Genomic DNA, 288,358 nt, shown 5'->3' with positions numbered 1-288,358 from the left:
ACGCGGCAGTTTGCCTTTTTTATTTCATTCCGATGCGATTTCTGTGTATCATCGTCAATGTGTATGTCCAAGGAATACATTGAACCTGCAGTGGTGTATCGGAAACTAATACTGGTCTCACAGGGAATGCTCAAAGCACCGACTGTAAGAAGAGTCTCTATTCTTGTACTTAAGGCGACATTGTGCCTTTTGTATTTAATTCCGATGCGATTTCTGTGTTTCATCGTCAATGTGAACGTCCTAGGAATACATTGAACCTGCTGAGGTGTATCGGAAACTAATACTGGTCTCACAGGGAATGCTGAATGCACCGACTGTAAGAAGAGTCTCTATTCTTGTACTTACGCGGCAGTTTGCTTTTGTATTTCATTCTGATGCGATTTCTGTGTTTCATCGTCAATGTGAAAGTCCAAGGAATACATTGAACCTGGAGTGGTGTATCGGAAACTAATTCTAGTCTCACAGGGAATACTCAAAGCACCGACTGTAAGAAGAGTCTCTATTCTTGTACTTAAGGCGACATTGTGCCTTTTGTATTTAATTCCGATGCGATTTCTGTGTTTCTTCGTCAATGTGAAGGTCCTAGGAATACATTGAACCTGCTGAGGTGTATCGGAAACTAATACTGGTCTCACAGGGAATGCTGAAAGCACCGACGGTAAGAAGAGTCTCTATTCTTGTACTTACACGCCAGTTCGCCTTTTGTATTTCATTCCGAAGCGATTTCTGTGTTTCATCGTCAATGTGAATGTCCAAGGATTACATTGAACCTGGAGTGGTGTATCGGAAACTAATACAGGTCTCACAGGGAATGCTCAAAGCACCGACAGTAAGAAGAGTCTCAGTTCTTGTACTTAAGGCGTCATTGTGCCTTTTGTATTTAATTCCAATGCGATTTCTGTGTTTCATCCTCAATGTGAAGGTCCTAGGAATACATTGAACCTGCTGAGGTGTATCGGAAACTAATACTGGTCTCACAGGGAATGCTGAAAGCACCGACTGTAAGAAGAGTCTCTATTCTTGTACTTACGCGGCAGTTTGCCTTTTGTTTTTCATTCCGATGCGATTTCTGTGTTTCATCGTCAATGTGAATGTGCAAGGAATACATTGAACCTGGAGTGGTGTATCGGAAACTAATACTGGTCTCACAGGGAATGCTCAAAGCACCGACTGTAAGAAGAGTCTCTATTCTTGTACTTAAGGCGACATTGTGCCTTTTGTATTTAATTCCGATGCGACTTCTGTGTTTCATCATCAATGTGAAGGTCCTAGGAATACATTGAACCTGCAGTGGTGTATCGGAAACTAATACTGGTCTCACAGGGAATGGTCAAAGCACCGAACGTAAGAAGAGTCTCTATTCTTGTACTTAAGGCGACATTGTGCCTTTTGTATTTAATTCCCATGCGATTTCTGTGTTACATCGTCAATGTGAAGGTCCTAGGATTACATTGAACCTGCTGAGGTGTATCGGAAACTAATACTGGTCTCACAGGGAATGCTGAAAACACCGACTGTAAGAGGAAACCCTATTCTTGTACTTACGCGGCAGTTTGCCTTTTGTATTTCATTCCGATGCGATTTCTGTATTTCATCGTCAATGTGAATGTCCAAGGAATACATTGAACCTGGACTGGTGTATCGGAAACTAATTCTGGTCTCACAGGGAATGCTCAAAGCACCGACTGTAAGAAGAGTCTCTATTCTTGTACTTAAGGCGGCGTTGCGCCTTTTGTATTTAATTCCGATGCGATTTCTGTGTTTCATCGTCAATGTGAAGGTACTACAAATACATTCAACCTGCTGAGGTGTATCGGAAACTAATACTGGGCTCACAGGGAATGCTGAAAGTACCGACTGTAAGAAGAGTCTTTATTCTTGTACTTAAGATGGCATAGTGCCTTTCGAATTTAATTCCGATGCGAATTCTGTGTTTCATCGGCAATGTGAAGGTCCAAGGAGTACATTGAAGCTGGAGTGGTGTATCGGAAACTAACACTGGTCTCACAGGGAATGCTCAAATCACCGACTGTAAGAAGAGTCTCTATGCTTGTACTTAAGGCGGCATTGGGCGTTTTGTATTTAATTCCGATGCGTTTTCTGTGTTTCATCGTCAATGTGAAGGTCCAAGGAATACATTGAACCTGCACTGGTGTATCGGAAACTAATACTGGTCTCAAAGGGAATGCTCATCGCACCGACTGTAAGAAGAGTCTCTGTTCTTGTACTTAAGACGGCATTATGCCTTTTGTATTTAACTCCGATGCGATTTCTGTGATTCTTCGTCAATGTGAAGGTCCTAGGAATACATTGAACCTGCAGTGGTGTATCGGAAACTAATACTGGTCTCACAGGGAATGCTCAAAGCACCGACTGTAAGAAGAGTTTCTATTCTTGTACTTAAGGTGGCATTGTGCCTTTTGTATTTAATTCAGATGCGATTTCTGTGTTTCATCGTCAATGTGAAGGTCGAAGGAATACATTGAACCTGCAGTGGTGTATCGGAAAGTAATACTGGCCTCACAGGGAATGCTCAAAGTACCTACTGTAAGAAGAGTCACAATTCTTTTACTTAAGGCGTCATTGTGCGATTTGTATTTAATTCCGATGCGATTTCTGTGTTTCGTCGTCAATGTGAAGGTCCAAGGAATACATTGAACCTGGGGTGGTGTATCGGAAACTAATTCTGGTCTCACAGGGAATGCTCAAAGCACCGACTGCAAGAAGAGTCTCTATTGTTGTACTTAATGCTGCATTGTGCCTTTTGTATTTAATTCCGATGCGATTTCTGTGTTTCATCGTCAATGTGAAGGTCCAAGGAATACATTGAACCTGCAGTGGTGTATCGGAAACTAACACTGGTCTCACAGGGAATGCTCAAAGCACCGACTGTAAGAAGAGTGTCTATTCTTGTACTTAAGGCGACATTGTGCCTTTTGTATTTAATTCCGATGGGATTTCTGTGTTTCAACGTCAATGTAAAGGTCCTAGGATTACATTGAACCTGGAGTGGTGTATCGGAAACTAATACTGGTCTCACAGGGAATGCTCAAAGCACCGACAGTAAGAAGAGTCTCAGTTCTTGTACTTAAGGCGTCATTGTGCCTTTTGTATTTAATTCCAATGCGATTTCTGTGTTTCATCCTCAATGTGAAGGTCCTAGGAATACATTGAACCTGCTGAGGTGTATCGGAAACTAATACTGGTCTCACAGGGAATGCTGGAAGCACCGACTGTAAGAAGAGTCTCTATTCTTGTACTTACGCGGCAGTTTGGCTTTTGTTTTTCATTCCGATGCGATTTCTGTGTTTCATCGTCAATGTGAATGTGCAAGGAATACATTGAACCTGGAGTGGTGTATCGGAAACTAATACTGGTCTCACAGGGAATGCTCAAAGCACCGACTGTAAGAAGAGTCTCTATTCTTGTACTTAAGGCGACATTGTGCCTTTTGTATTTAATTCCGATGCGACTTCTGTGTTTCATCATCAATGTGAAGGTCCTAGGAATACATTGAACCTGCAGTGGTGTATCGGAAACTAATACTGGTCTCACAGGGAATGCTCAAAGCACCGACAATAAGAAGAGTCTCTATTCTTGTACTTAAGGCGACATTGTGCCTTTTGTATTTAATTCCGATGCGATTTCTGTGTTTCATCGTCAATGTGAAGGTCCTAGTAATACATTGAACCTGCTGAGGTGTATCGGAAACTAATACTGGTCTCACAGGGAATGCTGAAAGCACCGACAGCAAGAAGAGTCTCTATTCTTGTACTTACGCGGCAGTTTGCCTTTTGTATTTCATTCCGATGCGATTTCTGTGTTACATCGTCAATGTGAATGTCCAAGGAATACATTGAACCTGGACTGGTGTATCGGAAACTAATTCTGGTCTCACAGGGAATGCTCAAAGCACCGACTGTAAGAAGAGTCTCTATTCTTGTACTTAAGGCGGCGTTGCGCCTTTTGTATTTAATTCCGATGCGATTTCTGTGTTTCATCGTCAATGTGAAGGTACTACGAATACATTCAACCTGCTGAGGTGTATCGGAAACTAATACTGGGCTCACAGGGAATGCTGAAAGTACCGACTGTAAGAAGAGTCTTTATTCTTGTACTTAAGATGGCATAGTGCCTTTCGAATTTAATTCCGATGCGAATTCTGTGTTTCATCGGCAATGTGAAGGTCCAAGGAGTACATTGAACCTGGAGTGGTGTATCGGAAACTAACACTGGTCTCACAGGGAATGCTCAAATCACCGACTGTAAGAAGAGTCTCTATGCTTGTACTTAAGGCGGCATTGGGCGTTTTGTATTTAATTCCGATGCGTTTTCTGTGTTTCATCGTCAATGTGAAGGTCCAAGGAATACATTGAACCTGCACTGGTGTATCGGAAACTAATACTGGTCTCAAAGGGAATGCTCATCGCACCGACTGTAAGAAGAGTCTCTGTTCTTGTACTTAAGACGGCATTGTGCCTTTTGTATTTAACTCCGATGCGATTTCTGTGTTTCTTCGTCAATGTGAAGGTCCTAGGAATACATTGAACCTGCAGTGGTGTATCGGAAACTAATACTGGTCTCACAGGGAATGCTCAAAGCACCGACTGTAAGAAGAGTTTCTATTCTTGTACTTAAGGTGGCATTGTGCCTTTTGTATTTAATTCAGATGCGATTTCTGTGTTTCATCGTCAAAGTGAAGGTCGAAGGAATTCATTGAACCTGCAGTGGTGTATCGGAAAGTAATACTGGCCTCACAGGGAATGCTCAAAGTACCTACTGTAAGAAGAGTCACAATTCTTTTACTTAAGGCGACATTGTGCCTTTTGTATTTAATTCCGATGCGATTTCTGTGTTTCATCGTCAATGTGAAGGTCCTAGTAATACATTGAACCTGCTGAGGTGTATCGGAAACTAATACTGGTCTCACAGGGAATGCTGAAAGCACCGACAGCAAGAAGAGTCTCTATTCTTGTACTTACGCGGCAGTTTGCCTTTTGTATTTCATTCCGATGCGATTTCTGTGTATCATCGTCAATGTGTATGTCCAAGGAATACATTGAACCTGCAGTGGTGTATCGGAAACTAATACTGGTCTCACAGGGAATGCTCAAAGCACCGACTGTAAGAAGAGTCTCTATTCTTGTACTTAAGGCGACATTGTGCCTTTTGTATTTAATTCCGATGCGATTTCAGTGTTTCATCGTCAATGTAAACGTCCTAGGAATACATTGAACCTGCTGAGGTGTATCAGAAACTAATACTGGTCTCACAGGGAATGCTGAATGCAGCGACTGTAAGAAGAGTCTCTATTCTTGTACTTACGCGGCAGTTTGCTTTTGTATTTCATTCTGATGCGATTTCTGCGTTTCATCGTCAATGTGAAGGTCCAAGGAATACATTGAACCTGGAGTGGTGTATCGGAAACTAATTCTAGTCTCACAGGGAATGCTCAAAGCACCGACTGTAAGAAGAGTCACTATTCTTGTACTTAAGGCGACATTGTGCCTTTTGTATTTAATTCCGATGCGATTTCTGTGTTTCATCGTCAATGTGAAGGTCCTAGGAATACATTGAACCTGCTGAGGTGTATCGGAAACTAATTCTGGTCTCACAGGGACTGCTCAAAGCACCGACAGTAACAAGAGTCTCAACTCTTGTATTTAAGGCGGCATTGCGCTTTTTGTATTTAATTCCGATACGATTTCTGTGTTTCATCGTCAATGTGAAGGTCCTAGGAATACATTGAAGCTGCTGAGGTGTATCGGAATCTAATACTGGACTCACAGGGAATGCTGAAAGCACCGACTGTAATAAGAGTCTCTATTCTTGTACTTACGCGGCAGTTTGCCTTTTTTATTTCATTCCGATGCGATTTCTGTGTATCATCGTCAATGTGTATGTCCAAGGAATACATTGAACCTGCAGTGGTGTATCGGAAACTAATACTGGTCTCACAGGGAATGCTCAAAGCACCGACTGTAAGAAGAGTCTCTATTCTTGTACTTAAGGCGACATTGTGCCTTTTGTATTTAATTCCGATGCGATTTCTGTGTTTCATCGTCAATGTGAACGTCCTAGGAATACATTGAACCTGCTGAGGTGTATCGGAAACTAATACTGGTCTCACAGGGAATGCTGAATGCACCGACTGTAAGAAGAGTCTCTATTCTTGTACTTACGCGGCAGTTTGCTTTTGTATTTCATTCTGATGCGATTTCTGTGTTTCATCGTCAATGTGAAAGTCCAAGGAATACATTGAACCTGGAGTGGTGTATCGGAAACTAATTCTAGTCTCACAGGGAATACTCAAAGCACCGACTGTAAGAAGAGTCTCTATTCTTGTACTTAAGGCGACATTGTGCCTTTTGTATTTAATTCCGATGCGATTTCTGTGTTTCTTCGTCAATGTGAAGGTCCTAGGAATACATTGAACCTGCTGAGGTGTATCGGAAACTAATACTGGTCTCACAGGGAATGCTGAAAGCACCGACGGTAAGAAGAGTCTCTATTCTTGTACTTACACGCCAGTTCGCCTTTTGTATTTCATTCCGAAGCGATTTCTGTGTTTCATCGTCAATGTGAATGTCCAAGGATTACATTGAACCTGGAGTGGTGTATCGGAAACTAATACAGGTCTCACAGGGAATGCTCAAAGCACCGACAGTAAGAAGAGTCTCAGTTCTTGTACTTAAGGCGTCATTGTGCCTTTTGTATTTAATTCCAATGCGATTTCTGTGTTTCATCCTCAATGTGAAGGTCCTAGGAATACATTGAACCTGCTGAGGTGTATCGGAAACTAATACTGGTCTCACAGGGAATGCTGAAAGCACCGACTGTAAGAAGAGTCTCTATTCTTGTACTTACGCGGCAGTTTGCCTTTTGTTTTTCATTCCGATGCGATTTCTGTGTTTCATCGTCAATGTGAATGTGCAAGGAATACATTGAACCTGGAGTGGTGTATCGGAAACTAATACTGGTCTCACAGGGAATGCTCAAAGCACCGACTGTAAGAAGAGTCTCTATTCTTGTACTTAAGGCGACATTGTGCCTTTTGTATTTAATTCCGATGCGACTTCTGTGTTTCATCATCAATGTGAAGGTCCTAGGAATACATTGAACCTGCAGTGGTGTATCGGAAACTAATACTGGTCTCACAGGGAATGGTCAAAGCACCGAACGTAAGAAGAGTCTCTATTCTTGTACTTAAGGCGACATTGTGCCTTTTGTATTTAATTCCGATGCGATTTCTGTGTTACATCGTCAATGTGAAGGTCCTAGGATTACATTGAACCTGCTGAGGTGTATCGGAAACTAATACTGGTCTCACAGGGAATGCTGAAAACACCGACTGTAAGAGGAAACCCTATTCTTGACTTACGCGGCAGTTTGCCTTTTGTATTTCATTCCGATGCGATTTCTGTATTTCATCGTCAATGTGAATGTCCAAGGAATACATTGAACCTGGACTGGTGTATCGGAAACTAATTCTGGTCTCACAGGGAATGCTCAAAGCACCGACTGTAAGAAGAGTCTCTATTCTTGTACTTAAGGCGGCGTTGCGCCTTTTGTATTTAATTCCGATGCGATTTCTGTGTTTCATCGTCAATGTGAAGGTACTACAAATACATTCAACCTGCTGAGGTGTATCGGAAACTAATACTGGGCTCACAGGGAATGCTGAAAGTACCGACTGTAAGAAGAGTCTTTATTCTTGTACTTAAGATGGCATAGTGCCTTTCGAATTTAATTCCGATGCGAATTCTGTGTTTCATCGGCAATGTGAAGGTCCAAGGAGTACATTGAAGCTGGAGTGGTGTATCGGAAACTAACACTGGTCTCACAGGGAATGCTCAAATCACCGACTGTAAGAAGAGTCTCTATGCTTGTACTTAAGGCGGCATTGGGCGTTTTGTATTTAATTCCGATGCGTTTTCTGTGTTTCATCGTCAATGTGAAGGTCCAAGGAATACATTGAACCTGCACTGGTGTATCGGAAACTAATACTGGTCTCAAAGGGAATGCTCATCGCACCGACTGTAAGAAGAGTCTCTGTTCTTGTACTTAAGACGGCATTATGCCTTTTGTATTTAACTCCGATGCGATTTCTGTGATTCTTCGTCAATGTGAAGGTCCTAGGAATACATTGAACCTGCAGTGGTGTATCGGAAACTAATACTGGTCTCACAGGGAATGCTCAAAGCACCGACTGTAAGAAGAGTTTCTATTCTTGTACTTAAGGTGGCATTGTGCCTTTTGTATTTAATTCAGATGCGATTTCTGTGTTTCATCGTCAATGTGAAGGTCGAAGGAATACATTGAACCTGCAGTGGTGTATCGGAAAGTAATACTGGCCTCACAGGGAATGCTCAAAGTACCTACTGTAAGAAGAGTCACAATTCTTTTACTTAAGGCGTCATTGTGCGATTTGTATTTAATTCCGATGCGATTTCTGTGTTTCGTCGTCAATGTGAAGGTCCAAGGAATACATTGAACCTGGGGTGGTGTATCGGAAACTAATTCTGGTCTCACAGGGAATGCTCAAAGCACCGACTGCCTGAAGAGTCTCTATTGTTGTACTTAATGCTGCATTGTGCCTTTTGTATTTAATTCCGATGCGATTTCTGTGTTTCATCGTCAATGTGAAGGTCCAAGGAATACATTGAACCTGCAGTGGTGTATCGGAAACTAACACTGGTCTCACAGGGAATGCTCAAAGCACCGACTGTAAGAAGAGTGTCTATTCTTGTACTTAAGGCGACATTGTGCCTTTTGTATTTAATTCCGATGGGATTTCTGTGTTTCAACGTCAATGTAAAGGTCCTAGGATTACATTGAACCTGGAGTGGTGTATCGGAAACTAATACTGGTCTCACAGGGAATGCTCAAAGCACCGACAGTAAGAAGAGTCTCAGTTCTTGTACTTAAGGCGTCATTGTGCCTTTTGTATTTAATTCCAATGCGATTTCTGTGTTTCATCCTCAATGTGAAGGTCCTAGGAATACATTGAACCTGCTGAGGTGTATCGGAAACTAATACTGGTCTCACAGGGAATGCTGGAAGCACCGACTGTAAGAAGAGTCTCTATTCTTGTACTTACGCGGCAGTTTGGCTTTTGTTTTTCATTCCGATGCGATTTCTGTGTTTCATCGTCAATGTGAATGTGCAAGGAATACATTGAACCTGGAGTGGTGTATCGGAAACTAATACTGGTCTCACAGGGAATGCTCAAAGCACCGACTGTAAGAAGAGTCTCTATTCTTGTACTTAAGGCGACATTGTGCCTTTTGTATTTAATTCCGATGCGACTTCTGTGTTTCATCATCAATGTGAAGGTCCTAGGAATACATTGAACCTGCAGTGGTGTATCGGAAACTAATACTGGTCTCACAGGGAATGCTCAAAGCACCGACAATAAGAAGAGTCTCTATTCTTGTACTTAAGGCGACATTGTGCCTTTTGTATTTAATTCCGATGCGATTTCTGTGTTTCATCGTCAATGTGAAGGTCCTAGTAATACATTGAACCTGCTGAGGTGTATCGGAAACTAATACTGGTCTCACAGGGAATGCTGAAAGCACCGACAGCAAGAAGAGTCTCTATTCTTGTACTTACGCGGCAGTTTGCCTTTTGTATTTCATTCCGATGCGATTTCTGTGTTACATCGTCAATGTGAATGTCCAAGGAATACATTGAACCTGGACTGGTGTATCGGAAACTAATTCTGGTCTCACAGGGAATGCTCAAAGCACCGACTGTAAGAAGAGTCTCTATTCTTGTACTTAAGGCGGCGTTGCGCCTTTTGTATTTAATTCCGATGCGATTTCTGTGTTTCATCGTCAATGTGAAGGTACTACGAATACATTCAACCTGCTGAGGTGTATCGGAAACTAATACTGGGCTCACAGGGAATGCTGAAAGTACCGACTGTAAGAAGAGTCTTTATTCTTGTACTTAAGATGGCATAGTGCCTTTCGAATTTAATTCCGATGCGAATTCTGTGTTTCATCGGCAATGTGAAGGTCCAAGGAGTACATTGAACCTGGAGTGGTGTATCGGAAACTAACACTGGTCTCACAGGGAATGCTCAAATCACCGACTGTAAGAAGAGTCTCTATGCTTGTACTTAAGGCGGCATTGGGCGTTTTGTATTTAATTCCGATGCGTTTTCTGTGTTTCATCGTCAATGTGAAGGTCCAAGGAATACATTGAACCTGCACTGGTGTATCGGAAACTAATACTGGTCTCAAAGGGAATGCTCATCGCACCGACTGTAAGAAGAGTCTCTGTTCTTGTACTTAAGACGGCATTGTGCCTTTTGTATTTAACTCCGATGCGATTTCTGTGTTTCTTCGTCAATGTGAAGGTCCTAGGAATACATTGAACCTGCAGTGGTGTATCGGAAACTAATACTGGTCTCACAGGGAATGCTCAAAGCACCGACTGTAAGAAGAGTTTCTATTCTTGTACTTAAGGTGGCATTGTGCCTTTTGTATTTAATTCAGATGCGATTTCTGTGTTTCATCGTCAAAGTGAAGGTCGAAGGAATTCATTGAACCTGCAGTGGTGTATCGGAAAGTAATACTGGCCTCACAGGGAATGCTCAAAGTACCTACTGTAAGAAGAGTCACAATTCTTTTACTTAAGGCGTCATTGTGCGATTTGTATTTAATTCCGATGCGATTTCTGTGTTTCGTCGTCAATGTGAAGGTCCAAGGAATACATTGAACCTGGGGTGGTGTATCGGAAACTAATTCTGGTCTCACAGGGAATGCTCAAAGCACCGACTGCAAGAAGAGTCTCTATTGTTGTACTTAATGCTGCATTGTGCCTTTTGTATTTAATTCCGATGCGATTTCTGTGTTTCATCGTCAATGTGAAGGTCCAAGGAATACATTGAACCTGCAGTGGTGTATCGGAAACTAATACTGGTCTCACAGGGAATGCTCAAAGCACCGACTGTAAGAAGAGTGTCTATTCTTGTACTTAAGGCGACATTGTGCCTTTTGTATTTAATTCCGATGCGATTTCTGTGTTTCATCGTCAATGTGAAGGTCCTAGGAATACATTGAACCTGCTGAGGTGTATCGGAAACTAATACTGGTCTCACAGGGAATGCTGAGAGCACCGACTGTAAGAAGAGTCTCGATTCTTGTACTTAAGACGGCGTTGTGCCTTTTGTATTTAATTCCGATGCGATTTCTGTGTTTCATCGTCAATGTGAAGGTCCAAGGAATACATTGAACCTGCAGTGGTGTATCGGAATCTAATACTGGTCTCACAGATAATGCTCAAAGCACCGACTGTAAGAAGAGTCTCTATTGTTGTACTTAAGGCGGCATTGCGCCTTTTGTATTTAATTCCGATGCGATTTCTGTGTTTCATCGTCAATGTGAAGGTCCAAGGAATACATTGAACCTGCAGTGGTGTATCGGAAACTAATACTGGTCTCACAGGGAATGCTCATAGCACCGACTGTAAGAAGAGTCTCTATTCTTGTACTTAAGACGGCATTGTGCCTTTTGTATTTAATTCCGATTCGATATCTGTGTTTCATCGTCAATGTGAAGGTCCAAGGAATACATTGAACCTGCAGTGGTGTATCAGAATCAAATACTGGTCTCACAGGGAATGCTCAAAGCACCGAGTGTAAGAAGAGTCTCTATTCTTGTACTTAAGGCGACATTGTGCCTTTTGTATTTAATTCCGATGCGATTTATGTGTTTCATCGTCAATGTGAAGGTCCTAGGAATACATTGAACCTGCTGAGGTGTATCGGAAACTAATACTGGTCTCACAGGGAATACTGAAAGCACCGACTGTAAGAAGAGTCTCTATTCTTGTACTTACGCGGCAGTTTGTCTTTTGTATTTCATTCCGATGCGATTTCTGTGTTTCATCGTCAATGTGAAGGTCCAAGGAATACATTGAACCTGGAGTGGTGTATCGGAAACTAATTCTGGTCTCACAGGGAATGCTGAAAGCACCGACTGTAAGAAGAGTCTCTATTCTTGTACTTAAGACGGCATTGTGCCATTTGTATTTAATTCCGATGCGAGTTCTGTGTTTCATCGTCAATGTGAAGGTCCTAGGAATACATTGAACCTGCTGAGGTGTATCGGAAACTAATTCTGGTCTCACAGGGAATGCTCAAAGCACCGACAGTAACAAGAGTCTCTACTCTTGTATTTAAGGCGGCATTGCGCTTTTTGTATTTAATTCCGATGCGATTTCTGTGTTTCATCGTCAATGTGAAGGTCCTAGGAATACATTGAAGCTGCTGAGGTGTATCGGAATCTAATACTGGACTCACAGGGAATGCTGAAAACACCGACTGTAATAAGAGTCTCTATTCTTGTACTTACGCGGCAGTTTGCCTTTTTTATTTCATTCCGATGCGATTTCTGTGTATCATCGTCAATGTGTATGTCCAAGGAATACATTAAACCTGCAGTGGTGTATCGGAAACTAATACTGGTCTCACAGGGAATGCTCAAAGCACCGACTGTAAGAAGAGTCTCTATTCTTGTACTTAAGGCGACATTGTGCCTTTTGTATTTAATTCCGATGCGATTTCTGTGTTTCATCGTCAGTGTGAACGTCCTAGGAATACATTGAACCTGCTGAGGTGTATCAGAAACTAATACTGGTCTCACAGGAAATGCTGAATGCAGCGACTGTAAGAAGAGTCTCTATTCTTGTACTTACGCGGCAGTTTGCTTTTGTATTTCATTCTGATGCGATTTCTGCGTTTCATCGTCAATGTGAAGGTCCAAGGAATACATTGAACCTGGAGTGGTGTATCGGAAACTAATTCTAGTCTCACAGGGAATGCTCAAAGCACCGACTGTAAGAAGAGTCACTATTCTTGTACTTAAGGCGACATTGTGCCTTTTGTATTTAATTCCGATGCGATTTCTGTGTTTCATCGTCAATGTGAAGGTCCTAGGAATACATTGAACCTGCTGAGGTGTATCGGAAACTAATTCTGGTCTCACAGGGAATGCTCAAAGCACCGACAGTAACAAGAGTCTCTACTCTTGTATTTAAGGCGGCATTGCGCTTTTTGTATTTAATTCCGATGCGATTTCTGTGTTTCATCGTCAATGTGAAGGTCCTAGGAATACATTGAAGCTGCTGAGGTGTATCGGACTCTAATACTGGACTCACAGGGAATGCTGAAAGCACCGACTGTAATAAGAGTCTCTATACTTGTACTTACGCGGCAGTTTGCCTTTTTTATTTCATTCCGATGCGATTTCTGTGTATCATCGTCAATGTGTATGTCCAAGGAATACATTGAACCTGCAGTGGTGTATCGGAAACTAATACTGGTCTCACAGGGAATGCTCAAAGCACCGACCGTAAGAAGAGTCTCTATTCTTGTACTTAAGGCGACATTGTGCCTTTTGTATTTAATTCCGATGCGATTTCTGTGTTTCATCGTCAATGTGGACGTCCTAGGAATACATTGAACCTGCTGAGGTGTATCGGAAACTAATACTGGTCTCACAGGGAATGCTGAGTGCACCGACTGTAAGAAGAGTTTCTATTCTTGTACTTACGCGGCAGTTTGCTTTTGTATTGCATTCTGATGCGATTTCTGTGTTTCATCGTCAATGTGAAGGTCCAAGGAATACATTGAACCTGGAGTGGTGTAACGGAAACTAATTCTAGTCTCACAGGGAATGCTCAAAGCACCGACTGTAAGAAGTGTCTCTATTCTTGTACTTAAGGCGACATTGTGCCTCTTGTATTTAATTCCGATGCGATTTCTGTGTATCATCGTCAATGTGAAGGTCCTAGGAATACATTGAACCTGCTGAGGTGTATCGGAAACTAATACTGGTCTCACAGGGAATGCTGAAAGCACCGACGGTAAGAAGAGTCTCTATTCTTGTAATTACACGCCAGTTCGCCTTTTGTATTTCATTCCGAAGCGATTTCTGTGTTTCATCGTCAATGTGAAGGTCCAAGGAATACATTGAACCTGCAGTGGTGTATCGGAAACTAATACTGGTCTCACAGGGAATGCTCATAGCACCGACTATAAGAAGAGTCTCTATTCTTGTACTTAAGACGGCATTGTGCCTTTTGTATTTAATTCCGATTCGATATCTGTGTTTCATCGTCAATGTGAAGGTCCAAGGAATACATTGAACCTGCAGTGGTGTATCAGAATCAAATACTGGTCTCACAGGGAATGCTCAAAGCACCGAGTGTAAGAAGAGTCTCTATTCTTGTACTTAAGGCGACATTGTGCCTTTTGTATTTAATTCCGATGCGATTTCTGTGTTTCATCGTCAATGTGAAGGTCCTAGGAATACATTGAACCTGCTGAGGTGTATCGGAAACTAATACTGGTCTCACAGGGAATACTGAAAGCACCGACTGTAAGAAGAGTCTCTATTCTTGTACTTACGCGGCAGTTTGCCTTTTGTATTTCATTCCGATGCGATTTCTGTGTTTCATCGTCAATGTGAAGGTCCAAGGAATACATTGAACCTGGAGTGGTGTATCGGAAACTAATTCTGGTCTCACAGGGAATGCTGAAAGCACCGACTGTAAGAAGAGTCTCTATTCTTGTACTTAAGACGGCATTGTGCCTTTTGTATTTAATTCCGATGCGAGTTCTGTGTTTCATCGTCAATGTGAAGGTCCTAGGAATACATTGAACCTGCTGAGGTGTATCGGAAACTAATTCTGGTCTCACAGGGAATGCTCAAAGCACCGACAGTAACAAGAGTCTCTACTCTTGTATTTAAGGCGGCATTGCGCTTTTTGTATTTAATTCCGATGCGATTTCTGTGTTTCATCGTCAATGTGAAGGTCCAAGGAATACATTGAACCTGGAGTGGTGTATCGGAAACTAATTCTAGTCTCACAGGGAATGCTCAAAGCACCGACTGTAAGAAGTGTCTCTATTCTTGTACTTAAGGCGACATTGTGCCTTTTGTATTTAATTCCGATGCGATTTCTGTGTTTCATCGTCAATGTGAAGGTCCTAGGAATACATTGAACCTGGAGTGGTGTATCGGAAACTAATACTGGGCTCACAGGGAATGCTGAAAGTACCGACTGTAAGAAGAGTCTTTATTCATGTACTTATAATGGCATAGTGCCTTTCGAATTTAATTCCGATGCGAATTCTGTGTTTCGTCGTCAATGTGAAGGTCCAAGGAATACATTGAACCTGGGGTGGTGTATCGGAAACTAATTCTGGTCTCACAGGGAATGCTCAAAGCACCGACTGCAAGAAGAGTCTCTATTGTTGTACTTAATGCTGCATTGTGCCTTTTGTATTTAATTCCGATGCGATTTCTGTGTTTCATCGTCAATGTGAAGGTCCAAGGAATACATTGAACCTGCAGTGGTGTATCGGAAACTAATACTGGTCTCACAGGGAATGCTCAAAGCACCGACTGTAAGAAGAGTGTCTATTCTTGTACTTAAGGCGACATTGTGCCTTTTGTATTTAATTCCGATGCGATTTCTGTGTTTCATCGTCAATGTGAAGGTCCTAGGAATACATTGAACCTGCTGAGGTGTATCGGAAACTAATACTGGTCTCACAGGGAATGCTGAGAGCACCGACTGTAAGAAGAGTCTCGATTCTTGTACTTAAGACGGCGTTGTGCCTTTTGTATTTAATTCCGATGCGATTTCTGTGTTTCATCGTCAATGTGAAGGTCCAAGGAATACATTGAACCTGCAGTGGTGTATCGGAATCTAATACTGGTCTCACAGATAATGCTCAAAGCACCGACTGTAAGAAGAGTCTCTATTGTTGTACTTAAGGCGGCATTGCGCCTTTTGTATTTAATTCCGATGCGATTTCTGTGTTTCATCGTCAATGTGAAGGTCCAAGGAATACATTGAACCTGCAGTGGTGTATCGGAAACTAATACTGGTCTCACAGGGAATGCTCATAGCACCGACTGTAAGAAGAGTCTCTATTCTTGTACTTAAGACGGCATTGTGCCTTTTGTATTTAATTCCGATTCGATATCTGTGTTTCATCGCCAATGTGAAGGTCCAAGGAATACATTGAACCTGCAGTGGTGTATCAGAATCAAATACTGGTCTCACAGGGAATGCTCAAAGCACCGAGTGTAAGAAGAGTCTCTATTCTTGTACTTAAGGCGACATTGTGCCTTTTGTATTTAATTCCGATGCGATTTCTGTGTTTCATCGTCAATGTGAAGGTCCTAGGAATACATTGAACCTGCTGAGGTGTATCGGAAACTAATACTGGTCTCACAGGGAATACTGAAAGCACCGACTGTAAGAAGAGTCTCTATTCTTGTACTTACGCGGCAGTTTGTCTTTTGTATTTCATTCCGATGCGATTTCTGTGTTTCATCGTCAATGTGAAGGTCCAAGGAATACATTGAACCTGGAGTGGTGTATCGGAAACTAATTCTGGTCTCACAGGGAATGCTGAAAGCACCGACTGTAAGAAGAGTCTCTATTCTTGTACTTAAGACGGCATTGTGCCATTTGTATTTAATTCCGATGCGAGTTCTGTGTTTCATCGTCAATGTGAAGGTCCTAGGAATACATTGAACCTGCTGAGGTGTATCGGAAACTAATTCTGGTCTCACAGGGAATGCTCAAAGCACCGACAGTAACAAGAGTCTCTACTCTTGTATTTAAGGCGGCATTGCGCTTTTTGTATTTAATTCCGATGCGATTTCTGTGTTTCATCGTCAATGTGAAGGTCCTAGGAATACATTGAAGCTGCTGAGGTGTATCGGAATCTAATACTGGACTCACAGGGAATGCTGAAAGCACCGACTGTAATAAGAGTCTCTATTCTTGTACTTACGCGGCAGTTTGCCTTTTTTATTTCATTCCGATGCGATTTCTGTGTATCATCGTCAATGTGTATGTCCAAGGAATACATAGAACCTGCAGTGGTGTATCGGAAACTAATACTGGTCTCACAGGGAATGCTCAAAGCACCGACTGTAAGAAGAGTCTCTATTCTTGTACTTAAGGCGACATTGTGCCTTTTTATTTAATTCCGATGCGATTTCTGTGTTTCATCGTCAATGTGAACGTCCTAGGAATACATTGAACCTGCTGAGGTGTATCAGAAACTAATACTGGTCTCACAGGGAATGCTGAATGCAGCGACTGTAAGAAGAGTCTCTATTCTTGTACTTACGCGGCAGTTTGCTTTTGTATTTCATTCTGATGCGATTTCTGCGTTTCATCGTCAATATGAAGGTCCAAGGAATACATTGAACCTGGAGTGGTGTATCGGAAACTAATTCTAGTCTCACAGGGAATGCTCAAAGCACCGACTGTAAGAAGTGTCTCTATTCTTGTACTTAAGGCGACATTGTGCCTTTTGTATTTAATTCCGATGCGATTTCTGTGTTTCATCGTCAATGTGAAGGTCCTAGGAATACATTGAACCTGGAGTGGTGTATCGGAAACTAATACTGGGCTCACAGGGAATGCTGAAAGTACCGACTGTAAGAAGAGTCTTTATTCTTGTACTTAAGATGGCATAGTGCCTTTCGAATTTGATTCCGATGCGAATTCTGTGTTTCGTCGTCAATGTGAAGGTCCAAGGAATACATTGAACCTGGGGTGGTGTATCGGAAACTAATTCTGGTCTCACAGGGAATGCTCAAAGCACCGACTGCAAGAAGAGTCTCTATTGTTGTACTTAATGCTGCATTGTGCCTTTTGTATTTAATTCCGATGCGATTTCTGTGTTTCATCGTCAATGTGAAGGTCCAAGGAATACATTGAACCTGCAGTGGTGTATCGGAAACTAATACTGGTCTCACAGGGAATGCTCAAAGCACCGACTGTAAGAAGAGTGTCTATTCTTGTACTTAAGGCGACATTGTGCCTTTTGTATTTAATTCCGATGCGATTTCTGTGTTTCATCGTCAATGTGAAGGTCCTAGGAATACATTGAACCTGCTGAGGTGTATCGGAAACTAATACTGGTCTCACAGGGAATGCTGAGAGCACCGACTGTAAGAAGAGTCTCGATTCTTGTACTTAAGACGGCGTTGTGCCTTTTGTATTTAATTCCGATGCGATTTCTGTGTTTCATCGTCAATGTGAAGGTCCAAGGAATACATTGAACCTGCAGTGGTGTATCGGAATGTAATACTGGTCTCACAGATAATGCTCAAAGCACCGACTGTAAGAAGAGTCTCTATTGTTGTACTTAAGGCGGCATTGCGCCTTTTGTATTTAATTCCGATGCGATTTCTGTGTTTCATCGTCAATGTGAAGGTCCAAGGAATACATTGAACCTGCAGTGGAGTATCGGAAACTAATACTGGTCTCACAGGGAATGCTCATAGCACCGACTGTAAGAAGAGTCTCTATTCTTGTACTTAAGACGGCATTGTGCCTTTTGTATTTAATTCCGATTCGATATCTGTGTTTCATCGCCAATGTGAAGGTCCAAGGAATACATTGAACCTGCAGTGGTGTATCAGAATCAAATACTGGTCTCACAGGGAATGCTCAAAGCACCGAGTGTAAGAAGAGTCTCTATTCTTGTACTTAAGGCGACATTGTGCCTTTTGTATTTAATTCCGATGCGATTTCTGTGTTTCATCGTCAATGTGAAGGTCCTAGGAATACATTGAACCTGCTGAGGTGTATCGGAAACTAATACTGGTCTCACAGGGAATACTGAAAGCACCGACTGTAAGAAGAGTCTCTATTCTTGTACTTACGCGGCAGTTTGTCTTTTGTATTTCATTCCGATGCGATTTCTGTGTTTCATCGTCAATGTGAAGGTCCAAGGAATACATTGAACCTGGAGTGGTGTATCGGAAACTAATTCTGGTCTCACAGGGAATGCTGAAAGCACCGACTGTAAGAAGAGTCTCTATTCTTGTACTTAAGACGGCATTGTGCCATTTGTATTTAATTCCGATGCGAGTTCTGTGTTTCATCGTCAATGTGAAGGTCCTAGGAATACATTGAACCTGCTGAGGTGTATCGGAAACTAATTCTGGTCTCACAGGGAATGCTCAAAGCACCGACAGTTACAAGAGTCTCTACTCTTGTATTTAAGGCGGCATTGCGCTTTTTGTATTTAATTCCGATGCGATTTCTGTGTTTCATCGTCAATGTGAAGGTCCTAGGAATACATTGAAGCTGCTGAGGTGTATCGGAATCTAATACTGGACTCACAGGGAATGCTGAAAGCACCGACTGTAATAAGAGTCTCTATTCTTGTACTTACGCGGCAGTTTGCCTTTTTTATTTCATTCCGATGCGATTTCTGTGTATCATCGTCAATGTGTATGTCCAAGGAATACATAGAACCTGCAGTGGTGTATCGGAAACTAATACTGGTCTCACAGGGAATGCTCAAAGCACCGACTGTAAGAAGAGTCTCTATTCTTGTACTTAAGGCGACATTGTGCCTTTTGTATTTAATTCCGATGCGATTTCTGTGTTTCATCGTCAATGTGAACGTCCTAGGAATACATTGAACCTGCTGAGGTGTATCAGAAACTAATACTGGTCTCACAGGGAATGCTGAATGCAGCGACTGTAAGAAGAGTCTCTATTCTTGTACTTACGCGGCAGTTTGCTTTTGTATTTCATTCTGATGCGATTTCTGCGTTTCATCGTCAATGTGAAGGTCCAAGGAATACATTGAACCTGGAGTGGTGTATCGGAAACTAATTCTAGTCTCACAGGGAATGCTCAAAGCACTGACTGTAAGAAGAATCACTATTCTTGTACTTAAGGCGACATTGTGCCTTTTGTATTTAATTCCGATGCGATTTCTGTGTTTCATCGTCAATGTGAAGGTCCTAGGAATACATTGAACCTGCTGAGGTGTATCGGAAACTAATTCTGGTCTCACAGGGAATGCTCAAAGCACCGACAGTAACAAGAGTCTCTACTCTTGTATTTAAGGCGGCATTGCGCTTTTTGTATTTAATTCCGATGCGATTTCTGTGTTTCATCGTCAATGTGAAGGTCCTAGGAATACATTGAAGCTGCTGAGGTGTATCGGACTCTAATACTGGACTCACAGGGAATGCTGAAAGCACCGACTGTAATAAGAGTCTCTATACTTGTACTTACGCGGCAGTTTGCCTTTTTTATTTCATTCCGATGCGATTTCTGTGTATCATCGTCTTTGTGTATGTCCAAGGAATACATTGAACCTGCAGTGGTGTATCGGAAACTAATACTGGTCTCACAGGGAATGCTCAAAGCACCGACCGTAAGAAGAGTCTCTATTCTTGTACTTAAGGCGACATTGTGCCTTTTGTATTTAATTCCGATGCGATTTCTGTGTTTCATCGTCAATGTGGACGTCCTAGGAATACATTGAACCTGCTGAGGTGTATCGGAAACTAATACTGGTCTCACAGGGAATGCTGAGTGCACCGACTGTAAGAAGAGTCTCTATTCTTGTACTTACGCGGCAGTTTGCTTTTGTATTTCATTCTGATGCGATTTCTGTGTTTCATCGTCAATGTGAAGGTCCAAGGAATACATTGAACCTGGAGTGGTGTATCGGAAACTAATTCTAGTCTCACAGGGAATGCTCAAAGCACCGACTGTAAGAAGTGTCTCTATTCTTGTACTTAAGGCGACATTGTGCCTTTTGTATTTAATTCCGATGCGATTTCTGTGTTTCATCGTCAATGTGAAGGTCCTAGGAATACATTGAACCTGCTGAGGTGTATCGGAAACTAATACTGGTCTCACAGGGAATGCTGAAAGCACCGACGGTAAGAAGAGTCTCTATTCTTGTACTTACACGCCAGTTCGCCTTTTGTATTTCATTCCGAAGCGATTTCTGTGTTTCATCGTCAATGTGAAGGTCCAAGGAATACATTGAACCTGCAGTGGTGTATCGGAAACTAATACTGGTCTCACAGGGAATGCTCATAGCACCGACTGTAAGAAGAGTCTCTATTCTTGTACTTAAGACGGCATTGTGCCTTATGTATTTAATTCCGATTCGATATCTGTGTTTCATCGTCAATGTGAAGGTCCAAGGAATACATTGAACCTGCAGTGGTGTATCAGAATCAAATACTGGTCTCACAGGGAATGCTCAAAGCACCGAGTGTAAGAAGAGTCTCTATTCTTGTACTTAAGGCGACATTGTGCCTTTTGTATTTAATTCCGATGCGATTTCTGTGTTTCATCGTCAATGTGAAGGTCCTAGGAATACATTGAACCTGCTGAGGTGTATCGGAAACTAATACTGGTCTCACAGGGAATACTGAAAGCACCGACTGCAAGAAGAGTCTCTATTCTTGTACTTACGCGGCAGTTTGCCTTTTGTATTTCATTCCGATGCGATTTCTGTGTTTCATCGTCAATGTGAAGGTCCAAGGAATACATTGAACCTGGAGTGGTGTATCGGAAACTAATTCTGGTCTCACAGGGAATGCTGAAAGCACCGACTGTAAGAAGAGTCTCTATTCTTGTACTTAAGACGGCATTGTGCCATTTGTATTTAATTCCGATGCGAGTTCTGTGTTTCATCGTCAATGTGAAGGTCCTAGGAATACATTGAACCTGCTGAGGTGTATCGGAAACTAATTCTGGTCTCACAGGGAATGCTCAAAGCACCGACAGTAACAAGAGTCTCTTCTCTTGTATTTAAGGCGGCATTGCGCTTTTTGTCTTTAATTCCGATGCGATTTCTGTGTTTCATCGTCAATGTGAAGGTCCAAGGAATACATTGAACCTGGAGTGGTGTATCGGAAACTAATTCTAGTCTCACAGGGAATGCTCAAAGCACCGACTGTAAGAAGTGTCTCTATTCTTGTACTTAAGGCGACATTGTGCCTTTTGTATTTAATTCCGATGCGATTTCTGTGTTTCATCGTCAATGTGAAGGTCCTAGGAATACATTGAACCTGGAGTGGTGTATCGGAAACTAATACTGGGCTCACAGGGAATGCTGAAAGTACCGACTGTAAGAAGAGTCTTTATTCTTGTACTTAAGATGGCATAGTGCCTTTCGAATTTAATTCCGATGCGAATTCTGTGTTTCATCGGCAATGTGAAGGTCCAAGGAGTACATTGAACCTGGAGTGGTGTATCGGAAACTAACACTGGTCTCACAGGGAATGCTCAAATCACCGACTGTAAGAAGAGTCTCTATGCTTGTACTTAAGGCGGCATTGGGCGTTTTGTATTTAATTCCGATGCGTTTTCTGTGTTTCATCGTCAATGTGAAGGTCCAAGGAATACATTGAACCTGCAGTGGTGTATCGGAAACTAATACTGGTCTCAAAGGGAATGCTCATCGCACCGACTGTAAGAAGAGTCTCTGTTCTTGTACTTAAGACGGCATTGTACCTTTTGTATTTAACTCCGATGCGATTTCTGTGTTTCTTCGTCAATGTGAAGGTCCTAGGAATACATTGAACCTGCAGTGGTGTATCGGAAACTAATACTGGTCTCACAGGGAATGCTCAAAGCACCGACTGTAAGAAGAGTTTCTATTCTTGTACTTATGGTGGCATTTTGCCTTTTGTATTTAATTCAGATGCGATTTCTGTGTTTCATCGTCAATGTGAAGGTCGAAGGAATACATTGAACCTGCAGTGGTGTATCGGAAAGTAATACTGGCCTCACAGGGAATGCTCAAAGTACCTACTGTAAGAAGAGTCACAATTCTTTTACTTAAGGCGTCATTGTGCGATTTGTATTTAATTCCGATGCGATTTCTGTGTTTCGTCGTCAATGTGAAGGTCCAAGGAATACATTGAACCTGGGGTGGTGTATCGGAAACTAATTCTGGTCTCACAGGGAATGCTCAAAGCACCGACTGCAAGAAGAGTCTCTATTGTTGTACTTAATGCTGCATTGTGCCTTTTGTATTTAATTCCGATGCGATTTCTGTGTTTCATCGTCAATGTGAAGGTCCAAGGAATACATTGAACCTGCAGTGGTGTATCGGAAACTAATACTGGTCTCACAGGGAATGCTCGAAGCACCGACTGTAAGAAGAGTGTCTATTCTTGTACTTAAGGCGACATTGTGCCTTTTGTATTTAATTCCGATGCGATTTCTGTGTTTCATCGTCAATGTGAAGGTCCTAGGAATACATTGAACCTGCTGAGGTGTATCGGAAACTAATACTGGTCTCACAGGGAATGCTGAGAGCACCGACTGTAAGAAGAGTCTCGATTCTTGTACTTAAGACGGCGTTGTGCCTTTTGTATTTAATTCCGATGCGATTTCTGTGTTTCATCGTCAATGTGAAGGTCCAAGGAATACATTGAACCTGCAGTGGTGTATCGGAATCTAATACTGGTCTCACAGATAATGCTCAAAGCACCGACTGTAAGAAGAGTCTCTATTGTTGTACTTAAGGCGGCATTGCGCCTTTTGTATTTAATTCCGATGCGATTTCTGTGTTTCATCGTCAATGTGAAGGTCCAAGGAATACATTGAACCTGCAGTGGTGTATCGGAAACTAATACTGGTCTCACAGGGAATGCTCATAGCACCGACTGTAAGAAGAGTCTCTATTCTTGTACTTAAGACGGCATTGTGCATTTTGTATTTAATTCCGATTCGATATCTGTGTTTCATCGTCAATGTGAAGGTCCAAGGAATACATTGAACCTGCAGTGGTGTATCAGAATCAAATACTTGTCTCACAGGGAATGCTCAAAGCACCGAGTGTAAGAAGAGTCTCTATTCTTGTACTTAAGGCGACATTGTGCCTTTTGTATTTAATTCCGATGCGATTTCTGTGTTTCATCGTCAATGTGAAGGTCCTAGGAATACATTGAACCTGCTGAGGTGTATCGGAAACTAATACTGGTCTCACAGGGAATACTGAAAGCACCGACTGTAAGAAGAGTCTCTATTCTTGTACTTACGCGACAGTTTGCCTTTTGTATTTCATTCCGATGCGATTTCTGTGTTTCATCGTCAATGTGAAGGTCCAAGGAATACATTGAACCTGGAGTGGTGTATCGGAAACTAATTCTGGTCTCACAGGGAATGCTGAAAGCACCGACTGTAAGAAGAGTCTCTATTCTTGTACTTAAGACGGCATTGTGCCATTTGTATTTAATTCCGATGCGAGTTCTGTGTTTCATCGTCAATGTGAAGGTCCTAGGAATACATTGAACCTGCTGAGGTGTATCGGAAACTAATTCTGGTCTCACAGGGAATGCTCAAAGCACCGACAGTAACAAGAGTCTCTACTCTTGTATTTAAGGCGGCATTGCGCTTTTTGTATTTAATTCCGATGCGATTTCTGTGTTTCATCGTCAATGTGAAGGTCCTAGGAATACATTGAAGCTGCTGAGGTGTATCGGAATCTAATACTGGACTCACAGGGAATGCTGAAAGCACCGACTGTAATAAGAGTCTCTATTCTTGTACTTACGCGGCAGTTTGCCTTTTTTATTTCATTCCGATGTGATTTCTGTGTATCATCGTCAATGTGTATGTCCAAGGAATACATTGAACCTGCAGTGGTGTATCGGAAACTAATACTGGTCTCACAGGGAATGCTCAAAGCACCGACTGTAAGAAGAGTCTCTATTCTTGTACTTAAGGCGACATTGTGCCTTTTGTATTTAATTCCGATGCGATTTCTGTGTTTCATCGTCAATGTGAACGTCCTAGGAATACATTGAACCTGCTGAGGTGTATCAGAAACTAATACTGGTCTCACAGGGAATGCTGAATGCAGCGACTGTAAGAAGAGTCTCTATACTTGTACTTACGCGGCAGTTTGCTTTTGTATTTCATTCTGATGCGATTTCTGCGTTTCATCGTCAATGTGAAGGTCCAAGGAATACATTGAACCTGGAGTGGTGTATCGGAAACTAATTCTAGTCTCACAGGGAATGCTCAAAGCACCGACTGTAAGAAGAGTCACTATTCTTGTACTTAAGGCGACATTGTGCCTTTTGTATTTAATTCCGATGCGATTTCTGTGTTTCATCGTCAATGTGAAGGTCCTAGGAATACATTGAACCTGCTGAGGTGTATCGGAAACTAATTCTGGTCTCACAGGGAATGCTCAAAGCACCGACAGTAACAAGAGTCTCTACTCTTGTATTTAAGGCGGCATTGCGCTTTTTGTATTTAATTCCGATGCGATTTCTGTGTTTCATCGTCAATGTGAAGGTCCTAGGAATACATTGAAGCTGCTGAGGTATATCGGACTCTAATACTGGACTCACAGGGAATGCTGAAAGCACCGACTGTAATAAGAGTCTCTATTCTTGTACTTACGCGGCAGTTTGCCTTTTTTATTTCATTCCGATGTGATTTCTGTGTATCATCGTCAATGTGTATGTCCAAGGAATACATTGAACCTGCAGTGGTGTATCGGAAACTAATACTGGTCTCACAGGGAATGCTCAAAGCACCGACTGTAAGAAGAGTCTCTATTCTTGTACTTAAGGCGACATTGTGCCTTTTGTATTTAATTCCGATGTGATTTCTGTGTTTCATCGTCAATGTGAACGTCCTAGGAATACATTGAACCTGCTGAGGTGTATCGGAAACTAATACTGGTCTCACAGGGAATGCTGAGTGCACCGACTGTAAGAAGAGTCTCTATTCTTGTACTTACGCGGCAGTTTGCTTTTGTATTTCATTCTGATGCGATTTCTGTGTTTCATCGTCAATGTGAAGGTCCAAGGAATACATTGAACCTGGAGTGGTGTATCGGAAACTAATTCTAGTCTCACAGGGAATGCTCGAAGCACCGACTGTAAGAAGTGTCTCTATTCTTGTACTTAAGGCGACATTGTGCCTTTTGTATTTAATTCCGATGCGATTTCTGTGTTTCATCGTCAATGTGAAGGTCCTAGGAATACATTGAACCTGCTGAGGTGTATCGGAAACTAATACTGGTCTCACAGGGAATGCTGAAGGCACCGACGGTAAGAAGAGTCTCTATTCTTGTACTTACACGCCAGTTCGCCTTTTGTATTTCATTCCGAAGCGATTTCTGTGTTTCATCGTCAATGGGAATGTCCAAGGATTACATTGAACCTGGAGTGGTGTATCTGAAACTAATACTGGTCTCACAGGGAATGCTCAAAGCACCGACAGTAAGAAGAGTCTCAGTTCTTGTACTTAAGGCGTCATTGTGCCTTTTGTATTTAATTCCAATGCGATTTCTGTGTTTCATCCTCAATGTGAAGGTCCTAGGAATACATTGAACCTGCTGAGGTGTATCGGAAACTAATACTGGTCTCACAGGGAATGCTGAAAGCACCGACTGTAAGAAGAGTCTCTATTCTTGTACTTACGCGGCAGTTTGCCTTTTGTTTTTCATTCCGATGCGATTTCTGTGTTTCATCGTCAATGTGAATGTCCAAGGAATACATTGAACCTGGAGTGGTGTATCGGAAACTAATACTGGTCTCACAGGGAATGCTCAAAGCACCGACTGTAAGAAGAGTCTCTATTCTTGTACTTAAGGCGACATTGTGCCTTTTGTATTTAATTCCGATGCGACTTCTGTGTTTCATCATCAATGTGAAGGTCCTAGGAATACATTGAACCTGCAGTGGTGTATCGGAAACTAATACTGGTCTCACAGGGAATGCTCAAAGCACCGACAATAAGAAGAGTCTCTATTCTTGTACTTAAGGCGACATTGTGCCTTTTGTATTTAATTCCGATGCGATTTCTGTGTTTCATCGTCAATGTGAAGGTCCTAGTAATACATTGAACCTGCTGAGGTGTATCGGAAACTAATACTGGTCTCACAGGGAATGCTGAAAGCACCGACAGCAAGAAGAGTCTCTATTCTTGTACTTACGCGGCAGTTTGCCTTTTGTATTTCATTCCGATGCGATTTCTGTGTTACATCGTCAATGTGAATGTCCAAGGAATACATTGAACCTGGACTGGTGTATCGGAAACTAATTCTGGTCTCACAGGGAATGCTCAAAGCACCGACTGTAAGAAGAGTCTCTATTCTTGTACTTAAGGCGGCGTTGCGCCTTTTGTATTTAATTCCGATGCGATTTCTGTGTTTCATCGTCAATGTGAAGGTACTACGAATACATTCAACCTGCTGAGGTGTATCGGAAACTAATACTGGGCTCACAGGGAATGCTGAAAGTACCGACTGTAAGAAGAGTCTTTATTCTTGTACTTCAGATGGCATAGTGCCTTTCGAATTTAATTCCCATGCGAATTCTGTGTTTCATCGGCAATGTGAAGGTCCAAGGAATACATTGAACCTGGAGTGGTGTATCGGAAACTAATTCTGGTCTCACAGGGAATGCTCAAATCACCGACTGTAAGAAGAGTCTCTATGCTTGTACTTAAGGCGGCATTGGGCGTTTTGTATTTAATTCCGATGCGTTTTCTGTGTTTCATCGTCAATGTGAAGGTCCAAGGAATACATTGAACCTGCACTGGTGTATCGGAAACTAATACTGGTCTCAAAGGGAATGCTCATCGCACCGACTGTAAGAAGAGTCTCTGTTCTTGTACTTAAGACGGCATTGTGCCTTTTGTATTTAACTCCGATGCGATTTCTGTGTTTCTTCGCCAATGTGAAGGTCCTAGGAATACATTGAACCTGCAGTGGTGTATCGGAAACTAATACTGGTCTCACAGGGAATGCTCAAAGCACCGACTGTAAGAAGAGCTTCTATTCTTGAACTTAAGGTGGCATTGTGCGTTTTGTATTTAATTCAGATGCGATTTCTGTGTTTCATCGTCAATGTGAAGGTCGAAGGAATACATTGAACCTGCAGTGGTGTATCGGAAAGTAATACTGGCCTCACAGGGAATGCTCAAAGTACCTACTGTAAGAAGAGTCACAATTCTTTTACTTAAGGCGTCATTGTGCGATTTGTATTTAATTCCGATGCGATTTCTGTGTTTCGTCGTCAATGTGAAGGTCCAAGGAATACATTGAACCTGGGGTGGTGTATCGGAAACTAATTCTGGTCTCACAGGGAATGCTCAAAGCACCGACTGTAAGAAGAGTCTCTATTGTTGTACTTAATGCTGCATTGTGCCTTTTGTATTTAATTCCGATGCGATTTCTGTGTTTCATCGTCAATGTGAAGGTCCAAGGAATACATTGAACCTGCAGTGGTGTATCGGAAACTAATACTGGTCTCACAGGGAATGCTCAAAGCACCGACTGTAGGAAGAGTGTCTATTCTTGTACTTAAGGCGACATTGTACCTTTTGTATTTAATTCCGATGCGATTTCTGTGTTTCATCGTCAATGTGAAGGTCCTAGGAATACATTGAACCTGCTGAGGTGTATCGGAAACTAATACTGGTCTCACAGGGAATGCTGAGAGCACCGACTGTAAGAAGAGTCTCGATTCTTGTACTTAAGACGGCGTTGTGCCTTTTGTATTTAATTCCGATGCGATTTCTGTGTTTCATCGTCAATGTGAAGGTCCAAGGAATACATTGAACCTGCAGTGGTGTATCGGAATCTAATACTGGTCTCACAGATAATGCTCAAAGCACAGACTGTAAGAAGAGTCTCTATTGTTGTACTTAAGGCGGCATTGCGCCCTTTGTATTTAATTCCGATGCGATTTCTGTGTTTCATCGTCAATGTGAAGGCCCAAGGAATACATTGAACCTGCAGTGGTGTATCGGAAGCTAATACTGGTCTCACAGGGAATGCTCATAGCACCGACTGTAAGAAGAGTCTCTATTCTTGTACTTAAGACGGCATTGTGCCTTTTGTATTTAATTCCGATTCGATATCTGTGTTTCATCGTCAATGTGAAGGTCCAAGGAATACATTGAACCTGCAGTGGTGTATCAGAATCAAATACTGGTCTCACAGGGAATGCTCAAAGCACCGAGTGTAAGAAGAGTCTCTATTCTTGTACTTAAGGCGACATTGTGCCTTTTGTATTTAATTCCGATGCGATTTCTGTGTTTCATCGTCAATGTGAAGGTCCTAGGAATACATTGAACCTGCTGAGGTGTATCGGAAACTAATACTGGTCTCACAGGGAATACTGAAAGCACCGACTGTAAGAAGAGTCTCTATTCTTGTACTTACGCGGCAGTTTGCCTTTTGTATTTCATTCCGATGCGATTTCTGTGTTTCATCGTCAATGTGAAGGTCCAAGGAATACATTGAACCTGGAGTGGTGTATCGGAAACTAATTCTGGTCTCACAGGGAATGCTCAAAGCACCGACTGTAAGAAGAGTTTCTATTCTTGTACTTAAGGCGACATTGGGCCTTTTGTATTTAATTCCGATGCGATTTCTGTGTTTCATCGTCAATGTGAAGGTCCTAGGAATACATTGAACCTGCAGTGGTGTATCGGAAACTAATACTGGTCTCACAGGGAATGCTGAAAGCACCGACTGTAAGAAGAGTCTCTATTCTTGTACTTAAGACGGCATTGTGCCATTTGTATTTAATTCCGATGCGAGTTCTGTGTTTCATCGTCAATGTGAAGGTCCAAGGAATACATTGAACCTGCAGTGGTGTATCGGAAACTAATACTGGTATCACAGGGAATGCTCAAAGCACCGACTGTAAGAAGAGTGTCTATTCTTGTATTTAAGGCGACATTGTGATTTTTGTATTTAATTCCGATGCGATTTCTGTGATTCATCGTCAATGTGCAGGTCCTAGGAATACATTGATCCTCCTGAGGTGTATCGGAAACTAATACTGGTCTCACAGGGAATGCTGAAAGCACCGACTCTAAGAAGAGTCTCTATTCTTGTACTTACGCGGCAGTTTGCCTTTTGTATTTAATTCCGATGCGATTTCTGTGTTTCACCGTCAATGTGAAGGTCCAAGGAATACATTCAACCTGCAGTGGTGTATCAGAAACTAAAACTGGTCTCAAAGGGAATGCTGCAAGCACCGACTGTTCGAAGAGTCTCTATTCTTGTACTTAAGGGGGCATTGCGCCTTTTGCATTTAATTCCGATGCGATTTCTGAGTTTTATCGTCAATGTGAAGGTCCAAGGAATGCATTGAACCTGCAGTGGTGTATCGGAAACTAATACTGGTCTCACAGGGAATGCTCAAAGCACCGACTGTAAGAAGAGTCTCTATTCTTGTACTTAAGGCGGCATTGCACCTTTTGTATTTAATTCCGATGCGATTTCTGTGTTTCATCGTCAATGTGATGGTCCAAGGAATACATTGAACCTGCAGTGGTGTATCGGAAACTAATACTGGTCTCACAGGGAATGCTCAAAGCACCGACTGTAAGAAGAGTCTCTATTCTTGTACTTATGACGGCATTGTGCCTTTTGTAATTAATTCCGATGCGATTTCTGTGTTTCATCGTCAATGTGAAGGTCCAAGGAATACATTGAACATGCAGTGGTGTATCAGAAACTAATACTGGTCTCACAGGGAATGCTCAAAGCACCGACTGTATGAAGAGTCTCTATTCTTGTACTTAAGGCGGCATTGCGTCTTTTGTATTTAATTCCGATGCGATTTCTGTGTTTCATCGTCAATGTGAAGGTCCAAGGAATACATTGAACCGTCAGTGGTGTATCGGAAACTAATACTGGTCTCACAGGGAATTCTCAAAACATCGACTGTAAGAAGAGTCTCTATTCTTGTACTTAAGGTGGCACTGCGACTTTTGTATTTAATTCCGATGCGATTTCTGGGTTTCATCGTCAATGTGAATGTCCAAGGAATACATTGAACGTGCAGTGGTGTATCGGAAACTAATACTGGTCTCACAGGGAATGCTCAGAGCACCGACTGTAAGAAGAGTCTTTATTCTTGTACTGATGACGGCATTGTGCCTTTTGTACTTAATTCCGATGCGATTTCTGTGTTTCATCTTCAATGTGAAGGTCCAAGGAATACATTGAGCCTGCAGTGGTGTATCAGAAAGTAATACTGGTCTCACAGGGAATGCTCAAAGCACCGACTGTAAGAAGAGTCTCTATTCATGTGCTTAAGGTGGCATTGCGCCTTTTCAATTTAATTCCGATGCGATTTCTGTGTTTCATCGTCATTATGAAGGTCCAAGGAATACATTGAACCTGCAGTGGTGTATCGGAAACTAATACTTGTCTCACAGGGAATGCTCAAAACACCGACTGTAAGAAGAGTCTCTATTCTTGTACTTAAGGCGGCATTGCGCCTTTTGTATTTAATTCCGATGTGATTTCTGTGTTTCATCGTCAATTTGAAGGTCCAAGGAATACATTGAACCTGCAGTGGTGTATCGGAAACTAATACTGGTCTCATACGGAATGCTCAAGGCACCGACAGTAAGAAGAGTCTCTGTTCTTGTACTTAAGGCGACATTGTGCCATCTGTATTTAACTCCGATGCCAATTCTGTGTTTCATCGTCAATGTAATGGTGCAAGGAATAAATTGAACCTGCAGTGGTGTATCACAAACTAATACTGGTCTCACAGGGAATGTCCAATGCACCGACTGTAAGAAGAGTCTCTATTCTTGTACTTAAGGCGGCATTGCGCCTTTTGTAATTAATTCCAATGCGATTTCTGCGTTTCATCGTCAATGTGAAGGTCCAAGGAATACATTGAACCTGCAGTGGTGTATCGGAAACTAATACTGGTCTCACAGGGAATGCTCAAATCACCGACAGTAAGAAGAGTCTCTATTCTTGTACTTAAGGCGGCATTGTGCCTTTTGTATTTAACTCCGATGCGATTTCTGTGTTTCATCGTCAATGTGAATGTCCAAGCAATACATTTAACCTGCAGTGGTGAATCAGAAACTAATTCTGGTCTCACAGGGAATGCTCAAATCACCGACTGTAAGAAGAGTCTCTATACTTGTACTTAACGCGGCATTGCGCATTTTGTATTTAATTCCGATGCGATATCTGTGATTCATCGTCAATGTGAAGGTCCAAGGAATACATTGAACATGCAGTGGTGTATCGGAAACTAATACAGGTCTCACAGGGAATGCTCATAGCACAGACTGTAAGAAGAGTCTCTATTCTTGTACTTAAGTCGGCATTGTGCCAATTGTATTTAATTCGGATGCGATTTCTGTGTTTCATAGTCAATGTGAGGGTCCAAGGAATACATTGAACCTGCAGTGGTGTATCGGAAACTAATACTGGTCTCACAGGGAATGCTCAAAGCACCGACTGTAAGAAGAGTCTCTATTCTTGTACTTAAGGCGGCATTGCGCCTTTTGTAATTAATTCCAATGCGATTTCTGCGTTTCATCGTCAATGTGAAGGTCCAAGGAATACATTGAACCTGCAGTGGTGTATCGGAAACTAATACTGGCCTCACAGGGAATGCTCAAAGTACCTACTGTAAGAAGAGTCACAATTCTTTTACTTAAGGCGTCATTGTGCGATTTGTATTTAATTCCGTTGCGATTTCTGTGTTTCGTCGTCAATGTGAAGGTCCAAGGAATACATTGAACCTGGGGTGGTGTATCGGAAACTAATTCTGGTCTCACAGGGAATGCTCAAAGCACCGACTGTAAGAAGAGTCTCTATTGTTGTACTTAATGCTGCATTGTGCCTTTTGTATTTAATTCCGATGCGATTTCTGTGTTTCATCGTCAATGTGAAGGTCCTAGGAATACATTGAACCTGCTGAGGTGTATCGGAAACTAATACTGGTCTCACAGGGAATACTGAAAGCACCGACTGTAAGAAGAGTCTCTATTCTTGTACTTACGCGGCAGTTTGCCTTTTGTATTTCATTCCGATGCGATTTCTGTGTTTCATCGTCAATGTGAAGGTCCAAGGAATACATTGAACCTGGAGTGGTGTATCGGAAACTAATTCTGGTCTCACAGGGAATGCTGAAAGCACCGACTGTAAGAAGAGTCTCTATTCTTGTACTTAAGACGGCATTGTGCCATTTGTATTTAATTCCGATGCGAGTTCTGTGTTTCATCGTCAATGTGAAGGTCCTAGGAATACATTGAACCTGCTGAGGTGTATCGGAAACTAATTCTGGTCTCACAGGGAATGCTCAAAGCACCGACAGTAACAAGAGTCTCTTCTCTTGTATTTAAGGCGGCATTGCGCTTTTTGTCTTTAATTCCGATGCGATTTCTGTGTTTCATCGTCAATGTGAAGGTCCAAGGAATACATTGAACCTGGAGTGGTGTATCGGAAACTAATTCTAGTCTCACAGGGAATGCTCAAAGCACCGACTGTAAGAAGTGTCTCTATTCTTGTACTTAAGGCGACATTGTGCCTTTTGTATTTAATTCCGATGCGATTTCTGTGTTTCATCGTCAATGTGAAGGTCCTAGGAATACATTGAACCTGGAGTGGTGTATCGGAAACTAATACTGGGCTCACAGGGAATGCTGAAAGTACCGACTGTAAGAAGAGTCTTTATTCTTGTACTTAAGATGGCATAGTGCCTTTCGAATTTAATTCCGATGCGAATTCTGTGTTTCATCGGCAATGTGAAGGTCCAAGGAGTACATTGAACCTGGAGTGGTGTATCGGAAACTAACACTGGTCTCACAGGGAATGCTCAAATCACCGACTGTAAGAAGAGTCTCTATGCTTGTACTTAAGGTGGCATTGGGCGTTTTGTATTTAATTCCGATGCGTTTTCTGTGTTTCATCGTCAATGTGAAGGTCCAAGGAATACATTGAACCTGCAGTGGTGTATCGGAAACTAATACTGGTCTCAAAGGGAATGCTCATCGCACCGACTGTAAGAAGAGTCTCTGTTCTTGTACTTAAGACGGCATTGTACCTTTTGTATTTAACTCCGATGCGATTTCTGTGTTTCTTCGTCAATGTGAAGGTCCTAGGAATACATTGAACCTGCAGTGGTGTATCGGAAACTAATACTGGTCTCACAGGGAATGCTCAAAGCACCGACTGTAAGAAGAGTTTCTATTCTTGTACTTATGGTGGCATTTTGCCTTTTGTATTTAATTCAGATGCGATTTCTGTGTTTCATCGTCAATGTGAAGGTCGAAGGAATACATTGAACCTGCAGTGGTGTATCGGAAAGTAATACTGGCCTCACAGGGAATGCTCAAAGTACCTACTGTAAGAAGAGTCACAATTCTTTTACTTAAGGCGTCATTGTGCGATTTGTATTTAATTCCGATGCGATTTCTGTGTTTCGTCGTCAATGTGAAGGTCCAAGGAATACATTGAACCTGGGGTGGTGTATCGGAAACTAATTCTGGTCTCACAGGGAATGCTCAAAGCACCGACTGCAAGAAGAGTCTCTATTGTTGTACTTAATGCTGCATTGTGCCTTTTGTATTTAATTCCGATGCGATTTCTGTGTTTCATCGTCAATGTGAAGGTCCAAGGAATACATTGAACCTGCAGTGGTGTATCGGAAACTAATACTGGTCTCACAGGGAATGCTCGAAGCACCGACTGTAAGAAGAGTGTCTATTCTTGTACTTAAGGCGACATTGTGCCTTTTGTATTTAATTCCGATGCGATTTCTGTGTTTCATCGTCAATGTGAAGGTCCTAGGAATACATTGAACCTGCTGAGGTGTATCGGAAACTAATACTGGTCTCACAGGGAATGCTGAGAGCACCGACTGTAAGAAGAGTCTCGATTCTTGTACTTAAGACGGCGTTGTGCCTTTTGTATTTAATTCCGATGCGATTTCTGTGTTTCATCGTCAATGTGAAGGTCCAAGGAATACATTGAACCTGCAGTGGTGTATCGGAATCTAATACTGGTCTCACAGATAATGCTCAAAGCACCGACTGTAAGAAGAGTCTCTATTGTTGTACTTAAGGCGGCATTGCGCCTTTTGTATTTAATTCCGATGCGATTTCTGTGTTTCATCGTCAATGTGAAGGTCCAAGGAATACATTGAACCTGCAGTGGTGTATCGGAAACTAATACTGGTCTCACAGGGAATGCTCATAGCACCGACTGTAAGAAGAGTCTCTATTCTTGTACTTAAGACGGCATTGTGCATTTTGTATTTAATTCCGATTCGATATCTGTGTTTCATCGTCAATGTGAAGGTCCAAGGAATACATTGAACCTGCAGTGGTGTATCAGAATCAAATACTTGTCTCACAGGGAATGCTCAAAGCACCGAGTGTAAGAAGAGTCTCTATTCTTGTACTTAAGGCGACATTGTGCCTTTTGTATTTAATTCCGATGCGATTTCTGTGTTTCATCGTCAATGTGAAGGTCCTAGGAATACATTGAACCTGCTGAGGTGTATCGGAAACTAATACTGGTCTCACAGGGAATACTGAAAGCACCGACTGTAAGAAGAGTCTCTATTCTTGTACTTACGCGACAGTTTGCCTTTTGTATTTCATTCCGATGCGATTTCTGTGTTTCATCGTCAATGTGAAGGTCCAAGGAATACATTGAACCTGGAGTGGTGTATCGGAAACTAATTCTGGTCTCACAGGGAATGCTGAAAGCACCGACTGTAAGAAGAGTCTCTATTCTTGTACTTAAGACGGCATTGTGCCATTTGTATTTAATTCCGATGCGAGTTCTGTGTTTCATCGTCAATGTGAAGGTCCTAGGAATACATTGAATCTGCTGAGGTGTATCGGAAACTAATTCTGGTCTCACAGGGAATGCTCAAAGCACCGACAGTAACAAGAGTCTCTACTCTTGTATTTAAGGCGGCATTGCGCTTTTTGTATTTAATTCCGATGCGATTTCTGTGTTTCATCGTCAATGTGAAGGTCCTAGGAATACATTGAAGCTGCTGAGGTGTATCGGAATCTAATACTGGACTCACAGGGAATGCTGAAAGCACCGACTGTAATAAGAGTCTCTATTCTTGTACTTACGCGGCAGTTTGCCTTTTTTATTTCATTCCGATGTGATTTCTGTGTATCATCGTCAATGTGTATGTCCAAGGAATACATTGAACCTGCAGTGGTGTATCGGAAACTAATACTGGTCTCACAGGGAATGCTCAAAGCACCGACTGTAAGAAGAGTCTCTATTCTTGTACTTAAGGCGACATTGTGCCTTTTGTATTTAATTCCGATGCGATTTCTGTGTTTCATCGTCAATGTGAACGTCCTAGGAATACATTGAACCTGCTGAGGTGTATCAGAAACTAATACTGGTCTCACAGGGAATGCTGAATGCAGCGACTGTAAGAAGAGTCTCTATACTTGTACTTACGCGGCAGTTTGCTTTTGTATTTCATTCTGATGCGATTTCTGCGTTTCATCGTCAATGTGAAGGTCCAAGGAATACATTGAACCTGGAGTGGTGTATCGGAAACTAATTCTAGTCTCACAGGGAATGCTCAAAGCACCGACTGTAAGAAGAGTCACTATTCTTGTACTTAAGGCGACATTGTGCCTTTTGTATTTAATTCCGATGCGATTTCTGTGTTTCATCGTCAATGTGAAGGTCCTAGGAATACATTGAACCTGCTGAGGTGTATCGGAAACTAATTCTGGTCTCACAGGGAATGCTCAAAGCACCGACAGTAACAAGAGTCTCTACTCTTGTATTTAAGGCGGCATTGCGCTTTTTGTATTTAATTCCGATGCGATTTCTGTGTTTCATCGTCAATGTGAAGGTCCTAGGAATACATTGAAGCTGCTGAGGTATATCGGACTCTAATACTGGACTCACAGGGAATGCTGAAAGCACCGACTGTAATAAGAGTCTCTATTCTTGTACTTACGCGGCAGTTTGCCTTTTTTATTTCATTCCGATGTGATTTCTGTGTATCATCGTCAATGTGTATGTCCAAGGAATACATTGAACCTGCAGTGGTGTATCGGAAACTAATACTGGTCTCACAGGGAATGCTCAAAGCACCGACTGTAAGAAGAGTCTCTATTCTTGTACTTAAGGCGACATTGTGCCTTTTGTATTTAATTCCGATGTGATTTCTGTGTTTCATCGTCAATGTGAACGTCCTAGGAATACATTGAACCTGCTGAGGTGTATCGGAAACTAATACTGGTCTCACAGGGAATGCTGAGTGCACCGACTGTAAGAAGAGTCTCTATTCTTGTACTTACGCGGCAGTTTGCTTTTGTATTTCATTCTGATGCGATTTCTGTGTTTCATCGTCAATGTGAAGGTCCAAGGAATACATTGAACCTGGAGTGGTGTATCGGAAACTAATTCTAGTCTCACAGGGAATGCTCAAAGCACCGACTGTAAGAAGTGTCTCTATTCTTGTACTTAAGGCGACATTGTGCCTTTTGTATTTAATTCCGATGCGATTTCTGTGTTTCATCGTCAATGTGAAGGTCCTAGGAATACATTGAACCTGCTGAGGTGTATCGGAAACTAATACTGGTCTCACAGGGAATGCTGAAGGCACCGACGGTAAGAAGAGTCTCTATTCTTGTACTTACACGCCAGTTCGCCTTTTGTATTTCATTCCGAAGCGATTTCTGTGTTTCATCGTCAATGGGAATGTCCAAGGATTACATTGAACCTGGAGTGGTGTATCTGAAACTAATACTGGTCTCACAGGGAATGCTCAAAGCACCGACAGTAAGAAGAGTCTCAGTTCTTGTACTTAAGGCGTCATTGTGCCTTTTGTATTTAATTCCAATGCGATTTCTGTGTTTCATCCTCAATGTGAAGGTCCTAGGAATACATTGAACCTGCTGAGGTGTATCGGAAACTAATACTGGTCTCACAGGGAATGCTGAAAGCACCGACTGTAAGAAGAGTCTCTATTCTTGTACTTACGCGGCAGTTTGCCTTTTGTTTTTCATTCCGATGCGATTTCTGTGTTTCATCGTCAATGTGAATGTCCAAGGAATACATTGAACCTGGAGTGGTGTATCGGAAACTAATACTGGTCTCACAGGGAATGCTCAAAGCACCGACTGTAAGAAGAGTCTCTATTCTTGTACTTAAGGCGACATTGTGCCTTTTGTATTTAATTCCGATGCGACTTCTGTGTTTCATCATCAATGTGAAGGTCCTAGGAATACATTGAACCTGCAGTGGTGTATCGGAAACTAATACTGGTCTCACAGGGAATGCTCAAAGCACCGACAATAAGAAGAGTCTCTATTCTTGTACTTAAGGCGACATTGTGCCTTTTGTATTTAATTCCGATGCGATTTCTGTGTTTCATCGTCAATGTGAAGGTCCTAGTAATACATTGAACCTGCTGAGGTGTATCGGAAACTAATACTGGTCTCACAGGGAATGCTGAAAGCACCGACAGCAAGAAGAGTCTCTATTCTTGTACTTACGCGGCAGTTTGCCTTTTGTATTTCATTCCGATGCGATTTCTGTGTTACATCGTCAATGTGAATGTCCAAGGAATACATTGAACCTGGACTGGTGTATCGGAAACTAATTCTGGTCTCACAGGGAATGCTCAAAGCACCGACTGTAAGAAGAGTCTCTATTCTTGTACTTAAGGCGGCGTTGCGCCTTTTGTATTTAATTCCGATGCGATTTCTGTGTTTCATCGTCAATGTGAAGGTACTACGAATACATTCAACCTGCTGAGGTGTATCGGAAACTAATACTGGGCTCACAGGGAATGCTGAAAGTACCGACTGTAAGAAGAGTCTTTATTCTTGTACTTCAGATGGCATAGTGCCTTTCGAATTTAATTCCCATGCGAATTCTGTGTTTCATCGGCAATGTGAAGGTCCAAGGAATACATTGAACCTGGAGTGGTGTATCGGAGACTAATTCTGGTCTCACAGGGAATGCTCAAATCACCGACTGTAAGAAGAGTCTCTATGCTTGTACTTAAGGCGGCATTGGGCGTTTTGTATTTAATTCCGATGCGTTTTCTGTGTTTCATCGTCAATGTGAAGGTCCAAGGAATACATTGAACCTGCACTGGTGTATCGGAAACTAATACTGGTCTCAAAGGGAATGCTCATCGCACCGACTGTAAGAAGAGTCTCTGTTCTTGTACTTAAGACGGCATTGTGCCTTTTGTATTTAACTCCGATGCGATTTCTGTGTTTCTTCGCCAATGTGAAGGTCCTAGGAATACATTGAACCTGCAGTGGTGTATCGGAAACTAATACTGGTCTCACAGGGAATGCTCAAAGCACCGACTGTAAGAAGAGCTTCTATTCTTGAACTTAAGGTGGCATTGTGCGTTTTGTATTTAATTCAGATGCGATTTCTGTGTTTCATCGTCAATGTGAAGGTCGAAGGAATACATTGAACCTGCAGTGGTGTATCGGAAAGTAATACTGGCCTCACAGGGAATGCTCAAAGTACCTACTGTAAGAAGAGTCACAATTCTTTTACTTAAGGCGTCATTGTGCGATTTGTATTTAATTCCGATGCGATTTCTGTGTTTCGTCGTCAATGTGAAGGTCCAAGGAATACATTGAACCTGGGGTGGTGTATCGGAAACTAATTCTGGTCTCACAGGGAATGCTCAAAGCACCGACTGTAAGAAGAGTCTCTATTGTTGTACTTAATGCTGCATTGTGCCTTTTGTATTTAATTCCGATGCGATTTCTGTGTTTCATCGTCAATGTGAAGGTCCAAGGAATACATTGAACCTGCAGTGGTGTATCGGAAACTAATACTGGTCTCACAGGGAATGCTCAAAGCACCGACTGTAGGAAGAGTGTCTATTCTTGTACTTAAGGCGACATTGTACCTTTTGTATTTAATTCCGATGCGATTTCTGTGTTTCATCGTCAATGTGAAGGTCCTAGGAATACATTGAACCTGCTGAGGTGTATCGGAAACTAATACTGGTCTCACAGGGAATGCTGAGAGCACCGACTGTAAGAAGAGTCTCGATTCTTGTACTTAAGACGGCGTTGTGCCTTTTGTATTTAATTCCGATGCGATTTCTGTGTTTCATCGTCAATGTGAAGGTCCAAGGAATACATTGAACCTGCAGTGGTGTATCGGAATCTAATACTGATCTCACAGATAATGCTCAAAGCACAGACTGTAAGAAGAGTCTCTATTGTTGTACTTAAGGCGGCATTGCGCCCTTTGTATTTAATTCCGATGCGATTTCTGTGTTTCATCGTCAATGTGAAGGCCCAAGGAATACATTGAACCTGCAGTGGTGTATCGGAAGCTAATACTGGTCTCACAGGGAATGCTCATAGCACCGACTGTAAGAAGAGTCTCTATTCTTGTACTTAAGACGGCATTGTGCCTTTTGTATTTAATTCCGATTCGATATCTGTGTTTCATCGTCAATGTGAAGGTCCAAGGAATACATTGAACCTGCAGTGGTGTATCAGAATCAAATACTGGTCTCACAGGGAATGCTCAAAGCACCGAGTGTAAGAAGAGTCTCTATTCTTGTACTTAAGGCGACATTGTGCCTTTTGTATTTAATTCCGATGCGATTTCTGTGTTTCATCGTCAATGTGAAGGTCCTAGGAATACATTGAACCTGCTGAGGTGTATCGGAAACTAATACTGGTCTCACAGGGAATACTGAAAGCACCGACTGTAAGAAGAGTCTCTATTCTTGTACTTACGCGGCAGTTTGCCTTTTGTATTTCATTCCGATGCGATTTCTGTGTTTCATCGTCAATGTGAAGGTCCAAGGAATACATTGAACCTGGAGTGGTGTATCGGAAACTAATTCTGGTCTCACAGGGAATGCTCAAAGCACCGACTGTAAGAAGAGTTTCTATTCTTGTACTTAAGGCGACATTGGGCCTTTTGTATTTAATTCCGATGCGATTTCTGTGTTTCATCGTCAATGTGAAGGTCCTAGGAATACATTGAACCTGCAGTGGTGTATCGGAAACTAATACTGGTCTCACAGGGAATGCTGAAAGCACCGACTGTAAGAAGAGTCTCTATTCTTGTACTTAAGACGGCATTGTGCCATTTGTATTTAATTCCGATGCGAGTTCTGTGTTTCATCGTCAATGTGAAGGTCCAAGGAATACATTGAACCTGCAGTGGTGTATCGGAAACTAATACTGGTATCACAGGGAATGCTCAAAGCACCGACTGTAAGAAGAGTGTCTATTCTTGTATTTAAGGCGACATTGTGATTTTTGTATTTAATTCCGATGCGATTTCTGTGATTCATCGTCAATGTGCAGGTCCTAGGAATACATTGATCCTCCTGAGGTGTATCGGAAACTAATACTGGTCTCACAGGGAATGCTGAAAGCACCGACTCTAAGAAGAGTCTCTATTCTTGTACTTACGCGGCAGTTTGCCTTTTGTATTTAATTCCGATGCGATTTCTGTGTTTCACCGTCAATGTGAAGGTCCAAGGAATACATTCAACCTGCAGTGGTGTATCAGAAACTAAAACTGGTCTCAAAGGGAATGCTGCAAGCACCGACTGTTCGAAGAGTCTCTATTCTTGTACTTAAGGGGGCATTGCGCCTTTTGCATTTAATTCCGATGCGATTTCTGAGTTTTATCGTCAATGTGAAGGTCCAAGGAATGCATTGAACCTGCAGTGGTGTATCGGAAACTAATACTGGTCTCACAGGGAATGCTCAAAGCACCGACTGTAAGAAGAGTCTCTATTCTTGTACTTAAGGCGGCATTGCACCTTTTGTATTTAATTCCGATGCGATTTCTGTGTTTCATCGTCAATGTGATGGTCCAAGGAATACATTGAACCTGCAGTGGTGTATCGGAAACTAATACTGGTCTCACAGGGAATGCTCAAAGCACCGACTGTAAGAAGAGTCTCTATTCTTGTACTTATGACGGCATTGTGCCTTTTGTAATTAATTCCGATGCGATTTCTGTGTTTCATCGTCAATGTGAAGGTCCAAGGAATACATTGAACATGCAGTGGTGTATCAGAAACTAATACTGGTCTCACAGGGAATGCTCAAAGCACCGACTGTATGAAGAGTCTCTATTCTTGTACTTAAGGCGGCATTGCGTCTTTTGTATTTAATTCCGATGCGATTTCTGTGTTTCATCGTCAATGTGAAGGTCCAAGGAATACATTGAACCGTCAGTGGTGTATCGGAAACTAATACTGGTCTCACAGGGAATTCTCAAAACATCGACTGTAAGAAGAGTCTCTATTCTTGTACTTAAGGTGGCACTGCGACTTTTGTATTTAATTCCGATGCGATTTCTGGGTTTCATCGTCAATGTGAATGTCCAAGGAATACATTGAACGTGCAGTGGTGTATCGGAAACTAATACTGGTCTCACAGTGAATGCTCAGAGCACCGACTGTAAGAAGAGTCTTTATTCTTGTACTGATGACGGCATTGTGCCTTTTGTACTTAATTCCGATGCGATTTCTGTGTTTCATCTTCAATGTGAAGGTCCAAGGAATACATTGAGCCTGCAGTGGTGTATCAGAAAGTAATACTGGTCTCACAGGGAATGCTCAAAGCACCGACTGTAAGAAGAGTCTCTATTCATGTGCTTAAGGTGGCATTGCGCCTTTTCAATTTAATTCCGATGCGATTTCTGTGTTTCATCGTCATTATGAAGGTCCAAGGAATACATTGAACCTGCAGTGGTGTATCGGAAACTAATACTTGTCTCACAGGGAATGCTCAAAACACCGACTGTAAGAAGAGTCTCTATTCTTGTACTTAAGGCGGCATTGCGCCTTTTGTATTTAATTCCGATGTGATTTCTGTGTTTCATCGTCAATTTGAAGGTCCAAGGAATACATTGAACCTGCAGTGGTGTATCGGAAACTAATACTGGTCTCATACGGAATGCTCAAGGCACCGACAGTAAGAAGAGTCTCTGTTCTTGTACTTAAGGCGACATTGTGCCATCTGTATTTAACTCCGATGCCAATTCTGTGTTTCATCGTCAATGTAATGGTGCAAGGAATAAATTGAACCTGCAGTGGTGTATCACAAACTAATACTGGTCTCACAGGGAATGTCCAATGCACCGACTGTAAGAAGAGTCTCTATTCTTGTACTTAAGGCGGCATTGCGCCTTTTGTAATTAATTCCAATGCGATTTCTGCGTTTCATCGTCAATGTGAAGGTCCAAGGAATACATTGAACCTGCAGTGGTGTATCGGAAACTAATACTGGTCTCACAGGGAATGCTCAAATCACCGACAGTAAGAAGAGTCTCTATTCTTGTACTTAAGTCGGCATTGTGCCAATTGTATTTAATTCGGATGCGATTTCTGTGTTTCATAGTCAATGTGAGGGTCCAAGGAATACATTGAACCTGCAGTGGTGTATCGGAAACTAATACTGGTCTCACAGGGAATGCTCAAAGCACCGACTGTAAGAAGAGTCTCTATTCTTGTACTTAAGGCGGCATTGCGCCTTTTGTAATTAATTCCAATGCGATTTCTGCGTTTCATCGTCAATGTGAAGGTCCAAGGAATACATTGAACCTGCAGTGGTGTATCGGAAACTAATACTGGCCTCACAGGGAATGCTCAAAGTACCTACTGTAAGAAGAGTCACAATTCTTTTACTTAAGGCGTCATTGTGCGATTTGTATTTAATTCCGATGCGATTTCTGTGTTTCGTCGTCAATGTGAAGGTCCAAGGAATACATTGAACCTGGGGTGGTGTATCGGAAACTAATTCTGGTCTCACAGGGAATGCTCAAAGCACCGACTGTAAGAAGAGTCTCTATTGTTGTACTTAATGCTGCATTGTGCCTTTTGTATTTAATTCCGATGCGATTTCTGTGTTTCATCGTCAATGTGAAGGTCCAAGGAATACATTGAACCTGCAGTGGTGTATCGGAAACTAATACTGGTCTCACAGGGAATGCTCAAAGCACCGACTGTAGGAAGAGTGTCTATTCTTGTACTTAAGGCGACATTGTACCTTTTGTATTTAATTCCGATGCGATTTCTGTGTTTCATCGTCAATGTGAAGGTCCTAGGAATACATTGAACCTGCTGAGGTGTATCGGAAACTAATACTGGTCTCACAGGGAATGCTGAGAGCACCGACTGTAAGAAGAGTCTCGATTCTTGTACTTAAGACGGCGTTGTGCCTTTTGTATTTAATTCCGATGCGATTTCTGTGTTTCATCGTCAATGTGAAGGTCCAAGGAATACATTGAACCTGCAGTGGTGTATCGGAATCTAATACTGGTCTCACAGATAATGCTCAAAGCACAGACTGTAAGAAGAGTCTCTATTGTTGTACTTAAGGCGGCATTGCGCCCTTTGTATTTAATTCCGATGCGATTTCTGTGTTTCATCGTCAATGTGAAGGCCCAAGGAATACATTGAACCTGCAGTGGTGTATCGGAAGCTAATACTGGTCTCACAGGGAATGCTCATAGCACCGACTGTAAGAAGAGTCTCTATTCTTGTACTTAAGACGGCATTGTGCCTTTTGTATTTAATTCCGATTCGATATCTGTGTTTCATCGTCAATGTGAAGGTCCAAGGAATACATTGAACCTGCAGTGGTGTATCAGAATCAAATACTGGTCTCACAGGGAATGCTCAAAGCACCGAGTGTAAGAAGAGTCTCTATTCTTGTACTTAAGGCGACATTGTGCCTTTTGTATTTAATTCCGATGCGATTTCTGTGTTTCATCGTCAATGTGAAGGTCCTAGGAATACATTGAACCTGCTGAGGTGTATCGGAAACTAATACTGGTCTCACAGGGAATACTGAAAGCACCGACTGTAAGAAGAGTCTCTATTCTTGTACTTACGCGGCAGTTTGCCTTTTGTATTTCATTCCGATGCGATTTCTGTGTTTCATCGTCAATGTGAAGGTCCAAGGAATACATTGAACCTGGAGTGGTGTATCGGAAACTAATTCTGGTCTCACAGGGAATGCTCAAAGCACCGACTGTAAGAAGAGTTTCTATTCTTGTACTTAAGGCGACATTGGGCCTTTTGTATTTAATTCCGATGCGATTTCTGTGTTTCATCGTCAATGTGAAGGTCCTAGGAATACATTGAACCTGCAGTGGTGTATCGGAAACTAATACTGGTCTCACAGGGAATGCTGAAAGCACCGACTGTAAGAAGAGTCTCTATTCTTGTACTTAAGACGGCATTGTGCCATTTGTATTTAATTCCGATGCGAGTTCTGTGTTTCATCGTCAATGTGAAGGTCCAAGGAATACATTGAACCTGCAGTGGTGTATCGGAAACTAATACTGGTATCACAGGGAATGCTCAAAGCACCGACTGTAAGAAGAGTGTCTATTCTTGTATTTAAGGCGACATTGTGATTTTTGTATTTAATTCCGATGCGATTTCTGTGATTCATCGTCAATGTGCAGGTCCTAGGAATACATTGATCCTCCTGAGGTGTATCGGAAACTAATACTGGTCTCACAGGGAATGCTGAAAGCACCGACTCTAAGAAGAGTCTCTATTCTTGTACTTACGCGGCAGTTTGCCTTTTGTATTTAATTCCGATGCGATTTCTGTGTTTCACCGTCAATGTGAAGGTCCAAGGAATACATTCAACCTGCAGTGGTGTATCAGAAACTAAAACTGGTCTCAAAGGGAATGCTGCAAGCACCGACTGTTCGAAGAGTCTCTATTCTTGTACTTAAGGGGGCATTGCGCCTTTTGCATTTAATTCCGATGCGATTTCTGAGTTTTATCGTCAATGTGAAGGTCCAAGGAATGCATTGAACCTGCAGTGGTGTATCGGAAACTAATACTGGTCTCACAGGGAATGCTCAAAGCACCGACTGTAAGAAGAGTCTCTATTCTTGTACTTAAGGCGGCATTGCACCTTTTGTATTTAATTCCGATGCGATTTCTGTGTTTCATCGTCAATGTGATGGTCCAAGGAATACATTGAACCTGCAGTGGTGTATCGGAAACTAATACTGGTCTCACAGGGAATGCTCAAAGCACCGACTGTAAGAAGAGTCTCTATTCTTGTACTTATGACGGCATTGTGCCTTTTGTAATTAATTCCGATGCGATTTCTGTGTTTCATCGTCAATGTGAAGGTCCAAGGAATACATTGAACATGCAGTGGTGTATCAGAAACTAATACTGGTCTCACAGGGAATGCTCAAAGCACCGACTGTATGAAGAGTCTCTATTCTTGTACTTAAGGCGGCATTGCGTCTTTTGTATTTAATTCCGATGCGATTTCTGTGTTTCATCGTCAATGTGAAGGTCCAAGGAATACATTGAACCGTCAGTGGTGTATCGGAAACTAATACTGGTCTCACAGGGAATTCTCAAAACATCGACTGTAAGAAGAGTCTCTATTCTTGTACTTAAGGTGGCACTGCGACTTTTGTATTTAATTCCGATGCGATTTCTGGGTTTCATCGTCAATGTGAATGTCCAAGGAATACATTGAACGTGCAGTGGTGTATCGGAAACTAATACTGGTCTCACAGGGAATGCTCAGAGCACCGACTGTAAGAAGAGTCTTTATTCTTGTACTGATGACGGCATTGTGCCTTTTGTACTTAATTCCGATGCGATTTCTGTGTTTCATCTTCAATGTGAAGGTCCAAGGAATACATTGAGCCTGCAGTGGTGTATCAGAAAGTAATACTGGTCTCACAGGGAATGCTCAAAGCACCGACTGTAAGAAGAGTCTCTATTCATGTGCTTAAGGTGGCATTGCGCCTTTTCAATTTAATTCCGATGCGATTTCTGTGTTTCATCGTCATTATGAAGGTCCAAGGAATACATTGAACCTGCAGTGGTGTATCGGAAACTAATACTTGTCTCACAGGGAATGCTCAAAACACCGACTGTAAGAAGAGTCTCTATTCTTGTACTTAAGGCGGCATTGCTCCTTTTGTATTTAATTCCGATGTGATTTCTGTGTTTCATCGTCAATTTGAAGGTCCAAGGAATACATTGAACCTGCAGTGGTGTATCGGAAACTAATACTGGTCTCATACGGAATGCTCAAGGCACCGACAGTAAGAAGAGTCTCTGTTCTTGTACTTAAGGCGACATTGTGCCATCTGTATTTAACTCCGATGCCAATTCTGTGTTTCATCGTCAATGTAATGGTGCAAGGAATAAATTGAACCTGCAGTGGTGTATCACAAACTAATACTGGTCTCACAGGGAATGTCCAATGCACCGACTGTAAGAAGAGTCTCTATTCTTGTACTTAAGGCGGCATTGCGCCTTTTGTAATTAATTCCAATGCGATTTCTGCGTTTCATCGTCAATGTGAAGGTCCAAGGAATACATTGAACCTGCAGTGGTGTATCGGAAACTAATACTGGTCTCACAGGGAATGCTCAAATCACCGACAGTAAGAAGAGTCTCTATTCTTGTACTTAAGGCGGCATTGTGCCTTTTGTATTTAACTCCGATGCGATTTCTGTGTTTCATCGTCAATGTGAATGTCCAAGCAATACATTTAACCTGCAGTGGTGAATCAGAAACTAATTCTGGTCTCACAGGGAATGCTCAAATCACCGACTGTAAGAAGAGTCTCTATACTTGTACTTAACGCGGCATTGCGCATTTTGTATTTAATTCCGATGCGATATCTGTGATTCATCGTCAATGTGAAGGTCCAAGGAATACATTGAACATGCAGTGGTGTATCGGAAACTAATACAGGTCTCACAGGGAATGCTCATAGCACAGACTGTAAGAAGAGTCTCTATTCTTGTACTTAAGTCGGCATTGTGCCAATTGTATTTAATTCGGATGCGATTTCTGTGTTTCATAGTCAATGTGAGGGTCCAAGGAATACATTGAACCTGCAGTGGTGTATCGGAAACTAATACTGGTCTCACAGGGAATGCTCAAAGCACCGACTGTAAGAAGAGTCTCTATTCTTGTACTTAAGGCGGCATTGCGCCTTTTTTATTTAATTCCGATGCGATTTCGGTGTTTCATCGTCAATGTGAAGGTCCAAGGAAGACATTGAACCTACAGTGGTGTATCGGAAATTAATACTGGTCTCACAGGGAATGCTCAAGTCACCGACAGTAAGAAGAGTCTCTGTTCTTGTACTTAAGGCGGCATTGTGCCTCCTGTATTTAACTCCGATGCCATTTCTGTGTTTCATCGTCAATGTAAAGGTGCAAGGAATACATTGAACCTGCAGTGGTGTATCACAAACTAATACTGGTCTCACAGGGAATGTTCAAAGCACCGACTGTAGGAAGAGTCTCTATTCTTGTACTTAAGGCGGCATTGCGCCTTTTGTAATTAATTCCAATGCGATTTCTGCGTTTCATCGTCAATGTGAAGGTCCAAGGAATACATTGAACCTTCAGTGGTGTATCGGAAACTAATACTGGCCTCACAGGGATTGCTCAAAGCACCGACTGTAAGAAGAGTCACTACTCTTGTACTTAAGGCGGCATTGCGAGTTTTGTATTTAAGTCCGATGCGATATCTGTGTTTCATCGTCAATGAGAAGGTCCAAGGAATACATTGAACCTGCAGTGGTGTATCGGAACCTAATACTGGTCTCACAGGGAATGCTCATAGCATCGACTGTAAGAAGAGTCTCTATTCTTGTACTTAAGGCGTCATTGTGCCATTTGTTTTTAATTCCGATGCGATTTCTGTGTTTCATCGTCAATGTGAAGGTCCAAGGAATACATTGATCCTGCAGTGGAGTATCAGAAACTAATACTGGTCTCACAGGGAATGCTCAAAACACCGACTGTAAGAAGAGTCTCTATTCTTGTACTTAAGGCGGCATTGCGTCTCTTGTATTTAATTCCGATGCGATTTCTGTGTTTCATCGTCAATGTGAAGGTCCAAGGAATACATTGAACCTGCAGTGGTGTATCGGAAACTAATGCTGGTCTCACAGGGAATGCTCAAAGCAAGGACTGTAAGAAGAGTCTCTATTCATGTACTTAAGACGGCATTGTGCCATTTGTATTTAACTCCGATGCGATTTCTGTGTCTCTTCGTCAATGTGAAGGTCCTAGGAATACATTGAACCTGCAGTGGTGTATCGGAAACTAATACTGGTCTCACAGGGAATGCTCAAAGCACCGACTGTAAGAAGAGTTTCTATTCTTGTACTAAAGGCGGCATTGTGCCTTTTGTATTTTATTGAGATGCGATTTCTGTGTTTCATCGTCAATGTGAAGGTCGAAGGAATACATTGAACCCGCAGCGGTGTATCGGAAACTAATACTGGTCTCACAGGGAATGCTCAAAGCACCGACTGTAAGAAGAGTCACAATTCTTGTACTTAAAGCGGCATTGTGCGATTTGTATTTAATTCCGATGCGATTTCTGTGTTTCATCGTCAATGTGAAGGTCGAAGGAATACATTGAACCTGGAGTGGTGTATCGGAAACTAATTCTAGTCTCACAGGGAATGCTCAAAGCACCGACTGTAAGAAGAGTCACTATTCTTGTACTTAAGGCGACATTGTGCCTTTTGTATTTAATTCCGATGCGATTTCTGTGTTTCATCGTCAATGTGAAGGTCCTAGGAATACATTGAACCTGCTGAGGTGTGTCGGAAACTAATTCTGGTCTCACAGGGCATGCTCAAAGCACCGACAGTAACAAGAGTCTCTACTCTTGTATTTAAGGCGGCATTGCGCTTTTTGTATTTAATTCCGATGCGATTTCTGTGTTTCATCGTCAATGTGAAGGTCCTAGGAATACATTGAACCTGCTGAGGTGTATCGGAAACTAATACTGGACTCACAGGGAATGCTGAATGCACCGACTGTAAGAAGAGTCTCTATTCTTGTACTTACGCGGCAGGTTGCTTTTGTATTTCATTCTGATGCGATATCTGTGTTTCATCGTCAATGTGAAGGTCGAAGGAATACATTGAACCTGGAGTGGTGTATCGGAAACTAATTCTAGTCTCACAGGGAATGCTCAAAGCACCGACTGTAAGAAGAGTCTCTATTCTTGTACTTCAGGCGACATTGTGCCTTTTGTATTTAATTCCGATGCGATTTCTGTGTTTCATCATCAATGTGAAGGTCCTAGGAATACATTGAACCTGCTGAGGTGTATCGGAAACTAATACTGATTTCACAGGGAATGCTGAAAGCACCGACGGTAAGAAGAGTCTCTATTCTTGTACCTACACGCCAGTTCGCCTTTTGTATTTCATTCCGAAGCGACTTCTGTGTTTCATCGTCAATGTGAATGTCCAAGGATTACATTGAACCTGGAGTGGTGTATCGGAAACTAATACTGGTCTCACAGGGAATGCTCAAAGCACCGACAGTAAGAAGAGTCTCAATTCTTGTACTTAAGGCGTCATTGTGCCTTTTGTATTAAATTCCGATGCGATTTCTGTGTTTCATCCTCAATGTGAAGGTCCTAGGAATACATTGAACCTGCTGAGGTGTATCGGAAACTAATACTGGTCTCACAGGGAATGCTGAAAGCACCGACTGTAAGAAGAGTCTCTATTCTTGTACTTACGCGGCAGTTTGCCTTTTGTTTTTCATTCCGATGCGATTTCTGTGTTTCATCGTCAATGTGAATGTCCAAGGAATACATTGAACCTGGAGTGGTGTATCGGAAACTAATACTGGTCTCACAGGGAATGCTCAAAGCACCGACTGTAAGAAGAGTCTCTATTCTTGTACTTAAGGCGACATTGTGCCTTTTGTATTTAATTCCGTTGCGACTTCTGTGTTTCATCGTCAATGTGAAGGTCCTAGGAATACATTGAACCTGCAGAGGTGTATCGGAAACTAATACTGGTCTCACAGGGAATGCTCAAAGCACCGACAATAAGAAGAGTCTCTATTCTTGTACTTAAGGCGACATTGTGCCTTTTATATTTAATTCCGATGCGATTTCTGTGTTTCATCGTCAATGTGAAGGTCCTAGGAATACATTGAACCTGCTGAGGTGTATCGAAACTAATACTGGTCTCACAGGGAATGCTGAAAGCACCGACAGCAAGAAGAGTCTCTATTCTTGTACTTACGCGGCAGTTTGCCTTTTGTATTTCATTCCGATGCGATTTCTGTGTTACATCGTCAATGTGAATGTCCAAGGAATACATTGAACCTGGACTGGTGTATCGGAAACTAATTCTGGTCTCACAGGGAATGCTCAAAGCACCGACTGTAAGAAGAGTCTCTATTCTTGTACTTAAGGCGGCGTTGCGCCTTTTGTATTTCATTCCGATGCGATTTCTGTGTTTCATCGTCAATGTGAAGGTACTACGAAAACATTCAACCTGCTGAGGTGTATCGGAAACTAATACTGGGCTCACAGGGAATGCTGAAAGTACCGACTGTAAGAAGAGTCTTTATTCTTGTACTTAAGATGGCATAGTGCCTTTCGAATTTAATTCCGATGCGAATTCTGTGTTTCATCGTCAATGTGAAGGTCCAAGGAATACATTGAACCTGCAGTGGTGTATCGGAAACTAACACTGGTCTCACAGGGAATGCTTAAATCACCGACTGTAAGAAGAGTCTCTATGCTTGTACTTAAGGCGGCATTGGGCGTTTTGTATTTAATTCCGATGCGTTTTCTGTGTTTCATCGTCAATGTGAAGGTCCAAGGAATACATTGAACCTGCACTGGTGTATCGGAAACTAATACTGGTCTCACAGGGAATGCTCATCGCACCGACTGTAACATGAGTCTCTGTTCTTGTACTTAAGACGGCATTGTGCCTTTTGTATTTAACTCCGATGCGATTTCTGTGTTTCTTCGTCAATGTGAAGGTCCTAGGAATACATTGAACCTGCAGTGATGTATCGGAAACTAATACTGGTCTCACAGGGAATGCTCAAAGCACCGACTGTAAGAAGAGTTTCTATTCTTGTACTTAAGGTGGCATTGTGCCTTTTGTATTTAATTCAGATGCGATTTCTGTGTTTCATCGTCAATGTGAAGGTCGAAGGAATACATTGAACCTGCAGTGGTGTATCGGAAAGTAATACTGGCCTCACAGGGAATGCTCAAAGTACCTACTGTAAGAAGAGTCACAATTCTTTTAATTAAGGCGTCATTGTGCGATTTGTATTTAATTCCGATGCGATTTCTGTGTTTCGTCGTCAATGAGAAGGTCCAAGGAATACAGTGAACCCTGGGGTGGTGTATCGGAAACTAATTCTGGTCTCACAGAGAATGCTCAAAGCACCGACTGTAAGAAGAGTCTCTATTCTAGTACTTAATGCTGCATTGTGCCTTTTGTATTTAATTCCGATGCGATTTCTGTGTTTCATCGTCAATGTGAAGGTCCTAGGAATACATTGATCCTGCTGAGGTGTATCGGAAACTAATACTGGTCTCACAGGTAATGCTGAGAGCACCGACTGTAAGAAGAGTCTCGATTCTTGTACTTAAGACGGCGTTGTGCCTTTTGTATTTAATTCCGATGCGATTTCTGTGTTTCATCGTCAATGTGAAGGTCCAAGGAATACATTGAACCTGCAGTGGTGTATCGGAATCTAATACTGGTCTCACAGATAATGCTCAAAGCACCGAGTGTAAGAAGAGTCTCTATTCTTGTACTTAAGGCGACATTGTGCCTTTTGTATTTAATTCCGATGCGATATCTGTGTTTCATCGTCAATGTGAAGGTCCTAGGAATACATTGAACCTGCTGAGGTGTATCGGAAACTAATACTGGTCTCACAGGGAATGCTGAAAGCACCGACTGTAAGAAGGGTCTCTATTCTTGTACTTACGCGGCAGTTTGCCTTTTGTATTTCATTCCGATGCGATTTCTGTGTTTCATCGTCAATGTGAAGGTCCTAGGAATACATTGAACCGGCTGAGGAGTTTCGGATACTAATACTGGTCTCACAGGGAATGCTGAAAGCACCGACTGTAAGAAGAGTCTCTATTCTTGTACTTAAGACGGCATTGTGCCATTTGTATTTAATTCCGATGCGATTTCTGTGTTTCATCGTCAATGTGAAGGTCCAAGAAATACATTGAACCTGCAGTGGTGTATCAGAATCAAATACTGGTCTCACAGGGAATGCTCAAAGCACCGAGTGTAAGAAGAGTCTCTATTCTTGTACTTAAGGCGACATTGTGCCTTTTGTATTTAATTCCGATGCGATTTCTGTGTTTCATCGTCAATGTGAAGGTCCTAGGAATACATTGAACCTGCTGAGGTGTATCGGAAACTAATACTGGTCTCACAGGGAATGCTGAAAGCACCGACTGTAAGAAGAGTCTCTATTCTTGTACTTACGCGGCAGTTTGCCTTTTGTATTTCATTCCGATGCGATTTCTGTGTTTCATCGTCAATGTGAATGTCCTAGGAATACATTGAACCGACTGAGGAGTTTCGGATACTAATACTGGTCTCACAGGGAATGCTGAAAGCACCGACTGTAAGAAGAGTCCCTATTCTTGTACTTAAGACGGCATTGTGCCATTTGTATTTAATTCCGATGCGATTTCTGTGTTTCATCGTCAATGTGAAGGTCCAAGAAATACATTGAACCTGCAGTGGTGTATCGGAAACTAATACTGGTATCACAGGGAATGCTCAAAGCACCAACTGTAAGAAGAGTGTCTATTCTTGTATTTAAGGCGACATTGTCATTTTTGTATTTAATTCCGATGCGATTTCTGTGATTCATCGTCAATGTGCAGGTCCTAGGAATACATTGAACCTCCTGAGGTGTATCGGAAACTGATACTGGTCTCACAGGGAATGCTGAAAGCACCGACTGTAAGAAGAGTCTCTATTCTTGTACTTAAGACGGCATTGTGCCTTTTGTATTTAATTCCGATGCGATTTCTGTGTTTCACCGTCAATGTGAAGGTCCAAGGAATACATTGAACCTGCAGTGGTGCATCGGAAACTAATACTGGTCTCACAGGGAATGCTCAAAGCACCGACAGTAAGATGAGTCTCTATTCTTGTACTTAAGGCGGCATTGTGCCTTTTGTATTTAACTCCGATGCGATTTCTGTGTTTCTTCGTCAATGTGAAGGTCCAAGCAATACATTGAACCTGCAGTGGTGTATCAGAAACAAATACTGGTCTCACAGGGAATGCTCAAATCACCGACTGTAAGAAGAGTCTCTATACTTGTACTTAAGGCGGCATTGCGCATTTAGTATTTAATTCCGATGCGATATCTGTGTTTCATCGTCAATGTGAAGGTCCAAAGAATACATTGAACCTGCAGTGGTGTATCAGAAACTAATGCTGGCCTTACAGGGAATGCTCAAAGCACCGACTGTAAGAAGAGTCTCTATTCTTGTACTTAAGGCGGCATTGTGCCATTTGTTTTTAATTCCGATTCGATTTCTGTGTTTCATCGTCAATGTGAAGGTCCAAGGAATACATTGAACCTGCAGTGGTGTATCAGAAACTAATACTGGTCTCACAGGGAATGCTCAAATCACCGACTGTAAGAAGAGTCTCTATTCTTGTACTTAAGGCGGCATTGCGTCTTTTGTATTTAATTCCGATGCGATTTCTGTGTTTCATCGTCAATGTGAAGGTCCAAGGAATACATTGAACCGTCAGTGGTGTATCGGAAACTAATACTGGTGTCACAGGGAATTCTCAAAACATCGACTGTAAGAAGAGTCTCTATTCTTGTACTTAAGGTGGCATTGCGCCTTTTGTATTTAATTCCGATGCGATTTCTGGGTTTCGTCGTCAATGTGAATGTCCAAGGAATACATTGAACCTGAAGTGGTGTATCGGAAACTAATACTGGTCTCACAGGGAATGCTCAGAGCACCGACTGTAAGAAGAGTCTTTATTCTTGTACTGATGACGGCATTGTGCCTTTTGTACTTAATTCCGATGCGATTTCTGTGTTTCATCGTCAATGTGAAGGTCCAAGGAATACATTGAACCTGCAGTGGTGTATCAGAACGTAATACTGGTCTCACAGGGAATGCTCAAAGCACCGACTGTGAGAAGAGTCACTATTCTTGTGCTTAAGGTGGCATTGCGCCTTTTCAATATAATTCCGATGCGATTTCTGTGTTTCATCGTCATTATCAAGGTCCAAGGAATACATTGAACCTGCAGTGGTGTATCGGAAACTAATACTGGTCTCACAGGGAATGCTCAAAGCACCGACTGTAAGAAGAGTCTCTATTCTTGTACTTAAGGCGGCATTGCGCCTTTTGTATTTAATTCCGATGCGATTTCTGTGTTTCATCGTCAATGTGAAGGTCCAAGGAATACATTGAACCTACAGTGGTGTATCGGAAACTAATACTGGTCTCATAGGGAATGCTCAAGGCACCGACAGTAAGAAGAGTCTCAGTTCTTGTACTTAAGGCGACATTGTGCCTTCTGTATTTAACTCCGATGCCATTTCTGTGTTTCATTGTCAATGTAAAGGTGCAAGGAATACATTGAACCTGCAGTGGTGTATCACAAACTAATACTGGTCTCACAGGGAATGTTCAAAGCACCGACTGTAAGAAGAGTCTCTATTCTTGTACTTAAGGCGGCATTGCGCCTTTTGTAATTAATTCCAATGCGATTTCTGCGTTTCATCGTCAATGTGAAGGTCCAAGGAATACATTGAACCTGCAGTGGTGTATCGGAAACGAATACTGGTCTCACAGGGAATGCTCAAAGCACCGACTGTAAGAAGAGTCTCAATTCTCGTACTTAAGGCGAGATTGCGCCTTTTGTATTTAATTCCGATGCGATTTCTGTGTTTCAACGTCAATGTGAAAGTCCAAGGAATACATTGAACCTGCAGTGGTGTATCGGAAACTAATACTGGTCTCACAGGGAATGCTCAAATCACCGACAGTAAGAAGAGTCTCTATTCTTGTACTTAAGGCGGCATTGTGCATTATGTATTTAACTCCGATGCGATTTCTGTGTTTCATCGTCAATGTGAATGTCCAAGCAATACATTGAACATGCAGTGGTGAATCAGAAACTAATTCTGGTCTCACAGGGAATGCTCAAATCACCGACTGAAAGAAGAGTCTCTATACTTGTACTTAAGGCGGCATTGCGCATTTTGTATTTAATTCCGATGCGATATCTGTGATTCATCGTCAATGTGAAGGTCCAAGGAATACATTGAACATGCAGTGGTGTATCGGAAACTAATACAGGTCTCACAGGGAATGCTCATAGCACCGACTGTAAGAAGAGTCTCTATTCTTGTACTTAAGTCGGCATTGTGCCAATTGTATTTAATTCGGATGCGATTTCTGTGTTTCATAGTCAATGTGAGGGTCCAAGGAATACATTGAACCTGCAGTGGTGTATCGGAAACTAATACTGGTCTCACAGGGAATGCTCAAAGCACCGACTGTAAGGAGAGTCTCTATTCTTGTACTTAAAGCGGCATTGCGCCTTTTTTATTTAATTCCGATGCGATTTCTGTGTTTCATCGTCAATGTGAAGGTCCAAGGAAGACATTGAACCTACAGTGGTGTTTCGGAAATTAATACTGGTCTCACAGGGAATGCTCAAGTCACCGACAGTAAGAAGAGTCTCTGTTCTTGTACTTAAGGCGGCATTGTGCCTTCTGTATTTAACTCCGATGCCATTTCTGTGTTTCATCGTAAATGTAAAGGTGCAAGGAATACATTGAACCTGCAGTGGTGTATCACAAACTAATACTGGTCTCACAGGGAATGTTCAAAGCACCGACTGTAAGAAGAGTCTCTATTCTTGTACTTAAGGCGGCATTGCGCCTTTTGTAATTAATTCCAATGCGATTTCTGCGTTTCATCGTCAATGTGAAGGTCCAAGGATTACATTGAACCTGCAGTGGTGTATCGGAAACTAATACTGGCCTCACAGGGATTGCTGAAAGCACCGACTGTGAGAAGAGTCTCTACTCTTGTACTTAAGGCGGCATTGCGAGTTTTGTATTTAATTCCGATGCGGTATCTGTGTTTCATCGTCAATGAGAAGGTCCAAGGAATACATTGAACCTGCAGTGGTGTATCGGAACCTAATACTGGTCTCACAGGGAATGCTCATAGCACCGACTGTAAGAAGAGTCTCTATTCTTGTACTTAAGGCGTCATTGTGCCATTTGTTTTTAATTCCGATGCGATTTCTGTGTTTCATCGTCAATGTGAAGGTCCAAGGAATACATTGAACCTGCAGTGGAGTATCAGAAACTAATACTGGTCTCACAGGGAATGCTCAAAACACCGACTGTAAGAAGAGTCTCTATTCTTGTACTTAAGGCGGCATTGCGTCTCTTGTATTTAATTCCGATGCGATTTCTGTGTTTCATCGTCAATGTGAAGGTCCAAGGAATACATTGAACCTGCAGTGGTGTATCGGAATCTAATACTGGTCTCACAGGGAATGCTCAAAGCTTCGACTGTAAGAAGAGTCTCTATTCTTGTACTTATGGTGGCATTGCGCCATTTGTATTTAATTCCGATGCGATTTCTGGGTTTCATCGTCAATGTGAATGTCCAAGGAATACATTGAACCTGCAGTGGTGTATCGGAAACTAATTCTGGTCTCACAGGGAATGCTCAAAGCACCGACTGTAAGAAGAGTCTCTATTCTTGTACTTAAGACGGCATTGTGCCTTTTGTATTTAATTCCGATGCGATTTCTGTGTTTCACCGTCAATGTGAAGGTCCAAGGAATACATTGAACCTGCAGTGGTGCATCGGAAACTAATACTGGTCTCACAGGGAATGCTCAAAGCACCGACAGTAAGATGAGTCTCTAATCTTGTACTTAAGGCGGCATTGTGCCTTTTGTATTCAACTCCGATGCGATTCCTGTGTTTCTTCGTCAATGTGAAGGTCCAAGCAATACATTGAACCTGCAGTGGTGTATCGGAAACAAATACTGGTCTCACAGGGAATGCTCAAATCACCGACTGTAAGAAGAGTCTCTATACTTGTACTTAAGGCGGCATTGCGCATTTAGTATTTAATTCCGATGCGATATCTGTGTTTCATCGTCAATGTGAAGGTCCAAAGAATACATTGAACCTGCAGTGGTGTATCAGAAACTAATGCTGGCCTTACAGGGAATGCTCATAGCACCGACTGTAAGAAGAGTCTCTATTCTTGTACTTAAGGCGGCATTGTGCCATTTGTTTTTAATTCCGATTCGATTTCTGTGTTTCATCGTCAATGTGAAGGTCCAAGGAATACATTGAACCTGCAGTGGTGTATCAGAAACTAATACTGGTCTCACAGGGAATGCTCAAGGCACCGACTGTAAGAAGAGTCTCTATTCTTGTACTTAAGGCGGCATTGCGTCTTTTGTATTTAATTCCGATGCGATTTCTGTGTTTCATCGTCAATGTGAAGGTCCAAGGAATACATTGAACTTGCAGTGGTGTATCGGAAACTAATACTGGTCTCACAGGGAATTCTCAAAACATCGACTGTAAGAAGAGTCTCTATTCTTGTACTTAAGGTGGCATTGCGCCATTTGTATTTAATTCCGATGCGATTTCTGGGTTTCGTCGTCAATGTGAATGTCCAAGGAATACATTGAACCAGCAGTGGTGTATCGGAAACTAATACTGGTCTCACAGGGAATGCTCAGAGCACCGACTGTAAGAAGAGTCTTTATTCTTGTACTGATGACGGCATTGTGCCTTTTGTACTTAATTCCGATGCGATTTCTGTGTTTCATCGTCAATGTGAAGGTCCAAGGAATACATTGAACCTGCAGTGGTGTATCAGAAAGTAATACTGGTCTCACAGGGAATGCTCAAAGCACCGACTGTAAGAAGAGTCTCTATTCTTGTGCTTAAGGTGGCATTGCGCCTTTTCAATTTAATTCCGATGCGATTTCTGTGTTTCATCGTCATTATCAAGGTCCAAGGAATACATTGAACCTGCAGTGGTGTATCGGAAACTAATACTGGTCTCACAGGGAATGCTCAAAGCACCGACTGTAAGAAGAGTCTCTATTCTTGTACTTAAGGCGGCATTGCGCCTTTTGTAATTAATTCCAATGCGATTTCTGCGTTTCATCGTCAATGTGTAGGTCCAAGGAATACATTGAACCTGCAGTGGTGTATCGGAAACGAATACTGGTCTCATAGGGAATGCTCAAGGCACCGACAGTAAGAAGAGTCTCTGTTCTTGTACTTAAGGCGACATTGTGCCTTCTGTATTTAACTCCGATGCTATTTCTGTGTTTCATTGTCAATGTAAAGGTGCAAGGAATACATTGAACCTGCAGTGGTGTATCACAAACTAATACTGGTCTCACAGGGAATGTTCAAAGCACCGACTGTAAGAAGAGTCTCTATTCTAGTACTTAAGGCGGCATTGCGCCTTTTGTAATTAATTCCAATGCGATTTCTGCGTTTCATCGTCAATGTGTAGGTCCAAGGAATACATTGAACCTGCAGTGGTGTATCGGAAACGAATACTGGTCTCACAGGGAATGCTCAAAGCACCGACTGTAAGAAGAGTCTCAATTCTCGTACTTAAGGCGAGATTGCGCCTTTTGTATTTAATTCCGATGCGATTTCTGTGTTTCAACGTCAATGTGAAGGTCGAAGGAATACATTGAACCTGCAGTGGTGTATCGGAAACTAATACTGGTCTCACAGGGAATGCTCAAATCACCGACAGTAAGAAGAGTCTCTATTCTTGTACTTAAGGCGGCATTGTGCATTATGTATTTAACTCCGATGCGATTTCTGTGTTTCATCGTCAATGTGAATGTCCAAGCAATACATTGAACCTGCAGTGGTGAATCAGAGACTAATTCTGGTCTCACAGGGAATGCTCAAATCACCGACTGAAAGAAGAGTCTCTATACTTGTACTTAAGGCGGCATTGCGCATTTTGTATTTAATTCCGATGCGATATCTGTGATTCATCGTCAATGTGAAGGTCCAAGGAATACATTGAACATGCAGTGGTGTATCGGAAACTAATACAGGTCTCACAGGGAATGCTCATAGCACCGACTGTAAGAAGAGTCTCTATTCTTGTACTTAAGTCGGCATTGTGCCAATTGTATTTAATTCGGATGCGATTTCTGTGTTTCATAGTCAATGTGAGGGTCCAAGGAATACATTGAACCTGCAGTGGTGTATCACAAACTAATACTGGTCTCACAGGGAATGTTCAAAGCACCGACTGTAAGAAGAGTCTCTATTCTTGTACTTAAGGCGGCATTGCGCCTTTTGTAATTAATTCCAATGCGATTTCTGCGTTTCATCGTCAATGTGAAGGTCCAAGGATTACATTGAACCTGCAGAGGTGTATCGGAAACTAATACTGGCCTCACAGGGATTGCTCAAAGCACCGACTGTGAGAAGAGTCTCTACTCTTGTACTTAAGGCGGCATTGCGAGTTTTGTATTTAATTCCGATGCGATATCTGTGTTTCATCGTCAATGAGAAGGTCCAAGGAATACATTGAACCTGCAGTGGTGTATCGGAACCTAATACTGGTCTCACAGGGAATGCTCATAGCACCGACTGTAAGAAGAGTCTCTATTCTTGTACTTAAGGCGTCATTGTGCCATTTGTTTTTAATTCCGATGCGATTTCTGTGTTTCATCGTCAATGTGAAGGTCCAAGGAATACATTGAACCTGCAGTGGAGTATCAGAAACTAATACTGGTCTCACAGGGAATGCTCAAAACACCGACTGTAAGAAGAGTCTCTATTCTTGTACTTAAGGCGGCATTGCGTCTCTTGTATTTAATTCCGATGCGATTTCTGTGTTTCATCGTCAATGTGAAGGTCCAAGGAATACATTGAACCTGCAGTGGTGTATCGGAAACTAATACTGGTCTCACAGGGAATGCTCAAAGCTTCGACTGTAAGAAGAGTCTCTATTCTTGTACTTATGGTGGCATTGCGCCTTTTGTATTTAATTCCGATGCGATTTCTGGGTTTCATCGTCAATGTGAATGTCCAAGGAATACATTGAACCTGCAGTGGTGTATCGGAAACTAATTCTGGTCTCACAGGGAATGCTCAAAGCACCGACTGTAAGAAGAGTCTCTATTCTTGTGCTTAAGGCGGCATTGCGCCTTTTCAATTTAATTCCGATGCGATTTCTGTGTTTCATCGTCAATATGAAGGTCCATGGAATACATTGAACCTGCAGTGGTGTATCGGATACTAATACTGGTCTCACAGGGAATGCTCAAAGCACCGACTGTAAGAAGAGTATCTATTCTTGTACTTAAGGCGGCATTGCGCCTTTTGTATTAAATTCCTATGCGATTTCTGTGTTTCATCGTCAATGTGAAGGTCCAAGGAACACAATAAACCTGTAGTGGTGTATCGGAAACTAATACTGGTCTCATATGGAATGCTCAAGGCACCGAATGTAAGAAGAGTCTCTGTTCTTGTACTTAAGGCGGCATTGTGCCTTTTGTATTTAATTCAGATGCGATTTCTGTGTTACATCGTAAATGTAAAGGTGCAAGGAATACATTGAACCTGCAGTGGTGTATCACAAACTAATACTGGTCTCACAGGGAATGTTCAAAGCACCGACTGTAAGAAGAGTCTCTATTCTTGTACTTAAGGCGGCATTGCGCCTTTTGTAATTAATTCCAATGCGATTTCTGCGTTTCATCGTCAATGTGAAGGTCCAAGGATTACATTGAACCTGCAGTGGTGTATCGGAAACTAATACTGGCCTCACAGGGATTGCCCAAAGCACCGACTGTGAGAAGAGTCTCTACTCTTGTACTTAAGGCGGCATTGCGAGTTTTGTATTTAATTCCGATGCGGTATCTGTGTTTCATCGTCAATGAGAAGGTCCAAGGAATACATTGAACCTGCAGTGGTGTATCGGAACCTAATACTGGTCTCACAGGGAATGCTCATAGCACCGACTGTAAGAAGAGTCTCTATTCTTGTACTTAAGGCGTCATTGTGCCATTTGTTTTTAATTCCGATGCGATTTCTGTGTTTCATCGTCAATGTGAAGGTCCAAGGAATACATTGAACCTGCAGTGGAGTATCAGAAACTAATACTGGTCTCACAGGGAATGCTCAAAACACCGACTGTAAGAAGAGTCTCTATTCTTGTACTTAAGGCGGCATTGCGTCTCTTGTATTTAATTCCGATGCGATTTCTGTGTTTCATCGTCAATGTGAAGGTCCAAGGAATACATTGAACCTGCAGTGGTGTATCGGAATCTAATACTGGTCTCACAGGGAATGCTCAAAGCTTCGACTGTAAGAAGAGTCTCTATTCTTGTACTTATGGTGGCATTGCGCCATTTGTATTTAATTCCGATGCGATTTCTGGGTTTCATCGTCAATGTGAATGTCCAAGGAATACATTGAACCTGCAGTGGTGTATCGGAAACTAATTCTGGTCTCACAGGGAATGCTCAAAGCACCGACTGTAAGAAGAGTCTCTATTCTTGTACTTAAGACGGCATTGTGCCTTTTGTATTTAATTCCGATGCGATTTCTGTGTTTCACCGTCAATGTGAAGGTCCAAGGAATACATTGAACCTGCAGTGGTGCATCGGAAACTAATACAGGTCTCACAGGGAATGCTCAAAGCACCGACAGTAAGATGAGTCTCTAATCTTGTGCTTAAGGCGGCATTGTGCCTTTTGTATTCAACTCCGATGCGATTCCTGTGTTTCTTCGTCAATGTGAAGGTCCAAGCAATACATTGAACCTGCAGTGGTGTATCGGAAACAAATACTGGTCTCACAGGGAATGCTCAAATCACCGACTGTAAGAAGAGTCTCTATACTTGTACTTAAGGCGGCATTGCGCATTTAGTATTTAATTCCGATGCGATATCTGTGTTTCATCGTCAATGTGAAGGTCCAAAGAATACATTGAACCTGCAGTGGTGTATCAGAAACTAATGCTGGCCTTACAGGGAATGCTCAAAGCACCGACTGTAAGAAGAGTCTCTATTCTTGTACTTAAGGCGGCATTGTGCCATTTGTTTTTAATTCCGATTCGATTTCTGTGTTTCATCGTCAATGTGAAGGTCCAAGGAATACATTGAACCTGCAGTGGTGTATCAGAAACTAATACTGGTCTCACAGGGAATGCTCAAGGCACCGACTGTAAGAAGAGTCTCTATTCTTGTACTTAAGGCGGCATTGCGTCTTTTGTATTTAATTCCGATGCGATTTCTGTGTTTCATCGTCAATGTGAAGGTCCAAGGAATACATTGAACCGTCAGTGGTGTATCGGAAACTAATACTGGTCTCACAGGGAATTCTCAAAACATCGACTGTAAGAAGAGTCTCTATTCTTGTACTTAAGGTGGCATTGCGCCTTTTGTATTTAATTCCGATGCGATTTCTGGGTTTCGTCGTCAATGTGAATGTCCAAGGAATACATTGAACCAGCAGTGGTGTATCGGAAACTAATACTGGTCTCACAGGGAATGCTCAGAGCACCGACTGTAAGAAGAGTCTTTATTCTTGTACTGATGACGGCATTGTGCCTTTTGTACTTAATTCCGATGCGATTTCTGTGTTTCATCGTCAATGTGAAGGTCCAAGGAATACATTGAACCTGCAGTGGTGTATCAGAAAGTAATACTGGTCTCACAGGGAATGCTCAAAGCACCGACTGTAAGAAGAGTCTCTATTCTTGTGCTTAAGGTGGCATTGCGCCTTTTCAATTTAATTCCGATGCGATTTCTGTGTTTCATCGTCATTATCAAGGTCCAAGGAATACATTGAACCTGCAGTGGTGTATCGGAAACTAATACTGGTCTCACAGGGAATGCTCAAAGCACCGACTGTAAGAAGAGTCTCTATTCTTGTACTTAAGGCGGCATTGCGCCTTTTGTAATTAATTCCAATGCGATTTCTGCGTTTCATCGTCAATGTGTAGGTCCAAGGAATACATTGAACCTGCAGTGGTGTATCGGAAACGAATACTGGTCTCACAGGGAATGCTCAAGGCACCGACAGTAAGAAGAGTCTCTGTTCTTGTACTTAAGGCGACATTGTGCCTTCTGTATTTAACTCCGATGCCATTTCTGTGTTTCATTGTCAATGTAAAGGTGCAAGGAATACATTGAACCTGCAGTGGTGTATCACAAACTAATACTGGTCTCACAGGGAATGTTCAAAGCACCGACTGTAAGAAGAGTCTCTATTCTTGTACTTAAGGCGGCATTGCGCCTTTTGTAATTAATTCCAATGCGATTTCTGCGTTTCATCGTCAATGTGTAGGTCCAAGGAATACATTGAACCTGCAGTGGTGTATCGGAAACGAATACTGGTCTCACAGGGAATGCTCAAAGCACCGACTGTAAGAAGAGTCTCAATTCTCGTACTTAAGGCGAGATTGCGCCTTTTGTATTTAATTCCGATGCGATTTCTGTGTTTCAACGTCACTGTGAAGGTCGAAGGAATACATTGAACCTGCAGTGGTGTATCGGAAACTAATACTGGTCTCACAGGGAATGCTCAAATCACCGACAGTAAGAAGAGTCTCTATTCTTGTACTTAAGGCGGCATTGTGCATTATGTATTTAACTCCGATGCGATTTCTGTGTTTCATCGTCAATGTGAATGTCCAAGCAATACATTGAACCTGCAGTGGTGAATCAGAGACTAATTCTGGTCTCACAGGGAATGCTCAAATCACCGACTGAAAGAAGAGTCTCTATACTTGTACTTAAGGCGGCATTGCGCATTTTGTATTTAATTCCGATGCGATATCTGTGGTTCATCGTCAATGTGAAGGTCCAAGGAATACATTGAACATGCAGTGGTGTATCGGAAACTAATACAGGTCTCACAGGGAATGCTCATAGCACCGACTGTAAGAAGAGTCTCTATTCTTGTACTTAAGTCGGCATTGTGCCAATTGTATTTAATTCGGATGCGATTTCTGTGTTTCATAGTCAATGTGAGGGTCCAAGGAATACATTGAACCTGCAGTGGTGTATCACAAACTAATACTGGTCTCACAGGGAATGTTCAAAACACCGACTGTAAGAAGAGTCTCTATTCTTGTACTTAAGGCGGCATTGCGCCTTTTGTAATTAATTCCAATGCGATTTCTGCGTTTCATCGTCAATGTGAAGGTCCAAGGATTACATTGAACCTGCAGAGGTGTATCGGAAACTAATACTGGCCTCACAGGGATTGCTCAAAGCACCGACTGTGAGAAGAGTCTCTACTCTTGTACTTAAGGCGGCATTGCGAGTTTTGTATTTAATTCCGATGCGATATCTGTGTTTCATCGTCAATGAGAAGGTCCAAGGAATACATTGAACTTGCAGTGGTGTATCGGAACCTAATACTGGTCTCACAGGGAATGCTCATAGCACCGACTGTAAGAAGAGTCTCTATTCTTGTACTTAAGGCGTCATTGTGCCATTTGTTTTTAATTCCGATGCGATTTCTGTGTTTCATCGTCAATGTGAAGGTCCAAGGAATACATTGAACCTGCAGTGGAGTATCAGAAACTAATACTGGTCTCACAGGGAATGCTCAAAACACCGACTGTAAGAAGAGTCTCTATTCTTGTACATAAGGCGGCATTGCGTCTCTTGTATTTAATTCCGATGCGATTTCTGTGTTTCATCGTCAATGTGAAGGTCCAAGGAATACATTGAACCTGCAGTGGTGTATCGGAAACTAATACTGGTCTCACAGGGAATGCTCAAAGCTTCGACTGTAAGAAGAGTCTCTATTCTTGTACTTATGGTGGCATTGCGCCTTTTGTATTTAATTCCGATGCGATTTCTGGGTTTCATCGTCAATGTGAATGTCCAAGGAATACATTGAACCTGCAGTGGTGTATCGGAAACTAATTCTGGTCTCACAGGGAATGCTCAAAGCACCGACTGTAAGAAGAGTCTCTATTCTTGTGCTTAAGGCGGCATTGCGCCTTTTCAATTTAATTCCGATGCGATTTCTGTGTTTCATCGTCAATATGAAGGTCCATGGAATACATTGAACCTGCAGTGGTGTATCGGATACTGATACTGGTCTCACAGGGAATGCTCAAAGCACCGACTGTAAGAAGAGTATCTATTCTTGTACTTAAGGCGGCATTGCGCCTTTTGTATTAAATTCCTATGCGATTTCTGTGTTTCATCGTCAATGTGAAGGTCCAAGGAACACATTAAACCTGTAGTGGTGTATCGGAAACTAATACTGGTCTCATATGGAATGCTCAAGGCACCGACTGTAAGAAGAGTCTCTGTTCTTGTACTTAAGGCGGCATTGTGCCTTTTGTATTTAATTCAGATGCGATTTCTGTGTTACATCGTCAATGTGAAGGTCGAAGGAATACATTGAACCTGCAGTGGTGTATCGGAAACCAATACTGGTCTCACAGGGAATGCTCAAAGCACCGACTGTAAGAAGAGTCACAATTCATGTACTTAAGGCGGCATTGTGCGATTTGTATTTAATTCCTATGCGATTTCTGTGTTTCATCGTCAATGTGAAGTTCCAAGGAATACATTGAACCTGCAGTTGTGTATCAGAATGTAATACTGGTCTCACAGGGAATGCTCAAAGCACCGACTGTAAGAAGAGTCTCTATTCTTGTGCTTAAGGCGGCATTGCGCCTTTTGTAATTAATTCCAATGCGATTTCTGCGTTTCATCGTCAATGTGAAGGTCCAAGGAATACATTGAACCTGCAGTGGTGTATTGGAAACTGATACTGGTCATACAGGGAATGCTCAAAGCACCGACTGTAAGAAGAGTCTCTATTCTTGTACTTAAGGCGGCATTGTGCCTTTTGCATTTCATTCCGATGCGATTTCCGTGTTTCATCGTCAATGTCAAGGTCCAAGGAATACATTGAACCTTCAGTGGTGTATCGGAAACTAATACTGGTCTCACAGGGAATGCTCAAAGCACCGACTGTAAGAAGAGTCTCTATTCTTGTACTAAAGATGGCATAGTGCCTTTTGAATTTAATTCCGATGCGAATTCTGTGTTTCATCGTCAATGTGAAGGTCCAAGGAATACTTTGAACCTGCAGTGGTGTATCGGAAACTAACACTGGTCTCACAGGGAATGCTCAAAACACAGACTGTAAGAAGAGTCTCTATTCTTGTACTTAAGGCGGCATTGGGCCTTTTGTATTTAATTCCGATGCGTTTTCTGTGTTTCATCGTCAATGTGAAGGTCCAAGGTATACATTGAACCTGCAGTGGTGTATCGGAAACTAATACTGGTCTCACAGGGAATGCTCATAGCACCGACTGTAAGAAGAGCCTCTATTCTTGTACTTAAGACGGCATTGTGCCTTTTGTATTTAACTCCGATGCGATTTCTGTGTTTCTTCGTCAATGTGAAGGTCATAGGAATACATTGAACCTGCAGTGGTGTATCGGTAACTAATCCTGGTCTCACAGGGAATGCTCAAATCACCGACTGTAAGAAGAGTTTCTATTCTTGTACTTAAGGCGGCATTGTGCCTTTTGTATTAAATTCCGATGCGATTTCTGTGTTTCATCGTCAATGTGAAGGTCCAAGGAACACATTGAACCTGCAGTGGTGTATCGGAAACTAATACTGGTCTCATAGGGAATGCTCAGAGCACCGACTGTAAGAAGAGTCTTTATTCTGGTACTGATGACGGCATTGTGCCTTTTGTACTTAATTCCGATGCGATTTCTGTGTTTCATCGTCAATGTGAAGGTCCAAGGAATACATTGAACCTGCAGTGGTGTATCAGAAAGTAATACTGGTCTCACAGGGAATGCTCAAAGCACCGACTGTAAGAAGAGTCTCTATTCTTGTACTTAAGGCGGCATTGCGCCTTTTCAATTTAATTCCGATGCGATTTCTGTGTTTCATCGTCATTATGAAGGTCCAAGGAATACATTGAACCAGCAGTAGTGTATCGGAAACTAATACTGGTCTCACAGGGAATGCCAAAGCACCGACTGTAAGAAGATTCTCTATTCTTGTACTTAAGGCGGCTTTGCGCCTTTTGTATTTAATTCCGATGCGATTTCTGTGTTTCATCGTCAATGTGAAGGTCCAAGGAATACATTGAACCTGCAGTGGTGTATCGGAAACTAATACTGGTCTCATAGGGAATGCTCAAGGCACCGACAGTAAGAAGAGCCTCTATTCTTGTACTTAAGACGGCATTGTGCCTTTTGTATTTAACTCCGATGCGATTTCTGTGTTTCTTCGTCAATGTGAAGGTCACAGGAATACATTGAACCTGCAGAGGTGTATCGGTAACTAATCCTGGTCTCACAGGGAATGCTCAAAGCACCGACTGTAAGAAGAGTTTCTATTCTTGTACCTAAGGCGGCATTGTGCCTTTTGTATTTAATTCAGATGCGATTTCTGTGTTACATCGTCAATGTGAAGGTCGAAGGGATACATTGAACCTGCAGTGGTGTATCGGAAACTAATACTGGTCTCACAGGGAATGCTCAAAACACCGACTGTAAGAAGAGTCACAATTCTTGTACTTAAGGCGGCATTGTGCGATTTGTATTTAATTTCTATGCGATTTCTGTGTTTCATCGTCAATGTGAAGGTCCAAGGAATACATTGAACCTGCAGAGGTGTATCGGAACCTAATACAGGTCTCACAGGGAATGCTCATAGCACCGACTGTAAGAAGAGTCTCTATTCTTGTACTGAAGACGGCATTGTGCCAATTGTATTTAATTCGGATGCGATTTCTGTGTTTCATCGTCAATGTGAAGGTCCAAGGAATACATTGAACCTGCAGTGGTGTATCTGCAACTAATACTGGCCTCACAGGGAATGCTCAAAGCACCGACTGTAAGAAGAGTCTCTATTCTTGTGCTTAAGGCGGCATTGCGCCTTTTGTATTAAATTCCGATGCGATTCTTTGGTGTGACGTCATAAGCGCGTGACTGCGTGTGAGATCGCTCTCTAAGTTTTCATCTATTTTTAGGTTTCAGATATATATTTTAACTGTTTTTGTGATAATATTTACTATATAAGTGACTTATTAGTGGTTTCTTCATTCACCTCTGCATTTCTTGTGTTGTGGCCTGATATTTGTGAGTGTTTCATATCGAGCAACTTAACCCTTACCCGTGTTTACATTCCGCGCTGACCAGTTGCAGCTGTAGCGGCGCATCGAAAGCTAAGTACTAATTAATTGTTTGTGTATAGTAGTTTATTTAGGAACTTTAGTAGTCTTCAACCGGTGTTCTTGGTGTTTTCCGGTGAAATAACTTCAGAAGAAATTTTTGCGAACTGCTTTCAGTTTCGTTACTGCCATTAGACGTTTGATTTTCTTTCTGTGTTAGTATTTTGTTATATTCTCATTTGTTGTTGATTAATACTGTCAATAATAGTAGTTACTTCCCTTGTAGAGCAAGTTTGTCATTATTGTAGTCAGTTTTTAACATCTTCTTATTGTAGTAGCGGAACTTAGATAAAGTTGTTTTCTTGTTTCAATAATTGTAAAATTTTACCATGAGTGAGAAGTGTGGGCTTTGCCGTAGGTTCGTGAGTAGTGGATTGCGGTGTGAGACTTGTTCGAAGTATTTTCACTGGGGGGAATGCAGTGGGGAAGCCAGTGGGCATTCTGGTGAGATCCTCTCCTGGAACTGTAGGTTATGTAGCAAGAGTAAGTTGATAGAGGAGCAGGAGCGTAAGATCTGTGCCCTTCAGGTGCAGTTGAAAAACGCACAGGAGGAGCTAGATAGGATGAGGAGGGAGAGGGGGGTTGGGGAATGGGAGCTGGCTGTTGGCAAGAGATATGCTAGGAGAAGGAGATTTTCAGATAGTTTTACTATTGGTGTTTGTAATAGATATGACCAACTGTCAGAGTCTAGTGGAGAGGAATCTCTAGTAGCTGTAGATGTAGGAAGTATGCAGCAGACCTCAGCAGTTACGGTGGCTAGGACAGTTGCAAAGTCTAAGAGAAAGAAGAAGGTTCTGCTGTTAGGTAGTTCTCATGGTAGAGGTGTAGGTCAGCAGTTGCAGGAAGTTTTGGGGAGTGAGTACCAGGTCACCAGCATTGTGAAGCCTAATGCAGGATTGGCTCAGGTGACTTTTAACATAGGGGGGTTATGTAGGGATTTTACTAAAGAGGATCAGGTAGTGATTGTGGGTGGGGCTGGTAATAGTATTGATAGGGATGGGGAGTATGACATAGATGGTGACCTGGAAAAGATAGCCACTCAGACTGGCAACACGAATGTGCATTTCGTGGAACTGTTTCAGCGTCACGATCGGCCTCATCTTAATACAGCCGTCAGGCGTAATAACATGAGACTTGAGGGTGCGCTGATGACAGAAGGCATGAGTCACATTTCAGTGGTGTCGGTGGAGTCTATCAGTAGGACGGGTTTCACTAGACATGGCCTGCACCTCAACAGGTATGGGAAGGGGAGGTTGGCAAAACTTATAGGTGACAGCATAGGTGGGGGTGGTGGGATCACTCATGGGAAAATTCCGGTAGTTGTGGGTGTTAGAGCTGTACCTTTTTTAGATTGAAGTCAGCTGATAGGTATTCCTGCTTAAGGGAAGTCTCTCTAACAAAGAAACCACTCTCTACAAAGCTTGGGTATCCGATTAATGAGGGAATTAGTATATTTCATCAAAATATACAAGGTATTAGAGATAAAGTTAGTGAACTGCTTATAGATGTTGACTCTGAAATTATTGGTATATCTGAACACTTCTTAAATAAGGAGATAATTCAGAGGCTTCCTTTACCAGGATACAGGTTGGCTGGCAGCTTTTCTAGGAGCTCTTTGCGGTGTGGGGGAGTGGCCATGTATGTGAAAAACGGTATCCCATTTGAGTCAATTGATGTTTCAAAGTACTGCACCGAAAAGGTGTTTGAATGTTGTGCAGGTGTGGTTAAATTTAGTGGAGCTAAACTTCTTACTGTTGTTATTTATAGATCCCCAGACTCCGATTTCACAACATTTTTGCTAAAGCTAGAGGAGGTTCTTGGTTCACTTTATAGGAAATACAAAAAGTTAGTTATATGTGGTGACTTCAATATTAATTGTATAAGTGATTGTGCAAGGAAAAGGATGCTGGTAGACCTCCTTAATTCATATAATCTTATGCAAACCGTATTCTTTCCAACGAGAGTGCAAGGGAACAGTAGAACAACCATAGACAATATTTTTGTTCATTCGTCATTATTAGAAGGGCATTCTGTTAGCAAAAAGGTGAATGGCCTTTCAGATCATGATGCACAAATTTTAAGTCTAAAAGTTTTTTGTGCTGCAACACATGTTAAATATAGTTACCAACGTTTTAGGAAAGCTGATCCAGTTGCTGTACAGACTTTTGTAAACCTTATCAAGGAACAAGAGTGGCAAGATGTTTATAGTGCTGATACAGTAGACGATAAATATAATGCTTTCCTCAAGACTTTTCTCGTGCTCTTTGAAAGTTGCTTTCCGTTAGAACGTTCAAAACAGGGTACTAGCACAAACAGGCAGCCTGGGTGGCTGACTAAAGGGATAAGAATATCTTGTAGAACAAAGTGGCAATTATATCAAAACGTTAGAATCAGTCAAAATCTAAATGCAGCAGCCCATTACAAACAGTATTGTAAGGTGCTTAAAAAAGTTATTAGGAAGGCAAAAAGTATGTGGTATGCAGATAGAATAGCTAAGTCTCAGGATAAAATTAAAACCATATGGTCAGTCGTAAAGGAAGTGGCTGGTCTGCAGAGACAGGTCGAGAATATAGAATCAGTGCGTAGTGGGGATGTCCGTGTTACTGATAAGTCGCATATATGTACAGTACTTAATAATCACTTTCTGAATATAGCAGGTGAACTAAATAGAAACCTAGTCCCAACAGGGAATCATATAGCGCTCTTAGAAAAAAGTGTTCCGAGACTGTTACCTGAAATGCTCCTCCATGATACTGACAAGAGGGAGATTGAGTTAATAATTAAATCACTAAAGACCAAGAACTCTCATGGATATGACGGGGTATCTAGCAGAATACTGAAGTATTGTTCCACGTATGTTAGCTCAGTACTTAGCCATATCTGTAACTTTTCCTTTAGGAGTGGTCGGTTTCCTGACCGATTAAAGTACTCGGTAGTGAAGCCACTTTATAAAAAGGGAGACGGGGATAATGTTGACAATTATAGACCTATTTCTATGCCATCAGTGTTTGCTAAAGTTATTGAGAGGGTTGTATATACAAGGTTACTGCAGCATTTAAATTCACATAATTTGCTGTCAAATGTACAGTTTGGTTTTAGAAACGGTTTAACAACTGAAAATGCTATAGTCTCTTTTCTCTGTGAGGTTTTGGACGGATTAAATAAAAGGTTGCGAACGTTAGGTGTTTTCTTTGATTTAACGAAGGCTTTTGACTGTGTTGACCACAAAATATTACTGCAGAAGTTGGAACATTATGGAGTAAGGGGAGTAGCTTACAACTGGTTCGCCTCCTACTTTAAGAACAGAAAGCAGAAGGTAATCCTCCGCAATATTGAGAGTGGTAATGATGTTCAGTCCCAATGGGGCACTGTTAAATGGGGCGTTCCCCAAGGGTCGGTGCTGGGGCCACTGCTGTTCCTTATTTATGTAAATGATATGCCTTCTAGTATTACAGGTGATTCAAAAATATTTCTGTTTGCTGATGACACCACCTTGGTAGTGAAGGATCTTGTGTGTAATATTGAAACATTATCAAATAATGTAGTTCATGATATAAGTTCGTGGCTTGTGGAAAATAATTTGATGCTAAATCACAGTAAGACTCAGTTTTTACAGTTTCTAACCCACAATTCAACAAGAACTGACATTTTAATCAGACAGGATGGGCATGTTATAAGCGAGACGGAACAGTTCAAGTTCCTAGGCGTACAGATAGATAGTAAGCTGTTGTGGAAAGCCCATGTTCAGGATCTTGTTCAGAAACTAAATGCCGCTTTATTTACCATTAGAACAGTATCTGAAATAAGTGACATTTCAACACGAAAAGTAGTATACTTCGCATATTTTCATACGCTTATGTCATATGGTATTATTTTTTGGGGTAATTCTTCTGATTCAAAAAGGGTATTTTTGGCTCAAAAACGGGCTGTTCGAGCTATGTATGGTGTAAGTTCGAAAACCTCTTGTCGACCCCTATTCAATAGTCTGGGAATTTTGACATTGCCCTCACAGTATGTATTTTCTTTAATGTCGTTTGTTGTTAGCAATATTAGCTTATTCCCAAGAGTTAGCAGCTTTCACTCAGTTAATACTCGGCAGAAATCAAATCTGCATGTGGAATGCACTTCCTTGACTCTTGTGCAGAAAGGAGTGCAGTATTCTGCTGCATCCATTTTCAATAAGCTACCACAAGAACTCAAAAATCTTAGCAGTAGCCCAAACACTTTTAAGTCTAAACTGAAGAGTTTCCTCATGGTTCACTCCTTCTATTCTGTCGAGGAGCTCCTGGAAGAGATACAAAATTAAGCAAATTCCAGTGTACATTTTTGATTTCTTTATTTAAACTAACGACTTGTCGCCTGAATATGTTTCTTATATTTCATTTTATCTGTTTCTACAATCGTGTTATAATTTCATGTATTGACTCGTTCCATGACCATGGAGACTTCTCCTAAATGTGGTCCCACGGAACAATAAATAAATAAATAAATAAATAAAATTTCTGTGTTTCATCGTCAATGTGAAGGTCCAAGGAACACATGGAACCTGCAGTGGTGTATCGGAAACTAATACTGGTCTCATAGGGAATGCTCAAGGCAACGACTGTAAGAAGAGTGTCTGTTCTTGTACTTAAGGCGGCATTGCGCCTTTTGTATTTAATTCCGATGCAATTTCTGTGTTTCATCGTCAATGTGAAGTTCCAAGGAATACATTGAACCTGCAGTGGTGTATCGGTAACTAATACTGGTCTCACAGGGAATGCTCAAAGCACAGACTGTAAGAAGAGACTCTATTCTTGTAGTTATGATGGCATTGTGCCTTTTGTAATTAATTCCGATGCGATTTCTGTGTTTCATCGTCAATGTGAAGTTCCAAGGAATACATCGAACCTGCAGTGGTGTATCAGAAACTAATACTGGTCTCACAGGGAATGCTCAAAGCACCGACCGTAAGAAGAGTCTCTATCCTTTTACTTAAGGCTGCATTGCGCATTTTGTATTTAATTCCGATGCGATTTACGTGTTTCAACGTCAATGTGAAGGTCCAAGGAATACATTGAACCTGCAGTGGTGTATCGGAAGCTAATACTGGTCTCACAGGGAATTCTTGAAGCACCGACAGTAAGAAGAGTCTCTATTCTTGTACTTAAGGTGGCATTGTGCCTTTTGTATTTAACTCCGATGCGATTACTGTGTTTCATCGTCAATGTGAAGGTCCAACCAATACATTGAACCTGAAGTGGTGTATCGGAAACTGATACTGGTCCCACAGGGAATGCTCATAGCACCGACTGTAAGAAGAGTCTCTATTCTTGTACTTAAGACGGCATTGTGCCTTTTGTATTTAACTCCGATGCGATTTCTGTGTTTCATCGTCAATGTGAAGGTCCAAGGAATGCATTGAACCTGCAGTGGTGTATCGGAAACTAATACTGGTCTCACAGGGAATGCTCAAAGCACCGACTGTAAGAAGAGTCTCTATTCTTGCACTTATGACGGCATTTTGCTTTTGTAATTAATTCCGATGCGATTTCTGTGTTTCATCGTCAATGTGAAGGTCCAAGGAATACATTGAACCTGCAGTGGTGTATCAGAAACTAATACTGGTCTAACAGGGAATGCTCAAAGCACCGACTGTATGAAGAGTCTCTATTCTTGTACTTAAGGCGGCATTGCACTTTTTGTATTTAATTCCGATGCGATTTCTGTGTTTCAACGTCAATGTGAAGGTCCAAGGAATACATTGAACTTGCAGTGGTGTGTCGGAAACTAATACTGGTCTCACAGGGAATTCTCAAAGCACCGACAGTAAGAAGAGTCTCTATTCTTGTACTTAAGGCGGCATTGTGCATTTTGTATATAACTCCCGTGCGATTTCTGTGTTTCATCGTCAATGTGAAGGTCCAAGGAATACATTGAACGTGCAGTGGTGTATCAGAAACTAATACTGGTCTCACAGGGAATGCTCAAAGCACTGAGTGTAAGAAGAGTCTCAATTCTTGTACTTAAGGCGACATTGTGCCTTTTGTATTTAATTCCGATGCGATCTCTGTGTTTCATCGTCAATGGTAAGGTCCTAGGAATACATTGAACCTGCTGAGGTGTATCGGAAACTAATACTGGTCTCACAGGGAATGCTGAAAGCACCGACTATAAGAAGAGTCTCTATTCTTCTACTTACGCGGCAGTTTGCCTTTTGTATTTCATTCCGATGCGATTTCTGTGTTTCATCGTCAATGTGAAGGTCCAAGGAATACATTGAACCTGGAGTGGTGTATCGGAAACTAATTCTGGTCTCACAGGGAATGCTCAAAGCACCGACTGTTAGAAGAGTCTCTATTCTTGTACTTAAGGCGGCATTGTGCCTTTTGTATTTAATTCCGATGCGATTTCTGTGTTCATCGTCAATGTGAAGGTCCTAGGAATACATTGAACCTGCTGAGGTGTATCGGAAACTAATACTGGTCTCACAGGGAATGCTCAAAGCACCGACTGTAAGAAGAGTCTCTATTCTTGTACTTACGCGGCAGTTTGCCTTTTGTATTTTATTCCGATGCGATTTCTGTGTTTCATCGTCAATGTGAAGGTCCAAGGAATACATTGAACCTGCAGTGGTGTAACGGAAACTAATTCTGGTCTCACAGGGAATCCTCAAAGCACCGACTGTAAGAAGAGTCTCAATTCTTGTACTTAATGCGGCATTGTGCCTTTTGTATTTAATTCCGATGCGATTTATGTGTTTCATCGTCAATGTGAAGGGCCAAGAAATATATTGAACCTGCAGTGTTGTATCGGAAACTAATACTGGTCTCACAGGGAATGCTCAAAGCACCGACTGTAAGAAGAGTCTCTATTCTTGTACTTAAGGCCACATTGTGCCTTTTGTATTTAATTCCGATGCGATTTCTGTGTTTCATCGTCAATGTGAAGGTCCAAAGAATACATTGAACCTGCAGTGGTGTGTCGGAATCTAATACTGGTCTCACTGGGAATACTCAACGCACCGACTGTAAGAAGAGTCTCTATTCTTGTACTTAAGGCGGCATTGTGCCTTTTGTAATTAATTCCAATGCGATTTCAGCGTTTTATCGTCAATGTGAAGGTCCAAGGAATACATTGAACCTACAGTGGTGTATCGGAAACTAATACTGGTCTCACAGGGAATGCTCAAAGCACCGACTGTAAGAAGAGTCTCTATTCTTGTACTTAAGGCGGCATTGTGCCTTTTGTATTTAATTCCGATGCGATTTCTGTGTTTCATCGTCAATGTCAAGGTCCAAGGAATACATTGAACCTTCAGTGGTGTATCGGAAACTAATACTCGTCTCACAGGGAATGCTCAAAGCACCGACTGTAAGAAGAGTGTCTATTCTTGTACTTAAGGCGACATTGGGCCTTTTGTATTTAATTCCGATGCGATTTCTGTGTTTCATCGTCAATGTGAAGGTCCTAGGAATACATTGAACCTGCTGAGGTCTATCGGAAACTAATACTGGTCTCACAGGGAATGCTGAAAGCACCGACTGTAAGAAGAGTCTCTATTCTTGTACTTAAGACGGCATTGTGCCTTTTGTATTTAATTTCGATGCGATTTCTGTGTTTCATCGTCAATGTGAAGGTCCAAGGAATACAATGAACGTGCAGTGGTGTATCGGAAACTAATACTGGTCTCACAGGGAATGCTCAAATCACCGACTGTAAGAAGAGTGTCTAGTGTTGTACTTAAGGCGACATTGTGCCTTTTGTATTGAATTCCGATGCGATTTCTGTGTTTCATCGTCAATGTGAAGGTCCTTGGAATACATTGAACCTGCTGAGGTGTGTCGAAATCTAATACTGGTCTCACAGGGAATGCTGAAAACACCGACTGTAAGAAGAGCCTCTATTCTTGTACTTAAGACAGCATTGTGCCTTTTGTATTTAATTCCGATGCGATTTCTGTGTTTCATCGTTAATGTGATGGTCCAAGGAATACATTGAACGTGCAGTGGTGTATCGGAAACTAATACTGGTCTCACAGGGAATGGTGAAAGCACCGACTGTAAGAAGTGTCTTTATTTTTGTACTTAAGACGGTATTGTGCCTTTTGTATTTCATTCCGATGCGATTTCTGTGTTTCATCGTCAATGTGTAGGTCGAAGGAATACATTGTACCTGCAGTGGTGTGTCGAAATCTAATACTGGTCTCACAGGGAATGCTGAAAGCACCGACTGTAAGAAGAGTCTCTATTCTTGTACTTGCGCGGCAGTTTGATTTTTGTATTTCATTCCGATGCGATTTCTGTGTTTCATCGTCAATGTGAAGGTCCTAGGAATACACTGAACCTGCTGAAGTGTATCGGAAACTAATACTGGTCTCACAGGGAATGCTCAAATCACCGACTGTAAGAAGAGTCTCTATTCTTGTGCTTAAGGCGGCATTGCGCCTTTTCAATTTAATTCCGATGCGATTTCTGTGTTTCATCGTCAATATGAATGTCCATGGAATACATTGAACCTGCAGTGGTGTATCGGAAACTAATACTGGTCTCATAGGGAATGCTCAAAGCACCGACTGTAAGAAGAGTCTCTATTCTTGTACTTAAGGTGCCATTGCGCCTTTTGTATTAAATTCCGATGCGATTTCTGTGTTTCATCGTCAATGTGAAGGTCCAAGGAACACATTGAAACTGCAGTGGTGTATCGGAAACTAATACTGGTCTCATAGGGAATGCTCAAGGCACCGATTGTAAGAGGAGTCTCTGTTCTTGTAATTAAGGCGGCATTGTGCCTTCTGTATTTAACTCCGATGCGATTTCTGTGTTTCATCGTCAATGTAAAGGTGCAAGGAATACATTGAACCTGCAGTGGTGTATAAGAAACTAATACTGGTCTCACAGGGAATGTTCAAAGCACCGACTGTAAGAAGAGTCTCTATTCTTGTAATTAAGGCGGCATTGCGCCTTTTGTAATTAATTCCGATGCGATTTCTGCGTTTCATCGTCAATGTGAAGTTCCAAGGAATACATTGAACCTGCAGTGGTGTATCGGAACTGATACTGGTCTCACAGGGAATGCTCCAAGCACCGACTGTAAGATGAGTCTCAATTCTTGTACTTATGGCGACATTGTGCCTTTTGTATTTAATTCCGATGCGATTTCTGTGTTTCGTCGTCAATGTGATGGTCCTAGGAATACATTGAACCTGCTGAGGTGTATCGGAAACTAATACTGGTCTCACAGGGAATGCTGAAAGCACCGACTGTAAGAGGAGTCTCTATTCTTGTACTTACGCGGCAGTTTGCCTTTTGGATTTCATTCCGATGCGATTTCTGTGTTTCTTTGTCAATGTGAAGGTCCAAGGAATACTTTGAACCTGGAGTGGTGTATCGGAAACTAATTCTGGTCTCACAGGGAATGCTCAAAGCACCGACTGTTAGAAGAGTCTCTATTCTTGTACTTAAGGCGGCATTGTGCCTTTTGTATTTAATTCCGATGCGATTTCTGTGTTCATCGTCAATGTGAAGGTCCTAGGAATACATTGAACCTGCTGAGGTGCATCGGAAACTAATACTGGTCTCACAGGGAATGCTCAAAGCACCGACTGTAAGAAGAGTCTCTATTCTTGTACTTACGTGGCAGTTTGCCTTTTGTATTTTATTCCGATGCGATTTCTGTGTTTCATCGTCAATGTGAAGGTCCGAGGAATACATTGACCCGGCAGTGGTGTATCGGAAACTAATTCTGGTCTCACAGGGAATGCTCAAAGCACCGACTGTAAGAAGAGTCTCTATTCTTGTACTTAATGCGGCATTGTGCCTTTTGTATTTAATTCCGATGCGATTTATGTGTTTCATCGTCAATGTGAAGGTCCAAGGAATATATTGAACCTGCAGTGGTGTATCGGAAACTAATACTGGTTTCACAGGGAATGCTCAAAGCACCGACTGTAAGAAGAGTGTCTATTCTTGTACTTATGCCACATTGTGCCTTTTGTATTTAATTCCGATGCGATTTCTGTGTTTCATCGTCAATGTGAAGGTCGAAGGAATACATTGAACCTGCAGTGGTGTGTCGAAATCTAATACTGGTCTCACAGGGAATGCTGAAAGCACCGACTGTAAGAAGAGTCTCTATTCTTGTACTTGCGCGGCAGTTTGATTTTTGTATTTCATTCCGATGCGATTTCTGTGTTTCATCGTCAATGTAAAGGTGCAAGGAATACATTGAACCTGCAGTGGTGTATCGGAAACTAATACTGGTCTCACAGGGAATGCTCAATGCACTGTCTGTAAGGAGGGTCTCTATTCTTGTACTTATGACGGCATTGTGCCTTTTGTAATTAATTCCGATGCGATTTCTGTGTTTCATCGTCAATGTGAAGGTCCTAGGAATACACTGAACCTGCTGAAGTGTATCGGAAACTAATACTGGTCTCACAGGGAATGCTCAAATCACCGACTGTAAGAAGAGTCTCTATTCTTGTGCTTAAGGCGGCATTGCGCCTTTTCAATTTAATTCTGATGCGATTTCTGTGTTTCATCGTCAATATGAATGTCCATGGAATACATTGAACCTGCAGTGGTGTATCGGAAACTAATACTGGTCTCACAGGGAATGCTCAAAGCACCGACTGTAAGAAGAGTCTCTATTCTTGTACTTAAGGCGCCATTGCGCCTTTTGTATTAAATTCCGATGCGATTTCTGTGTTTCATCGTCAATGTGAAGGTCCAAGGAACACATTGAACCTGCAGTGGTGTATCGGAAACTAATACTGGTCTCATAGGGAATGCTCAAGGCACCGATTGTAAGAGGAGTCTCTGTTCTTGTAATTAAGGCGGCATTGTGCCTTCTGTATTTAACTCCGATGCGATTTCTGTGTTTCATCGTCAATGTAAAGGTGCAAGGAATACATTGAACCTGCAGTGGTGTATAAGAAACTAATACTGGTCTCACAGGGAATGTTCAAAGCACCGACTGTAAGAAGAGTCTCTATTCTTGTAATTAAGGCGGCATTGCGCCTTTTGTAATTAATTCCGATGCGATTTCTGCGTTTCATCGTCAATGTGAAGTTCCAAGGAATACATTGAACCTGCAGTGGTGTATCGGAACTGATACTGGTCTCACAGGGAATGCTCAAAGCACCGACTGTAAGATGAGTCTCATTTCTTGTACTTATGGCGACATTGTGCCTTTTGTATTTAATTCCGATGCGATTTCTGTGTTTCGTCGTCAATGTGATGGTCCTAGGAATACATTGAACCTGCTGAGGTGTATCGGAAACTAATACTGGTCTCACAGGGAATGCTGAAAGCACCGACTGTAAGAGGAGTCTCTATTCTTGTACTTACGCGGCAGTTTGCCTTTTGGATTTCATTCCGATGCGATTTCTGTGTTTCTTTGTCAATGTGAAGGTCCAAGGAATACTTTGATCCTGGAGTGGTGTATCGGAAACTAATTCTGGTCTCATAGGGAATGCTCAAAGCACCGACTGTTAGAAGAGTCTCTATTCTTGTACTTAAGGCGGCATTGTGCCTTTTGTATTTAATTCCGATGCGATTTCTGTGTTCATCGTCAATGTGAAGGTCCTAGGAATACATTGAACCTGCTGAGGTGCATCGGAAACTAATACTGGTCTCACAGGGAATGCTCAAAGCACCGACTGTAAGAAGAGTCTCTATTCTTGTACTTACGCGGCAGTTTGCCTTTTGTATTTTATTCCGATGCGATTTCTGTGTTTCATCGTCAATGTGAAGGTCCAAGGAATACATTGACCCGGCAGTGGTGTATCGGAAACTAATACTCGTCTCACAGGGAATGCTCAAAGCACCGACTGTAAGAAGATTGTCTATTCTTGTACTTAGGGCGACATTGTGGCTTTTGTATTTAATTCCGATGCGATTTCTGTGTTTCATCGTCAATGTGAAGGTCCTAGGAGTACATTGAACCTGCTGAGGTCTATCGGAAACTAATACTGGTCTCACAGGGAATGCTGAAAGCACCGACTGTAAGATGAGTCTCTATTCTTCTACTTAAGACGGCATTGTGCCTTTTGTATTTAATTCCGATGCGATTTCTGTGTTTCATCGTCAATGTGAAGGTCCAAGGAATACATTGAACGTCCAGTTTTATATCGGAAACTAATACTGGTCTCACAGGGAATGCTCAAAGCACCGACTGTAAGAAGAGTGTCTAGTCTTGTACTTAAGGCGACATTGTGCTTTTTGTATTTAATTGCGATGCGATTTCTGTGTTTCATCGTCAATGTGTAGGTCCTAGGAATACATTGAACCTGCTGAGGTGTGTCGAAATCTAATACTGGTCTCACAGGGAATGCTGAAAGCACCGACTGTAAGAAGAGTCTCTATTCTTGTACTTAAGACGGCATTGTGCCTTTTGTATTTAATTCCGATGCGATTTCTGTGTTTCATCGTCAATGTGATGGTCCAAGGAATACATTGAACGTGCAGTGGTGTATCGGAAACTAATACTGGTCTCACAGGGAATGGTGAAAGCACCGACTGTAAGAAGTGTCTCTATTCTTGTACTTAAGACGGCATTGTGCCTTTTGTATTTAATTCCGATGCGATTTCTGTGTTTCATCGTCAATGTGAAGGTCGAAGGAATACATTGAACCAGCAGTGGTGTGTCGAAATCTAATACTGGTCTCACAGGGAATGCTGAAAGCACCGACTGGAAGAAGTGTCTCTATTCTTGTACTTAAGAAGGCATTGTGCCTTTTGTATTTAATTCCGATGCGATTTCTGTGTTTCATCGTCAATGTGAAGGTCAAAGGAGTACATTGAACCTGCAGTGGTGTATCGGAAACTAATACTGGTCTCACAGGGAATGCTCAATGCACCGTCTGTAAGGAGAGTCTCTATTCTTGTACTTATGACGTCATTGTGCCTTTTGTAATTAATTCCGATGCGATTTCTGTGTTTCATCGTCAATGTGTAGGTCCTAGGAATACATTGAACCTGCTGAGGTGTATCGGAAACTAATACTGGTCTCACAGGGAATGCTGAAAGCACCGACTGTAAGAAGAGTCTCTATTCTTGTACTTAAGACGGCATTGTGCCTTTTGTATTTAATTCCGATGCGATTTCTGTGTTTCATCGTCAATGTGAAGGTCCAAGGAATACATTGAACCTGCAGTGGTGTGTCAGAATCTAATACTGGTCTCACTGGGAATACTCAACGCACCGACTGTAAGAAGAGACTCTATTCTTGTACTTAAGGCGGCATTGTGCCTTTTGTAATTAATTCCAATGCGATTTCTGCGTTTCATTGTCAATGTGAAGGTCCAAGGAATACATTGAACCTGCAGTGGTGTATCGGAAACTAATACTCGTCTCACAGGGAATGCTCAAAGCACCGACTGTAAGAAGATTGTCTATTCTTGTACTTAGGGCGACATTGTGGCTTTTGTATTTAATTCCGATGCGATTTCTGTGTTTCATCGTCAATGTGAAGGTCCTAGGAGTACATTGAACCTGCTGAGGTCTATCAGAAACTAATACTGGTCTCACAGGGAATGCTGAAAGCACCGACTGTAAGATGAGTCTCTATTCTTCTACTTAAGACGGCATTGTGCCTTTTGTATTTAATTCCGATGCGATTTCTGTGTTTCATCGTCAATGTGAAGGTCCAAGGAATACATTGAACGTCCAGTTTTATATCGGAAACTAATACTGGTCTCACAGGGAATGCTCAAAGCACCGACTGTAAGAAGAGTGTCTAGTCTTGTACTTAAGGCGACATTGTGCTTTTTGTATTTAATTGCGATGCGATTTCTGTGTTTCATCGTCAATGTGTAGGTCCTAGGAATACATTGAACCTGCTGAGGTGTGTCGAAATCTAATACTGGTCTCACAGGGAATGCTGAAAGCACCGACTGTAAGAAGAGTCTCTATTCTTGTACTTAAGACGGCATTGTGCCTTTTGTATTTAATTCCGATGCGATTTCTGTGTTTCATCGTCAATGTGATGGTCCAAGGAATACATTGAACGTGCAGCGGTGTATCGGAAACTAATACTGGTCTCACAGGGAATGGTGAAAGCACCGACTGTAAGAAGTGTCTCTATTCTTGTACTTAAGACGGCATTGTGCCTTTTGTATTTAATTCCGATGCGATTTCTGTGTTTCATCGTCAATGTGAAGGTCGAAGGAATACATTGAACCAGCAGTGGTGTGTCGAAATCTAATACTGGTCTCACAGGGAATGCTGAAAGCACCGACTGGAAGAAGTGTCTCTATTCTTGTACTTAAGAAGGCATTGTGCCTTTTGTATTTAATTCCGATGCGATTTCTGTGTTTCATCGTCAATGTGAAGGTCAAAGGAGTACATTGAACCTGCAGTGGTGTATCGGAAACTAATACTGGTCTCACAGGGAATGCTCAATGCACCGTCTGTAAGGAGAGTCTCTATTCTTGTACTTATGACGTCATTGTGCCTTTTGTAATTAATTCCGATGCGATTTCTGAGTTTCATCGTCAATGTGAAGGTCCTAGGAATACACTGAACCGGCTGAGGTGTATCGGAAACTAATACTGGTCTCACAGGGAATGCTCAAAGCACCGACTGTAAGAAGAGTCTCTATTCTTGTGCTTAAGGCGGCATTGCGCCTTTTCAATTTAATTCCGATGCGATTTCTGTGTTTCATCGTCAATATGAATGTCCATGGAATACATTGAACCTGCAGTGGTGTATCGGAAACTAATACTGGTCTCACAGGGAATGCTCAAAGCACCGACTGTAAGAAGAGTCTCTATTCTTGTACTTAAGGCGGCATTGCGCTTTTTGTATTAAATTCCGATGCGATTTCTGTGTTTCATCGTCAATGTGATGGGCCAAGGAATACGTTGAACCTGCAGTGGTGTATCGGAAACTAATACTGGTCTCACAGGGAATGCTCAAAGCACAGACTGTAAGAAGAGTCTCTATTCTTGTACTTATGATGGCATTGTGCCTTTTGTAATTAATTCCGATGCGATTTCTGTGTTTCATCGTCAATGTGAAGGTCCAAGGAATACATCGAACCTGCAGTGGTGTATCAGAAACTAATACTGGTCTCACAGGGAATGCTCAAAGCACCGACCGTAAGAAGAGTCTCTATTCTTTTACCTATGGCTGATGCGCCTTTTGTATTTAATTCCGATGCGATTTCTGTGTTTCAACGTCAATGTGAAGGTCCAAGGAATACATTGAACCTGCAGTAGTGTATCGGAAACTAATACTGGTCTCACAGGGAATTCTTAAAGCACCGACAGTAAGAAGAGTCTCTATTCTTGTACTTAAGGTGCCATTGTGCCTTTTGTATTTAACTCCGATGCGATTTCTGTGTTTCATCGTCAATGTGAAGGTCCAAGCAATACATTGAACCTGCAGTGGTGTATCAGAAACTAATACTGGTCTCACAGGGAATGCTCAAATCACCGACTGTAAGAAGAGTCTCTATACTTGTACTTAAGGCGGCATTGCGCCTTTTGTATTTAATTCCGATGCGATATCTGTGTTTCATCGTCAATGTGAAGGTCCAAGGAATACATTGAACCTGCAGTGGTGTATCAGAAACTAATACTGGTCTCACAGGGAATGCTCAAAGCACCGAGTGTAAGAAGAGTCTCTATTCTTGTACTTAAGGCGACATTGTGCCTATTGTATTTAATTCCGATGCGATTGCTGTGTTTCATCGTCAATGTGAAGGTCCTAGGAATACATTGAACCTGCTGAGGTGTATTGGAAACTAATACTGGTCTCACAGGGAATGCTGAAAGCACCGACTGTAAGAAGAGACTCTTTTCTTGTACGTACGTGGCAGTTTGCCTTTTGTATTTCATTCCGATGCGATTTCTGTGTTTCATCGTCAATGTGAAGGTCCAAGGAATACATTGAACCTGCAGTGGTGTATCGGAAACTAATTCTGGTCTCACAGGAAATGCTCAAAGCACCGACTGTAAGAAGAGTGTGTATTCTTGTACTTAAGGCAACATTGTACCTTTTGTATTTAATTCCGATGCGATTTCTGTGTTTCATCGTCAATGTGAATGTCCTAGGAATACATTGAACCTGCTGAGGTGTATCGGAATCTAATACTGGTCTCACAGGGAATACTCAAAGCACCGACTATAAGAAGAGTCTCTATTCTTGTACTTAAGGCGGCATTGCGCCTTTTGTATTTAATTCCGATGCGATTTCTGTGTGTCATCGTCAATGTGAAGGTCCAAGGAATACATTGAACCTGCAGTGGTGTATCGGAAACTAATACTGGTCTCACAGGGAAGGCTCATAGCACCGACTGTAAGAAGAGTCTCTATTCTTGTACTTAAGACGGCATTGTGCCTTTTGTATTTAATTCCGATGCGATTTCTGTGTTTCATCGTCAATGTGAAGGTCCAAGGAATGCATTTAACCTACAGTGGTGTTTCGGAAACTAATACTGGTCTCACAGGGAATGCTCAAAGCACCGACTGTAAGAATAGTCTCTATTCTTGTACTTAATGCGGCATTGTGCCTTTTGTATTTAATTCCGATGCGATTTATGTGTTTCATCGTCAATGTGAAGGTCCAAGGAATATATTGAACCTGCAGTGGTGTATCGGAAACTAATACTGGTCTCACAGGGAATGCTCAATGCACCGACTGTAAGAAGAGTGTCTATTCTTGTACTGAAGGACACATTGTGCCTTTTGTATTTAATTCCGATGCGATTTCTGTGTTTCATCGTCAATGTGTATGTCCAAGGAATACATTGAACCTGCAGTGGTGTATCAGAAACTAGTACTGGTCTCACAGGGAATGCTCAAAGCACCGAGTGTAAGAAGAGTCTCTATTCTTGTACTTAAGGCGACATTGTGACTTTTGTATTTAATTCCGATGCGATTTCTGTGTTTCATCGTCAATGTGAAGGTCGTAGGAATACATTGAACCTGCTGAGGTGTATCGGAAACTAATACTGGTCTCACAGGGAATGCTGAAAGCACCGACTGTAAGAGAGTCTCTATTCTTGTACGTACGGGGCAGTTTGCCTTTTGTATTTCATTCCGATGCGATTACTGTGTTTCGTCGTCAATGTGAAGGTCCAAGGAATACATTGAACCTGCAGTGGTGTATCGGAAACTAATTCAGGTCTCACAGGAAATGCTCAAAGCACCAACTGTAAGAAGAGTCTCTATTCTTGTACTTAATGCGGCATTGTGCCTTTTGTATTTAATTCCGATGCGATTTCTGTGTTTCATCGTCAATGTGAAGGTCCAAGGAATACACTGCTCCTGCAGTGGTGTATCGGAAACTAATACTGGTCTCACAGGGAATGCTCAAAGCACCGACTGTAAGAAGAGTGTGTATTCTTGTACTTAAGGCAACATTGTGCCTTTTGTATTTAATTCCGATGCGATTTCTGTGTTTCATCGTCAATGTGAAGGTCCTAGGAATACATTGAACCTGCTGAGGTGTACCGGAATCTAATACTGGTCTCACAGGGAATACTCAAAGCACCGACTAAAAGAAGAGTCTCTATTCTTGTACTTAAGTCGTCATTGCGCCTTTTGTATTTAATTCCGATGCGATTTCTGTGCTTCATCGTCTATGTGAAGGTCCAAGGAATACATTGAACCTGCAGTGGTGTATCGGAACCTAATACTGGTCTCACAGGGAATGCTCATAGCACCGACTGTAAGAAGAGTCTCTATTCTTGTACTTAAGACGGCATTGTGCCTTTTGTATTTAATTCCGATGCGATTTCTGTGTTTCATCGTCAATGTGAAGGTCCAAGGAATGCATTGAACCTGCAGTGGTGTATCGGAAACTAATACTGGTCTCACAGGGAATGCCCAAATCACCGACTGTAAGAAGAGTCTCTATTCTTGTACTTATGACGGCATTGTGCCTTTTGTAATTAATTCCGATGCGATTTCTGTGTTTCATCGTCAATGTGAAGGTCCAAGGAATACATTGAACCTGCAGTGGAGTATCAGAACCTAATACTGGTCTCACAGGGAATGCTCAAAGCACCGACTGAATGAAGAGTCTCTATTCTTGTACTTAAGACGGCATTGTGCCTTTTGTATTTAATTCCGATGCGATTTCTGTGTTTCATCGTCAATGTGAAGGTCCAAGGAATACATTGAACGTGCAGTGGTGTATCGGAAACTAATACTGGTCTCACAGGGAATGCTCAAAGCACCGACTGTAAGAAGAGTCTCTATTCTTGTACTTACGCGGCAGTTTGCCTTTTGTATTTTATTCCGATGCGATTTCTGTGTTTCATCGGCAATGTGAAGCTCCAAGGAATACATTGAACCTGCAGTGGTGTTTCAGAAACTAATACTGGTCTCAAAGGGAATGCTCAAAGCACCGACTGTATGAAGAGTCTCTATTATTGTACTTAAGGTGGCATTGCGCCTTTTGTAATTAATTCCGATGCGATTTCTACGTTTCATCGTCAATGTGAAGGTCCAAGGAATACATTGAACCTGCAGTGGTGTATCGGAAACTAATTCTGGTCTCACAGGGAATGCTCAAAGCACCGACTGTAAGAAGAGTCACTATTCTTGTACTTAATGCGACATTGTGCCTTTTGTATTTAATTCCGATGCGATTTATGTGTTTCATCGTCAATGTGAAGGTCCAAGGAATGCATTGAACCTGCAATGGTGTATCGGAAACTAATACTGGTCTCACAGGGAATGCTCAAATCACCGACTGTAAGAAGAGTCTCTATTCTTGTACTTATGACGGCATTGTGCCTTTTGTAATTAATTCCGATGCGATTTCTGTGTTTCATCGTCAATGTGAAGGTCCAAGGAATACATTGAACCTGCAGTGGTGTATCAGAAACTAATACTGGTCTCACAGGGAATGCTCAAAGCACCGACTGTATGAAGAGTCTCTATTCTTGTACTTAAGGCGGCATTGCGCTTTTTGTATTTAATTCCGATGCGATTTCTGTGTTTCAACGTCAGTGTGAAGGTCCAAGGAATACATTGAACCTGCAGTGGTGTGTCGGAAACTAATACTGGTCTCACAGTGAATTCTCAAATCACCGACAGTAAGAAGTGTCTCTATTCATGTACTTAATGCGGCACTGTGCCTTTTTTATATAACTCCGATGCGATTTCTGTGTTTCATCGTCAATGTCAAGGTCCAAGGAATACATTGAACCTTCAGTGGTGTATCGGAAACTAATACTGGTCTCACAGGGAATGCTCAAAGCACCGACTGTAAGAAGAGTCTCTATTCTTGTACTTAAGACGGCATTGTGCCTTTTGTATTTAATTCCGATGCGATTTCTATGTTTCATCGTCAATGTGAAGGTCCAAGGAATACATTGAACGTGCAGTGGTGTATCGGAAACTAATACTGGTCTCACAGGGAATGCTCAAAGCACCGACTGTAAGAAGAGTGTCTAGTCCCTTACTTAAGGCGACATTGTGCCTTTTGTATTTAATTCCGATGCGATTTCTGTGTTTCATCGTCAATGTGAAGGTCCTAGGAATACATTGAACCTGCTGAGGTGTGTCGAAATCTAATACTGGTCTCACAGGGAATGCTGAAAGCACCGACTGTAAGAAGAGTCTCTATTCTTGTACTTAAGACGGCATTGTGCCTTTTGTATTTAATTCCGATGCGATTTCTGTGTTTCATCGTCAATGTGATGGTCCAAGGAATACATTGAACGTGCAGTGGTGTATCGCAAACTAATACTGGTCTCACAGGGAATGGTGAAAACACCGACTGTAAAAAGTGTCTCTATTCTTGTACTTAAGACGGCATTGTGCCTTTTGTATTTAATTCCGATGTGATTTCTGTGTTTCATCGTCAATGTGAAGGTCGAAGGAATACATTGAACCTGCAGTGGTGTGTCGAAATCTAATACTGGTCTCATAGGGAATGCTGAAAGCACCGACTGTAAGAGGAGTCTCTATTCTTGTACTTAAGACGGCATTGTGCCTTTTGTATTTAATTCCTATGCGATATCTGTGTTTCATCGTCAATGTGAAGGTCCAAGGAATACATAGAACGTGCAGTGATGTATCGGAAACTAATACTGGTCTCACAGGGAATGCTCAATGCACCGTTTGTAAGGAGAGTCTCTATTCTTGTACTTATGACGGCATTGTGCCTTTTGTAATTAATTCCGATGCGATATCTGTGTTTCATCGTCAATGTGAAGGTCCAAGGAACACACTGAACCTGCTGAGGTGTATCGGAAACTAATACTGGTCTCATAGGGAATGCTCAAGGCACCGATTGTAAGAAGAGTCTCTGTTCTTGTAATTAAGGCGGAATTGTGCCTTCTGTATTTAACTCCGATGCGATTTCTGTGTTTCATCGTCAATGTAAAGGTGCAAGGAATACATTGAAACTGCAGTGGTGTATAAGAAATTAATACTGGTCTCACAGGGAATGTTCAAAGCACCGACTGTAAGAAGACTCTCTATTCTTGTACTTAAGGCGGCATTGCGCCTTTTGTAATTAATTCCGATGCGATTTCTACGTTTCATCGTCAATGTGAAGGTCCAAGGAATACATTGAACCTGCAGTGGTGTATCGGAAACTGATACTGGTCTCACAGGGAATGCTCAAAGCACCGACTGTAAGATGAGTCTCAATTCTTGTACTTATGGCGACATTGTGCCTTTTGTATTTAATTCCGATGCGATTTCTGTGTTTCATCGTCAATGTGAAGGTCCTAGGAATACATTGAACCTGCTGAGGTGTATCGGAAACTAATACAGGTCTCACAGGGAATGCTGAAAGCAGCGACTGTAAGAAGAGTCTCTATTCTTGTACTTAAGACGGCATTGTGCCTTTTGTATTTAATTCCGATGCGATTTCTGCGTTTCATCGTCAATGTGAAGGTCCAAGGAATACATTGAACCTGCAGTGGTGTGTCGGAATCTAATACTGGTCTCACTGGGAATACTCAACGCACCGACTGTAAGAAGAGTCTCTATTCTTGAACTTAAGGCGGCATTGTGCCTTTTGTAATTAATTCCAATGCGATTTCTGCGTTTCATCGTCAATGTGAAGGTCCAAGGAATACATTGAACCTGCAGTGGTGTATCGGAAACTTATACTGGTCTCACAGGGAATGCTCAAAGCACCGACTGTAAGAAGAGTCTCTATTCTTGTACTTAAGACGGCATTGTGCCTTTTGTATTTAATTCCGATGCGATTTCTGTGTCTCATCGTCAATGTGAAGGTCCAAGGAATACATTGAACGTGCAGTGGTGTATCGGAAACTAATACTGGTCTCACAGGAAATGCTCAAAGCACCGACTGTAAGAAGAGTGTCTAGTCTTGTACTTAAGGCGACATTGTGCCTTTTGTATTTAATTCCGATGCGATTTCTGTGTTTCATCGTCAATGTGAAGGTCCTAGGAATACATTGAACCTGCTGAGGTGTGTCGAAATCTAATACTGGTCTCACAGGGAATGCTGAAAGCACCGACTTTAAGAAGAGTCTCTATTCTTGTACTTAAGACGGCATTGTGCCTTTTGTATTTAATTCCGATGCGATTTCTGTGTCTCATCGTCAATGTGAAGGTCCAAGGAATACATTGAACGTGCAGTGGTGTATCGGAAACTAATACTGGTCTCACAGGAAATGCTCAAAGCACCGACTGTAAGAAGAGTGTCTAGTCTTGTACTTAAGGCGACATTGTGCCTTTTGTATTTAATTCCGATGCGATTTCTGTGTTTCATCGTCAATGTGATGGTCCAAGGAATACATTGAACGTGCAGTGGTGTATAGGAAACTAAAACTGGTCTCACAGGGTATGGTGAAAGCACCGACTGTAAGAAGTGTCTCTATTCTTGAACTTAAGACGGCATTGTGCCTTTTGTATTTAATTCCGATGCGATTTCTGTGTTTCATCGTCAATGTGAAGGTCGAAGGAATACATTGAACCTGCAGTGGTGTGTCGAAATCTAATACTGGTCTCACAGGGAATGCTCAAAGCACCGACTGTAAGAAGAGTCTCTATTCTTGTGCTTAAGGCGGCATTGCGCCTTTTCAATTTAATTCCGATGCGATTTCTGTGTTTCATCGTCAATATGAATGTCCATGGACTACATTGAACCTGCAGTGGTGTATCGGAAACTAATACTGGTCTCACAGGGAATGCTCAAACCACCGACTGTAAGAAGAGTCTCTATTCTTGTACTTCAGGCGGCATTGCGCCTTTTGTATTAAATTCCGATGCGATTTCTGTGTTTCATCGTCAATGTGAAGGTCCAAGGAACGCATTGAACCTGCAGTGGTGTATCGGAAACTAATACTGGTCTCATAGGGAATGCTCAAGGCACCGATTGTAAGAAGAGTATCTGTTCTTGTAATTATAGCGGCATTGTGCCTTCTGTATTTAACTCCGATTCGATTTCTGTGTTTCATCGGCAATGTGAAGCTCCAAGGAATACATTGAACCTGCAGTGGTGTTTCAGAAACTAATACTGGTCTCAAAGGGAATGCTCAAAGCACCGACTGTATGAAGAGTCTCTATTATTGTACTTAAGGTGGCATTGCGCCTTTTGGATTTAATTCCGATGCGATTTCTGTGTTTCATCGTCAATGTGAAGGTCCAAGGAATACATTGAACCTGCAGTGGTGTATCGGAAACTAATACTGGTCTCACAGGGAATGTTCAAAGCATCGACTGAAAGAAGAGTCTCTATTCTTGTACTTAAGGCGACATTGCACCTTTCGTACTTAATTCCGATGCGATTTCTGTGTTTCATCGTCAATGTGATGGGCCAAGGAATACATTGAACCTGCAGTGGTGTATCGGAAACTAATACTGGTCTCACAGGGAATGCTCAAAGCACAGACTGTAAGAAGAGTCTCTATTCTTGTACTTATGATGGCATTGTGCCTTTTGTAATTAATTCCGATGCGATTTCTGTATTTCATCGTCAATGTGAAGGTCCAAGGAATACATCGAACCTGCAGTGGTGCATCAGAAACTCATACTGGTCTCACAGGGAATGCTCAAAGCACCGACCGTAAGAAGAGTCTCTATTCTTTTACGTAAGGCTGATGCGCCTTTTGTATTTAATTCCGATGCGATTTCTGTGTTTCAACGTCAATGTGAAGGTCCAAGGAATACATTGAACCTGCAGTAGTGTATCGGAAACTAATACTGGTCTCACAGGGAATTCTTAAAGCACCGACAGTAAGAAGAGTCTCTATTCTTGCACTTAAGGTGCCATTGTGCCTTTTGTATTTAACTCCGATGCGATTTCTGTGTTTCATCGTCAATGTGAAGGTCCAAGCAATACATTGAACCTGCAATGGTGTATCAGAAACTAATACTGGTCTCACAGGGCATGCTCAAATCACAGACTGTAAGAAGAGTTTCTCTACTTGTACTTAAGGCGGCATTGCGCCTTTTGTATTAAATTCCGATGCGATATCTGTGTTTCATCGTCAATGTGAAGGTCCAAGGAATACATTGAACCTGCAGTGGTGTATCAGAAACTAATACTGGTCTCACAAGGAATGCTCGAAGCACCGAATGTAAAAAGAGTCTCTATTCTTGTAATTAAGGCGACATTGTGCCTTTTGTATTTAATTCCGATGCGATTGCTGTGTTTCATCGTCAATGTGAAGGTCCTAGGAATACATTGAACTTGCTGAGATGTATCGGAAACTAATACTGGTCTCACAGGGAATGCTGAAAGCACCGACTGTAAGAAGAGACTCTATTCTTGTACGTACGCGGCAGTTTGCCTTTTGTATTTCATTCCGATGCGATTTTTGTGTTTCATCGTCAATGTGAAGGTCCAAGGAATACATTGAACCTGCAGTGGTGTATCGGTAACTAATTCTGGTCTCACAGGAAATGCACAAAGCACCGACTGTAAGAAGAGTCTCTATTCTTGTACTTAATGCGGCATTGTGCCTTTTGTATCTAATTCCGATGCGATTTCTGTGTTTCATCGTCAATGTGAAGGTCCAAGGAATACATTGATCCTGCAGTGGTGTATCGGAAACTAATACTGGTCTCACAGGGAATGCTCAAAGCTCCGACTGTAAGAAGAGTGTGTATTCTTGTACTTAAGGCAACATTGTGCCTTTTGTATTTAATTCCGATGTGATTTCTGTGTTTCATCGTCAATGTGAAGGTCCTAGGAATACATTGAACCTGCTGAGGTGTATCGGAATCTAATACTGGTCTCACAGGGAATACTCAAAGCACCGACTATAAGAAGAGTCTCTATTCTTGTACTTAAGGCGGCATTGCGCCTTTTGTATTTAATTCCGATGCTATTTCTGTGTTTCATCGTCAATGTGAAGGTCCAAGGAATACACTGAACCTGCAGTGGTGTATCGGAAACTAATACTGGTCTCACAGGGAAGGCTCATAGCACCGAGTGTAAGAAGAGTCTCTATTCTTGTACTTAAGACGGCATTGTGCCTTTTGTATTTAATTCCGATGCGATTTCCGTGTTTCATCGTCAATATGAAGGTCCAAGGAATGCATTGAACCTGCAGTGGTGTATCGGAAACTAATACTGGTCTCACAGGGAATGCTCAAAGCACCGACTGTAAGAAGAGTCTCTATTCTTGTACTTATGACGGCATTGTGCCTTTTGTAATTAATTCCGATGCGATTTTTGTGTTTCATCGTCAATGTGAATGTCCAAGGAATACATTGAACCTGCAGTGGTGTATCAGAAACTAATACTGGTCTCACAGGGAATGCTCAAAGCACCGACTGTATAAAGAGTCTCTATTCTTGTACTTAAGGCGGCATTGCGCTTTTTGTATTTAATTCCGATGCGATTTCTGTATTTCATCGTCAATGTGAAGGTCCAAGGCATACATCGAACCTGCAGTGGTGCATCAGAAACTAATACTGGTCTCACAGGGAATGCTCAAAGCACCGACCGTAAGAAGAGTCTCTATTCTTTTACGTAAGGCTGATGCGCCTTTTGTATTTAATTCCGATGCGATTTCTGTGTTTCAACGTCAATGTGAAGGTCCAAGGAATACATTGAACCTGCAGTAGTGAATCGGAAACTAATACTGGTCTCACAGGGAATTCTTAAAGCACCGACAGTAAGAAGAGTCTCTATTCTTGCACTTAAGGTGCCATTGTGCCTTTTGTATTTAACTCCGATGCGATTTCTGTGTTTCATCGTCAATGTGAAGGTCCAAGCAATACATTGAACCTGCAATGGTGTATCAGAAACTAATACTGGTCTCACAGGGCATGCTCAAATCACAGACTGTAAGAAGAGTCTCTCTACTTGTACTTAAGGCGGCATTGCGCCTTTTGTATTAAATTCCGATGCGATATCTGTGTTTCATCGTCAATGTGAAGGTCCAAGGAATACATTGAACCTGCAGTGGTGTATCAGAAACTAATACTGGTCTCACAAGGAATGCTCGAAGCACCGAATGTAAAATGAGTCTCTATTCTTGTAATTAAGGCGACATTGTGCCTTTTGTATTTAATTCCGATGCGATTGCTGTGTTTCATCGTCAATGTGAAGGTCCTAGGAATACATTGAACTTGCTGAGGTGTATCGGAAACTAATACTGGTCTCACAGGGAATGCTGAAAGCACCGACTGTAAGAAGAGACTCTATTCTTGTACGTACGCGGCAGTTTGCCTTTTGTATTTCATTCCGATGCGATTTTTGTGTTTCATCGTCAATGTGAAGGTCCAAGGAATACATTGAACCTGCAGTGGTGTATCGGAAACTAATTCTGGTCTCACAGGAAATGCTCAAAGCACCGACTGTAAGAAGAGTCTCTATTCTTGTACTTAAAGCGGCATTGTGCCTTTTGTATCTAATTCCGATGCGATTTCTGTGTTTCATCGTCAATGTGAAGGTCCAAGGAATACATTGATCCTGCAGTGGTGTATCGGAAACTAATACTGGTCTCACAGGGAATGCTCAAAGCTCCGACTGTAAGAAGAGTGTGTATTCTTGTACTTAAGGCAACATTGTGCCTTTTGTATTTAATTCCGATGTGATTTCTGTGTTTCATCGTCAATGTGAAGGTCCTAGGAATACATTGAACCTGCTGAGGTGTATCGGAATCTAATACTGGTCCCACAGGGAATACTCAAAGCACCGACTATAAGAAGAGTCTCTATTCTTGTACTTAAGGCGGCATTGCGCCTTTTGTATTTAATTCCGATGCTATTTCTGTGTTTCATCGTCAATGTGAAGGTCCAAGGAATACACTGAACCTGCAGTGGTGTATCGGAAACTAATACTGGTCTCACAGGGAAGGCTCATAGCACCGAGTGTAAGAAGAGTCTCTATTCTTGTACTTAAGACGGCATTGTGCCTTTTGTATTTAATTCCGATGCGATTTCCGTGTTTCATCGTCAATGTGAAGGTCCAAGGAATGCATTGAACCTGCAGTGGTGTATCGGAAACTAATACTGGTCTCACAGGGAATGCTCAAAGCACCGACTGTAAGAAGAGTCTCTATTCTTGTACTTATGACGGCATTGTGCCTTTTGTAATTAATTCCGATGCGATTTCTGTGTTTCATCGTCAATGTGAATGTCCAAGGAATACATTGAACCTGCAGTGGTGTATCAGAAACTAATACTGGTCTCACAGGGAATGCTCAAAGCACCGACTGTATAAAGAGTCTCTATTCTTGTACTTAAGGCGGCATTGCGCTTTTTGTATTTAATTCCGATGCGATTTCTGTGTTTCAACGTCAATGTGAAGGTCCAAGGAATACATTGAACCTGCAGTGGTGTGTCGGAAACTAATACTGGTCTCACAGTGAATTCTCAAAGCACCGACAGTAAGAAGAGTCTATATTCTTGTACTTAAGGCGGCATTGTGCCTTTTTTATATAACTCCGATGCGATTTCTGTGTTTCATCGTCAATGTGAAGGTCCAAGCAATACATTGAACCTGCAGTGGTGTATCAGAAACTAATACTGGTCTCACAGGGAATGCTCAAATCACCGACTGTAAGAAGAGTCTCTATACTTGTACTTAAGTCGGCATTGCGCCTTTTGTATTTAATTCCGATGCGATATCTGTGTTTCATCGTCAATGTGAAGGTCCAAGGAATACATTGAACCTGCTGTTGTGTCTCAGAAACTAATACTGGTCTCACAGGGAATGCTCAAAGCACCGAGTGTAAGAAGAGTCTCTATTCTTGTACTTACGCGGCAGTTTGCCTTTTGTATTTTATACCGATGCGATTTCTGTGTTTCATCGTCAAAGTGATGGTCCAAGGAATACATTGAACCTGGAGTGGTGTATCGCAAACTAATTCTGGTCTCACAGGGAATGCTCAAAGCACCGACTGTTAGAAGAGTCTCTATTCTTGCACTTAAGGCGACATTGTGCCTTTTGTAATTAATTCCGATGCGATTTCTGTGTTTCATCGTCAATGTGAAGGTCCTAGGAATACATTGAACCTGCTGAGGTGTATCGGAAACTAATACTGGTCTCACAGGGAATTATTAAAGCACCGACTGTAAGAAGAGTCTCTATTCTTGTACTTACGCGGCAGTTTGCCTTTTGTATTTTATACCGATGCGATTTCTGTGTTTCATCGTCAAAGTGATGGTCCAAGGAATACATTGAACCTGGAGTGGTGTATCGGAAACTAATTCTGGTCTCACAGGAAATGCTCAAAGCACCGACTGTAAGAAGAGTCTCTATTCTTGTACTTAATGCGGCATTGTGCCTTTTGTATTTAATTCCGATGCGATTTCTGTGTTTCATCGTCAATGTGAAGGTCCAAGGAATACACTGAACCAGCAGTGGTGTATCGGAAACTAATACTGGTCTCACAGGGAATACTCAAAGCACCGACTAAAAGAAGAGTCTCTATTCTTGTTCTTAAGGCGGCATTGCGCCTTTTGTATTTAATTCCAATGCGATTTCTGTGCTTCATCGTCTATGTGAAGGTCCAAGGAATACATTGAACCTGCAGTGGTGTATCGGAAACTAATACTGGTCTCACAGGGAATGTTCATAGCACCGACTGTAAGAAGAGTCTCTATTCTTGTAGTTAAGTCGGCATTGTGCCTTTTGTATTTAATTCCGATGCGATTTCTGTGTTTCATCGTCAATGTGAAGATCCAAGGAATGCATTGAACCTGTAGTGGTGTATCGGAAACTAATACTGGTCTCACAGGGAATGCTCAAAGCACCGACTGTAAGAAGAGTCTCTATTCTTGTACTTATGACGGCATTGTGCCTTTTGTAATTAATTCCGATGCGTTTTCTGTGTTTCATCGTCAATGTGAAGGTCCAAGGAATACATTGAACCTACAGTGGTGTATCAGAATCTAATACTGGTCTCACAGGGAATGCTCAAAGCACCGACTGAATGAAGGGTCTCTATTCTTGTACTTAAGGCGGCATTGCGCTTTTTATATTTAATTCCGATGCGATTTCTGTGTTTCAACGTCATTGTGAAGGTCCAAGAAATACATTGAAACTGCAGTGGTGTGTCGGAAACTAATACTGGTCTCACATTGAATTCTCAAAGCACCGACAGTAAGAAGAGTCCCTATTCTTGTACTTAAGGCGGCATTGTGCCTTTTTTATATAACTCCGATGCGATTTCTGTGTTTCATCGTCAATGTGAAGTCCAAGCAATACATTGAACCTGCAGTGGTGTATCGGAAACTAATACTGGTCTCACAGGGAATGCTGAAAGCACCGACTGTAAGAAGAGTCTCTATTCTTGTACTTACGCGGCAGTTTGCCTTTTGTATTTTATACCGATGCGATTTCTGTGTTTCATCGTCAAAGTGAAGGTCCAAGGAATACATTGAACCTGGAGTGGTGTATCGGAAACTAATTCTGGTCTCACAGGGAATGCTCAAAGCACCGACTGTAAGAAGAGTCTCTATTCTTGTACTTAATGCGGCATTGTGCCTTTTGTATTTAATTCCGATGCGATTTATGTGTTTCATCGTCAATGTGAAGGTCCAAGGAATATATTGAACCTGCAGTGGTGTATCGGAAACTAATACTGGTCTCACAGGGAATGCTCAATGCACCGACTGTAAGAAGAGTGTCTATACCTGTACTTAAGGCCACATTGTGCCTTTTGTATTTAATTCCGATGCGATTTCTGTCTTTCATCGTCAATGTGTATGTCCAAGGAATACATTGAACCTGCAGTGGTGTATCAGAAACTAATACTGGTCTCACAGGGAATGCTCAAAGCACCTAGTGTAAGAAGAGTCTCTATTCTTGTACTTAAGGCGACATTTTGCCTTTTGTATTTAATTCCGATGCGATTTCTGTGTTTCATCGTCAATATGAAGGTCCTAGGAATACATTGAACCTGCTGAGGTGTATCGGAAACTAATACTGCTCTCACAAGGAATGCTGAAAGCACCGACTGTAAGAAGAGTCTCTATTCTTGTACGTACGCGGCAGTTTGCCTTTTGTATTTCATTCCGATGCGATTTCTGTGTTTCATCGTCAATGTGAAGGTCCAAGGAATACATTGAATCTGCAGTGGTGTATCGGAAACTAATTCTGGTCTCACAGGAAATGCTCAAAGCACCGACTGTAAGAAGAGTCTCAATCCTTGTACTTAATGCGGCATTGTGCCTTTTGTATTTCATTCCGATGCGATTTCTGTGTTTCATCGTCAATGTGAAGGTCCAAGGAATACACTGATCCTGCAGTGGTGTATCGGAAACTAATACTGGTCTCACAGGGAATGCTCAAAGCCCCGACTGTAAGAAGAGTCTCTATTCTTGTACTTAATGCGGCATTGTGCCTTTTGTATTTAATTCCGATGCGATCTATGTGTTTCATCGTCAATGTGAAGGTCCAAGGAATATATTGAACCTGCAGTGGTGTATCGGAAACTAATACTGGTCTCACAGGGAATGCTCAATGCACCGACTGTAAGAAGAGTGTCTATACCTGTACTTAAGGCCACATTGTGCCTTTTGTATTTAATTCCGATGCGATATCTGTCTTTCATCGTCAATGTGTATGTCCAAGGAATACATTGAACCTGCAGTGGTGTATCAGAAACTAATACTGGTCTCACAGGGAATGCTCAAAGCACCGAGTGTAAGAAGAGTCTCTATTCTTGTACTTAAGGCGACATTGTGCCTTTTGTATTTAATTCCGATGCGATTTCTGTGTTTCATCGTCAATATGAAGGTCCTAGGAATACATTGAACCTGCTGAGGTGTATCGGAAACTAATACTGGTCTCACAAGGAATGCTGAAAGCACCGACTGTAAGAAGAGTCTCTATTCTTGTACGTACGCGGCAGTTTGCCTTTTGTATTTCATTCCGATGCGATTTCTGTGTTTCATCGTCAATGTGAAGGTCCAAGGAAAACATTGAATCTGCAGTGGTGTATCGGAAACTAATTCTGGTCTCACAGGAAATGCTCAAAGCACCGACTGTAAGAAGAGTCTCTATTCTTGTACTTAATGCGGCATTGTGCCTTTTGTATTTAATTCCGATGCGATTTCTGTGTTTCATCGTCAATGTGAAGGTCCAAGGAATACACTGATCCTGCAGTGGTGTATCGGAAACTAATACTGGTCTCACAGGGAATACTCAAAGCACCGACTAAAAGAAGAGTCTCTATTCTTGTACTTAAGGCGGCATTGCGCCTTTTGTATTTAATTCCGATGCGATTTCTGTGCTTCATCGTCTATGTGAAGGTCCAAGGAATACATTGAACCTGCATTGGTGTATCGGAAACTAATACTGGTCTCACAGGGAATGCTCATAGCACCGACTGTAAGAAGAGTCTCTATTCTTGTACTTAAGACGGCATTGTGCCTTTTGTATTTAATTCCGATGCGATTTCTGTGTTTCATCGTCAATGTGAAGGTCCAAGGAATGCATTGAACCTGTAGTGGTGTATCGGAAACTAATACTGGTCTCACAGGGAATGCTCAAAGCACCGACTGTAAGAAGAGTCTCTATTCTTTTACATATGACGGCAATGTGCCTTTTGTAATTAATTCCGATGCGATTTCTGTGTTTCATCGTCAATGTGAAGGTCCAAGGAATACATTGAACCTGCAGTGCTGTATCAGAAACTAATACTGGTCTCACAGGGAATGCTCAAAGCACCGACTGTATGAAGAGTCTCTATTCTTGTACTTAAGGCGGCATTGCGCTTTTTATATTTAATTCCGATGCGATTTCTGTGTTTCAACGTCAATGTGAAGGTCCAAGAAATACATTGAACCTGCAGTGGTGTGTCGGAAACTAATACTGGTCTCACATTGAATTCTCAAAGCACCGACAGTAAGAAAAGTCTCTATTCTTGTACTTAAGGCGGCATTGTGCCTTTTTTATATAACTCCGATGCGATTTCTGTGTTTCATCGTCAATGTGAAGGTCCAAGCAATACATTGAACCTGCAGTGGTGTATCAGAAACTAATACTGGTCTCACAGGGAATGCTCAAAGCACCGAGTGTAAGAAGAGTCTCAATTCTTGTACTTAAGGCGACATTGTGCCTTTTGTTTTTAATTCCGATGCGATTTCTGTGTTTCATCGTCAATGTGAAGGTCCTAGGAATACATTGGACCTGCTGAGGTGTATCGGAAACTAATACTGGTCTCACAGGGAATGCTGAAAGCACCGACTGTAAGAAGAGTCTCTACTCTTGTACTTACGCGGCAGTTTGGCTTTTGTATTTCATTCCGATGCGATTTCTGTGTTTCATCGTCAATGTGAAGGTCCAAGGAATACATTGAACCTGCAGTGGTGTATCGGAAACTAATTCTGGTCTCACAGGAAATGCGCAAAGAACCGACTGTGAGAAGAGTCTCTATTCTTGTACTTAAGGCGACATTGTGCCTTTTGTATTTAATTCCGATGCGATTTCTGTGTTTCATCGTCAATGTGAAGGTCCAAGGAATACATTGATCCTGCAGTGGTGTATCGGAAACTAATACTGGTCTCACAGGGAATGCTCAAAGCTCCAACTGTAAGAAGAGTGTGTATTCTTGTACTTAAGGCAACATTGTGCCTTTTGTATTTAATTCCGATGCGATTTCTGTGTTTCATCGTCAATGTGAAGGTCCTAGGAATACATTGAACCTGCTGAGGTGTATCGGAATCTAATACTGGTCTCACAGGGAATACTCAAAGCACCGACTGTAAGAAGAGTCTCTATTCTTGTACTGAAGGCGGCATTGCGCCTTTTGTATTTAATTCCGATGCGATTTCTGTGTTTCATCGTCAATGTGAAGGTCCAAGGAATACATTGAGCCTGCAGTGGTGTATCGGAAACTAATACTGGTCTCACAGGGAAGGCTCATAGCACCGACTGTAAGAAGAGTCTCTATTCTTGTACTTAAGACGGCATTGTGCCTTTTGTATTTTATTCCGATGCGATTTCTGTGTTTCATCGTCAATGTGAAGGTCCAAGGAATGCATTGAACATGCAGTGGTGTATCGGAAACTAATACTGGTCTCACAGGGAATGCTCAATGCACCGACTGTAAGAAGAGTCTCTATTCTTGTACTTATGACGGCATTGTGCCTTTTGTAATTAATTCCGATGCGATTTCTGTGTTTCATCGTCAATGTGAAGGTCCAAGCAATACATTGAACCTGCAGTGGTGTATCAGAAACTAATACTGGTCTCACAGGGAATGCTCAAAGCACCGAGTGTAAGAAGAGTCTCAATTCTTGTACTTAAGGCGACAATGTGCCTTTTGTATTTAATTCCGATGCGATTTCTGTGTTTCATCGTCAATGTGAAGGTCCTAGGAATACATTGGACCTGCTGAGGTGTATCGGAAACTAATACTGGTCTCACAGGGAATGCTGAAAGCACCGACTGTAAGAAGAGTCTCTATTCTGGTACTTAAGGCGACATTGTGCCTTTTGTATTTCATTCCGATGCGATTTCTGTGTTTCATCGTCAATGTGAAGGTCCAAGGAATACATTGAACCTGGAGTGGTGTATCGGAAACTAATTCTGGTCTCACAGGGAATGCTCAAAGCACCGACTGTAAGAAGAGTCTCTATTCTTGTACTTAATGCGGCATTGTGCCTTTTGTATTTAATTCCGATGCGATTTATGTGTTTCATCGTCAATGTGAAGGTCCAAGGAATATATTGAACCTGCAGTGGTGTATCGGAAACTAATACTGGTCTCACAGGGAATGCTCAATGCACCGACTGTAAGAAGAGTGTCTATACCTGTACTTAAGGCCACATTGTGCCTTTTGTATTTAATTCCGATGCGATTTCTGTCTTTCATCGTCAATGTGTATGTCCAAGGAATACATTGAACCTGCAGTGGTGTATCAGAAACTAATACTGGTCTCACAGGGAATGCTCAAAGCACCGAGTGTAAGAAGAGTCTCTATTCTTGTACTTAAGGCGACATTTTGCCTTTTGTATTTAATTCCGATGCGATTTCTGTGTTTCATCGTCAATATGAAGGTCCTAGGAATACATTGAACCTGCTGAGGTGTATCGGAAACTAATACTGGTCTCACAAGGAATGCTGAAAGCACCGACTGTAAGAAGAGTCTCTATTCTTGTACGTACGCGGCAGTTTGCCTTTTGTATTTCATTCCGATGCGATTTCTGTGATTCATCGTCAATGTGAAGGTCCAAGGAATACATTGAATCTGCAGTGGTGTATCGGAAACTAATTCTGGTCTCACAGGAAATGCTCAAAGCACCGACTGTAAGAAGAGTTTCTATTCTTGTACTTAATGCGGCATTGTGCCTTTTGTATTTAATTCCGATGCGATTTCTGTGTTTCATCGTCAATGTGAAGGTCCAAGGAATACACTGATCCTGCAGTGGTGTATCGGAAACTAATACTGATCTCACAGGGAATACTCAAAGCACCGACTAAAAGAAGAGTCTCTATTCTTGTACTTAAGGCGGCATTGCGCCTTTTGTATTTAATTCCGATGCGATTTCTGTGCTTCATCATCTATGTGAAGGTCCAAGGAATACATTGAACCTGGAGTGGTGTATCGGAAACTAATTCTGGTCTCACAGGGAATGCTCAAAGCCCCGACTGTAAGAAGAGTCTCTATTCTTGTACTTAATGCGGCATTGTGCCTTTTGTATTTAATTCCGATGCGATTTATGTGTTTCATCGTCAATGTGAAGGTCCAAGGAATATATTGAACCTGCAGTGGTGTATCGGAAACTAATACTGGTCTCACAGGGAATGCTCAATGCACCGACTGTAAGAAGAGTGTCTATACCTGTACTTAAGGCCACATTGTGCCTTTTGTATTTAATTCCGATGCGATTTCTGTCTTTCATCGTCAATGTGTATGTCCAAGGAATACATTGAACCTGCAGTGGTGTATCAGAAACTAATACTGGTCTCACAGGGAATGCTCAAAGCACCGAGTGTAAGAAGAGTCTCTATTCTTGTACTTAAGGCGACATTGTGCCTTTTGTATTTAATTCTGATGCGATTTCTGTGTTTCATCGTCAATATGAAGGTCCTAGGAATACATTGAACCTGCTGAGGTGTATCGGAAACTAATACTGGTCTCACAAGGAATGCTGAAAGCACCGACTGTAAGAAGAGTCTCTATTCTTGTACGTACGCGGCAGTTTGCCTCTTGTATTTCATTCCGATGCGATTTCTGTGTTTCATCGTCAATGTGAAGGTCCAAGGAATACATTGAATCTGCAGTGGTGTATCGGAAACTAATTCTGGTCTCACAGGAAATGCTCAAAGCACCGACTGTAAGAAGAGTCTCTATTCTTGTACTTAATGCGGCATTGTGCCTTTTGTATTTAATTCCGATGCGATTTCTGTGTTTCATCGTCAATGTGAAGGTCCAAGGAATACACTGATCCTGCAGTGGTGTATCGGAAACTAATACTGGTCTCACAGGGAATACTCAAAGCACCGACTAAAAGAAGAGTCTCTATTCTTGTACTTAAGGCGGCATTGCGCCTTTTGTATTTAATTCCGATGCGATTTCTGTGCTTCATCGTCTATGTGAAGGTCCAAGGAATACATTGAACCTGCAGTGGTGTATCGGAAACTAATACTGGTCTCACAGGGAATGCTCATAGCACCGACTGTAAGAAGAGTCTCTATTCTTGTACTTAAGACGGCATTGTGCCTTTTGTATTTAATTCCGATGCGATTTCTGTGTTTCATCGTCAATGTTAAGGTCCAAGGAATGCATTGAACCTGTAGTGGTGTATCGGAAACTAATACTGGTCTCACAGGGAATGCTCAAAGCAACGACTGTAAGAAGAGTCTCTATTCTTTTACTTATGACGGCATTGTGCCTTTTGTAATTAATTCCGATGCGATTTCTGTGTTTCATCGTCAATGTGAAGGTCCAAGGAATACATTGAACCTGCAGTGCTGTATCAGAAACTAATACTGGTCTCACTGGGAATGCTCAAAGCACCGACTGTATGAAGAGTCTCTATTCTTGTACTTAAGGCGGCATTGCGCTTTTTATATTTAATTCCGATGCGATTTCTGTGTTTCAACGTCAATGTGAAGGTCCAAGAAATACATTGAACCTGCAGTGGTGTGTCAGAAACTAATACTGGTCTCACATTGAATTCTCAAAGCACCGACAGTAAGAAAAGTCTCTATTCTTGTACTTAAGGCGGCATTGTGCCTTTTTTATAAAACTCCGATGCGATTTCTGTGTTTCATCGTCAATGTGAAGGTCCAAGCAATACATTGAACCTGCAGTGGTGTATCAGAAACTAATACTGGTCTCACAGGGAATGCTCAAATCACCGACTGTAAGAAGAGTCTCTATACTTGTACTTAAGGCGGCATTGCGCCTTATGTATTTAATTCCGATGCGATATCTGTGTTTCATCGTCAATGTGAAGGTCCAAGGAATACATTGAACCTGCAGTGGTGTCTCAGAAACTAATACTGGTCTCACAGGGAATGCTCAAAGCACCGAGTGTAAGAAGAGTCTCAATTCTTGTACTTAAGGCGACATTGTGCCTTTTGTATTTAATTCCGATGCGATTTCTGTGTTTCATCGTCAATGTGAAGGTCCTAGGAATACATTGGACCTGCTGAGGTGTATCGGAAACTAATACTGGTCTCACAGGGAATGCTGAAAGCACCGACTGTAAGAAGAGTCTCTACTCTTGTACTTACGCGGCAGTTTGGCTTTTGTATTTCATTCCGATGCGATTTCTGTGTTTCATCGTCAATGTGAAGGTCCAAGGAATACATTGAACCTGCAGTGGTGTATCGGAAACTAATTCTGGTCTCACAGGAAATGCGCAAAGCACCGACTGTAAGAAGAGTCTCTATTCTTGTACTTAATGCGGCATTGTGCCTTTTGTATTTAATTCCGATGCGATTTCTGTGTTTCATCGTCAACGTGAAGGTCCAAGGAATACATTGATCCTGCAGTGGTGTATCGGAAACTAATACTGGTCTCACAGGGAATGCTCAAAGCTCCAACTGTAAGAAGAGTGTGTATTCTTGTACTTAAGGCAACATTGTGCCTTTTGTATTTAATTCCGATGCGATTTCTGTGTTTCATCGTCAATGTGAAGGTCCTAGGAATACATTGAACCTGCTGAGGTGTATCGGAATCTAATACTGGTCTCACAGGGAATACTCAAAGCACCGACTATAAGAAGAGTCTCTATTCTTGTACTGAAGGCGGCATTGCGCCTTTTGTATTTAATTCCGATGCGATTTCTGTGTTTCATCGTCAATGTGAAGGTCCAAGGAATGCATTGAACCTGTAGTGGTGTATCGGAAACTAATACTGGTCTCACAGGGAATGCTCAAAGCAACGACTGTAAGAAGAGTCTCTATTCTTTTACTTATGACGGCATTGTGCCTTTTGTAATTAATTCCGATGCGATTTCTGTGTTTCATCGTCAATGTGAAGGTCCAAGGAATACATTGAACCTGCAGTGCTGTATCAGAAACTAATACTGGTCTCACTGGGAATGCTCAAAGCACCGACTGTATGAAGAGTCTCTATTCTTGTACTTAAGGCGGCATTGCGCTTTTTATATTTAATTCCGATGCGATTTCTGTGTTTCAACGTCAATGTGAAGGTCCAAGAAATACATTGAACCTGCAGTGGTGTGTCAGAAACTAATACTGGTCTCACATTGAATTCTCAAATCACCGACAGTAAGAAAAGTCTCTATTCTTGTACTTAAGGCGGCATTGTGCCTTTTTTATAAAACTCCGATGCGATTTCTGTGTTTCATCGTCAATGTGAAGGTCCAAGCAATACATTGAACCTGCAGTGGTGTATCAGAAACTAATACTGGTCTCACAGGGAATGCTCAAATCACCGACTGTAAGAAGAGTCTCTATACTTGTACTTAAGGCGGCATTGCGCCTTATGTGTTTAATTCCGATGCGATATCTGTGTTTCATCGTCAATGTGAAGGTCCAAGGAATACATTGAACCTGCAGTGGTGTCTCAGAAACTAATACTGGTCTCACAGGGAATGCTCAAAGCACCGAGTGTAAGAAGAGTCTCAATTCTTGTACTTAAGGCGACATTGTGCCTTTTGTATTTAATTCCGATGCGATTTCTGTGTTTCATCGACAATGTGAAGGTCCTAGGAATACATTGGACCTGCTGAGGTGTATCGGAAACTAATACTGGTCTCACAGGGAATGCTGAAAGCACCGACTGTAAGAAGAGTCTCTACTCTTGTACTTACGCGGCAGTTTGGCTTTTGTATTTCATTCCGATGCGATTTCTGTGTTTCATCGTCAATGTGAAGGTCCAAGGAATACATTGAACCTGCAGTGGTGTATCGGAAACTACTTCTAGTCTCACAGGAAATGCGCAAAGCACCGACTGTAAGAAGAGTCTCTATTCTTGTACTTAATGCGGCATTGTGCCTTTTGTATTTAATTCCGATGCGATTTCTGTGTTTCATCGTCAATGTGAAGGTCCAAGGAATACATTGATCCTGCAGTGGTGTATCGGAAACTAATACTGGTCTCACAGGGAATGCCCAAAGCTCCAACTGTAAGAAGAGTGTGTATTCTTGTACTTAAGGCAACATTGTGCCTTTTGTATTTAATTCCGATGCGATTTCTGTGTTTCATCGTCAATGTGAAGGTCCTAGGAATACATTGAACCTGCTGAGGTGTATCGGAATCTAATACTGGTCTCACAGGGAATACTCAAAGCACCGACTATAAGAAGAGTCTCTATTCTTGTACTGAAGGCGGCATTGCGCCTTTTGTATTTAATTCCGATGCGATTTCTGTGTTTCATCGTGAATGTGAAGGTCCAAGGAATACATTGAGCCTGCAGTGGTGTATCGGAAACTAATACTGGTCTCACAGGGAAGGCTCATAGCACCGACGGTAAGAAGAGTCTCTATTCTTGTACTTAAGACGGCATTGTGCCTTTTGTATTTTATTCCGATGCGATTTCTGTGTTTCATCGTCAATGTGAAGGTCCAAGGAATGCATTGAACATGCAGTGGTGTATCGGAAACTAATACTGGTCTCACAGGGAATGCTCAATGCACCGACTGTAAGAAGAGTCTCTATTCTTGTACTTATAACGGCATTGTGCCTTTTGTAAATAATTCCGATGCGATTTCTGTGTTTCATCGTCAATGTGAAGGTCCAAGGAATACATTGAACCTGCAGTGGTGTATCAGAAACTAATACTGGTCTCACAGGGAATGCTCAAAGCACCGACTGTATAAAGAGTCTGTATTCTTGTACTTAAGGCGGCATTGCGCTTTTTGTATTTAATTCCGATGCGATTTCTGTGTTTCAACGTCAATGTGAAGGTCCAAGGAATACATTGAACTTGCAGTGGTGTGTCGGAAACTAATACTGGTCTCACAGTGAATTCTCAAAGCACCGACAGTAAGAAGAGTCTCTATTCTTGTACTTAAGGCGGCATTGTGCCTTTTTTATATAACTCCGATGCGATTTCTGTGTTTCATCGTCAATGTGAAGGTCCAAGCAATACATTGAACCTGCAGTGGTGTATCAGAAACTAATACTGGTCTCACAGGGAATGCTCAAATCACCGACTGTAAGAAGAGTCTCTATACTTGTACTTAAGGCGGCATTGCGCCTTTTGTATTTAATGCCAATGCGATATCTGTGTTTCATCGTCAATGTGAAGGTCCAAGGAATACATTGAACCTGCAGTGGTGTCTCAGAAACTAATACTGGTCTCACAGGGAATGCTCAAAGCACCGAGTGTAAGAAGAGTCTCAATTCTTGTACTTAAGGCGACATTGTGCCTTTTGTATTTAATTCCGATGCGATTTCTGTGTTTCATCGTCAATGTGAAGGTCCTAGGAATACATTGGACCTGCTGAGGTGTATCGGAAACTAATACTGGTCTCACAGGGAATGCTGAAAGCACCGACTGTAAGAAGAGTCTCTATTCTGGTACTTAAGGCGACATTGTGCCTTTTGTATTTCATTCCGATGCGATTTCTGTGTTTCATCGTCAATGTTAAGGTCCAAGGAATACATTGAACTTGGAGTGATGTATCGCAAACTAATTCTGGTCTCACAGGGAATACTCAAAGCACCGACTGTTAGAAGAGTCTCTATTCTTGTACTTAAGGCGACATTGTGCCTTTTGTATTTAATTCCGATGCGATTTCTGTGTTTCATCGTCAATGTGAAGGTCCAAGCAATACATTGAACCTGCTGAGGTGTATCGGAAACTAATACTGGTCTCACAGGGAATTATTAAAGCACCGACTATAAGAAGAGTCTCTATTCTTGTACTTACACGGCAGTTTGCCTTTTGTATTTTATACCGATGGGATTTCTGTGTTTCATCGTCAAAGTGAAGGTCCAAGGAATACATTGAACCTGGAGTGGTGTATCGGAAACTAATTCTGGTCTCACAGGGAATGCTCAAAGCACCGACTGTAAGAAGAGTCTCTATTCTTGTACTTAATGCGGCATTGTGCCTTTTGTATTTAATTCCGATGCGATTTATGTGTTTCATTGTCAATGTGAAGGTCCAAGGAATATATTGAACCTGCAGTGGTGTATCGGAAACTAATACTGGTCTCACAGGGAATGCTCAATGCACCGACTGTAAGAAGAGTGTCTATTCCTGTACTTAAGGCCACATTGTGCCTTTTGTATTTAATTCCGATGCGATTTCTGTGTTTCATCGTCAATGTGAAGGTCCAAGGAATACATTGAACCTGCAGTGGTGTATCAGAAACTAATACTGGTCTCACACGGAATGCTCAAAGCACCGACTGTATGAAGAGTCTCTATTCTTGTACTTAAGGCGGCATTGCGCTTTTTATATTTAATTCCGATGCGATTTCTGTGTTTCAACGTCAATGTGAAGGTCCAAGAAATACATTGAACCTGCAGTGGTGTGTCGGAAACTAATACTGGTCTCACATTGAATTCTCAAAGCACCGACAGTAAGAAGAGTCTCTATTCTTGTACTTAAGGCGGCATTGTGCCTTTTTTATATAACTCCGATGCGATTTCTGTGTTTCATCGTCAATGTGAAGGTCCAAGCAATACATTGAACCTGCAGTGGTGTATCAGAAACTAATACTGGTCTCACAGGGAATGCTCAAATCACCGACTGTAAGAAGAGTCTCTATACTTGTACCTAAGGCGGCATTGCGCCTTTTGTATTTAATTCCGATGCGATATCTGTGTTTCATCGTCAATGTGAAGGTCCAAGGAATACATTGAACCTGCAGTGGTGTCTCAGAAACTAATACTGGTCTCACAGGGAATGCTCAAAGCACCTAGTGTAAGAAGAGTCTCAATTCTTGTACTTAAGGCGACATTGTGCCTTTTGTATTTAATTCCGATGCGATTTCTGTGTTTCATCGTCAATGTGAAGGTCCTAGGAATACATTGGACCTGCTGAGGTGTATCGGAAACTAATACTGGTCTCACAGGGAATGCTGAAAGCACTGACTGTAAGAAGAGTCTCTATTCTTGTACTTACGCCGCAGTTTGCCTTTTGTATTTCATTCCGATGCGATTTCTGTGTTTCATCGTCAATGTGAAGGTCCAAGGAATACATTGAACCTGGAGTGGTGTATCGCAAACTAATTCTGGTCTCACAGGGAATGCTCAAAGCACCGACTGTTAGAAGAGTCTCTATTCTTGTACTTAAGGCGACATTGTGCCTTTTGTATTTAATTCCGATGCGATTTCTGTGTTTCAACGTCAATGTGAAGGCCCTAGGAATACATTGAACCTGCTGAGGTGTATCGGAAACTAATACTGGTCTCACAGGGAATTATTAAAGCACCGACTGTAAGAAGAGTCTCTATTCTTGTACTTACGCGGCAGTTTGCATTTGTATTTTATACCGATGCGATTTCTGTGTTTCATCGTCAAAGTGAAGGTGCAAGGAATACATTGAACGTGGAGTGGTGTATCGGAAACTAATTCTGGTCTCACAGGGAATGCTCAAAGCACCGACTGTAAGAAGAGTCTCTATTCTTGTACTTAATGCGGCATTGTGCCTTTTGTATTTAATTCCGATGCGATTTATGTGTTTCATCGTCAATGTGAAGGTCCAAGGAATATATTGAACCTGCAGTGGTGTATCGGAAACTAATACTGGTCTCACAGGGAATGCTCAATGCACCGACTGTAAGAAGAGTGTCTATTCCTGTACTTAATGCCACATTGTGCCTTTTGTATTTGATTCCGATGCGATTTCTGTGTTTCATCGTCAATGTGTATGTCCAAGGAATACATTGAACCTGCAGTGGTGTATCAGAAACTAATACTGGTCTCACAGGGAATGCTCAAAGCACCGAGTGTAAGAAGAGTCTCTATTCTTGTACTTAAGGCGACATTGTGCCTTTTGTATTTAATTCCGATGCGATTTCTGTGTTTCATCGTCAATGTGAAGGTCCTAGGAATACATTGAACCTGCTGAGGTGTATCGGAAACTAATACTGGTCTCACAAGGAATGCTGAAAGCACCGACTGTAAGAAGAGTCTCTATTCTTGTACGTACGCGGCAGTTTGCCTTTTGTATTTCATTCCGATGCGATTTCTGTGTTTCATCGTCAATGTGAAGGTCCAAGGAATACATTGAATCTGCAGTGGTGTATCGGAAACTAATTCTGGTCTCACAGGAAATGCTCAAAGCACCGACTGTAAGAAGAGTCTCTATTCTTGTACTTAATGCGGCATTGTGCCTTTTGTATTTAATTCCGATGCGATTTCTGTGTTTCATCGTCAATGTGAAGGTCCAAGGAATACACTGATCCTGCAGTGGTGTATCGGAAACTAATACTGGTCTCACAGGGAATACTCAAAGCACCGACTAAAAGAAGAGTCTCTATTCTTGTACTTAAGGCAGCATTGCGCCTTTTGTATTTAATTCCGATGCGATTTCTGTGCTTCATCGTCTATGTGAAGGTCCAAGGAATACATTGAACCTGCAGTGGTGTATCGGAAACTAATACTGGTCTCACAGGGAATGCTCATAGCACCGACTGTAAGAAGAGTCTCTATTCTTGTACTTAAGACGGCATTGTGCCTTTTGTATTTAATTCCGATGCGATTTCTGTGTTTCATCGTCAATGTGAAGGTCCAAGGAATGCATTGAACGTGCAGTGGTGTATCGGAAACTAATACTGGTCTCACAGGGAATGCTCAAAGCACCGACTGTAAGAAGAGTCTCTATTCTTTTACTTATGACGGCATTGTGCCTTTTGTAATTAATTCCGATGCGATTTCTGTGTTTCATCGTCAATGTGAAGGTCCAAGGAATACATTGAACCTGGAGTGGTGTATCGCAAACTAATTCTGGTCTCACAGGGAATACTCAAAGCACCGACTGTTAGAAGAGTCTCTATTCTTGTACTTAAGGCGACATTGTGCCTTTTGTATTTAATTCCGATGCGATTTCTGTGTTTCATCGTCAATGTGAAGGTCCAAGCAATACATTGAACCTGCTGAGGTGTATCGGAAACTAATACTGGTCTCACAGGGAATTATTAAAGCACCGACTGTAAGAAGAGTCTCTGTTCTTGTACTTACACGGCAGTTTGCCTTTTGTATTTTATACCGATGCGATTTCTGTGTTTCATCGTCAAAGTGAAGGTCCAAGGAATACATTGAACCTGGAGTGGTGTATCGGAAACTAATTCTGGTCTCACAGGGAATGCTCAAAGCACCGACTGTAAGAAGAGTCTCTATTCTTGTACTTAATGCGGCATTGTGCCTTTTGTATTTAATTCCGATGCGATTTCTGTGTTTCATCGTCAATGTGAAGGTGCAAGGAATACACTGATCCTGCAGTGGTGTATCGGAAACTAATACTGGTCTCACAGGGAATACTCAAAGCACCGACTAAAAGAAGAGTCTCTATTCTTGTACTTAAGGCAGCATTGCGCCTTTTGTATTTAGTTCCGATGCGATTTCTGTGCTTCATCGTCTATGTGAAGGTCCAAGGAATACATTGAACCTGCAGTGGTGTATCGGAAACTAATACTGGTCTCACAGGGAATGCTCATAGCACCGACTGTAAGAAGAGTCTCTATTCCTGTACTTAAGACGGCATTGTGCCTTTTGTATTTAATTCCGATGCGATATCTGTGTTTCATCGTCAATGTGAAGGTCCAAGGAATGCATTGAACCTGCAGTGGTGTATCGGAAACTAATACTGGTCTCACAGGGAATGCTCAAAGCACCGACTGTATGAAGAGTCTCTATTCTTGTACTTAAGGCGGCATTGCGCTTTTTATATTTAATTCCGATGAGATTTCTGTGTTTCAACGTCAATGTGAAGGTCCAAGAAATACATTGAACCTGCAGTGGTGTGTCGGAAACTAATACTGGTCTCACATTGAATTCTCAAAGCACCGACAGTAAGAAAAGTCTCTATTCTTGTACTTAAGGCGGCATTGTGCCTTTTTTATATAACTCCGATGCGATTTCTGTGTTTCATCGTCAATGTGAAGGTCCAAGCAATACATTGAACCTGCAGTGGTGTATCAGAAACTAATACTGGTCTCACAGGGAATGCTCAAATCACCGACTGTAAGAAGAGTCTCTATACTTGTACTTAAGGCGGCATTGCGCCTTTTGTATTTAATTCCGATGCGATATCTGTGTTTCATCGTTAATGTGAAGGTCCAAGGAATACATTGAACCTGCAGTGGTGTCTCAGAAACTAATACTGGTCTCACAGGGAATGCTCAAAGCACCGAGTGTAAGAAGAGTCTCAATTCTTGTACTTAAGGCGACATTGTGCCTTTCGTATTTAATTCCGATGCGATTTCTGTGTTTCATCGTCAATGTGAAGGTCCTAGGAATACATTGGACCTGCTGAGGTGTATCGGAAACTAATACTGGTCTCACAGGGAATGCTGAAAGCACCGACTGTAAGAAGAGTCTCTACTCTTGTACTTACGCGGCAGTTTGCCTTTTGTATTTCATTCCGATGCGATTTCTGTGTTTCATCGTCAATGTGAAGGTCCAAGGAATACATTGAACCTGCAGTGGTGTATCGGAAACTAATTCTGGTCTCACAGGAAATGCGCAAAGCACCGACTGTAAGAAGAGTCTCTATTCTTGTACTTAATGCGGCATTGTGCCTTTTGTATTTAATTCCGATGCGATTTCTGTGTTTCATCGTCAATGTGAAGGTCCAAGGAATACATTGATCCTGCAGTGGTGTATCGGAAACTATTACTGGTCTCACAGGGAATGCTCAAAGCTCCGACTGTAAGAAGAGTGTGTATTCTTGTACTTAAGGCAACATTGTGCCTTTTGTATTTAATTCCGATGCGATTTCTGTGTTTCATCGTCAATGTGAAGGTCCAAGGAATACATTGAACCTGCAGTGGTGTATCAGAAACTAATACTGGTCTCACAGGGAATGCTCAAAGCACCGACTGTATTAAGAGTCTGTACTCTTGTACTTAAGGCGGCATTGCGCTTTTTGTATTTAATTCCGATGCGATTTCTGTGTTTCAACGTCAATGTGAAGGTCCAAGGAATACATTGAACTTGCAGTGGTGTGTCGGAAACTAATACTGGTCTCACAGTGAATTCTCAAAGCACCGACAGTAAGAAGAGTCTCTATTCTTGTACTTAAGGCGGCATTGTGCCTTTTTTATATAACTCCGATGCGATTTCTGTGTTTCATCGTCAATGTGAAGGTCCAAGCAATACATTGAACCTGCAGTGGTGTATCAGAAACTAATACTGGTCTCACAGGGAATGCTCAAATCACCGACTGTAAGAAGAGTCTCTATACTTGTACTTAAGGCGGCATTGCGCCTTTTGTATTTAATTCCAATGCGATATCTGTGTTTCATCGTCAATGTGAAGGTCCAAGGAATACATTGAACCTGCAGTGGTGTCTCAGAAACTAATACTGGTCTCACAGGGAATGCTCAAAGCACCGAGTGTAAGAAGAGTCTCAATTCTTGTACTTAACGCGACATTGTGCCTTTTGTATTTAATTCCGATGCGATTTCTGTGTTTCATCGTCAATGTGAAGGTCCTAGGAATACATTGGACCTGCTGAGGTGTATCGGAAACTAATACTGGTCTCACAGGGAATGCTGAAAGCACCGACTGTAAGAAGAGTCACTATTCTTGTACTTAAGGCGACATTGTGCCTTTTGTATTTCATTCCGATGCGATTTCTGTGTTTCATCGTCAATGTGAATGTCCAAGGAATACATTGAACCTGGAGTGGTGTATCGCAAACTAATTCTGGTCTCACAGGGAATACTCAAAGCACCGACTGTTAGAAGAGTCTCTATTCTTGTACTTAAGGCGACATTGTGCCTTTTGTATTTAATTCCGATGCGATTTCTGTGTTTCATCGTCAATGTGAAAGTCCGAGGAATACATTGAACCTGCTGAGGTGTATCGGAAACTAATACTGGTCTCACAGGGAATTATTAAAGCACCGACTGTAAGAAGAGTCTCTATTCTTTAACTTACGCGGCAGTTTGCCTTTTGTATTTTATACCGATGCGATTTCTGTGTTTCATCGTCAAAGTGAAGGTCCAAGGAATACATTGAACCTGGAGTGGTGTATCGGAAACTAATTCTGGTCTCACAGGGAATGCTCAAAGCACCGACTGTAAGAAGAGTCTCTATTCTTGTACTTAATGCGGCATTGTGCCTTTTGTATTTAATTCCGATGCGATTTATGTGTTTCATCGTCATTGTGAAGGTCCAAGGAATATATTGAACCTGCAGTGGTGTATCGGAAACTAATACTGGTCTCACAGGGAATGCTCAATGCACCGACTGTAAGAAGAGTGTCTATTCCTGTACTTAAGGCTACATTGTGCCTTTTGTATTTAATTCCGATGCGATTTCTGTGTTTCATCGTCAATGTGTATGTCCAAGGAATACATTGAACCTGCAGTGGTGTATCAGAAACTAATACTGGTCTCACAGGGAATGCTCAAAGCACCGAGTGTAAGAAGAGTCTCTATTCTTGTACTTAAGGCGACATTGTGCCTTTTGTATTTAATTCCGATGCGATTTCTGTGTTTCATCGTCAATGTGAAGGTCCGAGGAATACATTGAACCTGCTGAGGTGTATCGGAAACTAATACTGGTCTCACAAGGAATGCTGAAAGCACCGACTGTAAGAAGAGTCTCTATTCTTGTACGTACGCGGCAGTTTGCCTTTTGTATTTCATTCCGATGCGATTTCTGTATTTCATCGTCAATGTGAAGGTCCAAGGAATACATTGAACCTGCAGTGGTGTATCGGAAACTAATTCTGGTCTCACAGGAAATGCTCAAAGCACCGACTGTAAGAAGAGTCTCTATTCTTGTACTTAATGCGGCATTGTGCCTTTTGTATTTAATTCCGATGCGATTTCTGTGTTTCATCGTCAATGTGAAGGTGCAAGGAATACACTGATCCTGCAGTGGTGTATCGGAAACTAATACTGGTCTCACAGGGAATACTCAAAGCACCGACTAAAAGAAGAGTCTCTATTCTTGTACTTAAGGCGGCATTGCGCCTTTTGTATTTAATTCCGATGCGATTTCTGTGCTTCATCGTCTATGTGAAGGTCCAAGGAATACATTGAACCTGCAGTGGTGTATCGGAAACTATTACTGGTCTCACAGGGAATGCTCATAGCACCGACTGTAAGAAGAGTCTGTATTCTTGTACATAAGACGGCATTGTGCCTTTTGTATTTAATTCCGATGCGATTTCTGTGTTTCATCGTCAATGTGAAGGTCCAAGGAATGCATTGAACCTGCAGTGGTGTATCAGAAACTAATACTGGTCTCACAGGGAATGCTCAAAGCACCGACTGTATGAAGAGTCTCTATTCTTGTACTTAAGGCGGCATTGCGCTTTTTATATTTAATTCCGTGCGATTTCTGTGTTTCAACGACAATGTGAAGGTCCAAGAAATACATTGAACCTGCAGTGGTGTGTCGGAAACTAATACTGGTCTCACATTGAATTCTCAAAGCACCGAGTGTAAGAAGAGTCTCAATTCTTGTACCTAAGGCGGCATTGTGCCTTTCGTTTTTAATTCCGATGCGATTTCTGTGTTTCATCGTCAATGTGGAGGTCCTAGGAATACATTGGACCTGCTGAGGTGTATCGGAAACTAATACTGGTCTCACAGGGAATGCTGAAAGCACCGACTGTAAGAAGAGTCTCTACTCTAGTACTTACGCGGCAGTTTGCCTTTTGTATTTCATTCCGATGCGATTTCTGTGTTTCATCGTCAATGTGAAGGTCCAAGGAATACATTGAACCTGGAGTCGTGTATCGCAAACTAATTCTGGTCTCACAGGGAATGCTCAAAGCACCGACTGTTAGAAGAGCCTCTATTCTTGTACTTAAGGCGACATTGTGCCTTTTGTATTTAATTCCGATGCGATTGCTGTGTTTCATCGTCAATGTGAAGGTCCTAGGAATACATTGAACCTGCTGAGGTGTATCGGAAACTAATACTGGTCTCGCAGGGAATTATTAAAGCACCGACTGTAAGAAGAGTCTCTATTCTTGTACTTACGCGGCAATTTGCCTTTTGTATTTTATTCCGATGCGATTTCTGTGTTTCATCGTCAAAGTGAAGGTCCAAGGAATACATTGAACCTGGAGTGGTGTATCGGAAACTAATTCTGGTCTCACAGGGAATGCTCAAAGCACCGACTGTAAGAAGAGTCTCTATTCTTGTACTTAATGCGGCATTGTGCCTTTTGTATTTAATTCCGATGCGATTTCTGTGTTTCATCGTCAATGTGAAGGTCCAAGGAATATATTGAACCTGCAGTGGTGTATCGGAAACTAATACTGGTCTCACAGGGAATGCTCAATGCACCGACTGTAAGAAGAGTCTCAATTCTTGTACTTAAGGCGGCATTGCGCCTTTTGTAATTAATTCCCATGCGATTTCTGCGTTTCATCGTCAATGTGAAGGTCCAAGGAATATATTGAACTTGCAGTGGTGTATCGGAAACTAATACTGGTCTCACAGGGAATGCTCAAAGCACCGACTGTCAGAAGAGTCTCTATTCTTGTACTTAAGGCGGCATTGTGCCTTTTGTGTTTAATTCCGATGCGATTTCTGTGTTTCATCGTTAATGTCAAGGTCCAAGGAATACATTGAACCCTCAGTGGTGTATCGGAAACTAATACTGGTTTCACAGGGAATGCTCAAAGCACCGACTGTAAGAAGAGTGTCTATTCTTGTACTTAAGGCGACATTGTGCCTTTTGTATTTAATTCCGATTCGATTTCTGTGTTTCATCGTCACTGTGAAGGTCCTAGGAAAACATTGAACCTGCTGAGGTATATCGGAAACTAATACTGGTATCACAGAGAATGCTGAAAGCACCGACTGTAAGAGAGTCTCTGTTCTTGTACTTAAGGCGGCATTGTGCCTTCTGTATTTAACTCCGATGCGATTTCTGTGTTTCATCGTCAATGTAAAGGTGCAAGGAATACATTGAACCTGCAGTGGTGTATCAGAAACTAATACTGGTCTCACAGGGAATGTTCAAAGCACCGACTGCAAGAAGAGTCTCTATTCTTGTACTTAAGGCGGCATTGCGCCTTCTGTAATTAATTCCAATGCCATTTCTGCGTTTCATCGTCAATGTGAAGGTCCAACGAATACATTGAACCTGCAGTGGTGTATCGGAAACTGATACTGGTCTCACAGGGAATGCTCAAAGCACCGACTGTAAGAAGAGTCTCTATTCTTGTACTTAAGATGTTATAGTGCATATTGAATTTAATTCTGATGCCATTTCTGTGTTTCATCGTCAATGTGAAGGGCCAAGGAATACATTGAACCTGCAGTGGTGTATCGGAAACTAATACTGGTCTCACAGGGAATGCTCAAAGCACCGACTGTAAGAAGAGTCTCTATTCTTGTACTTAAGATGTTATAGTGCATATTGAATTTAATTCTGATGCCATTTCTGTGTTTCATCGTCAATGTGAAGGGCCAAGGAATACATTGAACCTGCAGTGGTGTATCGGAAACTAACACTGGTCTCACAGGGAATGCTCAAAACACCGACTGTAAGAAGAGTCTCTATTCTTGTACTTAAGGCGTCATTGCGCATTTTGTATTTAATTCCGATGCGATTTCTGTGTTTCATCGTCAATGTGAAGGTCCAAGGGATACATTGAACCTGCAGTGGTGTATCGGAAACTAGTACTGGTCTCACAGGGAATGTTCATAGCACCGACTGTAAGAAGAGTCTCTATTCTTGTACTTAAGACGGCATTGTGCTTTTTGTATTTAATTCCGATGCGATTTCTGTGTTTCATCGTCAATGTGAAGGTCCAAGGAATACATTGAACCTGCCGTGGTGTATCAGAAACTAATACTGGTCTCAAAGGGAATGCTCAAAGCACCGACTGTAAGAGGAGTCTCTATTATTGTAATTAAGGCGGCATTGCGCCTTTTATATTTTATTCCGATGCGATTTCTGTGTTTCATCGTCAAAGTGAAGGTCCAAGGAATACATTGAACCTGGAGTGGTGTATCGGAAACTAATTCTGGTCTCACAGGGAATGCTCAAAGCACCGACTGTAAGAAGAGTCTCTATTCTTGTACATAATGCGGCATTGTGCCTTTTGTATTTAATTCCGATGCGATTTATGTGTTTCATCGTCAATGTGAAGGTCCAAGGAATATATTGAACCTGCAGTGGTGTATCGGAAACTAATACTGGTCTCACAGGGAATGCTCAATGCACCGACTGTTAGAAGAGTGTCTGTTCTTGTACTTAAGGCCACATTGTGCCTTGTGTATTTAATTCCGATGCGATTTCTGTGTTTCATCGTCAATGTGAAGGTCCTAGGAATACATTGAACCTGCTGAGGTGTATCGGAAACTAATACTGGTCTCACAGGGAATGCTGAAAGCACCGACTGTAAGAAGAGTCTCTATTCTAGTACTTATGACGGCATTGTGCCTTTTGTATTTAATTCCGATGCGATTTCTGTGTTTCATCGTCAATGTGAAGGTCCAAGGAATACATTGAACCTGCAGTGGTGTGTCGGAATCTAATACTGGTCTCACTGGGAATGCTCAAAGCACCGACTGTAAGAAGAGTCTCTATTCTTGTACTTAAGGCGGCATTGCGCCTTTTGTAATTAATTCCAATGCGATTTCTGCGTTTCATCGTCAATGTGAAGGTCCAAGGAATACATTGAACCTGCAGTGGTGTATCGGAAACTAATACTGGTCTCACAGGAAATGCTCAAAGCACCGACTGTAAAAAGAGTCTCTATTCTTGTACTTAAGGCGGCATTGTGCCTATTGTATTTAATTCCGATGCGATTTCTGTGTTTCATCGTCAATGTCAAGGTCCATGGAATACATTGAACCTTCGGTGGTGTATCGGAAACTAATACTGGTCTCACAGGGAATGCTCAAAGCACCGACTGTAAGAAGAGTGTCTATTCTTGTACTTAAGGCGACATTGTGCCTTTTGTATTTAATTCCGATGCGATTTCTGTGTTACATCGTCAATGTGAATGTTCAAGGAATACATTGAACCTGGAGTGGTGTATCGGAAACTAATTCTGGTCTCACAGGGAATGCTCAAAGCACCGACTGTAAGAAGAGTCTCTATTCTTGTACTTAAGGCGGCGTTGCGCCTTTTGTATTTAATTTCGATGCGATTTCTGTGTTTCATCGTCAATGTGAAGGTACTATGAATACATTGAACCTGCTGAGGTGTATCGGAAACTAATACTGGGCTCACAGGGAATGCTGAAAGCACCGACTGTAAAAAGAGTCTCTATTCTTGTACTTAAGATGGCATAGTGCCTTTTGAATTTAATTCCGATGCGATTTCTGTGTTTCATCGTCAATGTGAAGGTCCTAGGAATACATTGAACCAACAGTGGTGTATCGGAAACTAATACTGGTCTCACAGGGAATGCTCAAAGCACCGACTGTAAGAAGAGTATCTATTCTTGCACTTAAGGCGACATTGTGCATTTTGAATTTAATTCCGATTCGATTTCTGTGTTGCATCGTCAATGTTTAGGTCCTAGGATTACATTGAACCTGCTGAGGTGTATCAGAAGCTAATACTGGTCTCACAGGGAATGCTGAAAGCACCGACTGTAAGAGAAGTCTCTATTCTTGTACTTACGCGGCAGTTTGCCTTTTGTATTTCATTCCGATGCGATTTCTGCGTTTCATCGTCAATGTGAAGGTCCAAGGAATACATTGAACCTGGAGTGGTTTATCGAAAACTAATTCTGGTCTCACAGGGAATGCTCAAAGCACCGACTGTAAGAAGAGTCTCTATTCTTGTACTTAAGGCGTCATTGTGCCTTTTGTATTTAATTCCGATGCGATTTCTGTGTTTCATCGTCAATGTGAATGTCCAAGGATTACATTGAACCTGGAGTGGTGTATCAGAAACTAATACTGGTCTCACAGGGAATGCTGAAATCACCGACTGTAAGAAGAGTCTCTATTCTTGTACTTACGCGGCAGTTTGCCTTTTGTTTTTCATTCCGATGCGATTTCTGTGTTTCATCGTCAATGTGAATGTCCAAGGAATACTTTGAACCTGGAGTGGTGTATCAGAAACTAATACTGGTCTCACAGGGAATGCTCAAAGCACCGACTGTAAGAAGAGTCTCTATTCTTGTACTTAAGGCGACATTGTGCCTTTTGTATTTAATTCCGATGCGATTTCTGTGTTTCATCGTCAATGTGAAGGTCCTAGGAATACATTGAACTTGCAGTGGTGTATCTGAAACTAATACTGGTCTCACAGGGAATGCTGAAAACACTGACTGTAAGAAGAGTCTCTATTCTTGTACTTACGCGCCAGTTCGACTTTTGTATTTCATTCTGATGCGATATCTGTGTTTCATCGTCAATGTGAATGACCAAGGAATACATTGAACCTGGAGTGGTGTATCGGAAACTAATACTGGTCTCACAGAAAATGCTCAAAGCACCGACTGTAAGAAGAGTCTCTATTCATGTACTTAAGGCGACATTGTGCCTTTTGTATTTAATTCCGATGCGATTTCTGTGTTTCATCGTCAATGTGAAGGTCCTAGGAATACATTGAACCTGCAGTGGTGTATCGGAAACTAATACTGGTCTCACAGGGAATGCTCAAAGCACCGACTGGAAGAAGAGTCTCTATTCTTGTACTTAAGGTGACATTGTGCTTTTTGTATTTAATTCCGATGCGATTTGTGTATTTCATCGTCAATGTGAAGGTCCTAGGATTACCTTGAACCTGCTGAGGTGTATCGGAAACTAATACTGGTCTCACAGGGAATGCTGAAAGCACCGACTGTAAGAAGAGTCTCTATTCTTGTACTTAAGGCGACATTCTGCTTTTTGTATTTAATTCCGATGCGATTTCTGTGTTTCATCGTTAATGTGAAGGTCCTAGGATTACATTGAACCTGCTGAGGTGTATCGGAAAGTAATACTGGTCTCACAGGGAATGCTGAAAGCACCGACTGTAAGAAGAGTCTCTATTCTTGTACTTACGCGGCAGTTTGCCTTTTGTATTTCATTCCGATGCGATTTCTGTGTTACATCGTCAATGTGAATGTCCAAGGAATACATTGAACCGGGAGTGGTGTATCGGAAACTAATTTTGGTCTCACAGGGAATGCTCAAAGCACCGACTGTAAGAAGAGTCTCTATTCTTGTACTTAAGGCGGCATTGCGCCTTTTGTATTTAATTTCGATGCGATTTCTGTGTTTCATCGTCAATGTGAAGGTACTATGAATACATTGAACCTGCTGAGGTGTATCGGAAACTAATACTGGACTCACAGGGAATGCTGAAAGCACCGACTGTAAGAAGAGTCTCTATTCTTGTACTTATGCGGCAGTTTGCCTTTTGTATTTCATTCCGATGCGATTTCTGTGTTACATCGTCAATGTGAATGTCCAAGGAATACATTGAACCTGGAGTGGTGTATCGGAAACTAATTCTGGTCTCACAGGGAATGCTCAAAGCACCGACTGTAAGAAGAGTCTCTATTCTTGTACTTATGGTGGCGTTGCGCCTTTTGTATTTAATTTCGATGCGATTTCTGTGTTTCATCGTCAATGTGAAGGTACTATGAATACATTGAACCTGCTGAGGTGTATCGGAAACTAATACTGGGCTCACAGGGAATGCTGAAATCACCGACTGTAAAAAGAGTCTCTATTCTTGTACTTAAGATGGCATAGTGCCTTTTGAATTTAATTCCGATGCGATTTCTGTGTTTCATCGTCAATGTGAAGGTCCTAGGAATACATTGAACCAACACTGGTGTATCGGAAACTAATACTGGTCTCACAGGGAATGCTCAAAGCACCGACTGTAAGAAGAGTATCTATTCTTGCACTTAAGGCGACATTGTGCATTTTTAATTTAATTCCGATTCGATTTCTGTGTTGCATCGTCAATGTTTAGGTCCTAGGATTACATTGAACCTGCTGAGATGTATCAGAAGCTAATACTGGTCTCACAGGGAATGCTGAAAGCACCGACTGTAAGAGAAGTCTCTATTCTTGTACTTACGCTGCAGTTTGCCTTTTGTATTTCATTCCGATGCGATTTCTGCGTTTCATCGTCAATGTGAAGGTCCAAGGAATACATTGAACCTGGAGTGGTTTATCGAAAACTAATTCTGGTCTCACAGGGAATGCTCAAAGCACCGACTGTAAGAAGAGTCTCTATTCTTGTACTTAAGGCGTCATTGTGCCTTTTGTATTTCATTCCGATGCGATATCTGTGTTTCATCGTCAATGTGAATGACCAAGGAATACATTGAACCTGGAGTGGTGTATCGGAAACTAATACTGGTCTCACAGAAAATGCTCAAAGCACCGACTGTAAGAAGAGTCTCTATTCATGTACTTAAGGCGACATTGTGCCTTTTGTATTTAATTCCGATGCGATTTCTGTGTTTCATCGTCAATGTGAAGGTCCTAGGAATACATTGAACCTGCAGTGGTGTATCGGAAACTAATACTGGTCTCACAGGGAATGCTCAAAGCAACGACTGGAAGAAGAGTCTCTATTCTTGTACTTAAGGTGACATTGTGCTTTTTGTATTTAATTCCGATGCGATTTGTGTATTTCATCGTCAATGGGAAGGTCCTAGGATTACCTTGAACCTGCTGAGGTGTATCGGAAACTAATACTGGTCTCACAGGGAATGCTGAAAGCACCGACTGTAAGAAGAGTCTCTATTCTTGTACTTAAGGCGACATTGTGCCTTTTGTATTTAATTCCGATGCGATTTCTGTGTTTCATCGTCAATGTGAAGGTCCTAGGAATACATTGAACCTGCTGAGGTGTATCGGAAACTAATACTGCTCTCACAGGGAATGCTGAAAGCACCGACTGTAAGAGGAGTCTCTATTCTTGTACTTAAGCGGCAGTTTTTCTTTTGTATTTCATTCCGATGCGATTTCTGTGTTTCATCGTCAATGTGAATGTCCAAGGAATACATTGAACCTGGAGTGGTGTATCAGAAACTAATACTAGTCTCACAGGGAATGCTCAAAACACCGACTGTAAGAAGAGCCTCTATTCTTGTACTTAAGGTGACATTGTGCCTTTTGTATTTAATTCCGATGCGATTTCTGTGTTTGATCCTCAATGTGAAGGTCCTAGGAATACATTGAACCTGCAGTGGTGTATCGGAATCTAATACTGGTCTCACAGGGAATGCTCAAAGCACCGACAATAAGAAGAGTCCCTATTCTTGTACTTAAGGTGACATTGTGCTTTTTGTATTTAATTCCGATGCGATTTTTGTATTTCATCGTCAATGTGAAGGTCCTAGGATTACCTTGAACCTGCTGAGGTGTATCGGAAACTAATACTAGTCTCACAGGGAATGCTCAAAACACCGACTGTAAGATGAGTCTCTATTCTTGTACTTAAGGCGACATTCTGCTTTTTGTATTTAATTCCGATGCGATTTCTGTGTTTCATCGTCAATGTGAAGGCCCTAGGATTCCATTGAACCTGCTGAGGTGTATCGGAAAGTAATACTGGTCTCACAGGGAATGCTGAAAGCACCGACTGTAAGAAGAGTCTCTATTCTTGTACTTACGCGGCAGTTTGCCTTTTGTATTTCATTCCGATGCGATTTCTGTGTTACATCGTCAATGTGAATGTCCAAGGAATACATTGAACCTGGAGTGGTGTATCGGAAACTAATTCTGGTCTCACAGGGAATGCTCAAAGCACCGACTGTAAGAAGAGTCTCTATTCTTGTACTTAAGGCGGCATTGCGCCTTTTGTATTTAATTTCGATGCGATTTCTGTGTTTCATCGTCAATGTGAAGGTACTATGAATACATTGAACCTGCTGAGGTGTATCGGAAACTAATACTGGACTCACAGGGAATGCTGAAAGCACCGACTGTAAAAAGAGTCTCTATTCTTGTACTTAAGATGGCATAGTGCCTTTTGTATTTCATTCCGATGCGATTTCTGTGTTTCATCGTCAATGTGAAGGTCCTAGGAATACATTGAACCTGCAGTGGTGTATCGGAAACTAATACTGGTCTCACAGGGAATGCTGAAAGCACCGACTGTAAGAAGAGTCTCTATTCTTGTACTTATGCGGCAGTTTGCCTTTTGTATTTCATTCCGATGCGATTTCTGTGTTACATCGTCAATGTGAATGTCCAAGGAATACATTGAACCTGGAGTGGTGTATCGGAAACTAATACTGGTCTCACAGGGAATGCTCAGAGCACCGACTGTAAGAAGAGTCTCTATTCTTGTACTTAAGGCGGCGTTGCGCCTTTTGTATTTAATTTCGATGCGATTTTTGTGTTTCATCGTCAATGTGAAGGTACTATGAATACATTGAACCTGCTGAGGTGTATCGGAAACTAATACTGGGCTCACAGGGAATGCTGAAAGCACCGACTGTAAAAAGAGTCTCTATTCTTGTACTTAAGATGGCATAGTGCCTTTTGAATTTAATTCCGATGCGATTTCTGTGTTTCATCGTCAATGTGAAGGTCCTAGGAATACATTGAACCAACACTGGTGTATCGGAAACTAATACTGGTCTCACAGGGAATGCTCAAAGCACCGACTGTAAGAAGAGTATCTATTCTTGCACTTAAGGCGACATTGTGCATTTTGAATTTAATTCCGATTCGATTTCTGTGTTGCATCGTCAATGTTTAGGTCCTAGGATTACATTGAACCTGCTGAGGTGTATCAGAAGCTAATACTGGTCTCACAGGGAATGCTGAAAGCACCGACTGTAAGAGAAGTCTCTATTCTTGTACTTACGCTGCAGTTTGCCTTTTGTATTTCATTCCGATGCGATTTCTGCGTTTCATCGTCAATGTGAAGGTCCAAGGAATACATTGAACCTGGAGTGGTTTATCGAAAACTAATTCTGGTCTCACAGGGAATGCTCAAAGCACCGACTGTAAGAAGAGTCTCTATTCTTGTACTTAAGGCGTCATTGTGCCTTTTGTATTTAATTCCGATGCGATTTCTGTGTTTCATCGTCAATGTGAATGTCCAAGGATTACATTGAACCTGGAGTGGTGTATCAGAAACTAATACTGGTCTCACAGGGAATGCTGAAATCACCGACTGTAAGAAGAGTCTCTATTCTTGTACTTACGCTGCAGTTTGCCTTTTGTTTTTCATTCCGATGCGATTTCTGTGTTTCATCGTCAATGTGAATGTCCAAGGAATACTTTGAACCTGGAGTGGTGTATCAGAAACTAATACTGGTCTCACAGGGAATGCTCAAAGCACCGACTGTAAGAAGGGTCTCTATTCTTGTACTTAAGGCGACATTGTGCCTTTTGTATTTAATTCCGATGCGATTTCTGTGTTTCATCGTCAATGTGAAGGTCCTAGGAATACATTGAACCTGCAGTGGTGTATCTGAAACTAATACTGGTCTCACAGGGAATGCTCAAAGCACCGACTGTAAGAAGAGTCTCTATTCTTGTACTTAAGGCTACATTGTGCTTTTTGTATTTAATTCCGATGCGATTTTTGTATTTCATCGTCAATGTGAAGGTCCTAGGATTACCTTGAACCTGCTGAGGTGTATCGGAAACTAATACTAGTCTCACAGGGAATGCTCAAAACACCGACTGTAAGATGAGTCTCTATTCTTGTACTTAAGGCGACATTCTGCTTTTTGTATTTAATTCCGATGCGATTTCTGTGTTTCATCGTCAATGTGAAGGTCCTAGGATTCCATTGAACCTGCTGAGGTGTATCGGAAAGTAATACTGGTCTCACAGGGAATGCTGAAAGCACCGACTGTAAGAAGAGTCTCTATTCTTGTACTTACGCGGCAGTTTGCCTTTTGTATTTCATTCCGATGCGATTTCTGTGTTACATCGTCAATGTGAATGTCCAAGGAATACATTGAACCTGGAGTGGTGTATCGGAAACTAATTCTGGTCTCACAGGGCATGCTCAAAGCACCGACTGTAAGAAGAGTCTCAATTCATGTACGTAAGGCGTCATTGTGCCTTTTGTATTTAATTCCGATGCGATTTCTGTGTTTCATCGTCAACGTGAAGGTCCTAGGAATACATTGAACCTGCTGAGGTGTATCGGAAATTAATACTGGTCTCACAGGGAATGCTGAAAGCAACGACTGTAAGAAGAGACTCTATTCTTGTACTTACGAGGCAGTTTACCTTTTGTTTTTCATTCCGATGCGATTTCTGTGTTTCATCGTCAATGTGAATGACCAAGGAATACATTGAACCTGGAGTGGTGTATCGGAAACTAATACTGGTCTCACAGGGAATGCTCAAAGCACCGACTGTAAGAAGAGTCTCTATTCATGTACTTAAGGCGACATTGTGCCTTTTGTATTTAATTCCGATGCGATTTCTGTGTTTCATCGTCAATGTGAAGGTCCTAGGAATACATTGAAGCTGCTGAGGTGTATCGGAAACTAATACTGCTCACACAGGGAATGCTGAAAGCACCGACTGTAAGAAGAGTCTCTATTCTTGTACTTACGCGGCAATTTGCCTTTTGTATTTCATTCCGATGCGATTTCTGTGTTTCATCGTCAATGTGAATGTCCAAGGAATACATTGAACCTGGAGTGGTGTATCAGAAACTAAAACTGGTCTCACAGGCAATGCTTAAAACACCGACTGTAAGAAGAGTCTCTATTCTGGTACTTAAGGTGCCATTGTGCCTTTTGTATTTAATTCCGATGCGATTACTGTGTTTCATCCTCAATGTGAAGGTCCTAGGAATACATTGAACCTGCAGTGGTGTATCGGAAACTAATACTGGTCTCACAGGGAATGCTCAAAGCACCGACAATAAGAAGAGTCCCTATTCTTGTACTTAAGGCGACATTGTGCCTTTTGTATTTAATTCCGATGCGATTTCTGTGTTTCATCGTCAATGTGCAGGTCCTAGGAATACATTGAACCTGCTGAGGTGTATCGGAAACTAATACTGGTCTCACAGGGAATGCTGAAAGCACCGACTGTAAGAAGAGTCTCTATTCTTGTACTTACGCGGCAGTTTGCCTATTGTATTTCATTCCGATGCGATTTCTGTGTTACATCGTCAATGTGAATGTCCAAGGAATACATTGAACCTGGAGTGGTGGATCGGAAACTAATTCTGGTCTCACAGGGAATGCTCAAAGCACCGACTGTAAGAAGAGTCTCTATTCTTGTACTTAAGGCGGCATTGCGCCTTTTGTATTTAACTTCGATGCGATTTCTGTGTTTCATCGTCAATGTGAAGGTACTATGAATACATTGAGCCTGCTGAGGTGTATCGGAAACTAATACTGGACTCACAGGGAATGCTGAAAGCACCGACTGTAAAAAGGGTCTCTATTCTTCTACTTAAGATGGCATAGTGCCTTTTGAATTTAATTCCGATGCGATTTCTGTGTTTCATCGTCAATGTGAAGGTCCTAGGAATACATTGAACCTGCAGTGGTGTATCGGAAACTAATACTGGTCTCACAGCGAATGCTCAAAGCACCGACTGTAAGAAGAGTCTCTATTCTTGTACTTAAGGCGACATTGTGCTTTTTGTATTTAATTCCGATGCGATTTTTGTGTTTCATCGTCAATGTGAAGGTCCTAGGATTACATTGAACCTGCTGAGGTGTATCGGAAACTAATACTGGTCTCGCAGGGAATGCTGAAAGCACCGACTGTAAGAAGAGTCTCTATTCTTGTACTTACGCGGCAGTTTGCCTTTTGTATTTCATTCCGATACGATTTCTGTGTTTCATCGTCAATGTGAATGTCCAAGGATTACATGGAACCTGGAGTGGTGTATCAGAAACTAATACTGGTCTCACAGGGAATCCTCAAAGCACCGACTGTAAGAAGAGTCTCTATTCTTGTACTTAAGGCGTCATTGTGCCTTTTGTATTTAATTCCGATGCGATTTCTGTGTTTCATCGTCAATGTGAAGGTCCTAGGAATACATTGAACCTGCTGAGGTGTATCGGAAACTAATACTGGTCTTACAGGGAATGCTGAAAGCACCGACTGTAAGAAGAGTCTCTATTCTTGTACTTACGTGGCAGTTTGCCTTTTGTATTTCATTCCGATGCGATTTCTGTGTTTCATCGTCAATGTGAATGTCCAAGGAATACATTGAACCTGGAGTGGTGTATCGGAAACTAATACTGGTCTCACAGGGAATGCTGAAATCACCGACTGTAAGAAGAGTCTCTATTCTTGTACTTACGCGGCAGTTTGCCTTTTGTATTTCATTCCGATGCGATTTCTGTGTTTCATCGTCAATGTGAATGTCCAAGGAATACATTGAACCTGGAGTGGTGTATCGGAAACTAATACTGGTCGCACAGGGAATGCTGAAATCACCGACTGTAAGAAGAGTCTCTATTCTTGTACTTACGCGGCAGTTTGCCTTTTGTTTTTCATTCCGATGCGATTTCTGTGTTTCATCGTCAATGTGAATGTCCAAGGAATACTTTGAACCTGGAGTGGTGTATCAGAAACTAATACTGGTATCACAGGGAATGCTCAAAGCACCGACTGTAAGAAGAGTCTCTGTTCTTGTACTTAAGGCGTCATTGTGCCTTTTGTATTTAATTCCGATGCGATTTCTGTGTTTCATCGTCAATGTGAATGTCCAAGGATTACATTGAACCTGGAGTGGTGTATCAGAAACTAATACTGGTCTCACAGGGAATGCTGAAATCACCGACTGTAAGAAGAGTCTCTATTCTTGTACTTACGCGGCAGTTTGCCTTTTGTTTTTCATTCCGATGCGATTTCTGTGTTTCATCGTCAATGTGAATGTCCAAGGAATACTTTGAACCTGGAGTGGTGTATCAGAAACTAATACTGGTCTCACAGGGAATGCTCAAAGCACCGACTGTAAGAAGAGTCTCTATTCTTGTACTTAAGGCGACATTGTGCCTTTTGTATTTAATTCCGATGCGATTTCTGTGTTTCATCGTCAATGTGAAGGTCCTAGGAATACATTGAACCTGCAGTGGAGTATCTGAAACTAATACTGGTCTCACAGGGAATGCTCAAAGCACCGACTGTAACAAGAGTCTCTATTCTTGTACTTAAGGCTACATTGTGCTTTTTGTATTTAATTCCGATGCGATTTCTGTGTTTCATCGTCAATGTGAAGGTCCTAGGATTACATTGAACCTGCTGAGGTGTATCGGAAACTAATACTGGTCTCACAGGGAATGCTGAAAGCACCGACTGTAAGAAGAGTCTCTATTCTTGTACTTACGCGGCAGTTTGCCTTTTGTATTTAATTCCGATGCGATATCGGTGTTTCATCGTCAATGTGAATGTCGAAGGAATACACTGAACCTGGAGTGGTGTATCGGAAACTAATTCTGGTCTCACAGGGAATGCTCAAAGCATCGACTGTAAGAAGAGTCTCTATTCTTGTACTTAAGGCGACATTGTGCCTTTTGAATTAATTCCGATGCGATTTCTGTTTTGCATCGTCAATGTGAAGGTCCTAGGATTACATTGAACCTGCTGAGGTGTATTGGAAACTAATACTGGTCTCACAGGGAATGCTGAAAGCACCGACTGTAAGAGGAGTCTCTATTCTTGTACTTACGCGGCAGTTTGCCTTTTGTATTTCATTCCGATGCGATTTCTGTGTTTCATCGTCAATGTGAAGGTCTTAGGAATACATTGAACCTGGAGTGGTGTATCGGAAACTAATTCTGGTCTCACAGGGCATGCTCAAAGCACCGACTGTAAGAAGAGTCTCAATTCTTGTACGTAAGGCGTCATTGTGCCTTTTGTATTTAATTCCGATGCGATTTCTGTGTTTCATCGTCAACGTGAAGGTCCTAGGAATACATTGAACCTGCTGAGGTGTATCGGAAATTAATACTGGTCTCACAGGGAATGCTGAAAGCAACGACTGTAAGAAGAGACTCTATTCTTGTACTTACGAGGCAGTTTACCTTTTGTTTTTCATTCCGATGCGATTTCTGTGTTTCATCGTCAATGTGAATGACCAAGGAATACATTGAACCTGGAGTGGTGTATCGGAAACTAATACTGGTCTCACAGGGAATGCTCAAAGCACCGACTGTAAGAAGAGTCTCTATTCATGTACTTAAGGCGACATTGTGCCTTTTGTATTTAATTCCGATGCGATTTCTGTGTTTCATCGTCAATGTGAAGGTCCTAGGAATACATTGAACCTGCAGTGGTGTATCGGAAACTAATACTGGTCTCACAGGGAATGCTGAAAGCAGCGACTGTAAGAAGAGTCTCTATTCTTGTACTTACGCGGCAGTTTGCCTTTTGTATTTCATTCCGATGCGATTTCTGTGTTTCATCGTCAATGTGAATGACCAAGGAATACATTGAACCTGGAGTGATGTATCGGAATCTAATTCTGGTCTCACAGGGAATGCTCAAAGCACCGACTGTAAGAAGAGTCTCTATTCTTGTACTTAAGGCGACATTGTGCTTTTTGTATTTAATTCCGATGCGATTTTTGTGTTTCATCGTCAATGTGAAGGTCCTAGGATTACATTGAACCTGCTGAGGTGTATCGGAAACTAATACTGGTCTCGCAGGGAATGCTGAAAGCACCGACTGTAAGAAGAGTCTCTATTCTTGTACTTACGCGGCAGTTTGTCTTTTGTATTTCATTCCGATACGATTTCTGTGTTTCATCGTCAATGTGAATGTCCAAGGATTACATGGAACCTGGAGTGGTGTATCGGAAACTAATACTGGTCTCACAGGGAATCCTCAAAGCACCGACTGTAAGAAGAGTCTCTATACTTGTACTTAAGGCGTCATTGTGCCTTTTGTATTTAATTCCGATGCGATTTCTGTGTTTCATCGTCAATGTGAAGGTCCTAGGAATACATTGAACCTGCTGAGGTGTATCGGAAACTAATACTGGTCTTACAGGGAATGCTGAAAGCACCGACTGTAAGAAGAGTCTCTATTCTTGTACTTACGTGGCAGTTTGCCTTTTGTATTTCATTCCGATGCGATTTCTGTGTTTCATCGTCAATGTGAATGTCCAAGGAATACATTGAACCTGGAGTGGTGTATCGGAAACTAATACTGGTCTCACAGGGAATGCTGAAATCACCGACTGTAAGAAGAGTCTCTATTCTTGTACTTACGCGGCAGTTTGCCTTTTGTATTTCATTCCGATGCGATTTCTGTGTTTCATCGTCAATGTGAATGTCCAAGGAATACATTGAACCTGGAGTGGTGTATCGGAAACTAATACTGGTCTCACAGGGATTGCTGAAATCACCGACTGTAAGAAGAGTCTCTATTCTTGTACTTACGCGGCAGTTTGCCTTTTGTTTTTCATTCCGATGCGATTTCTGTGTTTCATCGTCAATGTGAATGTCCAAGGAATACTTTGAACCTGGAGTGGTGTATCAGAAACTAATACTGGTCTCACAGGGAATGCTCAAAGCACCGACTGTAAGAAGAGTCTCTATTCTTGTACTTAAGGCGTCATTGTGCCTTTTGTATTTAATTCCGATGCGATTTCTGTGTTTCATCGTCAATGTGAATGTCCAAGGATTACATTGAACCTGGAGTGGTGTATCAGAAACTAATACTGGTCTCACAGGGAATGCTGAAATCACCGACTGTAAGAAGAGTCTCTATTCTTGTACTTACGCGGCAGTTTGCCTTTTGTTTTTCATTCCGATGCGATTTCTGTGTTTCATCGTCAATGTGAATGTCCAAGGAATACTTTGAACCTGGAGTGGTGTATCAGAAACTAATACTGGTCTCACAGGGAATGCTCAAAGCACTGACTGTAAGAAGAGTCTCTATTCTTGTACTTAAGGCGACATTGTGCTTTTTGTATTTAATTCCGATGCGATTTCTGTGTTTCATCGTCAATGTGAAGGTCCTAGGAATACATTGAACCTGCAGTGGTGTATCTGAAACTAATACTGGTCTCACAGGGAATGCTCAAAGCACCGACTGTAAGAAGAGTCTCTATTCTTGTACTTAAGGCTACATTGTGCTTTTTGTATTTAATTCCGATGCGATTTCTGTGTTTCATCGTCAATGTGAAGGTCCTAGGATTACATTGAACCTGCTGAGGTGTATCGGAAACTAATACTGGTCTCACAGGGAATGCTGAAAGCACCGACTGTAAGAAGAGTCTCTATTCTTGTACTTACGCGGCAGTTTGCCTTTTGTATTTAATTCCGATGCGATATCGGTGTTTCATCGTCAATGTGAATGTCGAAGGAATACACTGAACCTGGAGTGGTGTATCGGAAACTAATTCTGGTCTCACAGGGAATGCTCAAAGCATCGACTGTAAGAAGAGTCTCTATTCTTGTACTTAAGGCGACATTGTGCCTTTTGAATTAATTCCGATGCGATTTCTGTTTTGCATCGTCAATGTGAAGGTCCTAGGATTACATTGAACCTGCTGAGGTGTATTGGAAACTAATACTGGTCTCACAGGGAATGCTGAAAGCACCGACTGTAAGAGGAGTCTCTATTCTTGTACTTACGCGGCAGTTTGCCTTTTGTATTTCATTCCGATGCGATTTCTGTGTTTCATCGTCAATGTGAAGGTCTTAGGAATACATTGAACCTGGAGTGGTGTATCGGAAACTAATTCTGGTCTCACAGGGCATGCTCAAAGCACCGACTGTAAGAAGAGTCTCAATTCTTGTACGTAAGGCGTCATTGTGCCTTTTGTATTTAATTCCGATGCGATTTCTGTGTTTCATCGTCAACGTGAAGGTCCTAGGAATACATTGAACCTGCTGAGGTGTATCGGAAATTAATACTGGTCTCACAGGGAATGCTGAAAGCAACGACTGTAAGAAGAGACTCTATTCTTGTACTTACGAGGCAGTTTACCTTTTGTTTTTCATTCCGATGCGATTTCTGTGTTTCATCGTCAATGTGAATGACCAAGGAATACATTGAACCTGGAGTGATGTATCGGAAACTAATACTGGTCTCACAGGGAATGCTCAAAGCACCGACTGTAAGAAGAGATTCTATTCATGTACTTAAGGCGACATTGTGCCTTTTGTATTTAATTCCGATGCGATTTCTGTGTTTCATCGTCAATGTGAAAGTCCAAGGAATACACTGAACCTGGAGTGGTGTATCGGAAACTAATTCTGGTCTCACAGGGAATGCTCAAAGCATCGACTGTAAGAAGAGTCTCTATTCTTGTACTTAAGGCGACATTGTGCCTTTTGAATTAATTCCGATGCGATTTCTGTTTTGCATCGTCAATGTGAAGGTCAAAGGATTACATTGAACCTGCTGAGGTGTATTGGAAACTAATACTGGTCTCACAGGGAATGCTGAAAGCACCGACTGTAAGAGGAGTCTCTATTCTTGTACTTACGCGGCAGTTTGCCTTTTGTATTTCATTCCGATGCGATTTCTGTGTTTCATCGTCAATGTGAAGGTCTTAGGAATACATTGAACCTGGAGTGGTGTATCGGAAACTAATTCTGGTCTCACAGGGCATGCTCAAAGCACCGACTGTAAGAAGAGTCTCAATTCTTGTACGTAAGGCGTCATTGTGCCTTTTGTATTTAATTCCGATGCGATTTCTGTGTTTCATCGTCAACGTGAAGGTTATAGGAATACATTGAACCTGCTGAGGTGTATCGGAAATTAATACTGGTCTCACAGGGAATGCTGAAAGCAACGACTGTAAGAAGAGACTCTATTCTTGTACTTACGAGGCAGTTTACCTTTTGTTTTTCATTCCGATGCGATTTCTGTGTTTCATCGTCAATGTGAATGACCAAGGAATACATTGAACCTGGAGTGGTGTATCGGAAACTAATACTGGTCTCACAGGGAATGCTCAAAGCACCGACTGTAAGAAGAGATTCTATTCATGTACTTAAGGCGACATTGTGCCTTTTGTATTTAATTCCGATGCGATTTCTGTGTTTCATCGTCAATGTGAAGGTCCTAGGAATACATTGAACCTGCAGTGGTGTATCGGAAACTAATACTGGTCTCACAGGGAATGCTGAAAGCAGCGACTGTAAGAAGAGTCTCTATTCTTGTACTTACGCGGCAGTTTGCCTTTTGTATTTCATTCCGATGCGATTTCTGTGTTTCATCGTCAATGTGAATGTCCAAGGAATACATTGAACCTGGAGTGATGTATCGGAATCTAATTCTGGTCTCACAGTGAATTCTCAAAGCACCGAGTGTAAGAGGAGTCTCTATTCTTGAACTTAAGGCGACATTGTGCCTTTTGTATTTAATTCCGATGCGATTTCTGTGTTTCATCGTCAATGTGAAGGTCCTAGGAATACATTGAAGCTGCTGAGGTGTATCGGAAACTAATACTGCTCACACAGGGAATGCTGAAAGCACCGACTGTAAGAAGAGTCTCTATTCTTGTACTTACGCGGCAGTTTGCCTTTTGTATTTCATTCCGATGCGATTTCTGTGTTTCATCGTCAATGTGAATGTCCAAGGAATACATTGAACCTGGAGTGGTGTATCAGAAACTAATACTGGTCTCACAGGCAATGCTTAAAACACCGACTGTAAGAAGAGTCTCTATTCTGGTACTTAAGGTGCCATTGTGCCTTTTGTATTTAATTCCGATGCGATTACTGTGTTTCATCCTCAATGTGAAGGTCCTAGGAATACATTGAACCTGCAGTGGTGTATCGGAAACTAATACTGGTCTCACAGGGAATGCTCAAAGCACCGACAATAAGAAGAGTCCCTATTCTTGTACTTAAGGCGACATTGTGCCTTTTGTATTTAATTCCGATGCGATTTCTGTGTTTCATCGTCAATGTGCAGGTCCTAGGAAGACACTGAACCTGCTGAGGTGTATCGGAAACTAATACTGGTCTCACAGGGAATGCTGAAAGCACCGACTGTAAGAAGAGTCTCTATTCTTGTACTTACGCGGCAGTTTGCCTATTGTATTTCATTCCGATGCGATTTCTGTGTTACATCGTCAATGTGAATGTCCAAGGAATACATTGAACCTGGAGTGGTGGATCGGAAACTAATTCTGGTCTCACAGGGAATGCTCAAAGCACCGACTGTAAGAAGAGTCTCTATTCTTGTACTTAAGGCGGCATTGCGCCTTTTGTATTTAACTTCGATGCGATTTCTGTGTTTCATCGTCAATGTGAAGGTACTATGAATACATTGAACCTGCTGAGGTGTATCGGAAACTAATACTGGACTCACAGGGAATGCTGAAAGCACCGACTGTAAAAAGAGTCTCTATTCTTCTACTTAAGATGGCATAGTGCCTTTTGAATTTAATTCCGATGCGATTTCAGTGTTTCATCGTCAATGTGAAGGTCCTAGGAATACATTGAACCTGCAGTGGTGTATCGGAAACTAATACTGGTCTCACAGCGAATGCTCAAAGCACCGACTGTAAGAAGAGTCTCTATTCTTGTACTTAAGGCGACATTGTGCTTTTTGTATTTAATTCCGATGCGATTTTTGTGTTTCATCGTCAATGTGAAGGTCCTAGGATTACATTGAACCTGCTGAGGTGTATCGGAAACTAATACTGGTCTCGCAGGGAATGCTGAAAGCACCGACTGTAAGAAGAGTCTCTACTCTTGTACTTACGCGGCAGTTTGCCTTTTGTATTTCATTCCGATACGATTTCTGTGTTTCATCGTCAATGTGAATGTCCAAGGATTACATGGAACCTGGAGTGGTGTATCGGAAACTAATACTGGTCTCACAGGGAATCCTCAAAGCACCGACTGTAAGAAGAGTCTCTATTCTTGTACTTAAGGCGTCATTGTGCCTTTTGTATTTAATTCCGATGCGATTTTGTGTTTCATCGTCAATGTGAAGGTCCTAGGAATACATTGAACCTGCTGAGGTGTATCGGAAACTAATACTGGTCTTACAGGGAATGCTGAAAGCACCGACTGTAAGAAGAGTCTCTATTCTTGTACTTACGTGGCAGTTTGCCTTTTGTATTTCATTCCGATGCGATTTCTGTGTTTCATCGTCAATGTGAATGTCCAAGGAATACATTGAACCTGGAGTGGTGTATCGGAAACTAATACTGGTCTCACAGGGAATGCTGAAATCACCGACTGTACGAAGAGTCTCTATTCTTGTACTTACGCGGCAGTTTGCCTTTTGTTTTTCATTCCGATGCGATTTCTGTGTTTCATCGTCAATGTGAATGTCCAAGGAATACTTTGAACCTGGAGTGGTGTATCGGAAACTAATACTGGTCTCACAGGGAATGCTCAAAGCACCGACTGTAAGAAGAGTCTCTATTCTTGTACTTACGCGGCAGTTTGCCTTTTGTATTTAATTCCGATGCGATATCGGTGTTTCATCGTCAATGTGAATGTCGAAGGAATACACTGAACCTGGAGTGGTGTATCGGAAACTAATTCTGGTCTCACAGGGAATGCTCAAAGCATCGACTGTAAGAAGAGTCTCTATTCTTGTACTTAAGGCGACATTGTGCCTTTTGAATTAATTCCGATGCGATTTCTGTTTTGCATCGTCAATGTGAAGGTCCTAGGATTACATTGAACCTGCTGAGGTGTTTTGGAAACTAATACTGGTCTCACAGGGAATGCTGAAAGCACCGACTGTAAGAGGAGTCTCTATTCTTGTACTTACGCGGCAGTTTGCCTTTTGTATTTCATTCCGATGCGATTTCTGTGTTTCATCGTCAATGTGAAGGTCTTAGGAATACATTGAACCTGGAGTGGTGTATCGGAAACTAATTCTGGTCTCACAGGGCATGCTCAAAGCACCGACTGTAAGAAGAGTCTCAATTCTTGTACGTAAGGCGTCATTGTGCCTTTTGTATTTAATTCCGATGCGATTTCTGTGTTTCATCGTCAACGTGAAGGTCCTAGGAATACATTGAACCTGCTGAGGTGTATCGGAAATTAATACTGGTCTCACAGGGAATGCTGAAAGCAACGACTGTAAGAAGAGACTCTATTCTTGTACTTACGAGGCAGTTTACCTTTTGTTTTTCATTCCGATGCGATTTCTGTGTTTCATCGTCAATGTGAATGACCAAGGAATACATTGAACCTGGAGTGGTGTATCGGAAACTAATACTGGTCTCACAGGGAATGCTCAAAGCACCGACTGTAAGAAGAGATTCTATTCATGTACTTAAGGCGACATTGTGCCTTTTGTATTTAATTCCGATGCGATTTCTGTGTTTCATCGTCAATGTGAAGGTCCTAGGAATACATTGAACCTGCAGTGCTGTATCGGAAACTAATACTGGTCTCACAGGGAATGCTGAAAGCAGCGACTGTAAGAAGAGTCTCTATTCTTGTACTTACGCGGCAGTTTGCCTTTTGTATTTCATTCCGATGCGATTTCTGTGTTTCATCGTCAATGTGAATGTCCAAGGAATACATTGAACCTGGAGTGATGTATCGGAATCTAATTCTGGTCTCACAGTGAATGCTCAAAGCACCGAGTGTAAGAAGAGTCTCTATTCTTGAACTTAAGGCGACATTGTGCCTTTTGTATTTAATTCCGATGCGATTTCTGTGTTTCATCGTCAATGTGAAGGTCCTAGGAATACATTGAAGCTGCTGAGGTGTATCGGAAACTAATACTGCTCACACAGGGAATGCTGAAAGCACCGACTGTAAGAAGAGTCTCTATTCTTGTACTTACGCGGCAGTTTGCCTTTTGTATTTCATTCCGATGCGATTTCTGTGTTTCATCGTCAATGTGAATGTCCAAGGAATACATTGAACCTGGAGTGGTGTATCAGAAACTAATACTGGTCTCACAGGCAATGCTTAAAACACCGACTGTAAGAAGAGTCTCTATTCTGGTACTTAAGGTGCCATTGTGCCTTTTGTATTTAATTCCGATGCGATTACTGTGTTTCATCCTCAATGTGAAGGTCCTAGGAATACATTGAACCTGCAGTGGTGTATCGGAAACTAATACTGGTCTCACAGGGAATGCTCAAAGCACCGACAATAAGAAGAGTCCCTATTCTTGTACTTAAGGCGACATTGTGCCTTTTGTATTTAATTCCGATGAGATTTCTGTGTTTCATCGTCAATGTGCAGGTCCTAGGAAGACATTGAACCTGCTGAGGTGTATCGGAAACTAATACTGGTCTCACAGGGAATGCTGAAAGCACCGACTGTAAGAAGAGTCTCTATTCTTGTACTTACGCGGCAGTTTGCCTATTGTATTTCATTCCGATGCGATTTCTGTGTTCCATCGTCAATGTGAATGTCCAAGGAATACATTGAACCTGGAGTGGTGGATCGGAAACTAATTCTGGTCTCACAGGGAATGCTCAAAGCACCGACTGTAAGAAGAGTCTCTATTCTTGTACTTAAGGCGGCATTGCGCCTTTTGTATTTAACTTCGATGCGATTTCTGTGTTTCATCGTCAATGTGAAGGTACTATGAATACATTGAACCTGCTGAGGTGTATCGGAAACTAATACTGGACTCACAGGGAATGCTGAAAGCACCGACTGTAAAAAGAGTCTCTATTCTTCTACTTAAGATGGCATAGTGCCTTTTGAATTTAATTCCGATGCGATTTCAGTGTTTCATCGTCAATGTGAAGGTCCTAGGAATACATTGAACCTGCAGTGGTGTATCGGAAACTAATACTGGTCTCACAGCGAATGCTCAAAGCACCGACTGTAAGAAGAGTCTCTATTCTTGTACTTAAGGCGACATTGTGCTTTTTGTATTTAAGTCCGATGCGATTTTTGTGTTTCATCGTCAATGTGAAGGTCCTAGGATTACATTGAACCTGCTGAGGTGTATCGGAAACTAATACTGGTCTCGCAGGGAATGCTGAAAGCACCGACTGTAAGAAGAGTCTCTATTCTTGTACTTACGCGGCAGTTTGCCTTTTGTATTTCATTCCGATACGATTTCTGTGTTTCATCGTCAATGTGAATGTCCAAGGATTACATGGAACCTGGAGTGGTGTATCGGAAACTAATACTGGTCTCACAGGGAATCCTCAAAGCACCGACTGTAAGAAGAGTCTCTATTCTTGTACTTAAGGCGTCATTGTGCCTTTTGTATTTAATTCCGATGCGATTTCTGTGTTTCATCGTCAATGTGAAGGTCCTAGGAATACATTGAACCTGCTGAGGTGTATCGGAAACTAATACTGGTCTTACAGGGAATGCTGAAAGCACCGACTGTAAGAAGAGTCTCTATTCTTGTACTTACGTGGCAGTTTGCCTTTTGTATTTCATTCCGATGCGATTTCTGTGTTTCATCGTCAATGTGAATGTCCAAGGAATACATTGAACCTGGAGTGGTGTATCGGAAACTAATACTGGTCTCACAGGGAATGCTGAAATCACCGACTGTACGAAGAGTCTCTATTCTTGTACTTACGCGGCAGTTTGCCTTTTGTTTTTCATTACGATGCGATTTCTGTGTTTCATCGTCAATGTGAATGTCCAAGGAATACTTTGAACCTGGAGTGGTGTATCGGAAACTAATACTGGTCTCACAGGGAATGCTCAAAGCACCGACTGTAAGAAGAGTCTCTATTCTTGTACTTAAGGCGACACTGTGCCTTTTGTATTTAATTCCGATGCGATTTCTGTGTTTCATCGTCAATGTGAAGGTCCTAGGAATACATTGAACCTGCAGTGGTGTATCGGAAACTAATACTGGTCACACAGGGAATGCTCAAAGCACCGACTGTAAGAAGAGTCTCTATTCTTGTACTTAAGGCGACATTCTGCTTTTTGTATTTAATTCCGATGCGATTTCTGTGTTACATCGTCAATGTGAAGGTCCTAGGATTACATTGAACCTGCTGAGGTGTATCGGAAAGTAATACTTGTCTCACAGGGAATGCTGAAAGCACCGACTGTAAGAAGAGTCTCTATTCTTGTACTTACGCGGCAGTTTGCCTTTTGTATTTCATTCCGATGCGATTTCTGTGTTACATCGTCAATGTGAATGTCCAAGGAATACATTGAACCTGGAGTGGTGTATCGGAAACTAATTCTGGTCTCACAGGGAATGCTCAAAGCACCGACTGTAAGAAGAGTCTCTATTCTTGTACTTAAGGCGGCATTGCGCCTTTTGTATTTAATTTCGATGCGATTTCTGTGTTTCATCGTCAATGTGAAGGTACTATGAATACATTGAACCTGCTGAGGTGTATCGGAAACTAATACTGGACTCACAGGGAATGCTGAAAGCACCGACTGTAAAAAGAGTCTCTATTCTTGTACTTAAGATGGCATAGTGCCTTTTGTATTTAATTCCGATGCGATTTCTGTGTTTCATCGTCAATGTGAAGGTCCTAGGAATACATTGAACCTGCAGTGGTGTATCGGAAACTAATACTGGTCTCACAGCGAATGCTCAAAGCACCGACTGTAAGAAGAGTCTCTATTCTTGTACTTAAGGCGACATTGTGCTTTTTGTATTTAATTCCGATGCGATTTTTGTGTTTCATCGTCAATGTGAAGGTCCTAGGATTACATTGAACCTGCTGAGGTGTATCGGAAACTAATACTGGTCTCACAGGGAATGCTGAAAGCACCGACTGTAAGAAGAGTCTCTATTCTTGTACTTACGCGGCAGTTTGCCATTTGTATTTCATTCCGATGCGATTTCTGTGTTTCATCGTCAATGTGAATGTCCAAGGAATACATTGAACCTGGAGTGGTGTATCGGAAACTAATTCTGGTCTCACAGGGAATGCTCAAAGCACCGACAGTAAGAAGAGTCTCTATACTTGTACTTATGGCGGCATTGCGCCTTTTGTATTTAATTCCGATGCGATTTCTGTGTTTCATCGTCAATGTGAAGGTCCTATGAATACATTGAACCTGCTGAGGTGTATCGGAAACTAATACTGGCCTCACAGGGAATGCTGAAAGCACCGACTGTAAGAAGAGTCTCTATTCTTGTACTTACGCGGCAGTTTGCCTTTTGTATTTCATTCCGATACGATTTCTGTGTTTCATCGTCAATGTGAATGTCCAAGGATTACATGGAACCTGGAGTGGTGTATCGGAAACTAATACTGGTCTTACAGGGAATCCTCAAAGCACCGACTGTAAGCAGAGTCTCTATTCTTGTATTTAAGGCGTCATTGTGCCTTTTGTATTTAATTCCGATGCGATTTCTGTGTTTCATCGTCAATGTGAAGGTCCTAGGAATACATTGAACCTGCTGAGGTGTATCGGAAACTAATACTGGTCTTACAGGGAATGCTGAAAGCACCGACTGTAAGAAGAGTCTCTATTCTTGTACTTACGCGGCAGTTTGCCTTTTGTTTTTCATTCCGATGCGATTTCTGTGTTTCATCGTCAATGTGAATGTCCAAGGAATACTTTGAACATGGAGTGGTGTATCGGAAACTAATACTGGTCTCACAGGGAATGCTCAAAGCACCGACTGTAAGAAGAGTCTCTATTCTGGTACTTAAGGTGCCATTGTGCCTTTTGTATTTAATTCCGATGCGATTACTGTGTTTCATCCTCAATGTGAAGGTCCTAGGAATACATTGAACCTGCAGTGGTGTATCGGAAACTAATACTGGTCTCACAGGGAATGCTCAAACACCGACAATAAGAAGAGTCCCTATTCTTGTACTTAAGGCGACATTGTGCCTTTTGTATTTAATTCCGATGCGATTTCTGTGTTTCATCGTCAATGTGCAGGTCCTAGGAATACATTGAACCTGCTGAGGTGTATCGGAAACTAATACTGGTCTCACAGGGAATGCTGAAAGCACCGACTGTAAGAAGAGTCTCTATTCTTGTACTTACGCGGCAGTTTGCCTATTGTATTTCATTCCGATGCGATTTCTGTGTTACATCGTCAATGTGAATGTCCAAGGAATACATTGAACCTGGAGTGGTGGATCGGAAACTAATTCTGGTCTCACAGGGAATGCTCAAAGCACCGACTGTAAGAAGAGTCTCTATTCTTGTACTTAAGGCGGCATTGCGCCTTTTGTATTTAACATCGATGCGATTTCTGTGTTTCATCGTCAATGTGAAGATACTATGAATACATTGAACCTGCTGAGGTGTATCGGAAACTAATACTGGACTCACAGGGAATGCTGAAAGCACCGACTGTAAAAAGAGTCTCTATTCTTCTACTTAAGATGGCATAGTGCCTTTTGAATTTAATTCCGATGCGATTTCTGTGTTTCATCGTCAATGTGAAGGTCCTAGGAATACATTGAACCTGCAGTGGTGTATCGGAAACTAATACTGGTCTCACAGCGAATGCTCAAAGCACCGACTGTAAGAAGAGTCTCTATTCTTGTACTTAAGGCGACATTGTGCTTTTTGTATTTAATTCCGATGCGATTTTTGTGTTTCATCGTCAATGTGAAGGTCCTAGGATTACATTGAACCTGCTGAGGTGTATCGGAAACTAATACTGGTCTCGCAGGGAATGCTGAAAGCACCGACTGTAAGAAGAGTCTCTATTCTTGTACTTACGCGGCAGTTTGCCTTTTGTATTTCATTCCGATACGATTTCTGTGTTTCATCGTCAATGTGAATGTCCAAGGATTACATGGAACCTGGAGTGGTGTATCGGAAACTAATACTGGTCTCACAGGGAATCCTCAAAGCACCGACTGTAAGAAGAGTCTCTATTCTTGTACTTAAGGCGTCATTGTGCCTTTTGTATTTAATTCCGATGCGATTTCTGTGTTTCATCGTCAATGTGAAGGTCCTAGGAATACATTGAACCTGCTGAGGTGTATCGGAAACTAATACTGGTCTTACAGGGAATGCTGTAAGCACCGACTGTAAGAAGAGTCTCTATTCTTGTACTTACGTGGCAGTTTGCCTTTTGTATTTCATTCCGATGCGATTTCTGTGTTTCATCGTCAATGTGAATGTCCAAGGAATACATTGAACCTGGAGTGGTGTATCGGAAACTAATACTGGTCTCACAGGGAATGCTGAAATCACCGACTGTAAGAAGAGTCTCTATTCTTGTACTTACCCCTCAGTTTGCCTTTTGTTTTTCATTCCGATGCGATTTCTGTGTTTCATCGTCAATGTGAATGTCCAAGGAATACTTTGAACCTGCTGAGGTGTATCGGAAACTAATACTGGTCTCACAGGGAATGCTCAAAGCACCGACTGTAAGAAGAGTCTCTATTCTTGTACTTAAGGCGACACTGTGCCTTTTGTATTTAATTCCGATGCGATTTCTGTGTTTCATCATCAATGTGAAGGTCCTAGGAATACATTGAACCTGCAGTGGTGTATCGGAAACTAATACTGGTCACACAGGGAATGCTCAAAGCACCGACTGTAAGAAGAGTCTCTATTCTTGTACTTAAGGCGACATTCTGCTTTTTGTATTTAATTCCGATGCGATTTCTGTGTTTCATCGTCAATGTGAAGGTCCTAGGATTACATTGAACCTGCTGATGTGTATCGGAAAGTAATACTGGTCTCACAGGGAATGCTGAAAGCACCGACTGTAAGAAGAGTCTCTATTCTTGTACTTACGCGGCAGTTTGCCTTTTGTATTTCATTCCGATGCGATTTCTGTGTTACATCGTCAATGTGAATGTCCAAGGAATACATTGAACCTGGAGTGGTGTATCGGAAACTAATTCTGGTCTCACAGGGAATGCTCAAAGCACCGACTGTAAGAAGAGTCTCTATTCTTGTACTTAAGGCGGCATTGCGCCTTTTGTATTTAATTTCGATGCGATTTCTGTGTTTCATCGTCAATGTGAAGGTACTATGAATACATTGAACCTGCTGAGGTGTATCGGAATCTAATACTGAACTCACAGGGAATGCTGAAAGCACCGACTGTAAAAAGAGTCTCTATTCTTGTACTTAACATGGCATAGTGCCTTTTGTATTTAATTCCGATGCGATTTCTGTGTTTCATCGTCAATGTGAAGGTCCTAGGAATACATTGAACCTGCAGTGGTGTATCGGAAACTAATACTGGTCTCACAGCGAATGCTCAAAGCACCGACTGTAAGAAGAGTCTCTATTCTTGTACTTAAGGTGACATTGTGCTTTTTGTATTTAATTCCGATGCGATATTTGTGTTTCATCGTCAATGTGAAGGTCCTAGGATTACATTGAACCTGCTGAGGTGTATCGGAAACTAATACTGGTCTCACAGGGAATGCTGAAAGCACCGACTGTAAGAAGAGTCTCTATTCTTGTACTTACGCGGCAGTTTGCCATTTGTATTTCATTCCGATGCGATTTCTGTGTTTCATCGTCAATGTGAATGTCCAAGGAATACATTGAACCTGGAGTGGTGTATCGGAAACTAATTCTGGTCTCACAGGGAATGCTCAAAGCACCGACAGTAAGAAGAGTCTCTATACTTGTACTTATGGCGGCATTGCGCCTTTTGTATTTAATTCCGATGCGATTTCTGTGTTTCATCGTCAATGTGAAGGTCCTATGAATACATTGAACCTGCTGAGGTGTATCGGAAACTAATACTGGTCTCACAGGGAATGCTGAAAGCACCGACTGTAAGAAGAGTCTCTATTCTTGTACTTACGCGGCAGTTTGCCTTTTGTATTTCATTCCGATACGATTTCTGTGTTTCATCGTCAATGTGAATGTCCAAGGATTACATGGAACCTGGAGTGGTGTATCGGAAACTAATACTGGTCTTACAGGGAATCCTCAAAGCACCGACTGTAAGCAGAGTCTCTATTCTTGTATTTAAGGCGTCATTGTGCCTTTTGTATTTAATTCCGATGCGATTTCTGTGTTTCATCGTCAATGTGAAGGTCCTAGGAATACATTGAACCTGCTGAGGTGTATCGGAAACTAATACTGGTCTTACAGGGAATGCTGAAAGCACCGACTGTAAGAAGAGTCTCTATTCCTGTACTTACGCGGCAGTTTGCCTTTTGTTTTTCATTCCGATGCGATTTCTGTGTTTCATCGTCAATGTGAATGTCAAAGGAATACTTTGAACATGGAGTGGTGTATCGGAAACTAATACTGGTCTCACAGGGAATGCTCAAAGCACCGACTGTAAGAAGAGTCTCTATTCTTGTACTTAAGGCGACACTGTGCCTTTTGTATTTAATTCCGATGCGATTTCTGTGTTTCATCGTCAATGTGAAGGTCCTAGGATTACATTGAACCTGCAGTGGTGTATCGGAAACTAATACTGGTCTCACAGGGAATGCTCAAAGCACCGACTGTAAGAAGAGTCTCAATTCTTGTACTTAAGGCGACATTGTGCTTTTTGTATTTAATTCCGATGCGATTTCTGTGTTTCATCGTCAATGTGAAGGTCCTAGGATTACATTGAACTTGCTGAGGTGTATCGGAAAGTAATACTGGTCTCACAGGGAATGCTGAAAGCACCGACTGTAAGAAGAGTCTCTATTCTTGTACTTACGTGGCACTTTGCCTTTTGTATTTCATTCCGATGCGATTTCGGTGTTTCATCGTCAATGTGAATGTCGAAGGAATACATTGAACCTGGAGTGTGTATCGGAAACTAATTCTGGTCTCACAGGGAATGCTCAAAGCACCGACTGTAGGAAGAGTCTCTATTCTTGTACTTAAGGCGACATTGTGCGTTTTGAATTTAATTCCGTTGCGATTTCTGTGTTGCATCGTCAATGTGAAGGTCCTAGGATTACATTGAACCTGCTGAGGTGTATCGGAAACTAATACTGGTCTCACAGGGAATGCTGAAAGCACCGACTGTAAGAGGAGTCTCTATTCTTGTACTTACGCGGCAGTTTGCCTTTTGTATTTCATTCCGATGCGATTTCTGTGTTTTTATCGTCAATGTGAAGGTCCAAGGAATACATTGAACCTGGAGTTGTGTATCGGAAACTAATTCTGGTCTCACAGAGCACGCTCAAAGCACCGACTGTAAGAAGAGTCTCTATTCTTGTACTTAAGGCGACATTGTGCCTTTTGTATTTAATTCCGATGCGATTTCTGTGTTTCATCGTCAATGTGAAGGTCCTATGAATACATTGAACCTGCTGAGGTGTATCGGAAACTAATACTGGTCTCACAGGGAATGCTGAAAGCACCGACTGTAAGAAGAGTCTCTATTCTTGTACTTACGCGGCAGTTTGCCTTTTGTATTTCATTGCGATGCGATTTCTGTGTTTCATCGTCAATGTGAATGTCCAAGGAATACATTGAACCTGGAGTGGTGTATCAGAAACTAATACTGGTCTCACAGGGAATGCTCAAAACACCGACAGTAAGATGAGTCTCTATTCTTGTACTTAAGGCGACATTGTGACTGTTGTATTTAATTCCGATGCGATTTCTGTGTATCATCGCCAATGTGAAGGTCCTAGGAATACATTGAACCTGCAGTGGTGTATCGGAAACTAATACTGTTCTCACAGGGAATGCTCAAAGCACCGACACTAAGAAGAGTCTCTATTCTTGTACTTAAGGCGACTTTGTGCCTTTTGTATTTAATTCCGATGCGATTTCTGTGTTTCATCGTCAATCTGAAGGTCCTAGGAATGCATTGAACCTGCTGAGGTGTATCGGAAACTAATACTGGTCTCACAGGGAATGCTGAAAGCACCGACTGTAAGCAGAGTCTCTATTCCTGTACTTACGCGGCAGTTTGCCTTTTTTTATTTCATTCCGATGCGATTTCTGTGTTATATCGTCAATGTGAATGTCCAAGGAATACATTGAACCTGGAGTGGTGTATCGGAAACTAATTCTGGTCTCACAGGGAATGCTCAAAGCACCGACTGTAAGAAGAGTCTCTTTTCTTGTACTTAAGGCGGCATTGTGCTTTTTGTATTTAATTCCGATGCAATTTTTGTGTTTCATCGACAATGTGAAGGTCCTTGGATTACATTGAACCCGCTGAGGTGTATCGGAAACTAATACTGGTCTCACAGGGAATGCTGAATGCACCAACTGTAAGAAGAGTCTCTATTCTTGTACTTACGCGGCAGTTTGCCTTTTGTATTTCATTCCGATGCGATTTCTGTGTTTCATCGTCAATGTGAATGTCCAAGGAATTCATTGAACCTGGAGTGGTGTATCGGAAACTAATTCTGGTCTCACAGGGAATGCTCAAAGCACCGACAGTAAGAAGAGTCTCTATACTTGTACTTATGGCGGCATTTCGCCTTTTGTATTTAATTCCGATGCGATTTCTGTGTTTCATCGACAATGTGAAGGTCCTATGAATACATTGAACCTGCTGAGGTGTATCGGAAGCTAATACTGGTCTCACAGGGATTGCTGAAAGCACCGACTGTAAAAAGAGTCTCTATTCTTGTACTTACGCGGCAGTTTGCCTTTTGAATTTCATTCCGATACGATTTCTGTGTTTCATCGTCAATGTGAAGGTCCAAGGAATACATTGAACCAGCAGTGGTGTATCGGAAACTAATACTGGTCTCACAGGGAATGCTCAAAGCACCGAGTGTAAGAAGAGTCTCTATTCTTGTACTTAAGGCGACATTGTGCCTTTTGTATTTAATTCCGATGCGATTTCTGTGTTTCAACGTCAATGTGAAGGTCCTAGGAATACATTGAACCTGCTGAGGTATATCGGAAACTAATACTGGTCTCACAGGGAATGCTGAAAGCACCGACTGTAAGAAGAGTCCCTATTCTTGTACTTACGTTGCAGTTCGCCTTTTGTATTTCATTCCGATGCGATTTCTGTGTTTCATCGTCAATGTGAATGTCCAAGGATAACTTTGAACCTGGAGTGGTATATCGGAAACTAATACTGGCCTCACAGGGAATGCTCAGAGCACCGACTGTAAGAAGAGTCTCTATTCTTGTACTTATGGCATCATTGTGCCTTTTGTATTTACTTCCGATGCGATTTCTGTGTTTCATCGTCAATGTGATGGTCCTATGAATACATTGAACCTGCTGAGGTGTATCGGAAACTAATACTGGTCTCACAGGGATTGCTGAAAGCACCGACTGTAAAAAGAGTCTCTATTCTTGTACTTACGCGTCAGTTTGCCTTTTGAATTTCATTCCGATACGATTTCTGTGTTTCATCGTCAATGTGAAGGTCCAAGGAATACATTGAACCTGCAGTGGTGTATCGGAAACTAATACTGGTCTCACAGGGAATGCTCAAAGCACCGAGTGTAGGAAGAGTCTCTATTCTTGTACTTAAGGCGACATTGCGCCTTTTGTATTTAATTCCGATGCGATTTCTGTGTTTCATCGTCAATGTGAAGGTCCTAGGAATACATTGAACCTGCTGAGGTATATCGGAAACTAATACTGGTCTCACAGGGAATGCTGAAAGCACCGACTGTAAGAAGAGTCTCTATTCTTGTACTTACGCGGCAGTTCGCCTTTTGTATTTCATTCCGATGCGATTTCTATGTTTCATCATCAATGTGAATGTCCAAGGAATACACTGAACCTGGAGTGGTGTATCAGATACTAATACTGGTCTCACAGGGAATGCTCAAAGCACCGAGTGTAAGAAGAGTCTCCATTCTTGTACTTAAGGCGACATTGTGCCTTTTGTATTTAATTCCGATGCGATTTCTGTGTTTCATCGTCAATGTAAAGGTCCTAGGAATACATTGAACCTGCTGAAGTGTATCGGAAACAAATACTGGTCTCACAGGGAATGCTGAAAGCACCGACTGTAAGAAGAGTCCCTATTCTTGTGTTTACGCGGCAGTTTGCCTTTTGTATTTCATTGCGATGCGATTTCTGTGTTTCATCGTCAATGTGAATGTCCAAGGAATACATTGAACATGGAGTGGTGTATCAGAAACTAATACTGGTCTCACAGGGAATGCTCAAAACACCGACTGTAAGAAGAGTCTCTATTCTTATACTTAAGGCGACATTGTGCCTTTTGTATTTCATTCCGATGCGATTTCTGGATTTCATCGTCAATGTGAGAGTCCAAGGAATACTTTGAACCTGGAGTGGTGCATCGGAAACTAATTCTGGTCTCACAGGGAATGCTCAAAGCACCGACAGTAAGAAGTGTCCCTATACTTGTACTTATGACGGCATTGCGCCTTTTGTATTTAATTCCGATGCGATTTCTGTGTTTCATCGTCAATGTGAAGGTCCTATGAATACATTGAACCTGCTGAGGTGTATCGGACACTAATACTGGTCTCACAGGGATTGCTGAAAGCACCGACTGTAAAAAGAGTCTCTATTCTTGTACTTACGCGGCAGTTTGGCTTTTGAATTTCATTCCGATTCGATTTCTGTGTTTCATCGTCAATGTGAAGGTCCAAGGAATACATTGAAGCTGCAGTGGTGTATCGGAAACTGATACTGGTCTCATAGGGAATGTTAAAATCACCGAGTGTAAGAAGAGTCTCTATTCTTGTACTTATGGCGTCATTGTGCCTTTTGTATTTAATTCCGATGCGATTTCTGTGTTTCATCGTCAATGTGAAGGTCCTAGGAATACATTGAACCTGCTGAGGTATATCGGAAACTAATACTGGTCTCACAGGGAATGCTGAAAGCACCGACTGTAAGAAGAGTCTCTATTCTTGTACTTACGCGGCAGTTCGCCTTTTGTATTTCATTCCGATGCGATATCTGTGTTTCATCGTCAATGTGAATGTCCAAGGATTACTTTGAACCTGGAGTGGTATATCGGAAACTAATACTGGTCTCACAGGGAATGCTCAAAGCACCGACTGTAAGAAGAGTCTCTATTCGTGTACTTATGGCGTCATTGTGCCTTTTGTATTTAATTCCGATGCGATTTCTGTGTTTCATCGTCAATGTAAAGGTCCTAGGAATACATTGAACCTGCTGAGGTGTATCGGAAACTAATACTGGTCTCACAGGGAATGCTGGAAGCACCGACTGTAAGAAGAGTCTCTATTCTTGTACTTACGCGGCAGTTTGCATTTTGTATTTCATTGCGATGCGATTTCTGTGTTTCATCGTCAATGTGAATGTCCAAGGAATACATTGAACCTGGAGTGGTGTATCAGAAACTAATACTGGTCTCACAGGGAATGCTCAAAACACCAACTGTAAGAAGAGTCTCTATTCTTGTACTTAAGGCGACATTGTGCCTTTTGTATTTCATTCCGATGCGATTTCTGGATTTCATCGTCAATGTGAGTGTCCAAGGAATACATTGAACCTGGAGTGGTGTATCAGAAACTAATTCTGGTCTCACAGGGAATGCTCAAAGCACCGACAGTAAGAAGAGTACCTATACTTGTACTTATGGCGGCATTACGCCTTTTGTATTTAATTCCGATGCGATTTCTGTGTTTCATCGCCAATGTGAAGGTCCTAGGATTACATTGAACCCGCTGAGGTGTATCGGAAACTAATACTGGTGGTCACAGGGAATGCTGAATGCACCAACTGTAAGAAGAGTCTCTATTCTTGTACTTACGCGGCAGTTTGCCTTTTGTATTTCATTCCGATGCGATTTCTGTGTTTCATCGTCAATGTGAATGTCCAAGGAATACATTGAACCTGCTGAGGTGTATCGGAAACTAATACTGGTCTCACAGGGATTGCTGAAAGCTCCGACTGTAAAAAGAGTCTCTATTCTTGTACTTACGCGGCAGTTTGCCTTTTTTTATTTCATTCCGATTCGATTTCTGTGTTATATCGTCAATGTGAATGTCCAAGGAATACATTGAACCTGGAGTGGTGTATCGGAAACTAATTCTGGTCTCACAGGGAATGCTCAATGCACCGACTGTAAGAAGAGTCTCTATTCTTGTACTTAAGGCGGCATTGTGCTTTTTGTATTTAATTCCGATGCAATTTTTGTGTTTCATCGTCAATGTGAAGGTCCTTGGATTACATTGAACCCGCTGAGGTGTATCGGAAACTAATACTGGTCTCACAGGGAATGCTGAATGCACCAACTGTAAGAAGAGTCTCTATTCTTGTACTTACGCGGCAGTTTGCCTTTTGTATTTCATTCCGATGCGATTTCTGTGTTTCATCGTCAATGTGAATGTCCAAGGAATACATTGAACCTGGAGTGGTGTATCGGAAACTAATTCTGGTCTCACAGGGAATGCTCAAAGCACCGACAGTAAGAAGAGTCTCTTTACTTGTACTTATGGCGGCATTTCGCCTTTTGTATTTATTCCGATGCGATTTCTGTGTTTCATCGTCAATGTGAAGGTCCTATGAATACACTGAACCTGCTGAGTTGTATCGGAAGCTAATACTGGTCTCACAGGGATTGCTGAAAGCACCGACTGTAAAAAGAGTCTCTATTCTTGTACTTACGCGGCAGTTTGCCTTTTGAATTTCATTCCGATACGATTTCTGTGTTTCATCGTCAATGTGAAGGTCCAAGGAAAACGTTGAACCTGCAGTGGTGTATCGGAAACTAATACTGGTCTCACAGGGAATGCTCAAAGCACCGAGTGTAAGAAGAGTCTCTATTCTTGTACTTAAGGCGACATTGTGCCTTTTGTATTTAATTCCGATGCGATTTCTGTGTTTCAACGTCAATGTGAAGGTCCTAGGAATACATTGAACCTGCTGAGGTATATCGGAAACTAATACTGGTCTCACAGGGAATGCTGAAAGCACCGACTGTAAGAAGAGTCCCTATTCTTGTACTTACGTTGCAGTTCGCCTTTTGTATTTCATTCCGATGCGATTTCTGTGTTTCATCATCAATGTGAATGTCCAAGGATTACATTGAACCTGGAGTGGTATATCGGAAACTAATACTGGTCTCACAGGGAATGCTCAGAGCACCGACTGTAAGAAGAGTCTCTATTCTTGTACTTATGGCATCATTGTGCCTTTTGTATTTAATTCCGATGCGATTTCTGTGTTTCATCGTCAATGTGAAGGTCCTATGAATACATTGAACCTGCTGAGGTGTATCGGAAACTAATACAGGTCTCACAGGGATTGCTGAAAGCACCGACTGTAAAAAGAGTCTCTATTCTTGTACTTACGCGGCAGTTTGCCTTTTGAATTTCATTCCGATATGATTTCTGTGTTTCATCGTCAATGTGAAGGTCCAAGGAATACATTGAACCTGCAGTGGTGTATCGGAAACTAATACTGGTCTCACAGGGAATGCTCAAAGCACCGAGTGTAGGAAGAGTCTCTATTCTTGTACTTAAGGCGACATTGCGCCTTTTGTATTTAATTCCGATGCGATTTCTGTGTTTCATCGTCAATGTGAAGGTCCTAGGAATACATTGAACCTGCTGAGGTATATTGGAAACTAATACTGGTCTCACAGGGAATGCTGAAAGCACCGACTGTAAGAAGAGTCTCTATTCTTGTACTTACGCGGCAGTTCGCCTTTTGTATTTCATTCCGATGCGATTTCTATGTTTCATCGTCAATGTGAATGTCCAAGGAATACATTGAACCTGGAGTGGTGTATCAGAAACTAATACTGGTCTCACAGGGAATGCTCAAAGCACCGAGTGTAAGAAGAGTCTCTATTCTTGTACTTATGGCGTTATTGTGCCTTTTGTATTTAATTCCGATGCGATTTCTGTGTTTCATCGTCAATGTGAAGGTCCTAGGAATACATTGAACCTGCTGAGGTATATCGGAAACTAATACTGGTCTCACAGGGAATGCTGAAAGCACCGACTGTAAGAAGAGTCTCTATTCTTGTACTTACGCGGCAGTTCGCCTTTTGTATTTCATTCCGATGCGATTTCTGGATTTCATCGTCAATGTGAGTGTCCAAGGAATACATTGAACCTGGAGTGTTGTATCGGAAACTAATTCTGGTCTCACAGGGAATGCTCAAAGCACCGACAGTAAGAAGAGTCCCTATACTTGTACTTATGGCGGCATTACGCCTTTTGTATTTAATTCCGATGCGATTTCTGTGTTTCATCGCCAATGTGAAGGTCCTAGGATTACATTGAACCCGCTGAGGTGTATCGGAAACTAATACTGGTGGTCACAGGGAATGCTGAATGCACCAACTGTAAGAAGAGTCTCTATTCTTGTACTTACGCGGCAGTTTGCCTTTTGTATTTCATTCCGATGCGATTTCTGTGTTTCATCGTCAATGTGAATGTCCAAGGAATACATTGAACCTGCTGAGGTGTATCGGAAACTAATACAGGTCTCACTGGGATTGCTGAAAGCACCGACTGTAAAAAGAGTCTCTATTCTTGTACTTACGCGGCAGTTTGCCTTTTGAATTTCATTCCGATACGATTTCTGTGTTTCATCGTCAATGTGAAGGTCCAAGGAATACATTGAACCTGCAGTGGTGTATCGGAAACTAATACTGGTCTCACAGGGAATGCTCAAAGCACCGAGTGTAAGAAGAGTCTCTATTCTTGTACTTAAGGCGACATTGTGCCTTTTGTATTTAATTCCGATGCGATTTCTGTGTTTCATCGTCAATGTGAAGGTCCTATGAATACATTGAACCTGCTGAGGTGTATCGGAAACTAATACTGGTCTCACAGGGATTGCTGAAAGCACCGACTGTAAAAAGAGTCTCTATTCTTGTACTAACGCGGCAGTTTGCCTTTTGAATTTCATTCCGATACGATTTCTGTGTTTCATCGTCAATGTGAAGGTCCAAGGAATACATAGAACCTGCAGTGGTGTATCGGAAACTAATACTGGTCTCACAGGGAATGCTCAAAGCCCCGAGTGTAGGAAGAGTCTCTATTCTTGTACTTAAGGCGACATTGCGCATTTTGTATTTAATTCCGATGCGATTTCTGTGTTTCATCGTCAATGTGAAGGTCCTAGGAATACATTGAACCTGCTGAGGTGTATCGGAAACTAATACTGGACTCACAGGGAATGCAGAAAGCACCGACTGAAAGAAGAGTCTCTATTCTTGTACTTAAGATGGCATAGTGCCTCTTGAATTTAATTCCGATGCGAAATCTATGTTTCATCGTCAATGTGAAGGTCCAAGGAATACATTGAACCTGCAGTGGTGTATCGGAAACTAACACTGGTCTCACAGGGAATGCTCAAAACACCGACTGTAAGAAGAGTCTCTAGTCTTGTACTTACGCGGCAGTTTGACTTTTGTATTTCATTCCGATGCGATTTCTGTGTTTCATCGTCAATGTGAAGGTCCAAGGAATACATTGAACCTGGAGTGGTGTATCGGAAACTAATTCTGGTCTCACAGGGCATGCTCAAAGCACCGACTGTAAGAAGAGTCTCTATTCTTGTACTTAAGGCGTCATTGTGCCTTTTGTATTAAATTCCGATGCGATTTCTGTGTTTCATCGTCAACGTGAAGGTCCTAGGAATACATTGAACCTGCTGAGGTGTATCGGAAACTAATACTGGTCTCACAGGGAATGCTGAAAGCACCGACTGTAAGAAGGGTCTCTATTCTTGTACTTACGCGGCAGTTTACCTTTTGTTTTTCATTCCGATGCGATTTCTGTGTTTCATCGTCAATGTGAATGACCAAGGAATACATTGAACCTGGAGTGGTGTATCGGAAACTTATACAGGTCTCACAGGGAATGCTCAAAGCACCGACTGTAAGAAGAGTCTCTATTCATGTACTTATGGCGACATTGTGCCTTTTTGATTTAATTCCGATGCGATTTCTGTGTTTCATCGTCAATGTGAAGTACCTAGGAATACTCTGAACCTGCAGTGGTGTATCGGAAACTAATACTGGTCTCACATGGAATGCACAAAGCACCGACTGTAAGAAGAGTCTCTATTCTTGTACTTAAGGCGACATTGTGCTTTTTGTATTTAATTCCGATGCGATTTTTGTGTTTCATCGTCAATGTGAAGGTCCTAGGATTACAATGAACCTGCTGAGGTGTATCGGAAACTAATATTGGTCTCACAGGGAATGCTGAAAGCACCGACTGTAAGAAGAGTCTCTATTCTTGTACTTACGCGGCAGTTTGCCTTTTGTATTTCATTCCGATGCGATTTCTGTGTTTCATCATCAATGTGAATGTCCAAGGAATACATTGAACCTGGAGTGGTGTATCGGAAACTAATTCTGGTCTCACAGGGAATGCTCAAAGCACCGAAAGTAAGAAGAGTCTCTATACTTGTATTTATGGCGGCATTTCGCCTTTTGTATTTAATTCCGATGCGATTTCTGTGTTTCATCGTCATTGTGAAGGTCCTATGAATACATTGAACCTGCTGAGGTGTATCGGAAACTAATACTGGTCTCACGGGGATTGCTGAAAGCACCGACTGTAAAAGCAGTCTCTATTCTTGTACTTACGCGGCAGTTGGCCTTTTGAATTTCATTCCGATACGATTTCTGTGTTTCATCGTCAATGTGAAGGTCCAAGGAATACATTGAACCTGCAGTGGTGTATCGGTAACTAATACTGGTCTCACAGGGAATGCTCAATGCACCGAGTGTAAGAAGAGTCTCTATTCTTGTACATAAGGCGACATTGCGCCTTTTGTATTTAATTCCGATGCGATTTCTGTGTTTCATCGTCAATGTGAAGGTCCTAGGAATACATTGAACCTGGTGAGGTATATCGGAAACTAATACTGGTCTCACAGGGAATGCTGAAAGCACCGACTGTAAGAAGAGTCTCTATTCTTGTACTTACGCGGCAGTTCGCCTTTTGTATTTCATTCCGATGCGATTTCTGTGTTTCATCGTCAATGTGAATGTCCAAGGATTACATTGAACCTGGAGTGGTATATCGGAAACTAATACTGGTCTCACAGGGAATGCTCAAAGCACCGACTGTAAGAAGAGTCTCTATTCTTGTACTTATGGCATCATTGTGCCTTTTGTATTTAATTCCGATGCGATTTCTGTGTTTCATCGTCAATGTAAAGGTCCTAGGAATACATTGAACCTGCTGAGGTGTATCGGAAACTAATACTGGTCTCACAGGGAATGCTGAAAGCACCGACTGTAAGAAGGGTCTCTATTCTTGTACTTACGTGGCAGTTTGCCTTTTGTATTTCATTCCGATGCGATTTCTGTGTTTCTTCGTCAATGTGAATGTCCAAGGAATACATTGAACCTGGAGTGGTGTATCAGAAACTAATACTGGTCTCACAGGGAATGCTCAAAACACCGACTGTAGGAAGAGTCTCTATTCTTGTACTTAAGGCGACATTGTGCCTTTTGTATGTAGTTCCGATGCGATTTCTGTGTTTCATCGTCAATGTGAAGGTCCTAGGAATACAGTGAACCTGCAGTGGTGTATCGGAAACTAAAACTGGTCTCACAGGGAATGCTCAAAGCACCGACAATAAGAAGAGTCTCTATTCTTCTACTTAAGGCGACAGTGTGTGTTTTGTATTTAAATCCTGAGGCGATTTCTGTGTTTCATCGTCAATGTGAAGGTCCTAGGAATACATTGAACCTGCTGAGGTGTATCGGAAACTAATACTGGTCTCACAGGGAATGCTGAAAGCACCGACTGTAAGAAGAGTCTCTATTCTTGTACTTACGCGGCAGTTTGCCTTTTGTATTTCATTCCGATGCGATTTCTGTGTTACATCGTCAATGTGAATGTCCAAGGAATACATTGAACCTGGAGTGGTGTATCGGAAACTAATTCTGGTCTCACAGGGAATGCTCAAAGCACCGACTGTAAGAAGAGTCTCTATTCTTGTACTTAAGGCGGCATTGCGCCTTTTGTATTTAATTTCGATGCGATTTCTGTGTTTCATCGTCAATGTGAAGGTACTATGAATACATTGAACCTGCTGAGGTGTATCGGAAACTAACACTGGTCTCACAGGGAATGCTCAAAGCACCGACTGTAAGAAGAGTCTCTATTCTTGTACTTATGGCATCATTGTGCCTTTTGTATTTAATTCCGATGCGATTTCTGTGTTTCATCGTCAATGTAAAGGTCCTAGGAATACATTGAACCTGCTGAGGTGTATCGGAAACTAATACTGGTCTCACAGGGAATGCTGAAAGCACCGACTGTAAGAAGGGTCTCTATTCTTGTACTTACGTGGCAGTTTGCCTTTTGTATTTCATTCCGATGCGATTTCTGTGTTTCTTCGTCAATGTGAATGTCCAAGGAATACATTGAACCTGGAGTGGTGTATCAGAAACTAATACTGGTCTCACAGGGAATGCTCAAAACACCGACTGTAGGAAGAGTCTCTATTCTTGTACTTAAGGCGACATTGTGCCTTTTGTATGTAGTTCCGATGCGATTTCTGTGTTTCATCGTCAATGTGAAGGTCCTAGGAATACAGTGAACCTGCAGTGGTGTATCGGAAACTAAAACTGGTCTCACAGGGAATGCTCAAAGCACCGACAATAAGAAGAGTCTCTATTCTTCTACTTAAGGCGACAGTGTGTGTTTTGTATTTAAATCCTGAGGCGATTTCTGTGTTTCATCGTCAATGTGAAGGTCCTAGGAATACATTGAACCTGCTGAGGTGTATCGGAAACTAATACTGGTCTCACAGGGAATGCTCAAAGCACCGACTGTAAGAAGAGTTTCTATTCTTGTACTTAAGGTGGCATTGTGCCTTTTGTATTTTATTCAAATGCGATTTCTGTGTTTCATCGTCAATGTGAAGGTCGAAGGAATACATTGAACCTGCAGTGGTGTATCGGAAACTGATACTGGTCTCACAGGGAATGCTCAAAGCACCGACTGTAAGAAGAGTCACAATTCTTGTACTTAATGCGGCATTGTGCGATTTGTATTTAATTCCGATGCGATTTCTGTGTTTCATCGTCAATGTGAAGGTCCAAGGAATACATTGAACCTGGGGTGGTGTATCGGAAACTAATTCTGGTCTCACAGGGAATGCTCAAAGCACCGACTGTAAGAAGAGTGTCTATTATTGTACTTAAGGCGACATTGTGCCTTTTGAATTTAATTCCGATTCGATTTTTGGGTTTCATCGTCAATGTGAAGGTCCAAGGAATACATTGAACCTGCAGTGGTGTATCGGAAACTAATACTGGTCTCACAGGGAATGCTCAAAGCACCGACTGTAAGTAGAGTCCCTATTCTTGTACTTAAGGCGGCATTGCACCTTTTGTATTTAATTCCGATGCGATTTCTGTGTTACATCGTCAATGTGATGGTCCAAGGAATACATTGAACCAGCAGTGGTGTATCGGAAGCTAATACTGGTCTCACAGGGAATGCTCAAAGCACCGACTGTAAGAAGAGTCTCTATTCTTGTACTTATGACGGCGTAGTGCCTTTTGTAATTAATTTACGATGCGATTTCTGTGTTTCATCGTCAATGTGAAGGTCCAAGGAATACATTGAACCTGCAGTGTTGTATCAGAAACTAATAATGGTCTCACATGGAATGCTCAAAGCACCGGCTGTAAGAAGAGTGTCTATTCTTGTACTTAAGGCGGCATTGCGCCTTTTGTATTTAATTCCGATGCGATTTCTGTGTTTCAACGTCAATGTGAAGGTCTAAGGAATCCATTGAACCTGCAGTGGTGTATCAGAAACTAATACTGGTCTCAAAGGGAATGCTCAAAGCACTGACTGTAAGAAGAGTCTCTATTCTTGTACTTAAGGCGGCATTGCGCCTTTTGTATTTAATTCCGATGCGATTTCTGTGTTTCATCGTCAATGTGAAGGTCCAAGGAATACATTGAACCTGCAGTGGTGTATCGGAAACTAATACTGGTCTCACAGGGAATGCTCAAAGCACCGACTGTAAGAAGAGTCTCTATACTTGTACTTAAGGCGGCATTGCACCTTTTGTATTTAATTCCGATGCGATATCTGTGTTTCATCGTCAATGTGAAGGTCCAAGGAATACATTGCACCTGCAGTGGTGTATCGGAAACTAATACTGGTCTCACAGGGAATGCTCAAAGCACCGACTGTAAGAAGAGTCTCTATTCTTGTACTTAAGGCGACATTGTGCCTTTCGTATTTAATTCCGATGCGATTTCTGTGTTTCATCGTCAATGTGAAGGTCCTAGGAATACATTGAACCTGCTGAGGTGTATTTGAAACTAATACTGGTCTCACACGGAATGCTGAAAGCACCGACTGTTAGAAGAGTCTCTATTCTTGTACTTACGCGGCAGTTTGCCTTTTGTATTTCTTTCCGATGCGATTTCTGTGTTTCATCGTCAATGTGAAGGTCCAAGGAATACATTGAACCTGGAGTGGTGTATCGGAAACTACTTCTGGTCTCACAGGCAATGCTCAAAACAACGACTGTAAGGAGAGTCTCTAATCTTGTACTTAATGCGGAATTGTGCCTTTTGTATTTAATTCCGATGCGATTTCTGTGTTTCATCGTCAATGTGAGGGTCCAAGGAATACATTGAACCTGCATTGGTGTATCGGAAACTAATACTGGTCTCACAGGGATTGCTCAAAGCACCGACTGTAAGAAGAGTGCCTATTCTTGTACTTAAGGCGACATTGTGCCTTCTGTATTTAATTCCGATGCGATTTCTGTGTTTCATCGTCAATGTGAAGGTCCTATGAATACATTGAACCTGCTGAGGTGTATCGGATACCAATACTGGTCTCACAGGGAATGCTGAAAGCACCGACTGTAAGAAGAGTCTCTATTCTTGTACTTAAGATGGCATTGTGCCTTTTGTAATTAATTCCGATGCGATTTCTGTGTTTCATCGTCAATGTGAAGGTCCAAGGAATGCATAGAACCTGCAGTGGTGTATCGGAAACTAATACTGGTATCACAGGGAATGCTCAAAGCACCGACTGTAAGAAGAGTCTCTATTCTTGTACTTAAGGCGACATTGTGCCTTTTGTATTTAAGTCCGATGCGATTTCTGTGTTTCATCGTCAATGTGAAGGTCCAAGGAATACATTGAACATGCAGTGGTTTATCGAAAACAAATACTGGTCTCACAGGGAATGATAAAAGCACCGACTGTAAGAAGAGTCCCTATTCTTGTACTTAAGGCGGCATTGCACTTTTTGTATTTAATTCCGATGCGATTTCTGTGTTTCATCGTCAATGTGAAGGTCCAAGCAGAACATTGAACCTGCAGTGGTGTATCAGAAACTAATACTGGTCTTAGAGGGAATGTTCAAATCACCGACTGTAAGAAGAGTCTCTATACTTGTACTTAAGGCGGCATTGCGCCTTTTGTCTTTAATTCCGATGCGATATCTGTGTTTCATCGTCAATGTGAAGGTTCTAGGAATACATTGAACCTGCTGAGGTGTATCGGATACTTATACTGGTCTCACAGGGAATGCTGAAAGCACCGACTGTAAGATGAGTCTCTATTCTTGTACTTAAGATGGCATTGTGCCTTTTGTATTTAATTCCGATGCGATTTCTGTGTTTCATCGTCAATGTGAAGGTCCAAGGAATGCATTGAACCTGCAGTGGTGTATCGGAAACTAATACTGGTATCACAGGGATTGCTCAAAGCACCGACTGTAAGAAGAGTGTCTATTCTTGTACTTAAGGCGACATTGTGCCTTTTGTATTTAATTCCGATGCGATTTCTGTGTTTCATCGTCAATGTGAAGTTCCTAGGAATACATTGAACCTGCTGAGGTGTATCGGAAGCTAATACTGGTCTCACAGGGCATGCTGAAAGCACCGACTGTAAGAAGAGTCTCTATTTTTGTACTTAAGACGGCATTGTGCCTTTTGTATTTAATTCCGATGCGATTTCTGTGTTTCATCGTCAATGTGAAAGTCCAAGGAATACATTGAACCTGCAGTGGTGTATCGGAATCTAATACTGGTCTCAGAGGGAATGCTCAAAGCACCGACTGTAAGAAGAGTCTCTATTATTGTACTTAAGGCGGCATTGCGCCTTTTGTATTTAATTCCGATGCGATTTCTGTGTTTCATCGTCAATGTGAAGGTCCCAGGAATACATTGAACCTGGAGTGGAGTATCGGAAACTAATTCTGGTCTCACAGGGAATGCTCAAAGCACCGACTGTAAGGAGAGTCTCTATTCTTATACTTAATGCGGAATTGTGCCTTTTGTATTTAATTCCGATGCGATTTCTGTGTTTCATCGTCAATGTGAAGGTCCAAGGAATACATTGAAACTGCAGTGGTGTATCGGAAACTAATACTGGTCTCACAGGGAATGCTCAAAGCACAGACAATAAGAAGAGTGCCTATTCTTGTACTTAAGGCGACATTGTGCCTTTTGTATTTAATTCCGATGCGAATTCTGTGTTTCATCGTCAATGTGAAGGTTCTAGGAATACATTGAACCTGCTGAGGTGTATCGGATACTTATACTGGTCTCACAGGGAATGCTGAAAGCACCGACTGTAAGATGAGTCTCTATTCTTGTACTTAAGATGGCATTGTGCCTTTTGTATTTAATTCCGATGCGATTTCTGTGTTTCATCGTCAATGTGAAGGTCCAAGGAATGCATTGAACCTGCAGTGGTGTATCGGAAACTAATACTGGTATCACAGGGATTGCTCAAAGCACCGACTGTAAGAAGAGTGTCTATTCTTGTACTTAAGGCGACATTGTGCCTTTTGTATTTAATTCCGATGCGATTTCTGTGTTTCATCGTCAATGTGAAGTTCCTAGGAATACATTGAACCTGCTGAGGTGTATCGGAAGCTAATACTGGTCTCACAGGGCATGCTGAAAGCACCGACTGTAAGAAGAGTCTCTATTTTTGTACTTAAGACGGCATTGTGCCTTTTGTATTTAATTCCGATGCGATTTCTGTGTTTCATCGTCAATGTGAAAGTCCAAGGAATACATTGAACCTGCAGTGGTGTATCGGAATCTAATACTGGTCTCAGAGGGAATGCTCAAAGCACCGACTGTAAGAAGAGTCTCTATTCTTGTACTTAAGGCGGCATTGCGCCTTTTGTATTTAATTCCGATGCGATTTCTGTGTTTCATCGTCAATGTGAAGGTCCCAGGAATACATTGAACCTGCTGAGGTGTATCGGAAACAAATACTGGTTTCACTGGGAATGCTCAAAGCACAGACTGTAAGAAGAGTCTCTATTCTTGTACTTAAGGCGACATTGTGCCTTCTGTATTTAATTCCGATGCGATTTCTGTGTTTCATCGTCAATGTGAAGTTCCTAGGAATACATTGAACCTGCTGAGGTGTATCGGAAACTAATACTGGACTCAGAGGGTATGCTGAAGGCACCGACTGTAAGAAGAGTCTCTATTCTTGTACTTAAGATGGCATAGTGCCTTTTGAATTTAATTCCGATGCGAAATCTATGTTTCATCGTCAATGTGAAGGTCCAAGGAATACATTGAACCTGCAGTGGTGCATCGGAAACTAACACTGGTCTCACAGGGAATGCTCAAACCACCGACTGTAAGCAGAGTCCCTATTCTTGTACTTAAGGCGGCATTGCACCTTTTGTATTTAATTCCGATGCGATTTCTGTGTTTCATCGTCAATGTGATGGTCCAAGGAATACATTGAACCTGCAGTGGTGTATCGGAAGCTAATACTGGTCTCACAGGGAATGCTCAAAGCACCGACTGTAAGAAGAGTCTCTATTCTTGTACTTATGACGGCATTGTGCCTTTTGTAATTAATTTACGATGCGATTTCTGTGTTTCATCGTCAATGTGAAGGTCCAAGGAATACATTGAACCTGCGGTTTTGTATCAGAAACTAATAATGGTCTCACATGGAATGCTCAAAGCACCGGCTGTAAGAAGAGTGTCTATTCTTGTACTTAAGGCGGCATTGCGACTTTTGTATTTAATTCCGATGCGATTTCTGTGTTTCAACGTCAATGTGAAGGTCCAAGGAATACATTGAACCTGCAGTGGTGTATCGGAAACTAATACTGGTCTCACAGCGAATTCTCAAAGCACCGAGTGTAAGAAGAGTCTCTATTCTTGTACTTAAGGCGGCATTGTGCCGTTTGTATTTAACTCCTATGCGATTTCTGTGTTTCATCGTCAATGTGAGGTCCTAGCAGAACATTGAACCTGCTGTGGTGTATCAGAAACTAATACTGGTCTTAGAGGGAATGCTCAAATCACCGACTGTAAGAAGAGTCTCTATACTTGTACTTAAGGCGGCATTGCACCTTTTGTATTTAATTCCGATGCGATATCTGTGTTTCATCGTCAATGTGAAGGTCCAAGGAATACGTTGCACCTGCAGTGGTGTATCAGAAACTAATACTGGTCTCACAGGGAATGCTCAAAGCACCGACTGTAAGAAGAGTCTCTATTCTTGTACTTAAGGCGACATTGTGCCTTTCGTATTTAATTCCGATGCGATTTCTGTGTTTCATCGTCAATGTGAAGGTCCTAGGATTACATTGAACCTGCTGAGGTGTATCGGAAACTAATACTGGTCTCACACGGAATGCTGAAAGCACCGACTGTTAGAAGAGTCTCTATTCTTGTACTTACGCGGCAGTTTGCCTTTTGTATTTCATTCCGATGCGATTTCTGTGTTTCATCGTCAATGTGAAGGTCCAAGGAATACATTGAACCTGGAGTGGTGTATCGGAAACTAATTCTGGTCTCACAGGGAATGCTCAAAGCAACGACTGTAAGGAGAGTCTCTATTCTTGTACTTATGGCGTCATTGTGCCTTTTGTATTTAATTCCGATGCGATTTCTGTGTTTCATCTTCAATGTGAGGGTCCAAGGAATACATTGAACGTGCATTGGTGTATCGGAAACTAATACTGGTCTCACAGGGAATGCTCAAAGCACCGACTGTAAGAAGAGTGCCTATTCTTGTACTTAAGGCGACATTGTGCCTTTTGTATTTAATTCCGATGCGATTTCTGTGTTTCATCGTCAATGTGAAGGTCCTATGAATACATTGAACCTGCTGAGGTGTATCGGATACTAATTATGACCTCACAGGGAATGCTGAAATCACCGACTGTAAGAAGAGTCTTTATTCTTGTACTTAAGATGGCATTGTGCCGTTTGTATTTAATTCCGATGCGATTTCTGTTTTTCATCGTCAATGTGAAGGTCCAAGGAATGCATAGAACCTGCAGTGGTGTATCGGAAACTAATACTGGTATCACAGGGAATGCTCAAAGCACCGACTGTAAGAAGAGTCTCTATTCTTGTACTTAAGGCGACATTGTGCCTTTTGTATTTAATTCCGATGCGATTTCTGTGTTTCATCGTCAATGTGAAGGTCCTATGAATACATTGAACCTGCTGAGGTGTATCGGATACTAATTATGACCTCACAGGGAATGCTGAAATCACCGACTGTAAGAAGAGTCTTTATTCTTGTACTTAAGATGGCATTGTGCCGTTTGTATTTAAGTCCGATGCGATTTCTGTGTTTCATCGTCAATGAGAAGGTCCAAGGAATACATTGAACCTGCAGTGGTTTATCGGAAACTAATACTGGTCTCACAGGGAATGATCAAAGCACCGACTGTAAGAAGAGTCCCTATTCTTGTAATTAAGGCGGCATTGCACCTTTTGTAATTAATTCCGATGCGATTTCTGTGTTTCATCGTCAATGTGAAGTTCCAAGCAGAACATTGAACCTGCAGTGGTGTATCAGAAACTAATACTGGTCTTAGAGGGAATGCTCAAATCACCGACTGTAAGAAGAGTCTCTATACTTGTACTTAAGGCGGCATTGCGCCTTTTGTCTTTATTTCCGATGCGATTTCTGTGTTTCATCGTCAATGTGAAGGTCCAAGGAATACATTGATCCTGCAGTGGTGTATCGGAAACTAATACTGGTCTCACAGGGAATGCTCAAAGCACCGAGCGTAAGAAGAGTCTCTATTCTTGTACTTAAGGCGACATTGTGCCTTTCGTATTTAATTCCGATGCGATTTCTGTGTTTCATCGTCAATGTGAAGGTCCTAGGAATACATTGAACCTGCTGAGGTGTATCGGAAACTAATACTGGTCTCACAGGGAATGCTGAAAGCACCGACTGTAAGAAGAGTCTCTATTCTTGTACTTACGCGGCAGTTTGCCTTTTGTATTTCATTCCGATGCGATTTCTGTGTTTCATCGACAATGTGAAGGTCCAAGGAATACATTGAACCTGGAGTGGAGTATCGGAAACTAATTCTGGTCTCACAGGGAATGCTCAAAGCACCGACTGTAAGAAGAGTGCCTATTCTTGTACTTAAGGCGACATTGTGCCTTTTGTATTTAATTCCGATGCGATTTCTGTGTTTCATCGTCAATGTGAAGGTCCTATGAATACATTGAACCTGCTGAGGTGTATCGGATACTAATACTGACCTCACAGGGAATGCTGAAAGCACCGACTGTAAGAAGAGTCTCTAATCTTGTACTTAAGATGGCATTGTGCCTTTTGTATTTAATTCCGATGCGATTTCTGTGTTTCATCGTCAATGTGAAGGTCCAAGGAATGCATAGATCCAGCAGTGATGTATCGGAAACTAATACTGGTATCACAGGGAATGCTCAAACCACCGACTGTATGAAGAGTCTCTATTCTTGTACTTAAGGCGACATTGTGCCTTTTGTATTTATGTCCGATGCGATTTCTGTGTTTCATCGTCAATGTGAAGGTCCAAGGAATACATTGAACCTGCAGTGGTTTATCGGAAACTAATACTGGTCTCACAGGGAATGATCAAAGCACCGACTGTAAGAAGAGTCCCTATTCTTGTACTTATGGCGGCATTGCACCTTTTGTATTTAATTCCGATGCGATTTCTGTGGTTCATCGTCAATGTGAAGGTCCAAGCAGAACATTGAACCTGCAGTGGTGTATCAGAAACTAATACTGGTCTTAGAGGGAATGCTCAAATCACCGACTGTAAGAAGAGTCTCTATACCAGTACTTAAGGCGGCATTGCGCCTTTTGTCTTTAATTCCGATGCGATATCAGTGTTTCATCGTCAATGTGAAGGTCCAAGGAATACATTGAACCTGCAGTGGTGTATCGGAAACTAATACTGGTCTCACAGGGAGTGCTCAAAGCACCGACAATAAGAAGAGTGCCTATACTTGTACTTAAGGCGACATTGTGCCTTTTGGATTTAATTCCGATGCGAATTCTGTGTTTCATCGTCAATGTGAAGGTCGTAGGAATACATTGAACCTGCTGAGGTGTATCGGATACTTATACTGGTCTCACAGGGAATGCTGAAAGCACCGACTGTAAGAAGAGTCTCTATTCTTGTACTTAAGATGGCATTGTGCCTTTTGTATTTAATTCCGATGCGATTTCTGTGTTTCATCGTCAATGTGAAGGTCCAAGGAATGCATTGAACCTGCAGTGGTGTATCGGAAACTAATACTGGTATCACAGGGAATTCTCAAAGCACCGACTGTAAGAAGAGTGTCTATTCTTGTACTTAAGGCGACATTGTGCCTTTTGTATTTAATTCCGATACGATTTCTGTGTTTCATCGTCAATGTGAAGGTCCTAGGAATACATTGAACCTGCTGAGGTGTATCGGAAACTAATACTGGTCTCACAGGGAATGCTGAAAGCACCGACTGTAAGAAGATTCTCTATTCTTGTACTTAAGACGGCGTTGTGCCTTTTGTATTTAATTCCGATGCGATTTCTGTGTTTCATCGTCAATGTGAAGGTCCAAGGAATACATTGAACCTGCAGTGGTGTATCGGAATCTAATACTGGTCTCACTGGGTATGCTCAAAGCACCGACTGTAAGAAGAGTCTCTAGTCTTGTACTTAAGGCTGCATTGCGCCTTTTGTATTTAATTCCGATGCGATTTCTGTGTTTCATCGTCAATGTGAAGGTCCAAGGAATACATTGAACCTGCAGTGATGTATCGGAAACTAATACTGGTCTCACAGGGAATGCTCATAGCACCGACTGTAAGAAGAGTCTCTATTCTCGTACTTAAGACAGCATTGTGCCTTTTGTATTTAATTCCGATTCGATTTTTGTGTTTCATCGTCAATGTGAAGGTCCAAGGAATCCATTGAACCTGCAGTGGTGTATCAGAAACTAATACTGGTCTCAAAGGGAATGCTCAAAGCACCGACTGTAAGAAGAGTCTCTATTCTTGTACTTAAGGCGGCATTGCGCCTTTTAAATTTAATTCCGATGCGATTTCTGTGTTTCATCGTCAATGTGAAGGTCCAAGGAATACATTGAACCTGCAGTGGTGTATCGGAAACTAATACTGGTCTCACAGGGAATGCTCAAAGCACCGACTGTAAGAAGAGTCTCTATACTTGTACTTAAGGCGGCATTGCGCCTTTTGTATTTAAATCCGATGCGATTTCTGTGTTTCATCGTCAATGTGAAAGTCCAAGGAATACATTGAACCTACAGTGGTGAATCGGAAATTAATACTGGTCTCACAGGGAATGTTCATAGCACCGACTGTAAGAAGAGTCTCTATTCTTGTACTTATGACGGCGTTGTGCCTTTTGTAATTAATTTACGATGCGATTTCTGTGTTTCATCGTCAATGTGAAGGTCCAAGGAATGCATTGAACCTGCAGTTGTGTATCGGAAACTAATACTGGTATCACAGGGAATGCTCAAAGCACCGACTGTAAGAAGAGTGTCTATTCTTGTACTTAAGGCGACATTGTGCCTTTTGTATTTAATTCTGATGCGATTTCTGTATTTCATCGTCAATGTGAAGGTCCTAGGAATACATTGAACCTGCTGAGGTGTATCGGAAACTAATACTGGTCTCACAGGGAATGCTGAAAGCACCGACTGTAAGAAGAGTCTCTATACTTGTACTCAAGACGACATTGTGCCTTTTGTATTTAATTCCGATGCGATTTCTGTGTTTCATCGTCAATGTGACGGTCCAAGGAATTCATTGAAACTGCAGTGGTGTATCGGAATCTAATACTGGTCTCACAGGGACTGCTGAAAGCGCCGACTGTAAGAAGAGTCTCTATTCTTGTACTTAAGACGGCATTGTGCCTTTTGTATTTAATTCCGATGCGATTTTTGTGTTTCATCGTCAATGTGAAGGTCCAAGGAATACATTGAACCTGCAGTGGTGTATCGGAATCTAATACTGGTCTCACAGTGAATGCTCAAAGCACCGACTGTAAGAAGAGTCTCTATTCTTGTACTTAAGGCATCATTGCGCCTTATGTATTTAATTCCGATGCGATTTCTGTGTTTCATCGTCAATGTGAAGGTCCTAGGAATACATTGAACCTGCAGTGGTGTATCGGAAACTAATACTGGTCTCACAGGGAATGCTCAAAGCACCGACTGTAAGAAGAGTCCCTATTCTTGTACTTAAGGCGGCATTGCACCTTTTGTATTTAATTCCGATGCGATTTCTGTGTTTCATCGTCAATGTGATGGTCCAAGGAATACATTGAAGCTGCAGTGGTGTATCGGAAACTAATACTGGTCTCACAGGGAATGCTCAAAGCACCGACTGTAAGAAGAGTCTCTATTCTTGTACTTATGACGGCGTTGTGCCTTTTGTAATTAATTTACGATGCGATTTCTGTGTTTCATCGTCAATGTGAAGGTCCAAGGAATACATTGAACCTGCAGTGGTGTATCAGAAACTAATAATGGTCTCACAGGGAATGCTCAAAGCACCGGCTGTAAGAAGAGTGTTTATTTTTGTCATTAAGGCGGCATTGCGCCTTCTGTATTTAACTCCGATGCGATTTCTGTGTTTCATCGTCAATGTGAAGGTCCAAGCAGAACATTGAACCTGCAGTGGTGTATCAGAAACTAATACTGGTGTTAGAGGGAATGCTCAAATCAACGACTGTAAGAAGAGTCTCTATACTTGTACTTAAGGCGGCATTGCGCCTCTTGTATTCAATTCCGATGCGATATCTGTGTTTCATCGTCAATGTGAAGGTCCAAGGAATACATTGAACCTGCAGTGGTGTATCGGAAACTAATACTGGTCTCACAGGGAATGCTCAAAGCACCGACTGTAAGAAGAGTCCCTATTCTTGTACTTAAGGCGGCATTGCACCTTTTGTATTTAATTCCGATGCGATTTCTGTGTTTCATCGTCAATGTGATGGTCCAAGGAATACATTGAAGCTGCAGTGGTGTATCGGAAACTAATACTGGTCTCACAGGGAATGCTCAAAGCACCGACTGTAAGAAGAGTCTCTATTCTTGTACTTATGACGGCGTTGTGCCTTTTGTAATTAATTTACGATGCGATTTCTGTGTTTCATCGTCAATGTGAAGGTCCAAGGAATACATTGAACCTGCAGTGGTGTATCAGAAACTAATAATGGTCTCACAGGGAATGCTCAAAGCACCGGCTGTAAGAAGAGTGTTTATTTTTGTCATTAAGGCGGCATTGCGCCTTCTGTATTTAACTCCGATGCGATTTCTGTGTTTCATCGTCAATGTGAAGGTCCAAGCAGAACATTGAACCTGCAGTGGTGTATCAGAAACTAATACTGGTGTTAGAGGGAATGCTCAAATCAACGACTGTAAGAAGAGTCTCTATACTTGTACTTAAGGCGGCATTGCGCCTCTTGTATTCAATTCCGATGCGATATCTGTGTTTCATCGTCAATGTGAAGGTCCAAGGAATACATTGAACCTGCAGTGGTGTATCAGAAACTAATACTGGTCTCACAGGGAATGCTCAAAGCACCGACTGTAAGAAGAGTCTCTATTCTTGTTCTTAAGGCGACATTGTGCCTTTCGCATTTAATTCCGATGCGATTTCTGTGTTTCATCGTCAATGTGGAGGTCCTAGGAATACATTGAACCCGCAGTGGTGTATCGGAAACTAATACTGGTCTCACAGGGAATGCTGAAAGCACCGACTGTAAGAAGAGTCTCTATTCTTGTACTTACGCGGCAGTTTGCCTTTTGTATTTCATTCCGATGCGATTTCTGTGTTTCATCGTCAATGTGAAGGTCCAAGGAATACATTGACCCTGGAGTGGTGTATCGGAAACTAATTCTGGTCTCACAGGGAATGCTCAAAGCACCGACTGTAAGGAGAGTCTCTATTCCTGTACTTAATGCGGAATTGTGCCATTTGTATTTAATTCCGATGCGATTTCTGTGTTTCATCGTCAATGTGAAGGTCCAAGGAATACATTGAACCTGCAGCGGTGTATCGGAAACTAATACTGATCTCACAGGGAATGCTCAAAGCACCGACTGTAAGAAGAGTGCCTATTCTTGTACTTAAGGCGACATTGTGCCTTTTGTATTTAATTCCGATGCGATTTCTGTGTTTCATCGTCAATGTGAAGGTCCTATGAATACATTGAACCTGCTGAGGTGTATCGGATACTAATCCTGGTCTCACAGGGAATGCTGAAAGCACCGACTGTAAGAAGAGTCTCTATTCTTGTACTTAAGATGGCATTGTGCCTTTTGTATTTAATTCCGATGCGATTTCTGTGTTTAATCGTCAATGTGAAGGTCCAAGGAATGCATTGAACCTGCAGTTGTGTATCGGAAACTAATACTGGTATCACAGGGAATGCTCAAAGCACCGACTGTAAGAAGAGTGTCTATTCTTGTACTTAAGGCGACATTGTGCCTTTTGTATTTAATTCTGATGCGATTTCTGTGTTTCATCGTCAAAGTGAAGGTCCTAGGAATACATTGAACCTGCTGAGGTGTATCGGAAACTAATACTGGTCTCACAGGGAATGCTGAAAGCGCCGACTGTAAGAAGAGTCTCTATACTTGTACTTAAGACGACATTGTGCCTTTTGTATTTAATTCCGATGCGATTTCTGTGTTTCATCGTCAATGTGACGGTCCAAGGAATTCATTAAAACTGCAGTGGTGTATCGGAATCTAATACTGGTCTCACAGGGACTGCTGAAAGCGCCGACTGTAAGAAGAGTCTCTATTCTTGTACTTAAGACGGCATTGTGCCTTTTGTATTTAATTCCGATGCGATTTTTATGTTTCATCGTCAATGTGAAGGTCCAAGGAATACATTGAACCTGCAGTGGTGTATCGGAATCAAATACTGGTCTCACAGTGAATGTTCAAAGCACCGACTGTAAGAAGAGTCTCTATTCTTGTACTTAAGGCATCATTGCGCCTTATGTATTTAATTCCGATGCGATTTCTGTGTTTCATCGTCAATGTGAAGGTCCTAGGAATACATTGAAACTGCTGAGGTGTATCGGAAACTAATACTGGTCTCACAGGGAATGCTGAAAGCACCGACTGTAAGAAGAATCCCTATTCTTGTACTTAAGGCGGCATTGCGCCTTTTGTATTTGATTCCGATGCGATTTCTGTGTTTCATCGTCAATGTGAAGGTCCAAGGAATACATTGAACCTGAAGTGGTGTATCGGAAACTAATACTGGTCTCACAGGGAATGCTCAAAGCACCGACTGTAAGAAGAGTGCCTATTCTTGTACTTAAGGCGACATTGGGCCTTTTGTATTTAATTCCGATGCGAATTCTGTGTTTCATCGTCAATGTGAAGGTCCTAGGAATACATTGAACCTGCTGCGGTGTATCGGAAACTAATACTGGTTTCACAGGGAATGCTCAGAGCACCGACTGTAAGAAGAGTCCCTATTCTTGTACTTATGGCGGCATTGCACCTTTTGTATTTAATTCCGATGCGATTTCTGTGGTTCATCGTCAATGTGAAGGTCCAAGCAGAACATTGAACCTGCAGTGGTGTATCAGAAACTAATACTGGTCTTAGAGGGAATGCTCAAATCACCGACTGTAAGAAGAGTCTCTATACCAGTACTTAAGGCGGCATTGCGCCTTTTGTCTTTAATTCCGATGCGATATCAGTGTTTCATCGTCAATGTGAAGGTCCAAGGAATACATTGAACCTGCAGTGGTGTATCGGAAACTAATACTGGTCTCACAGGGAGTGCTCAAAGCACCGACAATAAGAAGAGTGCCTATACTTGTACTTAAGGCGACATTGTGCCTTTTGGATTTAATTCCGATGCGAATTCTGTGTTTCATCGTCAATGTGAAGGTCGTAGGAATACATTGAACCTGCTGAGGTGTATCGGATACTTATACTGGTCTCACAGGGAATGCTGAAAGCACCGACTGTAAGAAGAGTCTCTATTCTTGTACTTAAGATGGCATTGTGCCTTTTGTATTTAATTCCGATGCGATTTCTGTGTTTCATCGTCAATGTGAAGGTCCAAGGAATGCATTGAACCTGCAGTGGTGTATCGGAAACTAATACTGGTATCACAGGGAATGCTCAAAGCACCGACTGTAAGAAGAGTGTCTATTCTTGTACTTAAGGCGACATTGTGCCTTTTGTATTTAATTCCGATACGATTTCTGTGTTTCATCGTCAATGTGAAGGTCCTAGGAATACATTGAACCTGCTGAGGTGTATCGGAATCTAATACTGGTCTCACAGGGAATGCTCAAAGCACCGACTGTAAGAAGAGTCTCTATTCTTGTACTTAAGGCATCATTGCGCCTTATGTATTTAATTCCGATGCGATTTCTGTGTTTCATCGTCAATGTGAAGGTCCTAGGAATACATTGAACCTGCAGTGGTGTATCGGAAACTAATACTGGTCTCACAGGGAATGCTCAAAGCACCGACTGTAAGAAGAGTCCCTATTCTTGTACTTAAGGCGGCATTGCACCTTTTGTATTTAATTCCGATGCGATTTCTGTGTTTCATCGTCAATGTGATGGTCCAAGGAATACATTGAAGCTGCAGTGGTGTATCGGAAACTAATACTGGTCTCACAGGGAATGCTCAAAGCACCGACTGTAAGAAGAGTCTCTATTCTTGTACTTATGACGGCGTTGTGCCTTTTGTAATTAATTTACGATGCGATTTCTGTGTTTCATCGTCAATGTGAAGGTCCAAGGAATACATTGAACCTGCAGTGGTGTATCAGAAACTAATAATGGTCTCACAGGGAATGCTCAAAGCACCGGCTGTAAGAAGAGTGTCTATTTTTGTCATTAAGGCGGCATTGCGCCTTCTGTATTTAACTCCGATGCGATTTCTGTGTTTCATCGTCAATGTGAAGGTCCAAGCAGAACATTGAACCTGCAGTGGTGTATCAGAAACTAATACTGGTGTTAGAGGGAATGCTCAAATCAACGACTGTAAGAAGAGTCTCTATACTTGTACTTAAGGCGGCATTGCGCCTCTTGTATTCAATTCCGATGCGATATCTGTGTTTCATCGTCAATGTGAAGGTCCAAGGAATACATTGAACCTGCAGTGGTGTATCAGAAACTAATACTGGTCTCACAGGGAATGCTCAAAGCACCGACTGTAAGAAGAGTCTCTATTCTTGTTCTTAAGGCGACATTGTGCCTTTCGCATTTAATTCCGATGCGATTTCTGTGTTTCATCGTCAATGTGGAGGTCCTAGGAATACATTGAACCCGCAGTGGTGTATCGGAAACTAATACTGGTCTCACAGGGAATGCTGAAAGCACCGACTGTAAGAAGAGTCTCTATTCTTGTACTTACGCGGCAGTTTGCCTTTTGTATTTCATTCCGATGCGATTTCTGTGTTTCATCGTCAATGTGAAGGTCCAAGGAATACATTGACCCTGGAGTGGTGTATCGGAAACTAATTCTGGTCTCACAGGGAATGCTCAAAGCACCGACTGTAAGGAGAGTCTCTATTCCTGTACTTAATGCGGAATTGTGCCATTTGTATTTAATTCCGATGCGATTTCTGTGTTTCATCGTCAATGTGAAGGTCCAAGGAATACATTGAACCTGCAGCGGTGTATCGGAAACTAATACTGATCTCACAGGGAATGCTCAAAGCACCGACTGTAAGAAGAGTGCCTATTCTTGTACTTAAGGCGACATTGTGCCTTTTGTATTTAATTCCGATGCGATTTCTGTGTTTCATCGTCAATGTGAAGGTCCTATGAATACATTGAACCTGCTGAGGTGTATCGGATACTAATCCTGGTCTCACAGGGAATGCTGAAAGCACCGACTGTAAGAAGAGTCTCTATTCTTGTACTTAAGATGGCATTGTGCCTTTTGTATTTAATTCCGATGCGATTTCTGTGTTTAATCGTCAATGTGAAGGTCCAAGGAATGCATTGAACCTGCAGTTGTGTATCGGAAACTAATACTGGTATCACAGGGAATGCTCAAAGCACCGACTGTAAGAAGAGTGTCTATTCTTGTACTTAAGGCGACATTGTGCCTTTTGTATTTAATTCTGATGCGATTTCTGTGTTTCATCGTCAAAGTGAAGGTCCTAGGAATACATTGAACCTGCTGAGGTGTATCGGAAACTAATACTGGTCTCACAGGGAATGCTGAAAGCGCCGACTGTAAGAAGAGTCTCTATACTTGTACTTAAGACGACATTGTGCCTCTTGTATTTAATTCCGATGCGATTTCTGTGTTTCATCGTCAATGTGACGGTCCAAGGAATTCATTAAAACTGCAGTGGTGTATCGGAATCTAATACTGGTCTCACAGGGACTGCTGAAAGCGCCGACTGTAAGAAGAGTCTCTATTCTTGTACTTAAGACGGCATTGTGCCTTTTGTATTTAATTCCGATGCGATTTTTATGTTTCATCGTCAATGTGAAGGTCCAAGGAATACATTGAACCTGCAGTGGTGTATCGGAATCAAATACTGGTCTCACAGTGAATGTTCAAAGCACCGACTGTAAGAAGAGTCTCTATTCTTGTACTTAAGGCATCATTGCGCCTTATGTATTTAATTCCGATGCGATTTCTGTGTTTCATCGTCAATGTGAAGGTCCTAGGAATACATTGAAACTGCTGAGGTGTATCGGAAACTAATACTGGTCTCACAGGGAATGCTGAAAGCACCGACTGTAAGAAGAATCCCTATTCTTGTACTTAAGGCGGCATTGCGCCTTTTGTATTTGATTCCGATGCGATTTCTGTGTTTCATCGTCAATGTGAAGGTCCAAGGAATACATTGAACCTGAAGTGGTGTATCGGAAACTAATACTGGTCTCACAGGGAATGCTCAAAGCACCGACTGTAAGAAGAGTGCCTATTCTTGTACTTAAGGCGACATTGGGCCTTTTGTATTTAATTCCGATGCGAATTCTGTGTTTCATCGTCAATGTGAAGGTCCTAGGAATACATTGAACCTGCTGCGGTGTATCGGAAACTAATACTGGTTTCACAGGGAATGCTCAGAGCACCGACTGTAAGAAGAGTCTCTATTCTTGTACTTAAGGCGGCATTGCGCCTTTTGTATTTAATTCCGATGCGATTTCTGTGTTTCATCGTCAATGTGTAGGTCCTAGGAATACATTGAACCTGCTGAGGTGTATCGGAAACTAATACTGGTTTCACAGGGAATGCTCAAAGCACCGACTGTATGAAGAGTCTCTATTCTTGTACTTAGGACGGCATTGTGCCTTTTGTATTTAATTCCGATGCGATTTCTGTGTTTCATCGTCAATGTCAAGGTCCAAGGAATACATTGAACCTACAGTGGTGAATCGGAAATTAATACTGGTCTCACAGGGAATGTTCATAGCACCGACTGTAAGAAGAGTCTCTATTCTTGTACTTAAGGCGGCATTGCGCCTTTTGTATTTAATTCCGATGCGATTTCTGAGTTTTATCGTCAATGTGAAGGACCAAGGAATACATTGAACCGGCAGTGGTGTATCGGAAACTAATACTGGTCTCACAGGGAATGCTCAAAGCACCGACTGTAAGAAGAGACTCTATTCTTGTACTTAAGGAGGCATTGCACCTTTTGTATTTAATTCCGATGCGATTTCTGTGTTTCATCGTCAATGTGATGGTCCAAGGAATACATTGAACCTGCAGTGGTGTATCGGAAACTAATACTGGTATCACAGGGAATGCTCAAAGCACCGACTGTAAGAAGAGTCTCTATTCTTGTACTTATGACGGCATTGTGCCTTTTCTAATTATTTCCGATGCGATTTCTGTGTTTCATCGTCAATGTGAAGGTCCAAGGAATCCATTGAACATGCAGTGGTGTATCAGAAACTAATACTGGTCTCACAGGGAATGCTCAAAACACCGACTGTAAGAAGAGTCTCTATTCTTGTACTTAAGGCGGCATTGCGCCTTTTGTATTTAATTCCGATGCGATTTCTGTGTTTCAACGTCAATGTGAAGGTCCAAGGAATACATTGAACCTGCAGTGGTGTATCACAAACTAATGCTGGCTTCACAGGGAATGCTCAAAGCACCGACTGTAAGAAGAGTCTCTATTCTTGAACTTAAGGCGGCATTGCGCCTTTTGTATTTAATTCCGATGCGATATCTGTGATTCATCGTCAATGTGAAGGTCCAAGGAATACATTGAACCTGCAGTGGTGCATCGGAACCTAATACTGGTCTCACAGGGAATGCTCAAAGCATCGACTGTAAGAAGAGTCTCTATTCTTGTACTTAAGACGGCATTGTGCCTTTTGTAATTAATTCCGATGCGATTTCTGTGTTTCATCGTCAATGTGTAGGTGCAAGGAATACATTGAACCTGCAGTGGTGTATCAGAAAGTAATACTGGTCTCACTGGGAATGCTCAAAGCACCGACTGTAAGAAGAGTCTCTATTCTTGTGCTTAAGGTGGCATTGCGCCTTTTCAATTTAATTCCGATGCGATTTCTGTGTTTCATCGTCAATATGAAGGTCCAAGGAATACATTGAACCTGCAGTGGTGTATCGGAAACTAATACTGGTCTCAGAATGAATGCTCAAAGCACCGACTGTAAGAAGAGTCTCTATTCTTGTACTGAAGGCGGCATTGCGCCATTTGTATTTAATTCCGATGCGATTTCTTTGTTTCAACGTCAATGTGAAGGTCCAAGGAATACATTGAACCTGCAGTGGTGTATCGGAAACTAATACTGGTCTCACAGGGAATGCTCAAAGCACCGACAGTAAGAAGAGTCTCTATTCTTGTACTTAAGGTGGCATTGTGTCTTTTGTATTTAACTCCGATGCGATTTCTGTGTTTCATCGTCAATGTGAAGGTCCAAGCAATACATTGAACCTGCAGTGGTGTATCAGAAACTAATACTGGTCTCACAGGGAATGTTCAAATCACCGACTGTAAGACGAGTCTCTATTCTTGTACTTAAGGCGGCATTGCGCCTTATGTATTTAATTACGATGCGAATTCTGTGTTTCATCGTCAATGTGAAGGTCCTAGGAATACATTGAACCTGCTGAGGTGTATCGGAAACTAATACTGGTCTCACAGGGAATGCTGAAAGCACCGACTGTAAGAAGAATCTCTATTCTTGTACTTAAGGCGGCATTGCGCCTTTTGTATTTGATTCCGATGCGATTTCTGTGTTTCATCGTCAATGTGAAGGTCCAAGGAATACATTGAACCTGCAGTGGTGTATCGGAAACTAATACTGGTCTCACAGGGAATGCTCAAAGCACCGACTGTAAGAAGAGTGCCTTTTCTTGTACTTAAGGCGACATTGTGCCTTTTTTATTTAATTCCGATGCGAATTCTGTGTTTCATCGTCAATGTGAAGGTCCTAGGAATACATTGAACCTGCTGAGGTGTATCGGATACTAATACTGGTCTGACAGGGAATGCTGAAAGCACCGACTGTAAGAAGAGTCTCTATTCTTGTACTTAAGATGGCATTGTGCCTTTTGTATTTAATTCCGATGCGATTTCTGTGTTTCATCGTCAATGTGAAGGTCCAAGGAATGCATTGAACCTGCAGTGGTGTTTCGGAAACTAATACTGGTATCACAGGGAATGCTCAAAGCACCGACTGTAAGAAGAGTGTCTATTCTTGTACTTAAGGCGACATTGTGCCTTTTGTATTTAATTCCGATGCGATTTCTGTGTTTCATCGTCAATGTGAAGGTCCTAGGAATACATTGAACCTGCTGAGGTGTATCGGAAACTAATACTGGTCTCGCAGGGAATGCTGAAAGCAACGACTGTAAGAAGAGTCTCTATTTTTGTACTTAAGACGGCATTATGCCTTTTGTATTTAATTCCGATGCGATTTCTGTGTTTCATCGTCAATGTGAAGGTCCAAGGAATACATTGAACTTGCAGTGGTGTATCGGAATCTAATACTGGTCTCACAGGGAATGCTCAAAGCACCGACTGTAAGAAGAGTCTCTATTCTTGTACTTAAGGCGGCATTGCGCCTTTTGTATTTAATTCCGATGCGATTTCTGTGTTTCATCGTCAATGTGAAGGTCCTAGGAATACATTGAACCTGCTGAGGTGTATCGGAAACTAATACTGGTTTCACAGGGAATGCTCAAAGCACCGACTGTAAGAAGAGTCTCTATTCTTGTACTTAGGACGGCATTGTGCCTTTTGTGTTTAATTCCGATGCGATTTCTGTGTTTCATCGTCAATGTGAAGGTCCAAGGAATACATTTAACCTACAGTGGTGAATCGGAAATTAATACTGGTCTCACAGGGAATGTTCATAGCACCGACTGGAAGAAGAGACTCTATTCTTGTACTTAAGGAGGCATTGCACCTTTTGTATTTAATTCCGATGCGATTTCTGTGTTTCATCGTCAATGTGAAGGTCCTAGGAATATATTGAACCTGCTGAGGTGTATCGGAAACTAATACTGGTTTCACAGGGAATGCTCAAAGCACCGACTGTAAGAAGAGTCTCTATTCTTGTACTTATGACGGCATTGTGCCTTTTGTAATTAATTCCGATGCGATTTCTGTGTTTCATCGTCAATGTGATGGTCCAAGGAATACATTGAACATGCAGTGGTGTATCAGAAACTAATACTGGTCTCACAGGGAATGCTCAAAACACCGACTGTAAGAAGAGTCTCTACTCTTGTACTTAAGGCGGCATTGCGCCTTTTGTATTTAATTCCGATGCGATTTCTGTGTTTCAACGTCAATGTGAAGGTCCAAGGAATACATTGAACCTGCAGTGGTGTATCACAAACTAATGCTGGCTTCACAGGGAATGCTCAAAGCACCGACTGTAAGAAGAGTCTCTATTCTTGTACTTAAGGCGGCATTGCTCCTTTTGTATTTAATTCCGATGCGATATCTGTGTTTCATCGTCAATGTGAAGGTCCAAGGAATACATTGAACCTGCAGTGGTGCATCGGAACCTAATACTGGTCTCACAGGGAATGCTCAAAGCATCGACTGTAAGAAGAGTCTCTATTCTTGTACTTAAGGTGGCATTGCGCCTTTTGTATTTAATTCCGATGCGATTTCTGTGTTTCATCGTCAATGTGAATGTCCAAGGAATACATTGAACCTTCAGTGGTGTATCGGAAACTAATACTGGTCTCACAGGGAAAGCTCAAAGCACCGACTGTAAAAAGAGTCTCTATTCTTGTACTGATGACGGCATTGTGCCTTTTGTACTTAATTCCGATGCGATTTCTGTGTTTCATTGTCAATGTGTAGGTGCAAGGAATACATTGAACCTGCAGTGGTGTATCAGAAAGTAATACTGGTCTCACAGGGAATGCTCAAAGCACCGACTGTAAGAAGAGTCTCTATTCTTGTGCTTAAGGTGGCATTGCGCCTTTTGAATTTAATTCCGATGCGATTTCTGTGTTTCATCGTCAATGTAAAGGTGCAAGGAATACATTGAACCTGCAGTGGTGTATCTCAAACTAATACTGGTCTCACAGGGAATGTTCAAAGCACCGACTGTAAGAAGAGTCTCTATTCTTGTACTTAAGGCGGCATTGCGCCTTTTGTAATTAATTCCAATGCGATTTCTGCGTTTCTCGTCATCGTGAAGGTCCATGGAATACATTGAACCTGCAGTGGTGTATCGGAAACTAATACTGGTCTCACAGGGAATGCTCAAAACACCGACTGTAAGAAGGGTCTCTATTCTTGTACTTAAGGCGGCATTGCGCCTTTTGTATTTAATTCCGATGCGATTTCTGTGTTTCATCGTCAATGTGAAGGTCCAAGGAATACATTGAACCTACAGTGGTGTATCGGAAATTAATACTGGTCTCACAGGGAATGCTCATAGCACCGACTGTAAGAAGAGTCTCTATTCTTGTACTTAAGACGGCATTGTGCCTTTTGTAGTTAATTCCGATGCGATTTCTGTGTTTCGTCGTCAATGTGAAGGTCCAAGGAATACATTCAACCTGCAGTGGTGTATCAGAAACTAAAACTGGTCTCAATGGGAATGCTCCTAGCACCGACTGTAAGAAGAGTCTCTATTCTTGTACTTAAGGGGGCATTGCGACTTTTGTATTTAATTCCGATGCGATTTCTGTGTTTCATCGTCAATGTGAAGGTCCAAGGAATACATTGAACCTGCAGTGGTGTATCGAAAACTAATACTGGTCTCACAGGGAATGCTCAATGCACCGACTGTATGAAGAGTATCTATTCTTGTACTTATGACGGCATTGTGCCTTTTGTAATTAATTCCGATGCGATTTCTGTGTTTCATCGTCAATGTGAAGGTCCAAGGAATACATTGAACATACAGTGGTGTATCAGAGACTAATACTGGTCTCACAGGGAATGCTCAAAGCACCGGCTGTAAGAAGAGTCTCTATTCTTGTACTTAAGTCGGCATTGCGCCTTTTGTATTTAATTCCGATGCGATTTCTGTGTTTCAACGTCAATGTGAAGGTCCAAGGAATACATTGAACCTGCAGTGGTGTATCGGAAACTAATACTGGCCTCACAGGGAATGCTCAAAGCACCGACAGTAAGAAGAGTCTCTATTCTTGTACTTAAGGCGGCATTGTGCCTTTTGAATTTAACTCCGATGCGATTTCTGTGTTTCATCGTCAATGTGAAGGTCCAAGGAATACATTCAACCTGCAGTGGTGTATTGGAAACTAATACAGGTCTCACAGGGAATGCCCATAGCACCGACCGTAAGAAGAGTTTCTATTCTTGTACTTAAGACGGCATTGTGCCAATTGTATTTAATTCGGATGCGATTTCTGTGTTTCATAGTCAATGTGAAGGTCGAAGGAATACATTGAACCTGCAGTGGTGTATCAGAAACTAATCCTGGCCTCACAGGGAATGGTCAAAGCACCGACTGTAAGAAGAGTCTGTATTCTTGTACTTAAGGCGGCATTGCGAGTTTTGTATTTAATTCCGATGCGATATCTGTGTTTCATCGTCAATGTGAAGGTCCAAGGAGTACATTAAACCTGCAGTGGTGTATCAGAAAGTAATACTGGTCTCACAGGGAATGCTCAAAGCAACGAATGTAAGAAGAGTCTCTATTCTTGTACTTATGACGGCATTGTGCCTTTTGTAATTAATTCCGTTGCGATTTCTGTGTTTCATCGTCAATGTGAAGGTCCACGGAATACATTGAACATACAGTGGTGTATCGGAAACTAATACTGGTCTCACAGGGAATGCTCAAAGCACCGACTGTAAAAAGAGTCTCTATTCTTGTACTGATGACGGCATTGTGCCTTTTGTACTTAATTCCGATGCGATTTCTGTGTTTCATTGTCAATGTGTAGGTGCAAGGAATACTTTGAACCTGCAGTGGTGTATCAGAAAGTAATACTGGTCTCACAGGGAATGCTAAAAGCACCGACCGTAAGAAGAGTCTCTATTCTTGTGCTTAAGGTGGCATTGCGCCTTTTCAATTTAATTCCGATGCGATTTCTGTGTTTCATCGTCAATGTAAAGGTGCAAGGAATACATTGAACCTGCAGTGGTGTATCTCAAACTAATACTGGTCTCACAGGGAATGTTCAAAGCACCGACTGTAAGAAGAGTCTCTATTCTTGTACTTAAGGCGGCATTGCGCCTTTTGTAATTAATTCCAATGCGATTTCTGCGTTTCTCGTCATCGTGAAGGTCCATGGAATACATTGAACCTGCAGTGGTGTATCGGAAACTAATACTGGTCTCACAGGGAATGCTCAAAACATCGACTGTAAGAAGGGTCTCTATTCTTGTACTTAAGGCGGCATTGCGCCTTTTGTATTTAATTCCGATGCGATTTCTGTGTTTCATCGTCAATGTGTAGGTCCAAGGAATACATTGAACCTACAGTGGTGTATCGGAAATTAATACTGGTCTCACAGGGAATGCTCATAGCACCGACTGTAAGAAGAGACTCTATTCTTGTACTTAAGACGGCATTGTGCCTTTTGTAGTTAATTCCGATGCGATTTCTGTGTTTCATCGTCAATGTGAAGGTCCAAGGAATACATTCAACCTGCAGTGGTGTATCAGAAACTAAAACTGGTCTCAATGGGAATGCTCCTAGCACCGACTGTAAGAAGAGTCTCTATTCTTGTACTTAAGGGGGCATTGCGACTTTTGTAATTAATTCCGATGCGATTTCTGTGTTTCATCGTCAATGTGAAGGTCCAAGGAATACATTGAACCTGCAGTGGTGTATCGGAAACTAATACTGGCCTCACAGGGAATGCTCAAAGCACCGACAGTAAGAAGAGTCTCTATTCTTGTACTTAAGGCGGCATTGTGCCTTTTGAATTTAACTCCGATGCGATATCTGTGTTTCATCGTCAATGTGAAGGTCCAAGGAATACATTCAACCTGCAGTGGTGTATTGGAAACTAATACAGGTCTCACAGGGAATGCCCATAGCACCGACCGTAAGAAGAGTTTCCATTCTTGTACTTAAGACGGCATTGTGCCAATTGTATTTAATTCGGATGCGATTTCTGTGTTTCATAGTCAATGTGAAGGTCGAAGGAATACATTGAACCTGCAGTGGTGTATCAGAAACTAATCCTGGCCTCACAGGGAATGGTCAAAGCACCGACTGTAAGAAGAGTCTGTATTCTTGTACTTAAGGCGGCATTGCGAGTTTTGTATTTAATTCCGATGCGATATCTGTGTTTCATCGTCAATGTGAAGGTCCAAGGAGTACATTAAACCTGCAGTGGTGTATCAGAAAGTAATACTGGTCTCACAGGGAATGCTCAAAGCAACGAATGTAAGAAGAGTCTCTATTCTTGTACTTATGACGGCATTGTGCCTTTTGTAATTAATTCCGAAGCGATTTCTGTGTTTCATCGTCAATGTGAAGGTCCACGGAATACATTGAACATACAGTGGTGTATCAGAGACTAATACTGGTCTCACAGGGAATGCTCAAAGTACCGGCTGTAAAAAGAGTCTCTATTCTTGTACTTAAGGCGGCATTGCGCCTTTTGTATTTAATTCCGATGCGATTTCTGTGTTTCAACGTCAATGTGAAGGTCCAAGGAATACATTGAACCTGCAGTGGTGTATCGGAAACTAATACTGGTCTCACAGGGAATGCTCAAAGCACCGACAGTAAGAAGAGTCTCTATTCTTGTACTTAAGGTGGCATTGTGTCTTTTGTATTTAACTCCGATGCGATTTCTGTGTTTCATCGTCAATGTGAAGGTCCAAGCAATACATTGAACCTGCAGTGGTGTATCAGAAACTAATACTGGTCTCACAGGGAATGCTCAAATCACCGACTGTAAGAAGAGTCTCTATACTTGTACTTAAGGCGGCATTGCGCCTTTTGTATTTAATTCCGATGCGATATCTGTGTTTCATCGTCAATGAGAAGGTCCAAGGAATACATTGAACCTGCAGTGGTGTATCGGAAACTAATACTGGTCTCACAGATAATGCTGAAAGCACCGACTGTAAGAAGAGTCTCTATTCTTGTACTTAGGACGGCATTGTGCCTTTTGTATTTAAATCCGATGCGATTTCTGTGTTTCATCGTCAATGTGAAAGTCCAAGGAATACATTGAACCTACAGTGGTGAATCGGAAATTAATACTGGTCTCACAGGGAATGTTCATAGCACCGACTGTAAGAAGAGTCTCTATTCTTGTACGTAAGGCGGCATTGCGCCTTTTATATTTAATTCCGATGCGATTTCTGAGTTTTATCTTCAATGTGAAGGGCCCAGGAATACATTGAACCTGCAGTGGTGTATCGAAAACTAATACTGGTCTCGAAGGGAATGCTCAAAGCACCTACTGTAAGAAGAGACTCTATTCTTGTTCTTAAGGAGACATTGCACCTTTTGTATTTAATTCCGATGCGATTTCTGTGTTTCATCGTCAATGTGATGGTCCAAGGAATACATTGAACCTGCAGTGGTGTATCGGAAACTAATACTGGTCTCACAGGGAATGCTCAAACACCGACTGTAAGAAGAGTCTCTATTCTTGTACTTATGACGGCATTGTGCCTTTTGTAATTAATTCCGATGCGATTTCTGTGTTTCATCGTCAATGTGAAGGTCCAAGGAATACATTGAACATGTAGTGGTGTATCAGAAACTAATACTGGTCTCACAGGGAATGCTCAAAGCACCGACTGTAAGAAGAGTCTCTATTCTTGTACTTAAGGCGGCATTGCGCCTTTTGTATTTAATTCCGATGCGATTTCTGTGTTTCAACGTCAATGTGAAGGTCCAAGGAATACATTGAACCTGCAGTGGTGTATCGGAAACTAATACTGGTCTCACAGGGAATGCTCAAAGCACCGACAGTAAGAAGAGTCTCTATTCTTGTACTTAAGGCGGCATTGTGCCTTTTGAATTTAACTCCGATGCGATTTCTGTGTTTCATCGTCAATGTGAAGGTCCAAGGAATACATTCAACCTGCAGTGGTGTATTGGAAACTAATACAGGTCTCACAGGGAATGCCCATAGCACCGACCGTAAGAAGAGTTTCTATTCTTGTACTTAAGACGGCATTGTGCCAATTGTATTTAATTCGGATGCGATTTCTGTGTTTCATAGTCAATGTGAAGGTCGAAGGAATACATTGAACCTGCAGTGGTGTATCAGAAACTAATACTGGCCTCACAGGGAATGGTCAAAGCACCGACTGTAAGAAGAGTCTCTATTCTTGTACTTAAGGCGGCATTGCGAGTTTTGTATTTAATTCCGATGCGATATCTGTGTTTCATCGTCAATGTGAAGGTCCATGAATACATTGAACCTGCAGTGGTGTATCGGAACCTAATACTGGTCTCACAGGTAATGCTCATGGCACCGACTGTAAGAAGAGTCTCTATTCTTATACTGATGACGGCAAATGTGCCTTTTGTACTTAATTCCGATGCGATTTCTGTGTTTCATCGTCAATGTGAAGGTCCAAGGAGTACATTAAACCTGCAGTGGTGTATCAGAAAGTAATACTGGTCTCACAGGGAATGCTCAATGCAACGAATGTAAGAAGAGTCTCTATTCTTGTACTTATGACGGCATTGTGCCTTTTGTAATTAATTCCGATGCGATTTCTGTGTTTCATCGTCAATGTGAAGGTCCAAGGAATACATTGAACATACAGTGGTGTATCAGAGACTAATACTGGTCTCACAGGGAATGCTCAAAGCACCGGCTGTAAGAAGAGTCTCTATTCTTGTACTTAAGGCGGCATTGCGCCTTTTGTATTTAATTCCGATGCGATTTCTGTGTTTCAACGTCAATGTGAAGGTCCAAGGAATACATTGAACCTGCAGTGGTGTATCGGAAACTAATACTGGTCTCCCAGGGAATGCACAAAGCACCGACAGTAAGAAGAGTCTCTATTCTTGTACTTAAGGCGGCATTGCGCCTTTTGTATTTAATTCCGATGCGATTTCTGTGTTTCAACGTCAATGTGAAGGTCCAAGGAATACATTGAACCTGCAGTGGTGTATCGGAAACTAATACTGGTCTCCCAGGGAATGCACAAAGCACTGACAGTATGAAGAGTCTCTATTCTTGTACATAAGGCGGCATTGTGCCTTTTGTATTTAACTCCGATGCGATTTCTGTGTTTCATCGTCAATGTGAAGGTCCAAGCAATACATTGAACCTGGAGTGGTGTATCAGAAACTAATACTGATCTCACAGGAAATGCTCAAATCACAGACTGTAAGAAGAGTCTCTATACTTGTACTTAAGGCGGCATTGCGCATTTTGTATTTAATTCCGATGCGATATCTGTGTTTCATCGTCAATGTGAAGGTCCAAGGAATACATTGAACATGCAGTGGTGTATCGGAAAATAATACAGGTCTCACAGGGAATGCTCATAGCACCGACTGTAAGAAGAGTCTCTATTCTTGTACTTAAGACGGCATTGTGCCAATTGTATTTAATTCGGATGCGATTTCTGTGTTTCATAGTCAATGTGAAGGTCCAAGGAATACATTGAAGCTGCAGTGGTGTATCAGAAACTAATGCTGGCTTCACAGGGAATGCTCAAAGCACCGACTGTACGAAGAGTCCCTATTCTTGTACTTAAGGCGGCATTGCGCCTATTGTATTTAATTCCGATGCGATATCTGTGTTTCATCGTCAATGTGAAGGTCCAAGGAGTACATTGAGCCTGCAGTGGTGTATCGGAACCTAATACTGGTCTCACAGGGAATGCTCAAAGCATCGACTGTAAGAAGAGTCTCTGTTCTTGTACTTAAGGTGGAATTGCGCCTTTTGTATTTAATTCCGATGCGATTTCTGGGTTTCATCGTCAATGTGAATGTCCAAGGAATACATTGAACCCGCAGTGGTGTATCGGAAACTAATACTGGTCTCACAGGGAATGCTCAATGCTCCGACTGTAAAAAGAGTCACTATTCTTGTACTGATGACGGCATTGTGCCTTTTGTACTTAATTCCGATGCGATTTCTGTGTTTCATCGTCAATGTGTAGGTCCAAGGAATACATTGAACCTGCAGTGGTGTATCAGAAAGTAATACTGGTCTCACAGGGAATGCTCAAAGCACCGACTGTAAGAAGAGTCTCTATTCTAGTGTTTAAGGTGGCATTGCGCCTTTTCAATTTAATTCCGATCCGATTTCTGTGTTTCATCGTCAATATGAAGGTCCAAGGAATACATTGAACCTGCAGTGGTGTATCGGAAACTAATACTGGTCTCACAGTGAATGCTCAAAGCACCGACTGTAAGAAGAGTTTCTATTCTTGTACTTAACTCGGCATTGGGCCTTTTGTATTTAATTTCGATGCGATTTCTGTGTTTCATTGTCAATGTGAAGGTCCAAGGAACACATTGAACCTGCAGTGGTGTATCGGAAACTAATACTGGTCTCATAGGGAATGCTCAAGGCACCGACAGTAAGAAGAGTCTCTGTTCTTGTACTTAAGGCGGCATTGTGCCTTCTGTATTTAACTCCGATGCCATTTCTGTGTTTCATCGTCAATGTAAAGGTGCAAGGAATACATTGTACCTGCAGTGGTGTATCTCAAACTAATACTGGTCTCACAGGGAATGTTCAAATCACCGACTGTAAGAAGAGTCTCTATTCTTGTACTTAAGGCGGCATTGCGCCTTTTGTAATTAATTCCAATGCGATTTCTGCGTTTCATCGTCAATGTGAAGGTCCAAGGTATACATTGAACCTGCAGTGGTGTATCGAAAACTAATACTGGTCTCACAGGGAATGCTCAAAGCACCGGCTGTATGAAGAGTCTATATTCTTGTACTTTTGACGGCAATGTGCCTTTTGTAATTAATTCCGATGCGAATTCTGTGTTTCATCGTCAATGTGAAGGTCCAAGGAATACATTGAACATACAGTGGTGTATCAGAGACTAATACTGGTCTCACAGGGAATGCTCAAAGCACCGGCTGTAAGAAGAGTCCCTATTCTTGTACTTAAGGCGGCATTGCGCCTTTTGTATTTAATTCCGATGTTATTTCTGTTTTTCAACGTCAATGTGAAGATCCAAGGAATACATTGAACCTGCAGTGGTGTATCGGAAACTAATACTGGTCTCACAGGGAATGCTCAAAGCACCGACAGTAAGAAGAGTCTCTATTCTTGTACTTAAGGCGGCATTGTGCCTTTTGTATTTATCTCTGATGCGATTTCTGTGTTTCATCGTGAATGTGAAGGTCCAAGGAATACATTCAACCTGCAGTGGTGTATCGGAAACTAGTACAGGTCTCACAGGGAATGCTCATAGCACCGACTGTAAGAAGAGTCTCTATTCTTGTACTTAAGACGGCATTGTGCCAATTGTATTTAATTCGGATGCGATTTCTGTGTTACATAGTCAATGTCAAGGTCGAAGGAATACATTGAACCTGCAGTGGTGTATCAGAAACTAATACTGGCCTCACAGGGAATGTTCAAAGCACCGACTGTAAGAAGAGTCGCTATTCTTGTACTTAAGGCGGCATTGCGAGTTTTGTATTTAATTCCGATGCGATATCTGTGTTTCATCGTCAATGTGAAGGTCCAAGGAATACATTGAACCTGCAGTGGTGTATCGGAACCTAATACTGGTCTCACTGGGAATGCTCATGGCACCGACTGTAAGAAGAGTCTCTATTCTTGTACTGATGACGGCATTGTGCCTTTTGTACCTAATTCCGACGCGATTTCTGTGTTTCAACGTCAATGTGAAGGTCCAAGGAATACATTGAATCTGCAGTGGTGTATCGGAAACTAATACTGGTCTCACAGGGAATGCTCAAATCACCGACAGTAAGAAGAGTCTCTATTCTTGTACTTAAGGCGGCATTGTGCCTTTTGTATTTAACTCCGACGCGATTTCTGTGTTTCATCGTCAATGTGAAGGTCCAAGCAATACATTGCACCTGCAGTGGTGTATCAGAAACTAATACTGGTCTCACAGGGAATGCTCTAATCACCGACTGTAAGAAGAGTCTCTATACTTGTACTTAAGGCGGCATTGCGCCTTTTGTATTTAATTCCGATGCGATATCTGTGTTTCATGGTCAATGTGAAGGTCCAAGGAATACATTGAACCTGCAGTGGTGTATCGGAAACGAATACAGGTCTCACAGGGAATGCTCATAGCACCGACTGTAAGAAGAGTCTCTATTAGTGTACTTAAGACGGCATTGTGCCATTTGTATTTTATTCGGATGCGATTTCTGTGTTTCATAGTCAATGTGAAGGTCCAAGGAATACATTGAACCTGCAGTGGTGTATCAGAAACTAATACTGGTCTCACAGGGAATGCTCAAATCACCGACTGTAAGAAGAGTCTCTATACTTTTACTTAAGGCGGCATTGCGCCTTTTGTATTTAATTCCGATGCGATATCTGTGTTTCATCATCAATGTGAAGGTCTAAGGAATACATTGAACCTGCAGAGGTGTATCGGAAACTAAAACTGGTCTCATAGGGAATGCTCAAGGCACCGACAGTAAGAAGAGCCTCTGTTTTTGTACTTAAGGCGGCATTGTGCCTTCTGTATTTAACTCCGATGCCATTTCTGTGTTTCATCGTCTATGTAAAGGTGCAAGGAATACATTGAACCTGCAGTGGTGTATCTCAAACTAATACTGGTCTCACAGGGAATGTTCAAAGCACCGACTGTAAGAAGAGTCTCTATTCTTGTACTTACGGCGGCATTGCGCCTTTTGTAATTAATTCCAATGCGATTTCTGCGTTTCATCGTCAATGTGAAGGTCCATGGAATACATTGAACCTGCAGTGGTGTATCGGAAACTAATACTGGTCTCACACTGAATGCTCAAAGCACCGACTGTAAGAAGAGTCTCTATTCTTGTACTTAAGGCGGCATTGCGCCTTTTGTATTTAATTCCGATGCGATTTCTGTGTTTTATCGTCAATGTGAAGGTCCAAGGAATACATTGAACCTACAGTAGTGTATCGGAAATTAATACTGGTCTCACAGGGAATGCTCATAGCACCGACTGTAAGAAGAGTCTCTATTCTTGTACTTAAGACGGCATTGTGCTTTTTGTAATTAATTCCGATGCGATTTCTTTGTTACATCGTCAATGTGAAGGTCCAAGGAATACATTCAACCTGCAGTGGTGTATCAGAAACTAAAACTGGTCTCAAAGGGAATGCTCCAAGCACCGACTGTAAGAAGAGTCTCTATTCTTGTACTTAACTCTGCATTGGGCCTTTTGTATTTAATTCCGATGCGATTTCTGTGTTTCATCGTCAATGTGAAGGTCCAAGGAATACATTGAACCTGCAGTGTTGTATCGGAAACTAATACTGGTCGCATAGGGAATGCTCAAGGCACCGACAGTAAGAAGAGTCTCTGTTCTTGTACTTAAGGCGGCATTGTGCCTTCTGTATTTAACTCCGATACGATTTCTGTGTTTCATCGTCAATGTGAAGGTCCAAGCCATACATTGAACCTGCAGTGGTGTATCAGAAACTAATACTGGTCTCACAGGGAAGGCTCAAATCACCGACTGTAAGAAGAGTCTCTATACTTGTACTTAAGGCGGCATTGCGCCTTTTGTATTTAATTCCGATGCGATATCTGTGTTTCATCGTCAATGTGAAGGTCCAAGGAATACATTGAACCTGCAGTGGTGTTCGGAAACTAATACAGGTCTCACAGGGAATGTTCATAGCACCGACTGTAAGAAGAGTCTCTATTCTTGTACTTAAGGCGGCATTGTGCCATTTGTATATTATTCGGATGCGATTTCTGTGTTTCATAGTCAATGTGAAGGTCCAAGTAATACATTGAACCTGCAGTGCTGTATCAGAAACTAATACTGGTCTCACAGGGAATGTTCAAGGCACCGACTGTAAGAAGAGTCTCTATTCTTGTACTTACGGCGGCATTGCGCCTTTTGTAATTAATTCCAATGCGATTTCTACGTTTCATCGTCAATGTGAATGTCCATGGAATACATTGAACCTGCAGTGGTGTATCGGAAACTAATATTGGTCTCAAAGGGAATGCTCAAAGCACAGACTGTAAGAAGAGTCTCTATTCTTGTACTTAAGGCGGCATTGCGCCTTTTGTATTTAATTCCGATGCGATTTCTGTGTTTTATCGTCAATGTGTAGGTCCAAGGAATACATTGAACCTACAGTGGTGTATCGGATATTAATACTGGTCTCACAGGGAATGCTCATAGCACCGACTGTAAGAAGAGTCTCTAATCTTGTACTTAAGACGGCATTGTGCCTTTTGTAATTAATTCCGATGCGATTTCTGTGTTTCATCGTCAATGTGAAGGTCCAAGGAATACATTCAACCTGCAGTGGTGTATCAGAAACTAAAACTGGTCTCAAAGGGAATGCTCCAAGCACCGACTGTAAGAAGAGTCTCTATTCTTGTACTTAAGGGGGCATTGCGCCTTTTGTATTTAATTCCGATGCGATTTCTGTGTTTCATCGTCAATGTGAAGGTCCAAGGAATACATTGAACCTGCAGTGGTGTATCGGAAACTAATACTGGTCTCACAGGGAATGCTCAAAGCACCGACTGTAAGAAGAGTCTCTATTCTTGTACTTAAGGCGGCATTGTGCTTTTTGTATTTAACTCCGCTGCTATTTCTGTGTTTCATCCTCAATGTGAAGGTCCAAGCAATACATTGAACCTGCAGTGGTGTATCAGAAACTAATACTGGTCTCACAGGGAATGCTCAAATCACCGAATGTAAGAAGAGTCTCTATACTTGTACTTAAGGCGACATTGCGCCTTTTGTATTTATCTCCGATGCGATATCTGTGTTTCATCGTCAATGTGAAGGTCCAAGGAATACATTCAACCTGCAGTGGTGTATCGGAAACTAATACAGGTCTCACAGGGAATGCTCATAGCACCGACTGTAAGAAGAGTCTCTATTCTTGTACTTAAGACGGCATTGTGCCAATTGTATTTAATTCGGATGCGATTTCTGTGTTTCATAGTCAATGTGAAGGTCGAAGGAATACATTGAACCTGCAGTGGTGTATCAGAAACTAATACTGGCCTCACAGGGAATGCTCAAAGCACCGACTGTAAGAAGAGTCTCTATTCTTGTACTTAAGCCGGCATTGCGAGTTTTGTATTTAATTCCGATGCGATATCTGTGCTTCATCGTCAATGTGAAGGTCCAAGGAGTACATTAAACCTGCAGTGGTGTATCAGAAAGTAACACTGGTCTCACAGGGAATGCTCAAAGCAACGACTGTAAGAAGAGTCTCTATTCTTGTACTTATGACGGCATTGTGCCTTTTGTAATTAATTCCGATGCGATTTCTGTGTTTCATCGTCAATGTGAAGGTCCAAGGAGTACATTAAACCTGCAGTGGTGTATCAGAAAGTAACACTGGTATCACAGGGAATGCTCAAAGCAACGACTGTAAGAAGAGTCTCTATTCTTGTACTTATGACGGCATTGTGCCTTTTGTAATTAATTCCGATGCGATTTCTGTGTTTCATCGTCAATGTGAAGGTCCAAGGAATACATTGAACATACAGTGGTGTATCAGAGACTAATACTGGTCTCACAGGGAATGCTCAAAGCACCGGCTGTAAGAAGAGTCTCTATTCTTGTACTTAAGGCGGCATTGCGCCTTTTGTATTTAATTCCGATGCGATTTCTGTGTTTCAACGTCAATGTGAAGGTCCAAGGAATACATTGAATCTGCAGTGGTGTATCGGAAACTAATACTGGTCTCACAGGGAATGCTCAAAGCACCGACAGTAAAGAAGAGTCTCTATTCTTGTACTTAAGGCGGCATTCCACTTTTTGTATTTAACTCCGATGCGATTTCTGTGTTTCATCGTCAATCTGAAGGTCCAAGCAATACATTGAACCTGCAGTGGTGTATCAGAAACTAATACTGGTCTCACAGGGAATGCTCAAATCATCGACTGTAAGAAGAGTCTCTATACTTGTACTTAAGGCGGCATTGCGCCTTTTGTATTTAATTCCGATGCGATATCTGTGTCTCATCGTCAATGTGAAGGTCCAAGGAATACATTGAACCTGCAGAGGTGTATCGGAAACTAAAACTGGTCTCATAGGGAATGCTCAAGGCACCGACAGAAAGAAGAGCCTCTGTCTTGTACTTAAGGCGGCATTGTGCCTTCTGTATTTAACTCCGATGCGATTTCTGTGTTTCATCGTCTATGTAAAGGTGCAAGGAATACACTGAACCTGCAGTGGTGTATCTCAAATTAATACTGGTCTCACAGGGAATGTTCAAAGCACCGACTGTAAGAAGAGTCTCTATTCTTGTACTTACGGCGGCATTGCGCCTTTTGTAATTAATTCCGATGCGATTTCTGTGTTTCATCGTCAATGTGAAGGTCCAAGGAATACATTGAACATACAGTGGTGTATCAGAGACTAATACTGGTCTCACAGGGAATGCTCAAAGCACCGGCTGAAAGAAGAGTCTCTATTCTTGTACTTAAGGCGGCATTGCGCCTTTTGTATTTAATTCCGATGCGATTTCTGTGTTTCAACGTCAATGTGAAGGTCCAAGGAATACATTGAACCTTCAGTGGTGTATCGGAAACTAATACTGGTCTCACAGGGAATGCTCAAAGCACCGACTGTAAGAAGAGTCTCTATTCTTGTACTTAAGGCGGCATTGTGCTTTTTGAATTTAACTCCGATGCGATTTCTGTGTTTCATCGTCAATGTGAAGGTCCAAGCAATACATTGAACCTGCAGTGGTGTATCAGAAACTAATACTGGTCTCACAGGGAATGCTCAAATCTCCGAATGTAAGAGGAGTCTCTATACTTGTACTTAAGGCGACATTGCGCCTTTTGTATTTAATTCCGATGCGATATCTGTGTTTCATCGTCAATGTGAAGGTCCAAGGAATACATTGAACCTGCAGTGGTGTATCGGAAACCAATACAGGTCTCACAGGGTATGCTCATAGCACCGACTGTAAGAAGAGCCTCTATTCTTGTACTTAAGACGGCATTGTGCCAATTGTATTTAATTCGGATGCGATTTCTGTGTTTCATAGTCAATATGAAGGTCCAAGGAATACATTGAACCTGCAGTGGTGTATCAGAAACTAATACTGGCCTCACAGGGAATGCTCAAAGCACCGGCTGTAAGAAGAGTCTCTATTCTTGTACTTAAGGCGGCATTGCGAGTTTTGTATTTAATTCCGATGCGATATCTGTGTTTCATCGTCAATGTGAAGGTCCAAGGAATACATTGATTCTGCAGTGGTGTATCGGAACCTAATACTGGTCTCACAGGGAATGCTCATGGCACCGACTGTAAGAAAAGTCTCTATTCTTGTACTGATGACGGCATTGTGCCTTTTGTACTTAATTCCGATGCGATTTCTGTGTTTCATCGTCAATGTGAAGGTCCAAGGAGTACATTAAACCTGCAGTGGTGTATCAGAAAGTAATACTGGTCTCACAGGGAATGCTCAAAGCACCGACTGTAAGGAGAGTCTCTATTCTTGTGCTTATGGTGGCATTGCGCCTTTTCAATTTAATTCCGATGCGATTTCTGTGTTTCATCGTCAATATGAAGGTCCAAGGAATACACTGAACCTGCAGTGGTGTATCGGAAACTAATACTGGTCTCACAGGGAATGCTCAAAGCACCGACTCTAAGAAGAGTCTCTAATCTTGTACTTAAGGCGGCATTGCGCCTTTTGTATTTAATTCCGATTTGATTTCTGTGTTTCGTCGTCAATGTGAAGGTCCAAGGAATACATTGAACCTGCAGTGGTGTATCGGAAACTAATACTGGTCTCATAGGGAATGCTCAAGGCACCGACAGTAAGATGAGTCTCTGTTCTTGTTCTTAAGGCGGCATTGTGCCTTCTGTATTTAACTCCGATGCCATTTCTGTGTTTCATCGTCAATGTAAAGGTGCAGGGAATTCATTGAACCTGCAGTGGTGTATCACAAACTAATACCGGTCTCACAGGGAATGTTCAAAGCACCGACTGTAAGAAGAGTCTCTATTCTTGTACTTAAGGCGACATTGCGCCTTTTGTAATTAATTCCAATGCTATTTCTGCGTTTCATCGTCAATGTGAAGGTCCAAGGAATACATTGAACCTACAGTGGTGTATCGGAAACTAATTCTGGTCTCACAGGGAATGCTCAAAGCACCGACTGTAAGAAGAGTCTCTATTCTTGTACTTAAAGCGGCATTGTGCCTTTTGTATTTAATTCCGATGCGATTTCTGTGTTTCATCATCAATGTCAGGTCCAAGGAATACATTGAACCTTCAGTGGTGTATCGGAAACTAATACTGGTCTCACAGGGAATGCTCAAAGCACCGAATGTAAGAAGAGTCTGTATTCTTGTACCTAAGATGGCATAGTGCCTTTTGAATATAATTCCGATGCGAATTCTGTGTTTCATCGTCAATGTGAAGGTCCAAGGAATACATTGAACCTGCAGTGGTGTATCGGAAACTAACACTGATCTCACAGGGAATGCTCAAAGCACCGACTGTAAGAAGAGTCACAATTCTTGTACTTAAGGCGGCATTGTGCGATTTGTATTTAATTCAGATGCGATTTCTGTGTTTCATCGTCAATGTAAAGGTGCAAGGAATACATTGAACCTGCAGTGGTGTATCACAAACTAATACCGGTCTCACAGGGAATGTTCAAAGCACCGACTGTAAGAAGAGTCTCTATTCTTGTACTTAAGGCGGCATTGCGCCTTTTGTAATTAATTCCAATGCGATTTCTGCGTTTCATCGTCAATGTGAAGGTCCAAGGAATACATTGAACCTGCAGTGGTGTATCGGAAACTAATACTGGTCTCACAGGGAATGCTCAAAGCACCGACTGTAAGAAGAATCTCTATTCTTGTACTTAAGGCGGCATTGGGCCTTTTGTATTTAATTCCGATGCGTTTTCTGTGTTTCATCGTCAATGTGAAGGTCCAAGGAATACATTGAACCTGCAGTGGTGTATCGGAAACTAATACTGGTCTCACAGGGAATGCTCAAAGCACCGACTGTAAGAAGAGTCTCAATTCTTGTACTTAAGGCGGCATTGTGCGATTTGTATTTAATTCCGATGCGATTTCTGTGTTTTATCGTCAATGTGAAGGTCCAAGGAATACTTTGAACCTACAGTGGTGTATCGGAAATTAATACTGGTCTCACAGGGAATGCTCATAGCACCGACTGCAAGAAGAGTCTCTATTCTTGTACTTAAGACGGCATTGTGCCTTTTGTAATTAATTCCGATGCGATTTCTGTGTTTCATCGTCAATGTGAAGGTCCAAGGAATACATTGAACATACAGTGGTGTATAAGAGACTAATAATGGTCTCACAGGGAATGCTCAAAACACCGGCTGTAAGAAGAGTCTCTATTCTTGTACTTAAGGCGGCATTGCGCCTTTTGTATTTAATTCCGATGCGATTTCTGTGTTTCAACGTCAATGTGAAGGTCCAAGGAATACATTGAACCTGCAGTGGTGTATCGGAAACTAATACTGGTTTCACAGGGATTGCTCAAAGCACCGACAGTAAGAAGAGTCTCTATTCTTGTACTTAAGGCGGCATTGTGCTTTTTGTATTTAACTCCGATGCGATTTCTGTGTTTCATCGTCAATGTGAAGGTCCAAGCAATACATTGGACCTGCAGTGGTGTATCAGAAACTGATACTGGTCTCACAGGGAATGCTCAAATCACCGACTGTAAGAAGAGTCTCCATACTTGTACTTAAGGCGACATTGCGCCTTTTGTATTTAATTCCGATGCGATATCTGTGTTTCATCGTCAATGTGAAGGTTTAAGGAATACATTGAACCTGCAGTGGTGTATCGGAAACTAATACAGGTCTCACAGGGAATGATCATAGCACCGACTGTAAGAAGAGTCTCTATTCTTGTACTTAAGACGGCATTGTGCCAATTGTATATAATTCGGATGCGATTTCTGTGTTTCATCGTCAATGTGAAGGTCCAAGGAAAACATTGAAACTGCAGTGGTGTATCAGAAACTAATACTGGCCTCACAGGGAATGCTCAAAGCACCGACTGTAAGAAGAGTCTCTATTCTTGTACTTAAGGCGGCATTGCGAGATTTGTATTTAATTCCGATGCGATATCTGTGTTTCATCGTAAATGTGAAGGTCCAAGGAATACATTGAACCTGCAGTGGTGTATCGGAACCTAATACTGGTCTCACAGGGAATGCTCATGGCACCGACTGTAAGAAGAGTCTCTATTCTTGTACTTAAGGTGGCATTGTGTCTTTTGTATTTAATTCCGATGCGATTTCTGTTTTTCATCGTCAATGTGATGGTCCAAGGAGTACATTAAACCTGCAGTGGTGTATCAGAAAGTAATACTGGTCTCACAGGGAATGCTCAAAGCACCGACTGTAAGATGAGTCTCTATTCTTGTGCTTAAGGTGACATTGCGCCTTTTCAACTTAATTCCGATGCGATTTCTGTGTTTCATCGTCAATATGAAGATCCAAGGAATACATTGAACCTGCAGTGGTGTATCGGAAACTAATACTGATCTCATAGGGAATGCTCAAGGCACCGACAGTAGGAAGAGTCTCTGTTCTTGTACTTAAGGCGGCATTGTGCCTTCTGTATTTAACTCCGATGCCATTTCTGTGTTTCATCGTCAATGTAAAGGTGCAAGGAATACATTGAATCTGCAGTGGTGTATCACAAACTAATACCGGTCTCACAGGGAATGTTCAAAGCACCGACTGTAAGAAAAGTCCCTATTCTTGTACTTAAGGCGGCATTGCGCCTTTTGTAATTATTCCAATGCGATTTCTGCGTTTCATCGTCAATGTGATGGTCCAAGGAGTACATTAAACCTGCAGTGGTGTATCAGAAAGTAATACTGGTCTCACAGGGAATGCTCAAAGCACCGACTGTAAGATGAGTCTCTATTCTTGTGCTTAAGGTGACATTGCGCCTTTTCAACTTAATTCCGATGCGATTTCTGTGTTTCATCGTCAATATGAAGATCCAAGGAATACATTGAACCTGCAGTGGTGTATCGGAAACTAATACTGGTCTCATAGGGAATGCTCAAGGCACCGACAGTAGGAAGAGTCTCTGTTCTTGTACTTAAGGCGGCATTGTGCCTTCTGTATTTAACTCCGATGCCATTTCTGTGTTTCATCGTCAATGTAAAGGTGCAAGGAATACATTGAATCTGCAGTGGTGTATCACAAACTAATACCGGTCTCACAGGGAATGTTCAAAGCACCGACTGTAAGAAAAGTCCCTATTCTTGTACTTAAGGCGGCATTGCGCCTTTTGTAATTATTCCAATGCGATTTCTGCGTTTCATCGTCAATGTGAAGGTCCAAGGAATACATTGAACCTGCAGTGGTGTATCGGAAACTAATACTGGTCTCACAGGGAATGCTCAAAGCACCGACTGTAAGAAGAGTCTCTATTCTTGTACTTAAGGCGGCATTGTGCCTTTTGTATTTAATTCCGATGCGATTTCTGTGTTTCATCATCAATGTCAAGTCCAAGGAATACATTGAACCTGCAGTGGTGTATCGGAAACTAATACTGGTCTCACAGGGAATGCTCATAGCACCGACTGCAAGAAGAGTCTCTATTCTTGTACTTAAGACGGCATTGTGCCTTTTGTAATTAATTCCGATGCGATTTCTGTGTTTCATCGTCAATGTGAAGGTCCAAGGAATACATTCAACCTGCAGTGGTGTATCAGAAACTAAAACTTGTCTCAATGGGAATGCTCCAAGCACCGACTGTAAGAAGAGTCTCTATTCTTGTACTTAAGACGGCATTGCGCCTTTTGTATTTAATTCCGATGCGATTTCTGTGTTTCATCGTCAATGTGAAGGTCCAAGGAATACATTGAACCTGCAGTGGTGTATCGGAAACTAATACTGGTCTCACAGGGAATGCTCAAAACACGTACTGTAAGAAGAGTCTCTATTCTTGTACTTATGACGGCATTGTGCGTTTTGTAATTAATTCCGATGCGATTTCTGTGTTTCATCGTCAATGTGAAGGTCCAAGGAATACATTGAACATACAGTGGTGTATCAGAGACTAATACTGGTCTCACAGGGAATGCTCAAAGCACCGGCTGTAAGAAGAGTCTCTATTCTTGTACTTAAGGCGGCATTGCGCCTTTTGTATTTAATTCCGATGCGATTTCTGTGTTTCAACTTCAGTGTGAAGGTCCAAGGAATACATTGAACCTGCAGTGGTGTATCGGAAACTAATACTGGTCTCACAGGGATTGCTCAAAGCACCGACAGTAGGAAGAGTCTCTATTCTTGTACTTAAGACGGCATTGTGCTTTTTGTATTTAACTCCGATGCGATTTCTGTGTTTCATCGTCAATGTGAAGGTCCAAGCAATACATTGGACCTGCAGTGGTGTATCAGAAACTGATACTGGTCTCACAGGGAATGCTCAAATCACCGACTGTAAGAAGAGTCTCCATACTTGTACTTAAGGCGACATTGCGCCTTTTGTATTTAATTCCGATGCGATATCTGTGTTTCATCGTCAATGTGAAGGTTTAAGGAATACATTGAACCTGCAGTGGTGTATCGGAAACTAATACAGGTCTCACAGGGAATGATCATAGCACCGACTGTAAGAAGAGTCTCTATTCTTGTACTTAAGACGGCATTGTGCCAATTGTATATAATTCGGATGCGATTTCTGTGTTTCATCGTCAATGTGAAGGTCCAAGGAAAACATTGAAACTGCAGTGGTGTATCAGAAACTAATACTGGCCTCTCAGGGAATGCTCAAAGCACCGACTGTAAGAAGAGTCTCTATTCTTGTACTTAAGGCGGCATTGCGAGATTTGTATTTAATTCCGATGCGATATCTGTGTTTCATCGTCAATGTGAAGGTCCAAGGAATACATTGAACCTGCAGTGGTGTATCGGAACCTAATACTGGTCTCACAGGGAATGCTCATGGCACCGACTGTAAGAAGAGTCTCTATTCTTGTACTGATGACGGCGTTGTGCCTTTTGTACTTAATTCCGATGCGATCTCTGTTTTTCATCGTCAATGTGATGGTCCAAGGAGTACATTAAACCTGCAGTGGTGTATCAGAAAGTAATACTGGTCTCACAGGGAATGCTCAAAGCACCGACTGTAAGATGAGTCTCTATTCTTGTGCTTAAGGTGACATTGCGCCTTTTCAACTTAATTCCGATGCGATTTCTGTGTTTCATCGTCAATATGAAGATCCAAGGAATACATTGAACCTGCAGTGGTGTATCGGAAACTAATACTGGTCTCATAGGGAATGCTCAAGGCACCGACAGTAGGAAGAGTCTCTGTTCTTGTACTTAAGGCGGCATTGTGCCTTCTGTATTTAACTCCGATGCCATTTCTGTGTTTCATCGTCAATGTAAAGGTGCAAGGAATACATTGAATCTGCAGTGGTGTATCACAAACTAATACCGGTCTCACAGGGAATGTTCAAAGCACCGACTGTAAGAAAAGTCCCTATTCTTGTACTTAAGGCGGCATTGCGCCTTTTGTAATTATTCCAATGCGATTTCTGCGTTTCATCGTCAATGTGAAGGTCCAAGGAATACATTGAACCTGCAGTGGTGTATCGGAAACTAATACTGGTCTCACAGGGAATGCTCAAAGCACCGACTGTAAGAAGAGTCTCTATTCTTGTACTTAAGGCGGCATTGTGCCTTTTGTATTTAATTCCGATGCGATTTCTGTGTTTCATCATCAATGTCAAGTCCAAGGAATACATTGAACATACAGTGGTGTATCAGAGACTAATACTGGTCTCACAGGGAATGCTCAAAGCACCGGCTGTAAGAAGAGTCTCTATTCTTGTACTTAAGGCGGCATTGCGCCTTTTGTATTTAATTCCGATGCGATTTCTGTGTTTCAACTTCAGTGTGAAGGTCCAAGGAATACATTGAACCTGCAGTGGTGTATCGGAAACTAATACTGGTCTCACAGGGATTGCTCAAAGCACCGACAGTAGGAAGAGTCTCTATTCTTGTACTTAAGACGGCATCGTGCTTTTTGTATTTAACTCCGATGCGATTTCTGTGTTTCATCGTCAATGTGAAGGTCCAAGCAATACATTGGACCTGCAGTGGTGTATCAGAAACTGATACTGGTCTCACAGGGAATGCTCAAATCACCGACTGTAAGAAGAGTCTCCATACTTGTACTTAAGGCGACATTGCGCCTTTTGTATTTAATTCCGATGCGATATCTGTGTTTCATCGTCAATGTGAAGGTTTAAGGAATACATTGAACCTGCAGTGGTGTATCGGAAACTAATACAGGTCTCACAGGGAATGCTCATAGCACCGACTGTAAGAAGAGTCTCTATTCTTGTTTTTAAGACGGCATTTTGCCAATTGTATATAATTCGGATGCGATTTCTGTGTTTCGTCGTCAATGTGAAGGTCCAAGGAATACATTGAACCTGCAGTGGTGTATCGGAAACTAATACTGGTCTCATAGGGAATGCTCAAGGCACCGACAGTAGGAAGAGTCTCTGTTCTTGTACTTAAGGCGGCATTGTGCCTTCTGTATTTAACTCCGATGCCATTTCTGTGTTTCATCGTCAATGTAAAGGTGCAAGGAATACATTGAACCTGCAGTGGTGTATCACAAACTAATACCGGTCTCACAGGGAATGTTCAAAGCACCGACTGTAAGAAGAGTCCCTATTCTTGTACTTAAGGCGGCATTGCGCCTTTTGTAATTATTCCAATGCGATTTCTGCGTTTCATCGTCAATGTGAAGGTCCAAGGAATACATTGAACCTGCAGTGGTGTATCGGAAACTAATACTGGTCTCACAGGGAATGCTCAAAGCACCGACTGTAAGAAGAGTCTCTATTCTTGTACTTAAGGCGGCATTGTGCCTTTTGTATTTAATTCCGATCCGATTTCTGTGTTTCATCGTCAATGTGAAGGTCCAGGGAATACATTGAACCTGCAGTGGTGTATCGGAAACTAATACTGGTCTCACAGGGAATGCTCAAAGCACCGACTGTAAGAAGAGTCTCTATTCTTGTACTTATGACGGTATTGTGCGATTTGTAATTAATTCCGATGCGATTTCTGTGTTTCAACGTCAATGTGAAGGTCCAAGGAATACATTGAACCTGCAGTGGTGTATCGGAAACTAACACTGGTCTCACAGGGAATGCTCAAAACACCGACTGTAAGGAGAGTCTCTATTCTTGTACTTAAGGCGGCATTGGGCCTTTTGTATTTAATTCCGATAAGTTTTCTGTGTTTCATCGTCAATGTGAAGGTCCAAGGAATACATTGAACCTGCAGTGGTGTATCGGAAACTAATACTGGTCTCACAGGGAATGCTCAAAGCACCGACTGTAAGGAGAGTCACAATTCTTGTACTTAAGGCGGTATTGTGCGATTTGTATTTAATTCCGATGCGATTTCTGTGTTTCATCGTCAATGTGAAGGTCCAAGGAATACATTGAACCTGCAGTGGTGTATCAGCAACTAATACTGGCCTCACAGGGAATGCTCAAAGCACCGACTGTAAGAAGAGTCTCTATTCTTGTACTTATGGTGGCATTGGGCATTTTGTATTTAATTCCGATGCGATTTCTGGGTTTCATCGTCAATGTGAAAGTCCAAGGAATACATTGAACCTGCAGTGGTGTATCGGAAACTTATACTGGTCTCATAGGGAATGCTCAAAGCACCGACAGTAGGAAGAGTCTCTATTCTTGTACTTAAGACGGCATTGTGCTTTTTGTATTTAACTCCGATGCGATTTCTGTGTTTCATCGTCAATGTGAAGGTCCAAGCAATACATTGGACCTGCAGTGGTGTATCAGAAACTGATACTGGTCTCACAGGGAATGCTCAAATCACCGACTGTAAGAAGAGTCTCCATACTTGTACTTAAGGCGACATTGCGCCTTTTGTATTTAATTCCGATGCGATATCTGTGTTTCATCGTCAATGTGAAGGTTTAAGGAATACATTGAACCTGCAGTGGTGTATCGGAAACTAATACAGGTCTCACAGGGAATGATCATAGCACCGACTGTAAGAAGAGTCTCTATTCTTGTACTTAAGACGGCATTGTGCCAATTGTATATAATTCGGATGCGATTTCTGTGTTTCATCGTCAATGTGAAGGTCCAAGGAAAACATTGAAACTGCAGTGGTGTATCAGAAACTAATACTGGCCTCTCAGGGAATGCTCAAAGCACCGACTGTAAGAAGAGTCTCTATTCTTGTACTTAAGGCGGCATTGCGAGATTTGTATTTAATTCCGATGCGATATCTGTGTTTCATCGTCAATGTGAAGGTCCAAGGAATACATTGAACCTGCAGTGGTGTATCGGAACCTAATACTGGTCTCACAGGGAATGCTCATGGCACCGACTGTAAGAAGAGTCTCTATTCTTGTACTGATGACGGCGTTGTGCCTTTTGTACTTAATTCCGATGCGATCTCTGTTTTTCATCGTCAATGTGATGGTCCAAGGAGTACATTAAACCTGCAGTGGTGTATCAGAAAGTAATACTGGTCTCACAGGGAATGCTCAAAGCACCGACTGTAAGATGAGTCTCTATTCTTGTGCTTAAGGTGACATTGCGCCTTTTCAACTTAATTCCGATGCGATTTCTGTGTTTCATCGTCAATATGAAGATCCAAGGAATACATTGAACCTGCAGTGGTGTATCGGAAACTAATACTGGTCTCATAGGGAATGCTCAAGGCACCGACAGTAGGAAGAGTCTCTGTTCTTGTACTTAAGGCGGCATTGTGCCTTCTGTATTTAACTCCGATGCCATTTCTGTGTTTCATCGTCAATGTAAAGGTGCAAGGAATACATTGAATCTGCAGTGGTGTATCACAAACTAATACCGGTCTCACAGGGAATGTTCAAAGCACCGACTGTAAGAAAAGTCCCTATTCTTGTACTTAAGGCGGCATTGCGCCTTTTGTAATTATTCCAATGCGATTTCTGCGTTTCATCGTCAATGTGAAGGTCCAAGGAATACATTGAACCTGCAGTGGTGTATCGGAAACTAATACTGGTCTCACAGGGAATGCTCAAAGCACCGACTGTAAGAAGAGTCTCTATTCTTGTACTTAAGGCGGCATTGTGCCTTTTGTATTTAATTCCGATGCGATTTCTGTGTTTCATCATCAATGTCAAGTCCAAGGAATACATTGAACATACAGTGGTGTATCAGAGACTAATACTGGTCTCACAGGGAATGCTCAAAGCACCGGCTGTAAGAAGAGTCTCTATTCTTGTACTTAAGGCGGCATTGCGCCTTTTGTATTTAATTCCGATGCGATTTCTGTGTTTCAACTTCAGTGTGAAGGTCCAAGGAATACATTGAACCTGCAGTGGTGTATCGGAAACTAATACTGGTCTCACAGGGATTGCTCAAAGCACCGACAGTAGGAAGAGTCTCTATTCTTGTACTTAAGACGGCATCGTGCTTTTTGTATTTAACTCCGATGCGATTTCTGTGTTTCATCGTCAATGTGAAGGTCCAAGCAATACATTGGACCTGCAGTGGTGTATCAGAAACTGATACTGGTCTCACAGGGAATGCTCAAATCACCGACTGTAAGAAGAGTCTCCATACTTGTACTTAAGGCGACATTGCGCCTTTTGTATTTAATTCCGATGCGATATCTGTGTTTCATCGTCAATGTGAAGGTTTAAGGAATACATTGAACCTGCAGTGGTGTATCGGAAACTAATACAGGTCTCACAGGGAATGCTCATAGCACCGACTGTAAGAAGAGTCTCTATTCTTGTTTTTAAGACGGCATTTTGCCAATTGTATATAATTCGGATGCGATTTCTGTGTTTCGTCGTCAATGTGAAGGTCCAAGGAATACATTGAACCTGCAGTGGTGTATCGGAAACTAATACTGGTCTCATAGGGAATGCTCAAGGCACCGACAGTAGGAAGAGTCTCTGTTCTTGTACTTAAGGCGGCATTGTGCCTTCTGTATTTAACTCCGATGCCATTTCTGTGTTTCATCGTCAATGTAAAGGTGCAAGGAATACATTGAACCTGCAGTGGTGTATCACAAACTAATACCGGTCTCACAGGGAATGTTCAAAGCACCGACTGTAAGAAGAGTCCCTATTCTTGTACTTAAGGCGGCATTGCGCCTTTTGTAATTATTCCAATGCGATTTCTGCGTTTCATCGTCAATGTGAAGGTCCAAGGAATACATTGAACCTGCAGTGGTGTATCGGAAACTAATACTGGTCTCACAGGGAATGCTCAAAGCACCGACTGTAAGAAGAGTCTCTATTCTTGTACTTAAGGCGGCATTGTGCCTTTTGTATTTAATTCCGATCCGATTTCTGTGTTTCATCGTCAATGTGAAGGTCCAGGGAATACATTGAACCTGCAGTGGTGTATCGGAAACTAATACTGGTCTCACAGGGAATGCTCAAAGCACCGACTGTAAGAAGAGTCTCTATTCTTGTACTTATGACGGTATTGTGCGATTTGTAATTAATTCCGATGCGATTTCTGTGTTTCAACGTCAATGTGAAGGTCCAAGGAATACATTGAACCTGCAGTGGTGTATCGGAAACTAACACTGGTCTCACAGGGAATGCTCAAAACACCGACTGTAAGGAGAGTCTCTATTCTTGTACTTAAGGCGGCATTGGGCCTTTTGTATTTAATTCCGATAAGTTTTCTGTGTTTCATCGTCAATGTGAAGGTCCAAGGAATACATTGAACCTGCAGTGGTGTATCGGAAACTAATACTGGTCTCACAGGGAATGCTCAAAGCACCGACTGTAAGGAGAGTCACAATTCTTGTACTTAAGGCGGTATTGTGCGATTTGTATTTAATTCCGATGCGATTTCTGTGTTTCATCGTCAATGTGAAGGTCCAAGGAATACATTGAACCTGCAGTGGTGTATCAGCAACTAATACTGGCCTCACAGGGAATGCTCAAAGCACCGACTGTAAGAAGAGTCTCTATTCTTGTACTTATGGTGGCATTGGGCATTTTGTATTTAATTCCGATGCGATTTCTGGGTTTCATCGTCAATGTGAAAGTCCAAGGAATACATTGAACCTGCAGTGGTGTATCGGAAACTTATACTGGTCTCATAGGGAATGCTCAAGGCACCGACAGTAAAAAGAGTCTCTGTTCTTGTACTTAAGGCGGCATTGTGCCTTCTGTATTTAACTCCGATGCCATTTCTGTGTTTCATCGTCAATGTAAAGGTGCAAGGAATACATTGAACCTGCAGTGGTGTATCACAAACTAATACCGGTCTCACAGGGAATGTTCAAAGCACCGACTGTAAGAAGAGTCTCTATTCTTGTACTTAAGGCGGCATTGCGCCTTTTGTAATTAATTCCAATGCGATTTCTGCGTTTCATCGTCAATGTGAAGGTCCAAGGAATACATTGAACCTGCAGTGGTGTATCGGAAACTAATACTAGTCTCACAGGGAATGCTCAAAGCATCAACTGTAAGAAGAGTCACAATTCTTGTACTTAAGGCGGCATTGTGCGATTTGTATTTAATTCCGATGCGATTTCTGTGTTTTATCGTCAATGTGAAGGTCCGAGGAATACATTGAACCTACAGTGGTGTATCGGAAATTAATACTGGTCTCACCTGGAATGCTCATAGCACCGACTGAAAGAAGAGTCTCTATTCTTGTACTTAAGACGGCATTGTGCCTTTTGTAATTAATTCCGATGCGATTTCTGTGTTTCACCGTCAATGTGAAGGTCCAAGGAATACATTCAACCTGCAGTGGTGTATCAGAAAGTAAAACTGGTCTCAAAGGGAATGCTCCAAGCACCGACTGTAAGAAGAGTCTCTATTCTTTTACTTAAGAGGGCATTGCGCCTTTTCTATTTAATTCCGATGCGATTTCATTGTTTCATCGTCAATGTGAAGGTCCAAGGAATACATTGAACATACAGTGGTGTATCAGAGACTAATACTGGTCTCACAGGGAATGCTCAAAGCACCGGCTGTAAGAGGAGTGTCCATAATTGTACTTAAGGCGACATTGCGCCTTTTGTATTTAATTCCGATCCGATATCTGTGTTTCATCGTCAATGTGAAGGTCCAAGGAATACATTGAACCTGCAGTGGTGTATCGGAAACTAACACAGGTCTCACAGGGAATGCTCATAGCACCGACTGTAAGAAGAGTCTCTATGCTTGTACTTAAGACGGCATTGTGCCAATTGTATTTAATTCGGATGCGATTTCTGTGTTTCATAGTCAATGTGAAGGTCCAAGGAATACATTGAACCTGCAGTGGTGTATCAGAAACTAATACTGGCCTCACAGGGAATGCTCAAAGCACCGACTGTAAGAAGAGTCTATATTCTTGTACTTAAGGCGGCATTGCGAGTATTGTATTTAATTCCGATGCGATATCTGTGTTTCATTGTCAATGTGAAGGTCCAAGGAATACATTGAACCTGCAGTGGTGTATCGGAACCTAATACTGGTCTCACAGGGAATGCTCATGGCACCGACTGTAAGAAGAGTCTCTATTCTTGTACTGATGACGGCATTGTGCCTTTTGTACTTAATTCCGATGCGATTTCTGTGTTTCATCGTCAATGTGAAGGTCCAAGGAGAACATTAAAACTGCAGTGGTGAATCAGAAAGTAATACTGGTCTCACAGGGAATGCTCAAAGCACCGACTGTAAGATGAGTCTCTATTCTTGTGCTTAAGGTGGCATTGCGCCTTTTCAATTTAATTCCGATGCGATTTCTGTGTTTCATCGTCAATATGAAGGTCCAAGGAATACATTGAACCTGCAGTGGTGTATCGGAAACTAATACTGGTCTCATAGGGAATGCTCAAGGCACCGACAGTAGGAAGAGTCTCTGTTCTTGTACTTAAGGCGGCATTGCGCCTTTTGTAATTATTCCAATGCGATTTTTGCGTTTCATAGTCAATGTGAAGGTCCAAGGAATACATTGAACCTGCAGTGGTGTATCGGAAACTAATACTGGTCTCACAGGGAATGCTCAAAGCACCGACTGTAAGAAGAGTCTCTATTCTTGTACTTAAGGCGGCATTGTGCCTTTTGTATTTAATTCCGATGCGATTTCTGTGTTTCATCATCAATGTCAAGTCCAAGGAATACATTGAGCCTTCAGTGGTGTATCGGAAACTAATACTGGTCTCACAGGGAATGCTCAAAGCACCGAATGTAAGAAGAGTCTCTATTCTTGTACTTAAGATGGCATAGTGCCTTTTGAATATAATTCCGATGCGAATCCTGTGTTTCATCGTCAATGTGAAGGTCCAAGGAATACATTGAACCTGCAGTGGTGTATCGGAAACTAACACTGGTCTCACAGGGAATGCTCTGAACACCGACTGTAAGGAGAGTCTCTATTCTTGTACTTAAGGCGGCATTGGGCCTTTTGTATTTAATTCCGATGCGTTGTCTGTGTTTCATCGTCAATGGGAAGGTCCAAGGAATACATTGAACCTGCAGTGGTGTATCGGAAACTAATACTGGTCTCACAGGGAATGCTCAAAGCACCGACTGTAAGAAGAGTCACAATTCTTGTACTTAAGCCGGCATTGTGCGATTTGTATTTAATTCCGATGCGATTTCTGTGTTTCATCGTCAATGTGAAGGTCCCAGGAATACATTGAACCTGCAGTGGTGTATCGGAAACTAATACAGGTCTCACAGGGAATGCTCATAGCACCGACTGTAAGAAGAGTCTCTATTCTTGTACTTAAGACGGCATTGTGCCAATTGTATTCAATTCGGATGCGATTTCTGTGTTTCATCGTCAATGTGAAGGTAAAAGGAATACATTGAACCTGCAGTGGTGTATCAGCAACTAACACTGGCCTCACAGGGAATGCTCAAAGCACCGACTGTAAGAAGAGTCTCTATTCTTGTACTTATGGCGGCATTGGGCATTTTGTATTTAATTCCGATGCGATTTCTGGGTTTCATCGTCAATGTGAAAGTCCAAGGAATACATTGAACCTGCAGTGGTGTATCGGAAACTTATACTGGTGTCAGAGGGAATGCTCAAGGCATCGACTGTAAGAAGAGTCTCTATTCTTGTATTTAAGATGGCATTGCGCCTTTTGTATTTAATTCCGATGCCATTTCTGGGTTTCATCGTCAATGTAAATGTCCAACGAATACGTTGAACCTGCAGTGGTGTATCGGAAACTAATACTGGTCTCATAGGGAATGCTCAAGGCACCGACAGTAAGAAGTGTCTCTGTTCTTGTACTTAAGGCGGCATTGTGCCTTCTGTATTTAACTCCGATGCCATTTCTGTGTTTCATCGTCAATGTGAAGGTCCAAGGAATACATTGAACCTACAGTGGTGTATCGGAAATTAATACTGGTCTCACAGGGAATGCTCATAGCACCGACTGTAAGAAGAGTCACTATTCTTGTACTTAAGACGGCATTGTGCCTTTTGTATTTAATTCCGATGCGATTTCTGTGTTTCATCGTCAATGTGAAGGTCCAAGGAATACATTCAACCTGCAGTGGTGTATCAGAAACTAAAACTGGTCTCAAAGGGAATGCTCAAAGCACCGACTGTAAGAAGAGTCTCTATTCTTGTACTTAAGGCGGCATTGCGCCTTTTGTATTTAATTCCGCTGCGATTTCTGTGTTTCATCGTCAATGTGAAGGTCCAAGGAATACATTGAACCTGCAGTGGTGTATCGGATACTAATACTGGTCTCATAGGGAATGCTCAAGGCACCGACAGTAAGAAGAGTCTCTGTTCTTGTACTTAAGGCGGCATTGTGCCGTCTGTATTTAACTCCGATGCCATTTCTGTGTTTCATCGTCAATGTAAAGGTGCAAGGAATACATTGAACCTGCAGTGGTGTATCACAAACTAATACCGGTCTCACAGGGAATGGTCAAAGCAGCGACTGTAAGAAGAGTCTCTATTCTTGTACTTAAGGCGGCATTGTGCGATTTGTATTTAATTCCGATGCGATTTCTGCGTTTCATCTTCAATGTGAAGGTCCAAGGAATACATTGAACTTACAGTGGTGTATCGGAAATTAATACTGGTCTCACAGGGAATGCTCATAGCACCGACTGTAAGAAGAGTCACTATTCTTGTACTTAAGACGGCATTGTGCCTTTTGTATTTAATTCCGATGCGATTTCTGTGTTTCATCGTCAATGTGAAGGTCCAAGGAATACATTCAACCTGCAGTGGTGTATCAGAAACTAAAACTGGTCTCAAAGGGAATGCTCAAAGCACCGACTGTAAGACGAGTCTCTATTCTTGTACTTAAGGCGGCATTGCGCCTTTTGTAATTAATTCCAATGCGATTTCTGCGTTTCATCGTCAATGTGAAGGTCCAAGGTATACATTGAACCAGCAGTGGTGTATCGAGAAACTAATACAGGTCTCACAGGGAATGCTCAAAGCACCGACTGTAAGAAGAGTCTCTATTCTTGTACTTAAGGCGGCATTGTGCCTTTTGTATTTAATTCCGATGCGATTTCTGTGTTTCATCGTCAATGTGAATGTCCAAGGAATACATTCAACCTGCAGTGGTGTATCAGAAACCAAAACTGGTCTCAAAGGGAATGCTCCAAGCACCGACTGTAAGAAGAGTCTCTATTCTTGTACTTAAGGCGGCATTGCGCCCTTTGTATTTAATTCCGATGCGATTTCTGTGTTTCATCGTCAATGTGAAGGTCCAAGGAATACTTTGAACCTGCAGTGGTGTATCGGAAACTAATACTGGTCTCACAGGGAATGCTCAAAGCACCTACTGTAAGAAGAGTCTCTATTCTTGTACTTATGACGGCATTGTGCCTTTTGTATTTAATTCCGATGCGATTTCTGTGTTTCATCGTCAATGTGAAGGTCCAAGGAATACATTGAACATACAGTGGTGTATCAGAGACTAATACTGGTCTCACAGGGAATGCTCAAATCACCGGCTGTAAGAAGAGTCTCTATTCTGGTACTTAAGGCGGCATTGCGCCTTTTGTATTTAATTCGGATGCGATTTCTGTGTTTCATAGTCAATGTGAAGGTCCAAGGAATACATTGAACCTGCAGTGGTGTATCAGAAACTAATACTGGTCTCACAGGGAATGCTCAAAGCACGGACAGTAAGAAGAGTCCCTATTCTTGTACTTAAGGAGGCATTGCGCCTTTTGTATTTAACTCCGATGCGATTTCTGTGTTTCATCGTCAATGTGAAGGTCCAAGCAATACATTGAACCTGCAGTGGTGTATCAGAAACTAATACTGGTCTCACAGAAAATGCTCAAATCACCGACTGTAAGAAGAGTCTCTATACTTGTACTTAAGGCGGCATTGCGCCTTTTGTATTTAATTCCGATGCGATATCTGTGTTTCATCGTCAATGTGAAGGTCCAAGGAGTACATTGAACCTGCAGTGGTGTATCGGAAACTAATACAGGTCTCACAGGGAATGCTCATAGCACCGACTGTAAGAAGAGTCTCTATTCTTGTACTTAAGACGGCATTGTGCCAATTGTATTTAATTCGGATGCGATTTCTGTGTTTCATAGTCAATGTGAAGGTCCAAGGAATACATTGAACCTGCAGTGGTGTATCAGAAACTAATACTGGCCTCACAGGAAATGCTCAAAGCACCGACTGTAAGAAGAGTCTCTATTCTTGTACTTAAGGCGGCATTGCGAGTTTTGTATTTAATTCCGATGCGATATCTGTGTTTCATCGTCAATGTGAAGGTCCAAGCAATACATTGAACCTGCAGTGGTGTATCGGAACCTAATACTGGTCTCACTGGGAATGCTCATGGCACCGACTGTAAGAAGAGTCTCTATTCTTGTACTGATGACGGCATTGTGCCTTTTGTACTTAATTCCGATGCGATTTCTGTGTTTCATCGTCAATGTGAAGGTCCAAGGAGTACATTAAACCTGCAGTGGTGTATCAGAAAGTAACACTGTTCTCACAGGGTATGCTCAAAGCAACGACAGTAAGACGAGTCTCTATTCTTGTACTTATGACGGCATTGTGACTTTTGTAATTAATTCCGATGCGGTTTCTGTGTTTCATCGTCAATGTGAAGGTCCAAGGAATACATTGAACATACAGTGGTGTATCAGAGACTAATACTGGTCTCACAGGGAATGCTCAAAGCACCGGCTGTAAGAAGAGTCTCTATTCTTGTACTTAAGGCGGCATTGCGCCTTTTGTATTTAATTCCGATGCGATTTCTGTGTTTCAACGTCAATGTGAAGGTCCAAGGAATACATTGAATCTGCAGTGGTGTATCGGAAACTAATACTGGTCTCACAGGGAATGCTCAAAGCACCGACTGTAAGAAGAGTCACTATTATTGTACTTAAGACGGCATTGTGCCTTTTGTATTTAATTCCGATGCGATTTCTGTGTTTCATCGTCAATGTGAATGTCCAAGGAATACATTCAACCTGCAGTGGTGTATCAGAAACCAAAACAGGTCTCAAAGGGAATGCTCCAAGCACCGACTGTAAGAAGAGTCTCTATTCTTGTACTTAAGGCGGCATTGCGCCTTTTGTATTTAATTCCGATGCGATTTCTGTGTTTCATCGTCAATGTGGAGGTCCAAGGAATACATTGAACCTGCAGTGGTGTATCGGAAACTAATACTGGTCTCACAGGGAATGCTCAAAGCACCTACAGTAAGAAGAGTCTCTATTCTTGTACTTATGACGGCATTGTGCCTTTTGTAATTAATTCCGATGCGATTTCTGTGTTTCATCGTCAATGTGAAGGTCCAAGGAATACATTGAACATACAGTGGTGTATCAGAGACTAATACTGGTCTCACAGGGAATGCTCAAAGCACCGGCTGTAAGAAGAGTCTCTATTCTGGTACCTAAGGCGGCATTGCGCCTTTTGTATTTAATTCCGATGCGATTTCTGTGTTTCAACGTCAATGTGAAGGTCCAAGGAATACATTGAACCTGCAGTGGTGTATCGGAAACTAATACTGGTCTCACAGGGAATGCTCAAAGCACCGACAGTAAGAAGAGTCTCTATTCTTGTACTTAAGGCGGCATTGTGCCTTTTGTATTTAACTCCGATGCGATTTCTGTGTTTCATCGTCAAAGAGAAGGTCCAAGCAATACATTGAACCTGCAGTGGTGTATCCGAAACTAATACTGGTCTCACAGAAAATGCTCAAATCACCGACTGTAAGAAGAGTCTCTATACTTGTACTTAAGGCGGCATTGCGCCTTTTGTATTTAATTCCGATGCGATATCTGTGTTTCATCGTCAATGTGAAGGTCCTAGGAGTACATTGAACCTGCAGTGGTGTATCGGAAACTAATACAGGTCTCACAGGGAATGCTCATAGCACCGACTGTAAGAAGAGTCTCTATTCTTGTACTTAAGACGGCATTGTGCCTTTTGTACTTAATTCCGATACGATTTCTGTGTTTCATCGTCAATATGAAGGTCCAAGGAATACATTGAACCTGCAGTCATGCATCGGAAACTAATACTGGTCTCACAGGGAATGCTCAAAACACTGACTCTAAGAAGAGTCTCTATTCTTGTACTTAAGGCGGCATTGCGCCCTTTGTATTTAATTCCGATGCGATTTCTGTGTTTCGTCGTCAATGTGAAGGTCCAAGGAATACATTGAACCTGCAGTGGTGTATCGGAAACTAATACTGGTCTCATAGAGAATGCTCAAGGCACCGACAGTAAGAAGAGTCTCTGTTCTTGTACTTAAGGCGGCATTGTGCCTTTTGTATTTAATTCCGATGCGATTTCTGTGTTTCATCATCAATGTCAAGTCCAAGGAATACATTGAACCTTCAGTGGTGTATCGGAAACTAGTACTGGTCTCACAGGGAATACTCAAAGCACCGACTGTAAGAAGAGTCACTATTATTGTACTTAAGACGGCATTGTGCCTTTTGTATTTATTTCCGAAGCGATTTCTGTGTTTCATCGTCAATGTGAATGTCCAAGGAATACATTCAACCTGCAGTGGTGTATCAGAAACCAAAACTGGTCTCAAAGGGAATGCTCCAAGCACCGACTGTAAGAAGAATCTCTAATCTTGTACTTAAGGCGGCATTGCGCCTTTTGTATTTAATTCCGATGCGATTTCTGTGTTTCATCGTCAATGTGAAGGTCCAAGGAATACATTGAACCTGCAGTGGTGTATCGGAAACTAATACTGGTCTCACAGGGAATGCTCAAAGCACCTACTGTAAGAAGAGTCTCTATTCTTGTACTTATGACGGCATTGTGCCTTTTGTAATTAATTCCGATGCGATTTCTGTGTTTCATCGTCAATGTGAAGGTCCAAGGAATACATTGAACATTCAGTGGTGTATCAGAGACTAATACTGGTCTCACAGGGAATGCTCAAAACACCGGCTGTAAGAGGAGTCTCTATTCTCGTACTTAAGGCGGCATTGCGCCTTTTGTATTTAATTCCGATGCGATTTCTGTGTTTCAACGTCAATGTGAAGGTCCAAGGAATACATTGAACCTGCAGTGGTGTATCGGAAACTAATACTGGTCTCACAGGGAATGCTCAAAGCACCGACAGTAAGAAGAGTCTCTATTCTTGTACTTAAGGCGGCATTGTGCCTTTTGTATTTAACTTCGATGCGATTTCTGTGTTTCATCGTCAATGTGAAGGTCCAAGCAATACATTGAACCTGCAGTGGTGTATCAGAAACTAATACTGGTCTCACAGAAAATGCTCAAATCACCGACTGTAAGAAGAGTCTCTATACTTGTACTTAAGGCGGCATTGCGACTTTTGTATTTAATTCCGATGCGATATCTGTGTTTCATCGTCAATGTGAAGGTCCAAGGAGTACATTGAACCTGCAGTGGTGTATCGGAAACTAATACAGGTCTCACCGGGAATGCTCATAGCACCGACTGTAAAAAGAGTCTCTATTCTTGTACTTAAGACGGCATTGTGCCAATTGTATTTAATTCGGATGCGATTTCTGTCTTTCATAGTCAATGTGAAAGTCCAAGGAATACATTGAACCTGCTGTGGTGTATCAGAAACTAATACTGGCCTCACAGGGAATGCTCAAAGCACCGACTGTAAGAAGAGTCTCTATTCTTGTTCTTAAGGCGGCATTGCGAGTTTTGTATTTAATTCCGATGCGATATCTGTGTTTCATCGTCAATGTGAAGGTCCAAGGAATCCATTGAACCTGCAGTGGTGTATCACAAACTAATACTGGTCTCACAGGGAATGTTCAAAGCACCGACTGTAAGAAGAGTCTCTATTCTTGTACTTAAGGCGGCATTGCGCCTTTTGTATTTAATTCCGATGCGATTTCTGTGTTTCATCGTCAATGTGAAGGTCCAAGGAATACATTGAACATACAGTGGTGTATCAGAGACTAATACTGGCCTCACAGGGAATGCTCAAAGCACCGGCTGTAAGAAGAGTCTCTATTCTGGAACTTAAGGCGGCATTGCGCCTTTTGTATTTAATTCCGATACGATTTCTGTGTTTCAACGTCAATGTGAAGGTCCAAGGAATACATTGAACCTGCAGTGGTGTATCGGAAACTAATACTGGTCTCACAGGGAATGCTCAAAGCACCGACAGTAAGAAGAGTCTCTATTCCCGTACTTAAGGCGGCATTGTGCCTTTTGTATTTAACTCCGATGCGATTTCTGAGTTTCATCGTCAATGTGAAGGTCCAAGCAATACATTGAACATACAGTGGTGTATCAGAGACTAATACTGGTCTCACAGGGAATGTTCAAAGCACCGACTGTAAGAAGAGTCTCTATTCTTGTACTTAAGGCGGCATTGCGCCTTTTGTATTTAATTCCGATGCGATTTCTGTGTTTCATCGTCAATGTGAAGGTCCAAGGAATACATTGAACATACAGTGGTGTATCAGAGACTAATACTGGCCTCACAGGGAATGCTCAAAGCACCGGCTGTAAGAAGAGTCTCTATTCTGGTACTTAAGGCGGCATTGCGCCTTTTGTATTTAATTCCGATACGATTTCTGTGTTTCAACGTCAATGTGAAGGTCCTAGGAGTACATTGAACCTGCAGTGGTGTATCGGAAACTAATACAGGTCTCACAGGGAATGCTCATAGCACCGACTGTAAGAAGAGTCTCTATTCTTGTACTTAAGACGGCATTGTGCCTTTTGTACTTAATTCCGATACGATTTCTGTGTTTCATCGTCAATATGAAGGTCCAAGGAATACATTGAACCTGCAGTCATGCATCGGAAACTAATACTGGTCTCACAGGGAATGCTCAAAACACTGACTCTAAGAAGAGTCTCTATTCTTGTACTTAAGGCGGCATTGCGCCCTTTGTATTTAATTCCGATGCGATTTCTGTGTTTCGTCGTCAATGTGAAGGTCCAAGGAATACATTGAACCTGCAGTGGTGTATCGGAAACTAATACTGGTCTCATAGAGAATGCTCAAGGCACCGACAGTAAGAAGAGTCTCTGTTCTTGTACTTAAGGCGGCATTGTGCCTTTTGTATTTAATTCCGATGCGATTTCTGTGTTTCATCATCAATGTCAAGTCCAAGGAATACATTGAACCTTCAGTGGTGTATCGGAAACTAGTACTGGTCTCACAGGGAATACTCAAAGCACCGACTGTAAGAAGAGTCACTATTATTGTACTTAAGACGGCATTGTGCCTTTTGTATTTATTTCCGAAGCGATTTCTGTGTTTCATCGTCAATGTGAATGTCCAAGGAATACATTCAACCTGCAGTGGTGTATCAGAAACCAAAACTGGTCTCAAAGGGAATGCTCCAAGCACCGACTGTAAGAAGAATCTCTAATCTTGTACTTAAGGCGGCATTGCGCCTTTTGTATTTAATTCCGATGCGATTTCTGTGTTTCATCGTCAATGTGAAGGTCCAAGGAATACATTGAACCTGCAGTGGTGTATCGGAAACTAATACTGGTCTCACAGGGAATGCTCAAAGCACCTACTGTAAGAAGAGTCTCTATTCTTGTACTTATGACGGCATTGTGCCTTTTGTAATTAATTCCGATGCGATTTCTGTGTTTCATCGTCAATGTGAAGGTCCAAGGAATACATTGAACATTCAGTGGTGTATCAGAGACTAATACTGGTCTCACAGGGAATGCTCAAAACACCGGCTGTAAGAGGAGTCTCTATTCTCGTACTTAAGGCGGCATTGCGCCTTTTGTATTTAATTCCGATGCGATTTCTGTGTTTCAACGTCAATGTGAAGGTCCAAGGAATACATTGAACCTGCAGTGGTGTCTCGGAAACTAATACTGGTCTCACAGGGAATGCTCAAAGCACCGACAGTAAGAAGAGTCTCTATTCTTGTACTTAAGGCGGCATTGTGCCTTTTGTATTTAACTTCGATGCGATTTCTGTGTTTCATCGTCAATGTGAAGGTCCAAGCAATACATTGAACCTGCAGTGGTGTATCAGAAACTAATACTGGTCTCACAGAAAATGCTCAAATCACCGACTGTAAGAAGAGTCTCTATACTTGTACTTAAGGCGGCATTGCGACTTTTGTATTTAATTCCGATGCGATATCTGTGTTTCATCGTCAATGTGAAGGTCCAAGGAGTACATTGAACCTGCAGTGGTGTATCGGAAACTAATACAGGTCTCACCGGGAATGCTCATAGCACCGACTGTAAAAAGAGTCTCTATTCTTGTACTTAAGACGGCATTGTGCCAATTGTATTTAATTCGGATGCGATTTCTGTCTTTCATAGTCAATGTGAAAGTCCAAGGAATACATTGAACCTGCTGTGGTGTATCAGAAACTAATACTGGCCTCACAGGGAATGCTCAAAGCACCGACTGTAAGAAGAGTCTCTATTCTTGTTCTTAAGGCGGCATTGCGAGTTTTGTATTTAATTCCGATGCGATATCTGTGTTTCATCGTCAATGTGAAGGTCCAAGGAATCCATTGAACCTGCAGTGGTGTATCACAAACTAATACTGGTCTCACAGGGAATGTTCAAAGCACCGACTGTAAGAAGAGTCTCTATTCTTGTACTTAAGGCGGCATTGCGCCTTTTGTATTTAATTCCGATGCGATTTCTGTGTTTCATCGTCAATGTGAAGGTCCAAGGAATACATTGAACATACAGTGGTGTATCAGAGACTAATACTGGCCTCACAGGGAATGCTCAAAGCACCGGCTGTAAGAAGAGTCTCTATTCTGGTACTTAAGGCGGCATTGCGCCTTTTGTATTTAATTCCGATACGATTTCTGTGTTTCAACGTCAATGTGAAGGTCCAAGGAATACATTGAACCTGCAGTGGTGTATCGGAAACTAATACTGGTCTCACAGGGAATGCTCAAAGCACCGACTGTAAGAAGAGTCTCTATTCCCGTACTTAAGGCGGCATTGTGCCTTTTGTATTTAACTCCGATGCGATTTCTGAGTTTCATCGTCAATGTGAAGGTCCAAGCAATACATTGAACATACAGTGGTGTATCAGAGACTAATACTGGTCTCACAGGGAATGCTCAAATCACCGACTGTAAGAAGAGTCTCTACTCTTGTACTTAAGGCGGCATTGCGAGTTTTGAATTTAATTCCGATGCGATATCTGTGTTTCATCGTCAATGTGAAGGTCCAAGGAATACATTGAACCTGCAGTAGTGTATCGGAACCTAATACTGGTCTCACAGGGAATGCTCATGGCACCGACTGTAAGAAGAGTCTCTATTCTTGTACTGATGACGGCATTGTGCCTTTTGTTCTTAATTCCGATGCGATTTCTGTGTTTCATCGTCAATATGAAGGTCCAAGGAATACATTGAACCTGCAGTCATGTATCGGAAACTAATACTGGTCTCACAGGGAATGCTCCAAGCACCGACTCTAAGAAGAGTCTCTATTCTTGTACTTAAGGCGGCATTGTGCCTTTTGTATTTAATTCCAATGCGATTTCTGTGTTTCATCATCAATGTCAAGTCCAAGGAATACATTGAACCTTCAGTGGTGTATCGGAAACTAATACTGGTCTCACAGGGAATGCTCAAAGCACCGACTGTAAGAAGAGTCTCTATTCTTGTACTTAAGATGGCATAGTGCCTTTTGAATTTAATTCCGATGCGAATTCTGTGTTTCATAGTCAATGTGAAGGTCCAAGGAATACATTGAACCTGCAGTGGTGTATCACAAACTAATACTGGTCTCACAGGGAATGTTCAAAGCACCGACTGTAAGAAGAGTCTCTATTCTTGTACTTAAGGCGGCATTGCGCCTTTTGTAATTAATTCCAATGCGATTTCTGCGTTTCATCGTCAATGTGAAGGTCCAAGGAATACATTGAACCAGCAGTGGTGTATCGGAAACTAATACAGGTCTCACAGGGAATGCTCAAAGCACCGACTGTAAGAAGAGTCTCTATTCTTGTACTTAAGGCGGCATTGTGCCTTTTGTATTTCATTCCGATGCGATTTCTGTGTTTCATCATCAATGTCAAGTCCAAGGAATACATTGAACCTTCAGTGGTGTATCGGAAACTAATACTGGTCTCACAGGGAATGCGCAAAGCACCGACTGTAAGAAGAGTCTCTATTCTTGTACATAAGATGGCATAGTGCCTTTTGAATTTAATTCCGATGCGAATTCTGTGTTTCATAGTCAATGTGAAGGTCCAAGGAATACATTGAACCTGCAGTGGTGTATCGGAAACTAACACTGGTCTCACAGGGAATGCTCAAAATACCGTCTGTAAGAAGAGTCTCTATTCTTGTACTTAAGGCGGCATTGGGCCTTTTGTATTTAATTCTGATGCGTTTTCTGTGTTTCATCGTCAATGTGATGGTCCAAGGAATACATTGAACCTGCAGTGGTGTATCGGAAACTAATACTGGTCTCACAGGGAATGCGCAAAGCACCGACTGTAAGAAGAGTCTCTATTCTTGTACATAAGATGGCACAGTGCCTTTTGAATTTAATTCCGATGCGAATTCTGTGTTTCATAGTCAATGTGAAGGTCCAAGGAATACATTGAGCCTGCAGTGGTGTATCGGAAACTAACACTGGTCTCACAGGGAATGCTCAAAATAGCGACTGTAAGAAGAGTCTCTATTCTGGTACTTAAGGCGGCATTGCGAGTTTTGTATTTAATTCCGATGCGATATCTGTGTTTCATCGTCAATGTGAAAGTCCAAGGAATACATTGAACCGGCAGTGGTGTATCAGAAACTAATACTGGTCTCACAGAAAATGCTCAAATCACCGACTGTCAGAAGAGTCTCTATACATGTACTTAAGGCGGCATTGCGCCTTTTGTATTTAATTCGGATGCGATTTCTGTGTTTCATAGTCAATGTGAAGGTCCAAGGAATACATTGAGCCTGCAGTGGTGTATCAGAAACTGATACTGGCCTCACAGGGAATGCTCAAAGCACCGACTGTAAGAAGAGTCTCTATTCTTATACTTAAGGCGGCATTGCGAGTTTTGTATTTAATTCCGATGCGATATCTGTGTTTCATCGTCAATGTGAAGGTCCAAGGAATACATTGAACCTGCAGTAGTGTATCGGAACCTAATACTGGTCTCACAGGGAATGCTCATGGCACCGACTGTAAGAAGAGTCTCTATTCTTGTACTGATGACGGCATTGTGCCTTTTGTACTTAATTCCGATGCGATTTCTATGTTTCATCGTCAATATGAAGGTCCAAGGAATACATTGAACCTGCAGTCATGTATCGGAAACTAATACTGGTCTCACAGGGAATGCTCAAAGCACCGACCCTAAGAAGAGTCTCTATTCTTGTACTTAAGGCGGCATTGCGCCTTTTGTATTTAATTCCGATGCGATTTCTGTGTTTCGTCGTCAATGTGAAGGTCAAAGGAATACATTGAACCTGCAGTGGTGTATCGGAAACTAATACTGGTCTCATAGGGAATGCTCAAGGCACCGACAGTAAGAAGAGTCTCTGTTCTTGTACTTAAGGCGGCATTGTGCCTTCTGTATTTAACTCCGATGCCATTTCTGTGTTTCATCGTCAATGTAATGGTGCAAGGAATACATTGGACCTGCAGTGGTGTATCGGAAACTAATACAGGTCTCACAGGAAATGCTCAAAGCACCGACTGTAAGAAGAGTCTCTATTCTTGTACTTAAGGCGGCATTGTGCCTTTTGTATTTAATTCCGATGCGATTTCTGTGTTTCATCCACAATGTCAAGTCCAAGGAATACATTGAACCTTCAGTGGTGTATCGGAAACTAATACTGGTCTCACAGGGAATGCTCAAAGCACCGACATTAAGAAGAGTCTCTCTTCTTGTACTTAAGATGGCATAGTGCCTTTTGAATTTAATTCCGATGCGAATTCTGTGTTTCATAGTCAATGTGAAGGTCCAAGGAATACATTGAACCTGCAGTGGTGTATCGGAAACTAACACTGGTCTCACAGGGAATGCTCAAAACACCGACTGTAAGAAGCGTCTCTATTCTTGTACTTAAGGCGGCATTGGGCCTTTTGTATTTAATTCCGATGCGTTTTCTGTGTTTCATCGTCAATGTGATGGTCCAAGGAATACATTGTAACTGCAGTGGTGTATCGGAAACTAATACTGGTCTCACAGGGAATGCTCAAAGCACCGACTGTAAGAAGAGTCACAATTCGTGTACTTAAGGCGGCATTGTGCGATTTGTATTTAATTCCGATGCGGTTTCTGTGTTTCATCGTCAATCTGAAGGTCCAAGGAATACATTGAACCTGCAGTGGTGTATCGGAAACTAATACAGGTCTCACAGGGAATGCTCATAGCATCGACTGTAAGAAGAGTCTCTATTCTTGTACTTGAGACGGCATTGTGCCAATTGTATTTAATTCGGATACGATTTCTGTGTTTCATCGTCAATGTGAAGGTCCAAGGAATACATTGAACCAGCAGTGGTGTATCAGCAACTAATACTGGCCTCACAGGGAATGCTCAAAGCACCGACTGTAAGAAGAGTCTCTATTCTTGTACTTAAGGCGGCATTGCGCATTTTGTATTTAATTCCGATGCGATTTCTGTGTTTCATCGTCAATGTGAAGGTCCAAGGAATACATTGAACCTGCAATGGTGTATCGGAAACTAATACTGGTCTCACAGGGAATGCTCAAAGCATCGACTGTAAGAAGAGTCTCTACTCTTGTACTTAAGGTGGCATGGCGCCTTTTGTATTTAATTCCGATGCGATTTCTGGGTTTCATCGACAATGTGAATGTTCAAGGAATACATTGAACCTGCAGTGGTGTATTGGAAACTAATTCTGGTCTCACAGGGAATGCCCAAAGCACCGCCTGTAAGTAGAGTCTCTATTCTTGTACTGATGACGGCATTGTGCCTTTTGTACTTATTTCTAATGCGATTTCTGTGTTTCATCGTCAATGTCAAGGTCCAAGGAATTCATTGAACCTGCAGTGGTGTATCAGAAAGTAATACTCGTCTCACAGGGAATGCTCAAAGCACCGACTGTAAGAAGATTCTATTCTTGTGCTTAAGGTGGCATTGCGCCTTTTCAATTTAATTCCGATGCGATTTCTGGTTTTCATCGTCAATATGAAGGTCCAAGGAAAACATTGAACCTGCAGTGGTGTATCGGAAACTAATACTGGTTTCACAGGGAATGCTCAAAGCAACGACTGTAAGAAGAGTCTCTGTTCTTGTACTTAAGGCGGCATTGCGCCTTTTGTATTTAATTCCGATGCGATTTCTGTGTTTCATCGTCAATGTGAAGGTCCAAGGAATACATTGAACCTGCAGTGGTGTATTGGAAACTAATACTGGTCTCATAGGGAATGCTCAAGTTACCGAGAGTAAGAAGAGTCTCTGTTCTTGTACTTAAGGCGGCATTGTGCCTTCTGTATTTAACTCCGATGCCATTTCTGTGTTTCATCGTCAATGTAAAGGTGCAAGGTTAACATTGAACCTGCAGTGGTGTATCACAAACTAATACTGGTCTCACAGGGAATGTTCAAAGCACCGACTGTAAGAAGAGTCTCTATTCCTGTACTTAAGGCGGCATTGCGCCTTTTGTAATTAATTCCAATGGGATTTCTGCGTTTCATCGTCAATGTGAAGGTCCAAGGAATACATTGAACCTGCAGTGGTGTATCGGAAACTAATACTGGTCTCACAGGGAATGCTCAAAGCACCGACTGTAGGAAGAGTCTCTATTCTTGTACTTAAGGCGGCATTGTGCCTTTTGTATTTAATTCCGATGCGATTTCTGTGTTTCATCGTCAATGTCAAGCCCAAGGAATACATTGAAACCTCAGTGGTGTATCGGAAACTAATACTGGTCTCACAGGGAATGCTCAAAACACCGACTGTAAGAAGAGTCTCTATTCTTGTACTCAAGGCGGCATTGGGCCTTTTGTATTTAATTCCGATGCGTTTTCTGTGTTTCATCGTCAATGTGAAGGTCCAAGGAATACATTGAACCTGCAGTGGTGTATCGGAAACTAATACTGGTCTCACAGGGAAAGCTCATAGCAACGACTTTAAGAAGAGTCTCTATTCTTGTACTTAAGATGGCATTGTGCCTTTTGTATTTAACTCCGATGCGATTTCTGTGTTTCTTCGTGAATGTGAAGGTCCTAGGAATACATTGAACCTGCAGTGGAGTATCGGAAACTAATACTGGTCTCACAGGGAATGCTCATAGCACCGACTGTAAGAAGAGTTCCTATTCTTGTACTTAAGGCGGCATTGTGCCTTTTGTATTTAATTCAGATGCGATATCTGTGTGTCATCGGCAATGTGAAGGTCGAAGGAACACATTGAACCTGCAGTGGTGTATCGGAAACTGATACTGGTCTCACAGGGAATGCTCAAAGCACCGACTGTAAGATGAGTCACAATTCTTGTACTTAAGGCGGCATTGTGCGATTTTATTTACTTTCGATGAATTTTCTGTGTCTCATCGTCAATGTGAAGGTCCAAGGAATACATTGAACCTGCAGTGGTGTATCAGAAACTAATACAGGTCTCTCTGGGAATGCTCATAGCACCGACTGTAAGAAGAGTGTCTATTCTTGTACTTAAGGCGGCATTGCGCATTTTGTATTTAATTCCGATGCGATTTCTGTGTTTCATCGTCAATGTGAAGGTCCAAGAAATACATTGAACCTGCAGTGGTGTATCGGAAACTAATACTGGTCTCACAGGGAATGCTCAAAGCATCGACTGTAAGAAGAGTCTCTATTCTTGTACTTAAGGTGGCATTGCGCCTTTTGTATTTAAGTCCGATGCGATTTCTGGGTTTCATCGTCAATGTGAATGTCCAAGGAATACATTGACCCTGCAGTGGTGTATCGGAAACTAATTCTGGTCTCACAGGGAATGCTCAAAGCACCGACTGTACGAAGAGTCTCTATTCTTGTACTGATGACGGCATTGTGCCTTTTGTACATAATTCCGATGCGATTTCTGTGTTTCATCGTCAATGTGAAGGTCCAAGGATCACATTGAAGCTGCAGTTGTGTATCAGAAAGTAATACTGGTCTCACAGGGAATGCTCAAAGCACCGACTGTAAGAAGAGTCTCTATTCTTGTGCTTAAGGCGGCATTGCGCCTTTTCGATTTAATTCCGATGCGATTTCTGTGTTTTATCGTCAATATGAAGGTCCAAGGAATACATTGAACATGCAGTGGTGTATCAGAAACTAATACTTGTCTCACAGGGAATGTTCAAAGCACCGACTGTAAGAAGAGTCTCTATTCTTGTACTTAAGGCGGCATTGCGCCTTTTGTAATTAATTCCAATGCGATTTCTGCGTTTCATCGTCAATGTGAAGGTCCACGGAATACATTGAACCTGCAGTGGTGTATCGGAAACTGATACTGGTCTCACAGGGAATGCTCAAAGCAACGATTGTAAGAAGAGTCTCTATCCTTGTACTTAAGGCGGCATTGCACATTTCGTACTTAATTCCGATGCGATTTCTGTGTTTCATCGTCAATGTGAAGGTCCAAGGAATACATTGAACCTGCAGTGGTGTATCAGAAACTAATACTGGTCTCACAGGGAATGCTCAAATCACCGACTGTAAGAAGAGTCTCTATACTTGTACTTAAGGCGGCATTGCGCCTTTTGTATTTAATTCCGATGCGATATCTGTGTTTCATCGTCAATATGAAGGTCCAAGGAATACATTGAACCTGCAGTGGTGTATCAGAAACTAATACTGGTCTCACAGGGAATGCTCAAACACCGAGTGTAAGAAGAGTCTCTATTCTTGTACTTAAGGCGACATTGTTCCTTTTGTGTTTATTTCCGATGCGATTTCTGTGTTTCATCGTCAATGTGAAGGTCCTAGGAATACATTGAACCTGCTGAGGTGTATCGGAAACTAATACTGGTCTCACAGGGAATGCTGAAAACACCGACTGTAAGAAGAGTCTCTATTCTTGTACTTACGCGGCAGTTTGCCTTTTGTATTTCATTCCGATGCGGTTTCTGTGTTTCATCGTCAATGTGAAGGTCCAAGGAATACATTGAACCAGCAGTGGTGTATCGGAAACTAATACAGGTCTCACAGGGAATGCTCAAAGCACCGACTGTAAGAAGAGTCTCTATTCTTGTACTTAAGGCGGCATTGCGCCTTTTGTAATTAATTCCAATGCGATTTCTGCGTTTCATCGTCAATGTGAAGGTCCAAGGAATACATTGAACCAGCAGTGGTGTATCGGAAACTAATACAGGTCTCACAGGGAATGCTCAAAGCACCGACTGTAAGAAGAGTCTCTATTCTTGTACTTAAGGCGGCATTGTGCCTTTTGTATTTCATTCCGATGCGATTTCTGTGTTTCATCATCAATGTCAAGTCCAAGGAATACATTGAACCTTCAGTGGTGTATCGGAAACTAATACTGGTCTCACAGGGAATGCGCAAAGCACCGACTGTAAGAAGAGTCTCTATTCTTGTACATAAGATGGCATAGTGCCTTTTGAATTTAATTCCGATGCGAATTCTGTGTTTCATAGTCAATGTGAAGGTCCAAGGAATACATTGAACCTGCAGTGGTGTATCGGAAACTAACACTGGTCTCACAGGGAATGCTCAAAATACCGTCTGTAAGAAGAGTCTCTATTCTTGTACTTAAGGCGGCATTGGGCCTTTTGTATTTAATTCCGATGCGTTTTCTGTGTTTCATCGTCAATGTGATGGTCCAAGGAATACATTGAACCTGCAGTGGTGTATCGGAAACTAATACTGGTCTCACAGGGAATGCGCAAAGCACCGACTGTAAGAAGAGTCTCTATTCTTGTACATAAGATGGCACAGTGCCTTTTGAATTTAATTCCGATGCGAATTCTGTGTTTCATAGTCAATGTGAAGGTCCAAGGAATACATTGAGCCTGCAGTGGTGTATCGGAAACTAACACTGGTCTCACAGGGAATGCTCAAAATAGCGACTGTAAGAAGAGTCTCTATTCTGGTACTTAAGGCGGCATTGCGAGTTTTGTATTTAATTCCGATGCGATATCTGTGTTTCATCGTCAATGTGAAGGTCCAAGGAATACATTGAACCGGCAGTGGTGTATCAGAAACTAATACTGGTCTCACAGAAAATGCTCAAATCACCGACTGTCAGAAGAGTCTCTATACATGTACTTAAGGCGGCATTGCGCCTTTTGTATTTAATTCGGATGCGATTTCTGTGTTTCATAGTCAATGTGAAGGTCCAAGGAATACATTGAGCCTGCAGTGGTGTATCAGAAACTGATACTGGCCTCACAGGGAATGCTCAAAGCACCGACTGTAAGAAGAGTCTCTATTCTTATACTTAAGGCGGCATTGCGAGTTTTGTATTTAATTCCGATGCGATATCTGTGTTTCATCGTCAATGTGAAGGTCCAAGGAATACATTGAACCTGCAGTAGTGTATCGGAACCTAATACTGGTCTCACAGGGAACGCTCATGGCACCGACTGTAAGAAGAGTCTCTATTCTTGTACTGATGACGGCATTGTGCCTTTTGTACTTAATTCCGATGCGATTTCTATGTTTCATCGTCAATATGAAGGTCCAAGGAATACATTGCACCTGCAGTCATGTATCGGAAACTAATACTGGTCTCACAGGGAATGCTCAAAGCACCGACCCTAAGAAGAGTCTCTATTCTTGTACTTAAGGCGGCATTGCGCCTTTTGTATTTAATTCCGATGCGATTTCTGTGTTTCGTCGTCAATGTGAAGGTCAAAGGAATACATTGAACCTGCAGTGGTGTATCGGAAACTAATACTGGTCTCATAGGGAATGCTCAAGGCACCGACAGTAAGAAGAGTCTCTGTTCTTGTACTTAAGGCGGCATTGTGCCTTCTGTATTTAACTCCGATGCCATTTCTGTGTTTCATCGTCAATGTAATGGTGCAAGGAATACATTGGACCTGCAGTGGTGTATCGGAAACTAATACAGGTCTCACAGGAAATGCTCAAAGCACCGACATTAAGAAGAGTCTCTCTTCTTGTACTTAAGATGGCATAGTGCCTTTTGAATTTAATTCCGATGCGAATTCTGTGTTTCATAGTCAATGTGAAGGTCCAAGGAATACATTGAACCTGCAGTGGTGTATCGGAAACTAACACTGGTCTCACAGGGAATGCTCAAAACACCGACTGTAAGAAGCGTCTCTATTCTTGTACTTAAGGCGGCATTGGGCCTTTTGTATTTAATTCCGATGCGTTTTCTGTGTTTCATCGTCAATGTGATGGTCCAAGGAATACATTGTAACTGCAGTGGTGTATCGGAAACTAATACTGGTCTCACAGGGAATGCCCAAAGCACCGACTGTAAGAAGAGTCACAATTCGTGTACTTAAGGCGGCATTGTGCGATTTGTATTTAATTCCGATGCGGTTTCTGTGTTTCATCGTCAATCTGAAGGTCCAAGGAATACATTGAACCTGCAGTGGTGTATCGGAAACTAATACAGGTCTCACAGGGAATGCTCATAGCATCGACTGTAAGAAGAGTCTCTATTCTTGTACTTGAGACGGCATTGTGCCAATTGTATTTAATTCGGATACGATTTCTGTGTTTCATCGTCAATGTGAAGGTCCAAGGAATACATTGAACCTGCAGTGGTGTATCAGCAACTAATACTGGCCTCACAGGGAATGCTCAAAGCACCGACTGTAAGAAGAGTCTCTATTCTTGTACTTAAGGCGGCATTGCGCATTTTGTATTTAATTCCGATGCGATTTCTGTGTTTCATCGTCAATGTGAAGGTCCAAGGAATACATTGAACCTGCAATGGTGTATCGGAAACTAATACTGGTCTCACAGGGAATGCTCAAAGCATCGACTGTAAGAAGAGTCTCTACTCTTGTACTTAAGGTGGCATGGCGCCTTTTGTATTTAATTCCGATGCGATTTCTGGGTTTCATCGACAATGTGAATGTTCAAGGAATACATTGAACCTGCAGTGGTGTATTGGAAACTAATTCTGGTCTCACAGGGAATGCCCAAAGCACCGCCTGTAAGTAGAGTCTCTATTCTTGTACTGATGACGGCATTGTGCCTTTTGTACTTATTTCTAATGCGATTTCTGTGTTTCATCGTCAATGTCAAGGTCCAAGGAATTCATTGAACCTGCAGTGGTGTATCAGAAAGTAATACTCGTCTCACAGGGAATGCTCAAAGCACCGACTGTAAGAAGATTCTATTCTTGTGCTTAAGGTGGCATTGCGCCTTTTCAATTTAATTCCGATGCGATTTCTGGTTTTCATCGTCAATATGAAGGTCCAAGGAAAACATTGAACCTGCAGTGGTGTATCGGAAACTAATACTGGTTTCACAGGGAATGCTCAAAGCAACGACTGTAAGAAGAGTCTCTATTCTTGTACTTAAGGCGGCATGGCGCCTTTTGTATTTAATTCCGATGCGATTTCTGTGTTTCATCGTCAATGTGAAGGTCCAAGGAATACATTGAACCTGCAGTGGTGTATTGGAAACTAATACTGGTCTCATAGGGAATGCTCAAGTTACCGAGAGTAAGAAGAGTCTCTGTTCTTGTACTTAAGGCGGCATTGTGCCTTCTGTATTTAACTCCGATGCCATTTCTGTGTTTCATCGTCAATGTAAAGGTGCAAGGTTAACATTGAACCTGCAGTGGTGTATCACAAACTAATACTGGTCTCACAGGGAATGTTCAAAGCACCGACTGTAAGAAGAGTCTCTATTCCTGTACTTAAGGCGGCATTGCGCCTTTTGTAATTAATTCCAATGGGATTTCTGCGTTTCATCGTCAATGTGAAGGTCCAAGGAATACATTGAACCTGCAGTGGTGTATCGGAAACTAATACTGGTCTCACAGGGAATGCTCAAAGCACCGACTGTAAGAAGAGTCTCTATTCTTGTACTTAAGGCGGCATTGTGCCTTTTGTATTTAATTCCGATGCGATTTCTGTGTTTCATCGTCAATGTCAAGCCCAAGGAATACATTGAAACCTCAGTGGTGTATCGGAAACTAATACTGGTCTCACAGGGAATGCTCAAAACACCGACTGTAAGAAGAGTCTCTATTCTTGTACTCAAGGCGGCATTGGGCCTTTTGTATTTAATTCCGATGCGTTTTCTGTGTTTCATCGTCAATGTGAAGGTCCAAGGAATACATTGAACCTGCAGTGGTGTATCGGAAACTAATACTGGTCTCACAGGGAAAGCTCATAGCAACGACTGTAAGAAGAGTCTCTATTCTTGTACTTAAGATGGCATTGTGCCTTTTGTATTTAACTCCGATGCGATTTCTGTGTTTCTTCGTGAATGTGATGGTCCTAGGAATACATTGAACCTGCAGTGGTGTATCGGAAACTAATACTGGTCTCACAGGGAATGCTCATAGCACCGACTGTAAGAAGAGTTCCTATTCTTGTACTTAAGGCGGCATTGTGCCTTTTGTATTTATTTCAGATGCGATATCTGTGTGTCATCGGCAATGTGAAGGTCGAAGGAACACATTGAACCTGCAGTGGTGTATCGGAAACTGATACTGGTCTCACAGGGAATGCTCAAAGCACCGACTGTAAGATGAGTCACAATTCTTGTACTTAAGGCGGCATTGTGCGATTTTATTTACTTTCGATGAATTTTCTGTGTCTCATCGTCAATGTGAAGGTCCAAGGAATACATTGAACCTGCAGTGGTGTATCAGAAACTAATACAGGTCTCTCTGGGAATGCTCATAGCACCGACTGTAAGAAGAGTGTCTATTCTTGTACTTAAGGCGGCATTGCGCATTTTGTATTTAATTCCGATGCGATTTCTGTGTTTCATCGTCAATGTGAAGGTCCAAGAAATACATTGAACCTGCAGTGGTGTATCGGAAACTAATACTGGTCTCACAGGGAATGCTCAAAGCATCGACTGTAAGAAGAGTCTCTATTCTTGTACTTAAGGTGGCATTGCGCCTTTTGTATTTAAGTCCGATGCGATTTCTGGGTTTCATCGTCAATGTGAATGTCCAAGGAATACATTGACCCTGCAGTGGTGTATCGGAAACTAATTCTGGTCTCACAGGGAATGCTCAAAGCACCGACTGTACGAAGAGTCTCTATTCTTGTACTGATGACGGCATTGTGCCTTTTGTACATAATTCCGATGCGATTTCTGTGTTTCATCGTCAATGTGAAGGTCCAAGGATCACATTGAACCTGCAGTTGTGTATCAGAAAGTAATACTGGTCTCACAGGGAATGCTCAAAGCACCGACTGTAAGAAGAGTCTCTATTCTTGTGCTTAAGGCGGCATTGCGCCTTTTCGATTTAATTCCGATGCGATTTCTGTGTTTTATCGTCAATATGAAGGTCCAAGGAATACATTGAACATGCAGTGGTGTATCAGAAACTAATACTTGTCTCACAGGGAATGTTCAAAGCACCGACTGTAAGAAGAGTCTCTATTCTTGTACTTAAGGCGGCATTGCGCCTTTTGTAATTAATTCCAATGCGATTTCTGCGTTTCATCGTCAATGTGAAGGTCCACGGAATACATTGAACCTGCAGTGGTGTATCGGAAACTGATACTGGTCTCACAGGGAATGCTCAAAGCAACGATTGTAAGAAGAGTCTCTATCCTTGTACTTAAGGCGGCATTGCACATTTCGTACTTAATTCCGATGCGATTTCTGTGTTTCATCGTCAATGTGAAGGTCCAAGGAATACATTGACCCTGCAGTGGTGTATCAGAAACTAATACTGGTCTCACAGGGAATGCTCAAATCACCGACTGTAAGAAGAGTCTCTATACTTGTACTTAAGGCGGCATTGCGCCTTTTGTATTTAATTCCGATGCGATATCTGTGTTTCATCGTCAATGTGAAGGTCCAAGGAATACATTGAACCTGCAGTGGTGTATCAGAAACTAATACTGGTCTCACAGGGAATGCTCAAACACCGAGTGTAAGAAGAGTCTCTATTCTTGTACTTAAGGCGACATTGTTCCTTTTGTGTTTATTTCCGATGCGATTTCTGTGTTTCATCGTCAATGTGAAGGTCCTAGGAATACATTGAACCTGCTGAGGTGTATCGGAAACTAATACTGGTCTCACAGGGAATGCTGAAAACACCGACTGTAAGAAGAGTCTCTATTCTTGTACTTACGCGGCAGTTTGCCTTTTGTATTTCATTCCGATGCGGTTTCTGTGTTTCATCGTCAATGTGAAGGTCCAAGGAATACATTGAACCAGGAGTGGTGTATCGGAAACTAATTCTGGTCTCACAGGGAATGCCCAAAGCACCGACTGTTAGAAGTGTCTCTATTCTTGTACTTAAGGCGACATTGTGCCTTTTGAATTTAATTCCGATGCGATTTCTGTGTTTCATCGTCAATGTGAAGGTCCTAGGAATACATTGAAACAGATGAGGTGTATCGGAAACTAATACTGGTCTCACAGAGAATGCTGAAACACCGACTGTAAGAAGAGTCTCTATTCTTGTACTTAAGACGGCATTGTGCCTTTTGTATTTATTTCCGATGCGATATCTGTGTTTCAACCTCAATGTGAAGGTCCAAGGAATACATTGAAAATGCAGTGGTGTGTCGGAAACTAATACTGGTCTCACAGGGTATTCTCAAAGCACCGACAGTAAGAAGAGTCTCTATTCTTGTACTTAAGGCGGCATTGCGAGTTTTGTATTTAATTCCGATGCGATATCTGTGTTTCATGGTCAATGTGAAGGTCCAAGGAATACATTGAACCTGCAGTGGTGTATTGGAAACTAATACTGGTCTCATAGGGAATGCTCAAGTTACCGAGAGTAAGAAGAGTCTCTGTTCTTGTACTTAAGGCGGCATTGTGCCTTCTGTATTTAACTCCGATGCCATTTCTGTGTTTCATCGTCAATGTAAAGGTGCAAGGTTAACATTGAACCTGCAGTGGTGTATCACAAACTAATACTGGTCTCACAGGGATTGTTCAAAGCACCGACTGTAAGAAGAGTCTCTATTCCTGTACTTAAGGCGGCATTGCGCCTTTTGTAATTAATTCCAATGGGATTTCTGCGTTTCATCGTCAATGTGAAGGTCCAAGGAATACATTGAACCTGCAGTGGTGTATCGGAAACTAAACTGGTCTCACAGGGAATGCTCAAAGCACCGACTGTAAGAAGAGTCTCTATTCTTGTACTTAAGATGGCATTGTGCCTTTTGTATTTAACTCCGATGCGATTTGTGTGTTTCTTCGTAAATGTGAAGCTCCTAGGAATACATTGAACCTGCAGTGGTGTATCGGAAACTAATACTGGTCTCACAGGGAATGCTCAAAGCACCGACTGTAAGAAGAGTTCCTATTCTTGTACTTAAGGCGGCATTGTGCCTTTTGTATTTAATTCAGATGCGATTTCTGTGTGTCATCGTAAATGTGAAGGTCGAAGGAATACATTGAACCTGCAGTGGTGTATCGGAAACTGATACTGGTCTCACAGGGAATGCTCAAAGCACCGACTGTAAGATGAGTCACAATTCTTGTACTTAAGGCGGCATTGTGCGATTTTATTTAATTCCGATGAATTTTCTGTGTCTCATCGTCAATGTGAAGGTCCAAGGAATACATTGAACCTGCAGTGGTGTATCGGAAACTAATACAGGTCTCTCTGGGAATGCTCATAGCACCGACTGTAAGAAGAGTGTCTATTCTTGTACTTAAGGCGGCATTGCGCATTTTGTATTTAATTCCGATGCGATTTCTGTGTTTCATCGTCAATGTGAAGGTCCAAGAAATACATTGAACCTGCAGTGGTGTATCGGAAACTAATACTGGTCTCACAGGGAATGCTCAAAGCATCGACTGTAAGAAGAGTCTCTATTCTTGTACTTAAGGTGGCATGGCGCCTTTTGTATTTAATTCCGATGCGATTTCTGGGTTTCATCGACAATGTGAATGTCCAAGGAATACATTGAACCTGCAGTGGTGTTCGGAAACTAATTCTGGTCTCACAGGGAATGCCCAAAGCACCGCCTGTATGTAGAGTCTCTATTCTTGTACTGATGACGGCATTGTGCCTTTTGTACTTATTTCTAATGCGATTTCTGTGTTTCATCGTCAATGTCACGGTCCAAGGAATTCATTGAACCTGCAGTGGTGTATCAGAAAATAATACTCGTCTCACAGGGAATGCTCAAAGCACCGACTGTAAGAAGAGTCTCTATTCTTGTGCTTAAGGTGGCATTGCGCCTTTTCAATTTAATTCAGATGCGATTTCTGGTTTTCATCGTCAATATGAAGGTCCAAGGAAAACATTCAACCTGCAGTGGTGTATCGGAAACTAATACTGGTTTCACAGGGAATGCTCAAAGCAACGACTGTAAGAAGAGTCTCTATTCTTGTACTTAAGGCGGCATTGCGCCTTTTGTATTTAATTCCGATTCGATTTCTGTGTTTCATCGTCAATGTGAAGGTCCAAGGAATACATTGAACCTGCAGTGGTGTATTGGAAACTAATACTGGTCTCATAGGGAATGCTCAAGTTACCGACAGTAAGAAGAGTCTCTGTTCTTGTACTTAAGGCGGCATTGTGCCTTCTGTATTTAACTCCGATGCCATTTCTGTGTTTCATCGTCAATGTAAAGGTGCAAGGTTAACATTGAACCTGCAGTGGTGTATCACAAACTAATACTGGTCTCACAGGGAATGTTCAAAGCACCGACTGTAAGAAGAGTCTCTATTCCTGTACTTAAGGCGGCATTGCGCCTTTTGTAATTAATTCTAATGGGATTTCTGCGTTTCATCGTCAATGTGAAGGTCCAAGGAATACATTGAACCTGCAGTGGTGTATCGGAAACTAATACTGGTCTCACAGGGAATGCTCAAAGCACCGACTGTAAGAAGAGTCTCTATTCTTGTACTTAAGGCGGCATTGTGCCTTTTGTATTTAATTCCGATGCGATTTCTGTGTTTCATCGTCAATGTCAAGCCCAAGGAATACATTGAAACCTCAGTGGTGTATCGGAAACTAATACTGGTCTCACAGGGAATGCTCAAAACACCGACTGTAAGAAGAGTCTCTATTCTTGTACTCAAGGCGGCATTGGGCCTTTTGTATTTAATTCCGATGCGTTTTCTGTGTTTCATCGTCAATGTGAAGGTCCAAGGAATACATTGAACCTGCAGTGGTGTATCGGAAACTAATACTGGTCCCACAGGGAAAGCTCATAGCAACGACTGTAAGAAGAGTCTCTATTCTTGTACTTAAGATGGCATTGTGCCTTTTGTATTTAACTCATATGCGATTTCTGTGTTTCTTCGTCAATGTGAAGGTCCTAGGAATACATTGAACCTGCAGTGGTGTATCGGAAACTAATACTGGACTCACAGGGAATGCTCAAAGCTTCGACTGTAAGAAGAGTTCCTATTCTTGTACTTAAGGCGGCATTGTGCCTTTTGTATTTAATTCAGATGCGATTTCTGTGTGTCATCGTCAATGTGAAGGTCGAAGGAATACATTGAACCTGCAGTGGTGTATCGGAAACTGATACTGGTCTCACAGGGAATGCTCAAAGCACCGACTGTAAGATGAGTCACAATTCTTGTACTTAAGGCGGCATTGTGCGATTTTATTTAATTCCGATGAATTTTCTGTGTCTCATCGTCAATGTGAAGGTCCAAGGAATACATTGAACCTGCAGTGGTGTATCGGAAACTAATACAGGTCTCTCTGGGAATGCTCATAGCACCGACTGTACGAAGAGTGTCTATTCTTGTACTTAAGGCGGCATTGCGCATTTTGTATTTAATTCCGATGCGATTTCTGTGTTTCATCGTCAATGTGAAGGTCCAAGAAATACATTGAACCTGCAGTGGTGTATCGGAAACTAATACTGGTCTCACAGGGAATGCTCAAAGCATCGACTGTAAGAAGAGTCTCTATTTTTGTACTTAAGGTGGCATTGCGCCTTTTGTATTTAAGTCCGATGCGATTTCTGGGTTTCATCGTCAATGTGAATGTCCAAGGAATACATTGACCCTGCAGTGGTGTATCGGAAACTAATTCTGGTCTCACAGGGAATGCTCAAAGCAACGATTGTAAGAAGAGTCTCTATCCTTGTACTTAAGGCGGCATTGCACATTTCGTACTTAATTCCGATGCGTTTTCTGTGTTTCATCGTCAATGTGAAGGTCCAAGGATCACATTGAACCTGCAGTTGTGTATCAGAAAGTAATACTGGTCTCACAGGGAATGCTCAAAGCACCGACTGTAAGAAGAGTCTCTATTCTTGTGCTTAAGGCGGCATTGCGCCTTTTCGATTTAATTCCGATGCGATTTCTGTGTTTTATCGTCAATATGAAGGTCCAAGGAATACATTGAACATGCAGTGGTGTATCAGAAACTAATACTTGTCTCACAGGGAATGTTCAAAGCACCGACTGTAAGAAGAGTCTCTATTCTTGTACTTAAGGCGGCATTGCGCCTTTTGTAATTAATTCCAATGGGATTTCTGCGTTTCATCGTCTATGTGAAGGTCCACGGAATACATTGAACCTGCAGTGGTGTATCGGAAACTGATACTGGTCTCACAGGGAATGCTCAAAGCAACGATTGTAAGAAGAGTCTCTATCCTTGTACTTAAGGCGGCATTGCACATTTCGTACTTAATTCCGATGCGATTTCTGTGTTTCATCGTCAATGTGAAGGTCCAAGGAATACATTGAACCTGCAGTGGTGTATCAGAAACTAATACTGGTCTCACAGGGAATGCTCAAATCACCGACTGTAAGAAGAGTCTCTATACTTGTACTTAAGGCGGCATTGCGCCTTTTGTATTTAATTCCGATGCGATATCTGTGTTTCATCGTCAATGTGAAGGTCCAAGGAATACATTGAACCTGCAGTGGTGTATCAGAAACTAATACTGGTCTCACAGGGAATGCTCAAACACCGAGTGTAAGAAGAGTCTCTATTCTTGTACTTAAGGCGACATTGTGCCTTTTGTGTTTATTTCCGATGCGATTTCTGTGTTTCATCGTCAATGTGAAGGTCCTAGGAATACATTGAACCTGCTGAGGTGTATCGGAAACTAATACTGGTCTCACAGGGAATGCTGAAAACACCGACTGTAAGAAGAGTCTCTATTCTTGTACTTACGCGGCAGTTTGCCTTTTGTATTTCATTCCGATGCGGTTTCTGTGTTTCATCGTCAATGTGAAGGTCCAAGGAATACATTGAACCAGGAGTGGTGTATCGGAAACTAATTCTGGTCTCACAGGGAATGCCCAAAGCACCGACTGTTAGAAGAGTCTCTATTCTTGTACTTAAGGCGACATTGTGCCTTTTGTATTTAATTCCGATGCGATTTCTGTGTTTCATCGTCAATGTGAAGGTCCTAGGAATACATTGAAACAGATGAGGTGTATCGGAAACTAATACTGGTCTCACAGAGAATGCTGAAACACCGACTGTAAGAAGAGTCTCTATTCTTGTACTTAAGACGGCATTGTGCCTTTTGTATTTAATTCCGATGCGATATCTGTGTTTCAACATCAATGTGAAGGTCCAAGCAATACATTGAAAATGCAGTGGTGTGTCGGAAACTAATACTGGTCTCACAGGGTATTCTCAAAGCACCGACAGTAAGAAGAGTCTCTATTCTTGTACTTAAGGCGGCATTGTGCCTTTTGTATTTAACTCCGATGCGATTTCTGTGTTTCATCGTCAATGTGAAGGTCCAAGCAATACATTGAACTTGCAGTGGTGTATCAGAAACTAATACTAGTCTCACAGGGATTGCTCAAATCACCGACTGTAAGAAGAGTCTCTATACTTGTACTTAAGGCGGCATTGCGCGTTTTGTATTTAATTCCGATGCGATATCTGTGTTTTATCGTCAATGTGAAGGTCCATGGAATACATTGAACCTGCAGTGGTGTATCAGAAACTAATACTGGTCTCACAGGGAATGCTGAAAGCACCGACTGTAAGAAGAGTCTCTATTCTTGTACTTAAGACGGCATTGTGCCTTTTGTATTTAATTCCGATGCGATTTCTGTGTTTCATTGTCAATGTGAAGGTCCAAGGTATACATTGAACCTGCAGTGGTGTATCGGAATCTAATACTGGTCTCACAGGGAACGCTCAAAACACCGACTATAAGAAGAGTCTCTATTCTTGTACTTAAGGCGGCATTGCGCCTTTTGTATTTAGTTCCGATCCGATTTCTCTGTTTCATCGTCAATGTGAAGGTCCAAGGAATACATTGTACCTGCAGTGGTGTATCAGAAACTAATACTGGTCTCACAGGGAATGCTCATAGCACCGACTGTAAGAAGAGTCTCTATTCTTGTACTTAAGACGGCATTGTGCCTTTTGTATTTAATTCCGATGCGATTTCTGTGTTTCATCGTCAATGTGAAGGTCCAAGGAATACATTGAACCTGCAGTGGTGTATCAGAAACTAATACTGGTCTCACAGGGAATGCTCAAAGCACCGACTGTAAGAAGAGTCTCTATTCTTGTACTTAAGGCGGCATTGCGCCTTTTGAATTTAATTCCGATGCGATTTCTGTGTTTCAACGTCAATGTGTAGGTCCAAGGAATACATTGAACCTGCAGTGGTGTTTCGGAAACTAATACTGGTCTCACAGGGAATTCTCAAAGCACCGACAGTAAGAAGAGTCTCTATTCTTGTACTTAAGGCGGCATTGTACCTTTTGTATTTAACTCCGATGCGATTTCTGTGTTTCATCGTCAATGTGAAGGTCCAAGCAATACATTGAACCTGCAGTGGTGTATCAGAAACTAATACTGGTCTCACAGGGAATGCTCAAATCACCGACTGTAAGAAGAGTCTCTATACTTGTACATAAGGCGGCATTGCGCCCTTTGTATTTAATTGCGACTCGATATCTGTTTTTCATCGTCAATGTGAAGGTCGAGGGAATACATTGAACCTGCAGTGGTGTATCAGAAACTAATACTGGTCTCACAGGGAATGCTCAAATCACCGAGTGTAAGAAGAGTCTCAATTCTTGTACTTAAGGCGAAATTGTGCCTTTTGTATTTAATTCCGATGCGATTTCTGTGTTTCATCGTCAATCTGAAGGTCCTAGGAATACATCGAACCTGCTGAGGTGTATCGGAAACTAATACTGGTCTCACAGGGAATGCTGAAAGCACCGACTGTAAGAAGAGTCTCTATTCTTGTACTTACGCGGCAGTTTGCCTTTTGTAATTCATTCCGATGCGATTTCTGTGTTTCATCGTCAATGTGAAGGTCCAAGGAATACATTGAACCTGCAGTGGTGTGTCGGAATCTAATACTGGTCTCACTGGGATTGCTCAAAGCACCGACTGTAAGAAGAGTCTCTATTCTGTTACTTAATGCGGCATTGCGCCTTTTGTAATTAATTCCAATGCGATTTCTGCGTTTCATCGTCAATGTGAAGGTCCAAGGAATACATTGAACCGGCAGTGGTGTATCGGAAACTAATACTGGTCTCACAGGGAATGCTCAAAGCACCGACTGTAAGAAGAGCCTCTATTCCTGTACTTAAGGCGGCATTGCGCCTTTTGTAATTAATTCCAATGGGATTTCTGCGTATCATCGTCAATGTGAAGGTCCAAGGAATACATTGAACCTGCAGTGGTGTATCGGAAACTAATACTGGTCTCACAGGGAATGCTCAAAGCACCGACTGTAAGAAGAGTCTCTATTCTTGTACTTAAGGCGGCATTGTGCCTTTTGTATTTAATTCCGATGCGATTTCTGTGTTTCATCGTCAATGTCAAGCCCAAGGAATACATTGAAACCTCAGTGGTGTATCGGAAACTAATACTGGTCTCACAGCTAATGCTCAAAACACCGACTGTAAGAAGAGTCTCTATTCTTGTACTCAAGGCGGCATTGGGCGTTTTGTATTTAATTCCGATGCGTTTTCTGTGTTTCATCGTCAATGTGAAGGTCCAAGGAATACATTGAACCTGCAGTGGTGTATCGGAAACTAATACTGGTCTCACAGGGAAAGCTCATAGCAACGACTGTAAGAAGAGTCTCTATTCTTGTACTTAAGATGGCATTGTGCCTTTTGTATTTAACTCCGATGCGATTTCTGTGTGTCTTCGTCAATGTGAAGGTCCTAGGAATACATTGAACCTGCAGTGGTGTATCGGAAACTAATACTGGACTCACAGGGAATGCTCAAAGCACCGACTGTAAGAAGAGTTCCTATTCTTGTACTTAAGGCGGCATTGTGCCTTTTGTATTTAATTCAGATGCGATTTCTGTGTGTCATCGTCAATGTGAAGGTCGAAGGAATACATTGAACCTGCAGTGGTGTATCGGAAACTGATACTGGTCTCACAGGGAATGCTCAAAGCATCGACTGTAAGAAGAGTCTCTATTTTTGTACTTAAGGTGGCATTGCGCCTTTTGTATTTAAGTCCGATGCGATTTCTGGGTTTCATCGTCAATGTGAATGTCCAAGGAATACATTGACCCTGCAGTGGTGTATCGGAAACTAATTCTGGTCTCACAGGGAATGCTCAAAGCAACGATTGTAAGAAGAGTCTCTATCCTTGTACTTAAGGCGGCATTGCACATTTCGTACTTAATTCCGATGCGTTTTCTGTGTTTCATCGTCAATGTGAAGGTCCAAGGAATACATTGAACCTGCAGTGGTGTATCGGAAACTAATACTGGTCTCACAGGGAATGCTCAAAGCACCGACTGTAAGAAGAGTCTCTATTCTTGTGCTTAAGGCGGCATTGCGCCTTTTCGATTTAATTCCGATGCGATTTCTGTGTTTTATCGTCAATATGAAGGTCCAAGGAATACATTGAACATGCAGTGGTGTATCAGAAACTAATACTTGTCTCACAGGGAATGTTCAAAGCACCGACTGTAAGAAGAGTCTCTATTCTTGTACTTAAGGCGGCATTGCGCCTTTTGTAATTAATTCCAATGGGATTTCTGCGCTTCATCGTCTATGTGAAGGTCCACGGAATACATTGAACCTGCAGTGGTGTATCGGAAACTGATACTGGTCTCACAGGGAATGCTCAAAGCAACGATTGTAAGAAGAGTCTCTATCCTTGTACTTAAGGCGGCATTGCACATTTCGTACTTAATTCCGATGCGATTTCTGTGTTTCATCGTCAATGTGAAGGTCCAAGGAATACATTGAACCTGCAGTGGTGTATCAGAAACTAATACTGGTCTCACAGGGAATGCTCAAATCACCGACTGTAAGAAGAGTCTCTATACTTGTACTTAAGGCGGCATTGCGCCTTTTGTATTTAATTCCGATGCGATATCTGTGTTTCATCGTCAATGTGAAGGTCCAAGGAATACATTGAACCTGCAGTGGTGTATCAGAAACTAATACTCGTCTCACAGGGAATGCTCAAACACCGAGTGTAAGAAGAGTCTCTATTCTTGTACTTAAGGCGACATTGTGCCTTTTGTGTTTATTTCCGATGCGATTTCTGTGTTTCATCGTCAATGTGAAGGTCCTAGGAATACATTGAACCTGCTGAGGTGTATCGGAAACTAATACTGGTCTCACAGGGAATGCTGAAAACACCAACTGTAAGAAGAGTCTCTATTCTTGTACTTACGCGGCAGTTTGCCTTTTGTATTTCATTCCGATGCGGTTTCTGTGTTTCATCGTCAATGTGAAGGTCCAAGGAATACATTGAACCAGGAGTGGTGTATCGGAAACTAATTCTGGTCTCACAGGGAATGCCCAAAGCACCGACTGTTAGAAGAGTCTCTATTCTTGTACTTAAGGCGACATTGTGCCTTTTGTATTTAATTCCGATGCGATTTCTGTGTTTCATCGTCAATGTGAAGGTCCTAGGAATACATTGAAACAGATGAGGTGTATCGGAAACTAATACTGGTCTCACAGAGAATGCTGAAACACCGACTGTAAGAAGAGTCTCTATTCTTGTACTTAAGACGGCATTGTGCCTTTTGTATTTAATTCCGATGCGATATCTGTGTTTCAACCTCAATGTGAAGGTCCAAGGAATACATTGAATATGCAGTGGTGTGTCGGAAACTAATACTGGTCTCACAGGGTATTCTCAAAGCACCGACAGTAAGAAGAGTCTCTATTCTTGTACTTAAGGCGGCATTGTGCCTTTTGTATTTAACTCCGATGCGATTTCTGTGTTTCATCGTCAATGTGAAGGTCCAAGCAATACATTGAACCTGCAGTGGTGTATCAGAAACTAATACTAGTCTCACAGGGATTGCTCAAATCACCGACTGTAAGAAGAGTCTCTATACTTGTACTTAAGGCGGCATTGCGCGTTTTGTATTTAATTCCGATGCGATATATGTGTTTTATCGTCAATGTGAAGGTCCATGAAATTCATTGAACCTGCAGTGGTGTATCAGAAACTAATACTGGTCTCACAGGGAATGCTGAAAGCACCGACTGTAAGAAGAGTCTCTATTCTTGTACTTAAGACGGCATTGTGCCTTTTGTATTTAATTCCGATGCGATTTCTGTGTTTCATCGTCAATGTGAAGGTCCAAGGAATACATTGAACCTGCAGTGGTGTGTCAGAATCTAATACTGGTCTCACTGGGATTGCTCAAAGCACCGACTGTAAGAAGAGTCTCTATTCTGTTACTTAATGCGGCATTGCGCCTTTTGTAATTAATTCCAATGCGATTTCTGCGTTTCATCGTCAATGTGAAGGTCCAAGGAATACATTGAACTTGGAGTGGTGTATCGGAAACTAATACTGGTCTCACAGGGAATGCTGAAAGCACCGATTGTAAGAAGAGTCTCTATTCTTGTACTTAAGACGGCATTGTGCCTTTTGTATTTAATTCCGATGCGATTTCTGTGTTTCATTGTCAATGTGAAGGTCCAAGGAATACATTGAACCTGCAGTGGTGTATCGGAATCTAATACTGGTCTCACAGGGAACGCTCAAAACACCGACTATAAGAAGAGTCTCTATTCTTGTACTGAAGGCGGCATTGCGCCTTTTGTATTTAGTTCCGATACGATTTCTCTGTTTCATCGTCAATGTGAAGGTCCAAGGAATACATTGTACCTGCAGTGGTGTATCAGAAACTAATACTGGTCTCACAGGGAATGCTCATAGCACCGACTGTAAGAAGAGTCTCTATTCTTGTACTTAAGACGGCATTGTGCCTTTTGTATTTAATTCCGATGCGATTTCTGTGTTTCATCGTCAATGTGAAGGTCCAAGGAATACATTGAACCTGCAGTGGTGTATCGGAAACTAATACTGGTCTCACAGGGAATGCTCAAATCACCGACTGTAAGCAGAGTCTCTATTCTTGTACTTATGACGGCATTGTGCCTTTTGTAATTAATTCCGATGCGATTTCTGTGTTTCATCGTCAATGTGAAGGTCCAAGGAATACATTGAACCTGCAGTGGTGTATCAGAAACTAATACTGGTCTCACAGGGAATGCTCAAAGCACCGACTGTAAGAAGAGTCTCTATTCTTGTACTTAAGGCGGCATTGCGCCTTTTGTATTTAATTCCGATGCGATTTCTGTGTTTCAACGTCAATGTGAAGGTCCAAGGAATACATTGAACCTGCAGTGGTGTTTCGGAAACTAATACTGGTCTCACAGGGAATTCTCAAAGCACCGACAGTAAGAAGAGTCTCTATTCTTGTACTTAAGGCGGCATTGTGCCTTTTGTATTTAACTCCGATGCGATTTCTGTGTTTCATCGTCAATGTGAAGGTCCAAGCAATACATTGAACCTGCAGTGGTGTATCAGAAACTAATACTGGTCTCACAGGGAATGCTCAAATCACCGACTGTAAGAAGAGTCTCTATACTTGTACATAAGGCGGCATTGCGCCCTTTGTATTTAATTGCGACGCGATATCTGTTTTTCATTGTCAATGTGAAGGTCGAAGGAATACATTGAACCTGCAGTGGGGTATCAGAAACTAATACTGGTCTCACAGGGAATGCTCAAATCACCGAGTGTAAGAAGAGTCTCAATTCTTGTACTTAAGGCGAAATTGTGCCTTTTGTATTTAATTCCGATGCGATATCTGTGTTTCATCGTCAATGTGAAGGTCCTAGGAATACATCGAACCTGCTGAGGTGTATCGGAAACTAATACTGGTCTCACAGGGAATGCTGAAAGCACCGACTGTAAGAAGAGTCTCTATTCTTGTACTTACGCGGCAGTTTGCCTTTTGTATTTCATTCCGATGCGATTTCTGTGTTTCATCGTCAATGTGAAGGTCCAAGGAATACATTGAACCTGCAGTGGTGTGTCGGAATCTAATACTGGTCTCACTGGGATTGCTCAAAGCACCGACTGTAAGAAGAGTCTCTATTCTGTTACTTAATGCGGCATTGCGCCTTTTGTAATTAATTCCAATGCGATTTCTGCGTTTCATCGTCAATGTGAAGGTCCAAGGAATACATTGAACTTGGAGTGGTGTATCGGAAACTAATACTGGTCTCACAGGGAATACTGAAAGCATCGATTGTAAGAAGAGTCTCTATTCTTGTACTTAAGACGGCATTGTGCCTTTTGTATTTAATTCCGATGCGATTTCTGTGTTTCATTGTCAATGTGAAGGCCCAAGGAATACATTAAACCTGCAGTGGTGTATCGGAATCTAATACTGGTCTCTCAGGGAACGCTCAAAGCACCGACTATAAGAAGAGTCTCTATTCTTGTACTTAAGGCGGCATTGCGCCTTTTGTATTTAGTTCCGATACGATTTCTCTGTTTCATCGTCAATGTGAAGGTCCAAGGAATACATTGAACCTGCAGTGGTGTATCAGAAACTAATACTGGTCTCACAGGGAATGCTCAAAGCACCGACTGTAAGAAGAGTCGCTATTCTTGTACTTAAGGCGGCATTGCGCCTTTTGTATTTAATTCCGATGCGATTTCTGTGTTTCAACGTCAATGTGAAGGTCCGAGGAATACTTTGAACCTGCAGTGGTGTATCGGAAACTAATACTGGTCTCACAGGGAATTCTCAAAGCACCGACAGTAAGAAGAGTCTCTATTCTTGTACTTAAGGCGGCATTGTGCCTTTTGTATTTAACTCCGATGCGATTTCTGTGTTTCATCGTCAATGTGAAGGTCCAAGCAATACATTGAACCTGCAGTGGTGTATCAGAAACTAATACTGGTCTCACAGGGAATGCTCAAATCACCGACTGTAAGAAGAGTCTCTATACTTGTACATAAGGCGGCATTGCGCCCTTTGTATTTAATTGCGACGCGATATCTGTTTTTCATCGTCAATGTGAAGGTCGAAGGAATACATTGAACCTGCAGTGGTGTATCAGAAACTAATACTGGTCTCACAGGGAATGCTCAAATCACCGAGTGTAAGAAGAGTCTCAATTCTTGTACTTAAGGCGAAATTGTGCCTTTTGTATTTAATTCCGATGCGATTACTGTGTTTCTTCGTCAATGTGAAGGTCCTAGGAATACATCGAACCTGCTGAGGTGTATCGGAAACTAATACTGGTCTCACAGGGAATGCTGAAAGCACCGACTGTAAGAAGAGTCTCTATTCTTGTACTTACTCGGCAGTTTGCCTTTTGTATTTCATTCCGATGCGATTTCTGTGTTTCATCGATAATGTGAAGGTCCAAGGAATACATTGAACCTGCAGTGGTGTATCAGAAACTAATACTGGTCTCACAGGGAATGCTGAAAGCACCGACTGTAAGAAGAGTCTCTATTCATGTACTTAAGACGGCATTGTGCCTTTTGTATTTAATTCCGATGCGATTTCTGTGTTTCATCGTCAATGTGAAGGTCCAAGGAATACATTGAACCTGCAGTGGTGTGTCGGAATCTAATACTGGTCTCACTGGGATTGCTCAAAGCCCCGACTGTAAGAAGAGTCTCTACTCTGTTACTTAATGCGGCATTGCGCCTTTTGTAATTAATTCCAATGCGATTTCTGCGTTTCATCGTCAATGTGAAGGTCCAAGGAATACATTGAACTTGGAGTGGTGTATCGGAAACTAATACTGGTCTCACAGGGAATGCTGAAAGCACCGATTGTAAGAAGAGTCTCTATTCTTGTACTTAAGACGGCATTGTGCCTTTTGTATTTAATTCCGATGCGATTTCTGTGTTTCATTGTCAATGTGAAGGTCCAAGGAATACATTGAACCTGCAGTGGTGTATCGGAATCTAATACTGGTCTCACAGGGAACGCTCAAAACACCGACTATAAGAAGAGTCTCTATTCTTGTACTTAAGGCGGCATTGCGCCTTTTGTATTTAGTTCCGATACGATTTCTCTGTTTCATCGTCAATGTGAAGGTCCAAGGAATACATTGTACCTGCAGTGGTGTATCAGAAACTAATACTGGTCTCACAGGGAATGCTCATAGCACCGACTGTAAGAAGAGTCTCTATTCTTGTACTTAAGACGGCATTGTGCCTTTTGTATTTAATTCCGATGCGATTTCTGTGTTTCATCGTCAATGTGAAGGTAGAAGGAATACATTGAACCTGCAGTGGTGTATCGGAAACTAATACTGGTCTCACAGGGAATGCTCAAATCACCGACTGTAAGCAGAGTCTCTATTCTTGTACTTATGACGGCATTGTGCCTTTTGTAATTAATTCCGATGCGATTTCTGTGTTTCATCGTCAATGTGAAGGTCCAAGGAATACATTGAACCTGCAGTGGTGTATCAGAAACTAATACTGGTCTCACAGGGAATGCTCAAAGCACCGACTGTAAGAAGAGTCTCTATTCTTGTACTTAAGGCGGCATTGCGCCTTTTGTATTTAATTCCGATGCGATTTCTGTGTTTCAACGTTAATGTGAAGGTCCAAGGAATACATTGAACCTGCAGTGGTGTATCGGAAACTAATACTGGTCTCACAGGGAAATCGCAAAGCACCGACAGTAAGAAGAGTCTCTATTCTTGTACTTAAGGCGGCATTGCGCCTTTTGTATTTAACTCCGATGCGATTTCTGTGTTTCATCGTCAATGTGAAGGTCCAAGCAATACATTGAACCTGCAGTGGTGTATCAGAAACTAATACTGGTCTCACAGGGAATGCTCAAATCACCGACTGTAAGAAGAGTCTCTATACTTGTACATAAGGCGGCATTTCGCCCTTTGTATTTAATTGCGACGCGATATCTGTTCTTCATCGTCAATGTGAAGGTCGAAGGAATACATTGAACCTGCAGTGGTGTATCAGAAACTAATACTGGTCTCACAGGGAATGCTCAAGTCACCGAGTGCAAGAAGAGTCTCAATTCTTGTACTTAAGGCGAAATTGTGCCTTTTGTATTTCATTCCGATGCGATTTCTGTGTTTCATCGTCAATGTGAAGGTCCTAGGAATACATCGAACCTGCTGAGGTGTATCGGAAACTAATACTGGTCTCACAGGGAATGCTGAAAGCACCGACTGTAAGAAGAGTCTCTATTCTTGTACTTACGCGGCAGTTTGCCTTTTGTATTTCATTCCGATGCGATTTCTGTGTTTCATCGTCAATGTGAAGGTCCAAGGAATACATTGAACCTGCAGTGGTGTGTCGGAATCTAATACTGGTCTCACTGGGATTGCTCAAAGCACCGACTGTAAGAAGAGTCTCTATTCTGTTACTTAATGCGGCATTGCGCCTTTTGTAATTAATTCCAATGCGATTTCTGCGTTTCATCGTCAATGTGAAGGTCCAAGGAATACATTGAACTTGGAGTGGTGTATCGGAAACTAATACTGGTCTCACAGAGAATGCTGAAAGCACCGATTGTAAGAAGAGTCTCTATTCTTGTACTTAAGACGGCATTGTGCCTTTTGTATTTAATTCCGATGCTATTTCTGTGTTTCATTGTCAATGTGAAGGTCCAAGGAATACATTGAACCTGCAGTGGTGTATCGGAATCTAATACTGGTCTCACAGGGAACGCTCAAAGCACCGACTATAAGAAGAGTCTCTATTCTTGTACTTAAGGCGGCATTGCGCCTTTTGTATTTAGTTCCGATACGATTTCTCTGTTTCATCGTCAATGTGAAGGTCCAAAGAATACATTGAACCAGGAGTGGTGTATCGGAAACTAATTCTGGTCTCACAGGGAATGCTCAAAGCACCGACTGTGAGAAGAATCTCTATTCTTGTATTTAAGGCGACATTGTGCCTTTTGTATTTAATTCCGATGCGATTTCTGTGTTTCATCGTCAATGTGCAGGTCCTAGGAATACATTGAACCTGCTGAGGTGTATCGGAAACTAATACTGGTCTCACAGGGAATGCTGAAAGCACCGACTGTAAGAAGAGTCTCCATTCTTGTAGTTACGCGGCAGTTTGCCTTTTGTATTTCATTCCAATGCGATTTCTGAGTTTCATCGTCAATGTGAAGGTCAAAGGAATACATTGAACCTGGAGTGGTGTATCGGAAACTATTTCTGGTCTCACAGGGAATGCTCAAAGCACCGACTGTAAGAAGAGTCTCTATTCTTGTACTAAAGGCGGCATTGCGCCTTTTGTATTTAATGCCGATGCTATATCTGTGTTTCAACGTCAATGTGAAGGTCCAAGGAATACATTGAACCTGCAGTGGTGTGTCGGAAACTAATGCTGGTCTCACAGGGAATTCTCAAAGCACCGACAGTAAGAAGAGTCTCAATTCTTGTACTTAAGGCGGCATTGTGCCTTTTGTATTTAACTCCGATGCGATTTCTGTGTTTCATCGTCAATGTGAAGGTCCAAGCAATACATTGAACCTGCAGTGGTGTATCAGAAACTAATACTGGTCTCACAGGGAATGCTCAAATCACCGACTGTAAGAAGAGTCTCTATACTTGTACTTAAGGCGGCATTGCGCCTTTTGTATTCAATTCCGATGCGATATCTGTGTTTCATCGTCAATGTGAAGGTCCTAGGAATACATTGAATCTACTGAGGTGTATCGGAAACTAATACTGGTCTCACAGGGAATGCTGAAAGCACCGACTGTAAGAAGAGTCTCTATTCTTGTACTTAAGACGGCATTGTGCCTTTTGTATTTAATTCCGATGCGATTTCTGTGTTTCATCGTCAATGTGAAGGTCCAAGGAATACATTGAACGTGCAGTGGTGTATCGGAGACTAATACTGGTCTCAAAGGGAATGCTCAAAGCACCGACTGTAAGAAGAGTGTCTAGTCTTGTACTTAAGGCGACATTGTGCCTTTTGTATTTTATTCCGATGCGATTCCTGTGTTTCATTGTCAATGTGAAGGTCCTAGGAATACATTGAACCTGCTGAGGAGTATCGGAAACTAATACTGCTCTCACAGGGTATGCTGAAAGCACCGACTGTAAGAAGAGTCTTTATCCTTGTACTTAAGACGACATTGTGCCTTTTGCATTTAATTCCGATGCGATTTCTGTGTTTCATCGTCAATGTGAAGGTCCAAGTAATACATTGAACCTGCAGTAGTGTATCAGAATCTAATACTGGTCTCACAGGGAATGCTCAAAGCACCGACTGTCAGAAGAGTCTCTATTCTTGTACTTAAGGCGGCATTGCGCCTTTTTTATTTAATTCCGATGCGATTTCTGTGTTTCAACGTCAATGTGAAGGTCCAAGGAATACATTGAACCTGCAGTGGTGTATCGGAAACTAATACTGGTCTCACAGGGAATTCTCAAAACACCGACAGTAAGAAGAGTCTCTATTCTTGCACTTAAGGCGGCATTGTGCCTTTTGTATTAACTCCGATGCGATTTCTGTGTTTCATCATCAATGTGAAGGTCCAAGCAATACATTGAACCTGCAGTGATGTATCAGAAACTAATATTGGTCTCACAGGGAATGCTCAAATCACCGACTGTAAGAAGAGTCTCTATACTTGTACTTAAGGCGGCATTGCGCCTTTTGTATTTAATTGCGATGCGATATCTGTGTTTCATCGTCAATGTGAAGGTCGAAGGAATACATTGAACCTGCAGTGTTGTATCAGAAACTAATACTGGTCTCACAGGGAATGCTCAAAGCACCGAGTGTAAGAAGAGTCTCAATTCTTGTACTTAAGGCGAAATTGTGCCTTTTGTATTTAATTCCGATGCGATTTTGTGTTTCATCGTCAATGTGAAGGTCCTAGGAATACATCGAACCTGCTGAGGTGTATCGGAAACTAATACTGGTGTCACAGGGAATGCTGAAAGCACCGACTGTAAGAAGAGTCTCTATTCTTGTACTTACGCGGCAGTTTGCCTTTTGTATTTCATTCCGATGCGATTTCTGTGTTTCATCGTCAATGTGAAGGTCCAAGGAATACATTGAACCTGAAGTGGTGTATCGGAAACTAATTCTGATCTCACAGGGAATGCTCAAAGTACCGACTGTGAGAAGAGTCTCTATTCATGTACTTAGGGCGACATTGTGCCTTTTGTATTTAATTCCGATGCGATTTATGTGTTTCATCGTCAATGTGAAGGTCCAAGGAATATATTGAACCTGCAGTGGTGTAATGGAAATTAATAATGGTCTCACAGGGAACGCTCAAAGCACCGACTGTAAGAAGAGTGTCTATTCTTGTACTTAAGGCCACATTGTGCCTTTTGTATTTAATTCCGATGCGATTTCTGTGTTTCATCGTCAATGTGAACGTCCTAGGAATACATTGAACCTGCTGAGGTGTATCGGAAACTAATACTGGTCTCACAGGGAATGCTGAAAGCACCGACTGTAAGAAGAGTCTCTATTCTTGTACTTAAGGTGGCATTTCGCCTTTTGTATTTAATTCCGATTCGATTTCTGTGTTTCATCGTCAATGTGAAGGTCCAAGGAGTAAATTGAACCTGCAGTGGTGTATCGGAAACTTATACTGGTCTCACAGGGAATGCTCAAAGCACCGACTGTAAGAAGAGTCTCTATTCTTGTACTTATGACAGCATTGTGCCTTTCGTAATTAATTCCGATGCAATTTCTGTGTTTCATCGTCAATGTGAAGGTCCAAGGAATACATTGAACCTGCAGTGGTGTATCGGAAACTAATACTGGTCTCACAGGGAATGCTCAAAGCACCGACAGTAAGAAGAGTCTCTATTCTTGTACTTAAGGCGGCATTTTGCCTTTTGCATTTAATTCTGATGCGATTTCTGTGTTTCATTGTCAATGTGAAGGTCCAAGCAATACATTGAACCTGCAGTGGTGTATCAGAAACTAATACTGGTCTCACAGGGAATGCTCAAATCACCGACTGTAAGAAGAGTCTCTATACTTGTACTTAAGGCAGCATTGCGCCTTTTGTATTTAATTCCGATGCGATATCTGTGTTTCATCGTCAATGTGAGGGTCCAAGGAATACATTGAACCTGCAGTGGTGTATCGGAAACTAATACAGGTCTCACAGGGAATGCTCATAGCACCGACTGTAAGAAGAGTCTTTATTCTTGTACATAAGACGGCATTGTGCCAATTGTATTTAATTCCGATGCGATTTCTGGGTTTCATCGTCAATGTGAATGTCCAAGGAATACATTGAACCTGCAGTGGTGTATCGGAAACTAATACTGGTCTCACAGGGAATGCTCAAATCACCGACTGTAAGAAGAGTCTCTATTCTAGTACTGATGACGGAATTGTGCCTTTTGTTCTTAATTCCGATGCGATTTCTGTGTTTCATCGTAAATGTGAAGGTCCAAGTAATACATTGAACCTGCAGTGGTGTATCAGAAAGTAATACTGGTCTCACAGGGAATGCTCAAAGCACCGACTGTAAGAAGAGTCTCTATTCTTGTGCTTAAGGCGGCATTGCGCCTTTTCAATTTAATTCCGATGCGATATCTGTGTTTCATCGTCAATATGAAGGTCCAAGAAATACATTGAACCTGCAGTGGTGTATCGGAAACTAATACTGGTCTCACAGGGAATGCTCAAAGCACCAACAGTAAGAAGAGTCTCTATTCTTGTACTTAAGGCGGCATTACGCGTTTTGTATTTAATTCCGATGCGATTTCTGTGTTTCATCGTCAATGTGAAGGTCCAAGGAATACATTGAACCTGCAGTGGTGTATCGGAAACTAATATTGGCCTCATAGGGAGTGCTCAAGGCACCGACAGTAAGAAGAGTCTCTGTTCTTGTACTTAAGGCGGCATTGTGCCTTCTGTATTTAACTCCGATGCGATTTATGTGTTTCATCGTCAATGTAAAGGTGCAAGGAATACATTGAACCTGCAGTGGTGTATCACAAACTAATACTGGTCTCACAGGGATTGTTCCAAGCACCGACTGTAAGAAGAGTCTCTATTCTTGCACTTAAGGCGGCATTGCGCCTTTTGTAATTAATTCCAATGCGATTTCTGCGTTTCATCGTCAATGTGAAGGTCCAAGGAATACATTGAACCTGCAGTGGTGTATCGGAAACTAATACTGGTCCCACAGGGAATGCTCAAAGCACCGACTGTAAGAAGGGTCTCTATTCTTTTACTTAAGGCGGCATTTTGCCTTTTGTATTTAATTACGATGCGATTTCTGTGCTTCATCGTCAATGTCAAGGTCCAAGGAATACATTGAATCTTGAGTGGTGTATCGGAAACTAATACTGGTCTCACAGGGAATGCTCAAAGCACCGACTGTAAGAAGAGTCTCTATTCTTGTACTTAAGATGGCATAGCGCCTTTTGAATTTAATTCCGATGCGATTTCTGTGTTTCATCGTCAATGTGAAGGTCCAAGGAATACATTGAACCTGCTGAGGCGTATCGGAAACTAACACTGGTCTCACAGGGAATGCTTAAAGCACCGACTGTAAGAAGAGTTTCTATTCTTGTACTTAAGGCGGCATTGTGCATTTTGTATTTAATTCAGATGCGATTTCTGTGTTTCATCGACAATGTGAAGGTCGAAGGAATACATTGAACCTGCACTGGTGTATCGGAAACTAATACTGGTCTCACAGGGAATGCTCAAAGCACCGACTGTAAGAAGAGTCCCAAATCTTGTACTTAAGGCGGCATTGTGCCATTTGTTTTTAATTCCGATGCGATTTCTGTGTTTCATCGTCAATGTGAAGGTCCAAGGAATACATTGAACCTGCTGTGGTGTATCAGAAACTAATACTGGTCTCACAGGGAATGCTCAAAGCATCGACTGTAAGAAGAGTCTCTATTCTTGTACTTAAGGTGGCATTGCGCCTTTTTTAATTAATTCCGATGCGATTTCTGGGTTTCATCGTCAATGTGAATGTCCAAGGAATACATTGAACCTGCAGTGGTGTATCGGAAACTAATACTGGTCTCACAGGGAATGCTCAAAGCACCGACTGTAAGAAGAGTCTCTATTCTTGTACTTAAGGCGGCATTGCGCCTTTTGTAATTAATTACGATGCGATTTCTGTGTTTCATCGTCAATGTCAAGGTCCTAGGAATACATTGAACCTGCTGAGGTGTATCGGAAACTAATACTGGTCTCACAGGGAATGCTCAAAGCACCGACTGTAAGAAGAGTCTCCATTCTTGTACTTAAGACGGCATTGTGCCTTTTGTATTTAATTCCGATGCGATTTCTGTGTTTCATCGTCAATGTGAAGGTCCAAGGAATACATTGAACGTGCAGTGGTGTATCGGAAACTAATACTGGCCTCACAGGGAATGCTCAAAGCACCGACTGTTAGAAGAGTGTCTAGTATGGTACTTAAGGCGACATTGTGCCTTTTGTATTTAATTCCGATGCGATTTCTGTGTTTCATCGTCAATGTGAAGGTCCTAGGAATACATTGAACCTGCTGAGGTGTATCGGAAACTAATACTGGTCTCATAGGGAATGCTGAAAGCACCGACTGTAAGAAGAGGCTCTATTCTTGTACTTAAGACGGCATTGTGCCTTTTGTATTTAATTCCGATGCGATTTCTGTGTTTCATCGTCAATGTGAAGGTCCAAGCAATACATTGAACCTGCAGTGGTGTATCAGAAACTATTACTGGTCTCACAGGGAATGCTCAAATCACCGACTGTAAGAAGAGTCTCTATACTTGTACTTAAGGCGGCATTGCGCCTTTTGTATTTAATTGCGATGCGATGACTGTGTTTCATCGTGAATGTGAAGGGGCAAGGAATACATTGAACCTGCAGTGGTGTATCAGAAACTAATCCTGGTCTCACAGGGAATGCTCAAAGCACCGAGTTTAAGAAGAGTCTCAATTCTTGTACTTAAGGCGAAATTGTGCCTTTTGTATTTAATTTCGATGCGATTTCTGTGTTTCATCGTCAATGTGAAGGTCCTAGGAATACATCGACCCTGCTGAGGTGTATCGGAAACTAATACTGGTCTCACAGGGAATGCTGAAAGCACCGACTGTAAGAAGAATCTCTATTCTTGTACTTACGCGGCAGTTTGCCTTTTGTTTTTCATTCCGATGCGATTTCTGTGTTTCATCGTCAATTTGAAGGTCCAAGGAATACATTGAACATGGAGTGGTGTATCGGAAACTAATTCTGGTCTCACAGGGAATGCTCAAAGCACCGACTGTGATAGGATTCTCTATTCTTGTACTTAAGGCGATATTGTGCATTTTGTATTTAATTCCGATGCGATTTCTGTGTTTCATCGTCAATGTGAGGGTCCTAGGAATACACTGAACCTGCTGAGGTGTATCGGAAACTAATACTGGTCTCACATGGAATGCTGAAAGCACCGACTGGAAGAAGAGTCTCTATTCTTGTACCTACGCGGCAGTTTGCCTTTTGTATTTCATTCCGATGCGATTTCTGTATTGCATCGTCAATGTGAAGGTCCAAGGAATATATTGAACCTGGAGTGGTGTATCGGAAACTAATTCTGGTCTCACAGGGAATGCTCAAAGCACCGACTGTAAGAAGAGTCTCTATTCTTGTACTTAATGCGGCATTGTGCCTTTTGTATTTAATTCCGATGGGATTTATGTGTTTCATCGTTAATGTGAAGGTCCAAGGAATATATTGAACCTGCAGTGGTGTATCGGAAACTAATAATGGTCTCACAGGGAATGCTCAAAGCACCGACTGTAAGAAGAGTGTCTATTCTTGTACTTAAGGCCACATTGTGCCTTTTGTATTTAATTCCGATTCGATTTCTGTGTTTCATCGTCAATGTGAAGGTCCTAGGAATACATTGAAACTGCTGAGGTGTATCGGAAACTAATACTGGTCTCACAGGGAATGCTGAAGCACCGACTGTAAGAACAGTCTCTATTCTTGTACTTAAGACGGCATTGTGCCTTTTGTATTTAATTCCGATGCGATTTCTGTGTTTCATCGTCAATGTGAAGATCCAAGGAATACATTGAACCTGCTGTGGTGTGTCGGAATCTAATACTGGTCTCACTGGGAATGCTCAAAGCACCGACTGAAAGGTGAGTCTCTATTCTTGTACTTAAGGCGGCATTGCGCCTTTTGTATTTAATTCCGATTCGATTTCTGTGTTTCATCGTCAATGTGAAGGTCCAAGGAGTACATTGAACCTGCAGTGGTGTATCGGAAATTAAATCTGGTCTCACAGGGAATGCTCATAGCACCGACTGTAAGAAGAGTCTTTATTCCTGTACTTAAGACGGCATTGTGCCTATTGTAATTAATTCCGATGCGATTTCTGTGTTTCATCGTCAATGTGAAGGTCCAAGGAATACATTGAACCTGCAGTGGTGTATCAGAAACTAATACTGGTCTCAAAGGGAATTCTCCAAGCACCGACTGTAAGAAGAGTCTCTATTCTTGTACTTAGGGCGGCATTGCGCCTTTTGTATTTAATTCCGATGCGATTTCTGTGTTTCATCGTCAATATGAATGTCCAAGGAATACATTGAACCTGCAGTGGTGTATCGGAAACTAATACTGGTCTCACAGGGAATGCTCAAAGCACCGACTGTAAGAAGAGTCTCTATTCTTGTACTTATGACGGTATTGTGCCTTTCGTAATTACGTCCGATGCGATTTCTGTGTTTCATCGTCAATGTGAAGGTCCAAGGAATACATTGAAACTGCAGTGGTGTATTGGAAACTAATACTGGTCTCACAGGAATGCTCAATGCACCGACTGTAAGAAGAGTCTCTATTCTTCTACTTAAGGCGGCATTCCACCTTTTGTATTTAATTCCGATGCGATTTCTGTGTTTCATCGTCAATGTGAAGGTCGAAGGAATACATTGAACGTGCAGTGGTGTATCGGAAACTAATACTGGCCTCACAGGGAATGCTCAAAGCACCGACTGTAAGAAGAGGGTCTAGTCTTGTACTTAAGGCGACATTGTGCCTTTTGTATTTAATTCCGATGCGATTTCTGTGTTTCATCGTCAATGTGAAGGTCCTAGGAATACATTGAACCTGCTGAGGTGTATCGGAAGCTAATACTGGTCTCACAGGGAATGCTGAAAGCGCCGACTGTAAGAAGAGGCTCTATTCTTGTACTTAAGACGGCATTGTGCCTTTTGTATTTAATTCCGATGCGATATCTGTGTTTCATCGTCAATGTGAAGGTCCAACAAATACATTGAACCCTCAGTGGCGTATCAGAAACTATTACTGGTCTCACAGGGAGTGCTCAAATCACCGACTGTAAGAAGAGTCTCAATACTTGTACTTAAGGCGGCATTGCGCCTTTTGTATTTAATTGCGATGCGATATCTGTGTTTCATCGTCAATGTGAAGGTCCAAGGAATACATTGAACCATCAGTGGTGTATCAGAAACTAATACTGGTCTCACAGGGAATGCTCAAAGCACCGAGTGTAAGAAGAGTCTCAATTCTTGTACTTAAGGCGAAATTGGGCCTTTTGTATTTAATTTCGATGCGATTTCTGTGTTTCATCGCCAATGTGAAGGTCCTAGGAATACATCGACCCTGCTGAGGTGTATCGGAAACTAATACTGGTCTCACAGGGAATGCTGAAAGCACCGACTGTAAGAAGAATCTCTATTCTTGTACTTACGCGGCAGTTTGCCTTTTGTATTTCATTCCGATGCGATTTCTGTGTTTCATCGTGAATTTGAAGGTCCAAGGAATACATTGAACATGGAGTGGTGTATCGGAAACTAATTCTGGTCTCACAGGGAATGCTCAAAGCACCGACTGTGAGAGGAGTCTCTATTCTTGTACTTAAGGCGATATTGTGCCTTTTGTATTTAATTCCGATGCGATTTCTGTGTTTCATCGTCAATGTGAGGGTCCTAGGAATACACTGAACCTGCTGAGGTGTATCCGAAACTAATACTGGTCTCACAGGGAATGCTCAAAGCACCGACTGTAAGAAGAGTCTCTATTCTTGTACTTACGCGGCAGTTTGCCTTTTGTATTTCATTCCGATGCGATTTCTGTATTTCATCGTCAATGTGAAGGTCCAAGGAATACATTGAACCTGGAGTGGTGTATCGGAAACTAATTCTGGTCTCACAGGGAATGCTCAAAGCAGCGACTGTAAGAAGAGTCTCTATTCTTGTACTTAAGGTCACATTGTGCCTTTTGTATTTAATTCCGATGCGATTTCTGTGTTTCATCGTCAATGTGAAGGTCCTAGGAATACATTGAAACTGCTGAAGCGTATCGGAAACTAATACTGGTCTCACAGGGAATGCTGAAGCACCGACTGTAAGAAGAGTCTCTATTCTTGTACTTAAGACGGCATTGTGCCTTTTGTATTTAATTCCGATGCGATTTCTGTGTTTCATCGTCAATGTGAAGATCCAAGGAATACATTGAACCTGCTGTGGTGTGTCGGAATCTAATACTGGTCTCACTGGGAATGCTCAAAGCACCGACTGAAAGATGAGTCTCTATTCTTGTACTTAAGGCGGCATTGCGCCTTTTGTATTTAATTCCGATTCGATTTCTGTGTTTCATCGTCAATGTGAGGGTCCTAGGAATACACTGAACCTGCTGAGGTGTATCGGAAACTAATACTGGTCTCACATGGAATGCTGAAAGCACCGACTGGAAGAAGAGTCTCTATTCTTGTACCTACGCGGCAGTTTGCCTTTTGTATTTCATTCCGATGCGATTTCTGTATTGCATCGTCAATGTGAAGGTCCAAGGAATATATTGAACCTGGAGTGGTGTATCGGAAACTAATTCTGGTCTCACAGGGAATGCTCAAAGCACCGACTGTAAGAAGAGTCTCTATTCTTGTACTTAATGCGGCATTGTGCCTTTTGTATTTAATTCCGATGGGATTTATGTGTTTCATCGTTAATGTGAAGGTCCAAGGAATATATTGAACCTGCAGTGGTGTATCGGAAACTAATAATGGTCTCACAGGGAATGCTCAAAGCACCGACTGTAAGAAGAGTGTCTATTCTTGTACTTAAGGCCACATTGTGCCTTTTGTATTTAATTCCGATTCGATTTCTGTGTTTCATCGTCAATGTGAAGGTCCTAGGAATATATTGAAACTGCTGAGGTGTATCGGAAACTAATACTGGTCTCACAGGGAATGCTGAAGCACCGACTGTAAGAAGAGTCTCTATTCTTGTACTTAAGACGGCATTGTGCCTTTTGTATTTAATTCCGATGCGATTTCTGTGTTTCATCGTCAATGTGAAGATCCAAGGAATACATTGAACCTGCTGTGGTGTGTCGGAATCTAATACTGGTCTCACTGGGAATGCTCAAAGCACCGACTGAAAGGTGAGTCTCTATTCTTGTACTTAAGGCGGCATTGCGCCTTTTGTATTTAATTCCGATTCGATTTCTGTGTTTCATCGTCAATGTGAAGGTCCAAGGAGTACATTGAACCTGCAGTGGTGTATCGGAAATTAAATCTGGTCTCACAGGGAATGCTCATAGCACCGACTGTAAGAAGAGTCTTTATTCCTGTACTTAAGACGGCATTGTGCCTATTGTAATTAATTCCGATGCGATTTCTGTGTTTCATCGTCAATGTGAAGGTCCAAGGAATACATTGAACCTGCAGTGGTGTATCAGAAACTAATACTGGTCTCAAAGGGAATTCTCCAAGCACCGACTGTAAGAAGAGTCTCTATTCTTGTACTTAGGGCGGCATTGCGCCTTTTGTATTTAATTCCGATGCGATTTCTGTGTTTCATCGTCAATATGAATGTCCAAGGAATACATTGAACCTGCAGTGGTGTATCGGAAACTAATACTGGTCTCACAGGGAATGCTCAAAGCACCGACTGTAAGAAGAGTCTCTATTCTTGTACTTATGACGGTATTGTGCCTTTCGTAATTACGTCCGATGCGATTTCTGTGTTTCATCGTCAATGTGAAGGTCCAAGGAATACATTGAAACTGCAGTGGTGTATTGGAAACTAATACTGGTCTCACAGGAATGCTCAATGCACCGACTGTAAGAAGAGTCTCTATTCTTCTACTTAAGGCGGCATTCCACCTTTTGTATTTAATTCCGATGCGATTTCTGTGTTTCATCGTCAATGTGAAGGTCGAAGGAATACATTGAACGTGCAGTGGTGTATCGGAAACTAATACTGGCCTCACAGGGAATGCTCAAAGCACCGACTGTAAGAAGAGGGTCTAGTCTTGTACTTAAGGCGACATTGTGCCTTTTGTATTTAATTCCGATGCGATTTCTGTGTTTCATCGTCAATGTGAAGGTCCTAGGAATACATTGAACCTGCTGAGGTGTATCGGAAGCTAATACTGGTCTCACAGGGAATGCTGAAAGCGCCGACTGTAAGAAGAGGCTCTATTCTTGTACTTAAGACGGCATTGTGCCTTTTGTATTTAATTCCGATGCGATATCTGTGTTTCATCGTCAATGTGAAGGTCCAACAAATACATTGAACCCTCAGTGGCGTATCAGAAACTATTACTGGTCTCACAGGGAGTGCTCAAATCACCGACTGTAAGAAGAGTCTCAATACTTGTACTTAAGGCGGCATTGCGCCTTTTGTATTTAATTGCGATGCGATATCTGTGTTTCATCGTCAATGTGAAGGTCCAAGGAATACATTGAACCATCAGTGGTGTATCAGAAACTAATACTGGTCTCACAGGGAATGCTCAAAGCACCTAGTGTAAGAAGAGTCTCAATTCTTGTACTTAAGGCGAAATTGGGCCTTTTGTATTTAATTTCGATGCGATTTCTGTGTTTCATCGCCAATGTGAAGGTCCTAGGAATACATCGACCCTGCTGAGGTGTATCGGAAACTAATACTGGTCTCACAGGGAATGCTGAAAGCATCGACTGTAAGAAGAATCTCTATTCTTGTACTTACGCGGCAGTTTGCCTTTTGTATTTCATTCCGATGCGATTTCTGTGTTTCATCGTCAATTTGAAGGTCCAAGGAATACATTGAACATGGAGTGGTGTATCGGAAACTAATTCTGGTCTCACAGGGAATGCTCAAAGCACCGACTGTGAGAGGAGTCTCTATTCTTGTACTTAAGGCGATATTGTGCCTTTTGTATTTAATTCCGATGCGATTTCTGTGTTTCATCGTCAATGTGAGGGTCCTAGGAATACACTGAACCTGCTGAGGTGTATCCGAAACTAATACTGGTCTCACAGGGAATGCTCAAAGCACCGACTGTAAGAAGAGTCTCTATTCTTGTACTTACGCGGCAGTTTGCCTTTTGTATTTCATTCCGATGCGATTTCTGTATTTCATCGTCAATGTGAAGGTCCAAGGAATACATTGAACCTGGAGTGGTGTATCGGAAACTAATTCTGGTCTCACAGGGAATGCTCAAAGCAGCGACTGTAAGAAGAGTCTCTATTCTTGTACTTAAGGTCACATTGTGCCTTTTGTATTTAATTCCGATGCGATTTCTGTGTTTCATCGTCAATGTGAAGGTCCTAGGAATACATTGAAACTGCTGAAGCGTATCGGAAACTAATACTGGTCTCACAGGGAATGCTGAAGCACCGACTGTAAGAAGAGTCTCTATTCTTGTACTTAAGACGGCATTGTGCCTTTTGTATTTAATTCCGATGCGATTTCTGTGTTTCATCGTCAATGTGAAGATCCAAGGAATACATTGAACCTGCTGTGGTGTGTCGGAATCTAATACTGGTCTCACTGGGAATGCTCAAAGCACCGACTGAAAGATGAGTCTCTATTCTTGTACTTAAGGCGGCATTGCGCCTTTTGTATTTAATTCCGATTCGATTTCTGTGTTTCATCGTCAATGTGAGGGTCCTAGGAATACACTGAACCTGCTGAGGTGTATCGGAAACTAATACTGGTCTCACATGGAATGCTGAAAGCACCGACTGGAAGAAGAGTCTCTATTCTTGTACCTACGCGGCAGTTTGCCTTTTGTATTTCATTCCGATGCGATTTCTGTATTGCATCGTCAATGTGAAGGTCCAAGGAATATATTGAACCTGGAGTGGTGTATCGGAAACTAATTCTGGTCTCACAGGGAATGCTCAAAGCACCGACTGTAAGAAGAGTCTCTATTCTTGTACTTAATGCGGCATTGTGCCTTTTGTATTTAATTCCGATGGGATTTATGTGTTTCATCGTTAATGTGAAGGTCCAAGGAATATATTGAACCTGCAGTGGTGTATCGGAAACTAATAATGGTCTCACAGGGAATGCTCAAAGCACCGACTGTAAGAAGAGTGTCTATTCTTGTACTTAAGGCCACATTGTGCCTTTTGTATTTAATTCCGATTCGATTTCTGTGTTTCATCGTCAATGTGAAGGTCCTAGGAATATATTGAAACTGCTGAGGTGTATCGGAAACTAATACTGGTCTCACAGGGAATGCTGAAGCACCGACTGTAAGAAGAGTCTCTATTCTTGTACTTAAGACGGCATTGTGCCTTTTGTATTTAATTCCGATGCGATTTCTGTGTTTCATCGTCAATGTGAAGATCCAAGGAATACATTGAACCTGCTGTGGTGTGTCGGAATCTAATACTGGTCTCACTGGGAATGCTCAAAGCACCGACTGAAAGGTGAGTCTCTATTCTTGTACTTAAGGCGGCATTGCGCCTTTTGTATTTAATTCCGATTCGATTTCTGTGTTTCATCGTCAATGTGAAGGTCCAAGGAGTACATTGAACCTGCAGTGGTGTATCGGAAAAAAATCTGGTCTCACAGGGAATGCTCATAGCACCGACTGTAAGAAGAGTCTTTATTCCTGTACTTAAGACGGCATTGTGCCTATTGTAATTAATTCCGATGCGATTTCTGTGTTTCATCGTCAATGTGAAGGTCCAAGGAATACATTGAACCTGCAGTGGTGTATCAGAAACTAATACTGGTCTCAAAGGGAATTCTCCAAGCACCGACTGTAAGAAGAGTCTCTATTCTTGTACTTAGGGCGGCATTGCGCCTTTTGTATTTAATTCCGATGCGATTTCTGTGTTTCATCGTCAATATGAATGTCCAAGGAATACATTGAACCTGCAGTGGTGTATCGGAAACTAATACTGGTCTCACAGGGAATGCTCAAAGCACCGACTGTAAGAAGAGTCTCTATTCTTGTACTTATGACGGTATTGTGCCTTTCGTAATTACGTCCGATGCGATTTCTGTGTTTCATCGTCAATGTGAAGGTCCAAGGAATACATTGAAACTGCAGTGGTGTATTGGAAACTAATACTGGTCTCACAGGAATGCTCAATGCACCGACTGTAAGAAGAGTCTCTATTCTTCTACTTAAGGCGGCATTCCACCTTTTGTATTTAATTCCGATGCGATTTCTGTGTTTCATCGTCAATGTGAAGGTCGAAGGAATACATTGAACGTGCAGTGGTGTATCGGAAACTAATACTGGCCTCACAGGGAATGCTCAAAGCACCGACTGTAAGAAGAGGGTCTAGTCTTGTACTTAAGGCGACATTGTGCCTTTTGTATTTAATTCCGATGCGATTTCTGTGTTTCATCGTCAATGTGAAGGTCCTAGGAATACATTGAACCTGCTGAGGTGTATCGGAAGCTAATACTGGTCTCACAGGGAATGCTGAAAGCGCCGACTGTAAGAAGAGGCTCTATTCTTGTACTTAAGACGGCATTGTGCCTTTTGTATTTAATTCCGATGCGATATCTGTGTTTCATCGTCAATGTGAAGGTCCAACAAATACATTGAACCCTCAGTGGCGTATCAGAAACTATTACTGGTCTCACAGGGAGTGCTCAAATCACCGACTGTAAGAAGAGTCTCAATACTTGTACTTAAGGCGGCATTGCGCCTTTTGTATTTAATTGCGATGCGATATCTGTGTTTCATCGTCAATGTGAAGGTCCAAGGAATACATTGAACCATCAGTGGTGTATCAGAAACTAATACTGGTCTCACAGGGAATGCTCAAAGCACCGAGTGTAAGAAGAGTCTCAATTCTTGTACTTAAGGCGAAATTGGGCCTTTTGTATTTAATTTCGATGCGATTTCTGTGTTTCATCGCCAATGTGAAGGTCCTAGGAATACATCGACCCTGCTGAGGTGTATCGGAAACTAATACTGGTCTCACAGGGAATGCTGAAAGCACCGACTGTAAGAAGAATCTCTATTCTTGTACTTACGCGGCAGTTTGCCTTTTGTATTTCATTCCGATGCGATTTCTGTGTTTCATCGTCAATTTGAAGGTCCAAGGAATACATTGAACATGGAGTGGTGTATCGGAAACTAATTCTGGTCTCACAGGGAATGCTCAAAGCACCGACTGTGAGAGGAGTCTCTATTCTTGTACTTAAGGCGATATTGTGCCTTTTGTATTTAATTCCGATGCGATTTCTGTGTTTCATCGTCAATGTGAGGGTCCTAGGAATACACTGAACCTGCTGAGGTGTATCCGAAACTAATACTGGTCTCACAGGGAATGCTCAAAGCACCGACTGTAAGAAGAGTCTCTATTCTTGTACTTACGCGGCAGTTTGCCTTTTGTATTTCATTCCGATGCGATTTCTGTATTTCATCGTCAATGTGAAGGTCCAAGGAATACATTGAACCTGGAGTGGTGTATCGGAAACTAATTCTGGTCTCACAGGGAATGCTCAAAGCAGCGACTGTAAGAAGAGTCTCTATTCTTGTACTTAAGGTCACATTGTGCCTTTTGTATTTAATTCCGATGCGATTTCTGTGTTTCATCGTCAATGTGAAGGTCCTAGGAATACATTGAAACTGCTGAAGCGTATCGGAAACTAATACTGGTCTCACAGGGAATGCTGAAGCACCGACTGTAAGAAGAGTCTCTATTCTTGTACTTAAGACGGCATTGTGCCTTTTGTATTTAATTCCGATGCGATTTCTGTGTTTCATCGTCAATGTGAAGATCCAAGGAATACATTGAACCTGCTGTGGTGTGTCGGAATCTAATACTGGTCTCACTGGGAATGCTCAAAGCACCGACTGAAAGATGAGTCTCTATTCTTGTACTTAAGGCGGCATTGCGCCTTTTGTATTTAATTCCGATTCGATTTCTGTGTTTCATCGTCAATGTGAAGGTCCAAGGAGTACATTGAACTTGCAGTGGTGTATCGGAAATTAATTCTGGTCTCACAGGGAATGCTCATAGCACCGACTGTAAGAAGAGTCCCTATTCTTGTACTTAAGACGGCATTGTGCCTATTGTATTTAATTCCGATGCGATTTCTGTGTTTCATCGTCAATGTGAAGCTCCAAGGAGTACATTGAACCTGCAGTGGTGTATTAGAAACTAATACTAGTCTCAAAGGGAATTCTCCAAGCACCGACTATAAGAAGAGTCTCTATTCTTGTACTTAAGGCGGCATTGCGCCTTTTGTATTTAATTCCGATGCGATTTCTGTGTTTCATCGTCAATATGAATGTCCAAGGAATACATTGATCCTGCAGTGGTGTATCGGAAACTAATACTGGTCTCACAGGGAATGCTCATAGCACCGACTGTAAGAAGAGTCTCTATTCTTGTACTTATGACGGCATTGTGCCTTTCGTAATTACGTCCGATGCGATTTCTGTGTTTCATCGTCAATGTGAAGGTCCAAGGAATACATTGAACCTGCAGTGGTGTATCGGAAACTAGTACTGGTCTCACAGGGAATGCTCAAAGCACCGACTGTAAGAAGAGTCTCTATTCTTGTACTTCAGGCGGCATTGCGCGTTTTGTATTTAATTCCGATGCGATTTCTGTGTTTCATCGTCAATGTGAAGGTCCAAGGAATACATTGAACCTGCAGTGGTGTATCGGAAACTAATACTGGTCTCATAGGGAATGCTCATGGCACCGACTGTAAGAGGTGTCTCTACTCTTGTACTTAAGGCGGCATTGCGTCTTTTGTATTTAATTCCGATGCGATTTCTGTGTTTCATCGTCAATGTGAAGGTCCAAGGAATACATTGAACCTGCAGTGGTGTATCGGAAACTAATACTGGTCTCACAGGGAATGCTCAAAACATCGACTGTAAGAAGAGTCTCTATTCTTGTACTTAAGGTGGCATTGCGCCTTTTGTATTTAATTCCGATGCGATTTCTGGGTTTCTTCGTCAATGTGAATGTCCAAGGAATACATTGAACCAGCAGTGGTGTATCGGAAACTAATACTGGTCTCACAGGGAATGCTCAAAGCACCGATTGTAAGAAGAGTCTCTATTCTAGTACTGATGACGGCCATGTGCCTTTTGTACTTAATTCCGATGCGATTTCTGTGTTTCATCGTCAATGTGATGGTCCAAGTAATACATTTACCCTGCAGTGGTGTATCAGAAAGTAATACTGGTCTCACAGGGAATGCTCAAAGCACCGACTGTAAGAAGAGTCTCTATTCTTGTACTTATGACGGCATTGTGCCTTTCGTAATTACGTCCGATGCGATTTCTGTGTTTCATCGTCAATGTGTATGTCCAAGGAATACATTGAACCTGCAGTGGTGTATCGGAAACTAGTACTGGTCTCACAGGGAATGCTCAAAGCACCGACTGTAAGAAGAGTCTCTATTCTTGTACTTCAGGCGGCATTGCGCGTTTTGTATTTAATTCTGATGCGATCTCTGTGTTTCATCGTCAATGTGAAGGTCCAAGGAATACATTGAACCTGCAGTGGTGTATCGGAAACTAATACTGGTCTCATAGGGAATGCTCAAGGCACCGACAGTAAGAAGAGTCTCTGTTCTTGTACTTAAGGCGGCATTGTGCCTTCTGTATTTAACTCCGATGCGATTTCTGTGTTTCATCGTCAATGTAAAGGTGCAAGTAATACATTGAACCTGCAGTGGTGTATCAGAAAGTAATACTGGTCTCACAGGGAATGCTCAAAGCACCGACTGTAAGAGGAGTCTCTATTCTTGTGCTTAAGGCGGCATAGCGCCTTTTCAATTTAATTCCGATGCGATTTCTGTGTTTCATCGTCAATATGAAGGTCAAAGGAATACATTGAACCTGCAGTGGTGTATCGGAAACTAGTACTGGTCTCACAGGCAATGCTCAAAGCACCGACTGTAAGAAGAGTCTCTATTCTTGTACTTCTGGCGGTATTGCGCCTTTTGTAGTTAATTCCGATGCGATTTCTGTTTTTCATCGTTAATGTGAAGGTCCAAGGAATACATTGAACCTGCAGTGGTGTATCAGAAACTAATACTGGCCTCACAGGGAATGCTCAAAGCACCGACTGTAAGAAGAGTCTCTATTCTTGTACCTATGGCGCTATTGCGCCTTTTGTATTTAATTCCGATGCGATTTCTGTGTTTCATCGTCAATGTGAGGGTCCTAGGAATACACTGAACCTGCTGAGGTGTATCCGAAACTAATACTGGTCTCACAGGGAATGCTGAAAGCACCGACTGTAAGAAGAGTCTCTATTCTTGTACTTACGCGGCAGTTTGCCTTTTGTATTTCATTCCGATGCGATTTCTGTATTTCATCGTCAATGTGAAGGTCCAAGGAATACATTGAACCTGGAGTGGTGTATCGGAAACTAATTCTGGTCTCACAGGGAATGCTAAAAGCACCGACTGTAAGAAGAGTCTCTATTCTTGTACTTAAGGCCACATTGTGCCTTTTGTATTTAATTCCGATGCGATTTCTGTGTTTCATCGTCAATGTGAAGGTCCTAGGAATACATTGAAACTGCTGAGGTGTATCGGAAACTAATACTGGTCTCACAGGGAATGCTGAAGCACCGACTGTAAGAAGAGTCTCTATTCTTGTACTTAAGACGGCATTGTGCCTTTTGTATTTAATTCCGATGCGATTTCTGTGTTTCATCGTCAATGTGAAGATCCAAGGAATACATTGAACCTGCTGTGGTGTGTCGGAATCTTATACTGGTCTCACTGGGAATGCTCAAAGCACCGATTGCAAGATGAGTCTCTATTCTTGTACTTAAGGCGGCATTGCGCCTTTTGTATTTAATTCCGATTCGATTTCTGTGTTTCATCGTCAATGTGAAGGTCCAAGGAGTACATTGAACCTGCAGTGGTGTATCGGAAATTAATTCTGGTCTCACAGGGAATGCTCATAGCACCGACTGTAAGAAGAGTCTCTATTCTTGTACTTAAGACGGCATTGTGCCTATTGTATTTAATTCCGATGCGATTTCTGTGTTTCATCGCCAATGTGAAGGTCCAAGGAATACATTGAACCTGCAGTGGTGTATCAGAAACTAATACTGGTCTCAAAGGGAATTCTCCAAGCACCGACTGTAAGAAGAGTCTCTATTCTTGTACTTAAGGCGGCATTGCGCCTTTTGTATTTAATTCCGATGCGATTTCTGTGTTTCATCGTCAATATGAATGTCCAAGGAATACATTGAACCTGCAGTGGTGTATCGGAAACTAATACTGGTCTCACAGGGAATGCTCAAAGCACCGACTGTAAGAAGAGTCTCTATTCTTGTACTTATGACGGCATTGTGCCTTTCGTAATTACGTCCGATGCGATTTCTGTGTTTCATCGTCAATGTGAAGGTCCAAGGAATACATTGAACCTGCAGTGGTGTATCGGAAACTAGTACTGGTCTCACAGGGAATGCTCAAAGCACCGACTGTAAGAAGAGTCTCTATTCTTGTACTTCAGGCGGCATTGCGCGTTTTGTATTTAATTCCGATGCGATTTCTGTGTTTCATCGTCAATGTGAAGGTCCAAGGAATACATTGAACCTGCAGTGGTGTATCAGAAACTAATACTGGCCTCACAGGGAATGCTCAATGCACCGACTGTAAGAAGAGTCTCTATTCTTGTACCTATGGCGCCATTGCGCCTTTTGTATTAAATTCCGAAGCGATTTCTGTGTTTCATCGTCAATGTGAGGGTCCTAGGAATACACTGAACCTGCTGAGGTGTATCCGAAACTAATACTGGTCTCACAGGGAATGCTGAAAGCACCGACTGTAAGAAGAGTCTCTATTCTTGTACTTACGCGGCAGTTTGCCTTTTGTATTTCATTCCGATGCGATTTCTGTATTTCATCGTCAATGTGAAGGTCCAAGGAATACATTGAACCTGGAGTGGTGTATCGGAAACTAATTTTGGTCTCACAGGGAATGCTCAAAGCACCGACTGTAAGAAGAGTCTCTATTCTTGTACTTAAGGCCACATTGTGCCTTTTGTATTTAATTCCGATGCGATTTCTGTGTTTCATCGTCAATGTGAAGGTCCTAGGAATACATTGAAACTGCTGAGGTGTATCGGAAACTAATACTGGTCTCACAGGGAATGCTGAAGCACCGACTGTAAGAAGAGTCTCTATTCTTGTACTTCAGACGGCATTGTGCCTTTTGTATTTAATTCCGATGCGATTTCTGTGTTTCATCGTCAATGTGAAGATTCAAGGAATACATTGAACCTGCTGTGGTGTGTCGGAATCTAATACTGGTCTCACTGGGAATGCTCAAAGCACCGACTGAAAGATGAGTCTCTATTCTTGTACTTAAGGCGGCATTGCGCCTTTTGTATTTAATTCCGATTCGATTTCTGTGTTTCATCGTCAATGTGAAGGTCCAAGGAGTACATTGAACCTGCAGTGTGTATCGGAAATTAATTCTGGTCTCACAGGGAATGCTCATAGCACCGACTGTAAGAAGAGTCTCTATTCTTGTACTTAAGACGGCATTGTGCCTATTGTATTTAATTCCGATGCGATTTCTGTGTTTCATCGTCAATGTGAAGGTCCAAGGAATACATTGAACCTGCAGTGGTGTATCAGAAACTAATACTGGTGTCAAAGGGAATTCTCCAAGCACCGACTGTTAGAAGAGTCTCTATTCTTGTACTTAAGGCGGCATTGCGCCTTTTGTATTTAATTCCGATGCGATTTCTGTGTTTCATCGTCAATATGAGTGTCCAAGGAATACATTGAACCTGCAGTGGTGTATCGGAAACTAATACTGGTCTCACAGGGAATGCTCAAAGCACCGACTGTAAGAAGAGTCTCTATTCTTGTACTTATGACGGCATTGTGCCTTTCGTAATTACGTCCGATGCGATTTCTGTGTTTCATCGTCAATGTGAAGGTCCAAGGAATACATTGAACCTGCAGTGGTGTATCGGAAACTAGTACTGGTCTCACAGGGAATGCTCAAAGCACCGACTGTAAGAAGAGTCTCTATTCTTGTACTTAAGGCCACATTGTGCCTTTTGTATTTAATTCCGATGCGATTTCTGTGTTTCATCGTCAATGTGAAGGTCCAAGGAATACATTGAACCTGGAGTGGTGTATCGGAAACTAATTCTGGTCTCACAGGGAATGCTCAAAGCACCGACTGTAAGAAGAGTCTCTATTCTTGTACTTAAGGCCACATTGTGCCTTTTGTATTTAATTCCGATGCGATTTCTGTGTTTCATCGTCAATGTGAAGGTCCTAGGAATACATTGAAACTGCTGAGGTGTATCGGAAACTAATACTGGTCTCACAGGGAATGCTGAAGCACCGACTGTAAGAAGAGTCTCTATTCTTGTACTTAAGACGGCATTGTGCCTTTTGTATTTAATTCCGATGCGATTTCTGTGTTTCATCGTCAATGTGAAGATCCAAGGAATACATTGAACCTGCTGTGGTGTGTCGGAATCTAATACTGGTCTCACTGGGAATGCTCAAAGCACCGATTGCAAGATGAGTCTCTATTCTTGTACTTAAGGCGGCATTGCGCCTTTTGTATTTAATTCCGATTCGATTTCTGTGTTTCATCGTCAATGTGAAGGTCCAAGGAGTACATTGAACCTGCAGTGGTGTATCGGAAATTAATTCTGGTCTCACAGGGAATGCTCATAGCACCGACTGTAAGAAGAGTCTCTATTCTTGTACTTAAGACGGCATTGTGCCTATTGTATTTAATTCCGATGCGATTTCTGTGTTTCGTCGCCAATGTGAAGGTCCAAGGAATACATTGAACCTGCAGTGGTGTATCAGAAACTAATACTGGTCTCAAAGGGAATTCTCCAAGCACCGACTGTAAGAAGAGTCTCTATTCTTGTACTTAAGGCGGCATTGCGCCTTTTGTATTTAATTCCGATGCGATTTCTGTGTTTCATCGTCAATATGAATGTCCAAGGAATACATTGAACCTGCAGTGGTGTATCGGAAACTAATACTGGTCTCACAGGGAATGCTCAAAGCACCGACTGTAAGAAGAGTCTCTATTCTTGTACTTATGACGGCATTGTGCCTTTCGTAATTACGTCCGATGCGATTTCTGTGTTTCATCGTCAATGTGAAGGTCCAAGGAATACATTGAACCTGCAGTGGTGTATCGGAAACTAGTACTGGTCTCACAGGGAATGCTCAAAGCACCGACTGTAAGAAGAGTCTCTATTCTTGTACTTCAGGCGGCATTGCGCGTTTTGTATTTAATTCCGATGCGATTTCTGTGTTTCATCGTCAATGTGAAGGTCCAAGGAATACATTGAACCTGCAGTGGTGTATCAGAAACTAATACTGGCCTCACAGGGAATGCTCAAAGCACCGACTGTAAGAAGAGTCTCTATTCTTGTACCTATGGCGCCATTGCGCCTTTTGTATTAAATTCCGATGCGATTTCTGTGTTTCATCGTCAATGTGAGGGTCCTAGGAATACACTGAACCTGCTGAGGTGTATCCGAAACTAATACTGGTCTCACAGGGAATGCTGAAAGCACCGACTGTAAGAAGAGTCTCTATTCTTGTACTTACGCGGCAGTTTGCCTTTTGTATTTCATTCCGATGCGATTTCTGTATTTCATCGTCAATGTGAAGGTCCAAGGAATACATTGAACCTGGAGTGGTGTATCGGAAACTAATTTTGGTCTCACAGGGAATGCTCAAAGCACCGACTGTAAGAAGAGTCTCTATTCTTGTACTTAAGGCCACATTGTGCCTTTTGTATTTAATTCCGATGCGATTTCTGTGTTTCATCGTCAATGTGAAGGTCCTAGGAATACATTGAAACTGCTGAGGTGTATCGGAAACTAATACTGGTCTCACAGGGAATGCTGAAGCACCGACTGTAAGAAGAGTCTCTATTCTTGTACTTCAGACGGCATTGTGCCTTTTGTATTTAATTCCGATGCGATTTCTGTGTTTCATCGTCAATGTGAAGATCCAAGGAATACATTGAACCTGCTGTGGTGTGTCGGAATCTAATACTGGTCTCACTGGGAATGCTCAAAGCACCGACTGAAAGATGAGTCTCTATTCTTGTACTTAAGGCGGCATTGCGCCTTTTGTATTTAATTCCGATTCGATTTCTGTGTTTCATCGTCAATGTGAAGGTCCAAGGAGTACATTGAACCTGCAGTGTGTATCGGAAATTAATTCTGGTCTCACAGGGAATGCTCATAGCACCGACTGTAAGAAGAGTCTCTATTCTTGTACTTAAGACGGCATTGTGCCTATTGTATTTAATTCCGATGCGATTTCTGTGTTTCATCGTCAATGTGAAGGTCCAAGGAATACATTGAACCTGCAGTGGTGTATCAGAAACTAATACTGGTCTCAAAGGGAATTCTCCAAGCACCGACTGTTAGAAGAGTCTCTATTCTTGTACTTAAGGCGGCATTGCGCCTTTTGTATTTAATTCCGATGCGATTTCTGTGTTTCATCGTCAATATGAGTGTCCAAGGAATACATTGAACCTGCAGTGGTGTATCGGAAACTAATACTGGTCTCACAGGGAATGCTCAAAGCACCGACTGTAAGAAGAGTCTCTATTCTTGTACTTATGACGGCATTGTGCCTTTCGTAATTACGTCCGATGCGATTTCTGTGTTTCATCGTCAATGTGAAGGTCCAAGGAATACATTGAACCTGCAGTGGTGTATCGGAAACTAGTACTGGTCTCACAGGGAATGCTCAAAGCACCGACTGTAAGAAGAGTCTCTATTCTTGTACTTCAGGCGGCATTGCGCGTTTTGTATTTAATTCCGATGCGATTTCTGTGTTTCATCGTCAATGTGAAGGTCCAAGGAATACATTGAACCTGCAGTGGTGTATCGGAAACTAATACTGGTCTCACAGGGAATGCTCAAAACATCGACTGTAAGAAGAGTCTCTATTCTTGTACTTAAGGTGGCATTGCGCCTTTTGTATTTAATTCCGATGCGATTTCTGGGTTTCATCGTCAATGTGAATGTCCAAGGAATACATTGAACCTGCAGTGGTGTATCGGAAACTAATACTGGTCTCACAGGGAATGCTCAAAGCACCGATTGTAAGAAGAGTCTCTATTCTAGTACTGATGACGGCCATGTGCCTTTTGTACTTATTTCCGATGCGATTTCTGTGTTTCATCGTCAATGTGATGGTCCAAGTAATACATTTACCCTGCAGTGGTGTATCAGAAAGTAATACTGGTCTCACAGGGAATGCTCAAAGCACCGACTGTAAGAAGAGTCTCTATTCTTGTGCTTAAGGCGGCATGGCGCCTTTTCAATTTTATTCCGATGCGATTTCTGTGTTTCATCGTCAATATGAAGGTCAAAGGAATACATTGAACCTGCAGTGGTGTATCGGAAACTAGTACTGGTTTCACAGGGAATGCTCAAAGCACCGACTGTAAGAAGAGTCTCTATTCTTGTACTTCAGGCGGCATTGCGCGTTTTGTATTTAATTCCGATGCGATTTCTGTGTTTCATCGTCAATGTGAAGGTCCAAGGAATACATTGAACCTGCAGTGGTGTATCGGAAACTAATACTGGTCTCATAGGGAATCCTCACGGCACCGACAGTAAGAAGAGTCTCTGTTCTTGTACTTAAGGCGGCATTGTGCCTTCTGTATTTAACTCCGATGCGATTTCTGTGTTTCATCGTCAATGTAAAGGTGCAAGTAATACATTGAACCTGCAGTGGTGTATCAGAAAGTAATACTGGTCTCACAGGGAATGCTCAAAGCACCGACTGTAAGAGGAGTCTCTATTCTTGTGCTTAAGGCGGCATAGCGCCTTTTCAATTTAATTCCGATGCGATTTCTGTGTTTCATCGTCAATATGAAGGTCAAAGGAATACATTGAACCTGCAGTGGTGTATCGGAAACTAGTACTGGTCTCACAGGCAATGCTCAAAGCACCGACTGTAAGAAGAGTCTGTATTCTTGTACTTCAGGCGGTATTGCGCCTTTTGTATTTCATTCCGATGCGATTTCTGTATTTCATCGTCAATGTGAAGGTCCAAGGAATACATTGAACCTGGAGTGGTGTATCGGAAACTAATTTTGGTCTCACAGGGAATGCTCAAAGCACCGACTGTAAGAAGAGTCTCTATTCTTGTACTTAAGGCCACATTGTGCCTTTTGTATTTAATTCCGATGCGATTTCTGTGTTTCATCGTCAATGTGAAGGTCCTAGGAATACATTGAAACTGCTGAGGTGTATCGGAACCTAATACTGGTCTCACAGGGAATGCTGAAGCACCGACTGTAAGAAGAGTCTCTATTCTTGTACTTCAGACGGCATTGTGCCTTTTGTATTTAATTCCGATGCGATTTCTGTGTTTCATCGTCAATGTGAAGATCCAAGGAATACATTGAACCTGCTGTGGTGTGTCGGAATCTAATACTGGTCTCACTGGGAACGCTCAAAGCACCGACTGAAAGATAAGTCTCTATTCTTGTACTTAAGGCGGCATTGCGCCTTTTGTATTTAATTCCGATTCCATTTCTGTGTTTCATCGTCAATGTGAAGGTCCAAGGAGTACATTGAACCTGCAGTGTGTATCGGAAATTAATTCTGGTCTCACAGGGAATGCTCATAGCACCGACTGTAAGAAGAGTCTCTATTCTTGTACTTAAGACGGCATTGTGCCTATTGTATTTAATTCCGATGCGATTTCTGTGTTTCATCGTCAATGTGAAGGTCCAAGGAATACATTGAACCTGCAGTGGTGTATCAGAAACTAATACTGGTCTCAAAGGGAATTCTCCAAGCACCGACTGTTAGAAGAGTCTCTATTCTTGTACTTAAGGCGGCATTGCGTCTTTTGTATTTAATTCCGATGCGATTTCTGTGTTTCATCGTCAATATGAGTGTCCAAGGAATACATTGAACCTGCAGTGGTGTATCGGAAACTAATACTGGTCTCACAGGGAATGCTCAAAGCACCGACTGTAAGAAGAGTCTCTATTCTTGTACTTATGACGGCATTGTGCCTTTCGTAATTACGTCCGATGCGATTTCTGTGTTTCATCGTCAATGTGAAGGTCCAAGGAATACATTGAACCTGCAGTGGTGTATCGGAAACTAGTACTGGTCTCACAGGGAATGCTCAAAGCACCGACTGTAAGAAGAGTCTCTATTCTTGTACTTAAGGCCACATTGTGCCTTTTTTATTTAATTCCGATGCGATTTCTGTGTTTCATCGTCAATGTGAAGGTCCAAGGAATACATTGAACCTGGAGTGGTGTATCGGAAACTAATTCTGGTCTCACAGGGAATGCTCAAAGCACCGATTGTAAGAAGAGTCTCTATTCTTGTACTTAAGGCCACATTGTGCCTTTTGTATTTAATTCCGATGCGATTTCTGTGTTTCATCGTCAATGTGAAGGTCCTAGGAATACATTGAAACTGCTGAGGTGTATCGGAAACTAATACTGGTCTCACAGGGAATGCTGAAGCACCGACTGTAAGAAGAGTCTCTATTCTTGTACTTAAGACGGCATTGTGCCTTTTGTATTTAATTCCGATGCGATTTCTGTGTTTCATCGTCAATGTGAAGATCCAAGGAATACATTGAACCTGCTGTGGTGTGTCGGAATCTAATACTGGTCTCACTGGGAATGCTCAAAGCACCGATTGCAAGATGAGTCTCTATTCTTGTACTTAAGGCGGCATTGCGCCTTTTGTGTTTAATTCCGATTCGATTTCTGTGTTTCATCGTCAATGTGAAGGTCCAAGGAGTGCATTGAACCTGCAGTGGTGTATCGGAAATTAATTCTGGTCTCACAGGGAATGCTCATAGCACCGACTGTAAGAAGAGTCTCTATTCTTGTACTTAAGACGGCATTGTGCCTATTGTATTTAATTCCGATGCGATTTCTGTGTTTCATCGCCAATGCGAAGGTCCAAGGAATACATTGAACCTGCAGTGGTGTATCAGAAACTAATACTGGTCTCAAAGGGAATTCTCCAAGCACCGACTGTAAGAAGAGTCTCTATTCTTGTACTTAAGGCGGCATTGCGCCTTTTGTATTTAATTCCGATGCGATTTCTGTGTTTCATCGTCAATATGAATGTCCAAGGAATACATTGAACCTGCAGTGGTGTATCGGAAACTAATACTGGTCTCACAGGGAATGCTCAAAGCACCGACTGTAAGAAGAGTCTCTATTCTTGTACTTATGACGGCATTGTGCCTTTCGTAATTACGTCCGATGCGATTTCTGTGTTTCATCGTCAATGTGAAGGTCCAAGGAATACATTGAACCTGCAGTGGTGTATCGGAAACTAGTACTGGTCTCACAGGGAATGCTCAAAGCACCGACTGTAAGAAGAGTCTCTATTCTTGTACTTCAGGCGGCATTGCGCGTTTTGTATTTAATTCCGATGCGATTTCTGTGTTTCATCGTCAATGTGAAGGTCCAAGGAATACATTGAACCTGCAGTGGTGTATCAGAAACTAATACTGGCCTCACAGGGAATGCTCAAAGCACCGACTGTAAGAAGAGTCTCTATTCTTGTACCTATGGCGCCATTGCGCCTTTTGTATTAAATTCCGATGCGATTTCTGTGTTTCATCGTCAATGTGAGGGTCCTAGGAATACACTGAACCTGCTGAGGTGTATCCGAAACTAATACTGGTCTCACAGGGAATGCTGAAAGCACCGACTGTAAGAAGAGTCTCTATTCTTGTACTTACGCGGCAGTTTGCCTTTTGTATTTCATTCCGATGCGATTTCTGTATTTCATCGTCAATGTGAAGGTCCAAGGAATACATTGAACCTGGAGTGGTGTATCGGAAACTAATTTTGGTCTCACAGGGAATGCTCAAAGCACCGACTGTAAGAAGAGTCTCTATTCTTGTACTTAAGGCCACATTGTGCCTTTTGTATTTAATTCCGATGCGATTTCTGTGGTTCATCGTCAATGTGAAGGTCCTAGGAATACATTGAAACTGCTGAGGTGTATCGGAAACTAATACTGGTCTCACAGGGAATGCTGAAGCACCGACTGTAAGAAGAGTCTCTATTCTTGTACTTCAGACGGCATTGTGCCTTTTGTATTTAATTCCGATGCGATTTCTGTGTTTCATCGTCAATGTGAAGATCCAAGGAATACATTGAACCTGCTGTGGTGTGTCGGAATCTAATACTGGTCTCACTGGGAATGCTCAAAGCACCGACTGAAAGATGAGTCTCTATTCTTGTACTTAAGGCGGCATTGCGCCTTTTGTATTTAATTCCGATTCGATTTCTGTGTTTCATCGTCAATGTGAAGGTCCAAGGAGTACATTGAACCTGCAGTGTGTATCGGAAATTAATTCTGGTCTCACAGGGAATGCTCATAGCACCGACTGTAAGAAGAGTCTCTATTCTTGTACTTAAGACGGCATTGTGCCTATTGTATTTAATTCCGATGCGATTTCTGTGTTTCATCGTCAATGTGAAGGTCCAAGGAATACATTGAACCTGCAGTGGTGTATCAGAAACTAATACTGGTCTCAAAGGGAATTCTCCAAGCACCGACTGTTAGAAGAGTCTCTATTCTTGTACTTAAGGCGGCATTGCGCCTTTTGTATTTAATTCCGATGCGATTTCTGTGTTTCATCGTCAATATGAGTGTCCAAGGAATACATTGAACCTGCAGTGGTGTATCGGAAACTAATACTGGTCCCACAGGGAATGCTCAAAGCACCGACTGTAAGAAGAGTCTCTATTCTTGTACTTATGACGGCATTGTGCCTTTCGTAATTACGTCCGATGCGATTTCTGTGTTTCATCGTCAATGTGAAGGTCCAAGGAATACATTGAACCTGCAGTGGTGTATCGGAAACTAGTACTGGTCTCACAGGGAATGCTCAAAGCACCGACTGTAAGAAGAGTCTCTATTCTTGTACTTCAGGCGGCATTGCGCGTTTTGTATTTAATTCCGATGCGATTTCTGTGTTTCATCGTCAATGTGAAGGTCCAAGGAATACATTGAACCTGCAGTGGTGTATCGGAAACTAATACTTGTCTCACAGGGAATGCTCAAAACATCGACTGTAAGAAGAGTCTCTATTCTTGTACTTAAGGTGGCATTGCGCCTTTTGTATTTAATTCCGATGCGATTTCTGGGTTTCATCGTCAATGTGAATGTCCAAGGAATACATTGAACCTGCAGTGGTGTATCGGAAACTAATACTGGTCTCACAGGGAATGCTCAAAGCACCGATTGTAAGAAGAGTCTCTATTCTAGTACTGATGACGGCCATGTGCCTTTTGTACTTAATTCCGATGCGATTTCTGTGTTTCATCGTCAATGTGATGGTCCAAGTAATACATTTACCCTGCAGTGGTGTATCAGAAAGTAATACTGGTCTCACAGGGAATGCTCAAAGCACCGACTGTAAGAAGAGTCTCTATTCTTGTGCTTAAGGCGGCATGGCGCCTTTTCAATTTTATTCCGATGCGATTTCTGTGTTTCATCGTCAATATGAAGGTCAAAGGAATACATTCAACCTGCAGTGGTGTATCGGAAACTAGTACTGGTTTCACAGGGAATGCTCAAAGCACCGACTGTAAGAAGAGTCTCTATTCTTCTACTTCAGGCGGCATTGCGCGTTTTGTATTTAATTCCGATGCGATTTCTGTGTTTCATCGTCAATGTGAAGGTCCAAGGAATACATTGAACCTGCAGTGGTGTATCGGAAACTAATACTGGTCTCATAGGGAATCCTCAAGGCACCGACAGTAAGAAGAGTCTCTGTTCTTGTACTTAAGGCGGCATTGTGCCTTCTGTATTTAACTCCGATGCGATTTCTGTGTTTCATCGTCAATGTAAAGGTGCAAGTAATACATTGAACCTGCAGTGGTGTATCAGAAAGTAATACTGGTCTCACAGGGAATGCTCAAAGCACCGACTGTAAGAGGAGTCTCTATTCTTGTGCTTAAGGCGGCATAGCGCCTTTTCAATTTAATTCCGATGCGATTTCTGTGTTTCATCGTCAATATGAAGGTCAAAGGAATACATTGAACCTGCAGTGGTGTATCGGAAACTAGTACTGGTCTCACAGGCAATGCTCAAAGCACCGACTGTAAGAAGAGTCTGTATTCTTGTACTTCAGGCGGTATTGCGCCTTTTGTAGTTAATTCCGATGCGATTTCTGTTTTTCATCGTCAATGTGAAGGTCCAAGGAATACATTGAACCTGCAGTGGTGTACCAGAAACTAATACTGGTCTCACAGGGAATGCTCATAGCACCGACTGTATGGAGAGTCTCTATTCTTGTACTTAAGACGGCATTGGGCCTTTTGTATTTAACTCGGATGCGATTTCTGTGTTTCATCGACAATGTGAAGGTCGAAGGAATACATTGAACCTGCAGTGGTGTATCGGAAACTAATACTGGTCTCACAGGGAATGCTCAAAGCACCGACCGTAAGAAGAGTCACAATTCTTGTACTTAAGGCGGCATTGTGCGTGTTGTATTTAATTCCGATGCGATTTCTGTATTTCATACTGGTCAATGTGAACCTGCAGTGGTGTACCAGAAACTAATACTAAGGAATACATTGAACCTGCAGTGGTGTATCGGAAACTAATACAGGTCTCACAGGGAATGCTCATAGCACCGACTGTAAGAAGAGTCTCCATTCTTCTACTTAAGACGGCATTGTGCCAATTGTATTTAATTCGGATGCGATTTCTGTGTTTCATCGTCAACGTGAAGGTCCAAGGAATACATTGAACCTGCAGTGGTGTATCAGAAACTAATACTGGCCTCACAGGGAATGCTCAAAGCACCGACTGTAAGAAGAGTCTCTATTCTTGTACTTATGGCGGCATTGTGCCATTTTTTTTTAATTCCGATGCGATTTCTGTGTTTCATCGTCAATGTGAAGGTCCAAGGAGTACATTGAACCTGCAGTGGTGTATCGGAATCTAATACTGGTCACACAGGGAATGCTCAAAGCACCGACTATAAGAAGAGTCTCTATTTCTGTACTTAAGGCGGCATTGCGCCTTTTGTATTTAATTCCGCTGCGATTTCTGTGTTTCATCGTCAATGTGAAGGTCCAAGGAATACATTGAACCTGCAGTGGTGTATCGGAAACTAATACTGGTCTCACAGGGAATGCTCAAAGCTCCGACTGTAAGAAGAGTCTCTATTCTTGTACTTAAGACGGCATTGTGCCTTTTGTATTTAATTCCGATGCGATTTCTGTGTTTCATCGTCAATGTGAAGGTCCAAAAAATACATTTAACCTGCAGTGGTGTATCGGAAACTAATACTGGTCTCACAGGGAATGCTCAAAGCACCGACTGTAAGAAGAGTCTCTATTCTTGTACTTATGACGGCATTGTGCCTTTTGTAATTAATTCCGATGCGATATCTGTGTTTCATCGTCAATGTGAAGTTCCAAGGAATACATTGAACCTGCAGTGGTGTATCAGAAACTAATACTGGTCTCACAGGGAATGCCCAAAGCACCGACTGTAACAAGATTCTCTATTCTAGTACTTAAGGCGGCATTGCGCTTTTTGTATTTAATTCCGATGCGATTTCTGTGTTTCAACGTCAATGTGAAGGTCCAAGGAATATATTGAACCTGCAGTGGTGTATCGGAAACCAATCCTGGTCTCGCAGGGAATGCTCAAAGCACCGACTGTAAGAAGAGTCTCTATTCTTGTACTTAATGCGGCATTGTGACTTTTGTAATTAATTCCGATGCGATTTCTGTAATTCATCGTCAATGTGAAGGTCCAAGGAATACATTGAACCTGCAGTGGTGTATCGGAAACTAATACTGGTCTCACAGGGAATGCTCAAAGCACCGACTGTAAGAAGAGTCTCTATTCTTGTACTTAAGGCAACATTGTGCCTTTTGTATTTAATTCCGATGCGATTTCTGTGTTTTATCGTCAATGTGAAGGTCCTAGGAATACATTGAACCTGCTGTGGGGTATCGGAATCTAATACTGGTCACACAGGGAATGCAGAAAGCACCGACTGTAAGAACAGTCTCTATTCTTGTACTTAAGACGGCATTGTGCCTTTTGTATTTAATTCCGATGCGATTTCTGTATTTCATCGTCAATGTGAATGTCCTAGGAATACCTTGAACCTGCTGAGGTGTATCGGAAACTAATACTGGTGTCACAGGGAATGCTGAAAGCACCGACTGTAAGAAGAGTCTCTATTCTTGTACTTAAGGCGGCTTTGCGCCTTTTGCATTTAATTCCGATGCAATATCTGTGTTTCATCGTCAATGTGAAGGTCCTAGGTATACATTGAACCTCCTGAGGTGTATCGGAAACTAATACTGGTCTCACAGGGAATGCTGAAAGCACCGACTCTAAGAAGAGTCTCTATTCTTGTACTTACGCGGCAGTTTGAATTTTGTATTTCATTCCGATGCGATTTCTGTGTTTCATCGTCAATGTGAAGGTCCAAGGAATACAGTGAACCTGCTGAGGTGTATCGGAAACTAATACTGGTCTCACAGGGATTGCTCAAAGCACCGAGTGTAAGAAGAGTCTCTATTCTTGTACTTAAGGGGACATTGTGCCTGTTGTATTTAATTCCGATTCGATTTGTGTGTTTCATCGTCAATGTGAAGGTCCTAGGAATACATTGAACCTGCTGAGGTGTATCGGAAACTAATACTGGTCTCACAGGGAATGCTGAAAGCACCGACTGTAAGAAGAGTCTCTATTCTTGTACTTACGCGGCAGTTTGCCTTTTGTATTTCATTCCGATGCGATTTCTGTGTTTCATCGTCAATGTGAATTTCCAAGGAATACATTGAACCTGGAGTGGTGTATCGGAAACTAATACCGGTCTCACAGGGAATGCTCAAATCACCGACTGTAAGAAGAGTCTCTATTCTTGTACTTAAGGCGACATTGTGCCTTTTGTATTTAATTCCGATGCGATTTCTGTGTTTTATCGTCAATGTGAAGGTACTAGGATTACATTGAACCTGCAGTGGTGAATCGGAAACTAATACTGGTCTCACAGGGAATGCTCAAAGCTCCGACTGTAAGAAGAGTCTCTATTCTTGTACTTAAGGCGACATTGTGCCTTTTGTGTTTAATTCCGATGCGATTTCTGTGTTTCAACGTCAATGTGACGGTCCTAGTAATACACTGAACCTTTTGAGGTGTATCAGAAACTAATACTGGTCTCACAGGGAATGCTGAAAGCACCGACTGTAAGAAGAGTCTCTATTCTTGTACTTACGCGGCAGTTTGCCTTTTGGATTTCATTCCGATGCGAATTCTGTGTTTCATCGTCAATGTGAATGTCCAAGGAATACATTGAACCTGGAGTGGTGTATCGGAAACTAATTCTGGTCTCACAGGGAAGCTGAAAGCACCGACTGTAAGAAGAGTCTCTATTCTTGTACTTAAGACGGCATTGTGCCTTTTGTATTTAATTCCGATGCGATTTCTGTATTTCATCGTCAATGTGAAAGTCCTAGGAATACCTTGAACCTGCTGAGGTGTATCGGAAACTAATACTGGTCTCACAGGGAATGCTGAAAGCACCGACTGTAAGAAGAGACTTCAGTGTTTCATCGTCAATGTTGAGGTCCTAGGTATACATTGAACCTCCTGAGGTGTATCGGAAACTAATACTGGTTTCACAGGGAATGCTGAAAACACCGACTGTAAGAAGAGTCTCTATTCTTGTACTTACGCGGCAGTTTGCCTTTTGGATTTCATTCCGATGCGAATTCTGTGTTTCATCGTCAATGCGAATGACCAAGGAATACATTGAACCTGGAGTGGTGTATCGGAAACTATTTCTGGTCTCACAGGGAATGCTCAAAGCACCGACTGTAAGAAGAGTCTCTATTCTTGTACTTAAGGCGGCATTGCGCCTTTAGTATGTAATTCCGATGCGATTTCTGTGTTTCATCGTCAGTGTGAAGGTCCAAGGAATACATTGAACCTGCAGTGGTGTATCGGAAACTAATACTGGTCTCACAGGGAATGCTCAAAGCACCGACTGTAAGAAGAGTCTCTATTCTTGTACTTAAGGCGGCATTGCGCCTTTTGTATGTAATTCCGATGCGATTTCTGTGTTTCATCGTCAATGTGAAGGTCCAAGGAATACATTGAACCTGCAGTGGTGTATCGGAAACTAATACTGGTCTCACAGGGAATGCTCAAAGCACCGACTGTAAGAAGAGTCTCTATTCTTCTACTTAAGACGGCATTGTGGCTTTTGCATTTAATTCCTATGCGATTTCTGTATTTCATCGTCAATAGGAAAGTCCTAGGAATACCTTGAACCTGCTGAGGTGTATCGGAAACTAATACTGGTCTCACAGGGAATGCTCAAAGCACCGACTGTAAGAGGAGTCTCTATTCTTGTACTTACGCGGCAGTTTGCCTTTTGTATTTAATTCCGATGCGATTTCTGTGTTTCAACGTCAATGTGAAGGTCCAAGGAATACATTGAACCTGCAGTGGTGTATCGGAAACTAATACTGGTCTCACAGGGAATGCTCAAAGCTTCGACAGTAAGAAGAGTCTCTATTCTTGTCCTTAAGGCGGCATTGTGCCTTTTGTATTTAACTCTGATGCGATATCTGTGTTTCATCGTCAATGTGAAGGTCCAAGCAATACATTGAACCTGCAGTGGTGTATCAGAAACTAATACGGGTCTCACAGGGAATGCTCAAATCACCGAATGTAAGAAGAGACTCTATTCTTGTACTTAAGGCGGCATTGTGCCTTTTGTATTTAATTACGATGCGATTTCTGTGTTTCATCGTCAATGTCAAGGTCCAAGGAATACATTGAACCTTGAGTGGTGTATCGGAAACTAATAATGGTCTCACAGGGAATGCTCAAAGCACCGACAGTAAGAAGAGTCTCTATTCTTGTACTTTAGATGGCATAGTGCCTTTTGAATTTAATTCCGATGCGATTTCTGTGTTTCATCGTCAATGTGAAGGTCCTAGGAATACATTGAACCTGCTGAGGCGTATCGGAAACTAACACTGGTCTCACAGGGGATGCTCAAAACACCGACTGTAAGAAGAGTCTCAATTCTAGTACTTAGGGCGGCATTGGGCCTTTTGTATTTAATTCCGATACGGTTTCTGTGTTTCATCGTCAATGTGAAGGTCCAAGGATTACATTGAACCTGCAGTGGTGTATCAGAAACTAATACTGGTCTCACAGGGAATGCTCATAGCACCGACTGTAATAAGAGTCTCTATTCTTGTACTTAAGACGGCATTGTGCCTTTTGTATTTAACTCCGATGCGATTTCTGTGTTTCTTCGTCAGTGTGAAGGTCCAAGGAATACATTGAACCTGCAGTGGTGTATCGGAAACTAATACTGGTCTCACAGGGAATGCTCAAAGCACCGACTGTAAGAAGAGTCTCTATTCTTGTACTTAAGGCGGCATTGCGCCTTTAGTATGTAATTCCGATGCGATTTCTGTGTTTCATCGTCAGTGTGAAGGTCCAAGGAATACATTGAACCTGCAGTGGTGTATCGGAAACTAATACTGGTCTCACAGGGAATGCTCAAAGCACCGACTGTAAGAAGAGTCTCTATTCTTCTACTTAAGACGGCATTGTGGCTTTTGCATTTAATTCCTATGCGATTTCTGTATTTCATCGTCAATAGGAAAGTCCTAGGAATACCTTGAACCTGCTGAGGTGTATCGGAAACTAATACTGGTCTCACAGGGAATGCTCAAAGCACCGACTGTAAGAGGAGTCTCTATTCTTGTACTTACGCGGCAGTTTGCCTTTTGTATTTAATTCCGATGCGATTTCTGTGTTTCAACGTCAATGTGAAGGTCCAAGGAATACATTGAACCTGCAGTGGTGTATCGGAAACTAATACTGGTCTCACAGGGAATGCTCAAAGCTTCGACAGTAAGAAGAGTCTCTATTCTTGTCCTTAAGGCGGCATTGTGCCTTTTGTATTTAACTCTGATGCGATTTCTGTGTTTCATCGTCAATGTGAAGGTCCAAGCAATACATTGAACCTGCAGTGGTGTATCAGAAACTAATACGGGTCTCACAGGGAATGCTCAAATCACCGAATGTAAGAAGAGTCTCTATACTTGTACTTAAGGCGGCATTGCGCCTTTTGTATTTATTTCCGATGCGATATCTGCGTTTCATCGTCAATGCGAAGGTCCCAGGAATACATTGAACCTGCAGTGGTGTATCGGAAACTAATACTGGCCTCACAGGGAATGCTCAAAGCACCGACTGTAAGAAGAGACTCTATTCTTGTACTTAAGGCGGCATTGTGCCTTTTGTATTTAATTACGATGCGATTTCTGTGTTTCATCGTCAATGTCAAGGTCCAAGGAATACATTGAACCTTGAGTGGTGTATCGGAAACTAATAATGGTCTCACAGGGAATGCTCAAAGCACCGACAGTAAGAAGAGTCTCTATTCTTGTACTTAAGATGGCATAGTGCCTTTTGAATTTAATTCCGATGCGATTTCTGTGTTTCATCGTCAATGTGAAGGTCCTAGGAATACACTGAACCTGCTGAGGCGTATCGGAAACTAACACTGGTCTCACAGGGGATGCTCAAAACACCGACTGTAAGAAGAGTCTCAATTCTAGTACTTAGGGCGGCATTGGGCCTTTTGTATTTAATTCCGATACGGTTTCTGTGTTTCATCGTCAATGTGAAGGTCCAAGGATTACATTGAACCTGCAGTGGTGTATCAGAAACTAATACTGGTCTCACAGAGAATGCTCATAGCACCGACTGTAAGAAGAGTCTCTATTCTTGTACTTAAGACGGCATTGTGCCTTTTGTATTTAACTCCGATGCGATTTCTGTGTTTCTTCGTCAATGTGAAGGTCCTAGGAATACCTTGAACCTGCAGTGGTGTATCGGAAACTAATTCTGGTCTCACAGGGAATGCTGAAAGCACCGACTGTAAGAAGAGTCTCTATTCTTGTACTTAAGACGGAATTGTGCCTCTTGTATTTAATTCCGATGCGATTTCTGTGTTTCATCGTCAATGTGAAGGTCCTAGGAATACATTGAACCTGCTGAGGTGTATCGGAAACTAATACTGGTCTCACAGGGAATGCTGAAAGCACCGACTGTAAGAAGAGTCTATATTCGTGTACTTACGTGGCAGTTTGCCTTTTTTATTTCATTCCGATGCGATTTCTGTGTTTCATCGTCAATGTGAAGGTCCAAGGAATACATTGAACCTGCAGTAGTGTATCGGAAACTAATACTGGTCTCACAGGGAATGCTGAAGGCACCGACGGTAAGTAGAGTCTCTATTCTTGTACTTACGCGGCAGTTTGCCTTTTTCATTTCATTCCGATGCGATTTCTGTGTTTCATCGTCAATGTGAAGGTCCAAGGAATACACTGAACCTGCAGTGGTGTATCGGAAACTAATACTGGTCTCACAGGGAATGCTCAAAGCACTGACTGTAAGAAGAGTCTCTATTCTTGTACTTAAGGCGACATTGTGCCTTTTGTATTTAATTCCGATGCGATTTCTGTGTTTCATCGTCAATGTGAAGGTCCTAGGAATACATTGAACCTGCAGAGGTGTATCGGAAACTAATACTGGTCTCACAGGGAATGCTGAAAGCACCGACTGTAAGAAGAGTCTCTATTCTTGTACTTACGCGGCAGTTTGCCTTTTGTATTTCATACCGATGGGATTTCTGTGTTTCATCGTCAATGTGAAGGTCCAAGGAATACATTGAACCTGGAGTGGTGTATCGGAAACTAATTCTGGTCTCACAGGGAATGCTCAAAGCACCGACTGCAAGAAGAGTCTCTATTCTTGTACTTAAGGCGACATTGTGCCTTTTGTATTTAATTCCGATGCGATTTCTGTGTTTCATCGTCAATGTGAAGGTCCAAGGAATACATTGAACCTGGAGTGGTGTATCGGAAACTAATTCTGGTCTCACAGGGAATGCTCAAAGCACCGACTGTAGGAGGAGTCTCTATTCTTGTACTTACGCGGCAGTTTCGTTTTTGTATTTCATTCCGATGCGATTTCTGTGTTTCATCGTCAATGTGAAGGTCCAAGGAATACATTGAACCTGGAGTGGTGTATCGGAAACTAATTCTGGTCTCACAGGGAATGCTCAAAGCACCGACTGTAAGAAGAGTCTCTATTCTTGTATTTAAGGCGGCATTGTGCCTTTTGTATTTAATTCCGATGCGATTTCTGTGTTTCAACGTCAATGTGAAGGTCCAAGGAATACATTGAACCTGCAGTGGTGTATCGGAAACTAATACTGGTCTCACAGGGAATGCTCAAAGCTTCGACAGTAAGAAGAGTCTCTTTTCTTGTCCTTAAGGTGGCATTGTGCCTTTTGTATTTAACTCTGATGCGATTTCTGTGTTTCATCGTCAATGTGAAGGTCCAAGCAATACATTGAACCTGCAGTGGTGTATCAGAAACTAATTCTGGTCTCACAGGGAATGCTCAAATCACCGAATGTAGGAAGAGTCTCTATACTTGTATTTAAGGCGGCATTGCGCCTTTTGTATTTATTTACGATGCGATATCTGTGTTTCATCGTCAATGTGAAGGTCCAAGGAATACATTCAACCTGCAGTGGTGTACCGGAAACTAATACAGGTCTCACAGGGAATGCTCATAGCACTGACTGTAAGAAGAGTCTCTATTCTTGTACTTAAGACGGCATTGTACCAATTGTATTTAATTCGGATGCGATTTCTGTGTTTCATCGTCAATGTGAAGGTCCAAGAAATACATTGAACCTGCACTGGTGTATCGGACACTAATACTGGTCTCACAGGGAATGCTCAAAGCTCCGTCTGTAAGAAGAGTCTCTATACTTGTACTTAAGGCGGCATTGCGGCTTTTGTATTTAATTCCGATGCGAAATCTGTGTTTCATCGTCAATGAGAAGGTCCAAGGAATACATTGAACCTGCAGTGGTGTATCGGAAACTAATACAGGTCTCACAGGGAATGCTCATAGCACCGACTGTAAGAAGAGTCTCTATTCTTGTGCTTAAGACGGCATTGTGCCAATTGTATTTAATTCGGATGCGATTTCTGTGTTTCATTGTCAACGTGAAGGTCCAAGGAATACATTGAACCTGCAGTGCTGTATCGGAAACTAATACTGGTCTCACAGGGAATGCTCATGGCGCCGACTGTAAGAAGAGTCTCTATTCTTGTACTTAAGGCTGCATTGTGCCATTTGTTTTTAATTCCGATGCGATTTCTGTGTTTCATCGTCAATGTGAAGGTCCAAGGAATACATCGAACCTACAGTGGTGTATCAAAAACTAATACTGGTCTCACAGGGAATGCTCAAAGCACCGACTGTAAGAAGAGTCTCTATTCTTGTACTTAAGGCGGCATTGCGTCTTTTGTATTTCATTCCGATGCGATTTCCGTGTTTCATCGTCAATGTGAAGGTCCAAGGAATACATAGAACCTGCAGTGGTGTATCGGAAACTAATACTGGTCTCACAGGGAATGCTCAAAACATCGACTGTAAGAAGAGTCTCTATTCTTGTACTTAAGGTGGCATTGCGCCATTTGTATTTAATTCCGATGCGATTTCTGGGTTTCATCGTCAATGTGAATGTCCAAGGAATTCATTGAACCTGCAGTGGTGTATCGGACACTAATACTGGTCTCACAGGGAATGCTCAAAACACCGACTGTAAGAAGAGTCTCTATTCTAGTACTGATGACGGCATTGTGCCTTTTGTACTTAATTCCGATGCGATTTCTGTGTTTCATCGTCAATGTGAAGGTCCAAGTAATACATTGAACCTGCAGTGGTGTATCATAAAGTAATACTGGTCTCACAGGGAGTGCTCAAAGCACCGACTGTAAGAAGAGTCTCTATTCTTGTGCTTAAGGCGGCATTGCGCCTTTTCAATTTAATTCCGATGCGATTTCTGTGTTTCATCGTCAATATGAAGGTCCATGGAATACATTGTACCTGCAGTGGAGTATCGGAAACTAGTACTGGTCTCACAGGGAATGCTCAAAGCACCGACTGTAAGAAGAGTCTCTATTCTTGTACTTCAGGCGGCATTGCGCGTTTTGTATTTAATTCCGATGCGATTTCTGTGTTTCATCGTCAATGTGAAGGTCCTAGGAATACATTGAACCTGCAGTGGTGTATCGGAAACTAATACTGGTCTCATAGGGAATGCTCAAGGCACCGACAGTAAGAAGAGTCTCTGTTCTTGTACTTAAGGCGGCATTGTGCCTGCTGTATTTAACTCCGAAGCGATTTCTGTGTTTCATCGTCAATGTAAAGGTGCAAGGAATACATTGAACCTGCAGTGGTGTATCACAAACTAATACTGGTCTCACAGGGATTGTTCAAAGCACCGACTGTAAGAAGAGTCTCTATTCTTGTACTTAAGGCGGCATTGCGCCTTTTGTAATTAATTCCAATGCGATTTCTGCGTTTCATCGTCAATGTGAAGGTCTAAGGAATACATTGAACCTGCAGTGGTGTATCGGAAACTAATACTGGCCTCACAGGGAATGCTCAATGCA

Source organism: Schistocerca serialis, chromosome 3 (assembly GCF_023864345.2).
Source record: "Schistocerca serialis cubense isolate TAMUIC-IGC-003099 chromosome 3, iqSchSeri2.2, whole genome shotgun sequence".
NCBI lineage: Eukaryota > Metazoa > Arthropoda > Insecta > Orthoptera > Acrididae > Schistocerca > Schistocerca serialis.
This window is presented reverse-complemented; position numbering follows the sequence as displayed.